The 288,358-nt window shown below is 39.8% G+C and overlaps 9 protein-coding genes, 3 long non-coding RNA genes and 1 other non-coding gene across 19 annotated transcripts; 8 read left to right on the top strand and 5 right to left on the bottom strand.

Annotated features, from left to right (window-relative positions):
* The first annotated feature begins 14,794 nt into the window (after positions 1-14,794).
* Positions 14,795-22,700, top strand: LOC125061821. Its single transcript, XR_007119088.1, has 2 exons — positions 14,795-14,980; positions 22,389-22,700. It is a non-coding gene; the product is annotated as an uncharacterized LOC125061821 (long non-coding RNA).
* A 1,560-nt stretch (positions 22,701-24,260) lies between these two features.
* LOC125061888 lies at positions 24,261-26,201 on the bottom strand. Its single transcript, XM_047667525.1, has 2 exons — positions 25,534-26,201; positions 24,261-25,128 (listed from the first exon to the last, which is right to left on the bottom strand). The coding sequence occupies exons 1-2, from the start codon at positions 25,938-25,940 to the stop codon at positions 24,675-24,677; spliced, it is 861 nt and encodes a 286-aa protein (XP_047523481.1). The 5' UTR covers positions 25,941-26,201; the 3' UTR covers positions 24,261-24,674.
* A 439-nt stretch (positions 26,202-26,640) lies between these two features.
* Positions 26,641-38,409, top strand: LOC125061887 (integrator complex subunit 14). Its single transcript, XM_047667523.1, has 10 exons — positions 26,641-27,010; positions 27,149-27,303; positions 27,458-27,593; positions 27,801-27,910; positions 29,848-30,040; positions 32,567-32,664; positions 33,402-33,497; positions 35,296-35,482; positions 35,801-35,949; positions 38,164-38,409. Exons 1-10 carry the CDS (start codon positions 26,824-26,826, stop codon positions 38,392-38,394), a joined length of 1,542 nt encoding a protein of 513 aa, XP_047523479.1. The 5' UTR covers positions 26,641-26,823; the 3' UTR covers positions 38,395-38,409.
* A 3,776-nt stretch (positions 38,410-42,185) lies between these two features.
* On the top strand, positions 42,186-49,128 carry LOC125061868. Its single transcript, XR_007119095.1, has 4 exons — positions 42,186-42,227; positions 48,030-48,228; positions 48,521-48,595; positions 48,996-49,128. It is a non-coding gene; the product is annotated as an uncharacterized LOC125061868 (long non-coding RNA).
* A 6,634-nt stretch (positions 49,129-55,762) lies between these two features.
* On the bottom strand, positions 55,763-76,827 carry LOC125061805 (protein O-mannosyl-transferase TMTC4). 3 transcript variants are annotated; one of them, XM_047667405.1, is made up of 11 exons: positions 76,476-76,827; positions 75,971-76,343; positions 75,655-75,891; positions 75,298-75,494; positions 74,781-74,964; positions 72,540-72,748; positions 70,922-71,029; positions 69,585-69,726; positions 67,219-67,333; positions 58,495-58,683; positions 55,763-55,910 (listed from the first exon to the last, which is right to left on the bottom strand). In XM_047667405.1, exons 1-11 carry the CDS (start codon positions 76,694-76,696, stop codon positions 55,774-55,776), a joined length of 2,112 nt encoding a protein of 703 aa, XP_047523361.1. In that variant the 5' UTR covers positions 76,697-76,827; the 3' UTR covers positions 55,763-55,773. The 3 variants fall into 3 exon arrangements, with proteins under 3 accessions (XP_047523361.1, XP_047523363.1, XP_047523362.1); XM_047667406.1 differs by lacking the exons at positions 55,763-55,910; positions 58,495-58,683; positions 67,219-67,333; positions 69,585-69,726 and having other exon boundaries at positions 72,536-72,748; XM_047667407.1 differs by lacking the exons at positions 74,781-74,964; positions 75,298-75,494; positions 75,655-75,891; positions 75,971-76,343; positions 76,476-76,827 and having other exon boundaries at positions 72,536-72,651.
* A 107-nt stretch (positions 76,828-76,934) lies between these two features.
* LOC125061899 lies at positions 76,935-84,707 on the top strand. The gene is made up of 8 exons (XM_047667534.1): positions 76,935-77,297; positions 77,380-77,497; positions 77,568-78,378; positions 79,007-79,212; positions 80,295-80,404; positions 81,983-82,189; positions 82,538-82,764; positions 84,383-84,707. The coding sequence occupies exons 1-8, from the start codon at positions 77,187-77,189 to the stop codon at positions 84,603-84,605; spliced, it is 2,013 nt and encodes a 670-aa protein (XP_047523490.1). The 5' UTR covers positions 76,935-77,186; the 3' UTR covers positions 84,606-84,707.
* Positions 84,708-95,385: 10,678 nt separating this feature from the next.
* On the top strand, positions 95,386-104,148 carry LOC125061800. The gene is made up of 4 exons (XM_047667399.1): positions 95,386-95,648; positions 95,781-95,924; positions 96,766-96,888; positions 103,939-104,148. Exons 1-4 carry the CDS (start codon positions 95,625-95,627, stop codon positions 104,071-104,073), a joined length of 426 nt encoding a protein of 141 aa, XP_047523355.1. The 5' UTR covers positions 95,386-95,624; the 3' UTR covers positions 104,074-104,148.
* LOC125061797 lies at positions 104,095-110,662 on the bottom strand. 2 transcript variants are annotated; one of them, XM_047667396.1, is made up of 5 exons: positions 110,479-110,662; positions 108,486-110,399; positions 107,235-107,404; positions 105,498-105,689; positions 104,095-104,343 (listed from the first exon to the last, which is right to left on the bottom strand). In XM_047667396.1, exons 1-5 carry the CDS (start codon positions 110,567-110,569, stop codon positions 104,104-104,106), a joined length of 2,607 nt encoding a protein of 868 aa, XP_047523352.1. In that variant the 5' UTR covers positions 110,570-110,662; the 3' UTR covers positions 104,095-104,103. The 2 variants fall into 2 exon arrangements, with proteins under 2 accessions (XP_047523352.1, XP_047523353.1); XM_047667397.1 differs by lacking the exon at positions 110,479-110,662 and having other exon boundaries at positions 108,486-109,810; positions 110,139-110,301.
* Positions 110,663-110,919: 257 nt separating this feature from the next.
* LOC125061799 (decapping nuclease DXO homolog) lies at positions 110,920-114,960 on the top strand. Of its 2 annotated transcripts, XR_007119085.1 has the most exons (5): positions 110,920-111,573; positions 111,748-112,003; positions 112,566-112,704; positions 113,646-113,962; positions 114,921-114,960. XR_007119085.1 is itself a non-coding variant. In XM_047667398.1 (4 exons), the coding sequence occupies exons 1-4, from the start codon at positions 111,084-111,086 to the stop codon at positions 113,895-113,897; spliced, it is 1,137 nt and encodes a 378-aa protein (XP_047523354.1). In that variant the 5' UTR covers positions 110,920-111,083; the 3' UTR covers positions 113,898-113,998. The 2 variants fall into 2 exon arrangements, 1 of the variants encoding a protein (XP_047523354.1); XM_047667398.1 differs by lacking the exon at positions 114,921-114,960 and having other exon boundaries at positions 113,646-113,998.
* Positions 114,961-115,710: 750 nt separating this feature from the next.
* Positions 115,711-115,829, bottom strand: LOC125061971. The gene has a single exon (XR_007119122.1). It is a non-coding gene; the product is annotated as a 5S ribosomal RNA (ribosomal RNA).
* Positions 115,830-126,934: 11,105 nt separating this feature from the next.
* On the bottom strand, positions 126,935-155,419 carry LOC125061869. Of its 3 annotated transcripts, XM_047667503.1 has the most exons (9): positions 155,000-155,419; positions 153,708-153,854; positions 151,959-152,054; positions 146,144-146,260; positions 142,043-142,118; positions 136,221-136,284; positions 133,568-133,675; positions 130,224-130,282; positions 126,935-129,964 (listed from the first exon to the last, which is right to left on the bottom strand). In XM_047667503.1, the coding sequence occupies exons 1-9, from the start codon at positions 155,284-155,286 to the stop codon at positions 127,247-127,249; spliced, it is 3,672 nt and encodes a 1,223-aa protein (XP_047523459.1). In that variant the 5' UTR covers positions 155,287-155,419; the 3' UTR covers positions 126,935-127,246. The 3 variants fall into 3 exon arrangements, with proteins under 3 accessions (XP_047523459.1, XP_047523460.1, XP_047523461.1); XM_047667504.1 differs by lacking the exon at positions 155,000-155,419 and having other exon boundaries at positions 151,959-152,049; positions 153,708-153,820; XM_047667505.1 differs by lacking the exon at positions 155,000-155,419 and having other exon boundaries at positions 146,144-146,274; positions 151,959-152,049; positions 153,708-153,820.
* Positions 155,420-162,157: 6,738 nt separating this feature from the next.
* LOC125061870 lies at positions 162,158-162,426 on the top strand. Its single transcript, XR_007119096.1, has 2 exons — positions 162,158-162,191; positions 162,280-162,426. It is a non-coding gene; the product is annotated as an uncharacterized LOC125061870 (long non-coding RNA).
* Positions 162,427-164,069: 1,643 nt separating this feature from the next.
* On the top strand, positions 164,070-168,528 carry LOC125061822 (zinc finger protein 845-like). The gene is made up of 3 exons (XM_047667433.1): positions 164,070-164,223; positions 164,305-164,460; positions 164,621-168,528. Exons 2-3 carry the CDS (start codon positions 164,346-164,348, stop codon positions 168,310-168,312), a joined length of 3,807 nt encoding a protein of 1,268 aa, XP_047523389.1. The 5' UTR covers positions 164,070-164,223; positions 164,305-164,345; the 3' UTR covers positions 168,313-168,528.
* The last annotated feature ends 119,830 nt before the right edge of the window (positions 168,529-288,358 follow it).

A 288,358-nucleotide genomic window follows, 5' to 3' on the forward strand; every position in this document is an offset into this window, starting at 1 on the left:
TATTATTACGGGTCGGCGCGCCTCAGTGCTCCAGCTCTCCACTGCGCCCAACAGTCCACTCCGAGACACCGACACAGCAATTCGTGCTGGGATAGGGCCTTCAAGTTGACGGCGTATCATCTGATCACCTACTTGCCTATTAAGACAAATGATCACGCTATAGCATGATAATTTTTTAGAACTCTAGTGTCATATACCGCCACATGTTTTCAATAAGTTCCCGTAAGAGTCAGAGTATTTAGAAACTTATTCCATATTCCCAAAGAGATGAACTGTTTCTGTAACGAAACATAAAATGTTTGAAAGATATGAATATAGAAGACAAACAAACTACATTAAATATCGTCTCACTCAGTAGGCCAAATAAACTAGTCGTAATAGCTACGGATCGCAATTTTTATAGATACCGCATGGACCGCCTACTCATCATATAGACAATAGATAGATACATTTGAACCTTAGCATCTGGGGACTTCGGGCCCGTCATTAGGTCGACTGGTCCAGATGCCTTCTAATGGTTTGGAGGACGCGCACAAGAGCCGTCCTTCACAAAAGATTTTAGTTGGCGCCAAGTAGCCATTACCTGTGACAGAGCTGGTGCTTGCTCAAGTATCGCATTAAAAGGCTGCGAATGGTATCTGCCACATTTACCTTTGAAATTTAGTTTAGTACTTTTTTTTTAATTTATTAAAAAAATAATTCTGAGTAGTGTTGGCCTAGTGGCTTCAGCGTGCGACTCTCATGCCTCAGGTCGTTCGATCCCCGGCTGTGCACCAATGGAATTTCTTTCTATGTGCGCATTTAACATTTGCTCGAACGGTGAAGGAAGAAATCGTGGGGAAACCGACATGTCTTAGACCCAAAAAGTCGACGGCGTGTGTCAGGCACTGGAGGCTGATCACCTACTTGCCTATTAGATTTAAGAATGATCATGAAACAGATTAAGAAATCTGAGGCCAAGACCTAAAGAGGTTGTAGCGCCACTGATTCATTGATTTTATTTAAAAAAAATTATAATATTAATTACATTACCTATATTTTGAAACGTATCGTCAGCAATTCAAAAGCAGTGTTAGCCTAGTGACTCCGGCGACCTGAAAGTGTAAAGTTCGATTCCCGGTACACTAAGGGCGTGAGTAAACATAGGCAATCGGTATGCTTCATACTTAACAAGTCGACAGCGTGTCAGGCACAGAACCTTTGCTGTTTGCCTTTGCTTACAGAAAGAAAGAGCTAAAAGCTCCACTGTTTTTTTATGGTCAGACACACGTCAGAACGAACTTCATAGATACATAAAAATATATCAAATTCTTTGTAGATATAAAATACTTGGCAAAAAGCGGACTTTGTTATTTTTAATTTCAGCCCCAATTGAACTGTCAGAAAAGGACACTCAGAAACAAACTCATCTAAGCAAAGTAAATATCATTTTTCGTAGCGCAAATCCAATTAATTACCTCTGACGGTATACTCATAATTAACAAACAGTGCAACCTATTAACTTCCCGATAAAATTACTGGTTTAAAAAAGCATAAAATACCTAATTAACCGGCGGCAAGTTGTATTTTTTTACAACAAAATTCCTTTAGTTTCTTTCATAATTAAATTTCAATTTTTTTAAACAAATAAGATTTCCTCGTAAAACTATTGATAACCATTAATAAAAAAACATCTCAGTCTATTAATTTAAAATAACAAAAAGGAAACCACAGATCAAACAAACAGAGAAGAATTTTCTTATGGAGCAAATGAATAATCGTTTCTTTTCTTTCTATCAAATTCTGTTTACGCTGTGATAAAAAGAAACAGATGATTAGTTAAAAAGGTTCATTGATGTACTTATGAAATGGGTAAATATATGGCAATCAAAATCAAAATACGTTTATTCAATTTAGATGCTTCTTAGAGCATGCTTATGCATGTCAACAACGTTTACAAAATTCACGAAAGAAAAGGGTTCTTAATAGGCAAATAGACATGTATGCATGACCTCCTCATGGTCCCCTTATAAAAGGTATTATATTCTTTTCTTGCATTAAACCCTAAGGGGAAACCCCAGGCATGGAACCTGCGACTGAAACCTCGAACTGGAACCGCTGACTGGAACCCCTGACTGGAACCACTGGCTGGAACCCCTGACTAGAATCCCTAAATTGAACCCCCAACTGGAACCCCTGACTGAAAAAGACTGCCCTCATTGAAAGATCTCCAATGGATGGATGGAAACATCTCCGCATTTTTAAACCAATCCCTGTTTCCATTCCATTTCCTGATTGAATCCTGATTCCGTTTACTTCTACTTACGTCCGTCCACTTTGTAATGCAGCCAGTCGTCGGTCTTTACCCATTTTAGTTCGAAAGCATGATCGACTGGATTAATAATATGTAAATATTATTCTCCTCTCACAATAAATCTACCTTTAGATAAGATTAGAGAACCATAATCCTCTTGACTCATGATTTATATGATTAAATACAAATTTAAACAAAATAACATATCTATAAAAGAAGAGTTATAGAGAGAGGGCAACAATAGTTTAATAGTTTGATTTGGTTTTTATATCTAATTTAAATATTATTTTAATTGTTGATAATATTTATATGAAAGGTGGTGTTTGTTTATGTTAATTATAAATTGTGTTTTGTAGAAATTATTGTCCGTTTAAAAGAAAAAGATTGGCTCTCCTCGACACAGAAAATTTGCACTTTATTTTACCTAAATATCCTTTTATTGTGTAACGTTTTTTCTTTCGTAAGATTCTCCTTTACCTAGAGAACACTATTATAACATCTTCTCCTGTGTACCTATTCTTGTATCAGGAATATTCCATTAAACGCTTCAATCGCCCGAATGTCGTCCCATAAAGAAAGTCAATTTTAGCGATTTTAATATTGATGAGATTCCAATAAAAAATATTAATTGCTGCCTTGGTGCCTCATAAAAAATTCAGGGCCGTCACGAATTTCTATTATAGGTAAGATTGAGACTATTAGCAGGATTATTTTATCATTACTTCCATTTACGCATAGTGTAAAAGAAATCTATATATATAAAAATGAAACCCGTTTTCCGTTGTCACGACATAACATCAAAACGGCTTGACCGATTTGTTTCATTCTTTTTTTATAATATTCCTTGAAGTACGAGGATGGTTCTTACGGAGAGAAGAATTAAAAAAATTAAGTGAAAAAGTCTAAAAACAACACTTTTCTATATTCCCATACAAAATATTTGTAATAATATTTAAAGGCAATTTGAACTTTAATACCATATCATAAAGTTCAAGTGTTAGTGGAGGGGTTCCGGGAAGGTAAATTTTTATTTTTTGTCATAATGTATTTGTTGTATTATCAACTTTCATTTTTTATCTAACTAGCTAGACTGGTGTCCCGAATAGCAGAACAAGTATTAAAAAAAAATAAAGAATCGACTGTTAGGCGGTACGATGTTCGCCAGGCCAGCTAGTTATTGATAAAATAGTATACAATATTCTTCAAGTTCATAGTTTGCAATATTCTTAACCTACATATAGTATAGTAATAATCATAATATATAATTATTTATAATTAAAAATGAATAAATAGAAAATTATAACAAATTTTAAAGGTTGGTTCCTCAAACGCTGGCAGCATTTCTTCGTTGTATTGCGATATTTATACGTTGAGCGAGGAAAGTACCAGCTTTGGGGTCACCGGTGCCTACCAGGCGCCAACTTAAATCTTTAATTAGCGCCTGTGCACTTGAACCCCACGGCCCAAGAGACTCTAATCCAAAAGGGACAAAATCGAAGGTGGAGGAGGAATTTGAGCCATTTATTATTTTCCGCCTGCTTTGCGGCCGCCCCAGCTTTTTTACTTGTCGAGGGAGGTGATACGGAGCACATTAAATCGTATAGGCTATATTATTATTGACGTGACAACGTCTTATAATTCGATGAAGCCGGCTGCACGGCGAAAACACATGACTCATGTGGCGTTACCTCGCTCTGAGGCGTTCCATTTAAGGCTTGAAGTGCAAGCGAGAGCGCGAAACGAGCGACAAAGAGGCATCTGTTCTCTCCTACTTGAGTGAGCGATGCGTCCGCGTGGACAGCTGCTATACAATAATACATATACATGTTTTCGTCAAGTATAAAATTAAAATTTTCTTTTGAAAAATGCAGCCATTCCATCAGTATTTTTTATGACGTTGTCACGTCCAACTATCGTCAGTAAACCGACTTTACAGACAACCGATTTTTTTTTTCATGTAACCGGAGGCGAATGGGCCAGAGGCTCACGTGATACCGCCGCCATGGACGCCGTGTGTTGCCGGCCTTTTAAGAATTGGTACGCTCATTTCTAAAGATTAGAAAGGAGATCGCATATGCCGCTGTCAATATCAGCTCCGTATTTATCGAAACATTAAAAAATAATTGTGTACCCTAACCCAGTGTATAGACCAAAAAGTGGAAAATAATCAATCATCTATTAATATACAGTGTGGGCAAAGCTTTTTATTCAGTGACTCAGTGCTAAATTGTGAAAAAGTGCAATATCAAAAAGTAGCCGAAGTGCTATCAAAAGACACCCAGTCGAAGCGAAATAACAGTGGTTTTATCAAAATTAGTTACTGAAAATTTAAAGTGTCGATCAATTATAGATTTGTGAACTTTTACAACAAAATCAATAAAAATATAACCTATTTTTGCTAAATGAGAATGCAAAAAGATAACAATAGCGCATAGTCGATAACGCCATCTAGTATAGAGTGCCTGTACCATAACAACAAAGTCCACTTTGATCGCCTCGATCGATCGACGGTCAAGTTTTATAAGTACTTCAGAGGTCCGACAATAGAGGGCGTTACCAATACCAATCACTAAAATCGTACAAGGAAAAGAAGTGGACATTATCATCGGAGGACAGTAAACTACCTGAGGATAACATTTATGCAATAAACTTTTTAAAATTATCAGAATATAATTAACTGTTAGTGAAAACAAAATAACTGCTGTGCAATTTATTTTACAAAGTTTAACATCGCCGAAATAATAGGAGATTGGACATTAGATTTAGTTAATATAGGACATTAGTTAATTATAGTATAATATAAAAACATTAACTAACTATGTACATCTTCGTATCTTTATACTTGTATCATAACAAATAAATATTGTTAGAATATAGCATAGGGTTAGTGTTGGATATAAAAGTTTTGTATGAATTAACGTGAACAGGTACGGTATCGGTACGGTAAATATAATTAAAAGAAATACTAATCAATTTCTCGACGAACGGTATTCTATATTGTAATATTTGGGTACCTATAACAAATGAATGCATCGCGTTCATCATAACATTATTATTTGATAATATATACTGATAGTTGACAGTATATATATATATATACACATATTATTATTTTGAAAAACATTATTATTATTTATTTTTTTTTTCTTTGTGACGCACGACCTGTCAACACATATACGCTAACATGTTTAAAACACCACCTAAAGACATGGTAAAATCCAAGGACTGCACTCATGAAGCAGGTATGTCAACAGAAGAATCGCAGGTTCTGCGCAGCGTGAGGGAACAAAAAAATAGTATAATTGAGTTGGACGCTAAACAAATGACAAGAAAGACACAAGCTTCAGCCAACAACTCAATAAAGACGTGGATCCTAAATTCTCAAGTGTCTCCCAAAACGAAGACCCCTACGAGCGAGGCGAAAATCTTATACACGACCATCAAGAGTACAATCAGCAGTTTGAAATTTACAAAAATGGAACTAAAAGATAAAATTGTAAGTGCCGCGGAAAGACTTTTTGAACTTGTCAAGGAACTGGAAAAAACGAACGGTGACATTGCAGCACGGGTCGATACAAGTCAACTAGTTGGAGGGGAGCAGTCAAAAGAAGAAAACACGCTAAATACGGAATGTGGCAGCGACGCTAGAGAAATTTTAATGAGAATAGAGGAACAAGGAGCTCTTATAAGAAAAAATAACGATAAAATTGAACAGTTGAAACTACTAATCGAAAAACAGGATAAAACAGACGAAATAAGGGAAAAAAAGATTATAAATAAGATAGAAACAACTACATTCTCGATACAGTCCACATATGCCAGTATCGTTGCGGGTCAGAAAAGTAAAGGAGAAAGGAACACGGTTGCATCCAACTTAAAGCCTACCGCACTTCACTCTTTAATTGTTACTTCAACAGAACAAGAGACGAGCAATGAAATTATCGAGCGCATTAAAACGGCAGTAAATGCAAAAAAGACCGGAATAAACGTAGATAAAGTAAGAAAAGCTAAGGATCAAAAAGTAATTATAGGCTGTGAGTCCACCCAACAGCTACAAAAAGTATCGGAACGGTTAAAGATTGACAAGACACTAACATTTCAGACTGCCAAAAACAAAGACCCTTTAATAATTCTTTACGATGTATTGCAAACCAATACGGATGACGATATTATATCATCAATTAATACTCAAAATGAACACCTAATAAAACACTTAAATAAAGAGGACATAAGGGCTACAGTAAAGTATCGTAGAAGAGCTAGGAACTTGCATACGAATCACATAATTGTACAAGTTTCTCCTCCATTGTGGGGAATACTAACAACTGAAGGTAAAATGCACATCGACTTGCAAAGGGTTAAAGTTATGGATCAATCACCCCTGATACAATGCTCGAAGTGCCTAGGATACGGGCATGGTAGGCGATTATGTACAGCAGAAGAAGAAAACTGTTCACACTGTGGTGGGCCTCATAAAAAGATCGATTGCCCGGAATATATGGCTGGGGGGATCCCATCCTGTATTAACTGTAAACGTGCGAACCTGGAAATTACAGATCATAACAGCTTTGACTCTGAGTGCCCTACGAGGAAAAGATGGGACTTATTGGCAAGGGCCTCAGTAGCATATTGCTAAGGTTGCCTCAGTTTGCCCAACAGACAAAAACTCAAAATCATACTTAATAGTTCAAGCAAACCTACAGAAGAAGAACTTGGCCACTAACGAAATTATAATTGAATCACAGAAGAAAGGTATAGCAATTGCGTTACTACAGGAGCCATACATCGGCGCCAGAGGTAGGGTGAGGCAGTATAGGGGGGCTAGAGTCTACCAAAGCACCGCAAAAAACGAGGGGGTTGTAAAAGCTGCGATAGCAGTGTTTGACCACGACTTAAAAGTTGAACAGTACCCCGAACTTACCACAAACAATATTGTGGTGGTAAAAATTCACACAGGTGCGTGGGAAATGGTAGCCGTCTCTTACTACTTTGAACCTTACCCCAAACCCTTGGTGCCATACCTAGACCAACTAGTTAAAATCAAAGGCAAATTTAAACGCAACTTAATTTTTGGAGGAGATGCAAACGCAAAAAGTGTCTGGTGGGGCAGCTCAGTAATTGATGAAAGGGGAGAAGATATGGCTGCAACACTGGAGCAATTAGAAATGCAAATTTTAAATCAGGGAGACACCCCCACATACTATACCATACGAGCCAATAAACAATATACCAGTTTTATAGACGTAACGGCTTGCACATTAGATATGTTACAAAAAATTGAAAATTGGCAAGTAAATCAAGACTTAATTAGCTCTGACCACAATGCTATTACCTTTACAATAAAACAGAAAATAACAAAGAATAACACAGAATTAAAAACAACAAGGATATATTATACTAAAAAAGCTAACTGGACTAATTTTCTAGAGAAAATCGGTCAGTTACTTTTGGAAAATAGAATAAATCAACAAAACGTAGATAATATAACCGATAAAACAGAGTTAGAAGACATTATAGCAACATATATAAATATTATAACAGAAACCAGTAATGCCTGCATACCTAAAATAAAAAATAAATCACTCCCTACCATACCGTGGTGGACCAAAGAACTGGCAAACCTTAAACGGATAATGGTGACTAAAAAGCGTAGGATTCGATGCGCTGCCGCGGTTCGAAGACAGAAAGTGATAAAAGAATATCTAGAGGCTAAGGATATATATGAGAAAGAAGCAAAAAAAGCACAGATTAATAGTTGGAAAGAGTACTGTGAAAAACAGGATAAAGAAGGAGTCTGGAAGGGGATATATAAAATTATAAATAAAACCACTGAGAGGCATGAAGACCTACCGCTAAATAATCAAGGTAAAACTCTATGTTCAGGGGAGTCGGCTGAGCTACTTGCAGAGGTTTTTTATCCGCGAGATCAAGAGGAAGACGATGATCAGGAACATAAGAAAACAAGACAGCTCGCTGAAACAGTAAATGAACAGGACCATGATGACAACCATGATCCTCCATTTACTATTACTGAACTCAACATGGTGATTGGTAGCTTTGACTGCAAAAAAGCACCTGGATCAGATGGCCTCACTCTCGATATTTGTTCACGAGCTATCCTGCGGGATCCGGGAGTGTTCCTATCAATGGCAAACAAATGTCTAGAACTTGGATACTTCCCGAAACTATGGAAAGTCGCAACAGTAGTGGTTCTCAGGAAACCTGGTAAGGATGACTACACGAGTCCAAAGTCCTATAGACCAATAGGTCTTCTGCCCATGATGGGAAAAATCCTGGAAAAGTTGCTTGTGTCTAGATTAAAGTGGCATGTGATACCCAAACTAAGCCACCGTCAATACGGTTTTATGCCACAAAGGAGCACAGAAGACTCCCTCTACGACCTTATCGGCTATATACGAGACCAACTAAATAAGAAAAAACTGATAACGATAGTTTCCTTGGACATAGAGGGCGCCTTTGACAGTGCTTGGTGGCCAATGATACGGGTTCGGCTGGCTAAACTAGGGGTCCCGATAAACCTGAGAAAGATAATAGATAGCTACCTAAAAGAACGAAAGGTTCAGCTGAAATATGCGGGAGAGGTGGTAAATAGAAATACGTCGAAAGGATGCGTTCAGGGATCCATAGGTGGCCCTATACTCTGGAACCTACTTTTGGATCCATTGCTGCAAGAAATGGAAAAAAAGGGGTACTATTGTCAAGCCTTTGCAGACGACGTCATCATGGTGTTTGTCGGAGAATCAGCATTTGAAATAGAACGAAATGCTAATGCTGCTCTTGCCTATGTAATGGATTGGGGTACCAAAAATAGACTCAGATTTGCTCCACAAAAAACCCAAGCTATGATTATAACTAAAAAAAAAAAATATGACAAACCACATTTGAATATGGGCGGAGTGTCCGTGAAACTATCAGATGAAATAAAAATACTTGGTTTGACTCTCGATGCTAAATTGACCTTTAATAAACATATCTCCAATATATGCAGGAAAGCAACAAATATTTACAAACAATTAGCAAGGGCGGCGAGAATTGGCTGGGGTTTACACCGAGATGTAATTCATATTATTTATACAGCAGTCATCGAGCCGATAATCTTATATGCGGCAGCAGTCTGGGCTCCGGCCACTAAAAAGCTAGGAATTAGGAAGCAATTAAATTCAGTACAACGAAGCTTCGCGCTGAAGCTCTGCAGAGCTTACCGAACCGTATCACTGAATGCCAGCTTGATCCTCGCTGGACTATTGCCCTTAGACCTTAGAATTCAGGAGGCCGCTGTGCTATACGAAGCAAAGAGAGGATTATTTCAGTCTGAATTGGAAGGTGACCTGGAGCAAAGAGTATCGTGGATGAGTATTCCTCACCCCTCCAAAGAACCTGATATCAACTTTATAGCCTATAGAGAACAAGAGCGTCCTAGAACAGATGCACCGGCAGTAAAGATATATACGGACGGAAGTAAAGTAGACGAATTGGTCGGTGCCAGCGTTTCCTTATGGAAAAATGGTGCCGAATTCGAGACTTTTAAATTGAAACTATCTTCATGCTGTTCCGTGTATCAAGCTGAACTGGTGGCTATTCTTAAAGCGACTCAAAGGATCCTTTGTCACCCAGAAACAACCTACGGCGTATATAGTGACTCCCGAAGTGCACTCGAAAGTGTTGCGGGTGGTCGCTCTTTCAATCCCCTTGTAGTTGAAATTCGTAAGAACATAAATAAAGCGCATTTACTCAACAAAAAAATTGATATTTTTTGGGTTAAAGCGCATTCGGGCATGGAGGGGAATGAAAGAGCAGACCAACTAGCAAAGGAAGCTGCGCATCTAGAAGAGGCGCCCGTGTACAATAAATTTCCCATATCGCATTTGAAGAACTGTCTACGTGGAAACACGATAGAAAAATGGAATCACAGATATCGAGACGGTGAAACAGCTGCAATAACCAAGTTATTCCTTCCAAATGTTGCTTCGGCCTTTTCGATAATTAAACAAATGAAACCAACGGGATTGATTACTCAGATGTTGACAGGCCACGGTGGCTTCTTGTCGTATCTTCACAGGTTCAGGGTTAGACAAAGTGCTGCCTGTCCTTGTGACGATGCAGCTGAAGAGACAGTGTTGCATGTTCTGACCGACTGTCCCATGTATGGATACGACAGGTATAACGCTGAGCAAGCTATGGGCATGAGGGTAACGGAGACGAGTTTGAAGGGAATAATGCTCAATGTTAGGTTGAGAGGCATCTTTTTGGGATTTGCTGTGAGGGTCATGCAGGGGGTTGTCAAAAGAAATAGGTAGTAGTAGAGTAGTAATATAGTAATAGAAAGTAAACATTCGGGTTACCAATACATTTATGTAAGCTTTTTAACACCTCCGACGACTATATAGTCGGGGAATAATCTGGAAACGTTTAAAAAAAAAAAAAAAAAAAAAAAAAAAAAAAAAAAAAAAAGATTAGAAAGATTAGAATTTTGTTGGTAAGGCTCTAAACGAATAAATTGATTAAAAAAAATATTTAAGGGGCTCCAAGAAAAGAGCGTACCATTCCCTGAAAGATCAGTACCACGTTCGTTAGCACCTTTGCGAGTACCCATGGGGGGCGATCATCACTTTAATTAAAGTTTTCCAACTGATTTGCTTCCTGTCCCATTAAACAAAATTACAAGAATGCTATCATTCCTGAATAACATAGTAATAATATTAATTTTATAAATTTAATAAAACTCTATGTCTTGTGTTGTTGGAAAATGGAAAACCAATAATATTATAATATTTTTTATGAATTGTTTCATCAATCAATAATCTATCTTTATTTAACACTGTATACAGTCTCTGGCGGTAGTGTGGCTTCAGCGTGCGTCTCTCAGGTCTTAGGTTCGATCCCTGGCTGTGCACCAATGGACTTTCTTTCTAAGTGCGCATTTAAAACTCGCTGGAACGGTGAAAGAAAATATTGTGAGGCAACCGGCTTGCCTTAGACCCAAAAAGTCGACGTGTGTCAGGCACAGATCACTTGCCTATTAGATTTAAAAACGATCATGAAACAGAAAAAGCGGCAGCTAGTTTTTTATTCAATCAAGCGCCTGCTTTTTTTACTTTTTTTTATGTTACAGGAGGCAGACGGGCAGAGCGCTTACCTGATGTTAAGTGATACCGCCGCCCAAGGACACTCGCACTGCCAGGAGGCTCGCAAGCACGCTGCCGGCCTTTTAAGAATTGGTACGCTCTTTTCTTGAAGGACCCTAAGTCGAATTGATTCGGAAATACTTCAGTGGGCAGCTGGTTCCACATAGTGGTGGTGCGCGGCAGAAATTGCCTTAAGAATCGCTTAATTGTGGAACGACGGACGGCAAGGTGATACGGATGGTATTTTGTATTCTTGCCTTGGGGATATAATTGGAATCTCTTCGGAGTGTATGGCCTCCCCATTTCATCCTTTATCACCTGGTTAATAGGGGATTCTCGGAAGCGCTCCCAAAGTTGGTTTGATATATAGTTATATAAATTTACTAGCAGACCGGCCAAGCGTTGCTGTGGCTAAGGTTTTTGTTATATTACATAGAAGTAAACTATTCAAGGGAAATGGTAGGAGAACACCAGTCATGGGGACCACCATGCTTTATTGGTGGTTATGCCATTAAATTGTAGCTTATGTGAAACGTTGGTACTTTCAACACAGCGGCATCTGTTAGATTTGTGACTGTCAAATAATAAACAAATAATTTGCAATAAAATAATATTGCGGGTATAAATTGAGATCTAAGCTATCCTATCTTTTAAGTTTGATCAAACTGCACACGGTGTGCAAATTTGATTGAAATCGGTTTAGTAGTTCAGCAGTCCATAGCGGACAAACAACGTGACGCGTAGTTTATATATATTAAGATAATGCAGATATTAAAAGCTTTTTACGTCTCTATTACTTACAAAAGTATCAAATTAGACATGGAAGCTATACCTAACTCGGCGTAAATCTTGTAAAGTGATTATGTTAATCCGTTCTTTATCTTGTCTTCAAATAAATTTGATCAAGTGAATTTCTGAATGTTTCGTTTGAGAAGGTTTGTATTAATTTTTAAGCTGATCTCTTTTGAACCCACGTACTAATATTGTTGAACAATATAAAATTCACCTTAAAACCAGGCACATTTCCGAAAGGATTGGTCCCAAGTCAAGTCAAATCATTTATTTCAATTAGACCACCTAAAATGGCACTTTTGAACGTCAAAGAAGATTCTAGTTGCCCCTTCCAAAAGGTAGTTTCGTGTGGAGAAGAATGGGCAAGAAACTCCACACTTACTCTTTTAAAATAGGTTTACAATATTTGTTACATTTGTTAAATAATTATATGTGAAGACAATGTAGGTACTCTTAGAATAAACTACTATACTAAAAAAGTTATTATACATGTTCCTCACATATTTACAAATATCGAAACCGTAGAATATTAACATTAAAGAGTAATAAAAATAATAAAAAATAAACAAAACAGTGTGTGAGATACAATAAAATAATTACATTTGTAGCATTATAAATAAAAAAAAGGGTGCGTGTACTTATGTACGCGCGTAAGAAGTTATACTTCTTTGGCTTTCTTTATTTTTTTTAAATATAATTAATTAATAATTAATATTTAACGTAAACAATTTAATAATATTTAATATTTAGTATATTAATTAATATTAATAACAATTATTATTATTATTTATTATTTCTTATTTTATTATATTATTTATTCAATTTAATAACTTGGTATGTTTCATAACCTTTTAACTAAGTAACAATAGGTCTTTGTGAAAAAGCATTGCTAAATTTCTTTGAAAAAATTATAAAAACTCCTTTATTTGTTTAAAAGGTAAATGTCATTATTATGTTCATTCAAAATTCTTGGCATAGCTGCTAACTTCACGCATATTCTATTTCTTTTTACTTGTAGATTGTCTTATTCCCATCTCGCTCGCGCACGCTATAATCACACTGACAACTTTGTGTCACGGTGCGCGCGCAATCGTAAAATTGCACTCTCATCAATTTTTCATAACGCGCCTAAAGAAGTATAACTTTGCGTTGCGTAGAGACTCTGCATCTTCTACCGCATTTACCACGGAGAGTGTTAAAAGGAATTATTGGGATTAATACCTGCGGCTGAGTTTTATCATCAGACGTCGAGGCCAAATAAATTCCACCCGTATCATATATATATCATTTCGATTTTTCTTAATTTAATAGTATCTATCTTATAATACGTAGAAGGTGGATAAACAAGAGAGTGGCACAGAGCAGAGTGGAATGGTGGGATATTTTTTTAATGCCTCTGGCACGATTTGTGCGTTAGCCAGCGTAAAGTATAAGATCTTTATAATTCGTGCTTTTTGCCTTAGAAATTAGACCATGTCCTCCATGTACGGTTTAGGCACTCGCCCGGTACCGCACAACCCTCCCAAAGGCCGAGAACAAATTTAAATTAAAACTTGCCCTTGAACCGGTAATCGAACCCGGTACCCCTCACCTAGCTGCCACTTAATAAGACCGCTAGGCTATGAGGCCCCTAATCAACGGTATTAACATTAATATGTTTGACAGTTACGAATTCATGAACATTTTGAATTAGGTTTTTTTTCGATATTTCCGAATCAAATTGCTTCGTTGTTTTTGTACAATCAAAACACAACTTTGTTTCATATATTAAGATTTATTGTTGAATTTTGTAGTCCGTTCACGTTTTTATGTATTAATATTATAAGTTTATTTATTTATTTATTTACACTTCGTTGCTAAAACAAAGAAACACAATACATAAAAATTATAAGGGGTGCAACGGGCGGCCTTATCGCTAATAAGCGATCTCTTCCAGGCAACCCTAGTTAAAGAGAAAAACTAAAAAAAAAAAGAAACATGATGCGTGCGAGAAGTGCAGAACCAAATGTAATATAAAAAAAATTTATATTATATATATATATATATATATATATATATAGTACCTTAATCTAAAGTAATACAAAAAAAAATTAATAACAGACTAAAAACTTAAAAGCTATCATACAAATACATGAACAGCGAATAGTGATGTAGAAGGAAACATAAGAATTATACAAGTCACGATTGATCAGGATAGGATAAGGTTAAGAAATGATTATACAGAAGAGTTTTAAAAGATGACAGAGAGGTAGCCAATCGTACGGAGTCGGGCAGCGTATTCCACAACTTAATGGCGGAGATCGTAAATGAATTTCCTCAGAAGGATGAAGTGTGAGATGGAATTTCCAATAAACATCTATTAGAAGAGCGTAACATGTAGTTAGAAGGACCTAAGAATTTGAAGTGATTTTTGAGATAAGAAGGGGTTTTCGGATTGAAAAGAATTTAGTTTATGTGTGGGAATACTGGAAATGAAACAAATAAAACATAATAAACTTTTTTTAAAGTTTCATTGATTTTTAGTACGTTCCTAGAGTCTATTATTAACTAAGGAGTTTATAAGCCTAGCCTATATTGTCACTTTGAAAGATGGATGATTACAATAATTAAAATTTAGCCTCCAATATAAAAACATAAATTGGCTGATAATGGATTGACCATTGAATATCTTTAACATGGTATAATCATTCATGCTTTACCAAATGGCGCAGATACCAAATGAATCACCTACTAAGAAACTACAAACAAGGTTAGTGCATATTCTTCTCTCCATCCAGGTGGATAAGTAACTCTCAAAGTTCAGCCTAGCTATAGCATGCTTATATATGTTAACGTAAAATTGTAAACACCGTTAGATTGTAATCTATCTCGCGAGATTATAAACTGTCGAATGATTGTGAACCTCAGCTTACTGCTTACAATTTAACGTATTATTATTCGGTAGATTGTACTACACTAACTTAGTTATCATTCAAACTTCTTTGGTCAATTACAGATTAATTTTACTTTCCAACAATTTCATATAACTACCGAATAATAATACGTTAAATTGTAAGCAGTTCGTTGAGGTTCACAATCTTTCGACAGTTTATAATCTCGCGAGATAGATTACAATCTAACGGTGTTTACAATTTTACGGTGACATATATACCGAGGGATCCAACACGGCTGCGGGTGCCTGCATGTTGCACCGCGCTATACTCGAAAAATTGTTACGCCATGGCTGTGAGAATACCTATTTAATCACCTTCCTAAAATAATAGATCGCTGCTATATAATGTTTTCAAGGGGTGATTAGGTTTTTGAAGTCAAGGTGCTTCTATAGCGTAACTGAATATTTAGAACATAAGTTTAGAACATAAATTTAATAACGTATGATATGATATGTACAATAATATAATGATACAAATAATATAAAAACTGACCAATTCATATGACTAATAATGTAAAATGTAAAATTCCTTTAAATACAAATTTGCGCGCCATTGTGTGTGGCAGAATATGCGAACTTATGATTGTATCACCTGACACATTTTTGTACCATATTCTTGCAATAAATTATTATTATTATTATTATTATTATTAGCATAATCAAATTCTTACTTAGTACTGGTTCTGCGACCAAAAATGGCCGCCACTTCAATGTTTCTAGTAGGTATGGTCAATTAACATTGGTTCTAAAGGCCTGTTTTCACTTTGATTAGTGCGAGTGCAAGTGATAAGCCATAACCCAACCCGTGATAAGTAATTGAGGATGATTAGTGCAGGTGTGTAATGTCCAGTTATTGTTTTTGGCTCTGTTAAGTAAATTCAGCTGTCGATAGCCGTCGATCAGCAAGTTTGGACGAATTACTGAAAGAAACCGAAGAAGTTTTGGAAGCTGAACTTGCAAGATCAAAGTATGGGTTCGAAAATGAATTAATAGAAGATCCATTCATGGCGCAAGCTACCAACTCTATAAGGAATTCGCTGCTCTCGACACGACGGAATATTACTTTGCTCTCAGGTTGATCGAAGAGTCCTGCTGCCTGCACTCGCAAAAAATAGAACACGCTTCTAATCACTTTACTTTTTACTTACTTTTTTTACCGAGAGTTTTTTACGCCGGCTTTTTCTCTCGGCCTACACCCTCTGTCTTCTTTGCCGATGAGTAGGGATGCCTACAAATTCAAATTTAATGTCGTGGAATCAGTGATACATGTATCTTATATTCCATAATAAACATATTTTATTTTTATTTTACTACGCAGCCAACTCACCTGCACTAATCAGTCGCTGTCCACACTTGTTTTCTCCTAATCACTTGCACTAATCTCTAATGTAAGTGAATACAGGCCTTAACGGTGAAGGAAGAAATCCTGCACAACTTTGGATGCCTTAGATCCGAATAGAGGACTAGGAGTATGCCACTCATGCTGACGACTCATTGGTCTAGTGGCTAGTACCCCTGACTACGAATCCATGGGTCCTGGGTTCGATCCCCGGCTGAGACGAACATCGATGTGATGAGCATTTGGTGTTGTGCTTAGGTCTTGGGTGTTTAAATATGTATTTATGTGTCTATCTATCTATAATATGTATGTATATCCGTTGCCTAGTACCCATAACACAAGCTTCACCAGCTTAGCGTGGGACTAGGTCAATTGGTGTGAATTGTCTTTAAAAAAAAAAAATGGTAAATATTACTTTGACATCTGGGTAGATACATAGCTGCTAATTTGACCTTAGCTGGCTTTTTACTCGTTTAATTCCACCCTTATCACCTTGACGTCCGTCGTTCCACAACTGAGCGTTTGTAAGACAGTTTTTTCCGCGCACCTCTATGTGGAACCAGCTGCCTACTAATATATTACCGAAGTCTAGGGATGTGAAAAAAAAATCGTTTTTTATATATAAAATAATCGATTAATAATCGATTATTTTTATATGTAATTGAAAATCAATCATCGTCGATTTTTTATCTGACACCTCCCGACATTATGTCTGGTCTAGGGACATTATAACTATTAGGGATATTCGATATACATCGATGTTTACAATGCGATACATTGAATCCGATTCTTTGAAGATGTATTGATATACTCGATGTTTTTTTGTAAAACATCGAAAGGATGATAAAACCAGTTAATTTTGAAGTAAAATAATTTTATTCAGCAACACAAGACTACTTACAATTTAAAAGACAACAAAAATACTGCAATGTGCTACTGAAAAGGCAAACACTCAGCATTTATAAAATTTCACCTAAAATCTATCAAAACGAGTTTAAGTTAATTTCGGTTTTGATTATTCTTAAACGTTAATTTGTGTTTATAATTTCTATTGTTTATTTTTAATTAAAAAAAAACCATGAAAAATAAAGTATTTAGGGTTTATTTTGAAATTAATTCAATAATTAGGAAATAATCGATTAGTAAAAAAAATCGATTATTTATTAATCGATTTTTTATGCTACAAAAATAATCGATTAATAAAAAATCTATTTTTTATGCAGAATGTCACGTCCCTATACCGAACCAATACGACTTAGGGTCCTAGAAAAGAGCGTAACTATTCTTAAAAGGCCGGCACTTGCTAGCCTTCTGACAGTAAGTGTCCATTTGCAGTGGTATCACTTAAGATCAGGGGAGCTTCCTGCCCGTTCGCCCCCTGTTATCAAAATGCCTTGACCAGGTCTGCCAAAACTGATGGTTTTAATACCATCTGTGGCGTCTTTGATGAATAGTTTCCATGTTAAACCTAACACTATAAGCCACGACACAACCATAGCGCGATGCAGAAATCGCACAGCGCCATCTATTGGTGAATTTTATAACTAAAACACAATATTATTGTATTACGTTTGGACATAGCAATAAAGGTGATTATCACAAAGAACACAGGCGTCGGTAAGCTGCTCATGCCCAAGCTTTTATAACTCTTGTTTACTGACCAGTTACATAGTTTTATTTTTATTATGCCTCCTTTATTGTTGACACCCATTGTAATATAATTACCTATATATATTTACTAGCTGCCCCGCGAACTTAGTTTCACCGTAATGTGATTTTACTTAGCCAACCTTTTTAGTACATACCAACATGGAACATTTTGCTATGTTACCCCAGAGACTGTTCGGTTTTCTGGACTGAAAACTTATAAAGGTTTTCCTGTGAATTTTTCTCTATATAAACCTCAAAGTCACAAGATTTTAATTAACAAATAAAAAATTGGGGTTGATTGTAGAGGGGTGAAAATTAAGGGTTGATTGTATTTTTGTATGTTGTATCACATATAAATACAAACACTTTAAGTTCTCATGTCACGTGTTATTCCTATCTATAACATAATAAGTATCTGATCATCCTCATTTAAACATTTGTGATGTTTGAGAGCAAACATAAAATAAAAAGTAAATTATTATAATGAATAACCTTTTTATTAAAACTAAAGCGTTATAATATAGACATAGAGTTTTTTTTTTTTTAATGGCTCTGGCACGGTTTACACGGCCAGCGTCAAGTATGAGTTTTTTTTTATAATTCGTGCTTTTTGCCTTAGAAATTCGACCATGTCCTCCATGTACGGTTTAGGCACTCGCCCGGTACCGCACAACCCTCCCAAAGGCCGAGAACAAATTTAAATTAAATTAAAACTTGCCCTCGAACCGGGAATCGAACCCGGTACCCCTCACCTAGCTGCCACTTAATAAACACATAGAGTTTTCTTCGCAATTTTCATTTGACAATTGACAGAGTTCATTGACGTTTCTATGTAAAACGCAGATTAGGTTTTCGTATCTAGTAACACACAGTGTTATCTAGTTCAATACAAAAACTTAAAAGCTTCGTTAGTAGAATGAGTGACGTATGAGGTCGAAATTAACATTTTAATTGAGTTACGTTTTTGGCGTAAAGTCGCCAATCTCCCATGGTATATCATTTGACGTTTAATTGAACATGTGACAAGCGATTAATGAATATTTCAACATGCATATGTTACAATGTACTGTAGCATAAACACTATGGTATATAGATAGTATTTGATAGTTAGAAAACTAACCTGACTAGTTTTCACATATACACATAAATCACACCTTACACACGCTACTAGCTAGGGTCTGCATGGACACACTAAGGCTATGTTCAGATGGCAAAAACTTGACGCGCGACTAGACATTGTGTTATTTTCATACAACTGTTCACATGAGCGCGCGTTAACGGGCGTCAACGCGGCGCTCAGAGAAAAAGTCTCTAGACGCAGGTGATCGCGCGTTGACGCGCGCTTTGATATTAATGTAATGTCCGTTTGCTGTTCAGATGAGCGCGCGCTTTCATCGCGATCGCATGTAATTTTGTTAATTTTCGTAATTATATTTTGTTCTCGCATTTAAAATGAGTGAAATTGAAGATATTGACATCGACTTACTAATCGATGAAGTAGAAAAAAAGCCAGCAAGTTGGAATATGGCAAATTTGTATAAAAAATATAATATAATTTGTATTTTTTTTTTCAAAATTGGATGAACCCAATGTGTACGTTTTCTTTTTCTATATTTTTCTTTATAATATAACCACAAAATAATAGCCTCTTCCACGTCCATTTTCTACGTTCTACCGAACTAGACTGACGAGTACTCTCGCAACGCGTGTTAGCGCTCATCATCTGAACGCTCTTCAAATTTGATCGCGCGTTGACGCGCGTTAACGCGCGTTACATGTGAACATAGCCTAAAAGCGCTGTTTCCGGAAATAATCATAAGCCGCTTTGGAGCCATATTGTAGCCACCCAGATCTCCCGACTTAACCTTAGCTGACTTTTATTTAAGTGGTTATCTCAAAGCAAGAGTTTATGATACCCCTCTTACGAATTTTGGGCAGTTGACAATAGAATAACGACAGAAGTGAGAGCCATATCAGTTGACGTCTTGCGGCGTGTCTGTAAATTTGCTAGTCCGCTTTGAAGAGTGCATTCACCTTGAAGACATTTTGACGGTGTAATATTTCGTACATAAATCCGCACTAATAATTTACTGCAATTATAATATTACAAATACAATTTTTTTTTAATACTTTAGTTTAAAATCGGCACTGAGACACCCTTTATATCACTTTTTATTGAACGTCCTTAAATCTATGGTTAATTCTCGCTTTGAATACAAACTTTGTCACTATTTTGTTTCGGAGTCTTTTTTTTATGATTGGACAATTCACACCAATTGACCTAGTCCCACGCTAAGCTGGTGAAGCTTGTGTTATAAGTACTAGGCAACGCATATACATACATATTATACATAGATAGACCTAACATATATAAATACATATTTAAACACCCAAGACCTAAACACAACACCAAATGCTCATCACATCGATGTTTGTCGAACCCGGGACCATGGATTCGCAGTCAGAGGGGTACTAAACTAGACCAATAAGCCTAATACATATAAAAATATTATTAAAATAGTTTCTCCTAATATATATTAGCTCCTGTTATCTTCCTCCTAACTTATACCTAATGAACAGCTTGCCAGCCAGTGGACTGTGAAATATGTATTAAATGTCAGGAGTATATGTAGTGTAGTTGTGGCCTGTAATCACTTTGATTAGTGCGAGTGCAAGTGATTAGTAATTGAGGATGATTAGTGCAGGTGTGAAGTGCAAGTAGTGTCCAATTTTTGTTTAGTGACCCTGTTAAGTCAATTCAGATGTCGATAGCTGTCGATCAGCCAGTTTGGACGAACATCGAGAAGCGCGCTTGCAATTGGAAGAAGTACTGAAAGAATTATTAAACGCGGTGCTATCTGAAACCGAAGAAGTTTTGGAAGCTGCCCTGCGATTCTGTAACTCACTTTTCGAACTCACACAGCGGTTTTCGCATCGGCGTTCGCTCTCAAATCAGTCGTGAAGCAGTCATTTTAGTACGGGAGGTAGCAACGTTTGAAAAAAAAGAATTTTAGGTCAGCTGATTTTGTGATATTTCTTCCTTCTTGCACTTCCGGTTAGAGTCTGGGCAATCTGGCTGGCGGTAGCGGTTGCGTTCATTAGTGCGCATCCTATGACCTATCTGTCCAGGTAATAGTCCTGGATTTTAAAAGCATTTTAAGAAGCGTAATTTTTGATTTTTCCTTTTTAAATACGTCTACCTAACATACTTTTTTTATTGCCAGACATTTTTCGCGTTGCTAACTATGTGCCAGACGCGATTTTAAGTTTTATTTTTATAAAAATTTCAAAGCATTTTAGAATGTCTGTAATTTTTATTTTGTATGTCAGGTAGACGTATTTAAAAAGGAAAAATCAAAAATTACGCTTCTTAAAATGCTTTTAAAATCCAGGATTATTACCTGGACAGATAGGATGCGCACTAATGAACGCAACCGCTACCGCCAGCCAGATTGCCCAGACTCTAACCGGAAGTGCAAGAAGGAAGACATATCACAAAATCAGCTGACCTAAAATTCTTTCTCGAAAACGTTGCTACCTCCCGTACTATGATTTGGCATTCTGATAAACAATAAACTACAAGCTCCCTTTTCAGACTATTAAAAAGGTTTTAAACCTTTACAAGAGACATTTTGTCGTTGACTTTCTTAGAACTTTACATAAAATACTATCTTGTCATTTATATTAGGTATCACTAGCTGACCTTGCTAACTTCGTTCAGCCTAACAGTCTAATAATATCTAATAGTATATTATTTTAGGATTTCAGTAAGGTAATAATAGCATTAATACAACTTTTTTTGCAAATACAGAAATGTTTTATTGCTTGCCATTGCGAAAGAAAAATTACAGTTTTACACATTAGGCCTCTTCTCTCTAGCGCTAATATTGCGATACTGCATGTTAAAGCACTTTCTGATATACAACATTTTTTGATGAGGTAACACATGTCTTCGATCAAGATTAATCCCTGGTTATGCAATATGCATCTCCTCATTCATTTCAACTGACACGAATTCGATGTAAAATGGTGCGCAATTTTGTCAACAGATGGTTTGCATTCAAAAATTAATTAATTTATTTATTGTTATTCGATAACTTTGTTTTATATATTTAATAGATTAAGAGTTTACGCTACGGAAGCTTTAACCCTCAGTTTTAGTGACTGGTGTGTACTTAGGTACATTATTATTATTAATATATTATTAGTAATACGAGATATTTTTATTCTTTTCAGGTTACTGCATGCCTTAAATGTTATTACATCTATAAAACAGAGTAAACCTCCAACAAAGCCAAGTAGGGTTTCACAATTCTTTCAACCATTTAAAAATGATAGACTATTATTTTATACTTTTGTTACATTTTTAACTGTACTAGTTTTATACTTTTTAACAAAAGACTGGAAAGGAATCACCGCCCCCGAAGAAATTGATTTAGGATCGGTTAGAATTTTATCCCGTCATCACAGAAGACATACACGAAGGTGTCACGAATACTAGTTTCAAATGTAATTTTACTATAGCAAATTATAGTCTATAATATTTTATACTTGTTTAATTTTATTGGCAGAGACAATAGAATGATTTGCCGTCACAATATGGGCGTACAGTGGCCCTAGACAAGTATATTTGACGCAAGCATAACACGCTAATACGCAGTGTTGGCCTAATGGCTAGGGTATGCGACCCTTTAATCTATGGTCATGCGTTCGAACCACGGCTCAAACTCAAACTCAAAATAACTTATTTTATATAGGTAACAACGTAAGTACACTTATGAACGTCAACACAAAAAATAAATGTAAATTAATTCTAAATTTACACTTTGCAAGTCGAGGGAGTAGAGCGGGCAACAAGAACTGGCATGAAACTCTTTGCCACTCTTTTTAATCACCAAGTTTTGAGTCATACAAATTGTTTTAACTGGAGCAAATCAATTCCAAAGATTTGAATCATTTAATCGTCAGATTTATAAAAAGATATATTGATCAATATAGTATGTTTAACGAGAGTTTTGAATTAATTCAGAGATAATTTTGGGAGTTCGTAAAAACGAATACAATTTCCATATGTGGAGTGGTTTATCTTCTGGAGCCTGGTTGGTCGTACTCTTAGATTTGCTTTGTTTCGAGTATTATACGTGGGTTTCCTCACGATATTTCTCTCGGATGCCTTGGAACTATAAGTCGGTTGCATGTGTCAGGTACAAAAGGCTGATGACACAAAATGAAATTATACAACCGTAAATTTTTAGGTGATTATTTTTCCGACCCAAATATCGGCCAATAGAGTTGCACCATTCGACGTCACGTGGTACAACCTACATGGTATTATACTGATTATTAATGGGGCGTAATAATTTGGAGTTTAGGAGGTGTAAAAAACTGAAAACCCAGTCATATTTGGACAGAACCCGGATAAAGTACCAAATAGCTATGCAACACATTATTTGGAAGATAAATTGTGCTATTTGACATTCATCGGACTCATAACTTATGATGGGCTTTATGTGACGAATAGCTCTAGTGTTTATCCTACCAATAAGTAATAAATAGCTAATTTGGAACTTATGTAGAACTTATCCGTACATTGTGAAACAGACGCTTAGTCAAGATGCCTTAAGGCCGATTTACATTATCTTAGTGTTTAGGAGAGTGCTTTAGGATAGTACTTTAGTTGAAACATGTAAATGCTGCTTTAGTACGGTTCTACTTGACTTTCAAGTTGAATCAAAATAGAATCACTTTATATTTTTGTTTCAAGTGATACACTGCGGCATACACTGCCTTAAAAGAAGCTATTTCATTTATATTTAGTTTATTTATTTCGAATAAAATCTCGTCTTCTATTTGTTCCATAACTACAGTTAGTATTTTGCGTAGAATAGAGCGTATTTACCGACGTCGTTGCGCATTCATTGTGGCGCTGTAATGATACTCTACTGGAGGAAATGTAAACGTTCACTCGCAACGCACTAAAGCACTAAAGAACTTGCCTTTCAACTTGTACTAAAATACTCTCCTAAACACTAAGATAATGTAAATCGGCCTTTATACTGATAAGGCATATTGACTAAGCGTCTTTTATTCTACTGAGAATAAGCCAATGAGACTCTATTTAATGTATTGTCCAGCTCATAGACATTGAAGCTCTATCTAGTTACTCTAATCAAAGCATTTTACATTAAATACAGAGAAAAGGGTAACAAATTACCATATAGCATATGGCAGCTAAAAATAATTTGAAAATTGTCTGCTTTCCTTTCTTTACACATAAAATCTAAATACGTTGTTATTGTAAGATATTGTAATTCCCTAAGGTCTTAACTATTTGTGTTCTGGGAATTACTAGGAAATTGTAATTAAAACATATGATGTATGTATAGCCTATCATATACATTATTATAATTTAATAACGAATTATTATGTACCTATAATACAGTAGTCAATGATAATATCGTAAGAACGTATACAAACATGAAATAATAGTATTGTAAAATCTGTGTAAATGCACCATTGATTCTATCCAATTGTCGCATCAAGCAATTTTAATTCCTTATAAACTAGAGTGAGATTTGCAAAGCACACTGCTTGCTTTAGCCCTCTGTCGTTCACACTGGTAGACGCAAGTCCATACAGTAATCCCTCTTGAACTAATAGATCTCCAGCTCTCACGGGACACTTATCCAAGTCCTTAACACAGATCACACTATCGTATTTGAAATTGCCGACATCTGTGGAATTGTCTATATTGTCAACTGTCACAAGTTGAAGTGACAACGATCGCCCGCCACGAAATGGCCGTCCTATTATTAGGGCTTTATTTTTAAAATTGATATTTTTTCCGATTTTAATGTAAGTAGCGCATCGGGACAGATCTTCAAAGCTCGATAAGAGTACTAGGGCCTTCGTAATGACGCCGTCGTGTGGTATCACTTCGAAAACATCCACGGGAAAACCTTTTTTACATTGAGGACTGTAAAGATAAGAGATATGATTCTACTAGCGATATATAATAATATATTAAAATAAACTAGGTAAATTGGGATGATATTTGGATTTAGTTTCTATAAATCTTTCCAAAAAAATCCATCTTTAAACACCACAAAACTGCGCAGTTCTATCTTGTTTGAAGAAAACTAGCTTTTCGAACCATGTTAATTACCACAGCAACACGAAAAATAATCAATCAAAATTTTTCATTTAAATATCGCAACATTTCATTCGAGTTATGATTTATTAATGTTTTTGTTTTTATCATTCTCATATGAAAACCATCGTTACCATGGCAACAAACAGTACAACAATAGTTTCCGTTTAAGGCTCTGTGAGAGACATTTGCCAAACATGTTTTATAAAACTTTTTAAATACTATTCTTACTCAGTAGGACTTCCCAAATGTAGCCGAATCGGACCCGACCTTAAACATAATTCATTGGCCAATACTGATGACTGTGACAGAACCGCTCCAACGCAAATAAGTTCTAAATTAACGACAGAACGAATCCTTGCAACGTATTGATATGTATCTACTTTAACCAAATTGCAATTAATATTTGTTTCCGCGCTTAAAGCTTTCGAATCAAAGTTTTTATAATGAACGATGAAGTTATTAGCTACTATGGCCAATGTAGCGATTAATATACTCGCCAGCAACAGTGCAACACTGATTTTGCTCTTACGAGACCGGTCATCCCACGGTATAGTTATGAAATCGTGCTTATATTCCTGATCATCACATTCCAGGTCGTTTTCATATAACGCCATGTTATTTTCCGTATTTTCCATCCTTTTAAAAAATATTCTTCAAACGCCGTTTTTAAACTTTGCAAAATCTAGTAGGCTTTATTTACATTTGTCGAACATAACTAGGCATTACCATAATGATAATCAGTATGGCGCCAATATTTGGAGATCTCACTGGTCCGTTCGTTTGCTAGTCTGTGCAGAAAGAGAAATTAACAAAAAAAGTGTTGTCTACATAACAAAAAGCAAAGTTAGTGATGGTGCCTTAAATCCCATGAGAGTTCTCTTTCCGCACAGAATCTTCTATATTAGTATTTTATTAAAAATTAACATGTAGTTTTATAAAATAATAAAAACCTGATCAAAATTCCTGCCGAATATGCCTTTAACGCGTTTTTATTTAGAATAAGCGCCATCTGTGTTGAAAACAATATACTATGTTATGGTACCTTGTAATTTGTTTTATTATTACTTATAGTTTTATTGATTGTAAACACTTTATGCTTGAAAAAACTAGATGATGATATTATTTTATCTTGAAAAAACTAGTGTAAAGTCTATTCCATAAACAGGTTAGGTACTTCAGACAATACAGATTACAGTCAGTATATTATAGAATATCTCCACAGCAATCTGTGGTCTTTCAGCCTAACTAAACTGTGCTTTGGCCTAAAGGTCTAGATACCAGGCCATAAACTCCAAAAAAAAAAAAACTAAACTGTGCTCTAAGGCCTAAGCTCTTAACTTATTAAGTGAAAACAAAATGTAAACAAGGCGTCTGTATTGTTGTTTGTTTTTACATACAATATTATAAAGATTTTATTGTATGTAATGATTAGATGATAACGTATTTTAAGTACAACAATTACGGTATCATATGTTTGAAACTCAAAATTTTACGTCTGTAATTAAAACATAACCTAAGATGCCGACTGTGATATTATTGGATGTTTCTCTTTCTATGAGTCGGCCCGTACCTTCCTCGGACTCTACAGAGAACCATACACGTCTAACGATTGCTTCATCAGCGATTAATACATTTCTAGACTATCTATGTGTACATTCTAAACTAGAATATGTTGCACTGGTTACGTTTTCATCCACATATGAAGGTAATATCTTTTAAGCTTTCATACAATTTAATAAACAGGCATATTTTGTTTTATTTATTTCCTGTTCTTTATATCAAGGATAATTGTGGGTATATATTAGAATATTATCAACAAACATAAACATTGGTTTTCTTGTAGTAACAATTCCATTTACCCGTGAATATGACAACATCAGAGCAAAATTGCCTCATCTGGAGGAAGGAGACAAGACATGTATTGAAACGGCTTTTATTGGTGTAAACCAGTTAATCTTAAATGAATGGGGATATCAAACACCTATGCAAATAATATTGGTAAGTGGTATTTTAACTGATTGCAGTATAATTTACACAGTTTAATTTAACTGTTGATTGTAAAATAATTTTATGTACAGATATTAATTTATGTTTGCAAATGCAATTCACAGATTCCCATATACATTTTTATTCAATAAATGAATTTTAAAAGATTACAGATGGCAGTATAGGTACTGGACAAATAGGAAGGAATCGGATTATACAAGCCCTACCTTTGCCGCCCACGTACCCTGTGCGTATACATGTACTGCCCGTGGTTGCCCCAAATGATCAGAGCTTACAACAAGGTAAGAGAATAGATTTTTGACATACAGGTATCATAGTACTTAGTCTTAACACTGAATTAAAAATTGGTTGTACTACATAAATAAAACATCAACAGTATGTCTGTTTTTATTAATTGCCTAAATCTTAGATGTGAGCTCTGATAGTGTTTTGTTTAGCTAAGCTAAGCTTACAAATTTTTGTCTAGACCTTAGTTTTTTTTGTTTCAGCTATACCTTTGTATCAGAAAATAATAGATTTAGCAAGTAACACTAACAATACTATAAGTAATATATCAAGAGGTGCCATTTATAGTCCGGACACCTTAAATGTTCCTGGGGTAAGAAATATTTTGATAAAATATATTTTAATTTATACATAATAATTATATTATATACTAGCTGGCCTGGCGAACCTCGTACCGCCTAACAGTCGATTTAAAAAAAAAATACTTATTCTGCTATTCGGGACACCGGTCTAGCTAGTAAGATAAAAAAAGAAAGTTGATAATACAACAAATACATTATGTCAAAAAATAAAAATTTACCTTCCCGGAACCCCTCCACAAACACTTGAACTTTATGTTATGGTATTAAAGTTCAAATTGCCTTTAATATTAATACGAATATTTTGTATGGGAATATAGAAAAGTGTTGTTTTTAGACTTTTTTACTCAATTTTTTTAATTTTTCTCTCCGTAAGAACCATCCTCGTACATCAAGGAATATTATAAAAAAATAATCCGACAAATCGGTCAAGCCGTTTTCATGTTATGTCGTGACAACGGGAAACGGGTTTCATTTTTATATATATAGATTTATTAAACTAAATGCACACTCACAGTCCTACACACACCTCAACTAGTATAATATATTGATGTATATAATATATGTATTATAAGTACATAATGTTTTGGGTAATAAACTATTAAGTTTAAACAAATAAACCATAACACTTTAATAAAAAAATTATGATTGAAAAAGTTAGGAAAAATGATTATGAACTTATTTAAATATTTACTTTAGTGGTTGACTCTGAGTAAGAGATTAAACTGTTATTAATTATTATCTTGGATGTAGTATTCATAGAACGTTAGAACTTTTAGCGTCATTAGACATTTTAGGTTTTATTATGGACTATAGCTATTTGGTGATAATGGAGCAATATCTGAGCGCATCTTCTCTAAGGGACAGCTAAACTCTCTTGTATATACTTATATATGTGTACTGTGTAGTCTATATATGTATATGTCTTATTTATTTATTAAGGAAACTAAAGAGATACATCACTATACAGTAAAAATAAAATTAAAGTAAAACATTGGACATATTCACAAAAAGTTTCACTGATAAAAAATACAATACAAAGTAAAACATGACAGCACAAAATTTATAAATTAGGAGAACGAAAAACAAACTAGCAGCTATATAAAAAAAAAACAAGAAAGATACAAGGCTTAAGACATTAAGTGTTTTAACTTATTCTTAAATAAAGCAGTAGAGGAGTGCGAAAAAGGGTAGATGCTAGTGGCAGAATCCAAGCTAGAACACATCCTGTGAAGAGGCTCACGGAACCCAATGTTGGTTCTGGGAATCGGTTAAAAGTTGTCTACGAGCGCAGAGATCTGGCAGGAACATTAAATGGTATCAGTTTGAGAAGAAGGGAACAAGTTATTTAATTTACGCATATTTTTGAAGTGAAACTTCTTTATCGGCGTTGGAATGAAAGTTCTTTATCGACGTATGGGTGAAATTTTGTAGCAAATCGTCACGTTTTTCGGTTACGCGCCATGTTGCTTTTTGAAGTCAAACTTCTTTATCGGCGTTAGAATGAATTTTTTATCGACGTATGGGTGAAATTTTGTAGCAAATCGTCACGTTTTTCGGTTACGCGCCATCTTTTTCTTGTCCCTACCACGGTTGATCCGAAGAGATTCGAAGCCATTAATAACAAAAATATATAATAACGATAACAATGATAGTAATAATTCTATTACAATTAATGAAATTCTGTAATAATCTTAGTAGTAATAAGGTAAAATGAAATAATTGTATTTGTATTCATGTCTATAATAATAAAAGCCTTTTGTTAAACTTTATTTAACCAATTTCGTTAAGTTGCATATAGTAGATCATTTTCCGAAAAATAAGGTCATAAAGAAGTTTCACTTCTTACGTGTGTACACCTAGTACACGCACACTTTTTTTTATATTTCTTTTTATCTTTATTATTACTATTTTATATTATTATCTTCATAACTTTGTGTAATATTTGTAGGTCGTAACAGCCATGACCAGGCTCTGTGAACAGCAGTACCAAGAATACTGGTGTTCTCTAAAATGTGGACAATTAGAAGCGCGCGTCCAACTCTTTCCGGCACCAACTCCTGCGTCTCATGATGGAATATCAGCTACTTATACCATATTGAATCAACTGCACATTATAGGATTTATTTCTCAACAGGACTTGGGTAAGTATATTTGAGGTGATCTTTAGGCGCATGAGGGTAATTTTTGAAGTTATACTTCTTTAGGCGCGATATGAAAAATTTATGAGAGTGAAATTTTACGATGCGCGCGCACCGTGACACAAAATTAACAGAATGAAGTTGCCCACGGGAGATAATACGGCATTGGGCATAATTTAAAAACAACATTCGAATAATAATAGAATTTATGTTACACTTAATGTAAGAGAATAATATTAAATATTTATATATTTAATTTTTCAAATGTAAACTGAACTTTATTGACTATAATGACTCCTTTTCCAGTCTTTGATTATTTAATTGTAATTAATTATTTGCATGCAATCACAAACTATTTTTAATAATGCCAAAGAAGTATAACTTCTTACGCGCGTATATAAGTACACGCACCCTTTTTTTTACACGCTTTATATTTAGCTTCACCTGTATGTATGTATATATGTATGTAACCGACTCCTTCGGACTCGATTTTGACCCACTTTAAACGGACAGATTTAATTCAAATTTTGCGCACCTGTCAAAGATCGATGACAATGCAATAATCCGAAAAAGAAATTAAAAGAATTTAACTAAAAAATAAATTAAAGTTTAAAAAAAAACACGCTTTTAAAGCACATCAAACTAAGAAGTGAAAAATAATTCCGTGTTTTTTTAGTTTTTTTAAACTATTATTTATTTACTTTACTTTTGAAACAATAATTATAGAACATGCTAAGCTGCTTCCACTTTTGTAATGATTTTAATTTAAATGGGCTTTATTATTATTATTACATTCGATAGGAACCAAGTAAGTATAATCAAGGATCTGGGTAGCTTCTACCCTTCTATAAGGCAAATATTTTCCAATTAGGGGCCATCCATAAAGTACGTCACACGTTAATGGGGAGGGAGGGTATCACCGAAGTGTGACATCGTGTGACAAGGGGCATGGGGGGGTCAATACTTTTGTGACGTCACATGTTAAAATTTAAAATACTAAAATGCAAAGTTTGGATGTGAATTAAAAATTTACGAACTTGATCTATATTTATTAATAATTTATAATTAATTTATAGAAAATAGCTGTTTTCTCTCGATTATTTTTAAATATGTACATACATAATTTTAAAAAATGTGTGACGTCACATCAGGAGGGAGGGGGGGGGGTTATAAAAATGTGACAACCTGTGACAAGGACGGGGGGAGGGGTTTTAAAAGTCCTAATATTCGTATGACGTACTTTATGGATGGCCCCTTATCACTAATCGTTATCCCACATAACGAACGTAACGAGAAAAACTTTGGACAACGTGTCGCACAATTTATGAATCCTATGTATGTCTTTTTTACGGATGAAACGTCACGAAGATGTGCAGCGTTTTTGAAGAAAAGTGAGAGAGCGATTCGAGATTGAGATACACACTATTGGTTGATATATTCGTTTAGTAGTTACATATTAGAACTTTTGATGGCAATTCTGTCGCATAACGTCTTGTGCAGTAAACGCAGATTTTTTATTTATTTATATTATCATTAGCACGTATACAGTGTGTAAACAGTGTGAATATAACCTTAGTAATAATTATTTTCAAAGACGTTTCACTTCTGACATATTGTGTACTTTGTACGCACGCACTTTTTGAAGTGAAACTTCTTTATCGGGGTTGGAAAAAAATTTAGTGTAACATTTTTTCGTTACGCGTCACATTTATCGGTTACGCGCCATGTTGCTTTTTGAAGTCAAACTTCTTTATCGGCGTTGGAATGAAAGTTCTTTATCGACGTGTGGGAGAAATTTTTAGCAAATCGTCACGTTTTTCGGTTACGCGCCATCTTTTTCTTGTCCCTACCACGGTTGATCCGAAGAGATTCGAAGCCATTAAATTGAAGCCAAAAATCGAAATAATTGTATTTGTATTCATGTCTATGATAATAAAAGCCTTTTGTTAAACTTTATTTAACCAATTTCGTTAGGTTGCATATAGTAGATCATTTTTCGAAAAATAAGGTCATAAAGAAGTTTCACTTCTTACGTGTGTACACCTAGTACACTCACACATTTTTATTTTAATCTGTTGGCTTGGCGATCTAAAAGATTTTTTTTAATAATAATTCTGTGGTGTCCCTCATGACCTTGGTGTGTTTGATCGTAGAGAAGATGATCAGCCAACTGTGTCTGACAGATGTCATCGGTTTTTTTATTTAACAGGAAGTAAAGGGGCTGGAGTTGCCTAATGTTAAGTAATACCGCTGTCCATGGACACTCACACTGCCAGAAGACTCGCGAGTGCGTTGCCGGCCTTTTATAAATTGGTACGCTCTTTTCTGGAAGGTTTGCCACATGCCGGATTCACGATGTTTTTCTTCACAATACAAGTGTTAATTGTGTATAGAGTGAAAATTCCATTGCACAGACCTGGTTCGAACGCACGATCGCTGGCTCGCACGCTAAAGCCACTAGACCTACACTGTCTGTTTCAAAAATCATTTTGTTTTTTTTTAAATAACGATACATTTATTTATTGACAGGCACCCCGATAGCATTAAGTAAACATTTGGTGATACCACAAGCACAGACGAATAATAATACAAATCGAGAGAATTATGACCCAAAAACACCTACAAAGGTAAGAAAAAATTTATTTAATTAAATTATAGATAGATTTTTTTATCGAATACATAACCTATGTATTAAGTAGGTCAATTCCACAAGGTTTCGTTTTGGTTTTTGAAGTGAAACTTCTTTAGGCGCGTTATGAAAAATTGATGAGAGTGAAATTTTACGATGCACGGGTGACACAAAATTAACAGAATGAAGTTGCCCACGGAAGACGGCATTGGACATAATTTAAAAGCAACATTCGAGTAATAATAGAATTTATACACTTATAAAAGTTTGAAATAAATTCACAAGATCCAACGTGGGAGAAAATGAGATAGGAAGCATTATACAGCGTATAAACTTTTAATTAAGTGTAGTACGAAGTTTTCACTTCAAAAAGTTTCTATAACTAATGATTTGTAGTTAAAATTGATAAATAATCTAGTTTTATAATTAAACTACTTACTTGACTTACTTATTTAATTTTCATCAAATCTGTTTTTTTATTTCAGAAAATGTTCAAATACACACTAATTTAAAGTTTATACACTGTATAATGCCTCCTATCTCACTCTCTCCCACGCCAAATCCTATTAATTTATGCGACTGTCTCTTTTTACTGTCGCTTTCTCACTCTCTCCCACTTCAAATCCTATTAATTTATGTGTCCGTCTCTTTTTACTGTCGCTTTTTCCGTTGCATCCGGTTTGAATTCACAACGATTCTAAAGAAGTTTCACTTCAAAAATCGGTAAATTTGTAGGAAGGTTCAAGTACGGATGGTTCGACTGATGAAGAGAACATATCAGATCCCAGCAAAGTGCCGAATTTCTGTGTGTTACTCCATGGAGCACTTAAGGTATGTAAGATTGATATAAAAAACGGCGCGAAATGACAGTTAAATTGAATTCAAGGCTGAATTGAAGGCTCCATATGAAAATTCAAAATCATTTATTTAGGTAACAAAATGTACACTTATGAATGTCAATAAAGATTATAAATAAATAAATATATAAAACTAGCAGACCGGCCAAGCGTTGCTATGGCTTAGGCTTTTGTTATATGTATTACATAGCAAACTATTCAAGGGAAACGGTAAGAGAACACCAGTTTTTTGGTGGTTATGCCATTAAATTGTAGCTTATGTGAAACGTTGGTACTTTCAACACAGCGCCATCTGCTAGAATTGTGACTATCAAATAATATACAAATATGTATTTTGCAATAAAATAATATTGAGTGTATAAATTGAGATGTAAGCTATCCTATCTTTTAAGTTGGATCAAACTACACACGGTGTGAAAATTTTATTGATATCGGTTCGGTAGTTTAGGAGTCCATCGCGGACAAACAACATATTAAGATAATAAGAAATACTTGGAAATTAAATAATTGGTCCGTTCTACGCCCTTCATTAAAATCCAGACTGCAAGAAGAACTGGCAGTAAACTCAAGTTTTTTGCTTTACACAATGTTTGTAAGTAGCAACCATTACACCATGTTCCACAAGACATAAGTAATAAATAACAATATAATAAATTAAAAACAAAGAGTTGTCCTCTATCAGCAGGAGGCATGGTGAAATAGGAGCACGCACTTAAATTCTCGTGGGAACAACACGCATAATATACATACGTATAATGTATTATTTCACTTTGATATTTTTAATACATTTGGAAAAATATTTTTGAAGCAAAACAAATACGGCTTATGAATAAGTTTTCTTAGATGCCCAGCCAAGAACTTTGTGCGTAATTGATAGATTTTTTATTGATCGATTGTTTTTTTAGCATGAAAAATCGATTATCACTTTTTTAAAAATCTATTTTTTTTCTATAATCGATTTATTTTTTCACATCAATTTTTAAGCTATTGCATAGATTTTATCGCGGGCTTTGAGCGCGGCGACCGAATCAAGAAATTCCGTAATGAAAATAAAAACCTAACACACGATGACATAATATAGGTGCTGCCAATACGCGTTAGAGCGGGACAGAACGCATACTGCGTATTCACGTCTCTCTGACGAGATCGGTGACGTAGCGTAAGCGCGGCCGGTGCAACCGTTACGCGTTAGAGTGAGACAGCCTATATAGGCGTTTTAGTCTGAGTCTGGTAGAGTGGTAGATTGAATTAATATCAAAGAAAAAATACTGCATAAATAAATAACTAATAATTATTATTAACCTAAGTTGATAAAATCTATAGGCACAGAGCGCCCCACGCTTTTTCACAATAATACCAGTATTGTTTGTTCATTACCATTTTCAGCCTAAATTAGGAATTATTTTTCACTTTTTAGTTTGATGTGCTTTAAAAGCGTGTTTTTTAGTTTTTTTTAACTATTATTTATTTTTTTATTTTTTATTTTTTTTTTTTTTTCTGATTGTCATCGATCTTTGACAGGTGCGCAAAATTTAAATAAAATCTGTCCGTTTATAGTGGGTCAAAATCGAATCCGAAGGAGTCGGTTACATACATACATACATACATACATACAGGTGAAGCTAATATAAAGCGTGTAAAAATACTATGCAACAGCTTTACCGCGGCAGTCCCCGAGTGCGACACGTTTTTTTTTTTTCAACGTGTTCGGGATCTAGACCATATTTGACAAGGTCCCGTCTATGTTACGTCCCGTATACTTAACATTGTAGGTAGAAAGTATGGCTGCAGTGGTACAACTTGGAGTAGATTGGTGGGGAACACTATCTGCCTGGTGTGAGGCAGCACGCGCGAGACGCTCCTGCCTTCTTCTCAGTGTATTAAGACCCGGAGCCTCTGCTGCCCCCTGGCTTGGGCCATTGGACCAATTGGGGCCCATCGATGAGACCACAACGAACCGTAAGTTTAATAACTAAATAATATATCAGTGGCGCTACAACCTTTTTAAGTCTGGGCCTCAGATTTTTGTGTCTGTTTCATTTGACAATCTAATACGCAAGTAGATGATCAGCCTTCTTCTGACGAACGCCGTCGACTTTTTGAGTCAAGTCAATCCGGTTTCATCACGATGTTTTCCTTCACCGTTCGAGCGAATGTTAAATGCGCACATAGAAAGTCCATTGATGCACAGCCGGGGATCGAACCTACGACCTCAGCCTCAAGCCATTGATTATAAATATCTCAGTTAAAAATTAACTGACATATACGATATTTCAGCGGAAACATTCCCAATACGCTCGTGGCGTTCGTATAGCGGTGGCGGGTCGGGATGCGCATGGGCACGCCCACACGCCTTATTGGCGGACGTACAGAAAGTGCTGAGACATGCGAGGAAGTTACCTGATAAGACACAACATTTGTATAAGGTAACATTCATTCGCGTCGAGTGAAGGTAAAAATTTAAAAATGGAATACGTTATAATAATTATTTGAATTTCGAACGTCAGTACGATTATATAATGTACGAATGTATAGGTCGGTTATCGAAAGCTGGCGCGTTCACAGTACTCACACTAATGCAATTTCACTATACAATATGTTTAAAAATATGACTTTTTTGCCAAGCTATATATTTTAGTCTACTCTGGTTTTAGTAAGGTTGGGTGGGTTGTAAATAAATAAAAATGTGTCAAATACATATAAATATTATGTGCATACGAGGGTGGATCCAAAAGTTCTAAGCCCGACCAAGAACGTAAAAGAGTAGTTTGTGTAAATAATTTTTCATTTTTCGACATAAGCTCCATCTAGCTCAACACACTTCACTTTTACTTCACTAACTATTCTTTCAATACTCCTCTTAGAAACCCCAGTCGCATCTGATGTCAAATTAAATATAACATTTTTTCATTAAACTGTTTTTATTAAGATGCTTAAAATAATTAAAAACATTGTGCACCATTTTACGAGATTGCCCTGGTAATGTTTGAAAAAAGATCAACATGTATAAAATAATAATAATATAAAACAGTAAAGATCAACATAAACAGTAGCAAAAGCAAAACAATAACTGTCTCTTTTATACTCATAAGCTTGACCGAGCGCTAGAGAGACGGACAGTCTTTTGTGATTGTATTTCAGTTTGACTTCACGTCTCGCGCTTATTCACAGACACTACACAAGCACAAAGTGTAAATGTGTTGAAGCCGCCAGCTTTAGATAACATACCTATACAGACTAGAGTATTAGGCACATAAAAAATGTCAATGTCAAAGTATGTAGCACTAAGGAGTTTCCATTATTACTTTTAATTGATGAGCCAAGAATGAATAATTTTTTAATCATAAAATCTGAACATTTTTATATCAAAAGTGAGGCGACATGAGATAAGTACATCGACCAGTCTATGGCTAATGTGTCTGACACTTATTACATTTATCTGTGTAGTTTTACAAATATACAATTACGTTTATTATTTTGAATTTTGCTTAATTAAGCACAAAACACTAAAACCATCGTAAAATAGTAACATTTATTGATCATTAATTCAAGCGCTAGTATAGCTTACATAATATCACAGATTAGAAGTAAACCAGATATCGATGACAAATAGGCTTGGCGGAAAGCTTTATTTATAAAGACAAAGATAAAGTAATATTAAAAACGGTTATTATGACAATTTACATTGAACTCATTGGATTCCATATCTACGATATGTGCAATCGTTGATAGAAATTATCTATTTTAGATCTTGGTACGGTATCTGGTGCGTGAATCTTGCCTAGAGAAACTTTTTGGCGGGTTTTTTGTAATTATTGTTTAACTTGAATTTCTAAAATTTTGTCAAATAGCCCATGATAAGCTTGAATGTGCAAGAATTTTATTATTTTACTAGCTGGCCTGGCGAACATCGTACCGCCTAACAGTCGATTCTTTATTTTTTTTAAATACTTATTTTGCTATTCGGGACACTGGTCTAGCTAGTAAGATAAAAAAAAAGTTGATAATACAAAAAATACATTACGTCAAAAAATAAAAATTTACCTTTCCGGAACCCCTCCACAAACACTTGAACTTTATGATATGGTATTAAAGTTCAAATTGCCTTTAAATATTATTACGAATATTTTTTATGGGAATATAGAAAAGTGATGTTTTTAGGCTTTTTCACACAATTTTTTTAATTTTTCTCTCCGTAAGAACCACCCTCGTACTTCAAGGAATATTATAAAAAAGAATCAGACAAATCGGTCAAGCCGTTTTCATGTTATGTCGTGACAACGGAAAACGGGTTTCATTTTTATATATATAGACTAGTGGACCCGACAGACGTTGTCCTGCATGATATTTCAAGCAATTAGTAAAGCAAAGTATGAAAGTACCGACTGCAGCGCCATCTGGCTTGCTGATTTGTGAATCTAAACCATTCCCAGATCCCCTTGAACACACACAAAAAATTTCATCAAAATGGGTCCAGTCGTTTGAGAGAAGTTCAGTGACATACACACTCACAGAAGAATTATATATATAAAGATGAACTATTTATTGATAGAAGTTAATTGATAGTCTGCGATAGAATATCACAGAGTATAGAAATAAAGTTCAATTTTTTTTTAATTTCTACTTTTTGTACTATTCAGGAATTGAACCGTCTCCGCCGTGCAGCAATATCTCTTGGGTTCTCTGAGCTTCTGACATGTGTGGGTGGAGCTTTAGAGCGCGAATGTGCGTCTTTAGGCGGATCTGCCCCACCCGAGTGTGCATTGCAACTTGCCCATGCAGCTGCCGCCCTGAGGGATCCGAGAACCGCCCTCGACATAAAACATACCCTACAACCATTGGCTACGGAATTTTCTTCTATGTCACATTAAATAACTGTCAACAAATTGGTTTTTTATTTATATTAAAGCGATTCGCCCTATTAGTCATAATCACTACATAGTATAAAACAAAGTTGCTTTCTCTGTCCCTATGTCCCTTTGTATGCTTAAATCTTTTAAACTACACAACGGATTTTGATGCGGTTTTTTTAATAGATAGAGTGATTCAAGAGGAAGGTTTATATGTATAATAACTTCCATTAAATAGTGGAGAAGTACTGTTATTTTTGAGGTTTCTAACAAACGCAGGCTGAACCCTACGAGTTTTATCAAAATAATGTACTAAGTATTGTACACATTGAAAAGGTCTACAGAAAAGTCCGTGATGGTATATGTCTATCTCTTATGGATAACCCACAATAACTTTTTTTTGTCATTTACTTTTTACGACAAATAATGGCTAATTTTCGAAGCGATTTTAACCAATACAGCATTAATCCTTAACCAATTAAATACCTTGAATACATTGTTCATTTAATATAGGTCTATATGGCCCTTTACACCGTATGATTTAAGTGAATATTTTCGAAGATATTACAGATTTAAAAATTGCGGGACGTAGCGTTTGCGGCGGTACCGGCCGGCCGCACAGTTTTTCTGTAGTGTATTTAGTATCAGCATTGCACCCGTGCGAAGCCGGGACGGGTCGCTAGTTTACGTATAAAAAACAAGATTTTAAAAGATCAAGGACGAAACTGCCTACAATTACGGAATTCAGTTAAATATTAATCATTTATTTTTGAAGTTATACTTCTTTAGGCGCGTTATGAAAAATTTATGAGAGTTAAATTTTACGATGCGCTCACCGTGACACAAAATTATCAGTATGAAGTTGCCCACGGAAGATGCTACGGCATTGGACATAATTTAAAAACAACATTCGAGTAATAATAGAATTTATACACTTAATGTAAGAGAATAATAATATTTATTTATTTAATTTTTCAAATGTAAACTGAACTTTATTCACTATAATAACTCCTTTTCCAGTCTTTGATTATTTAATTGTAATTAATTATTTGCATGCAATCAAAAACTATTTTTAATATTGCCAAAGAATTATAACTTCTAACGCGCGTACATACACTTTCACGTAATAAATTATTAAATACCAACAAAAAAATACATACAGTTAAAAATATTTATTGCTCATAATATACAATTTATTCCAACTAAAAACATAAAATAATCACTTCAAATTAACACAAACATAAATAATTTCCTCAACTTAAAATTAATCTTAAAGCTACAAAGCTCACAGCATCTTAATAAAAGAGTTAAAAGTATATTTATTTTATATCTTATGTATGTTATAATTTTATTGCCATATGCCAGCGTAGTTCCCTGCGAAGCGTAGAGAGGTAGGTGAAGGCCCACCGGCTGCGAATATTCTCGTACCACTATCGTCATAGCAAGGGTATAAATGGCTATACCAAAAAAGGAAAATATCCATGGGGAGATGGCAGCTATTATCACCCCAGATTTATTGACAAGAGTTTTCACAAATCTGCGTTCTTGTTTAGAGAAGTGTCGTCTTCGGGAGGGCCGTCATTTAGATGATGTTATTTTTTAAAAATAAACTTCATTTAATTACCTAATCATCCTATATTTTATTTTAACTATAACTTTTGTATTTATTTTTTTAGCCTATACTTAATAAATGCGCGTTCTATTGCGCCACCCTGTATATTCAGTACCAAATTGGTATAATTTGGGCTCCGTGTAACTAATTTAGTATTTGTTTGGCATCCTTTTATATTCTGGTATTTATTAGTACAAGTCGTCGGAAATATCTGCGAACCTGGCTTAATGACGTCATACAAACTGGAGAGATAGCAAAAAAATTGAAGATGTAAAAATAAAAAATATTTTATTTGTGTACTTATTTTTATTGATACTCGTACTATGTATAGTCCTACCCATCTTACATACAGCACAAAATAGGTAGTTTATGTAATATTTCACCAAACAGAGAAACAATAAACACTAAAATGCGATTACGAAAGCAAGAATAATACACGTGCGTCGGCAACGATTGCGTTGGCAACGGTACTGGATAGGCGAAAACGGGGCGGGGTGCGGGGAAGCGCATTCCAGCGAGGTTCGCAGATATTTAAGGCGCGTAATACATTTAAATCAAACTGTGCTTTAAAATGTTTTCAACATTTTAAAGCACAGTTTGATTCGTTCGTATTTAGTTCACATGTTTTTGTCTTTGTCTGATGTTTACCGCAAATGTATCATTTTGTCTCTTTCGAACGGTTAATGCTAACAAATTCGCGAATCGTGCTTTAGCTACGTATTACTATCTACGTTACATCTACTATATAAAAATAAGTCGGGTTTTCCTTCCTGACGCTATAACTCCAGAACGCACGAACCGATTTTCACGGTTTTGCATTCGTTGGAAAGGTCTCGGGCTCCGTGAGGTTTATAGCAGAGAAAATTTCAACAGAAAAGCGGGATCACCAAACGAAATGTTACATAAAACGAAGCCATCTGGTGGCGAAACGGAGTTCGCCGAGTTTGCTAGTGCTGTATAAAAGGGACCACGGATATTTTAGTTCTTTATTTATTTCTCTCTGTGTGCATGTGTAGTGAAGATAATGAAGCGCAAATACGATCAGAAATAAAGATCGGAGTGGGAACAAAATCCTGAATTTTCGTCATGGTTGACAAAAGATAAAAAAAATGATGATAATAAAAATGATGTCCCTTATTTTTTTATGGCACATGAATTAACTGTCCTACTTCTACAGGATGTCCGATGAATCTTGGATAGTACATATACAGTTGTACACACATGTATAATTGATTCTCAAGCGATTTCAAGCTGAATTTTAAAATTTTCATAAATGAGACACTAGTTGAAGTGAAACTTCTTTAGAATCATTGTGATTTCAAACCGGATGCAACGGAAAAAGCGACAGTAAAAAGAGACAGACGCATAAATTCGTAGGATTTAGCGTGGGAGAGAATGAGATGGGAAGAATTGTGCAGTGTATAAACTATTGGCGTGTATTTGATCATTTTCTGAATTAAAAAAACATAGATGTGCAAAAAATTAAATAAGTAATAATCATCGAATTTCAAACTTCCATTATTTTAGTTATTTAACATAGTCCTACATTTAGTTAGTGAAAAAAGTATAATTTACATATTATTCATTATAAAAAACTTTGTTTTTGATGGTTTCACTTCTACCACGTGTGAATTGCACACATGAGTTTTTTTTTTAAATAAGAAAATATAGGTATTTTACTTATTTTTTACGATACGAAAATTAATCAAATCCTGTTTATTTTCAGAACGATGATAAATTACTTCAAAGAAAAGAACCCATATCTGAAGAAGTACGAAAAGCAGAGCTTATATTTTATGCAGCGTTCTCGGGCCATGGATCATCTCAGCGATTTATTCAGCAAAATGTTTTATGATTCGGAAAACGTAAAGGGCTTTTCCTGCAAACGCACTAAATCTGCTCAGTTAGCTCAGTGCAGCAAATACTGACTTAGTATTTGTAATAAAACTTATTGTAAATATTTATTATTATTTTAATATGTCTATATAATGAAGGTGTGTAATTGGTAAAATTAAAAAGTAACTGATAATTCATGTTTTTTGGTATTATTAAGTACTGGCACCTTGTAATTTTGGTAGATCGCTATAAAACGGTCACACTGCACCGTGCACGAATCAGTCTTCTACTAATTTATTATTTAAGACTTTGCGAAAGGACGCCATTTCGTAATTCGTAGTGTTTTTGTGATTTCGGTCACAAATCACAATGCCTAAACAGTGTGTGTTTGGTTGTGCGCCTAGTGGTAAGTGATGCATTTACTATAATAGAAAGTATATAAGTGTAAACTTAGCGATAGAAATACCGCGGAAAGTGGATATCCATATATACATGCAGCATGCAGACATAGGTAAAGAGCTTATTACACTACGCGATATTCAGACAGTCTTACTAAGATTTAGCATAATGTAATAAGAGTTAGCAAGTTAGCCTGTCTAATTAGACTGACCGAATGGGTTCGGCGGTGCTTACTTGCTTACTTGCTGAATATCGCGTAGTGTAATAAGACTTAGCAGTTAGCACGCTTAACCGTTCAGTCAGCGCGTGGCAGCCGCAGAGCAAAGACGTTCGTACATGTTTGTTTTCTATGGCCGCGTGCACCATGGCGTGTTCGCAAGAAAAAAAAGTACTTTTCAATATTATCAATTTGTACCGAGACATGCCATATTTATGGCTGAATTATTGATTGATTTATTAATAATTGATTTATTGATGACCTTAGGTCTTGATAGGAGTTGCCCGTTGCCAGGAATCTTAAAGCAACTACCAATCTTTGTTTAGCACTGACACTTTGTCTAAGAACCGTATCTTCTTTTTGAATGTATGGAGTAACTAATTTCAATAAGAGTTTTTGCCGCGTCGTCAACCTGTCAACATCGTATTACGCAGCTCCTGTGTTTTTAATTTAATTATATGGTTGTATACGCGCGATTGTAGTGAAAAGTGTATGTGATTTGGAGAAAACTTTTAACTTGTGCTAGAACTATTGGAAACATAGCTATTTGTTGTATAACAACTCTAAAACTTAGTAATTTAAAAGTGCTGTAAAAGACCTACCCGCAAAAAACAAAGAAAATAAAAAAATAAATATATTGAGATTAAAAAGTTCCAACATGTCTCAATGTTTTAAGTGTCTTGCTAAAATGGACGAGAAAAATGTCAAAGTAACTTGCAAAGGGTGTTGCCGACTCATTTGTAACAAATGCAACGGTCTTTCTGCGACCGAACTGCGTGTCTTTGGACTTCAGACGCACAAACTATCGTATCTTTGTAATGACTGTGAGACCGGTTTAAGACAAGTTCCAGAGTTGCGTAGATTGGTTACTGAGCTCCAACAAGAGGTCGAGGTTCTGAAGACCACTCAACCGTCCATTGTCAACTTGGATACTGTTATAAATGAAATAGAGGAGAGAAAGAAGCGCAGTTGCAATGTTATTGTGTTTGGTATACCGGAACTAAAATCATGTTCTTCAGAGGAAAGAAAGGTTTACGACAAAGCCAAGATAGCTGACGCCTTCAATCCAATACCAATCCCTGACCCCAAGATAGTGCATGTGTTTCGCTTAGGTAAACCGGCAGTCGTTAACCCCTCACAGCCACGTCGTTTTCGAGAATAAACGCGTCGCTACCGATATTTTAAAAAACAAGAGTAAAATTGGTAAACCCGTTAGAGTTTATTCAGATATGACCCCGTACCAAAGAGATCAGCTGAAAAGTCTGCGAGACGAACTTGCCCTAAGGATCGAAAAGGGCGAGAAAGATCTCACTATAAAATATGTTAACAACATACCAAAAATTACAACAATTACAAAAAACTAGCTTCACCTCATATAACCGAACTTAATATTTTATACACTAACTTAGCATCCATAACGGCAAAATTCGATCTTTTTCTTATTGAAGTTCAAACGCACAAACCTGCTTTGATAATGATAACTGAAACTCATTTACACAGTAAATTGACTGATAGTCTAATTAATATACCTCATTATACCCTATATAGACTAGACAGAGCGAATAGACCCGGAGGCGGAGTTCTGATATATGCCGCATATGAAATGAATAACATAAAGATTTATACCAAAGTAAATAAAAATTACCACGATCCACGTGTTGAGGCTCTATGGCTAGATGTCGAATATAAAGGAATAAAAATTCTGTTAGCTTGTGTGTACCGCCCTCCATCCTGCACTATGCAAGAATCCGACCAAGTCCTTTTCGATACAATCGATAAAGCGTCCTTTGAGAACACGGTACTTATAATAGGTGATTTCAATTTACCACACATAAAATGGCCTCTTAACCAAGTAAAAAAACTAGACAAAGTAAGTGAATCTTTCTTTAATATGTTCTCTAACAGCAATTTAAATCAATTCGTAAACCAAATCACAAGAAAAAGAAACGACGAGGAGTCAACGTTAGACCTTGTACTTTGCAATGACGATACTCTTATAAGTGAGGTACGTTATTATCCTCCAGTTGGAAGAAGTGACCATTTGGTACTCACGGTCTCTCTACAAATTATTGGTACTGAAGTTAAGTCTAAAAAAGAGACCCAATATGATTTCTATAAAGCTGATTATATTAGTTTAAATAACCAACTTGATTCATTGATTATTCAAGGGTGCTCATCAGATGATCTGTGGATCAACTTTAAAGATCAAATCCAACACGCAATCAAAAAATCTATACCTCTTAAAACTAAAAGCAAGAATAAAAACCTACAAAAGCCGTGGATAAATCACGAAATATTACATCTAACTAAGAAGAAAAAAGAACTATGGCGTTTATACAGAATAGCCAGGACTGATAGCATATACAAAAGATACAGATATATAAATAATTTGATAATTAAACTTACAAGAAAACGACGAAGTGAATTTGAATCAAAGGTCATTGATACCTCTTCAAAATCTTTTTATGCATACATTAGAAAACAATTCAGCTCTAAAACAGGAATTCCATCGGTTTTAAAAAATGAGGTAGATGAACTTGTTGTTGAGCCATCAATGATAGCAGAAATGTTTGCTGATAACTTTGAGTTAAATTACTCCCCAGAACCTGATGGACCAATACCGAACATCAAACTTTCCAGGACTGAAGCTTCCTTTGATGCTTTCTCGATTTCGAGTGAAATGGTTTTAAAATCCCTAGATACATTTGATGACACAACAGCGTCAGGACCAGACGGCATTCCATCCATACTATTAAAAAAATGTGGCAAATCACTAGCAGATAACATAGCCAAAATTATGAATGCTTCGCTAAACACAGGCCTTGTACCGTCTGATTGGAAATCTGCTGTTGTTGTTCCAATATTTAAGAATGGTGACAAATTATCAGCCTCCAACTATCGACCTATAAGTCTTACGTGTATATTATCCAAATGTATGGAGAAGATTATAGCTGAGAAATTAAGGAAATTCCTTTTCGATGAAAATATTATACCCTGCGAACAGCATGGATTTGTACCAGGACGATCTGTCGCAACTAACCTTCTCATGTGCCTGAATCAATGGGTAAGAAGTTTCGACCGGGGTGATCCTATAGATATAATCTACCTAGATTTTGAAAAAGCTTTTGACCGTGTCCCAGTTCGCCGACTTTTATGCAAGTTAGAGCATTTAGGGATCCGAGGAAAAATACTAGCCTGGATTACGAATTACCTTACGGAAAGATGTTTTCGAGTTCGCATTGGAGATGTACTGTCCTTGCCTCGACAAGTACTAAGTGGCGTTCCTCAAGGATCAGTACTTGGCCCTTTACATTTTATTCTTTACATGACCGATCTGAAGAACTCACTACAGATTTCACATTCGATCTTTGCCGACGACATAAAATTTTTTGGAAATCCACTCTCCCAATCTCAAGCAATACAGGGTGGTTTAGATGATATTTTTGATTGGACCAAGCAGTGGCTGCTGTCACTAAATGTTAATAAGTGCACAATATTGCACATAGGAAAGAAAAATCCGCACATTACTTATAGCCTAGGTCAACAGCAGTTAATGCCAGTAGTCACGCAAAAAGACTTGGGTGTTACCATCAGTTATGATTTGAAGTGGGAATGTCACATCATGAATATAGTGAAAAAGGCTAATTCCATGCTCTATTTAGTGAGAAAATCATTCAAATGCCTGTCACCAAGAACACTCTTAAAGATATATAAATGTTACATTAGACCAATATTAGAGTATGCCTACAGCATTTGGGATCCTTATTTCATAAAGGATATTAGTATGCTTGAAAGGGTTCAAAGAAAAGCCACGAAAATGATAAGGTCATTCAGGAAGAAATCTTATAATGAGCGTCTGAAAGCACTTGACCTTACTGATTTAGGAAGTAGGAGATTACGAGGAAATCTCATTGAAACCTATAAAATCCTCACTGGCCACTATAATGTTCCAGGAATTGAGAAGCTCTTTATTTTAAGTGAAAATACACATTTGAGGGGTAGTTCTTTAAAACTTATGACCACTCAACACAACACAAATTCCCTAAAGAACTTTCTCCCAAACCGTGTAGTAGCCGACTGGAATAGGCTTCCGGAAAGTGTGATCAGTGCACCATCTGTAAACACTTTTAAAAATAGACTGGATAAGTTTCTCCAAATCCCTTAATACACACGCATCAGCTTATTAAAAGCTGCCAGTGTGTTAAGTAAATAATAATAATAATAATAATAATAGACATTCAAACTCGGCAACTCCTACTCTAAGGTAGTTTCTTAAGTCACATGGTTCCAAAACACTCAGTATTTGCATATTTGATAATTTTTCTCGCAAAAGTAAATACTCTTTCACCCATATTTTTCTTTTATTTTTGAAGTTATACTTCTTTAGGCGCGTTATGAAAAATTGATGAGAATGCAATTTTACGATGCGCGCACACCGTGACACAAAATTAACAGAATGAAGTTGCCCACGGAAGATGCTACGGCATTGGACATAATTTAAAAACAACATTCGAATAATAATAGAATTTATGTTAGACTTAATGTAAGAGAATAATAATAAATATTTATTTATTTAATTTTTCTGAACTTTATTGACTATAATGACTCCTTTTCCAGTCTTTGATTATTTAATTGTAATTAATTATTTGTATGCAATCAAAAACTATTTTTAATAATGCCAAAGAAGTATAACTTCTTACGCGTGTACATAAGTACACGCACCCTTTTTTTGTATTTAAATTAATAGACGCGGCAAGAGCTGTGGCGATTTTCTGGTGCTTTGAAAGTTTTCCCATCGCGAGACAACCGTCACCGACTACGTACGCTTTGCAAATGAGTAAAATGAGTTAGCTTGCGATATTCAGTCCAGTGTAATAGCGAGCTTGACTAATTAGATTTTAAGACAGTCTTACTAAGACTGTCTGAATATCGCGTAGTGTAATAAGCTCTTAAGACAGCCTTAAAGGCATGTCTACTATTCAGATTATTATAGTCAACAGTCAACTGCTAGATCTAATGCCTCTCATTTTAATGTGCAAAAACTTCGGACTATACTGAAGAGTTCTTCTATGGATACCTGTTTCACAAATCACATAATCTATTCCAGAAACAAAAATAACCTATCTTTCTAATATCTAACTATAAATAACCCTTTCCTTGCCTAAACAAGCGCTTAATTTATAGGGCACTATATACGCTTATATAATAAATTTACTGACAAAGTAACGAAAATACCTACCTGGAAATAAATTTAAGATCAGAAATACATCTAAAGCAAACTCTTTGTAATAAAGCAATGCACCCCTGCCTATCCCGTAAGGGATTACAGGCATGAGAACTTATGTTTATGTATGTATTGTTTATATACATATTAACATAACAGAACATATTACAGATTATTTAAATGACAAAATTGCATAGTCTTATCCATCTCAGCAACAGCAGCAATTTAATTTTATTTATTTCAGTACACAAATCCACTGTGAAACATTATCATGATTTAATCTTGAATCTAAGAACTTTATCAACATATTAATGTTAATATGTTGATAAAGTTATGTATGCATGTGCATATTTTATCTTATTTTTCAGATGTCAGCCTTCATTCATTTCCAAACCCTAAAAGATTCAGTCGGCAATTGAATGCTTGGGTTGATCTTACTGGTTATTTTGGATTGACTAAAGAAGAGATTTACAAAAAGAAAAAAGTTTGATGTTCATTTCACTGACAGAGATCGTAATCATAATAACATATTAAATGCTTTAGCCATTCCATCTCTTCATTTGAATGGTAGGTAATTGTAATATTAACCCTTGTATGGTTGAGAAACCAGTATATCATCAATAGCAATTGAATTTTCATTGTCTTATTCCTTCATGAAAAGGTTAACTATTGTGACCTTCAGTTTGTGGACCAGTCCAACTGTAAGTGTCCACATCTCACCTCTGTAGGTCATTATGGTCTGATGTGTACTGGTCAAAGACTAGACTAAGAGTAATAGGTAATATTAAACCATTCTGTCATTTTAGGTGCCACTCAGTCTTATAAAGATTTTATTGGTACATTGTTTAACTTTTTTCAGGCTTTCATGGAAAACTTTCTTACCCTAGTGAAATGGTCAGTCAGGAAATGGAACTGAACACCCAATTAGATGCAGGTAATTAAAATAATTTAGTTTTTAAGGCACTATAAAAAAATAAATTTATAATTTGCCCGAATTTCTTTATTGTGTGTATGTTACTGGATTTCTTCACTGATCGTCAATGGATTTTAGTTATTTCAATAACAATTAATTTAATAGTTCCTGTATTTACATTGGTTCTTCTTTATTAATTTCAGGTTGTTCTGAATATAATATTATAACACTTTCGAACGTATACCTACCTATATTTACATGCTTTCAAATGTATTGAGCGAATCATTTCCTCTTAGGGTTTTGTTTAAGAAAATTGGTTTTATGTATGATTTGGTTTTAACACATGAAGCGCTGCAAGGGTTATGTTGCATAAACAAATTTTTATTAAAATAATTAATTCCGGTATCTGACATCATTTCAGTTGCCTGTAGCTGAGTATCTACTTCTGCAGTAACCACTCAACAGAATGTTAAGCAAACCAAGAAAAGACCATCAAAAAGGCATTCAGAATATGCTGCTATAATGCTGGTTATTGCAAGAAAAGATCTTCAAAAGGTTCGTGATATCATATCTTAGTCTTTATAGTTAGAACAGTTGAGTGCGATTGGGGAATAATGAGTTAAGTTAATCACAGAGTATTCTGGCTATATGCCTTCCAGCTAGTTGTAACTTGCGAAAAGAAATTCAAAAAATCATTTAATCATATGGGTAACACATTGTACACTTATGACTTGTCAGTAAAGAAATACATATAAATGCTTCTAATTTTACATTTAGTGGCAGTTCTCAAATCAAGGGCGTAGAACGGAAGAGAAGAACTGGCAATAAACTCTCCGCCACTCTTTTTAATCGCCATGTTTTTTTTTTTTACACAACGTTTGTAAGGAGCTGCAACCATTAAACCATGTTCCACATGACATCTTAAGTAATTAATAATAATAACATAAATTAAAAACAAAGAGTTGTCCTCTATCAGCAGGAGGCATGGTGAAATAGGAGCACGCACTTATGTTTTCGTGGGAACAACACTAAAACACATAGTCGAAATAATTAACATCACCGCATACACGAATTCAAGTACGACCAGTCACCACAAGTAGCACCCGTTCACGAGTGTGACGCATGGTCAGCCATCGGCCCCCTCGGCATAGAGAATGGGAGAATACCAGTGAAGAGCCTTTATAACCCTTAAATATTTAAGGGGGCTGCATACAATAGACATGTTTTTTTTTGCTGTTTTTATAGATACAGAACCATTAGTGCGCGAGTTTGACTTGCAATTGGCTGATTATCTTAATATATATAAATTACGTGTCACGTTATTTGTCCGCGATGGACTCTTAACTACCGAACCGATATCAATCAAATTTGCACACCGTGTGTAGTTTGATCCAACTTAAAAGATAGGATAGCTTACATCTCAATTTATACCTGCAATATTATTTTATTGCAAATTATTTGTTTATTATTTGACAGTCACAATTCTAACAGATGGCGCTGTGTTGAAAGTACCAACGTTTCACATAAGCTACAATTTAATGGCATAACCACCAATAAAGCATGGTGGTCCCCATGACTGGTGTTCTTCTAACGTTTCCCTTGAATAGTTTTCTACTATGCCACAGCAACGCTTGGCCGGTCTGCTAGTATTTAATTATATTTTTTTGTTACAGCTTTGGAAAGTACGGCGCCGTCCAAAGTAAATAGGTACAAGACTTACCAAAAACAAATTTGTAACTTAAGAGAAATCTACAGGCTGCGAAAAAGTGGTCATTCATTTAAGGCGCGACTTGCAAAAGCCAACACTACTTTTCAAAAAGTAGTTAAAGGTATGACGTCACAAGCCCAATTGTTTACCGCCGTGCAGATGCAAACGGTGAAGAAACAAAAAGGTCGTCGTTTTCGTTTGGAAGAAAAAGTATTGTCTTTGTATAAGAGGAGTCCCAAGTGTTTTTTTTTTATAAAATAGGGGGGCAAAAGAGCTTGCGGGACGACCAAAAAGGCCAGTCTACGCAGCCCATAGACACCAATTTTTATTGGGTGCGTTGCCGGCCTTTGAGGGAGGAGTAGACCCTTATGCCTTGATGGCAAAATATTTTACATTGCCATCAGCCAAATAAAAAGAAAAATTTCTGAAATAAATAAAATCCGGGCATCAATAGTCGTTTATGAAAAATTGAAAAAAGTTGTGCACGATTTGCCTCGCGAAGATAAACTGTGCACGCTAATCTTTTCGCTGCAAGTGCATTACGCTGCAGCAACCGACAAATTAAAAGGATTTGCGTAAGGAAACAAGTATTTGCGAGCCATGCATTGGTTATCATGGTAAAGGGCATTAAATGTACAAACAACCGGTCGCCTATTATTTCATTAACCTGAACAAAAATGAATTGAAAGGAATAATACAGGAAGTTATCAAAAAAGTGCAAACCAGACCAGAGCACAGTAAATGTGAGTGCCATTAATAAGCTTGTGGCCGCTACAAGAGTAAATTATCTCAGAAAAGGAGACCAATATCAACTTCTTTGAAGTGAACAAAAGAAAAATGATTCCCATTTATGATGTACACCACATTAAAAGGACTGAGGAATAACCTTCTTACCAAAGACTTTTATATTGACCCCGAAGACCAAAAACAGAAACTCATTAAATGGGAATACATTGAACTACTGTATGCTGCCGATAAATCATTTGGAGAACTCCGAGGCCAGCAGAAATTAACGGAGGAACATGTTGGTAGATAAAATAAATAAAAATGTGCGTGTACTAGTGTACACACGTTAGAAGTAAAACTTCTTTATGACCTTATTTTTCGAAAAATCATCTATATGCAACTAACTTTACAGAAATTGGTTAAATAAAGTTAAATTAGATAAAGTTTAACAAAAGGCTTTTAATATCACAGACTTGAATACAAATAATACAATTATTTCATTTTACCTTATTACTACTAAGATTATTACAAAATTTCATTAATTGTAATAGAATTATTACTATCATTGTTATCGTTATTATACATTTTTCTTATTAATGGTTTAGAATCAACCGTGGTAGGGACGAGAAAAAGACGCGCGTAACGGTCAAATGTGACGCGTAACCGAAACATGTGACGCGTAACCGAAAAATGTGACGCGTAACGAAAAAATGTTACACAAAATTTTTTTCCAACCCCGATAAAGAAGTTTCACTTCAATAAAATAAAATAGCCTTTATTACTGTAAGTTTTAAAGTTAGTATATATAAATTAAAATTATAAAATATCCCTAATTACAGTGTGCCTTTCGGCAAAGGCCTCCTCCAATTCTTTCCACTGTGTTCTGTCCAAGGTGACTCTCCTCCAGTTTGGACCTGCTGTCAGTTTTAGTTCGTCTTCCCATCATCTGTATTGACGTCCTCTACTTCTTTTGCCGTTTCATGGATACCAGTGTGTGACAATGTTGCTCCATTTGTTCTTTGAAGAAGAAGAACGCATCAAATGTCCTGTCCATCTCCATTTTTGTTGGTCTATTCTGATCAGTATGTCGGTGTTTCGAATTTTATCTTTCCTCTTGATGCCGAGCATACTTCTTTCAACTGCATATTGGAATGCTGTCAGTTTTTTCCTGTGTACCTGTGTAAGGGGCCAAGTGTCACATCCGTATGTAACACAGGACAGTATACAGATATTAAATACTTTTTTCTTTAGACCTATATTCATTCATGTCCCGCAATTTTTTTATAACATGCCTATATTTATGATGTGGATGTTTTGACATCTATATTGCTAGTCTACTCAGTATTTCACTAATAAATTGTTCTGTATCCATTATTTTATATGAGCTCAATGCGCGATAAAAACAAAATTATTTGTTTTGGTCGCGCGATGCTAAATGCGTCCACCACTACCGCTGCGCGCGCCGCTCTGAGATGTGGCCGCCTCGATACTCCCGAGTGCATTTGTTTCACTCGCACGCCGCGCAGACCGCCGCCGCCGCGTGGCTAGCCACCGCGCCGCAGGTCGCACCGCAATGCGCGTCGCCGATAGCTGTGGCATACTTCATACAATTTGCTCAATTTGTTTTTGCCGCTCGCCGCTTTGCGCGCCACAAACCGCGCCGCAGGTGACTGTATAAGGGGTAACGCGGCCTCTGCGAGTTGTTCTTGTAGGTATTGAGTTGTTCCCAATGTCTTGTTGGTTCAGGCTGTTGTCGTTTTGATGTTTCAGGCTATTTGATGGTTCATGTAGTTCGCTCGCACTTGATGTGATTTCCTTATTGCAGGTTGTATCAGTAGACACATCTTGCTCGGCGATAGTGTAGGCAGGTCTGGTCTGTCAATGGATATATTCATTTCGCGGTTTGGTAACTGCAGCTTGTAATGGCTTCTTTACGGCGTCTATGCGTACGTATACGTATTCATATGTTTGCAGGTCGTGGTGTACGAATATGGGTTTTGTGTTGCTGTGTGGTTGGCTTGGCATTGGTTGCAAGTTACGTATTGCGTCACGTAGCTGATCGATGCAGGCAGAGTCCATAATGACGTCATCGCGGGTCGTTGATAAGAAATCACCGGGTAAAGCGTATATTGCATCCGTAGGTAAGTTGGGCGGCACGTACGCCGGTGTCACTTCGCATTGCGGCGCGTTATCCGAGTAGGACGGTTAGTAGCTCGTTGATCCAGCTTCTTGCGGTCTGTAGTCTTGCCTTTAATGCGGCCTTAAGGACACGGTCCATCGTTCGATGATACCGTTACATTGTGCGTAGTATGAAGTTGTACGCGTTTTTACGATTCCGAGTAAGCGAGAAAGAGATGCAAATACTCTGCTTTCGAATTGGCGTCCTTGATCCGTTGTTATTGTAGCAGGGCAACCGAAACGGGAAATCCAACCTTCGTATATTGCTTTGGCGATGTATTCAGCTGATATTTTCATTTTTTTTTTCATTTTTCAAGGCGTGCGAGAAGGGAGCGTCGGAAATGGCGTCAAGGGAACGATTTCGTACATCATATGTAAGCAATTTATTGCACTTGGTCCCAAATATGATTTGTCTGCCGGACAGCCATTCCGAGCAGAATACTTTGTTCACCGTGCCTATGTCGACTGGCCTCTCCCGCAAGATCTCATGCGTGGCCATATGACGGTATGCATGCATAGCATGTGCCGATTCCACCGTTCGAGGCTGTTGACATAAAGATCTATTGATAATATTATTATTATTATTTACTTAACACACTGGCAGCTTTTAATAAGCTGATGCGCGTGTATTATGAGATTTGGAGAAACTTATCCAATCTGTTTTTAAAGGTGTTCACAGATGGTGCACTGATCACACTTTCCGGAAGCCTATTCCAGTCTGCGACTACTCGGTTTGGTAGAAAGTTCTTTAGGGAATTTGTGGTATGTTGAGTGGTCTTAAGTTTTAAAGAACTACCCCTCAAATGTGTATTTTCACTTAAAATAAAGAGCTTCTCAATTCCTGGAACATTATAGTGGCCAGTGAGGATTTTATAGGTTTCAATGAGATTTCCTTGTAATCTCCTACTTCCTAAATCAGTAATCAAGTGCTTTCAGACGCTCATTATAAGGTTTCTTCCTGAATGACCTGATCATTTTCGTGGCTTTTCTTTGAACCCTTTCAAGCATACCAATATCCTTTATGAAATAAGGATCCCAAATGTTGTAGGCATACTCTAATAGTAGTCTAATGTAACATTTATATATCTTTAAGAGTGTTCTTGGTGACAGGCATTTGAATGATTTTCTCACTAAATTGAGCATGGAATTAGGCTTTTGGCACTATATTCATGTGACATTTCCACTTCAAATCATAACTGATGGTAACACACAAATCTTTTTGCGTGAATACTGGCATTAACTGCTGTTGACCTAGGCGATAAGGGGGCGTCCATAAATTACGTGAGGTGTTTTTTAAAATTTTCTGTAGCTCCCTCCCCCCCCTGGTGAGATGTCGTGAGATTTTATTCAAGCCCATCCCCCAATCTCACGTGAGATTTTTCAAAATGTGGGTTTCTTAAGTAAACCCGTTGGATTGTTATTGTAAAAAGAAAAAAAAATTGCTTCGTGCTTTTATTTTCGACTGAAACAAAATAAGTGAAATGTTGAGCGTTTAGGTATGGAGTTAGCGGGAAGTTGCAGAGATGGTCTTTAGGGTCAATCGTTTTCCTATTTTTTTTTTAATCAGAAAAAATTGCGTGATATTTGCCGAGACCCCCCTCTCTCCAACGTAAGATTAAATGAGATTTGGCTCGACCCCCTCCCCCCCTTTAACATCTCACGTAATTTATGGACGCCCCCTAAGTAATGTTCGGATATATGTAAGACTAAAATGTATTTTTATTTTGTTAAAAGTATCTAAGTATTGCATTGTTTTATAATTAAAAGCAGACTTAATGTTTTGACGGTTTAACTTTAGTTCATGTATGTATTTTTTTATAAAAAATAAAATATAATATTAGATAAACTTTGTTTAATTATTTTGATAAATTAAATAAAACTTATCATATTTTATCAATTATAGCTGGTATCAAATGTCAATAAAGGACAAAGTCATCCTTGTAGGGGTCGTTTAGAAATGAAAATAATTGATAAATCATATTTACACAGTCGAAATGGTTAAAGGATAAGGCAATTACAATTAAGATAAACATCAATGCATTTAATTATTATAAGCTGCACAGCCGGAGATCGAACCTGCGATCCTAGCGATAAGAGTAGCATTGTGTATTAAATGACAATAGGTCCAATTTAATAATTTCCCTATTAGGGCCGATTTACATTATCTTAGTGTTAAGGAGAGTATTTTAGTACAACTTGAAAGGCAAGTTCTTTAGTGCTTTAGTGCGAGTGAACGTTTACATTTCTTCCAGTAGAGTATCATTACAGCGCCACAATGAACGCGCAACGACGTCTGCAAATACGCTATTCTACGCAAAATACTAACTGTAGTTATGGAACAAATAGAAGACGAGATTTTATTCGAAATAAATAAACTTAATATAAATAATAAATAAAATATCTTGTTTTAAGGCAATGTATGCCGAATGCCTAGCCTGTTTGTTTTTGTATAAATTGTTTATAACGTTCCAGAAACATTCGTGAACAACATATTCAGACACAAATTTGATAGTTGCTTAAAGCTCTCGAACCATGTAAATGATATAACAATTAAGATGATAATAACAATACAAGTCCAATTATAAAATTATTTATTTCTCTTTTTAACTCTTTTTAAATTTTCCAGGTTTTTGAGTGCGCTTCTAAATGCCGGCTGAATGTCCAACGCTCTTCGGTACATTGTTTCAGCTAGATCATATTTCTTCCAACGGTGGTACAACACACCTGCAAATTTATTTTTTAATTACGATATAAGCTTACGATATACGGTCGTAACGATGAGATTCAAAATCGAGACTTAGCAAGTGCCGGTGCCAACTTAACAATGTACCAATGCAAGTGCCGGCGGCAGAAATTTGAAATGTCAGGCTGACATTGCTAGTTAGCTCGCAAATACAATAAAGCCTCATAGCCTAGCGGTCTTATTAAGTGGCAGCTAGGTGAGGGGTACCGGGTTCGATTCCCGGTTCGAGGGCAAGTTTTAATTTATTTTAAATTTGTTCTCGGCCTTTGGGAGGGTTGTGCGGTACCGGGCGAGTGCCTAAACCGTACATGGAGGACATGATCGAATTTCTAAGGCAAAAAGCACGAATGATAAAAATCTCATACTTGACGCTGGCTAATGCACAAACCGTGCCAGAGCCATAAAAAAAATACAATAAATAATTTTATTATCTACTTTTTATTCCTTAATTACAATCGAAAAGTTTTAATCATCGAACGGTTCTCATTGCTAAGTATATTAAACATTTATTTAAGCTTATAACTGTATTTTCTAGATACTAGTATACATTGTTTTATTAAGACATTTCAATAAATTATTAGGTTAGCCTGCGTTATCCAAATTATTGCCCTTATAATGGTTAATTTTTATTACTGGCAATAATCATGACAGCGACGCTTTTACCGGCCAACAAAAGTATGTGGCACTGTACGCCAAGTGACGGAATCTGGCGACACCAAACGGACAATCATGTAAAATTACAGATAATAAAGAACGATGTAATGTTTAAAAACACAAATCATATTTTAAAATACTTCACTACAATACATATTAATACATTAATAAGATTTTTATACAGCTTCACAGATTAGTAAAACATATTTTTTCTGTAATCTTAAACAATACCTTTTACTTGAAACTGGCATAAAGTTTAAGCTGTTGCCATAATATTAAAAAAAAAAAAACAATACACAGCAAACTCGATATTCTACATACACTACTGTTATGGCATCTTGACTAAGCCCCCTTAAAACGATAAAATAAACTTGTTATGGCTATGAATCACAGCTTTAGTGTCTGACAGACATCTGATGAATGTTTGTGCTTCCGTTTAGTTCCCACGGAGCGCTACCTTGTTTTTCATAGTAAATATATTGTAACTATTTTATTACGTTATTGGTATGTTATCTAAAGCTGGCGGCTTCAAGACATTTACACTTTGTGCTTGTGTAGTGTCTGTGAATAAGCGCGACTGTCAATATCAAACTGAATATGCATCATGAAAAGACTGTCCGTCTCTCTCGCGCTCGGTCTAGCTTATGAGTATAAAAGAGACAGTTATTGTTTTGCTTTTGCTACTGTTTATGTCGATCTTTACTGTACATGAAGATCTTAATTCTCATTATTATTTTGTCTGTGATTGTTTAATTATTTGGTTGGAGATTAGAATACTTTGAAAAAAATGTCTTCTGAAATATATTCCGTCTAAACATTACCAGGACAATCTCGTGAAATGGTGCACAATGTTTTTAATTATTCAGATGCTTAATCTTAATAAAAACAGTTTAATGAAAAAATGTTATTTTTAATTTGACATCAGATGCGACTGGGGTTTCTAAGAGTATTGAAAGAATTGTTAGTGAAGTGTTTTGAGCTAGATGGAGCTTATGTCGAGAAATGAAAAATTATTTACACAAATTACTCTTTTACGTTCTTGGTCGGGCTTAGAACTTTTGGATCCACCCTCGTATGCACATAATATTTATATGTATTTGACACATTTTTATTTATTTACAACCCACCCAACCTTACTAAAACCAGAGTAGACTAAAATATATAGCTTGGCAAAAAAGTAATATTTTTAAACATACTGTATAGTGAAATTGCATTAGTGTAAGTACTGTGAACGCGCCAGCTTTCGATAACCTATACGCCAATTACTTTCAACTCTACTCTGAACTATGTGACTATATGACTCTGAAATATGTCAGAGCAATTGCGATACTGTCAGCTGCCATTGTCGTTATGTCACTAATAAATTAAGGTCAACGTCAAATGAGTTAAACAACCTTTTTCTGTGGTGTATTCGATTAATATTATTATAATAATATAATCTGCGGGTGCCTGCATGTTGCACCTCGCTATACTCGAAAAATTGTTACGCCATGGCTGTGAGAATATTTAATCACCTTACTAAAAATTATAGATCGGTGCTATATAATGTTTTCAAGGGGAAGGTGATTAGGTTTTTGAAGTCAAGGTGCTTCTATAGCGTAACTGAATATTTAGAACATAAATTTAATAACGTATGATATGATATGTACAATAATATAATAATAAAAATAATATAAAAACTGACTAATTCATATGACTAATAATGTAAAATGTAAAATTCCTTTAAATACAAATTTGCGCGCCATTGTGTGTGGCAGAATATGCGAACTTATGACTGTACCACCTGACACATTTTTGTACCATATTCTTGCAATAAATTATTATTATTATAATATTGCTAAATCTATAAATTAACGACTATTCAATATAATAAATATGTCTAAAATATTGAAACATCATCGGTAAACTTACCTAAATTCGCAAAATGTATAGGTTTTACATTAATTCCAAATAATTCAATAGCTCTTAGAAAATATTCCTCCGCATCTTCATATTTATCCATTTTCCCATAAATATTTGCCACCGCGAATTTGATTGATGGTGATTCTGGGAGTTCTTTGAGAGCTCTAGGTATTAATTGCAGAGCTGTGTCAATCTCACCTAAAAAAATATTGTATCATTTATTAGTGGAAAGGAAATTGTTTTATCAAAGTAACATCTGCTTTTTGAAGTTATACTTCTTTAGGCGCGTTATGAACAATTGATGAGTGTGACATCATTAAGGCTGATTCACGCTACACCGTGTCTCGACCGGGCCACGGCCTAACATTAATGATATACTTTTGTATGAAGTAATTCATGCCTGACCGTGGCTCGGCCGTGCCCCGGCCGTGCCCCGGCCGGGGCACGGCCGGCGTTGTAATGTCGGTGGGTATTGTTTCCCGGCTCCGGCACGGTCCGGCCCCGGCACGTCGTAACATGAACGTAGGCGCCCGGGCACCCGCAGAGCAGTCAACGACAAATCTTAGTGAGGTTAAATTTTTTTTGTTTTTTTTTTTTTACAAAAACAGATATAGTCGTCCAAACACGTACGTGCGTACACCCAAACAGCCCGGTGTAACATGAACCACTGTCCCGGCCGGCGCACGGTGGCCGTGTCCCGGCCGGGGCCCGGCCCGGTCGCGACACGGTGTACCGTGAATCATCCTTTATCAGTATGATTATAGCCGGCGCGTGCGAGATGGGAATAAGACAATCTACAAGTAAAAAGAAATAGAATATGCGTGAAGTTAGCAGCTATGCTAAGAATTTTGAATGACCATAATTTAAACAAATAAAGGAGTTTTAATTATTTTTTCAAAGAAATTTAGCAATGCTTTTTTACAAAGACATATTGTTACTTAGTTAAAAGGTTATGAAACATAAACATAAAAGGTTGCTTTTTGACTGGTGAACTATTAAGTATAATTTTAGTGCAATGAAACGTCTGCTTCGCGTTGAATCTACTTTATTACTAAATATTAAAATTACAAACATAATACGACTGAACATATCCGCCCACCAAAGGACCTTTAATGTCCTTTCAAAAGATTACATGCAAACCCTTAATATATACACCTTAACAATTTGGCACTTAAGCTTCATTAATTGGGAGATAGCAAAGATTAGATACAGATCGTTTTACAATATTATTTCCATTTTTAACACTATAAACTCTAGTTACACCATCTGATCCTGGATGTTTTTCAGTAATTCGTCCAAGGATCCATTTTCCAGGTGGTAAATTTTGTTGTTTTATCAGTACGATATCACCAATTTTAAATTCTTCTATTCTTTTAAACCATTTTGGCCGTTGTTGTAGATTGGCCAAGTATTCATTTTGCCAACGACACCAAAAATCGTTTAATAGCTTTTGTGTATATTGCCAACGGGCTAAATGCGAAATTTTGATATCGTTCAACTTTGGATGCGGTACAACTATTGGGGCTTCACCAATTAGAAAGTGTCCAGGTGTTAGTGGATCAAGAGTATCATCTGCTTGGCTTATATGGCAGAGTGGCCGTGAGTTAAGACAGGCTTCGATTTCACATAATACAGTGGACATCTCTTCGAAGGTAAGGTTGTTATTAAGAATTCGTTTTAAATGATACTTCATTGACTTAACTCCAGCCTCCCAGAGTCCTCCGAAGTTTGGTGAGTATGCAGGAATGAAGTGCCACTGAGTGCCATCATTTGCTAAGCTGTCTATGATTTCTTGGTCAAATTGCAATTTTGCATCTTCCCATGCTTTACATAACTCTTTGTTTGCTCCTACGAAGTTTTTTCCCTGATCACTCCAAAGATGTGCGCATTTACCTCTTCTTGATGTAAATCGTCTGTATGCAGCTATGAATGAATTTGACGTCATGTCACCGACTAGTTCTAAGTGCATTGCTTTAGTAGACATACAGACAAAAATCGCAGCGTAGGCTTTGTTTGTTTTGATACCTCTTCCTTTGTTCATCAAAATTTGAAATGGACCAGCGAAATCTACACCTGCATTGATAAATGGTCGAGAAGGTGTAGTACGAACGGAAGGTAAATCACCCATTAATTGAGTTTTTACCTTTGCACTTTCCTTAGCGCAAATTAGACATCGATGGATATGCTTCTTTGTCATGTCTTTTGCACGCAATACCCAATATTTAGAGCGTAAATAACAAAGCATTAGCTGAATACCTCCATGTAATGTTCTTTTATGAGCGTCGGCGATAATAAGTGAGACAAGAGTGTTGTTGTTTCCAATGATTATAGGATGTTTAGTATTTGTTTCTAAACTTGATTTTGCTAATCTTCCGCCCACCCTGAGCACTCCATAATTATCTAAAAATGGATTAAGCGTCTTCAATTTACTGTTCTTTTTAATATTGTTCTTTTTCTTTAACGAATCTATTTCAGTTTCGAATTCTTCATTTTGCACTATTTTGATACATGTTAGTAACGCTTCTTCTATATCTTCTGTTGTGATTGTTATATTTTTATTATCCTTTTTAAACTTGATAAACTTTTTACAATAAAGTAAAGAACTTTCTCCCAAACCGTGTAGTGGCCGACTGGAATAGGCTTCCGGAAAGTGTGATCAGTGCACCATCTGTAAACACCTTTAAAAATAGACTGGATAAGTTTCTCCAAATCCCTTAATACACACGCATCAGCTTATTAAAAGCTGCCAGTGTGTTAAGTAAATAATAATAATAATAATAATAATAAGCTATGGTTCTTAATAGTTCATTTAAGGTAGTAAATCTTTCAAATTTTTCAGAAAATCTTTTTACTTCTTTAATGTTTGTCAATATGAGAGTTTTAATTTTTTCCTTTTTCTTTTCTAGATCTGTTGTAAATAATATGTTCTCGTCTGTTAAGATGATTTCTCCTTTTTGTAACCAAGTAGGTCCTTTCCACCAAAGGTTGCAGTGTTTCAAATCGGAGATGAACATACCTCTAGATGCAATATCTGCTGGATTTTCTTGTGACTGGACGTGATGCCATTGTTCTTTTTTATGATTTGCTAAAATTTCTACTACACGATTGGCCACAAATGGCTTCCATTTCGTGGGTTCGCCAGACAACCAAGCTATGACTATAGATGAATCTGTCCATGCGAAAACTCTTTCCATCGGTATTCTCATGGCCTGTGCTACTTGGTTCAATAATCGGGATAAAAGCAAAGCTCCAGAAAGTTCTAATTTTGGCAACGAAATTGTCTTGAGGGGAGCCACTCTAGTTCTGGCTGCAATTAATGATGTTCTACATGAACCGTCCGTTTTCTTGACTAGGCAATACACCACGGCGGCGTAAGCTAAAATAGAAGCATCACAATAACCATGAATTTGAATTGTATCCATGTTGGAGCATGAAGTACTTAACCATCGATCGATAGAAATGTTATTCACATTCATAAGATCTCGGCGAATCTTCAACCATTCTTCTTTCAGAAAAATGTTAAGATCCTCATCCCAATCAACCTTCTCAAGCCATAGTTTTTGAATTAATATTTTAGCTTGAACAATACTAGGTGCGATCCAACCTAAAGGGTCGAACAACTTTTGTATATCTGAGAGGATATTCCGCTTCGTGATAATGTTTTCTTCATCGACTTCTGGTAAGTCTAAGTTGTATTCAAATCGATCATTCCCTAAATTCCATTGAACCCCTAGTGCTTTAATTATTCCATCTAGTTTTAAATCGAAATGAGCTTTAGTAGTTCTTTCGTCTGGTTTTAAACTTTGCATAAATTCAGTATTATTAGAGGACCATTTCTTCAACTCGAATTCTCCTCTACGTAACAATTCTTTTAAATCCTTGCTAATCTGAATTGATTTTTGAACGTCATCACTTCCAGACATGCAATCATCAACATAGAAATCTTCATTTAATATTCTAGCTGCTTCAGGAAACTTATCCCCTTCATCAATCGCTAGTTGCTTCAAAGTTTTTACTGCAAGATACGGTGCTGAGGCTGTCCCGAACGTTACAGTAAGAAGGCGATAGTCACGTATCTCATCGGATGGATTTTCTCTCCATACTATACGCTGGTAATCAACATCATCTCTATGAATTTTTATCATTCTATACATCATTTGAATATCTGAGACGAAACAAATTGCATGAATACGCCATCTCATGATTAAATTTCTTAAATCTTCTTGCAAAACTGGACCTGACAGAAGCTCCTCGTTAAGTGAAATATTGTTGGAGCCTTTACAGGAAGCATCGAAAACAACTCGTGTCTTCGTAGTTTCTTTGTCTTGACGGACAACAGCGTGGTGAGGTAAGTAAACTGATTTTTTATGTAATTCTTTTTCAGGTACTTCTTCAATATGATTTAATGTTTTATATTCGTTTATTACTTTCAGATATTCGTCTTTTAGTTCTGGATTTCGACTAAATCTTCTTTCAAGCTGCATTAATCTCTTAATTGCTGTTTCTTTTGTATTTCCTTCAGATGACAATGGTGCTTCAGTTTTAAAGGGTAATCTAACTATATATCTTCCTTCGTCATTCCTAGCATGAGTTTCTTTATAAAATTCTTCACATCTCAATTCTTCTTTAGTTAAATTACGTTTTGTGTCTGTATCTATCTCCCAAATAGTTTTAATTAAATCATTAAAACTTGCATCAGTTGTGATATTCATTGCCATTATGGCTTTATGCTTTGGTTTCATGTTGATGTTTATTCCACCCATCACAATCCATCCCAGGCTGGTTTTCTGTGCGCATATTGTGCCTGATGGACCCTTGATTAATCCTTGTTTAAGAATTGCTGTATACTCTTGCACCCCTAATAGCAAATCCAATGCTCCGGAATCCATAAAATTTGGATCTGCTAGATTCAATTTCTCAAAGTGACGCAGTTCCTGTTGCAAATATTCTGATGAAGGTATGTTAAACTTTAATGGCTGTGACATCACGTAGGCGTGTATTGGTAGCTCAAAGTTAGTTTCCCAGCGTGACAATAAATCAAAATTGACTTCTTGTTTGATGTTTACCTTCATATTATCCATACCCGTGACGACCAAATTTACAGGTTTGCGTTGCAATTTTAGTGCTTGAGTTGCCTTTTGTGTGATAAAGCATGACTGCGACCCCGAATCTATTAACGCCCTAAGTACAGTTGTGTGCCCATAGTTTCCCTTTATAACCACAATTGCGGTTGCTAATAGATTGATATGTTCTGTAACATTATGTAAAGCTGTCATTGTAGCAAGAGTCTTCTCCTCTTCCTGAGGTAATGTCATCGGTTGCTTGAGTTCTAAAGATGCCGACGCATTTGCTTTAGTTGACTGATGAAGAAGAGAATGATGACGAGCCTTGCATATTCGACACGAAAGAGGTAAATTACATCTAAATGCCGAATGCCCTGGAGCCAAGAAGTTGAAGCAGAGTTTGTTGTGTTGTGCATAGTGACTTCTTTCTGCAGGTGACATTTTTGAGAATGTTTTACAACGACATAAGCTATGATTTTCCTTACACATAATACATGTCTTCTCTATAGACATGTGGAAAACACGTTCTCTTAACGGCTTGAGAGTTGGTTTAAAAGGTGGATTTAACAATTCTAACGTTCTAAATTTTCCTTCTAAAAACTTCTGTAATTCAAACCAGGTAGATAATTCTTCTTGACTCATATCATACGAAAATTGTTCCCATTCTTTGTGAGTATCTGGATCCAACCTTTGAACTACTAAAAATACAATTATAGGGTCCCATGACTCTGTGGATACCTTAAGATTTTGTAAGCTGTTTAAAACTTCATTTGTTGTATCTAATATTCCTTTTAATTGTAAAGCCGATTGTGACATAATTTTCTTTTGTGAAAATAATCGTTTAAATAATGAATTAATTATCATACGTTTATTCCCATATCTAAGTTTTAAAGTCTCCCAAGCAGATAAGTAATTCGACTCGGTGATTTGGATGTGTTTTAATAAGGATGCTGCTTCACCTGTGATGCTGCATTTCAAATATTGTAGTCGCTGAACATTAGACAGTGCCGTGTTATCATGTACCAGTGCAACAAAAATATCTTTGTAAGAAGGCCATTCTTCGTAATTACCCGAAAAAGTAGGTAATTCAATGCGCGGGAGTCGAACCTGTGATTGTACGTTGTGTTCGACTGCAGTGGAGCCGTTCCCCTGATTACAGGATTGTTGTCCTCTTTGAATTTCAAGACCTTCTAACATATCCCTGATGTCAGACACCATACATAAATATAAATCCTCGATCAAATAATAATCCTCATTGACAAAATATGGTAAAATTGACTTTTGTTCACGCGGCGTAATTTTTATTAAATCTAAATGTGCACTTTTATAAGTCTTCCAGTAACTTTCTATACACTCCATCCGTGTTTTTAGATAACCTTTCGTAAGTCTAGCCTTTGCACATTTTTTAATATTTATTTGAGTCTTTTTTAATAGTTCATTATTATTTTCAAGTACACTTAATAATTGTTCCACATTTGCCATTATTTGATCACTTTAAAGTCACTTGCACGTTCTATTTCAATAATATTCAAAAGTTATAAGTCTAAAAATTGCACAAAATAGTTGCTAAACGAGTTCCTTATCGCAATGGAATGCGTAGTCTATTGTTCCTTCGATGCAGCTCAGTAGACACAAGATCCGGCGAGATTGCGACCATATGTTGCGGCGATAAGGTTGCTTTTTGACTGGTGAACTATTAAGTATAATTTTAGTGCAATGAAACGTCTGCTTCGCGTTGAATCTACTTTATTACTAAATATTAAAATTACAAACATAATACGACTGAACACTAGTTATTAAATTGAATAAATAAAATAATAAATAATAATAATTATTAATAATATACAAATAATTCAATAATATCCTTAATATTAAATATTATTAAATTACTAACGTTTAATATTTATTATTAATTATTTAGTATTTTAAAAAAATAAAGAAAGCCAAAGAAGTATAACTTCTTACGCGCGTACATAAGTACACGCACCTTTTTTTTGTTATGGAATTAATATTAGGTTTGTTATGGGAACAAACAAAAATCATTTATTCGTGTAGGTAACACAATGTACACGTCTTATGAACGTCAAAAAAAAAGAAATATACATTAATGCTTCTAATTTTAGATTAACAGTTCTCAAATCAAGGGCGTAGAACGGAAGAGAAGAATTGGCAATAAACTCTCCGTCACTCTTTTTTGTCGCCAAGTTTTTGTTTTACACAACGTTTGTAAGGAGCTGTAACCATTAAACCATGTTCCACATGACATCTAAGTAATAAATAATAATAAAATAAATTTAAAACAAAGATGTGTCCTCTATCAGCAGGAGGCATGGTGAAATAGGAGCACGCACTTACATTCTCGTGGGAACAACACGCAAATTTTATTTTATTCAACCCCATCCCCCAATCTCACGTGAGATTTTTCAAAATGTGGGTTTCTTACGTAAACGCGTTGGATTGTTATTGTAAAAAGAAAAGAAAAATGCTTCGTGCTTTTATTTACGACTAAAACAAAATAAGTGAAATGTTGAGCGTTTAGGTATGGAGTTAGCGGGAAGTTGCAGAGATGGCCTTTAGGGTCAACCGTTTTCCAAAATTTATTTTCAATCAGAAAAAAAACTGCGTGATATTTGCCGAGACCTCCCCTCTCCAACGTAAGATTAAATGAGATTTGACTCGACCCCCTCCCCCCCTTAAACACCTCACGTAATTTATGGGCGCCCCCTTAGGTGTATGTACCACAAATGCAAAAATTATAATTAACCTATTGGCTAGGCTGTTACTTGTATAATAAATTAAATGAAAAAATTAACATTTACCCACTACCCAAATATAAATGTAAAAAAAAGGTTACTACTTGGCTGAAGACGTTGAGTTATGATGAAACAGAAGATCTATAGTCGAATTTTTAATTAGACGAAGTCAACTGACGTTTACGGTGTTGTCAGTTTTTAATCAAATAAAAATAGTGTTGTGACAAAGTAAAAACCCCTGAATTAATGATCGGTGATGGCACTAGTCGCCGCGCCGCGCTTTGCAATAAGACGTCAAAAAACTGATTGTAGTTACATAGTACTAGTACCTAACTTATATCAGAGCACTTTTATACAATTTTGAAGTAGAAATAATATTATTTTATTGTTTGAAATGATTGACTATTCACACTCATTGTTCATTCATCTGATTGAACAAGAACTGAATGCATCACTATTATTTTAAATGTGGCAACATTATTTTACAAAGTGACATTAGCTACTGTCAGTTGGCTTCGTCTAATTAAAAATACGACTATAATAACTGTTATTCTGTAACACACCCACTCCCCCACACATATACACACACCCACGCACGCATACACACACTTAGAGAGAGAGACACACATACACACACACACACACAAACACACACCAAATTTATTTTTAAGACTCCGTTTGCAATGTTTTCTTTAGCACTTAATACTTATTTTCTTCTATTGTATCTTATGACAATGACCTGATTGTACGTGTTCCGGTCCGGTGGTGGAGAGGCTGGTTACCTGTCACTCAGGTCTCCTGTTACAGAGACCAGTCTCTCACATACACTTCCTAATGTTATCATCTTAGTTTAATCATAAAAACCTTGTATGTATGTGTGAGAGAAGAAAATAAAGATTATTATTATTATTACTTACCATTATTATCCAGCATCGCCAGCAAATTGGTCCAGGCCGAATTGTGTTTTGGATTCAACTCTATCGCATTCAACCAAGACTCCATAGCAGTGTCGATTTTATTTATTTCTAAATACTAAAATGAATTTATTTGTGAATACAGGATAACTAAACATATTTTGGACTATAAATTAAGTACAAATTGACGTACAAACAAATATATTATATGACACTAGCTGATCCGGCAAACGTCGTTTTGCCATCTATATCATTTATAATAAAAAATAGGGGTTGATCGTAGAGGGGTGAAAATTAGGGGTCGTATGTATTTTTTAATGCTGTATCATAAAAAAAAATCCAAACTCAAAAAAAAAAAACAAAATTCCAAAATCAACAACTACTAATATATTAAAAATAAAATTAAAATTCGAATATTATTTAAAATTTGACACTGCGACGGTAGCGCCGTCTGTCGGATCCAATGTAAAACATTCCAAAATCAACAACTACTAATAAATTAAAAATTAATTAAAAAAACATTGTCCAGCGGACAAAATTGTGAATCTAAACCATTCCCAGATCCCCTTGAACACATCACAATTTCATCAAAATCGGTCCAGTCGTTTGAGAGAAGTTCAGTGACATACACACTCACAGAAGAACTATATATATAAAGATATGTACTAGCTGCCCCCGCGAACTTCGTTTCTCCTAAATGCCTAGCCTACGTTTCTAGTACATACCAACATGGAACATTTTGCTATGCTACCCTAGGGTCTGTTTGGTTTTCTGGAATGAAAACTTTTTAGGTTTTTCTGTGAATTTTTCTGTGAATTTTTCTCTATGTGAACCTCAAAAAAAATAGGGGTTAATCGTGGAGGGGTGAAAATTACGGGTTGTATGTATTTTTGTATAATCATAAAAAAATTATCTAAAAAATGAAAATCTATGGGTCTAATCTATATATGAAAGATAGATAGTAGCCGATTCTCAGACTCACTGAATATGCATAAAAAAAATCATAAGAATCGGTCTAGCCGTTTCGGAGGAGTATGGGAATGAACATGACACGAGTATTTTATATATTAGATATGAAAAGCGAGGAAAGCGAAAAAGTTTCGTCCGATGCAGTACGTGATATCGGACGAATCAAGTAAAAAAACCAGATAATACAAACAACAATAAAAACTATAAATATAATTAAACTATATTTTGTGAATTATTGCCTATTATATGCCTTGAACTCTGAGGAAGGTTTTTAAGGAGCGAAAAAATTGAAAAACACATAGTTTTACATAGTAATTTGGTTTTTATTGCGGAAAAGCAAACAGTCTCTATGGGGTAGCTTGAATATTCTATATGAAGGAAAAAGGTAGGCAAAGTAAAAATTCAATTAAACCGAAACGAAGTTCGCAGGAGCTAGCAGGTATTAGGGAGCGTTCAAGTATTACGTAACGCAATTTTTGGAGATTATTGCCCCCCCCCCCCCATGTATCTCGCCGTAACGTTTTTCAGTACCCTAGTACAGTACTGTACTCAAGTATAGTAAAGCGTTTCGTGACCACCTTGTGTCTCTGTAGTTACTATTATGTGGTGTAAGTCGGAAAATAATATTAACAATAACGCGAAATTTAATCCCCGCCCCGCATCGTAACGTTTTACAAAAGGACCCCCCTCCCAAAACGCGTTACGTAATACTTGAACGCTCCCTTAAAGAATTTTCAATAAAAATTGCTATATACCTGTGGAAACAATTGAAAAGAGAAAAGTGATGTACAATTTATAGATTACATAATAAATTTTTGAAGTGAAACTTCTTTATCGGGGTTGGAAAAACTTTAGTGTAACATTTTTTCGTTACGCGTCACGTTTTTCGGTTACGCGCCATGTTCCTTTTTGAAGTCAAACTTCTTTATCGGCGTTGGAAAAAAATTTACCGTCACATTATTTATTATTTATGATTTATTATTCATGATTTATGATTTATTATTATTTGTTATTTATTATTCGACACTTAATATTTTAATGACAATTAAATTCATTAAATTCCTAACATATATTTCTTTTTCCGTCCCTCTAAGTATCGGAAATCTAAACTTTTAGATTTGTATAAATATGAACAACACTTCAAGATTAGTTTGCCACTGAAGTTTCACTTCTGACATGTGTACTTTGTACACACACACTTTTTTTTTCAAGTCAAGTCAAATCATTTATTTCTACCACCTAAAATGGCACTTTTGAACGTCAAAATAAAATATAAACTACTATACTAAAAAAAGTTAGTATACAACACACATATTTACAAATATCGAAACGGTAGAAGGAGTAATTAAACACAATAAAGCAGTGTGTGAGATTGTAAAAACAACAATAAATTTTCTTACCAGGTTTCCCATATTATAATAACAATCTGGATAATTTTTACGATACTTCAAAGCGTTTTTGTAAGCCGTTTCCGATTGTTTGTACCTTTTGGTACTCGCCAAAATTATGCCTAGATTCATCCAGGCAGCCGGAAAATCTGGTCTGTAAAATTATGGAACCTTGTAAGATTTTGAAACTTAGGATAAAATTGAAAAATTTTGGAACATTAGGGTAAAATTGAAAAATTTTGGAACATTAGGGTAAAATTGAAAAATTTTGGAACATTAAGGTAAAATTGAAAAATTTTGGAAGATTAAAAAAAAATTTAAAAATTAATTTTTTGACGTTTCTACGGTCCTTCCTTAGTTAACATTCAACGGTTTTAGTTTCTGATTAATGTTAAATTAGTGATTCCTAAACAATGCCAATAATAATATTTAAAAAAAACAGACTTTAAATTTCTGTCAACGGTTATTCCATATAAACGATATAATTTCTCAATCTACCCATTGATATACAAAAAACCCAAGATGCACACTCAACGTCTAAAAAACGTCCTCAAAAAATGAGCGCAACATTCTAAATTGTGCGCTCATTTCAAATAGTCTCGCATCTAATAAGTGGAGTCGATGTTATTTATTTGTGTTTTTTTTTATAAATAAATTTATGTACTTTTGAACTTTTTTGTGTGTAGTTTTTGACAAATATATTTACGCTATATAAAGTGTAGGTCAGGAGGTAGCCAATTTAACATTTTTTTTAATTTAAAGAAAAAACTTTTTAACCGGATTAAAGTTATGTATTATTATAAATTTCCAACTATTTAACATCCAACACCTTTTGTCTTTAGTCACCGTGACCACGCACGCTGTAAAGCACCCGAAAAGTCGGATAGATTTAAAATTATGTTAAATAGTTGTAAATAAAAAAGTCATGTTCGACTCCACTCAATACCTTGTCCTACCGATCACGGTCGGTCGTTAAATTTTATTGCTTTAAGTACGTATACACTACGTTGTAATAACAACTTTAAACAATTCGCGTAAGGTTGATTTTGCACTAATATATGCTTGTAACATATACTGTTATAGACATACTGTTATAGAAAGGGACAGAAATAGTGTTTCGGGACACTTTCAAGTGTTACTTTTATTCGAGACTGTGCATCTTGGGTTTTTTGTATATCAATTAATCTACCAAATAAAAAGGCATTTATATTAAAAACCACTACACTGATTTTGATGAAACTTGGGACAGCTCCTGGAACTAAATCCCCACGTTCTAGAATTGGCATTGGTTTCCGTTTTTAACGGATGACCTCTTTTATTTGAAGTTGGTTAAAATAATTAATACATACTTAAGTGCGAGGGCTTTTCTTAAATAAGATTCGGCATCGCCAAATTGTTTATGATTCTTCAACAAATTTGCAAAATTGTTCATTGCTTGATAATACTCGGGGTACAATCTGAAAATTAACAAATATTATAGTAGTATAAGATCCCGATATACAACGACCTTCACCGAGATGCTTATTTAATGAAACGTATATTATATTTAATTTGTCAATAAATATAATCCATATGGGTTGCCTAGCAAATTTCAGTCCAGAGTATGTTTAATTAATATTTAAAAAAAAAAAAATATAATTTGCATGTAGTAATTATTTTTTTTTTCAATCAATATTTTTAATCAGGGTAGTATTATATATGTATCACTATAACCTTCTTTTTTACTAAAGATGTATATATAATTTAGTGTCACATAAAAAATATACACATAAATAATTAATTGATTAAAAACAACCTAACGTTTGCATATTCTATGGGCTTCATACTTTCGATTGGTATAGAATTTATCTAATAATCATACTGGTGAAATGTTTAAAAAAAATTTTTTTTTTTAATATTAGTTAAACATACTCTGGACTGAAATTTGCTAGGCAACCCATATGGATTATATTTATTGACATATTAAATTAAATATAAAATACGTTTCATTAAATAAGCATCTCGGAGAAGGTCGTTGTATATCGGGATCTTAGACAATAGGTAAAGATAGCAGTGTTGGCCTAGTGGCTTCGGCGTGCCTTCACAGCCCTGAGGTCGCAGGTTCGATCCCAGGTACCGATAGATTTTTTCTCCATGTGCGCATTTAACATTCGCTCGAACGGTGAAGGAAAACGTCATAAGGAAACCGGCTTGCCTTAGACCCAAACAGTCGAAGATGTGTATCAGGCATAGAATGATCATCTAGTTGCCATACAAAATCTCTGTATGTACTTTATGCTTCTTCCACATACTTTATGTAATATATAAAATTCTCGTGTCACAATGTTCGTTTCCATACTCCTACGCAACTGCTCGATCGATTCTTATGGGATTTTTTATGCATATTCAATAAGTCGGACAACATCTATTTTACATCCCCCTAAATGTTAAGGGTGGTCCTACCCCCAAATTTTTATTTTTTTGCTAAAACTTTTTTTTTTGTATAATACAGCATACAAAAATACATACAACCCTTAGTGGTCAACCCTCTACGTTCAACCCCTATTTTTTATTATAGTAGATAGTTATTTTTATTGAACTAAAAAAAATCCTAGAAATAATATACATGGCAAAACGACGTTTGCCGGGTCAGCTAGTTAAATTATATTTTATATGTATTCTCTTTATATTACCGATTATTAAGATTTATCATTTTAGAATCTACCCTCCATATGTAATTTTTCTTCAATAATTATTTATCACGTCTTTGATAGGTATAACGTGAAACTACCCTCCCTCGATAATTTTTAAATTATATTTTATATGTATTCTTTTTATATTACCGATTATTAAGATTTATCTTTTTTAGAATCTACCCTCCATATGTAATTTATATAAATTTTTCTTCAATAAATATTTATCACGTCTTTGATAGGTATAACGTGAAACTACCCTCCCTCGATAATTTATAAATTATATTTTACCTGCCTTATTGCCTCTTTATATTCCTCCATGGCCCACGTCAAATTATCCTTTGCATCGGCAACTTTCGCAATATTATAATGAACTTTTGCGTTAAAAGGACACACTTGAAGCGCACTTGTAAATAGTTTAAATTCATTTTGCCACTCGAATGATCTTTGAGCGCTTTTCAGTCCATATATTAATACGACGAAGTAAAATAAATACAATGTTAACTGAAAAAAAAAAAAACATTTATAAATTCTAGACTAGGGAATGCAATCCCGATCCCGCGGGATTCTGATCTCGCGAGATCCCGTGCAATTTTTCGGGATAAATCCCGAAGCACAATATGACGAGATGCCGTTCGATGATTCGAACATTATTAGTTCGATGATTAACAGGATTAGGAGATATTGATTTAGTGCAGAACATACGTTGAGTTTCATGATTCATGATTCGAAAGCTAGAAGACCTAAAAACTACTCTCTCAGAAAAGTTGGTCTCTTCGATGAAAAATCCGAATAATTTTCAACATGTTTTGGAGAAATGGAAAGGCAACGAGACTTTCCAATTGCCACTATAGAATCTAGACTATCAATTATGCGTTGCCGACCTTCATGAGAAAGCCCATGTGGAGGCCATAAAAAAATCCGGGTTTAAATTGCACCAAATAAAAAAGAAAATATGTTTTTTTAAATGAGTGTCAAAAGAGTCAACGACAGCCATAAATGGCTATACACCAGTATTTGAAGTGCAACTTCTTTAGAATCGTTGTGATATCAAACCGGATGCAACGGAAAAAGCGACAGTAAAAAGAGACAGACGCATAAATTCGTAGGATTTAGCGTGCGAGAGAATGAGATGGGAAGAATTGTGCAGTGTATAAACTTTAAATTGGCGTGTATTTGATCATTTTCTGAATTAAAAAAACATAGATGTGCAAAAAATTAAATAAGTAATAATCATCGAATTTCAAACTTCCATTATTTTAGTTTTTATCAAATTAAAGATTGATATTAAACTTATAAATGAAAATTTAACATAGTCCTACATTTAGTTAGTGAAACAAGTATAATTTACATATTATTCATTATAAAAACTTTGTTTTTGATGGTTTCACTTCTACCACGTGTGAATTGCAGACATGAGTTTTTTATGAGTGGGTTGCCATCCTTTGAGGGAGAAAGATTATTTATACCATCAGAAAAAAAAGAAACATCTGGATCATGAGTGGAAAAAAGGGAAAGGGTGGCGTTTGATTGGGCTACTGTTTAAGTATTTTATTTTTCGGTTACTTTACTTTCCCTTCCTTGTAGAAGTAATTAATACTTAACATACATGGATTGTTCGAAATACATTATATTAATTTTATAAAATTGATGAGGGTGATGCCAAATATTTACGCACGGCCGATCGACACATTTTTTGATAGTCATTGTTGAGCTTCTTTCGGATTACGTGTTCTCGTACATCTAACATTTTTTTATTTGGATAATATACTTTTTGTTAATTATAGATACGTCCACTATTGAGAATTTTATAGTGAGTGTTTTAGTGCGTGTTTAAGAACTATTGTGAGGCAAGGTATCAATCATCATCAGTCAAACCTCTTTTTGTGCCCATACTAAAACTAATCCCAAATCCTTACGGCTGATAATATTGTGTGCCTATCTTCCTGTAAAGAGACATTGACGAGGTATGTACTCAGGACTTATTATTTTAATATGAATTGTGTATCGACGGCCACCGAACCGTTCTTTGTGGTACATGGATGTATTATTTTAGAAGTGAAACTTCTTTATCGGGGTTGGAAAAAAATTTAGTGTAACATTTTTTCGTTACGCCGTACGCGTCACGTTTTTCGGTTACGCGCCATGTTCCTTTTTGAAGTCAAACTTCTTTATCGGCGTTGGAAAAAAATTTACCGTCACATTATTTATTTTTTATTATTGATTATTTATTATATTTTATTTATTATTCGACACTTAATATTTTAATGACAATTAAATTCATTAAATTCCTAACATATCTTCCTTTTTCCGTCCCTCTAAGTATCGGTAATCTAAACTTTTAGATTTGTATAAATATGAACAACACTTCAAGATTAGTTTGCCACTGAAGTTTCACTTCTGACATGTGTACTTTGTATACACACACTTTTTTTTTTATACCTGTTGAGCGTTGTTTTCGGCAACGGTAACTTTATACATATTTTTACCGCCGGATAAACTTAGTAGCCCCGAAAAGATGTGGTAAAATACTGACCTTTCTAAGAACCAACGATTTCAGTCTTACAATTATCTTTTGAAGACCCACAGCAACGAGCAGACAATATCCCGCAGACGGTATGTATAGAATCCGTTCGGCCACCACAAAACCAACCGGATAAAAAATATTTGAGGCCGGCAAGAATGGTATTATCATGAGACTGGTGGAAAGAATTAATATCCTGAAAAAAAAAAGTATATGTTATACTATTCACAAACATGTAAATTGTTCTTATCTTAAGAAAAAGTGTCGCTACAACCCTTGACTTTTTTTTTTTTTTTTTCAATAGTTGAGAACCCGACAGACGTTGATTTTAGATTCTATTTCATACCGGTTATCTTACTATGTTTTTTCCTTCTCCGTATGAACAAATATTAATAGCACAAATAGAAAGTATTATTTGAGTCACTAAACCAACTTTTATTCAAGTTTCTTATTTAGGGGTATGTATTAAACAATTCAAATCATAAAAATTAAGAAAACACATTGTTTTTTAATAAATAAAATTTCATACCTATATGGTCCTCTTGATTTGTAGATATACACACCAAACAAACATAATGCTGCATATAATGAAATTATAAATAAAATTCTAAAATCCGAGTAATCTTGTATAAGGGGAATGCAACCCATGGACCAGTCGTAACATGACCACTGTGGCCAGACAAGCAGTAACGCATTTATAAAATAGATATAGTTATGAGTTGCAATCTGAAACAAAAATATACCCATAACTTTATATGTGCCATGTACAAATAGAATAAATAGCCATTTGTGCACAGCCGTGATTCGAGAATACAATCTCAGGAATGAGAAGCGCACACTCAAGCCACTAGGCCAACACTGCCTCTTTGCATTGTCAACTACTCACCCTTGAGAAAGAATTATTTGTGAATGCCGCAGGATTATCTGTTGACTTAAATACAGGTTTAACCCCAGCCATAACCATCCATCTTAAATATAGGAAAACAGCAATTGCACATAGTACTATGAATAATCTGGAAATTGATGTGTTGTACTTTTTCCTAATATCATTAATATTATGTGTTTTTAAATCTCTTTTAATAAATTTCATCTTTGCAATAATTTCATATACAGTACAGAAACCCTGTAATAAAAATAACATGTATATTTGAAAGGGGTATTAAGCTACTAGATTATTATTACCTTTAAAAATGATAACTTACCAATGCTGTAATACCATTTTCTTTAAATAGCATAGAAGTTCCAGAAAATAAGAGAGAAATTAACAAATAACCAAAACTCTGCCCGTTCATAGCTTTATCATACATTAGAAATGATAAAAAAAATGATATTGCTGCTAATATGTCAGCTCTTCCTACAATACCAGATACATTTTCAACATGAATGGGATGTGTGCTAAATAACATTATTGCTGAGAATCCCACATCCATACAACTTGAATGCTTAAAGTTGCATTTATTTAAAATAATCTTGTATATAATCAATAGCAAACTACAGCATAATATATGCAATACTAGATTGGTTATCTTAAATTGGAGTGCAGATAATTGTCTCCTATTTATTAAATAGTTGAGTCTGAAATTAGAAAAAAAACTATAAATTTATATAACTTTTATAAATTTATTTAACTTTTTTAATTTTACAATTTCAGCCCTTATATTATAAGAGCCTTTATCGTAATTTTGTTGTTATCTTGTGGTAACTCACTTGAAACTTAAAATAGTAAGAGGCCTATATGATTTGTGGCTAAGAGAGCTATCTATTTGACTGCCCCAAAAGTCGTGATAAAACGGCTCTGACCACGATACTGATGTAACGTCATTATTCTTCAAGATTGCTTCAGTATCATCAAAAACAAATTCTCCATCCAGACTTAAAAAATATGGAATACCGGCAAGGAAAACAACTATTAACTGTTGGTAAAACATATTCTTTGCCCATTATAGAAAAAATATACACATCGATTGATTCCAATTCAACTTTTTCTCTATTTGTTTTCCGTTCCGTTGATTATTTTAAAAACATTTTTAAGAATATATTATATATTTTTAATTTCACTTGGTCGTCGGTCGATATTGTATGTTTGTCAACTGTCGAGTGTCGACTGTCATTTGTCAGCACTCAGCAGTCATAAAATTCGTTATATTTTAAACATGTAACTTGTAAGTGCATTGTAATTTGTAAACGGAATTGAAAATAATAAAACCTGTTTTATGTTTGAACATTGATGTATTCCCGTTAATTCAAGTACCAAATCCTAACTGCAGCAAGCATTTCTTAATAACTCGTTTCTTTTCTGCCTCCTATCTACCTATTTGATTTAAAACTTCTAAAATATGTATTATGTGAACTGTGAGGTGTGGTGCAGATGTTAAGATTAATTTCATACTAGTTATAGAATGCTAATATTATCCTAAGATGTTTCACAAGTGTAGATTGTGTTTAAAAATCGGCGACTTCTGCTCTATTTTTGAAAAAGATGATAATATTAAACTTTCTGATATGGTAATGGCATTTGCTAATGTAAAGGTGAGTATCCAATATCCATCCCTAATCAGCCTAATGACTGTAATGGGCGTTCGTATTTTTTTCAAAATGTTGTTAATTTTAGATACATGAAGGCGATGGGTTTTCTGATCGTGTTTGCGCATCGTGCATAGAACATTTAAGCACTTCATATTTATTCAAACAACAATGTGAACGAATTGATGCCTTACTCAGAAAGCAAGGTTGGTTATCAATGATTATTTACATCTCATCACATTTATTTAAATAATATATGTCCTATATATTTTTCAGAAACTAATATAGACAAACAACCAACAACTGATTTCAATGAATTTTGTGAAAAAGAATTCCTTATGCATTCAACTTATGCATCTATTGAAAGTGAAAATGATGACAGTTTAAATAACGACAACTCCCAGAATTCGTATTACTCGGTCAGTGATGAGACTGACAGTGATATTGAATCTATAAAATGTGTATATTGCAGCCAGTCATATGGCAACGTTGGAGGCCATAGGTGCCATGTAACATGCACTATTGAAAATAACGAACTACAACATTCAAGTAGCAATGAAACATTAGTTGCTTCAGATATGAAGCAGCCCATAAGACTTCCAGAACCAGTCACTTCCAACTTTCAAATACCAGAATATATGACGGTTTCATGTGTGCTTTGTGATGAAGTTTATGACCAATATGATGACTATATCATACATTTAAACAAATGTACAACAAATGTAAAACTTCATCACTATGTCTGTCCAGTTTGTCATGAGCTATTCACTGCTAAGTTAGCATATTTAGAACACCTTAGAGTCATACATTTTAAGGTTGATAGTAAATTAAACCATAACATGAGCGAAGGAACATTCTACCATGATATAAGCAACAACAGCAGCTTTAGTCATAATACAAGTGATGGGGTGGATTGCGTAGATTTTGCTCCTATGATAGAAAAGACAAGTAAACCAAAAGCAGTCAGACGTCAAATCGGATGGTCTATTGAAGATATATATCAAGAAATTGAATGTAAAAAGGTTGATGTGAAACCTGCACACACATCGAGTCCAATTAAAAATTTCTTTTCTAAGTTGGGAAATGAGTGAGTTAAATATTGGCATGCCTGGGAACTACAGCTTCAGATTAAACTAACATAGAACTTAAGTAAATACTTTTGTATGCTTTTAAAATAATTTTGGGTCTTTGCTTTTATTATGTACTTTACACTCAAATATGACATTGGAAAGAAGTATCATTTGAAAAAACATTACATCAGATACTAATTATTGAAATTTAGTATTGATTATGGCATAGTAACACAATTTTCTACTTGCAAGGCCCCGCCAGTCTTAGTCCGTTTCAGTATTACTGTTTCATTTTAGGACGCATGATCAACTCATTAGTCGAGTGGTTAGTACCCTGTTGACAGTTGACTGCGAATCCATGGGTCCCGGGTTCGATCCCCGGCTGGGACGAACATCGATGTGATGAGCATTTGGTGTTGTGCTTAGGTCTTGGGTGTTTAAATATGTATTTATATGTCTATCTATCTATAATATGTATGTGTATGATCACACTAATTCATTTTAATAAGTGTGTATGAATACACAATTATTATAATGCATTAGTTGGATTGATCAGTTTATTTATATTGCTTTGTTTTTCATTTCCTTCGTTGTTAGTTTTAAAAACCAAAAAAATATGAAATAATGCATCCACATCATTTGTAGGTCATTTAGCAGACAGAGTACACCTAAAAAGGTAAGTTTTCGAAAGTTTATTGAAAATGGAAAAGCGAAGACTTCTGTTTATATACCATTCCGGAAAATAATACAGAATTATAAAGACAAACGAAAGACTAGTTACAGTCCAATTGTCAATTCAAAAACTCAGGTTGTGAGTACAGTTCAAGCAACATATCCAGAAATAGTGTCAGGTGAGTTATATTTTAATAGGTGAAACAAATGTTCTAGTCTTTATTGCCGACCACTTTATGTTTGACCATGTTAATCGGCATTAAAGAATTCCTTAAAAATTAATATAAAATTTACAGAATTTAGTTCACGCGTTTCAGTTTACACGATTATACTACATCGCACAATTAAATTTTATTTAATTAACTAAAATCGATCTTTTGCAAAAGAGTTTTGTTATTTTATTATTCTCAGAAAGCTCGGTACAAAAACTCTAAATTGAAGTAAGACCACTACCGCTATTGGAAATTTTAGAGGAGCGTATCTAAAGCCGAATTTACATTACGAAACTAGTGGCTCGGAATTAGTTTTATGACATAAATTTCATCAACAATTTCACGTGTAAATTTACAGTTTCATAATGCATTCATCGGTTTCGCGACACTGGATAAATTTCGTGCCATGCGCATATTTTTTGTAAAACTAATGTCACGCAACTACTTTCACGATGAAAACGCGACACGAAACTAGTGTCGCGAAAGCATTTGCACAGGGCAGACGTGTGTGTTTGAGTGCATCGTGCAGCTAAATGACCGCCAAAATGGCAAACCAACGTTGGTCAGTTGATAAAAATATAAAATTCATTAACGAACATCTAACATCTGTACCACGACGTTCTGCATCGCAAAATGAAGCTTTGATGTTGACAGAGCCATGTCGTTGGTGATACTGTTGATTTCACGACACTATTATTTTTTGTTAAAGTAGTTTCACACGTGCTGCAACTATTTTCATGAAACTCATTCCAACATGCATAACACTAGTTTCGTAATGTAAATTCGGCTTAAGTGTTAGTAGTTATTAATCATAAAAAATCGCAATATATCACTAAAGAATAAGGATGCATTTTTATTTTAGCTGTCAAGTATCAAGCGCCATTTCTATAGTCTATAGTAATTGACATTTCAATTTTGTTTTCGCTAATCTGTGGCTGCCCCCGTTTTGCCGCCAATAATGCGCTGTTGCGTTTTTAATTTATTAAAACTCGCGCGTAAAACAAAACGTACCTCATTATGCAGTTGCATGATATATCGTTTTATTTCAGATAGCGACTACGGATCCCCGAGTGGAACTTCAGAGGACTCATGGAAAATGAAGCAAACTCTTATATGTGCTTGCGATAAGAAAATATTTATGCTGTCAGAATTTATTCATGTAAGTAGTTTTAATATTGGACGGAACAATTACAGTGCCACTGCAATGGACAAAGTGTGTGTGAGAGATTTGAATATTGTGTATTCCTCATAGATTTATATCGTTAGATAGGCCCCGACACCAAAAACTGTGGCATTGTTTTTGAATGTGTGCGTTAACAAAATGCCGACACACGCACACTAACGAGTAGTTAAAAAATCGTGTTTCTGCCATTGTACTTATCTGTTGTAATACTGACAAAATAGTGTCATCTCTTTTTCTCCTACATTAGTTGCAAACACTACTTTCTCTTTCGTGCACTCGCCATTTAAATTTGTTATTTTAGACAGTGCGGAAGGAAAAATAAAAGTTTTTAAATCAAATCGCAATACTTACGAGTGAAATGTTACACCTCTGGCTTTATTTGTGTTTCTAGAATTGTTGTTGCACTTTAGAAAGGCACACAATGGCATTTTTTGACACTAAACTGCTCGCAAACGTCCTTTACAACACGTCCGGCTAACACTGTGTTTAGGGGTGCACTGATCCCAGGTTAGTGAGCTCACTCACTTCGACTGTGCGACAACACGGCGCGGTCTCACTGCGGTAAGGGCCTATCTAACTATATAAATCTATGGTATTCCTACTATAAATGTGATAAACAAATCTTAGAAATAGTGACAGTGCATTCTTAAGCCAATTAAAAAATAAGCCTGATTTATAAAATTGTCCTTGTGGTTTAGCTAGTTAGAGAATCTCTTAACCCTGAGTCATTCAAACGCCGTCCACAAATGGTCTTTTCTTTCTGACGCAATTGTCATTTTCTTCTACGATTAAAGAAATCATCGTGGTATAGGTCGGTTATCGAAAGCTGGCGCGTTCACAGTACTCACACTAATGCAATTTCACTATACATTATGTTTAAAAATATAACTTTTTTGCCAAGCTATATATTTTAGTCTACTCTGGTTTTAGTAAGGTTGGGTGGGTTGGAAATAAATAAAAACGTGTCAAATACATTTAAATATTATGTGCATACGAGGGTGGATCCAAAAGTTCTAAGCCCGACCAAGAACGTATAAGAGTAAATAAATGAATAATTTTTCACTTTTCGACATAAGCTCCATCTAGCTCAACACACTTCACTTTTACTTCACTAACTATTCTTTCAATACTCCTCTTAGAAACCCCAGTCGCATCTGATGTCAAATTAAAAACATTGTGCACTATTTCACGAGATTGCCCTGGTAATGTTTGAAAAAAGATCAACATGTATAAAATAATAATAATATAAAACAGTAAAGATCAACATAAACAGTAGCAAAAGCAAAACAATAACTGTCTCTTTTATACTCATAAGCTTGACCGAGCGCGAGAGAGACGGACAGTCTTTTCATGATGTATTTGTGATTGTATTTCAGTTTGACATCACGTCTCGCGCTTATTCACAGACACTACACAAGCACAAAGTGTAAATGTGTTGAAGCCGCCAGCTTTAGATAACTTGCTTGCCTTTGACCCAAAAATTAGTCACAAAACAGAAAATGACAAGTTATGGTTTGTGATACCAAATTAATTAAATTCTTAAAACTTCTTCAGGACCGCGATAGAATAACAGCGATGATAAATGAGTTGGGTGGAGTGGTGGCTGCAAATACAAAGATGGAAATGCTGGCAACACATTTCATATCAGTATTGCCAAATGATACATTTACGGGGATGATGGTATGCGCTTTAGCGACAGGCAAGTCGTTGCTACATATAAGCTTTGTCTATGACAGTTTTAGATGCAAGAAGTTTTTACAGGTAATAGACAATTAATAGGAATACTAAAACGAAATAGTAATAGAATAAGATGGGGGCCTCATAGCCTAGCGGTCTTATTAAGTGGCAGCTAGGTACCGGGTTCGATTCCCGGTTCGAGGACAAGTTTTAATTTAATTTAAATTTGTTCTCGGCCTTTGGGAGGTTTGTGCGGTACCGGGCGAGTGCCTAAACCGTACATGGAGGACATCATCGAATTTCTAAGGCAAAAAGCACGTACTATAAAACATCCTATACTTGACGCTGGCTAATGCACAAATCGTGCCAGAGCCATTAAAAAAAACTGAGTATGATGATTTTAAATATAACTATGGATATTTTTGCTTCCAGGAAAGTATGTATGAATGGCTAAAGCATCCTAAAATTGTTGAAATAGACAATACAAGCGTTGAGGTTGCGAAAGCAGCTATCTTTTGGTATAATGAGCTTAAGAAAAAACCAACCAAATTTCCATTTGAGGGAAAACAGATAGTGTTGATAATGAAGAAAAAATATAGGCAATATTACCAAATGGTGTTTAAGACACTCAAAGCAAAGCCGGTCACATATGATCCAAGGTGTGTATTTTAAAAATATTTAGTTAATAAATAATAGTTTGAAAAAAACTAGAACACACGCTTTTAAAGCACATCAAACTAAAAAGTGAAAAATAATTCCTAATTTAGGCTGAAAATGGTAATGAACAAAAAATTCTGGTATTATTGTGAAAAAGCGTGGGGCGCTCTGTGCCATAATTTTCGTCTATCGAGCAACCCACGCTTTTTCACAATAATACCAGAATTTTTTGGTTATTTTTTTCATTTTTTTTTTTCGGATTATTGCATTGTCATCGATCTTTGACAGGTGCGCAAAGTTTGAATTAAATCTGTCCGTTAAAAGTGGGTCAAAATCGAGTCCGAAGGAGTCGGTTACATACATACATACAGGTGAAGCTAATATAAAGCGTGTAAAAAGCCGTGTTTCCTTTATGCAAATGACTTGCATACAAGTTGCATGCGAATTGTAAAGTGTTACGTAAGCACCTTGGGGGTGGGGGTGGGGGGTAATTTGGTGATAACGTCAACAGTAATTATTTACTTTTTTACACACATTGTCTATGCTTGAAAACGAAATGCATTTTCGAGGATTCCCACAAAAAATTGTACTATTATTTTGAGAGCTTTGCTTACGTAACACTTGAACGGCCCTTTGTAAACAAGTTGCAACTTAGTCCATTAAAAGTTACATTTGGGGTTGCTTTTTTTAGAGGACGCAATTTTTTTTTTTTATGTGTAGGGGGGTCAGTGTAAAGCTAAAAACAAGTTTGTGGGGTCGCCACCCTTGTCCCACGGCCGCCATCTTGGAGATAGGGGTTGAATATAATATAAATATATCTCTTAAACTATTTATTTGATAAAAAAAAATTGTTAACATTTTCTGTTGCAAATTAAATTCTCTTGCGAAACCGCTGTGTGAGTTCGAAAAGTGAGTTACAGAATCGCAGTGCAGTCCCAAGTTTTATCAATATTGGTCCAGTCGTTTTTGACACAGACATATAATAGATAACTAGGTAAATAAATTACTTTCCAGTTAGATATTACGGAAAGTTATTTCTAGAAATCATAGAATGCATTGATACTTTAAAAAAAAAAGTCTTCTAGTAAAATATCCTATCTACGATATTTAAGGTACTTTCCTTTGATGTCCCATAGTCTTGGGACGCACTGTATAGAAATCTGAGGTCTGTAATAATAATAATAATAATTTATTTATTGCAAGAATATGGTACAAAATGTTAAGTCGATACAATCGTAAATCGTTCGCATATTCTGCCACACACGATGGCGCGCAAATTTGTCTTAAAGAATTTTACATTATTATTCAAAGTCAATTCTTATATTATCTAGTCTATTATATTATATACATCACATCATTAGCTTTATATCAATTACGGTGTTTCATGCAAATAATCATTTGAATAGTACATTTTTTCTAAAAGTAATTCACTAAGTCGCTTTTTAAAGAATCTAGACGGAAGATCTTTTAATTCTTTTGGTAATTTATTGTGGAACAATTGCCATACAAAAGCTGTTTTTCCTAAACAGTTCCAAATTGATTTTTGGCACATGCGTACCAAGGATTGTAGCGCCATTTGTTGTTTTTTAACCTCCCGTTATCATCTAGTTGTTGTTCCAGAACACCTGGCAGCTGCTGTTCCGCAGACTATTGCTTTGTGGACATGAAGATCATAGAGCGTGTGAAATTACGTTTTTTCTTCCATCACAATGTCCCAGTTTTCCCCTATCAATATATTTTAGTATATCTTTTGAAACGTGGCCGTGTTGATGATGAACACAAATATCTGCTGCAGGATTGTAAATTGAAGGATGATGACTATTTTTTAAATAGTACGTGTTGATTGTAAACACTGATTTTTAATGCCGTATAATTCTCACATTTCATAAGTGTTGCTACTAAAAAAGTTCTCCACCCAAAAAGGGACAAATTTGACCCATTTTAGTGCAATAAAATGCTACGTATTTTTTATTTTTACATACAAAAAGGTAAATCTAAATATTTACTTACTCAAGTGACCTAATCTAATACAAAAATAACAAATATTTCAATATCACGAACAATATTTCGAATGAATTTAATTTTTTAGCTGGCATCACTGCCTACTAATTCCAGGTATAGTAAACCTTTAAAAAAATGTTATCTTTACTTGTGCGTTTTTTACTGTTTGTGATGAAAAGGGACGTAATTCTCACTCGTACATTAACTAACAATAAAATGTATGTATAGACAGATGTTCAGACTCGTATTTAAATTGAAAAATGTGCCCGGCCAAAAAGGTTTGCTATCACTGACATGTCAAAAAACGATAGCTGTCAGAATTCTACGGAATTAAAAATCAGAGTTGGGGGCCTCATAGCCTAGCGGTCTTACGTGAGGGGTACCGGGTTTGATTCCCGGTTCGAGGGCAAGTTTTAATTTAAATTTGTTCTCGGCCTTTGGGAGGGTTGTGCGGTACCGGGCGAGTGCCTAAACCTTACATGGAGGACACGGTCGAATTTCTAAAGACAAGCACGAATTATAAAAAATCCTATACTTGGCTGGCTAATGCACAAATCGTGCCAGAGCCATTAAAAAAAAAACATTTTACGTGGCGTGACCAACTTGTTATCGTCTGTGGTCACGTGACCGGGCGTATATTCGATCTTTTTTGCACATTTGTCTACAGGCTTATGATTTTAGCAGTAAGTACTTCCAGGTGGGGTTTAATCATTCCAAATTTACACATATTTTACGGTCTAGTTTTAATGTGCCATAGATAAAAATAAAAGCAAAAAACTAAATAAATAAGTAAGAAACTTATGAAGGCACCGCAAGCGTGCTGCAAGTAAAAATGCGTTTTAATAATCATACTTTATAGATTCTGCATACGTTAGGTTGTGTGAGTGTTAAATTATGGTCTATCAAATTATAAAATGGATTCTAAAAATTATAAATTGTAGAATCAAGAGTTTCTATTTGCAAGTGTTTGACACAAAATTTGACATGAATTTTTTTAAACTAAAAAGCATATGGGAACTTATGTTTTGATGTTTTCTTTATTGTTTTATATATATATAAATTTATTATATTAAAATATCTTTTCTAAATTTACAAAAAAAAGTAGAATAATATAAAGCACACAAAAATTTATATTTTAGATTGTAGCCACGTGACCGCTCAAAGAAAAGAATTTATTTAATTTGATTTACAATATCAGTCTATACTGTTTTAATTACATTCTAAGACTATAGGTATGTCAGTCTAATTCAGTTATGACGTACGGTCAGATTAAGGGCTAAGGGAGCGTTCAAGTATTACGTAACGAATTTGGGGGGGGAGGGGGTCCTTGTGTTAAACGTTACGATGCGACTTTCCAGTACTTTACACCACATAATGGTAACTTTTAGGTATAAAGAGTCACTAGGTGGTCACGAAACGTTTTACTATACTGGGTACAGTACTGCACTTGGGTACAGAAAAATGTTACGGCGCGTTACATGGGGGGGGGGGGGTCAATAATCTCCAAAAATTGCGTCACGTAATACTTGAACGCTCCCTAAGTCTTGTTGTTAAATCAAATTGTCTCTCGATAAAATTGTATTTACATCGTGATGAAAAGAGTCTGAAGGTCGCTGCTGCAACCTCTGATTGGCCATGCTCTTGGGTTTTGGGCTTTTCCCGCGACTAGCGCAAGGGCTTCGAGTTTACCTCGGCTTGGGCCGCCGCGTGGTCAATCGCCTACAGGGCAGGATAGAATCTGACTAGCTTTGCTGTTTTTAATTTGTCATTAGGTGATATTATTGGATCTTCATCCGATGGATGGATTCGAATCCATCAACGTGCGGGGCCCTTTTTGTCGGGAGCCGAAGATTATTGACTCCCCCCCCCCCCCCCATTTGACGCGCCGTAACGTTTTTCTGTACCCTAAATGTTTCGTGACTCTTTATAAATAGTTACCATTATGTGGTGTAAAGTACTGGAAAGTCGAAAATACTATTAACAGTATTGCGTAATTCAATCCCCTCCCCGCATCGTAACGTTTTACAAAAGGATTCCCCCCCCCCCCCCCCCCCCCCCCCAATTAGTTACGTAATACTTGAACGCTCCCTTGCTATTAGGTTAATTAAAACGATTACTTTCGCTGTACTTTAATATTATGTAATACTGATTGTTTATAAGTGTCTTAGTATCGTAACTATTATATACATACTTCAATTATTTACAATTTTATATAGCCGATTTAAAAGGCATATTGTTCTTCCATTTTATATTTAAGACTTATAAGATGGTTTAAGACGAACTAGGTTAAGGAACTAGGAACTAAAATATAGTTATTAATAAATGACAATCGTGAGAACACAGACAGGTGAATAAAATTATATATTTATACTTTAAGGGTGCGTACAGACTATGTAACATATTATAATATAACTTGTGTTATATAACACGTCCACATTATGTAACCTTGTTATTCAACATTATAACATAAAACAATACTGTACACATTAGAATAACAATGCAATATAACAATGTTTTATAACCATTTTAAATAACAAAAGAAAAACAAAAAAACGTAAATGCTGGGTTCGTCCTAGCATACATATCAATAACATGTTATTATAACATGTTTTATAACATTCAGTGTCCACATTATCTGAAACATGTTGTATAACATGTTATGTTATATAGTCTGTACGCACCGTAATAAGCTTTAAATTTTTGAACAAAACCTTTCAGTGGTCTAATATAATCCTAATCTTATAGGTACTTGTATTTAGCAACGTGACAGGCGAACTGTGACTATCAAAATCTATTATTATTTTTTTGAAAAATATAATAAAATGTATATTGAAAAATATTAAGTCCTTATACAAATCTACGATGAGTGATTTTGGTTAGTGCCCGCTCTTAACTATATTTTTTTTAATTTAATAGGTACGCAGTGTATGTATCTAAGTTCTTTATTCGTCTATGAAAGCATTTAATAAGTAACAATATAATTAAATGTGTGTTCAATAAGTTACATCATTACTGCTATAGGCACGTTGTCAAAGTCATATTTCGGAACTTGTTTCTTGATATAATTCTTCAATCTCATTTATAGCTATACTTTTAAGTAAATAGTCCGGTCAAATGAGGTCAAAAAACAAGAGCGAAGCTACCAGAATTACCATCAAGCTGAAACTGAGTTAACTTGTTCAATACACAATTGAAAACAACTTTTTCAAATTTCCCCATCGTTACGACCCGTGGAAAATTTGACTCAAGGCCAAAGTAAAAAAAACATGAGATGTTCGCGATTTTCTTCGCAACGCCAAGTTTTATCGTAAAATTACCATAAAATTATCTATAAAAAAAGGGTGCGTGTACTTATGTACGCGCGTAAGAAGTTATACTTCTTTGGCATTATTAAAAATAGTTTTTGATGCATGCAAATAATTACATAATTACAATTAAATAATCAAAGACTGGAAAAGGAGTCGTTATTGATTATAGTCAATAAAGTTCAGTTTACATTTGAAAAATTAAATAAATATTTTTATTATTCTCTTACATTAAGTGTAACATAAATTCTATTATTATTTGAATGTCGTTTTTAAATTATGTCCAATGCCGCAGCATCTTCCGTGGGCAACTTCATTCTGTTAATTTTGTGTCACGGTGCGCGCGCATCGTAAAATTTCACTCTCATCAATTTTTAATAACGCGCCTAAAGAAGTATAACTTCATAAAGGTGTCAGTTTTTTATAGATTTTATTTTTTTATTTTTGCTTGCAGTTTGCTTGTCATTTATCAAATGATCTTACACATACTATACTCATTTAATCTGATTAGAGATATGTTCGATTATTTTTTAATGAAATTATTTTAGAGGGAAATTGAGTGTTTTTGGTTTATATAAAAAATATTCTTTACTAGCTGACCCGGCTAACTTCGTTCCGCCTTACAGTCTAATAATATGTTTAACTGTTATTACATTGATACAACTTTTTTACAAATACAGAAATGTTTTATTGCTTGCTATTGCGAAAGAAAAATGGTAGATTTACACATTAGGCCTCTTCTCTCTTGAGTCTTGAGCCAATACTGCGATACTGCATTTTAATGCACTTTCTGTTAAACATTTTTTGATAAGGTCAAAGCCTGGTTATGCATCTCCTCATTTTGAGGTAAATCGGTATTTCTTGAACTGACACGAATTCGACGTAAAATGATGCGCAGTTTTGTCAACAGATGGCACCACATGCTGTTCGCATTCGTAAAATTAATTTACTTATTATGTTATTCGATAACTTATCCTTTTATTACTTATTCTGCTATTCGGAGCGGAGAAGAATCCACCAAAAAAGAGATAACTAACATCTGTCCAGCCGATCTTGAGTTATAAGTGTTGTAACAAACACGACTTTCTTTTATATATATAGATTAAACATTTTAATATTATTGGCGTTTAATTTCGTCTTCTTCTCGGAGGCGTATGACAGTGCCCATGGTGGAGTCTGGGTTCCCCTGTTTGTCTGATGTACGGGCAAGGTTGTAAACTTGGCTTTTTCATCAAATGCTAAAAATAATTGAATTTTATAATTATTTCACACAGATAAACATTAATAAAGGCCTAGAGGGACGGGTATTAAAAGATCTTAGAGAATGTATTGCTAAGAGAGAACTTAAACTCTGGTGTTAAAAGTGTGTAAAAAGTTAATATTTCTCATGTTGTTTTAATTATTTAAATACAAAACCCACTGAACTAATCTCAATGGTAACGTCTAAAGGCCGATTTACATTATCTTAGTGTTTAGGAGAGTGCTTTAGTACAACTTGAAAGGCAAGTTCTTTAGCGTTGCGTTTACTAAAGCAAGTAGCGTTTACATGTTTCAACTAAAGTACTATCCTAAAGCACTCTCCTAAACACTAAGATAATGTAAATCGGCCAATAGATGCCTCAACTCGCTCTTTAGGAAATCTCTGGTTTATCACTAACGTACCTTAAAGTAATACAACCAGCACAAAAGTGTCGCAATTATTGCTCCTGTCATTCCCCATAACTGTTCGGAACTTGGAAAGTGATCTTCTCCATTATTTATGTCATTATTTTCATCGCAACCACAAAATGTTATCATAATAACAGAAAATTTATATTTTTAGCGTCTAAAATTATGTCATAATACTATCATATTTGACACTTGACGTAAATACCAAAATATGAAACCTAAAAACAATGACAAATAAACTAGCTGTTTAGATAAACGTTGTAAAACTTATGTGTACGTATGTGTGAATAAGACACTTATCGTGCGTTCCACTAAGCGTTCACAACGCTCACGCTCACGACCGCTGACTTCCCCATTCCACTTGATTGTGAATGTTACTGTCGTTTACTCAAGTGGAATGGATTATTGAGCGTTTCGGGCGTTCATTTAAATATTACAAATGGCAAGGCAAATATATATATATATATTATTAATGATAAAAAATATCGTTTACTTATTGAGTTAGGTTATGCTATCCATTATTCAGGAAAAATGTATAAATAGCTGTTGAATATAAACTAAAATCAATTGTTTTAAACTTATATTGCATAATTATATTTACCTCTTTCTGCACGAGCAGCTTCAGCTTCAGAAACGATAGCTTCTACTACAATTTCTCTTTCAGAATCATATGTTATTTTTCTTGTCGCCATCTTTAAGCTTTGAATATCATATTTCAAAAACAATTTCAAAAATTGCGCCAAATTATTCTCAACGTTCACAACGACCCACCTCTTTAGATGGGTCGTTGTGAGCCTTGCGTGAGCATTAGTCATGACGTCATGAGTGACGTTTTCGCCGTGACCACAACGACCGCGGTCGGTATGTGGAATGGCTAAAGGAGAATTTTGATCGTCGTGAGCGCTTAGTGGAACGCACCATTAAAGGTAATTCCACCAAAAAAGCGTAAGGCACACGTGTTCACTGAGAAGATTTTCTGCCGACAGTAGCTAATATGGACGGACAGTAAAATGTGCTTTTTTTTTTTTTTTTTTTTACCATTCAAAAAATTACTTGGCATAGTGCGCGCACAATTTATTATTGCTCGCTTGAGTGACAATAATGACAATAGTTTCTAATTTTATTACTATATTTTTTTTTTAAGACAATTCACACCAATTGACCGAGTACCATGCTAAGCTGGTGAAGCTTGTGTTATAGGTAGTAGGCAACGGATATACATACTTATTATAGATAGATAGACATATAAATACATATTTAAACACCCAAGACCTAAGCACAACACCAAAATATGCTCATCACATCGATGTTCGTCTCAGCCGGGGATCGAACCCGGGACCCATGGATTCGCGGTCAGGGGTACTAACCACTAGACCAATGAGTCGTCGAAAATTCTAAACACATATTCTGTTAACTTAGCCTGCCGTCTTTTGCTAGGCCAATATTTGTTTTGTATTTTTTTTAGTATTTTGTGCATGTCTTGGGATGTGGAATCATCTTCATGAAACAATAAGAATTTTTCTACAACTATCTAGGATAATTGCACACGTGTTAATGCAATTAACAATAACAAAGGCGAGACGGCTGTTTATGACCTCAGGTGTCTTTCTTAGAAATTTCTGCACCTGCAAAAGGTTAGTTTTGTTTATTATTATTGTTATTAAAGCTTTATTTAATCCATACATTTCAATTGGTTAGTTTATATTCCTTAATATTAGTATTAGTTAAGTTAGTAAGTTTTAAACAAATTTTAAGTTAGTTTTATTTTTAGTTTTTTATGTCTAGTTTTTGTATGGCCCCTTTTAGGGTAAAAGACTCCTCCATATTTTTCCATTTATCTTTGTTTTGAGCAACATTCATCCAGTTTGCGCCCGCTAGTTCTACAATGTCATCTGTCCATCTTTTCCTTTGTCGTCCTATACATCTCTTTCCAATAGGTCCAGTCCATTTCGTTATTTCTAGTGTCCATCTTTTATCTCGTGCTGTAGCAATATGACCTGCCCATTTCCATTTTAGCCTTAGAGCTTGTTCAAGTGCATCTGTAAGTTTGGTTTTTTTTACGGATTTCAACATTTTTTATTTTGTTTATTCTCCTCAACTTTAGGATGCTTCTTTCGTTAGTTTTGTTAGCTGATTATAAAAAACAATTGCACTTAAGTATGTTGTTGATGTCTAAATATGAAAATTTCTTCGTAATAGAGAATGACTGTTGCGTTATAAAAAGTAAATTAATGTATGGGTTTTGTGTTAAACCAAACAAATTTTTACTTTATAGACTTTTCGTTATAACGAATGATGTTATAAAGAGATTACACTGTACTGTTTACATGGGTAGATGAAATATAGGATTCCGAAAAAGAAATTAAAACTCAAATCAAAATGTAATTTTCATAAACTGAAATAAATAATAGTTTAAAAAAACTAGAACACACGCTTTTAAAGCACATCAAACTAAAAAGTGAAAAATAATTTCTAATTTAGGCTGAAAATGGTAATGAACAAAAATAATGGTATTATTGTGAAAAAGCGTGGGTTGCTCGATAGACGAAAAATATAGCATAGAGCTGCTTGCCACATGCTTTAAAAGCGTGTGTTCTAGTTTTTTTAAACTATTATTTATTTTTTAGTTAATTTTTTTTTATTTTTGTCATTTATTTTTTCGGATAATTGCATTGTCATCGATCTTTGACAGGTGAAGTTTGAATTAAATCTGTCCGTTAAAAGTGGGTCAAAATCGAGTCCGGAGGCGGTTACATACATACATACATACAGGTGAAGCTAATATAAAGCGTGTAAAAAGTACTATGTTGTCGACATGAGTATTAAACGTTCGACTGTTACATCTGACCAGTAGCAAGCGTTCATAAAAAAGTGACACCAGATGAAGAAGAGTCATACGCACTGTCACCAGTAGTTTAAATAGTTTGTCGTTAGCGTGGTCGGTCGACGTGGCGACACACAAGCGGCTGCCAAGTGCCGTATAGTGCATTTCATGAAAGAAGTCCCGCGGATATTTTTGGAACTAAATTTGACAGGTCGGCAATGTTGTCATTCGTCGATGTTATCAAGTTCGTTTGTTGTGGTAGATTTTTGTGAATTTTTAACTAGCTTAGTGCATTTTAAATATTGATTACAATGCCAAAAGTTGTAAAAAGTTCGGCTCGAGAAATGATATTAAAGGTGAAAGAGTTCTGTGAAGCGGAACATAAGAATCAAGGTGTTTTAATACAACTAAACAATGTTCGGAAGAGAATTGCCGCCATAACAGGTACTTTTTAGAGTTGCCATTTAATATTTTTTTGCTGTATTGATGGTACTTTTATGATATAAATTCGTTTTTGCGACAAAATTGAACAAATACATAACGTGATGAAACTAGGTAACTGAAATTAAAACATATATTACATAAGCATGATAAACTTAAAGTTATTATTATTTTTCATTGTTCATAATTTAATTGCAGGTGTGTCAGAAATAACTGTAACAAGAATTACAAACGAAGGTATAACAGCGGTGTGTACTTCGAAAAAAATTGTAACCCAACAATTATGCAATAAAACTCTGAATAAAAAATTGTATTGCTTTTCTTTACCCTATTTTCTCAACTTTTCCCTGTAAGTAGGTAGAACACCGCTAATATAAGTAAATAAATACATATATACTTTTTACATAACAGAAATATTGTTTCATCGAAGTATGCAGAAAATAATATTACTTGATAAATTACATCTGCTAAATGTAAATAAAATAGGTAAATTTTTTACTCATAAATGGCAACATTACGTCATGCGATTGCAGCGCCGCGTCTGGGGGACTTCTTTCGTGAAAAGGACTATACATTTCAATACAAATGGATATACGCTGCGAATCAGTGATGCCAACTGAAAATACACAAGCAAACAGTAAAAACTAAAATAAATGATACTTAAACCACATTAAGAGTATTACTCCTAATGAGATTTAAGTAAATAAATTAAACATTATTGTTTAATAATATATCAATATTTTCATTAATGTTAGTAATTAAATTGTAAGAGCGAGAAAGCCACGCTTTAAAAGTAGCAGATAAGCGAGCCGTAGGTACGTATAGAATACTTTTAATTCTGGTAACTCCAGGATTACAAAGATAGGAAAATTTAGCAAGGTCAGTATGAGTATTAAAGTTAAATATTTTATACCAATTAAAAAGGTCAATGAAGCCACGTGGGAGTTTTAGGGTGTCTAAATCGAAATAGTTTAAACTAGCCTAGCACGTTTGCAATAGACTATGCAAGTGTAGACGATTGCAAAGTTTTTTACGTTTTTTAAACTGTCTCAATAGTATTTATGTGCATTTAGTAATGTGACCAGATTACAGTGGCATATTCTAAAATACTACGTCCTATCAATATATTACTTAAATGACAATTTTGGTCATATTATAATGACAAGATGTCATTTTGTCATCATTATTATTGTATAAAAATAATAATATAAAAATTAATATCAAAGTTGCCCGAATTAAAAAAATACTTTTTGTTTGTAAATATGTCATAAATTGTAGTAAGATATTAATTACCATGTTAATTCAATGAATTAATAGTCTAGAATTGTTGTAACTCACATATTTAGTGTTGTCAACTTATAGCTAAATAGAGACAATAATTATATTTTTTTATCGATATTATTGAAAGTAAAAGAAAACCATTTACTTTCAATATTATCTTAAAATTAAATTTAAATATTATTTCAGGAAACTATTTCTACCATAATATTATGAATGCTGTCAAACAACTGCTAAATGTTGTAAAAGTATCAGCTGCGGAAATAACTCATATCAAATAAATTAAAACAATACAATAAAATAATGGCAATACAGAATAGTATTAGAGTCTGGCTAATGAAAGAAGATAACGAAAAAGCGCGGCAAATTCAAAAAAAATAGTATGGTATCCCTTAAAAGTTTGATATATTTTGTGGATGAAACTTACTTGATACTTGATTTTATTTCATTATTTTTTAACATTGATAGTAACTGTATTTCTATGAAATTAAATGATATACGTTTTTAGTATTGATATTTAAAATGACTAGCATTGCATGGAAAACTAAAACTATATTTACTATAAAACACAATTTTATTGGGAATATTCAAATCCTGCGAAAGAAACGAAATATTCTATCAAATAAAACAAAGTTTAGGCTATTATACCTGTTAACTATTCGGAAAAAATATATAATAGAAATAAAAATGAGTAATTGCATGAAGTATCAAGACAATAAATCATACTAACCTAAGAAATTCAATGTCATTCTGTGTTGCCATCCGAAAGTTTTCAAAATTCAATTATCTTCCTTCATTAGCCAGACTCTAGCACTATTTTAGCCAAATTGTTTGAACTAAGGAAAACGTAATAATAAAGTGTACATCAGTTTGAATGTCTTAGTTCAAATTCTTTAATAAAATAATATCCAAACATTTTTGTTTTATTTTCCTAATCCATAATTGACTCAATAGTCAATAGGGTATATAACAAACAAACAATATGTCCCTTCGTTTTCTGTTTTAGTGCGGGTTCTATAAGTTCTTACTCTAAGATTAACCCAACTCCTTGGTTTTGAATGTTTAGTCTATGTACTTGAATGTTTTTGCCGATTAGCGAAACAACAATTAACATTTTACAAATCACCACACACGCTGTTATGCTGATAAAGAAATTGTGTATAGAACAAAATAGATATTGTTTTCATTTTGCATTGTGTTTAAAAGGAATTGTAATTTGAAACTTAGTGGCATTGCTGTTAGTTCTGAGTGTTGGTCGTTATTATTAAATTCACAACGATTTTTGTTCAGTTATATGCACAAATTAGTAATAGTTTGAATATATTTTAAGTGGAAATCTTGTAAAATGGGCTGCTTTTGGTCAGACGAGGTAACCTTAGCTTAAAAGTTTTTACGTATCCATCATTGTATCCATCATTGCTCAAGATATATACAAGTATTCTTAAATTAAAGATATAAATAAAATGCTATGTCAAAGCATTTGGAAATTGTTTTTTTTTAGAATCACGAGACGTGCCGACATTGCAATAGAAAAGCAGTTAATAATTTGATTATTGTGAATGAATGCTGCCAAATATGTCATGAATGGGTGACAAGACAAGAAAGTTCTGGAAGTCGGGTTGGTCTTCAAAGGCGTTCTAATTTTGTAAGTATTTTGTAACGAAGATCTATGGGCCTATATCTAGATCTTGGCGTCATTGTTTCTAGATGATTTTCTCTTAATATTTGGTGATCAGCCCTTTGTGCCTAACACGCGCTCGACTTTTGGGGTCAGAGGGTGTTGTTTCCTCTTATTTTCCTTCTGGCTCATACGGAGCCGGTGTCAATTGTGCATCGGAACTGAAAAGTCCTCAAAAACAAAGTTTTTATAATTAAAATATGTAAATGTTTTTCTCTATCTAAATGTAGGATCTTTTCTTTAAAAAAATATATATTTTAATGTTAAATTTTTATTTATAACTTTAATATCAATCTTTAATTTGGTAAAAAGTAAAATAATAAAAGTTTGAAATAAATTCACAAGATCCAACGTGGGAGGAAATGAGATAGGAAGCATTATACAGTGTATAAACTTTTAATTAAGTGTAGTACGAAGTTTTCACTTCAAAAAGTTTCTATAACTAATGATTTGTAAATAAAATTGATAAATAATCTAATTTTATAATTAAACTACTTACTTGACTTACTTATTTTATTTTCATCAAATCTGTTTTTTTATTTCAGAAATGTTCAAATACACACTAGTTTATACACTGTATAATGCCTCCTATCTCACTCTCTCCCACGCCAAATCCTATAATTTATGTGTCTGTCTCTTTTTACTGTCGCTTTCTCACTCTCTCCCACGCCAAATCCTATTAATTTATGTGTCTGTCTCTTTTTACGATGCATCCGGTTTGAAATCACAACGATATTAAAGAAGTTTCACTTCAAAATCGTTTTTTTTTAATAATCGATTGTTTTCTTAGCTTATATCTAAATTACAGGGTCCATATTATGGTGAATACAAATGCCGGAGTTGCGGGCGATACTGGAATAGCAGACTTTGTTGGCCAAAGTCATACCAAATGTGTAAAAGGTGTAAAATACCAGTCTACGCATACAATTACGTGAGTATTTACGTCTTGGTGTAGAGCAGGGGTCTCCAAACTTTCCAGCCTTAGGGCCATACTGATTACTCCAGTAAGTTCCGAGGGCCAAAACCATATGTCATTATGCTTGTTATACGTTATGTTTTTATCACAAAAACAATAACAATAAGTTATGAGTTATGTTATGAGTAGTTAGCCCATGACCATATCAATGTAGATGTCATATTAATAATTATTCAACATAAAATTAGAATACTTCAGTAAACTAAATTTAATTTGCTATAAAAAATATTGGTTGTTTGTAAAGTAGGTTTACGATCGAGATGTTTACGTGATAACGTCTTATTGGTGATATAAGTTTTTGGGAAGTAAGGAATTAATGAAGATAACAATTTTTTCAAATTTCAAATTACATCTATCGTTTTATTCACACTTTTGATGATAAATTTCGGGTGTAAAATGACAAGTTTACTTATTCGACTATGATATACATTTTTCTTCATACATTCACGGAATGACTGGCAGCGCTCGAGATGAGACGGCAGATCGGTCCGTCTCTCTCTCGTTATACCTGCGATCGCGCTCGTGAGGTTTTGGTGTGACACAAGTTTCTGAACATGTCACCCGACTAAAACGATTTTAAAGACGTTATCACGTCAAAAATATGTTCTCTAAAAGGAGTTTTCAAGTATGCTAGTTCGCCGCGGGCCGGACAAAATCTGTCCAGGCCCTCGGGCCGTAGTTTGGAGACCCCTGGTGTAGAGTTACGGTGTGTCTAGGTCCAGGCATGGCCTCCAAATACTCTGAGAACTGAAACTAATGCTCGGCGCATTTGAATCCTGTGCAGCGATAGATTTCATTAAATTATTGGCAACCGTTGATAAGGCTGACGCGAGTTAAAGTTTGGTGGAGGTTAAAACTTTAATTAATCTCTTAACTAAAGCTAGGTGTTCCGTGCCCGTTCGATCAAATGACTATATACAGACCAACATTACTTTCACTAAAATAAATCAAATTCAGAAGCGCAGTTCACGACGCCCTCACAATCTAAATCTATCTAAGTTTAGAACCAATTACGGTAAAAAAACATTGAGCGTTGGGGGAGTGCTGCGGTATAATAGACTACCAGAAAATATAAAAGTGCAGACAGCCTGGCAATATTTAAATTAAGACTAAAATACCATCTCTCAATCCCAGTTCTCTACGTAAATGGGATCCTCCCAAGTTCTACTTCGTTAATTCAGCTCTTCAATGACCCACGACGTGCTAAATTGTATCTTTAGTATATAAGTTCTCATGTAAGTGACTATTGTCTGTTATGAGAATAAATGTCTTTGAATTCCCCTTTCGGGTAGTGTGCTGGTTCCTGCTAATACAGAAAGGTACAGGGGCCCTTAGCCCTTGATGAGGGTTGAAAGGCTCAAGTCTCAGCGTGACTAATCGTTTAAAACAGGGGCTTATAACATAAAATTAGAGGGTTACGACTAGGGATGTGAAAAAAAAATCGATTTTAATCGATTTTTTACGCGATTTTTATATTTAAAATAATCAATTATTTTTGACGTGATAACGTCTTTAAAATCGTTTTAGTCGGGTGACATGTTCAGAAACTTGTGTCACACCAAAACCTCACGAGCGCGATCGCAGGTATAACGAGAGAGAGACGGACCGATCTCCCGTCTCATCTCGAGCGCTGCCAGTCATTCCGTGAATGTATGAAGAAAAATGTATATCATAGTCGAATAAGTAAACTTGTCATTTTACACCCGAAATTTATCATCAAAAGTGTGAATAAAACGATAGATGTAATTTAAAATTTGTTATTGTTAAAAAAAAATTAAAAAATTGTTATCTTCATTAATTCCTTACTTCCCAAAAACTTATATCACCAATAAGACGTTATCACGTAAACATCTCGATCGTAAACCTACTTTACAAACAACCAATATTTTTATAATTGAAAATCTATTATAGTCGATTTTTTATCTGCCACCTCCCGACATTATCTCTGGTCTTTTATGACCCGGACCTCGAACTATTAGGGATATTCGATATACAATGATGTTTACAATGCGATACATTGAATCCGATTCTTTGAAGATGTATTGATATACTCGATGCATTGATGTTATTTTGTAAAACATCGAAAGGATGATAAAACCAGTTAATTTTACAAAAGTCAAGTTTGAATGGAACACTATAATTAAAAAGTAAAATCAATTAATTCAGCAGCACAAGACTAAATACAATTAAAAAGACAACAAAAATACTGCAATGTGCTACTGAAAAGGCATACACTCAGCATTTATCAAATTTCACCAAAATCTATCAAAACGAGATTTTGAGAAAAGTTACGAGAGTTATCTTCGATTTTGATTCTTCTTAAACGTTAATTTGTGTTCATAAATTGTTTTGTTTATTTTTAATTTAAAAAAGAAATGAAAAATAAAATATTTAGGGTGTTTATTTTGAAGTTAATTCAAAAATTAGGAAAAAATCGATTAATAAAAAAAATCGATTATTTATTAATCGATTTTCCATGCTAAAAAAATAATCGATTATTAAAAAATCGATTTTTTTATGCAGAATGTCACCTCCCTAGTTACGACGCTAGAACAAAAAACTATTATGGGTTCTTACAACTAAGAGTCGATTCGACCAAACAAGAGTAACTCTTAATCTTAGAATAACTCGTCAGTTAATCGAGAGTAAATCAATTTACGTTTTACCAACTACAAATTCTAAGAATAGTGGGCTTATTCGGGAATTGCTACTATACCGCCGCTTCGCACGGAATAACAGCTATTCCTAGAATAATTTAATGGCGTCAGTCAGTCCAATCAGCTGATTTATGTCATTTCACAAATATGTATTCTGTGTTTTAATTTCAAGTCAACGCAACGCACTAAATTAATAGTCTAGCATTGTATAATGAAACGTTTAAACAATTTATTACTTATTTATTTGTTTTTAGATTTTTTATTTTCTATAATATTAGAATGAAATTCAACTGGTCTCAACAGAAGTTCCTTTTTAGACGAAAGCCTCAAACAAACAAGAAATAAAAACTTTTTGTTGTCGTTTGACACCTGTTAAAAGCTACTTTTTCACACTATAATACGGCAAAATCGAGTTGACATGATGTATGCTCTTACACTGTCCCGTTGTAGAACAACATTTATTTGCCGAGTTTTATTTTCGTTCACCATTCTCTTGCTATTCGCGTATTGTTATTCCTAGCACAATTATACTCGAGATTAAAATCATGGAATAGATTATTCTTGGTATAGTTACTCGTGTATAAATTGAAGTTTGGTCGAATCGACCCTTAGTGACATGTCTGTTACGATAACGGATACACGATAACGGATTGGACCTTATCGGGAACGGGAATGTTATTCTACAAGTGTATAAAAAACTAAAGGGCATGTTTATTACTAGCAAAACTGACGTTTTACAATTTCTTGTCTTCAAGTGTAAGATGATTAACATTTGCGCTTCTAATTATTAACTAAGATATTTATCGTAACTTAACTAATGTTAGGTAACATAACTAGTTGAGGGTGAGCGATACACCTACAGCTGACAAGAATATTATTGTAAAAGTGTGAATATGTGTAAGGGCCGATTTACATTATCTTAGTGTTTAGGAGAGTGCTTTAGTACAACTTGAAAGGCAAGTTCTTTAGTGCTTTAGTGCGTTGCGAGTGAACGTTTACATTTCTTCCAGTAGAGTATCGTTACAGCGCCACAATGAACGCGCAACGACGTCGGCAAATACGCTCTATTCTACGCAAAATACTAACTGTAGTTATGGAACAAATAGAAGACGAGATTTTATTCGAAATAAATAAACTAAATATAAATAATAAACAAAATAGCTTCTTTTAAGGCAGTGTATGCCGAATGCCTAGCCTGTTTGTTTTTGTATAAATTGTTTTTAACGTTCCACAAACATTCGTGAACAACATATTCAGACACAAATTTGATAGTTGTATCTTCCGACCATTTAGCCATCTTTAAAAATCAAAAAACACGCACGCGGTTCACGGCACTTGTGCACTCTCCTAAAGATTTTACTAAATTACGTGTTTACACACAACGAGGGAAGATCTCGGGGGGTGCGCGGGCGCGGGAGGGGTATCACTTGAAACAAAAATAAAAAGCGATTCTATTTTGATTCAACTTGAAAGTCAAGTAGAACCGTACTAAAGCAAGTAGCGTTTACATGTTTCAACTAAAGTACTATCCTAAAGCACTCTGCTAAACACTAAGATAATGTAAATCGGCCATAAGATATGAAGTGCTGTCTTCATTTCTCGCTTCCTCCCAAAGTGGCGAAGACTCAAGCGTAATTATCGTGGTAAGCCTGTCCGATAGCTTTCATAAAATCCCACCAATCCCTTAAACCTCGGATCCTACCCGTATCCCTTGGTCCAGACAACCCGTACATATGTGTTAGGGAAAAACTATACTTAGCGATTGGGTCTTAGAGTTACTGGAGTTCCTTAGAGTTTATTGCCAGTTCTTCTCTTACGTTCTACGCCCTTGATTCCGAAACTGGCAATAAATGTAAAATTAGAATCATTAAATGTATTTTTTTTTGACGTTCAAATTCAAATATCATTTATTCACGTAGGTAACACAATGTACACTTGTGATGCGTCATTAAAGAAATACATATTAATTTTACATTTACTGCCAGTTCTCAAATCAAGGGCGTAGAACGGAAGAGAAGAACTGGCAATAAACTCTCCGCCACTCTTTTTAATCGCCATGTCTTTTTTTTTTTACACAACGTTTGTAAGGAGCTGCAACTGCACCATGTTCCACATGACATCTTAAGTAATTAATAATAATAACATAAATTAAAAACAAAGACTTGTCCCCTATCAGCGGGAGGCATGGTGATTTCACCATGCCTCCCGCTTCACTTACATTCTAGTGGGAACAACACGCAAACACATAGTCGAAATAATTAACATCATAAGTGTGCATTGTGTTACCTACATAAATGATTTTTTGACTTTGACTTGATTTCCCTCCGTAACTACCAAACTGCGGCACGTCTCGCCCTTCTCAACACGCAGTCCGTTTCCAAGCGGCCCGAAGCAAGGGTTGACGTGATGCTGAAGTATTGTTCGGTTGTTCTGTTAGGCTGTTTCTCCACTGCTCCGGTCCGGCAAACGTTAATTACCGATCCGATTTAGAAACTCGCAACAGTACTTACGTGCTTCTCCACTACTCCGACATCCGGTTTTTAACGATCTAGATAACTTGCTAGATCGGAAAGCGGTGTTTTATCGGTCTAAGTATATCCATGTATCAAAGAGGGTATAAATTATTATTCACAGGTTTATTTATAGTTTGTTTAATTTGAAAGAATCTGGATAACCTGGACCAAACCAAATTATGTTGCTATTTATTTATATTTTTATACCATAGTATTAGTGAACTATTTATTAAGAAGATTATAATAAAAAAGAAGATTAATATAAAATTAAGTGTATGAGTTGTAGTTAATATAAGTGTTGCATGATACAAGTATCGATTATTGTCGGATCGGATATAGTGGAGAAGCGCAATCCGGCCTTCCGATATTTTTCACATGACTCATTCCGGTATCCGACGCCGGACCGGAGCTGTGGAGAAAGGGCCTAAGGGTGGTACAATCGTAAGTTCGCATATTCTGCCACACACAACATGTGCGCATTTAACATTCACTCGAACGGTGATGGAAAACATCGTGAGAAAACCGGCTAGTCTTAGACCCTAAAATTCGACGGCATATCAGGCACAGGACGCTGATCACCTACTTGCCTATTACATTGACAAATGATCATGAAACAGATAAAGATATCGGCCCAGCTTTGCGATTCTGTAACTGACTTTTCGAACTCGCACAGCGGCGGTCGCGCTCAAATCAGTCGTGAAGCAGTAATTTTTTACGTTTTGGCATTCTGATGAGATGGGAGCTTGTAGTTTATTGTTTTATCAGAATGCCAAATCACAGTGCGACAGTAGTATTTCCGTAATATTTATCGACTTCAGCATTTCGTGTTTACCACGGCCCACCGCTCATATTTCGCATTGTTTTGTTTCGCGCTGTAAGATTTCAATATTAGAGCGGCTTGACCCCCATAGGACAACATTGGTTTTATGAGTTTTGTAAACGAGGAGCTCATTTACCAGACTGAGTGAGGCTTTTCTACGTAATAGCCAGTTCATGTTACGAAGCGTATTATTAGCATGCTCTTGGCTTTTATATGGTACTAGTGGACCTCACAGACGTTGTCCTGCATGATATTTCAAGCTATTAGGATATTAAAGTATGAAAGTACCGACTGCAGCGCCACCTGCCGGGCTGATTTGTGAATCTAAACCATTCCCAGATCCCCTTGAACACACACAAAAAATTTCATCAAAATCGGTCCAGTCGTTTGAGAGAAGTTCAGTGACATACACACTCACAGAAGAATTATATATATAAAGATTGCCATGTTAAACGTTTGTCCACGTGTATGCCCAAGTGATTACGTCGCTAGTTTTATAATTACTGTTGACGTAATCACCAAACAAGAAAGCCCCCCCCCCCTCCCTCCCCCATAGTGCTTACGTAATACATGAACGGTCCCTTGAATTATATCAATAATCATATACATAATATATATTTTTTACACGCTTTATATTAGCTTCACCTGTATGTATGTAACCGACTCCTTCGGACTCGTTTTTGGCCCACTTTAAACGGACAGATTTTATTCAAATTTTGCGCACCTGTCAAAGATCCATGACAATGCAATAATCCGAAAAATAAAAAAAATAACTAAAAAATAAATAATAGTTAAAAAAAACTAAAAACACGGTTTTAAAGCACATCAAACTAAAAACTGTGCCATATTTTTCGTCTATAGAGCAACCCACGCTTTTTCACAATAATACCAGTATTTTTTGTTCATTACCATTTTCAGCCTAAATTAGGAATTATTTTTCACTTTTTAGTTTGATGTGCTTTAAAAGCGTGTTTTTTTAAACTATTATTTATTACTTTTAATATATTGTTTTCAGAGAGAATTACGAGATTCAGATCTATCTAAACAGGAGGATAAGGAGCATGCGAGTGATTTATGCCAAAAATGCAAAGAATTGGGACATTATTGTAGATTCACTCGCAAGAAAGGAAAATCATTCAAGAATTTCTAAACGAGAGAAACCACTTTATATAAAAAATATTTAATCAATACCAAAAATATGTTTATTAATAAAATCTGAAAACGTTTTGTTTTTTATTTTGTGACTCAACGAATTCCATATTGATGAATAATCATTATTTTCCGCCATATAAGTGAAAATTGGCAAAACTTTGCTCGAATATACATCAATATCGTCGCTGACAAAATTTTCTAATAGAATTAATTTTTCCATGACATCCTTGATTTGATTTTCATCCATTTCTTTCTTCAAATAATGGCACTGAAACAATAAATATTCATGAAAAATGTTTTATCTGAAAAATAAGTACGGCAAAAATTTACTGTATTTTGACTCCCGGTGACCTGTCACAGTTCGCGCCAAGTCTCGCGCACTGTCATGTCAAAGACAACTGCGTCATTTTGGATTTTTTTTTATAGAACAGGAGGCAAAGATATAGACCGAGGGTTAAGACACAGCTACGTATGTTAAAAAAGTATTGGATTTGACAATAGTAAATGTATGGACAAGGTAAATGAACCAACGCCGAGTCATTTCGACGTTAGGGAGTCAGATTGAGTACCGTCACACACTTAGGGAGCGTTCAAGTATTACGTAACGAATTTTGGGGGGGAGGGGGTCCTTTTGTAAAACGTTACGGTGCGGGGCGGGGGATTGAATTACGCGTTATTGTTAATATTATTTTCGACTTTCCAGTACTTTACACCACATAATGGTAACTTTTAGGTTAAAGAGGTGGTGTAGGTGGTCACTAAACGTTTTACTATTGGGTACAGAAAAACGTTACGGCGCGTTATGTGGGGAGGGGGGTCAAGAATTTCCAAATATTGCGTGACGTAATACTTGAACGCTCCCTTACCCGGTTATTCATAAAAAATAACATTCTTTCGTCATATTTTCATATCATTCTTTTTATGACAGCGTAAACACAATTTGAGAGACAGAGATGAAATTTGTTAATAAATTGCAGTTTTATTTTTAGTCTGTTGGTATTTACAATAAGTGATAAGAAAAAAAAATAGGGGCCTCATACCCTAGCGGTCTTATTAAGTGGCAGCTAGGTGAGGGGTACCGGGTTCGATTCCCGGTTCGAGAGCAAGTTTTAATTTAATTTAAATTTGTTTTCGGCCTTTGGGAGGGTTGTGCGGTACCAGGCCAGTGCCTAAACCGTACATGGAGGACATGGTCGAAGTTCTAAGGCAAGCACGAATTATTAAAAATCCTATACTTGACGCTGGCTAATGCACAAACCGTGCCAGAGCCATTTAAAAAAAAAGAAGTGTTTTTCACATAACATTAATTTTAGATATATTTTAACTTGCTTGATCGTAAAAATAATAAGGATTTTTATATCCCCTAAAAAGCACCACAGATTATGGATGGACAATTAAAAAAAGCATAAGGAACAAACTTACCCGAGTTATCTCAATAAAATTGTCAAAACAATACATAAGACACGACCATGTTTTGTCCGTCCTGTGTTTGCTCTCCGCCATGGCGATTAACAACACAGCTTCGTGGAATATATTATATAAATGTCGCTTTGTAAATATTTCCAGATCTTTCCAAATTTGATTCCACTCTTCCGGTGTAGTTGAACACAATACCTATAAAATATAATTAATTAAGAATTTTTTACGAGGGCAATATCGAGGCCGTAACCTCTATTTATTTACAACATATTTACGCCAAATTTAAAAAAAAAATTATTTCTATCCAGTAAGAATAACAACCCTATATCTCGGATTGCATCCGTTTCTTTGATAATACTATGTTTCATCATAGTCAAATAATTCTGACAGATGTTGTAGTTTTTTAACAAAACATAACATTTATTACTAACGAAACACAAAATCATAACAATAAAAAAAATAACAAAAAAAAATATAGGGGCCTCATAGCCTAGCGGTCTTATTAAGTGGCAGCTAGGTGAGGGGTACCGGGTTCGATTCCCGGTTCGAGGGCAAGTTTTAATTTAATTTAAATTTGTTCTCGGCCTTTGGAAGGGTTGTGCGGTACCGGGCGAGTGCCTAAACTGTAATGGAGGACATGGTCGAATTTCTAAAGACAAGCACGAATTATAAAAAATCCTATACTTGACACTGGCTAATGCACAAATCGTGCCAGAGCCATAAAAAAAAATATGGAAAGAAAAAAGGTCCTACGTCTGAATTTGTTGCTTAGGGTCCGTCAAGAAGCCAACTACTAATTTGTTTGTCAATCCACGTAATCAAGAAATAAGAACGATTGCCGAATTTCTTCAATATTAATTTATTTTAAGTTACAATGAATAACTTTTTATAACAATCAATACTATCAAATACTTTTTAATTTATAGATCTAATTTTACCGCTTAAATTTGACATTCAAAAATTCAAAAATCATTTATTCACGTAGGTAACACAATGTACACTTGTGATGCGTCATTAAAGAAATAAATATTAATGCTTCTAATTTTACATTTACTGCCAGTTCTCAAATCAAGGGCGTAGAACGGAAGAGAAGAACAGGCAATAAACTCTCCGCCACTCTTTTTAATCGCCATGTTTTTTTTTTACACAACGTTTGTAAAGAGCTGCAACCATTACACCATTAATATTAAATTAAAATAATTAATAAAAAACGACACAATCAATAGAAAAAATGTATTTAGTACATAGAAAGTTTTATTATAAAGCATTATGTAGTTAAATAAAGTATATTTAAATATCCCAAGAAACTCATTTGTACATAATTGAAGAAATGGACATTTTTTTATTTTAAAATGTTGACTGCTTACTTCAGGGTGTCGGTTTCTTGACAGTGTGCGCGCGCATCGTAAAAATTTACTCTCATAATTTTTCCCTACGAGGGGCCTCATAGCCTAGCGGTCTTATTAAGTGGCAGCTAGGTGAGGGGTACCGGGTTCGATTCCCGGTTCGAGGGCAAGTTTTTATTGAATTTAAATTTGTTCTCGGCCTTTGGGAGGGTTGTGCGGTAACGGGCGAGTGCCTAAACCGTACATGGAGGACATGGTCGAATTTCTAAGGCAAAAAGCACGAATTATAAAAATCTTATACTTGACGCTGGCTAATGCACAAACCGTGCCAAGCCATTAAAAAAAAAAAAAAAATCCGTAACGCGCCAAAAGAAGTATAACTTAAGAAACATACCTTTGACAACCTAGCAGTGAGGTGTTCAACATCCATTTCTTTATAAATATGAACACCCGTGATAACTTCAAGGAATGTATCTCCAGGTGGATTCCATAATTGTCTAAAATAGTACAAATTTAATGGGTCTATGTTCCTCAGTTTTACTTTTAACCAATATTGTTCTTTTTCTGAAAAATAAGAAATATATTTAATGCGCAATGTGTATCAACACAGAAAAGATTTGTGTGTGTTAAAGTATTTTTGTGTCGTGATTGATCTGCTATTATGATTTATCAGTAATATATTAATTTTTAAATTATTTTTTTACTATATTTAACAATTAACCATATGTTAATAAGAATAAGGAAGATGTTTAGGCACAAGTAGAAAATTAAATTAATGTATGGGTTTTGTGTTCAACCAAAAAAATTTAACTCTTTTTTACGTTATAGAGAGTCTTTTATAACGAATGACGTTATTAAGAGAGAAAGTCTACTAAGTCGGACTATACATATATTTTTGTTATCATAAATGTTTTATTTCACTTACGTAGAATGTAAGTAAGTTTAAAAATACAGGTATTGAAAAACTCTGGATTTCAAGTAGGTAATAAAATAATTTTTTAAATTAAAAAAACGCGCGATCATCAATTTTATGGATATTTTTTTACACCTTGGATTATATTAGTGCATTTTTGTTAGGGATCTCTATTTTTTTTTAAAATGTAATATAGCTTATGTCAGTCCGTAAAGAACCAGCTTTCTAATGGTGAAATTTTGAACTCGGTCCAATAGTTTTTGTGTGAAAACGTTACGAACATACATACAAAAACACAAAAGTTTATTTTATAATCTTAATACATATATGTATATAAATTACGTGTCACGTTGTTTGTCCGCTATGGACTCCTAAACTACCAAACCGATATCAATCAAATTTGCACACCGTGTGTAGTTAGATCCAACTTTAAAGATAGGATAGCTTACATCTCAATTTATACCCGCAATATTATTTTATTGCAAAATATTTGTTTATTATTTGATAGTCACAATTCTAACAGATGGCGCTGTGTTGAAAGTACCAACGTTTCACATAAGCTACAATTTAATGGCATAACCACCAAAAAAGCATGGTGGTCCCCATGACAGGTGTTCTCCTACCGTTTCCCTTATAGTTTGCTATGTAATAAAACAAAAACCTTAGCCACAGCAACGCTTGGCCGGTCTGCTAGTATTAGTATAGATATATTCATAATTTAATCATAAATACCTGGTATTTGCTGAGAATATGTATCCAGAATGGATGAAAGTAACTCAATTCCATAATGCAGTGTGAGTGGTGACATTGTATGGAACGTTGTAATTTTCCATCTAACTGTTTCCAATACTTGGCCCAACATTGCCATTAGCGGAGCTCGATATTCAACAAGTTCATTCAATGTATATGCTTGAAGTAATAATTTACACTGCATGTGTATGCCAACTATGTTTTTATTTAAAAGACTATTGTATAGACATGGCATTATTACTAAAAGAAACAACTTGGAACCAGGTATGATGTCTGCAGACTTTAGCTTAGTCAAAAACATTATGTAATTTAAGAATTTTTCCTTCATCATATCACTCTCCATCAACTCCTTGGCGACTGTCAAAATACAGCATTCTGTTTCATTGGTATAATATTTATTTGTATACTGTTTCAGATATTCCATTAAATTCACCATCATTTGAGTTTGTTGATTATTTTCAGCGGCCACATGAAAAACTTTGGTAAAGACTTGTTTGGGACTTTGTAAGAATACACAAAGCACTTCCGACATATCTGTGTCCGACGACATAGTTAACTTATTAAATATTTCAATGATAATTTGACTAAAATTTTGAGTTACTAAATTATCATTGAAGCTATCATTAAAATATTCATCTAGAAGCTCAAATTTCTTTTCTGTACTACACTGTTGAAATGCATCTATCAATAATAACTTTACATTTTCATGAACGTCTAATGCATCTGTTATGTGAGCTTTGCATATTTTAAATAATTTACTGCATTCCTCTTCATTTAACACAGATATATTTAACATCAATTGTTCAATAAGAATTGTATCTTTGCACAAATCATTACGATACAATGTAGCTCTAATCCATTTAATTTTTTCATCATTATCATCATCATTAATTATATTATGAACAAGGGTTTCACTGTCTATTTCGTTAATAATTTGTACACAGTCTACAGGTTTACAAGATATGTGCTCTAACATAGAGATTACAGGATGTTCACAAGCAGTGGGAATATTTAGTAAAAAAGTCTGCACTTTATAGCACATTTCTCCAACTGTCACCTGCATAATTTTGTTATCTTCTTCAAACTCACTCCAAGCACAATAAATTTCAAGACTTACTTCCTTAACTAATTCTTTGCATGTGTCCAATAATGCTATATTACAGTTTTCAATGCTTTCTTTAACATCTTTATGAGAACAGTTGTCTATAGTATATGCCTCTAAATTTTTTAAAGATTCTTCTTTATATGACAATTCATAAATTGAATAGGAAGCTGGTAGCTTAAATGTTTGTGTTTTAACATATTCACTGAAACAGTCATTAATTGTTTCAAATAATATGTATAAATTATTACCCACATACTTATATTTGTCATCCTTCGTAATCATTTCAAGTTTTCTATAATTAGGTGGTTCATAAAAATATTTTAAGCAAGTATGAAAATTGTTAACAGCTTGTGTTAATTCTATACTTGTGGTATTGAAAAATATTAATCTGTATATAAATTTATAACATGCAGCAACCAACACTTGAAGGTTTTTTAAACACTGAGTTGGATGAAAATATTTAAAGTGATCTATTAAAAGTTCTGTCAGTTGTAGAGATAGTTGTGGATTGGAATAAATAATAATCTCACCAACAGAACTTCTCATATTTAGTTTCCATAACATTTCATTTAGTAAACACTTTGGGATTGTAGGTATTGTCCATATAACTGAACCAACTCCATCTATTTCAACTAATTCTTGAAGGATTTCCAAATCTGCATTCAGCACTAGATAGAATGCAAATTTTCTTAAAAGATCTCTTTTTATCTCATTCAGGTTCTGGTCAAACTGTTTTTCAGATAAAAACTCTTGTAACGCATTTATGATGGCTTCAAGTTTTTTTTCATTACCTGTAAAATGCGATAAATATTTATAGTGCAAATCATTTAATTGAAAAAAAAATAGAAAGTGAAAAAAACTTTTGTTTACCTCCTCTAGCTGTTATTTTTGTAAAAGGATGCGTATTATCAACTGACAATATGGCTCCTTGTAACGCTACTAATTCCGGAGTAAAATCCATATTTTCACTTAATATTAATTTTAAATGATTAAAATCCAACACAAACGCACAGTGCACACGGACCTGGTGGCCGGTATTTAAGCAATAAACAAAAAAATTTCAATTGTCAATTGTAAAAACTAAAAATGACAAATAAATACTTAATAATATGTAACTTTATTATTATTTATTTATTATTATTACTTATTCACTTTTATTTGTATGTTTTCTTCACGTATTATATGAGGTATATTATCTATCTACTAGTCTACTGTCTAGAATTCATCTGTGGTATTATACAGATTACAGCGTATCCTATACCTTTGGTCATCTGTTGCATGCATAAGAGTACATTTTATTACATTAAGGATTAAGGAGATGGTTATTGGTTGCATTGTTTATGTTTGTAAATTGCAATGTCTCCTAGTTCACCTGTGTTTGTTTTTATTGATGAGCAATAATTTATTAAAATAACAGTTAAAAACAGTAAAAAATATTATTGTAGTGAAATTTGAAAAAGTATGGCATCTTAAAAATGAATTCACAACCAGAGCTGCTTACCAATCCTAGCATTTATGCTAAAAACTTTCCAAAATTCGGCCGCCCAGAAATTATAGGTTATATAGGATTAGAAAACCTTAAATATGCAAGAAAGATTTCTAATACAACCGTAAATTTCGATCTTAATTTACTAGTAGAAGAAGCGCAAAGGAAACCACCTGAACATGATGTAAAGTTGAATGACTTAATTCAGTTCTTGTCCAACAATGAGAAACGATTGAATTTGAGAACTCCAAACAAGCTCGATTCTGCTACAATATTTTGCTATCGGGGCTTAATGACCTGCGTCGCCAACTCGCCTTATGAAAATGACCCTTGGATTATTGTGGCGTTATTATTTAAGGGAAATATATATTTATGTGCACGAGACACCGAAGTCAAGAAGTTACAGAAAAAAATTATGAATGAAAGGGATAAATTATTTACATCTTGGGGATTCAAGTTTGAACAGTATATTCTGTCTGGTATGATTTATCACTAAGATTACAATCACTTGCAATATATGTGTGAGCTACATATCGGACTGATCACTACAAGAAAACAATATTTAATGAAACTATTATATCACTGTAAAAAATTCAAATATCATATCATACTTTTTCGTATTAAAATTAAAAATGTATTGTAAATTTTTGTAGATAAACCCCATGTAAAACCAAATCCAAATGTGCCTAATAATGAAATGGAGGAGTTTTCATGTGTTTTTAAGACAACACTAAACAGTCATAAAATTATATATGGAGCTGAAATGGATGGTATTCGATGTGATAAAAAAGAAGTTCCCGAAGCGCCTAAGACAGTTGATGATGTCTTACATTATTTACAAGACAAAGAATTCATAGAGCTTAAAACAAATCGACATTTAGAATTTCCTCATCAACAAAGAAGTTATAGGTAAGGTATAATCTTAATATGTATAAATTACGCGTCGCGTTGTTTGTCCGCTATGGACTCCTAAACTACTTAACCGATTTCCATCAAATTTTCACACCGTGAGCAGTTTGATCTAACTTAAAAGATAGGATAGCTTACATATATATATATAATTCTACTGTACATGTGTAACTCTTAAATGGCTGGATCTATTTGATTGTTTTTTTTTGTATGCATTTGGGTGGAGCCCTGGATGGTTTAGATTAACAAATCAGCCCGTCAAATGGTGCTGCCGTACCGACTGGTACCTTCATATTTTGCTCAATATGATAATCGCTTGAAATATCATGCAGGACAATGTCTGTCAGATCCGCTAGTATAATATAAATATTTAAATGTTGCTACTACTGGTCCGATTCAAATTTATACCTTGGTGCAAATTATGACTCCTGTAAAACACGGACAGTACAGATGTTACAGTGTGTGCTAAGTTCCAACTATAAATCAGAACCAATGTGTATGACATCCCACTATCCACCAATAAGCAGTCAGTTTTTTTATAATGATGTTTATTATCCTACAGACGGTATAAGACCAGAAAATGGTGGTGCCAATCATTTCTTGTTGGAATAGATACGATATTGTGTGGTTTTAGGAATGATAATGGTATTGTTGAGAATTTACAAACTATCAATGTTAAAGATCTCCCAAAAATGTCAAAGGTAAGTTTAAGTATATGACATGAACACTCACAATTAGGGTTGCCACCTTTTTCTAGAATTAAAGTACATTTTTATGTAAAAATGCAAAATTTTTCTTAATACTCTATTATATTTGAATTTGTATTTTTTATTGCTTTTTGTAGTATTAAATTAGTATCTTGACTAAACAGTTGAAAAGCATCTTTACAAAGAAAGAACATTTTTTTTAAACATTTCCTTAAATAAATAAATCACATCTTCCGATATAAAGTATTTTCGTGTACATACTTTGTTCTCATAAAGTATAGGAAAACTTTTTTTTTTTTTGATTGGACAATTCACACCTAGTCCCGTGCTAAGCTGGTGAAGCTTGTGTTATGGGTACTAGGCTACGGATATACATACATAGATATATAAATACATATTCTACATAGTCAAACATTGGCTGTTATGTGATATTTCTTTTTCTTAATAGGCAAGTAAGTGATCAGTCTCTGTGATTTTGGATCTAGAAAAACGTAAGGATACCCTTTTTCTTCACTGAATCAGTGCACACAGAAAAGTCCTTTGGTCCGTGATTAGAACGCAAGACCTCGTGGTTGAGGGAAGGTTCCACGCATTGCTTTTCACTTCATCAAAAAAAGAAATGAAAAAACAAATGCATAATGTTTAATATTTTATTTTTATTTATGGCTCTGGCACGATTTGTGCATTAGCCAGCGTCAAGTATAGGATTTTTTATAATTAGTGCTTGTCTTTAGAAATTCGACTGTGTCCTCCATGTACGGTTTAAGGCACTCGCCCGGTACCGCACAACCCTCCCAAAGGCCGAGAACAAATTTAAATTAAATTATAACTTGCCCTCGAACCGGGAATCGAACCCGGTACCCCTCAGCTAGCTGCCACTTAATAAGACCGCTAGGCTATGAGGCCCCTAATGTTTAATTAATATTTATTTCTAGGAATATTGGGACCCAAATGTTTGCTTCAACTTTTTGGATACGTTCTTTGTATATGTGAAAAGATGTTTCAACCGAGAAATGAGACGTAAATATGGCGATAAAGATTTGGATCTAAAAAGTGTGCCATTAATGAGTTTGATGTTTGAGCTTGTGCCCAACAAGTGCGTTCAATGCATTAACTATACTCATGAAGATGACCCAATTCTTCCCGATTGGTTTCTCACGACGTTTGGGAAACACCAAGAAATATGAAAATGCCAATAGAAATAACCTTTTATATATAAGGACATGTTAATTATTATTATTTGTATTATAATAAAAAAAAGATATTAAAAAACAGTGCGCCCTTTTTAATTATATAAGTTTAATATTAAAATGAGTGATATTTAAAAAAAATATATATTTTATAAAAGTCTTTTATTTAATTAACCTCACCACTTTGCATGGTTATGAATATGATATCTATATATATAAAAATGAAACCCGTTTTCCGTTGTCACGACATAACATGAAAACGGCTTGACCGATTTGGCCAATTCTTTTTTTATAATATTCTTTGAAGTACGAGGATGGTTCTTACGGAGAGAAGAATTAAAAAAATTGAGTGAAAAAGTCTAAAAACAACACTTTTCTATATTCCCATACATAATATTCGTAATAATACTTAAAAGTCAATTTGAACTTTAATACCATAGAATAAAGTTCAAGTGTTAGTGGAGGGGTTCCGGGAAGGAAAATTTTTATTTTTTGACATAATGTATTTGTTGTCCTATCAACTTTCTTTTTTTTATCTTAGCTAGACCGGTGTCCCGAATAAAGAATCGACTGTTAGGCGGTAAGATGTTCGCCAGGCCAGCTAGTTTAAAATAAATCAGTGGCGCTACAACCTATTTAGGTCTTGGCCTCAGATTTCTGAATGTTTCATGATCATTTTTAAATCTAATAGGCAAGTAGGTGATCAGCCTCCAGTGCCTGACACACGCCTTTTTTTTTTGGTCTAAGACATGTCGGTTTCCTCACGATGTTTTCCTTCACCGTTCGAGCAAATGTTAAATGCGCACATAGAAAGAATGTCCATTGGTGCACAGCCGGGGTTCGAACCTATGACCTCGGGTATGAAAGTCGCACGCTGAAGCCACTAGGCCAACACTGCTCAGAATAACTTTAACTCAGATTAAACCAGTGGCACCAGTGACTTAATTGTTTAGTTTTTGTACCGCGCAAGGCTACGAATATTGTGAGGACTATGAAATGTCATTAAAATTATATATCTTAACTAGCTGGCCTGGCGAACATCGTACCGCCTAACAGTCGATTCTTTATTTTTTTTTAATACTTATTCTCCTATTCAGGACACCGGTCTAGCTAGTAAGATAAAAAAAAGAAAGTTGATAAGACAACAAATACATTATGTCAAAAAATAAAAATTTACCTACCCTCCACTAACATTTGAACTTTATGATATGGTATTAAAGTTCAAATTGACTTTTTTTGTATGAGAATATAGAAAAGTGTTGTTTTTATACTTTTTCACTCAATTTTTTTTAATTTTTCTCCGTAAGAACCATCCTCGTACTTCTAGGAATATTATTAAAAAAAAATCAGACAAATCGGTCAAGCCGTTTTCATGTTATGTCGTGACAACGGATAACGGGTTTCATTTTTATATATATAGATTATAGTGTGGCCATAAGTAGGTACTGTTACATAAAATCTTTTCTTTTTCAACTTATTAATTATTTTGAATTTGGAACACGTATGTGACCGTGATCGCCTTGCACAAAGTAGACATAAGCTGTATGTTCGGATATCATACCATATCGGATACAACAACACTTCGTCTGTTGAAGACCAGAAAAGATCGGGCGACAGCCTGTTGTTAGAACTACAAAGGCTGATGCTGTTAAAGCCAGAATTCATCGAAACCCCATTAGGAAGCAAAAAACTTTAGAGGTGTCAAGGGACACCCGGATGAAACGAAATTCCTTTCGATTAATTTATATGTTAATTGGTATCATAACAGTATGATAGATTTTCTCGACACCAATCTTACGACGAAAAAAAAAGCCAACATCACAAGGTGTTCCCAGGCGGTCACCCATCCAAGTACTGACCTCGCCCGACGTTGCTTAACTTCGGTGGTCGGACGAGAACCGGTGTATTCAACGTGGTATGGACGTTGGCGATGGCTAAATCGAAAATGTAAAATATAACAACTATAGCAAAAAGTGTTGTTACAACTTTTGGTCTTAATTTATTCCGTCTAGCCCCCTTTCGCAACGCTCGATAACTTCGTTCCAACAAGACTAATTTAGTTAAGTGATTCCAAAAATAATTTTCATTTCTTATCCCTACAAAAAAAAGCCAACATCACGAGGTGTTCTCAGGCGGTCACCCATCCAAGTACTGATCTCGCCCGATGTTGCTTAACTTCGGTGATCGGACGAGAACCGGTGTATTACAATAGTAAATAGCAAAAAAGTGTCGTGACTGTAGCATCTATCGCCTACCTGCTATTACGAACATTAATAAATTAGTCTGTCTTCCGAGCCCGCCTTTTATTGACGTATCATTTGGCGACGAGGTTTAACGATTAAAAAAGTATAAAATGTCGATTGGGAAAATTGAATCATTTAATTTGAGTTCCAAGCAATGGCCAGCGTATATTCGGCGTGTAAAACAATTTATAAAATTAAATAACATTAACGAAGAATTAAAAGTTAGTATGCTGGTGACTGTGGTCGGGGAAGAAACATATATGCTCATGTGTGATCTTTGTGCACCAGGATTTCCTGAGGATTCGACGTTTGATGAGTTAGTCAAATTAGTAACAGAACATTTAGAACCTCAAAGGTCCGAAATCGCGGAACGGCACGTGTTTCGTTTGCGACGTCAAAAAAATGGGGAGTCTTTAACCGACTATTTGCAGGCCCTTAAACACTTGGCCTCCACGTGTAATTTTGGCAAGTGTTTATCGTGCTCAACGTTGGAAGAAAATCTTCGGGATCAATTTGTATCGGGTCTGGCGAATGATGCTATGCGATCTCGAATTTTTGCCGAGAAAAAGATACAGTATAAAGAGGCTGTGGAACTGGCACTGGCATTGGAGGCGGCTGAACGGCACGCAGAGGTCAGTGGGTCCACACGGGCATCGGTGAATGAGGCATCAGGAACAACAGGCGGTCAGGTGAGCGAGGGCTTGCATTACGCGCGTGGCGGCGGCCGTGTGGGCAGCCAACAGCCGCGCACGACCTACATACCGAGCGCCAAGGGCGCTGGTGTTGCTGTGCGTTCAGCAGGTGGAAGCGCGGGGACTTCAGGTTCTGGTGTTTCATGCTGGCGCTGTGGCAAGGCGCACACAGCGGATAAGTGTCGTTTTAAGCAATACAATTGTGATGAGTGTGGCCGACGGGGTCATTTAAAAGTGATGTGCAAACAAGTGCGTGGTAGTGATAGTCGACAGAACTTTGTGTCGGACGAATCTGATGTTGAGTTATTTAATTTGAAGTTGAGCAGTCAGGGTAACGAACCTTATTTTATAAAGGTTTTTATAGACAGTAATTTAATTCGATGCGAAGTAGACACGGGAAGTCGTATCAATCAGCAATAAGTGAAGAAATGTATAATAGATTTTTTTTGTCATAAAGTAATTATAAGGGATGGCATAATCTTACGTTCTTATTCAGGTACTCAGATCGAGTCTTTGGGTTACATTGAGGTAAATGTACGTTTGGGCGACGTGGAAGTTAAATCATTACGTTTATATATTATAAAAGAAGGTGCTAGACCTTTAATAGGACGAGAATGGTTACGTGCGTTGAATATTAAAGAAATTTATCTTAATGAAATAGATAGCGGAAGATTCTTTTGTGAATAGATTAAGCAAGGAATTTCCAGAAGTTTTTTGTAATAAGTTGGGCACATGTAAGAAAACTATTCAATTACAACTTTGCGATAACGAACCGGTTTATGTGCGAGCGAGGCCGGTGCCACTAGCACTTCGCGCGCGAGTTGAGAACGAGCTAGCGCGTCTTGAGGCAGACGGATCCATTTATCGGGTGGAGTACTCTGATTTTGGGACCCCAATCGTACCAGTAGTTAAAAAAAATGGGGAGATACGTATTTGTGGGGACTATAAAATAACTGTGAATCCCAAATTAAAAAGAGATTTTTATCCATTACCGCGAATTGATGAATTATTTGCTAATTTAAGAGGGGGGGGAGCAGTTTACGAAAATAGATTTAACGCACGCGTACGAGCAGTGTTTTTTATCTGAGGAATCACAGCCGGTCACGGCCATTACTACCCATATGGGTACTTTTGCTTATCGTCGTACTCCTTATGGTTTATCATGTATACCGGAAAAATTTCAAAAATTAATGGAAGAAACGTTGCGTGGAGTGAGCGGCTGTGTCGTTTTTTTAGATGATATTTGTGTGACAGGCTCGAATAGAACTGAACACATTACTAATCTTAAGGCTGTACTCGAACGTTTGCGTAGTATGGGGCTAACTGTCAAATTATCTAAATGTAAATTTTTGCAAGATAGTGTTAAGTATCTTGGTTTTATTATAAATAAAGAGGGTTTGCAACCAGATCCTGATAAGTTACAAGCTATTAATAATGCACCCACGCCAAGTAATGTAACTCAATTAAAAAGTTTTTTAGGCATGTTAAATTATTATGGAAAATTTATTGTTAATTTAAGTACTCTTTTGCAACCGTTACATAATTTATTAAAAAAAAATTCTTCTTGGGACTTGGCCAACCAAAAAAAATATACCATATGATTTTACGATAGAATTTGTACGATCGGTAGATAACGGTCCAGCCGATGCTTTGTCGCGTTTGCCGCTTCCTCAAGAGGGTCGATTTGCAGATTCAGTAGATTATCTTAATTTAGTTGCGGACTCTTCACCTATTTCTTATAAAGATATTGCCAGGGAAACTGAACGAGATAATTTTTTGTGTAAAATCAAACGGTATATTTTTTTTGGTTGGCCAAGCGATCCGAGTTGTGAAGGTGAAAAACCATATTTTGCTAGAAAACATGATTTTGCTGTTGAACAAGGTTGTATAATTTATAAATATAGAATTGTGGTTCCAACGAATTTACAAAAAAATATTTTGGATGAAATTCATGAGGGTCATTTGGGAATAAATAAAATGAAAAGTTTAGCTAGGAGCTATGTGTATTGGGCGACTTTAGATCGCGATATTGAGACTCTTTGTAGGAACTGTGGGGCGTGTCGGTCCGTGTTGGATGCGCCACCTCGAGCCCAAATTCACCCATGGGAGTTTCCTTTGCACCCGTGGCATCGTTTGCATGCTGACTTTGCGGAATATGGGGGTAGGCGGTATCTTATTGTTGTTGATGCAAACACGAAATGGATAGAAGTATTTTCAATGACTAATACCAGCGCGTCTTTTACAATTAGGGTTTTTAGAAATATTTTTGCAAGATTTGGTTTACCATCACAGCTCGTGACTGATAATGGTCCACCATTTTGTTCTTTTGAATTTGAGTCTTATTGTGTAAGTAATTGCATTAAACATACTACTTCGGCTCCTTATCGACCTCAGGGCAATGGAGCAGCGGAAAATGTAGTCAAAACCGTTAAAAAAACAATTAAAAGGGCAGTTTTTGAAGGCGAAAATATTGACGCAGCTCTCGATAAATTTCTTTTTAAATATCGCAACTGTGAGCATGCCACAACTGGCATTTCACCGGCCATGGCGTTGCTAGGGCGTCGTTTACGTAGCCGTTTAGACGCAATACGACCGGACGTGGCCGCCACTGTTCGGGAAAAGCAAGAGCGGCAACTCGCGAAAATACCGCGTGCTCAGCGAGAGTTTGAAATTGGAGAAACAGTACTTGCAAGAGATTATAGGCAAGGAGGGGAGAAATGGGCTTCAGGAAAGGTGTGTAAAAGGACGGGCCCGGTTTCTTATAAAGTTGATTTGGGCAACGGTATTGAGTGGCGTAGACATGCAGACCAAATTATTTCAAATAAAAACAGATTTTCAATGTCACGCACGAATACAGCGGTTGTCTCAGAGCAGGAGGGTAATGATGGGCTAGGGTCTGAGATGGTGGAGGTTACAACTGAAGAGAGTGATCTTAATAAAACAATCAACAAATCTGATGATCAAGCGTCTCAGGTGGAGCCTCAGTCAACACAGACCCTGTCCGAGTCACCGAGTTGCTCTCAGGAACTATCGGCTCGAGCATTGCGTGCTTTAAAGCGAGCTAAAAATAATAGTTGATAAGTTAAGTAAGTTTGTCATGATTAAAGATTTTATTTTGGTTTAGTTTATTAAGTACTAGGTTATGTAAATTTTGTAATATTTCTTGTATTCCTATTGTAGTGGTTTAAAATGTATTTCGTGGTTTGTAGGGGAAAGATGTAGCATCTATCGCCTACCTGCTATTACGAACATTAATAAATTAGTCTGTCTTCCGAGCCCGCCTTTTATTGACGTATCAGTGACAACTTTTCGTAAGAATTTTTTCCGTCTAGCCCCCTTTCACAACGCGCGATAAGGAACTTCGTTCCAAAAATCTTATAGTGAGAAATTAAGATTCCGCTAGGACTCTTATTATAAATAAAACAAGACCTGAAGCTCGGTGCTTATCGTTGATATACAGGACATGCCATAAATCAGTCTTTACAATTAAAGAGAGTGGATCGATCAAAACGTCATCATCTTGCGTCAGTGATGGTTTACTGGTGTACTATCAAAGAGTCACAAAACCACATTTATGTGAAAAAGGAGTAAACATTTAAGTGAAAGACACAGTCTTGGATCATGTTGTGAAACCTCTCAGAAATACACTCTTTAAAAATATACCGTGGACTTTCCAGCAGGATTCTACACCTGGTCTCAAGGCAGTGATATACACTTCTGGACACATCTATTGGCCCACCTTGCATTTTCAGTTTCTTTTGGTCCTAACTAAAAATTTATATTAGGTCGAGTAAAAATTTTTTATGCAGTTTTGAACCTGATACATTTTACCATCTTTTTCGATCGTATTGTTTTAAATTTGAATTTAGAATACCACATTACATGGAGATACGCCTAACAAGTCAGGTATGCGCCTTGATGAAGTCAGTTGATTTTTGAATAAAAAACGTGTTTTATCAAATAAAGGTTTAATTTAATAACGCGTGTTGCCTCCATGGGCATCTACGACAGCTCTCATACGATTAGGCATAGAGTTTATCAACCGCTCTATGAAATTTTGAGGGATCATCTCCCATTCCTCTTCTATGGCAGTTTTCAATTCCTGCATCGTCTGGGCAACGAGCCCTAACACGTCTTTTTAGCTCGCCCCACATGTACTCAATGGGGTTCATATCTGGGCTTCTGGCTGGCCAGTCCATAACTGCGATGTTCACATCCCGAAGATATTCTCTGACGATGCCGGCCGTATGGGCTCTTGCATTATCATGCATAAAAAGGAAATTTGGGCCCACATAGTCCGCGTATCACGTGAGGTTCTAAGCACTCAAGAATGTACCTTTCAGCATTTAATGTTGGCAGCCGTAGTCCCGTAACAAGCTCAAGTTGAGTTTTGCCGCTCGCGGATATACCGCCCCAGACAGTCCATGAGCCACCGCCATAGGCAACCCTCTCTTCAAAGCAGCATTGTGCAAAACGCTCTCCCTTACGTCGGTAGACCTTCTTCCTTCCATCATTGCCATGTAATGCAATTTTAGACTCTTCAGAAAAGAGTACACCGTTCCAATGCTGCTGAGTCCAATTTAAGCGTGAGCGCGCGAAATGAAAGCGCGCTATTCGGTGGGCTCGCGTTAGTTTTGGGCCATTAGCTGGCTTGTGTGGTACCATATCGCGTTCTTTTAATCTTCTCCGAACCGTTCGAGCGCTCACATTTACTCCATGGAAGTCGCGAAGTTGGTTTTGTATCTCAATGGAGGTAAGGTGACGATTTCTCAAGCTGGTCGTCACGATGAATCGATCCTGCCTTTCAGTTGTGACCCGAAATCGTGGCCTTCCTTGGCGACGAACAAAGTCGCCAGTCTCTAGGTATCTCCGATAAACGTTTCGGACCGCAGGTCGACTTAAATTAAGTTGATCACTCACATTTCTTTGGCTGTGTCCGGCCCGGATAAGTGCCACAGCTTGGGCGGCGACTTCAGGCGAAGTATCCATAGATTATTGATAGAACCTCATCTTAATGTTAAGAATAAGTAATGTTTGTTGCAAAACCAAAGAGAAAAATCACACTTTCAAGAATTAAATCCAACTAAACCAATAAAATCAAGTTTTTTTTAGTATTCGATTGTTTGATATCAATGAGCAGGCTCCAAATTGTCTTTTGTTTCTTTAAATTCTGTGTTCGAAATTAAAAAAAAAAATATTGAATGCAATTATGAATGTGCCAGGTTCAAAACTGCATAAAAACTTTTTACTCGACCTAATATAAATTTTTAGGTAGGACCAAAAGAAACTGAAAATGCAAGGTGGGCCAATAGATGTGTCCATAAGTGTATATATAATTCTTCTGTGAGTGTGTATGTCACTGAACTTCTCTCAAACGACTGGACCGATTTTGATGAAATTTTTTGTGTGTGTTCAAGGGGACCTGGGAATGGTTTAGATTCACAAATCAGCCCGGCAGGTGGCGCTGCAGTCGGTACTTTCATACTTTAATATCCTAATAGCTTGAAATATCATGCAGGACAACGTCTGTGGGGTCCACTAGTAACATATAAGATTCGCATTGAGCGCCTCTCATATGTTAAAAACGATTAGATTTGACATACAGAAGTTATTGTTAGTCTTAGTCTTGACCCGGAATCTTAACCAGCTTCCAATCTTTCGATCTCTATCATTGAATGAGGTACTGAATGGATAGATAAAACAAAAACAATCGTTAATATACCATTTATTATCACTGCATAGCAAATGGTGAAAATCAACATCCATAACACTAATCAACAACATGGATATTTTCACTTAAAAATATACATTTAATTCCTTAAAGTACATTAATAAAAATATCTACGAATAAAAAAACAATAACGAAACAATAATGAACATGTCATGATTTTAAATTATTTACATAATCCGCAGCGCGTTTACACACTCGCAATAAGAATAGAGAATATAAAACGGGCGATACACTACTTGATTGTGATTGGTCGGGGGCAGTTACGTAAGTAAGCATATTTACTGCAATTGAATCCCCCCCCCCCCTCCTCTTATAAGCAACAGTAGTACATAAACGTATTAAATTTCTGTAGGAATCCCCGAAAATGCATTTCGTTTCCAAGCATGGACAATGGACAAATAAATAATTACTGGTGACGTAATCACCAAATAGGAAAATCAAAGAAATCCCCCCACCTCCCCTATGGTGCTTACGTATACTTGAACGTCCCCTCGACTGCCTAGACCAATCACAGACGTCGTAACGTTAACCAATCACAATCAAACGAGCCATCGGTTTCGTTTATACCTAACGATAAATTTTATAGTCCTGTAAATCCAAATTTTAGAACGAATCTAATTTTAAAGTAGCTTTACAAATTTCCGTCTTAGACGCTTAGGGAGCGTTCAAATATTACGTAACGAGTTTTAGGAGGGGGGGGGGGGTCCCCTTTTGTAAAACGTTACGATGCGGGGCGGGGATTAAATTACGCGTTATTGTTAATATTTTTGTCGACTTACACCACATAATAGTAACTAAAGAGTCACTAGGTGGTCACGAAACGTTTTACTATACTCGAGTACAGTACTGTACTTGGGTACTGAAAAACGTTACGGCGAGTTACATGGGGGGGGGTTTCAATAATCTCCAAAAAATGCGTTACGTAATACTTGAACGCTCCCTTAGATGAGGGTATGAACGCGCTGTATTGACAAATTTTATAACCGACACGACATAATTTGAATAAAATCATTTACTATCCAAATTATACAAACAAAATCGGTTCGGTGGCCGGGTGAACTTTTGCGTCTACCCGTAATTAAAAGGGGTACCCAACTTTCTGCGTAAAGTAATTTATTCATAATTTTTGGTGCTTTAAATAAGCCGGAGCTGCGAGAGTAATCATTTAATATAGCATTTCTTATTATTAATTTTTGCCACTTCATAATTGGTCAATTATTTGAAATATTCAAATACGTTACGCGCGAAATAACACTGTTTTCAACAGTATGGGAACCCCATTCAATTGAAAAGGCATTCAATGCCATAGGAATCAGAAAACATACAATTTCATTGTTCATTCGAAAGTTTTAAAAACTTTGTACTTCACATAAATATTTGCAAATGAAACATAGACTAAACTATCTTAGAGATATACACACATAAATGGAATCAAGTTACAATGTCAACGATATAATCTGTAATTTTATTATCTGTACATAAAAACATCTCAATTATTATTAATTGGATTAGTGCCAATAATGGGTGCTAATTTTTATGTACTTCAAAACCTCAACACGAGAAATAACAAAGGAAATCGAAAATAGGAGGGTACCTAGCTACCCTCTTTCATATTTCTCAAAAAACCGTACATTAAGCGTTAACGGTTACTTAAGCTATTTTGTAATTCACTAGATGCAATTGGAAACTATTTTTTTTTAGCTATGCTTCCTTAACTTAATCTTGTAACAGAACTATACTACGAGATTTAGCATACGACTGTGAGTGTACATTAAAATTAGCACCAGTGTGTGCAGCAGTCTAGTATATGAAATGGGCGATCCTATAAAAATAATGTTATACTTATAATAAAGTATTTACAAAACACCTATAAACTGTATTTTATACTGAATATCGAAAGAAATTATCTACAATGTTCGTACATTTTTAATTATAATTTAATGTATGACAAAAATCCTGGAACATATTTTTAAAATTTTTGAGGGTAGTTTATTTTTGTGTTCCAGTTATCTTTGATTGTACATTTAAATGTACCTATAATTATTTTATAACACATAGGTAATAAACGTCTTATTCATTCATAATATGTCAGTATCTACCCGCATTTTAACAAAAGTTCTCAACAGTGGGTAAACTTCGATAACGAGAATAGTGGGTGAATTGCAAAGTTCATATTGAGTTTACCTAGTGTATAATATATGTTACAGGTTTTGTGTCATACATGTCTATATCAAGAATTATAAAAACAAATCATAATTAAAATGTTGCAATTTTAATCTCATTTAAAATAATCTAGATACAAATACAGTCTTCCGATTCTCTAACAGTTGTATATTTAAATTCCTGTGTAGCTGTCATTTGTACTAGAAATGTACATTGTTTAAATCCCAAATAAAATTAAGGATTTTTAGGCACAATTGCACTACGTAACAATCGCAAGAGATTAATATCGCGTTTACGCAAAATTAAACCTTGTTCCATTGACTTAGTCAAATATTAAATGGCAACGCCATGAACTGACGTAAGAGTTATCGTACGCAATAGTTTTCGTGTATTCGATAAAACTGTTTCGCTTGTCATTATAGTGGTTCGTTCAGTGGCGTCGAATTTCGTGTCTGCGTGCGTTTCAAATTTTGAAGTTATACTTCTTTAGGCGCGTTATGAAAATTTGATGAGAGTGAAATTTTAAGATGCGCGCGCACCTGAGACACAACATTATCAGTGTGATTATAGCCGGCGCGAGCGAGATGGGAATAAGACAATCTACAAATAAAAAGAAATAGAATATGCGTGAAGTTAGCAGCTATGCCAAGAATTTTGAATGACCATAATGACCTTTTAAACAAATAAAGGAGTTTTATTTATTTTTTCAAAGAAATTTAGCAAGTCTTTTTCTCAAAGACCTATTGTTACTTAGTTAAAAGGTTATGAAACATACCTAGTTATTAAATTGAATGAATAATATACTAAAATAATAAATAATAATTATTATTAATATTAATTAATAATTGAATAATATACTAAATATGAAATATTATTAAATTATTAACGTTTAATAATTATTATTAATTATTTAATATTTAAAAAAATTATGAAAGCCAAAGAAGTATAACTTCTTACGCGCGTACATAAGTACCCGCACCCTTTTTATTAATAACTGTACATCCCTAATTTTAAATTGATTTGATTGGACCCGAAATTCCACCTCACCTCAGTATTTTAGACCAAAAATTAAAAAAGAAATATATAATAAAACAATGATAAAAAGGCGGTTTTTCAAATTCACCGGTGGTTGATTTCGCGTATAACAGTACTGCCCCATGGAAAGAGATAGCTCCGATTTTGAAGAACGTACTACTGTGAGACTGGCTTCATAACATTATCGTTGCCATGGTAACCCTTTTTAAGAGAATATGGCGAACATGAGGTAAGTAATACCCCGCCCATGGGCACTCACAGATTGAAGTACTACATTCCATATCACGCTTTAGATAAAAATTGTTAATATGATTTCTTTCGTGTGAGCGAATCCCAAACTATCTCTTTCCATGTAACTGATTGTATTATAATTTTGGATTCCCTAAAAAGGAGAAATTAGCTTCAAAACGATATCAATATAAGCTCAGGCCACATCACATGCGACCAATATCAAAAACTCCTATCCATAATAAAATATATTAAATCTTTGTGCTAACTTACGATAAATTCATTTCAATAAACTATCTACAAAGAAACCAAATTCACCGTGCTTGGCACGATTCGCCAATAATTCATTATATTTACAAAATATTCATATAAAATTTTCGATGATCTGAGATATTGTAGGCACGTTCTTCGGATTTCACTATTGGACCCTACGACGAGTTTACTTCGCGATTTATGGAATATATTCACTTATTAACTAGCTTCATTGACTTCGGGAGTGGACCTTCATTGAAGGCAATGCGTCATGGCCCCGACGGAGAATTTATCGTTATATGAAATGGATCTTTCAGAGTCTATTAGCTCTGGTTCTGGTTGAGATTATATTTCTTAACATCTATATCTCTTGTTATCTGTATCAGGCTCATGCCAGATGGTGACAGGCATTTTTGAAGTGAAACTTCTTTAGGCACATGAGGGTAAAATTTTTACTGAACGTCACGAAGATGTGCAGCGTTTTAGTCGAAGAAAAGGGGGAGAGCGATTGAGACCGATTGAGAGTGAGTGAGAAGGGTGAATTACCTTATAGAAATTCTATTTTTAAAATTAAAATTTCGTAAAGAGAATTTGTGAAATATTAGTATTTTACATTTTATGCAAAATAATTTATTGAAATATTAAATGACGAATTGTAAATAAAAATGCTACGTGTGTGCACGTGCCACGATAATCGAAGAAATAAATTTAAAAAATTAAATTTATTATTTGTATTAATTTTCGACACTTTTAATATTTTAATGACAATTAAATTCATGAAATTCCTAACATACCTTGCTTTTTCCCACCCTCTCTAAGTAATGTAAAGTTTTAGATTTGTATAAATATGAAGAGTTAAACATTAGTTTGCCAAAGAAGTTTCACTTCTGACATGTGTACTTTGTACGCACGCACTTATTTTTTTTATATTTACGACAAATAACATCGATCACCATTTCATGAAACGATCAATTCTACGTTCGAACCACAACATGTGTACAGTTACAGGTCAACATATGGTGCTCCGTCTATCTTATCTAAGTCTGCCAACAGATCGGCGGCGGGCGTCAACGGATCGAGAATATCCTCCCGCAACACGTCCAATGGAGATGTGAGACCTTGGTCACTATCAACCAGCGTTCTAACTTGGCTAGTTCCGCACAACTCAACGGAATTTCCATTAATAAGAAAATCTCTATTGCTATAACTGAAGATGCTCCTATCTTCTACCATCTGCGGCGTCGACGGCACCGACTTGGACGACAAACCGTTCGTCATAGAGAACGTATCAGCCGCGAACAACTCCCTCGAACGCCGTGAATCTATCTGCAACTCCGGCACACGTTTATACGGAAGAGGAGTACTGGGAACCGAGCGAGATGTGTAATACTTATTTTTATCAGATTCCAGTTCAGATATATGAAACTCTATACTGCTAGTTCGTTTTAAATATTCCTCGACGTTCTCGCTGGATGAATCGTTCGTGAAGCTATCTGTGAACTGACCGGTTCTATCCAACAACTCCCCGCTGGGTATGAAAGAGTTCAAATGCTGATCTGTCAGTATCTGTTGCTCCGGTAATGGGTCACAACCGTTGGTCAGATTGTTGGAGTTGAGTAATGTCGTCGATCCAGCGTTAAGTACCTCGTTACTACTATCTATTGCGTCGTAAATTTTGTCCAAAGTCTCCGGGTTTAGACCAGCTCTAGATATGTCACAGTCGGCTAGGGATCCGAAATCACAAAACTCGTTCGGAACAGGAGTGGGTGGAACTGATCCCACAGGAGTGTTATTGTAGCTGAGAAGTGTCATATTGTTTATCGCCTGTTTCAGAGGCACCGATTGTGACCTGAACGTCGGATCGTGGTTGGAACGATAGTTAGCCATTGGCTCTTGAAAAAACTGGCTCACTTCACTCGATAACGGATCGGCGGATAGAGGATGGCCACTATCCCCATTGACGTTATCCCGAAAGGAATTCGCGAACAGACACACGTTATTGACACCATTCGGAACTGAGTTCTGGAGCACTTGGTACTTGTAGTGGGACAGAATGTTCGGTGAGGGAGGGGCGGACATCGGCGAATACTTCACGTTCGTGTTCGCTGTTTTGGTCACGAATTTTTGGTCATTCGGAACCGCGAACGGTCTATTGTTGTTTGTACAGGGATCGGTCATTCCCAATGTTAGGGGATTGCGCCGTTTTCGGCCGTTCAGTTTCGGGATGGGTCTGGAACATAAGCGGGATCTGGGAACCGGCGTGTTCCTGGGACTGACGAAAGGACTGGCCGCGGTGCTATGGGATACCGGAGAAGTCTGGAGTGAACTGCTCAAAATAACGGGCTTAGAAACTTTCGTCGGACTATTGACTCTCTGACTGAAGCCCAAAGGTGATTTGGAGTTAAAATTTCTGGGTGAATGGCATCCATCGGATATGGGAACGAAGTCGTACTGCTGAGTTCTGGTCGTGGGACTTTGGGGTTCATTGTTACAATTACCATTGTACAGATGAGGTCCCATATTCATCAGCTGTGGAGTATTCTCCGAATTGTATGGAGTCGAATTACCATTTCCATTTGGTATCGAGTTGCACTGTTTGCTTAAATTCTCATTATGAGTGGGGAAATTTGCTTCCCTCACCGTATCGTCTAAACTGACGGGTTTAAAACCGTCCGCATCGGTGGTTTTGTTGACTGGAAAGGTTTCCGCCGGGGCTTGGGTTTCCGAATTTCCCGGGTTAGTCCCGCTTGGATTCTTCAAATTCTTCGCGAGCAATTCGCGGAGCTGGGAGATCTTCTCGTTCTTGCCTTGACTGTGCTCATCCGGGACGTCTTGACTAGTTTCTAAAAAAGCGGACGGGTTCGCGTTCTCCCTCTCCGCGTCTTTCGGGTGAAAGTACTTGAGGAGCTCCTCCTCATGCTCCTGGCTGTTGTTCTCGTTGAGGTAGTCGTCGAGATCGTGTTTGTCTATGTTGCAGATGCTTATCACGCGTTCTCGGTTAAGGATCTCGGAGTGCTTCTCGCCGCAGATGACGCCCGTCTTGATGTTGATGCCGTCGATGCCGCAGCAAGAGTCGTGGGTAGCGTCAGTGGGAGTCCTAAGCGGGGCCTTCGCCCCTATCGGAGTCGCCGCCTCCTGTCTCCGGGCCAGCGCCGCGGCGGTGCTTTTGGACCGGCTCGGTAAGTTTTTTGGATCCTCTAAAAAAGGCTCGGGACGGGCCGGCTCGTAAGCGTCGGGTTGCCTCGGCGCCTTTCCGAGTATTTCGGCGGCGCGCATCTTCTTGGGCAGGTACGTCTCGTGTGTGGAGCGGGGCGAAGTCTGCGTTTCGTTCTGGTACGTCTCGAGGATGAGCTTCTTCCCGGGCAGGGGGAGGCGGGGGTCGGGAGGGCGTCGGCGTTGCCAATCGCTACGCTCCGTGGACAGATCGAGGGAGGCGTCGCTGCTGAGGTTGATGGGAAGATTGGGGGCCGGGTCCGGGGGGAGAGACAGGTCGCGGGGGGCGTACGAGGGCTCGAAGTAGGGCTCGGGCCGATACTCGTGGGGGGGATGGGCGCGGGGAGGAGCCGAGTAGGGAAAAGGCGGACGGACCTCATAAACGTAGGGTTGCTGGTAGTACGGGTCCATCTCGCTTTCGTGCTTCACGGAGGGCACGTATGAGGTAGAGGGGGGCGATTCCACGATCTCCTGGGCTTTGTTTTTCTTTGGTCTTCCCGGTGTTCCCTAAAATATTTAATACACATCATGGCAGTAGCCTTAACCATACAGGACCATATGCACACAATTTTTTAATTTACTTTAAAATATAATTTTATCAGTAAGAAATTATTAGTAAAACTAGGTCAGAATGACTATAGTGTTTTAAGCCCATTTATAACCCCAATATCAGGTTATTTTTTTTGGACTTAATTTCAACAGAAGTACTGCATCTACCACATACCTCAATAGGTTTCAAAAAAACTTAAATACACTATTACTATACCTGTATCTTCCGTTTTAGCTGCTTCATCAATTGAGGGCCAGAAGTTTCTTCTGATGGTACTGAAATAAAAAGAAATCTTCCATTAGACTACTATAGGGTAAGGCCCTAAATGGACTACATACAAATATTGTAAAAAAAAAAGTGTGTGTGTACAAAGTACACATGTCAGAAGTGAAACTTCAGTGGCAAACTAATCTTGAAGTGTTGTTCATATTTATACAAATCTAAAAGTTTAGATTTCCGATACTTAGAGGGACGGAAAAAGGAAGATATGTTAGGAATTTAATGAATTTAATTGTCATTAAAATGTTAAGTGTCGAATAATAAATAATAAACAATAAATAATGTGACGGTAAATTTTTTTCCAACGCCGATAAAGAAGTTTGACTTCAAAAAGGAACATGGCGCGTAACCGAAAAACGTGACGCGTAACGAAAACATGTTACACTAAATTTTTTTCCAACCCCGATAAAGAAGTTTCACTTCAAAAAAATTGCCGCGTTCTATAGTCTGTGGTTCGTTTATACTCTATACTTGGTTACTTCCTTTTGATGGCTTTGATAAACTGATTGTACCTATCGTAATATCTGTTATATTAAAACAACAAAACTATTTCAACAAGTAAATGGTTATTCAATTACACTCTGCTAACAAATATATATATGGGGGCCTCATAGCCTAGCGGTCTTATTAAGTGGCAGCTAGGTGAAGGGTACCGGGTTCGATTCCCGGTTCGAGGGCAAGTTTTAATTTATTTTAAATTTGTTTGTGTTTTGGGACGGTTGTGCGGTACCGGGTGAGTGCCTAAACCGTACATGGAGGACATGGTCGAATTTCTAAGGCAAAAAGCACGATTTATAAAAATCTCATACTTGACGCTGGCTAATGCACAAACCGTGCCAGAGCCATATAAAATATATATATGTATTTTTTTTAATGATACAGAAGACAAACGGGCAGGTGGCTCACCTGATGTTAATTGATACCGCTGCCCATGGGCACTCACACTGCCAGGCGTTCGCAAGCGCGCTGGCTGATTTTTAAGAATTGGTACGCTCTTTGAAGGACCCTAAGTCGAATTGGTTCGGAAATACTTCAGTGGGCAGCTGGTTCCACATAGTGGTGGTACGCAAAAGAAACTGCCGTAAGAAACGCTCAGTTGTATCACGGACTTCAAGGTGATACGTATTTTTCTAACTTAATAAATCATAAAAGTAATCATGAAATAATATTTAAAATCGATTAGGTTGTTTTATATATATGTTAACGTAAAATTGTAAACACCGTTAGATTGTAATCTATCTCGCGAGATTATAAACTGTCGAAAGATTGTGAACCTCAGCTTACGGCTTACAATTTAACGTATTATTATTCGGTAGATTGTACTACACTAACTTAGTTATCATTCAAACTTCTTTGGTCAATTACAGATTAATTTTACTTTCCAACAATTTCATATAACTACCGAATAATAATACCTTAAATTGTAAGCAGTAAGCTGAGGTTCACAATCTTTCGACAGTTTATAATCTCGCGAGATAGATTACAATCTAACGGTGTTTACAATTTTACGGTGACATATACAAACAAAAAGAACAAATATTCGCTTCCAGACACAATGCGTATTAACTACACAATTTTACCAAGTCTGCCTCTTTCCATCACATAATAAACTCAATTTGACAGAAAGAGACAAAAGAGTACTTCAGTTAAAGGGAGTGAACACGAAAGAAATGTAAAAATTCATGATTTTACGATTATTTTGCGTCAAAAATCGTCTTGATATTTCGCAATACGTGTTAAGTACCAGAATAATTTGGGTTTTCAACAAGAAAGTAGCTCATTCAGATAAAAAAGAAGGTCAATCAGATACAAAAATGCCCATTTTTTTTGTTATGTTAGCGAAACCGTTATCGTACCCAAACGACTGAACCAAATTGCATGATTATTATTGTTGTGTGACAGGACAAAAATCTACTTTCAAGAGCTGTCAAACCATTTTCCTGCATGAAGCTTGACATTTGACTGCGCTCAACTGCGGGATTATTGTAAATTTAATACATCTATACTAATATTATAAAGAGGAAAGGTTTGATTTTTTTGTTTGTTTGAAATGAATAAGCTCCGAAACTACTGGACCGATTTCAAAAATTCTTTCACCGTTGGCAAGCTACAACATTCCCGAGTGACATAGGCTATGTTTCATTTTCAAAAAAAATAGGGATGCATACTAAAACTTGAATAATCTAACCCAAGGTGTAAAAAACTAAACAAAAAACTTCCTTCAATCGTGTACGCTGCGAAAACAATTAATGATAGAACAAAATGATGTATAAATTTTTCAGGACACATCACTATCTATCAATAATGTTGCGATAGCATGTCTCTATCTATTATAGTTACGTCACAATAAGCGTCCTTTTATTATTATTTTTTTATTAAAGTACCACTGCTAGAAAAGGCTCTTTATTCGTACCTAGGTATTGATCCTTATCAAAATAAATACCAACGTTTCACATAAGCTACAATTTAATGGCATAACTACCAAAAAAGCATGGTGGTTTGGTGTTCTCCTGCATTTTCTCTTGAATAGTTTACTACTATGTAATATAACAAAAATTCTTAGCCACAGCAACGCTTTGCCGAGTCTACTAGTACATCTTAAACCAACTCATGTAAAATTCCTTTAAAGACAAATTTGCACGCCATTGTGTTTAGCAGAATATGCGAATTATTGTACCTTCCACGTTTTTGTACCATATTTTTGAAATAAATTATTATTATTAATCCTATAACGCGTTTTCGTATAACGCGATTTCTGTCCTATATAAGATTTCTCAAGTTATATTTCTGTAGTGAAATTTATAATGATTTGTCAATTACATACTAAATTTTGCGTACTTTTGCGCCTTTTTCCAAGTTATTATAAATTAAACGAAATAACTTTATCAAATTTGTGTTCCTACATTTTAAGTTGTTAAAAAAACGGTTTTACGAGAATACTCCTACAACGCGATTACTTATAACGCGGTCTTGAACCACGTTATAGGGAGTTTACTGTATTAACAAAATATAAAATCAGGGAACGAATAAAAAAATTATATTGAATGTAAATTTCCATTTTGTTGTATAATAGGGGGCAAACGAGCTTGCGGGACGACCAAAAAGGGCAGTCTACGCAGCCCATAGACACCCATTTTTAGTGGGTGCGTTGCCGACCTTTGAGGGAGGAGTAGACTCGCTTTTTAAACATTTGGAAGTCGTATCTCTGAGGGAAGACCCCCCCCCCAGGAGTCGATTACACAGTTCGCTAGTTCGCAAAAGAAAATGCAAAATCCATTTACCAAGTACTGCCATAGGCGGCGGAGACGCACTTGAAGGTCCAGGTCTGGCTCTCATCATCATTGGACCGACGTGACGGGACAGCTCCGTGATACTGCTGAATTTAACACCTGGAATTTTAAGATTTTGCCTCTTTATTGATTCTGATTATGGCCCCGGAAGGACATTTTTAAAATATCTTGTAAATCTCTTTATAAATTAATTTGTTATAACGAAAAATTCTCTATAATGTAAAAATGACTTAAAATTTATTTTGTTTAACCTAATACCCATACCTTAATATATATAAATTACGTGTAACGTTGTTTGTCCGCTATGGACTCCTAAACTACCGAACCGATTTCAATCAAATTTCCACACCGTGTGTAGTTTGATCCAACTTAAAAGTGTGTAGTTTGATCCAACTTAAAAGTGTGTAGTTTGATCCAGCTTACATCTCAAATTATACCCGCAATATTATTTTATTGTAAAATATTTGTTTATTATTTGATAGTCACAATTCTAACAGATGGCGCTGTGTTCAAAGTACCAACGTTTCACATAAGCTACAATTCAATGGCATAACCACCATAAAGCATGGTGGTCCCCATGACTGGTGTTCTCCTACCGTTTCCCTTGAATAGTTTGCTACTATGTAATATAACAAAAACCTTAGCCACAGCAACGCTTGGCCGGTCTGCTAGTAACATATAAAAATGCTCGGTCCCTTGAAATTCGATATAAAGAGTTTACACTGTATTATAAAGAGGACAGATTTATGCATTGCTCCAAAACTACTGGACAGATTCGAGTATTTGTCGACCAATTCTTTCACCATTGGAACCCTGCGTTATTCTGGATAAATAGACTGAATGAATAGAATATTGAAGTGAAACTTCTTTAGAATCGTTGTGATTTCAAACCGGATGCAACGGAAAAAGCGACAGGAAAAAGAGACAGACACATAAATTAATAGGATTTGGCGTGGGAGAGAGTGAGATAGGAGGCATTATACAGTGTATAAACTTTAAATTAGTGTGTATTTGAACATTTTCTGTAATAAAAAAACAGATTTGATGAAAATAAAATAAGTAAGTCAAGTAAGTAGTTTAATTATAAAATTAGATTATTTATCAATTTTATTTACAAATCATTAGTTATAGAAACTTTTTGAAGTGAAAACTTCGTACTACACTCAATTAAAAGTTTATACACTTTTATTGTTTATGCTTCCTATCTGATTTTCTCCCACGTTGGATCTTGTGAATTTATTTCAAACTTTTATTATTTTAGTTTTTACCAAATTAAAGATTGATATGTATTAAAGTTTTAATAAAAATTTAACATAGTTATATATTTTTTTAAAGAAAAGATCCTACATTTAGATAGAGAAAAAGTCTAATTTACATATTTTAATTATAAAAACTTTGTTTTTGAAGGTTTCACTTCTACCGCGTGTGAATTGGACACATGGTATGGTTCTGTATAAAATTACGAGTATATATATTTAAAAAGGTGTAAAAATAATTCTTTAATCGCGGTCAATGTGGAATATTATTTCTTTTGTAAATACGCGTTTGTAGATTTTATAAAATAAATCTCACGTACTCCTTATATAGATTTACAATACATGTAGGTATTTTGAGCATTGATTTGTGAATCTAACGCCACCCAAACATGCATACAAAAAAAAAATCATTCAAATCGGTCCAGCCGTTTAAGAGGAGTTCAGTAACATACACACGTACAGTAGAATTATATATATAACGATAATTCATTCATTCAATGTCCTGCCACTATCACTTTGACATGATACATAAGTTTAATTCCGTTTGCACATTCGTAATTAAATGTCATGAGTCCTTGGCATAAACAAATCATTACTTATAGGTCGGTTATCGAAAGCTGGCGCGTTCACAGTACTCACACTAATGCAATTTCACTATACAGTATGTTTAAAAATATGACTTTTTTGCCAAGCCATATATTTTAGTCTACTCTGGTTTTAGTAAGGTTGGGTGGGTTGTAAATAAATAAAAATGTGTCAAATACATATAAATATTATGTGCATACGAGGGTGGGTCCAAAAGTTCTAAGCCCAACCAAGGACGTTAAAGAGTAGTTTATGTAAATAATTTTTAATTTTTCGACATAAGCTCCATCTAGCTCAACACACTTCACTTTTACTTCACTAACTATTCTTTCAATACTCCTCTTAGAAACCCCAGTCGCATCTGATGTCAAATTAAATATAACATTTTTTCATTAAACTGTTTTTATTAAGATGCTTAAAATAATTAAAAACATTGTGCACCATTTCACGAGATTGCCCTGGTAATGTTTGAAAAAAGATCAACATAAACAGTAGCAAAAGCAAAACAATAACTGTCTCTTTTATACTCATAAGCTTGACCGAGCGCGAGAGAGACGGACAGTCTTTTCATGTTGTATTTGTGATTGTATTTCAGTATGACATCACGCCTCGCTTATTCACAGACACTACACAAGCACAAAGTGTAAATGTGTTGAAGCCGCCAGCTTTAAATAACATACCAATACCGCTAAGCCTGACTTCCATATGTCAAAATTAATTGGATTTTGACATATGGGGCTACTGCTCATTGTCATTGTCAAAAGTTATGACGTACTTTCCGAGGCGTAATATTATTTACTTACCTAACTTAGATTCCGCCCACTCGCATATAACTCTTTCGTGTTCGCTGGTTCCGATGTGACCTTCCTGTAATAATACATATATATTATTATATATGTATAATATTTTAGTAACAATCAGTGCAATTATACCGTTAAACAAAAGCAATGTTCTGTCTCTATTCGTTTAAGCGTAAACACAAATCAACGGAAAGAGACAAAAGGTCTCAGTAGTCCCTTTATTGAATTTAAAGTATACTTTTGTTCAAATCTGATATGGCTGGCGTCTTTGGCGGTGTTGGCCTTTAGCATGTGACTCTCAACTCTGAGGTCGTAGGTTCAATCCCCGGCTGTGCACCAATGTACTTTCTTTCTATGATATTTGTAAATATGTGAGGAACATGTATACTAACTTTTTTTAGTATAGTAGTTTATTCTAAGAGTACATTGTCTTCACATATAATTATTTAATAAATGTAACAAAATATTGTAAACCTATTTTAAAGGAGTAAGTGTGGAGTTTCTTGCCCATTCTTCTCCACACGAAACTACCTTTTGGAAGGGGCAACTAGAATCTTCTTTGTATTTTTTTTGACGTTCAAAAGTGCCATTTTAGGTGGTCTAATTGAAATAAATGATTTGACTTTGACTATGTGCGCATTTAACATTCGCTCGAATGGTGAAGGAAAACATCGTGAGGATAACGGCTTGCCTTAGACCCAAAAAGTCCACGACGTGTGACAGGCACTGTAGGTTGATCACCTACTAGCCTATTGACAAATGATCTGATATTCAGAAATCTGAGGCCCAAACCTAAAATGGTTGTAGCGCCACTGATTTATTTTTTCATAGCATCTTTGGATGTAACTGTGTGTGTGATCGGGTATAGCGACTGTTTTTATTGAATCATTTGCAACAAATTCAATAATATATAATTAATAATACATAATTAAGACGTTGTCCTGTACGATTTTTCAAGCGATTAGAATATTAAACAAAGTATGAAAGTACAGACTGCAGCGCCATATGCGGGGCTTATTTGTGAATATAAACAATCTAGGGCTCCACCCAAACGCATTCAAAATATCATTCAAATCGGTCCAGCTGTTTAAGAGGAATTCAGTGACATACACACGTACAGTAGAATTATAAATATGTAAACTATCCTATCTTTTAAGTTAGAACAGACTGTACACGGTGTTCAAATTTGATTGAAATCGCTTAAGTAGTTTAGGAGTCCATAGCGGACAAACAACGTGACGCGTAATTTATATATATTAAGATATAATATATAATATAAATGCCTAATATCTTTTGTAGACAATCACACAGATGGTCAGCAAGTGTGACTTCTACATTTCATTTATAGATATTAGCTAAGTGGTTAAGCGTAATCCGCAACGAAGTGATATTCTTAGTACTGTGTTCTCACTCAGAATATGTGTATGTAGGAGACTTTTTAACTTTTAATTTAATTTAATTAACTGAACACCCTTACACACGATTTTCATTACTCACACTGCTAACTATAATATTAATATTATTATCATTTTTTTCTACTTAGTATTATTATTATTTTTCTTTGCTACTGAGGCGCAAATTAGCTGCTGTGGTATCTGGCAGAATGACCAGCGCTGTGGAACTTTCTGCTCCTCAGCATAATGCTGAGCCAGGGCCAATTACAACCACAATACACACACATTGCACACTAGAAGCGAACCGAATGGCAAAAGGGAATTTTTAATTTTTATTGTTTTTGATATGTCTTATTTTATTTTTGAAGTTATACTTCTTTAGGCGCGTTATGAAAAATTGATGAGAGTGAAATTTTACGATGCGCGCGCACCGTGACACAAAATTAATAGAATGAAGTTGCCCACGGAAAATGCTACGGCATTGGACATAATTTAAAAACAACATTCGAATAATAATAGAATTTATGTTACACCCGCTATTCCACCACTGCACAGGGAGGATGACTCGCTGGCCCACACTGCGAAGGAGAAGGCCGACCTTTTAGGCTGTCTCTTCGCGTCCAACTCGACTTTGGATGACCGAGGAAGATCACCACCGACCATTTCGCGGTGTGATTCTTCGATGCCGGAAATCACATTCCGGCAACGTGCTGTCCGCAGAGCACTATCTTCCTTGGACATTCATAAGTCGAGCGGGCCGGATGGTATCCCCCCAATTGTGCTGCGTACTTGTGCTCCTGAGTTGGCTCCGGTCTTAACGCGCCTTTTCCGGTACCTGTACTCGCTTGGCACTGTCCCGAAGTGCTGGAAAACCGCTTCGATACATCCGATCCCTAAAAAAGGCGATCGCTCTGATCCGTCCAACTATCGCCCAATAGCCATAACCTCCTTGTTCTCCAAAATAATGGAATCCATTGTTAACTGCCAGCTCTTGAGGTATCTAGAGGGCCACCAGCTGATTAGCGATTATCAGTACGGCTTTCGTCGTGGTCGTTCGGCTGGTGACCTTCTTGTATACCTTACACATAGATGGGCAGAGGCAATTGAGTCCAAGGGGGAGGCGCTGGCGGTTAGTTTGGACATAGCGAAAGCCTTCGATCGGCTGTGGCACAGAGCACTGCTCTCGAAGCTTCCAGCCTATGGGCTACCCGAGAAATTATGCGATTGGATCTCCAGCTTTCTGGCTGATCGGAGCATCAAGGTCGTCATCGACGGAGCATGCTCCGACCTTAAACCCGTGTACGCGGGGGTCCCACAAGGCTGTGTTCTATCCCCGACCCTGTTTCTTCTGCATATCAATGATATGTTGCAACTTAGCAACATTCATTGCTATGCGGATGACAGCACTGGGGATACTTTTTACACTGGCCGGGCAGGTATTTCTCGGGCAGTTGTCGATGAGTACCGGAACAAACTTGTGTCTGAAGTCGAAACTCTTCTACGTGGAGTCTCAGACTGGGGCAGACTAAACCTAGTCCAATTTAACCCCAAGAAGACACAAGTTTGCGCGTTTTCCGCTAAAAAAACACCCTTTGTCGCTACTCCTCTTTTCGAAAACACTCTTCTTAAAGCCACAGCCAGCATTGGAATACTTGGCGTTGACATATCGAACGACGTTCAGTTTCGCGGTCACTTGGAGGGAAAGGCTAAATTAGCCTCCAAGAAGCTTGGTGTGCTCAGCAAGGCGAGACGGTACTTCACTCCGGGCCACCGCATGCAACTATATAAAGCGCAAATTCGGCCCCACATGGAGTACTGCTCTCACCTCTGGGCGGGGGCTCCCCAGTACCAGCTCCTTCCACTTGACCGTATTCAACGCAGAGCGGTTCGAATCGTTGACGACCAATCCCTTTCCGAGCAGCTTGATCCTTTGGCGTTGCGTAGAGATGTGGGGTCTCTCTGCATCTTCTACCGCATTTACCATGGAGAGTGTTCAGAGGAGTTGTTCGGATTAATACCTGCAGCTGAGTTTCGTCATCGGACGTCGAGGCAGAGTACGAAATTCCACCCGTATCACCTCGACGTCCGCCGTTCCACAACTGAGCGTTTTTCAAGGCAGTTTTTGCCGCGCACCACCTCTTTGTGGAACCAGCTGCCCATTGAGGTATTTCCGAACCAATTCGACTTAGGGTCCTTCAAGAAAAGAGCGTACCGATTCCTGAAAGGCCGGCAACGCACTCGCGAGCCCTCTGGCATTGAGAGTGTCCATGGGCGGCGGTATCACTTAACATCAGGTGAGCCTCCTGCCCGTTTGCCCCCTGTTTTATAAAAAAAAAAAAAAAAAAAACACTTAATGTAAGAGAATAATAATAAATATTTATTTATTTAATTTTTCAAATGTAAACTGAACTTTATTGACTATAATGACTCCTTTTCCAGTCTTTGATTATTTAATTGTAATTAATTATTTGCATGCAATCAAAAACTATTTTTAATAATGCCAAAGAAGTATAACTTCTTACGCCCGTACATAAGTACACGCACCCTTTTTTTCTTTAAGTATTGTTATTTTGTGTGTTTATGTGTGTGTGTTTTCGTATGTAATAAATGTTATGTCTATGTCTACTGCCTGTAACGACGTCCAAATAATCCACTGTATATATCATTTTCAAAACTTCAATATAAATGTTTACAATACAATGAATTTTCTATATTGTATTTAAATTGCTCACTTTCGTTCCATTTCAAATCCGTTTTTAGTGTGATTATATTACGATGTTTTCAGATATGTGTGCAGATATCATATCATTTTAATTGAATGAAAAAGAATTTTGAAATAAACTATTTTGATATTAATTATAATTGACGACTCATTGGTCTAGTGGTTACTATGGTTAGTATAGACTGCGAATCCATGGGTCCGGGTTCGATCCCCGGCTGAGACGAACATCGATATGATGAGCATTTGGTGTTGTGCTTAGGTCTTGGGTGTTTAAATATGTATTTATATGTCTATCTATAATATGTATGTATATCCGTTGCCTAGTACCCATAACACAAGCTTCACCAGCTTAGCATGGGACTAGGTCAATTGGTGTGAATTGTCTTTAAAAAAATATATCTATAAACGAGCAGTGTTGGAGCGTGCACTCTAGAAGTTCGTACGTTCGAATCACGGCTGTGCTCTTTTTTTGGGAGGCATTTGAACTCGCTCCTACGATGAAGGAAAACATTGTGAGGAAACCGACATAGGACCGAAAAACCGTAAAATTTTTTTATGGAACATAAGATACAAGTATCACTTATTCCACGTCATTAAATTTGAATTTGTAGGCATCCCTACTCATCGGCAAAGAAGACAGAGGGTGTAGGCCGAGAGGAAAAGCCGGCGTAAAAAGCGTACTCTTTTAAAATAGCAAATCATCAACCAACACTTATTTTAAAACAAATATCGCAGATAATAGAAGTAGCCTGTCTAGCACTAGTCCCAGGCCCTTTTATCAACTAGATAATCGTTGACTTTATAGTAAGCCTTTTTACACAGCTTTTCATTAATACATTTCTTAAATTTATTGAAAGGCAGAGATAAAAGAGCCTCTGGGATTTTATTAAAGAAGAGTATCCCTTTTCCCAAAAAAGAATTACTAACTTTAGATAGTCTAGTACGGAAATTGCAGCCTGCGTTTGTTCCGAGTATTACCATTGTGCGTATGTTCTATTCTAGTAAACTTATCACTATTTTTGTATTACCTTTTGGACTGGAATTCCTGTATATATTTTAGGGATGCATCGATACGCCTTTTTGCCGATACGATACCGATACTCTTATAGAAATATCGCCGATTCCGATACCGATACCGATACTAATGCTTATTCAATTCAAATTAAATTAAGGTAAAATATATCAAGTTTTTAATTTTTATTATAAGATATAAACAGTCACAAACTTTTAATAAGATTAAAGGTTTAGTAAATAAAATCAAGAATTAAGAGTAATAGTTAAATTAAAATAAAATAAATAACTGTTAATAGTTAAAATTAACATTGATAAGATTTTTGTAATTCTGTATTTTATTTTATTTGGTATTGAAAAAATACTACGCGCGATAGCAGTTAAAAACCAACTAAAGTGTCTAGCGAAATGGAAAACGCGGGGACTAAGCGGGTATGAGGGGCATAGATAGTCCGTGCCTCGTTTCCCACGCCCCGGATCAAACAAGATGCGCGTTTACATTACTTTTTTCTTTAAAGCGCGAAATTTGAAAAGTATCGTTGTATCGGCAATTAAAATATCGCCGATACCGATATATCGGCAAACCCAAAGTATCGCCGATATATCGGTATCGGTATCGGATGCATCCCTAATATATTTTTATATACAGGAATTCCAGGCCGAGAGGTAGCGCCTGGTTCTTCTATCAATAAAATTACCTTGGATGACTCTCCCAAATCAGGAAGCTGAGGAACTTCAAGCTTAATTTTCTTACGAAGACCTGCGTAACAGTACCTAAAATAAAATACAAATAATTTTGTAAATACAGTCAAACCTGGGTAAGTGAGAACTGGATAAGTGAGAGTAATAGCCGGGACCCGTCATTTTAAGCTCCTAAAACCTCTATTAGCGAGAAACAAAAACCTCTGTAAGAGAGAGTCGTTTTTCCCTCATGGACCTCCGTAAGTGAGACTGCTACATATCTTTACCTCTATAAGCGACAGTTGGGCTTTATTTATTTATATTATGTACTTTAAATGCGTTAGAGACGATCGCACTTGCTGTGCGTGTTATTGCTGCGTACCTCTATAAGAGAGAAACGCTACCCATGTAACTGCATTAGCGAGAGCATAAGCATAAGAGCATAACTCGGGTTAGTGAGAAACCTCTATAAGCGAGAATGATATTGCTCCCTTGAACTCTCGCTTATCCAGGTTTGACTGTATACCGCGCATGCGTTAAGATTATTTCCTAAGGCCCTTTCTCCACTGCTCCGGTCCGGCACCGGAATGAGTCATGAGAAAAATATCGGAAGGCCGGATTGCGCTTCTCCACTATATCCGATCCGACAAATTCAAATTCAAAAATCATTTAATCATATTGGTAACACTTATGACTTGTCTGTAAAGAAATACATATAAATGCTTCTAATTTTATATTTAGTGCCAGTTCTCAAATCAAGGGCGTAGAACGGAAGAGAAGAACTGGCAATAAACTCTCCGCCACTCTGTTTAATCGCCATGTTTTTTTTTTACACAACGTTTGTAAGGAGCTGCAACCATTAAACCATGTTCCACATGACATATTAAGTAATTAATAATAATAACATAAATTAAAAACAAAGAGTTGTCCTCTATCAGCAGGAGGCATGGTGAAATAGGAGCACGCACTTACATTCTCGTGGGAACAACACGCAAACACATAGTCGAAAAATCAAGTATATTATCATGCAACACTTATATTAACTAAAACCCATATACTTTATTTTATTAATAAAACGTTCTAAATTCTGAATATTTTATTGCCCTGGCAAGTTTATTATTTTTTTTATATTGTCTATCTTAAAATATTATAATCTACTTAATAAATAGTTCACTAATACTATGGTATAAAAAAATATAAATAAATAGCAACATAATTTGGTTTGGTCCAGGTTATCCAGATTCTTTCAAATTAAACAAACTATAAATAAACCTGTGAAAAATAATTTATAACCTCTTGGATATTTGGATATACTTGGACCGATAAAACACCGCGTCCCGATTTAGCAAGTTATCGGATCGTTGAAAATCGGATGCCGGAGTAGTGGAGAAGTACGTAAGTACTGTTGTGAGTTTCTAAATCGGATCGGTAATTAACGTTTGCCGGACCGGAGCAGTGGAGAAACGGCCTAATATTAAGTTTCATAGAACACTGGTCTAAGATCCCGATATACAACGACCTTCACCGAGATGCTTATTTAATGAAACGTATTTTATATTTAATTTAATATGTCAATAAATATAATCCATATGGGTTGCCTAGCAAATTTCAGTCCAGAGTATTCTAATTAATATTTAAAAAAAAAATATTTTTTTTTACATTTCACCGGTATGATTATTAGATAAATTCTATACCAATCGAAAGTATTAAGCCCATAGAATATGCAAACGTTAGGGTGTTTTTAATCAATTAATTATTTATGTGTATATTTTTTAAGTGACACTAAAGTATATATACATCTTTAGTAAAAAAGAAAGTTATAGTGATACATATATAATACTACTACCCTGATTAAAAATATTGATTGAAAAAAATTAAAACAATTTACTACATGCAAATTATTAAAAAATATATTTTTTTTTAAATATTAATTAAAATACTCTGGACTGAAATTTGCTAGGCAAACCATATGGATTATATTTATTAACATATTAAATTAAATATAAAATACGTTTCATTAAATAAGCATCTCGGTGAAGGTCGTTGTATATCGGGATCTTATACTACTAGACCAGTGCCGATAATTTTTGAAACCAAAAAAAATTACAGTAGGATGAAACCCATTAGAAAAGCAGGAGAATATTATAAAAATTAAAGGAAAAATAAATTACGGGCGATCTGAGGTCGGGAAGGGGTATGGGGGGAGTTTTAAGGGTAAAAAACGGTTTATCTCGATTTCCGGCAAAACTAAAAGTCCTATCGAAGAAAGTTAAATGGCAATGTTGTAGGTAATAAAAAGATCTAAAACTTTTGTATTCACACATTTTTCACATAACCTCAAAATTTATGTGAAAAATTAAAAAAACCAAGTTTTTGGTTTTTAATTTTTATCTTTTACAAAAATATTTTTTTTTTAACGAAATTTGGTGAAAACTTACCTTTCTATGTCCCAAATACGCTGTAATTTATTTGATTAAAAATATTTATTTGTTCACCTTATTTTGAATTAATATCGAAAAAACACCCTAATTTTCAATCGAAAATTCTGACGTCAAAATTTCAGCTTTTTTCAAAAAGTTGGTGTGCTTTCAGTTCGTTGAAATCTCTACTTTCCTATGGTAAAAAAATATATATAATATATATATTACCGTAGTAAATCTTCTCAGAAAACGCAAAAAATCGTATGCAGTAACGCCCAGACCCGTCATCCCCTTCCCTACTTCTCAAATCAAAATAGCAATAAATAGGCATCTGATTATAATTTAAAGAAGATTCATAGAGAAGTAAGGAAGGGGATGACAGGTCTGGGCGTTACTGCATACGATTTTTTGCGTTTTCTGAGAAGATTTACTTTTTGAAAAAAGCTGAAATTTTGACGTCAGAATTTTCGATTGAAAATTAGGGTGTTTTTTCGATATTAATTCAAAATAAGGTGAACAAATAAATATTTTTAATCAAATAAATTACAGCGTATTTGGGACATAGAAAGGTAAGTTTTCACCAAATTTCGTTAAAAAAAAAATATTTTTGTAAAAGATAAAAATTAAAAACCAAAAACTTGGTTTTTTGAATTTTTCACATAAATTTTGAGGTTATGTGAAAAATGTGTGAATACAAAAGTTTTAGATCTTTTTATTACCTACAACATTGCCATTTAACTTTCTTCGATAGGACTTTTAGTTTTGCCGGAAATCGAGATGAACCGTTTTTTACCCTTAAAACTCCCCCCCTACCCCTTCCCGACCTCAGATCGACCGTAATTTATTTTTCCTTTCATTTTGATCATATTCCCCTCCTTTTCTAATGGGTTTCATCCTACTGTAATTTTTTTCACTTTTTATTTACTTTAAAGGCTATCTGCACTGGTCTATACTAGCTGTCACGCTTCGCTGTGGCACATTGTGATTGAATGGTTGAATTTCGATTTGGTAATATGCGTAGTTCGATCACGACACGATCACACAAAAGTTCCTTGATTTAAGTGAATATTTAATTCAGATAATAATCAGATGCAATTTTTTACAATGTAATTGTGAACGAATATTGTATCTCATGTGACTACGCCATTACTATTGCGGTTGTCAGCGAGTGTTTTGCGCACGCAGATGAGGACAGAGAGAGGGAGAGAGAGAGGGAGAGAGAGAGGGAGAGAGAGAGAGAGGGAGAGAGAGAGGGAGAGAGAGAGGGAGAGAGAGAGGGAGAGAGAGAGGGGGAGAGAGAGAAGGAGAGCGAGGCAGATGGCGCGGTCACTGGTACACAGCTGATCGTTAAAAAACTGTTTCTTCGCGGTCGCGGGTATGTAACTGATGCAAAAAAATAGATCTTAGACCTATCAGCTTAAGTCAGGTAAGTCTGGACTAAATCTAAGACCCCAAACTATAGAAGCGAGTATAAAGGCCGGCAACGCACTTGCGAGCCTTCTAGCTATGTTAGTTCATGGGCGGTGATATCACTTAATCATTAAGTGAGCCTCCTGCCCGTTTACCCTCTGTTATATAAAAACGACGTACTCTAAGGACCGAGTACGTCGCCGAACTTTTAAGATACGCTCCTGTCTTGCCTCCTAAATCAAAGAATTACGGAAATCAATGGGAGATTGGTTAATAAAATTATTTTACCTTGAATTCCCTCTCGTCCCTAATCTCCTGGGTCGCACAGTTGGGTAGACCTGCTTCATTACTTTCCCAAAATCGGCAGTCGATAGAGGCTTCATATTACTACTCATACAGTGAGCGCTGAAAAAGGATTTCTAAATTAATTATATAGGTAGGTAGGTAGGTAAATTAATTATATAGGTAGGTAGGTAAATTAATTATATAGGTCAGGTAGGGTAAATGCATGAACGGGGCAAATGTAATACCATAACTTCAACTGTTTACACACAAAATAAACTAGTGCTGGCATCTCATATACACATAAAGTACTTCTTGTTCGTTCTTCGTATCTTTATCAACAAAGAAATAAATTAAAAGGTTCTTCTTTATCAAAATTACTTAACATTGAGTCAGTTGATAAAAAATATCGAAATATGTATTTGTTCTGTTCCTTAATAAATTTCGCACGATTTAACTATATTTTATTTCTTTGTCAATATCGATGTTTTTCTATTATCGATCATCCCTAATGCGAATGCCCCTGCACACAATAGCGCGGCACGCCGCGCTCTATTTGGTCACGCCCTTACGTGTACAATATTAACCTTAAAGATTAATCAAGATTAAATATTAATTTCAAGGGCTTTAGCTTCGTAATTTGTTACGAAATCAAATGATATGATCCGACAAAAGATAATAAACGCAGCAATCGCAATAGGAAGCGATTGATTGAATAGATAATATAAAATTTCAGAAAAAAAAGTGAAGCTAAGCCCCAAAGACTCTGTTAGGTCTTGAGATAAGGGGCCATCCATAAAGTACGTCACACGCTAATGGGGAGGGAGGGTATCACCGAAGTGTGGCATCGTGTGACAAGGGGCATGGGGGGGTCAATACTTTTGTGACGTCACATGTTAAAATTATAAATACTAAAACCATTGATATACAAAAAACCCAAGATGCACAGTCTCGAATAAAAGTAACGCTCGAAAGTGTCCCGAAACACTATTTCTGTCTCTTTCTATAAGTTACAAGCATATATTATTGCAAAATCAACCTTACGCGAATTGTTTAAAGTTGTTATTACAACGATTATTTTTAAATACATACATAAATTTAAAAAATATGTGACGTCACATCAAGAGGTTATAAAAATGTGACAACCTGTGACAAGGACGGGGGGAGGGGTTCAAAAGTCCTAAAATTCGTGTGACGTACTTTATGGATGGCCCCTAAGGGGAGAAGAAGAGTGTTAAAAAGAATGTTGGAACATAGAATTAGTATATCCGACAGAGTATATGTGAGCAGTATTCCATATGAAGTACTACGTAAGTGTATTAAACATTCATTCATCTGTATTTTTAATTACATAATTTACCGTTAGCTGGCGCTAGATTGGCGTTCAAGTAGCCGATTTCCATTGGGGATCACTAAGTCGAAGTTTGACTTCGAATACAGATATGAATCTTTTTAACAATTTAACGATTTTGAGATACAGGAGTAATTCTGCATGCAAGTTTTAATACTGACTCTCACTTTCAGAGTCTTGGCTTGGCACTCAATGAAATCCGTATGCGGTAAGTAAATTTATCTTAAACGAACGAAAACGCACTTTTATTTATAATATTTGATGCTTACTACGACATAACAGTACTATTACGTAAATATTGATAACGACCACGTGTTATGATTATAACATGCTTCCCTATCGTATTACTGACGCTACCAAACAATAAAATAACGATGTCATTATTATAAGGAGAAAATCATTTATGCAATTATAAAAATATTATAAAAAAATAAAATAAAAATAAAATATGTTTATAATGGAACATAAGATACATGTATCACTTATTCCACGTCATTAAATTTGAATTTGTCGGCATCCCTACTTATCGGCAAAGAAGACAGAGGGTGTAGGCCGAGAGAAAAAGATCCCTATCCCCAAAAAAGAATTACTAACTTTAGATAGTCTAGTACGGGGAAATTGCAGCCTGCGTTTGTTCCGTGTATTAACATTGTGCGTATGTTCTATTCTAGTAAACTTTTCACTATTTTTGTATACATACATAATATTTTCATAAATATATTGCGAGGGAAAGGTAAGTATATTAATGTCCTTGAATTTATATCTAAGAGATTCCCTACATTTTAAATTATAGATTGCACGAATAGCCCTCTTCTGCAGGATGAAAATAGTTTCGACATCAGCAGCATGACCCCTACAATAGTAGCCTATGCTCTTTAAACTATATCCATGAAATTCCATCACATAACTCTTCTTGGCGAATCTTTTAGGGTCTCTACAGTGAGGCTATTTCACTTCCCGTCCCTATCTGCTTTACTCCTTCTCTATCTTCCTTTAAATCTGTACAAGCATTATCTGTCCACATCGTATATTATACGCCACACTATATAATAATTAATTTGATTGGTCAATTCTTTGTCTAAGTAATTATATATATATAATACTCCCAAGCGAAATTAAAGAATTATCACTAAATAAATTCAAAGCCCTCGTTAAACGAAAATTAATCAACAAAGCTTTTTATAAATTTGAGGACTACTTAAATGATCCTTGGGATTGAATTGCTCCAGTTCAAACAATTTGTATGACAATAATTGGCGATTAAAAAGAGTGGCGGAAAGTTTCTTGCCAGTTCTTCTTACCCGCTCTACGCCCTTGACTTGCGAACTGGTAGTAAATGTAAATTTACGATTAATTTAACTTGACGATTCAAAAGTGTACTTGGTTACCCACTTGAATAAAGATATTTTGAGTTTGAGTATAATGGTATCAATCGCTTATACGAGTACTGGGAATAAATAAGACGCAACTGCGTTTCTCTGTGAATACAAAAGATTTATTTACAAAAGAAATATCTATTAATTTACATTTAATAAAAAATATATATTTACAAATTATTCACTCACCTGTGAATACAAAAGAATCAACATTTAAAGCCTATATTCTAGGTTTTATAAAATAAAATAATATAAAGAAAAAAATTAAAATTAAATTATTATCTATTATGTCAAGTTTCAAATTAAACATCGTCAATCAGACGGCAAAGAAGAAAAATAAAATATAAAAAAGAAATTGTATAGGAAAATATGATTTCCTCACATATTATATTACTAGCTGACCGGGCAAACGTCGTTTTGCCATGTACATCATTTATAATAAAAAAATAGGGGTTGATCGTAGAGGGGTGAAAATTGGGGGTTGTATGTATTTTTTAATGCTGCATCACAAAAAAAATAAGGAATAAATTTTTTATCTAAAATTAAAAAAAAAATAGGGGTGGACTACCCTTAACATTTAGGGGAATGAAAAATAGATGTTGTCCGACTCTCAGACATACCCAATATGCACACAAAATTTCATGAGAATCGGTCAAGCCGTTTCGGAGGAGTTTAACCACAAAGACCGCGACACGAGAATTTTATATATTAGATGAAGTTTTACACTTCTTGCGCTTACCTTATGAATTTTTTTAATTACAGTAGTTGCCTAGATCGATAGGGCCGCCGTTCCCTTCGTATAATTTAATTATTTTATTTTAATTGTATTTCTTGCAACGAAATAAAAAATAAACAAATTATCCTTTCCTTTGCAATTGTGACTTTTATTATTGTATTTACTATGATTCTTAAAATTAACTTTTACATATTTTTTTACCGTCAGTTCTCTTTTTTTTCTTTCCTGCAGGGTTGCTAGGAAGAGATGCGCTACCGACATGGCCATCCGTTGCCTCCTTAATAAATGTTATCAGATTTGGGTACTATTAATTAATAAGGTCGTAGGTTTTTTTTTTATATAGCTCTGGCACGGTTTGTGCATTAGCCAGCGTCAAGTATAAGATTTTTATAATTCGTACTTTTTGCCATAGAAATTGGACCATGTCCTCCATGTACGGTTTAGGCACTCGCCCGGTACCGCACAACACTCCCAAAGGCTGAGAACAAATTTAAATTAAATTAAAACTTGCCCTCGAACCGGGAATCGAACCCGGTACCCCTCATCTAGCTGCCACTTAATAAGACCACTAGGCTATGAGGCCCCCAAGGTCGTAGGTTTGTTTCCCGGCAATTCAATTGTTTTTCTATGTGCGCATTAAACTTCATACGGTAAAGGAAAACATCGTGAGGAATCTTGCCCAAGACCCAAAATGTCGGCGGCAGGTGTCGGACGCAGAATGCTGATCAGCTAGTAAGACTCCACGTTGATGAATCAATGAGTCATTTATTAATAATACATTAATCATTTACGTAATTGCACCTTACATAATCTGTATATAAAAATAAGTCGGGTTTTCCTTTCTGACGCTATAACTCTAGAACGCACGAACCGATTTCCACGGTTTTGCATTCGTTGGAAAGGTCTCGGGCTCCGTGAGGTTTATAGCAAAGAAAATTCAGGAAAAAATTCAACAGAAAAGCGGGATCACCAAACGAAATGTTACATAAAACGAAGCCATCTGGTGGCGAAACGGAGTTCGCCGAGTTTGCTAGTCAGTATATAAAACAAAAGTCGGGTTTCAAACACTTATAACTCGAGAACGGCTGGGCCGAATTATTTTTATTACTATACAATACTGGCAAGATGTAAAAAGACGACGTATTTAGAAACATATTTATTAATTAATTTTCTGGTGTTGATAAATACCTATCACAAATAAATTATATACAGAGAATTAATCATACACGTGTATGAATAATGACCGATATAGAACTTATAATTATAATAATTGGTCCACGATTCACACAATTAATCAATAAGAAAATGTGTCTAATTATTTGTCCTTTTATAAACTAATTATTTTAATTATACAGCAAACCCCCCTATAACGCCATATACCTGGACCGCGTTATAGAAAATCGCGTTGTAGGAGTATTCTCGTAAACCCGTTTTTAGAGCAATTCAAATACAAGGACCACATTTTAATAAAGTTATTTAGTTTAATTTAATAACAACACAATTGAAACAGAGAAAGAGAAATCTCCGCGCTATTATTGTATATTATGTACATAAAGTGCCTAAGGTCCTAATTTATATTCCTAACCAAAAATACCAGTCCGAAATTATTTTTATCTGATAATATTTAAAATAGCATAATATAGGCTACAAGGGCGGATCCCATGATCAAGAAGAAAGAATTTTAATATCGCTTTATCAAACACCGTAACCTTCACAGCGGGAACGGAAAGAGACAAATAAGTATGTGGAGGAATGGAAGCTCATCCCTCTGACTGGCCCGAAGGATCGAGATCATAATATTATATGTATGTCAACGTAAAATTGTAAATACCGTTAGATTGTAATCTATCTCGCGAGATTGTGAACTCAATTCTGACATCACGTACTTATTAATTACCTACTAAGTAATGAATAAGTACTTGATGACACAATTCTTGAAGTACATTCAGTTTATTTGACTGATACCCGTGTTTCATTCCTAACTCCATGGACATAGAACGGTCTACTATAAAGCCAACCAATCAGGGACAGCCTTCGGACAGTTAACAATTAGAAAATTTTAAGATTGTAAATTGACGATTTCACTTCGATAGATTACAATCTACCGAATAATAATACGTTAAATTGTAAGCAGTTCGTTGAGGTTGACAATCTTTCGACAGTTTACAATCTCGCGAGATAGATTACAATCTAACGGTGTTTACAATTTTACGGTGACATATACAACATTCACAGTTTTTCTGTGGTGTATTTAGTATCAGCATAGCGGGTCGCTAGTAACGTATTATATACAGCCAGCAGCCATCGGCCCCCTCTGCATATTGTAGGGAGAGAGACAATCCAATCTATGGTACTTACATGTATTCATCGTAGACATCCTGTTTTGGTAGAGAAACATCTGGATCTACTTCCAAGTGTGTTTGTATCCAGGTGACAGTTTGTTGAAGCTCTGCTCTAGAAACATAAAAATCACTGTATTAGAAAGAAACAATATTTAACAATAATTTATTTACCTATCGTAGATAATCTTTTTAAAACTATATCTTTTTTTTTATGTAATAGGGGGGCAAACAAGCCTAAAGGGCAGTCATCGCAGCCCATAGACACCCATTTTTAGTGGGACCGTTGCCGGCCTTTGAGGAAGGAGTACACTTGAAATAGTTGGAGGTCGTATCTCTCAGGGAAGAACCCCACCGGGAGTCGAATCCACAGTTCGCTAGTTGAAGACTGAGAAGAAACGGACTGTTGAAGACTTCCAGCCATCAACCCAAACAATTCTTCAGAACACTCACAGAAATACACTCTATAGAAAATGCAAAGAGACACAATGTCTCTGCATAGAGAGAGAGAAATGCTAAAAAGGACACCACTCAGCTAATTGTTAATGTCACACTTATGTGACCGCTTGTGTGGGTCATTTAATTGTACAACTTCACTACGGTTGGTTTATCTAAACATTTAGAAAGTTTCCTTTTGTAAAACGTTACGATGCGGGGCGGGGATTGAATTACGCGTTATTGTTAAGATTATTTTCGACTTACACCACATAATAGTAACTAAAGAGTCACTAGGTGGTCACGAAACGTTTTACTATACTTGAGTCCAGTACTGTACTTGGGTACTGAAAAACGTTACGGCGAGTTAATACATGGAGGGTGGGGGGGGGGTCAATAATCTCCAAAAATTGGGTTACGTAATACTTGCACTTATGCACTCTATCTTAGTATAGAGTGCATAAGTGCCGTGAAACGCGTGCGTGTTTTTTGATTTTTATAGATGGCTAAATGTTCGGAAGATACAACTATCAAATTTGTGTCTGAATATGTTGTTCACGAATGTTTGTGGAACGTTAAAAACAATTTATACAAAAACAAACCGGCTAGGCATTCAGCATACACTGCCTTAAAAGAAGCAATTTTGTTTATTATTTATATTTAGTTTATTTATTTCGAATAAAATCTCGTCTTCTATTTGTTCCATAACTACAGTTAGTGTTTTGCGTAGAATAGAGCGTATTTGCCGACGTCGATGCGCGTTCATTGTGGCGCTGTAATGATACTCTACTGGAAGAAATGTAAACGTTCACTCGCAACGCACTCAAGCACTAAAGAACTTGCCTTTCAAGTTGTACTAAAGCACTCTCCTAAACGCTAAGATAATGTAAATCGGCCTTTAGAACTAGCAATGATCATTTGGATTACACAGATTTTTTTTTATAAACTACTGTATCATGTGTATATATGACAACTAAGCTGTTCTCCTCAATTTCAATATGAAACATTTACTACTCTTTAATTTTAATATGTACAGTATTATTTTTAAATACATAAAAACGCATTTGTAAACAAACTGTTTAGCTTTATAATAATTATATATTATGCACTGTGATTTAATTTGTTTTATCTATTTCATTGTTGATTCTTAGTAATGTAACAAATTATGAATTCCTAAAATAAAAACCAAAAGCAAGTGATATAAACCAAGCGACAGATACATATTACACTAGGCTGGCTAAATTAGCCAGGACTCGTACGCACAACAGACCAATTACGAGTCTAATTGCGGAGAAAGGAGTCCTACTACCCTAACCCTACATATTACACTCACCTCGAACCTAATGGATTAACAGGTTGTTTTAAAGGATCATGTGGGGGAACTCCAGTTGGTAAACGGAGATATAATAACAACCTCTCGGCACCACTGAGGGCTTCTACTGCTTCCAGTAATTGTGCAACCCTTTGCCGTCCATCTTGGCTGAAATTATATTAGTTTATTAGAATAGATAGTATACACTAAACTAGTTAGTACCAGTACAGACAATTTTATATAGAGAGCATTTTCATACAGAAAATTTAAATAACTATATTGTGTTTTATTTGACCCACCCACAAATAATGTGTTTTTACTGATTAAAATTAGGACATAGTTTAAATAATAGTGATCTGGTGTGCTTTCAGTGTCAATATATATATTCCTATATACACTGGAATAATGACAAAAAAATTCTTATTAAGTATTATTTCCTAATTAGAATTATTTCATTATAGTTCTCTCAGAGAAAAAGCTAAAATTGATCTATATTTACTTTAAGAAATGACAATAATGTAATTTCAATTCCTGCCAAAAATTCTCTGTTTATGTTATGTTATGGGTAACCTTGGATGGGTACAATAACAAAACAAAATACATACATTAACCAATACAATAACTAATAGACAAATTATAGATTAGTACATGACTTGTTAAAAGAACCATCATATAGAGTGCATTATATAAAAATTTTGGAACGCAATAGGTGTTTGTAGTAGAACTAAATAATAATAGTCAATTTATAGCAAGTTTATTAAAGATATCATGTATCAACCAAATCACGGTTGTTTTATTAGATTGAATAAACTAAGAAATAAAGAAATGTTTACTATTTATGCCATCTTAAAATAAAATTTATCAGTTATCTACCATTGATAAATGTTATTGTTATATTTTATGCTTTATTATAAATTATAAATTGTCTACATTAACATGTTCACTCATACTTTTAAATTATGACTATTGTTATTATTTAGATTTTATAAAGTATATGAATATTTATGTTTATTGCTAAATGAAGATTAAATAATGAACATAATTTAATTAGAATAACCAAATGTTTCAAATCTACTAAAATAACAGCAGAGTGAATATATAACTTAATTACTGTAAGTTACATTACATTAATAATGAGTATTTTGCACAAAGATTTATCACTTAAATTTGCATATGTAAACAAAATAAGTATAGGAATGATGGACCTGATTAAATCAAATATACTATGCAGTTAGATAAGCTTCATATAGAACCTACCTCTTATTCTGGACTTCACTTCTCAGATACAGAATGAATCTTATTTGTACACTTACCTTATGGTATTTTCAACTATTTGTTGCATAGAAGCTATTTTTCCTGAATCCATTTTGGATTCCTTTCCAGTAACTGGATCCAAGCTCGTTTCCGATGAAGTTGATGGTCCCGGATTATTACTTGAAGCAACGATAGTTTCTTTATCGTAAGACGCAATTTGCCTATGTTTTGGATGATTGACATTTTCCCGATGAAGTTTCGCGTCATCCGCTAATTCTCTCTCTGATTTTACTAATTTTGAACTCTCTTCAACGGCCCAAGGTTGAAATGGAGTAGTGTTCTCCATCCTAACCACGGCAGGATTCGAAAATTAAAGTAATTAACTTCATAATTTATCATTAATTATTTTTACATTAAAAGCGTAACAAAACTCCATTTTCATTTTCCAGTTTCCCTAACAAATGACAATTTGCTAAAGGAATAATGACAACAATTGAAAGATATTTAATTATTTTGGCATGTAATGTAAAAATCAGCTGGCTGGGGGCTTAGTCAAGATGCCTTATGACATAAATACAGTGAATGTCAAATGTCAATACCTGTGATCAAAGCTAGTCAAATCAAATTGTATAGCCTGTTGTTAGTTGTTGTGTCCTAAATCTAGATGTATGATTACAATACAATAAATGCTGTATATTATATTTATTAATACAATTTGAAATGAAGAAATAACATAGAACTGCTAAAATAGCAAATGAAGGGATGATGATATGATGATATGATCGTTGATTTTAAACGCCAAAGCCAAATATTTTACGCATAAGCGTAAAAAGGAGACAACACAATGTTTGCCCTGTCTTCATTTACACATTTATTCATATTTGTTTTGATTCATGTTATTATCGTCTTTTGTCCACATTTTTTTCTAATAATATTTTTATTAGAAAAAAGTGTATAATAAATATTCAAGGGGAAGTACTATTTTTTACTAAGTATTACGTACGCTTAATGTTTTTTTTTTTTAAATTATCAAACTGGCTGCCCACAACACAGGTAATCCCAATGTGGGGGCCAGTGTACTTTACTTAATCTAAACAACCTGTATATTGTGTATAATAAAGTTTTTTCTTTCTTTCAAAATGATTTATATAAAAACGTTTAATTTTTTCACTTGTAGAAAACAAAAGCAATCATATCAGGTGTTGAATTAAAGATATAGGATGGGTATGTGTTAGATGCGATGGGATGGAGAAATAATATAAAATAGCATTGTTGCAAAAGAAAAACCATAATATTTTCGTTTATAGTTGTACGGATTGGAGATTGGATTGTGGAATTCACATTCTAATACTCTTACCACACAATTTACACTCAAGTTAGTTAATAAAATAAATAAAAATTAGTTGTTGTTATGTACATAATATATAGAAACACCACCATAAATATGGTCACAATTACCTAATAATATAAAAATTCATTATTATCATAATTGCTTACTTATATCCACATTTTCTAAAATAGCCAACTGGGTCTTAGCACAATTTCTGTGCCCTTATAAAAATACCAAACTACCAAAAAAAATGTAATTTAGTTACTTAATAAAATAAAAAAAGTGTGTGTGTACAAAGTACACATGTAAAGGTCGATTTATATCTACAGACATTGAGTGTGGCAGACACGTGCCGTGGCAGATAAAATGATATTCTTCCATACAATAACTATTAACGTATTTATATCTATCGTACACGACCGTACAGACGCTTACAGACACGTGTCGTGCCCGGCCAGTATTATTGGAAAGAATATTTTGTCTGCGCGGTTCATGTCTGTACGTGTCTGTGGTTCCTTGCCGGCAATGTGAATAGAGTATCGGAACTGCGTACACGTGCTTTCTTTTTTTTTTGCATTTTTCTTCTTCTAACAATAATGCAATTATGGACAAATCTTCAATAGAGAAGTGTTTGAAAATTTTCAATAACATGCTTTTTCTTCTAAAGCTATGCAGTAACTGCCAGTGAGAGCGGACGCCGATGACGGTGTCAATATAACGACGATATATGACGGTATGTAAGGAAATTTAATCAATTTAATTGTTATTTATTAATAGTTAATTTATTTATTATTAATTATTTAAAGTTTAATGTTTAATTATTTAATGTTTAATTATTTAATGTTTAATGTTTAATTATTTAATGTTTAATTATTTAATGTTTAATTATTTAATGTTTAATTATTTAATGTTTAATTATTTAATGTTTAATTATTTAATGTTTAATGTTTAATGTTTAATGTTTAATGTTTAATGTTTAATGTTTAATGTTTAATGTTTAATGTTTAATGTTTAATGTTTAATGTTTAATGTTTAATGTTTAATGTTTAATGTTTAATGTTTAATGTTTAATGTTTAATGTTTAATGTTTAATGTTTAATGTTTAATGTTTAATGTTTAATGTTTAATGTTTAATGTTTAATGTTTAATGTTTAATGTTTAATGTTTAATGTTTAATGTTTAATGTTTAATGTTTAATGTTTAATGTTTAATGTTTAATGTTTAATGTTTAATGTTTAATGTTTAATGTTTAATGTTTAATGTTTAATGTTTAATGTTTAATGTTTAATGTTTAATTTTTAATGTTTAATGTTTAATGTTTAATGTTTAATGTTTAATGTTTAATGTTTAATGTTTAATGTTTAATGTTTAATGTTTAATGTTTAATGTTTAATGTTTAATGTTTAATGTTTAATGTTTAATGTTTAATGTTTAATGTTTAATGTTTAATGTTTAATGTTTAATGTTTAATGTTTAATGTTTAATGTTTAATGTTTAATGTTTAATGTTTAATGTTTAATGTTTAATGTTTAATGTTTAATGTTTAATGTTTAATGTTTAATGTTTAATGTTTAATGTTTAATGTTTAATGTTTAATGTTTAATGTTTAATGTTTAATGTTTAATGTTTAATGTTTAATGTTTAATGTTTAATGTTTAATGTTTAATGTTTAATGTTTAATGTTTAATGTTTAATGTTTAATGTTTAATGTTTAATGTTTACTGTTTACTGTATTATTTATTATTTATTATTTATTATTTATTATTTATTATTTATTATTTATTATTTATTATTTATTATTTATTATTTATTATTTATTATTTATTATTTATTATTTATTATTTATTATTTATTATTTATTATTTATTATTTATTATTTATTATTTATTATTTATTATTTATTATTTATTATTTATTATTTATTATTTATTATTTATTATTTATTATTTATTATTTATTATTTATTATTTATTATTTATTATTTATTATTTATTATTTATTATTTATTATTTATTATTTATTATTTATTATTTATTATTTATTATTTATTATTTATTATTTATTATTTATTATTTATTATTTATTATTTATTATTTATTATTTATTATTTATTATTTATTATTTATTATTTATTATTTATTATTTATTATTTATTATTTATTATTTATTATTTATTATTTATTATTTATTATTTATTATTTATTATTTATTATTTATTATTTATTATTTATTATTTATTATTTATTATTTATTATTTATTATTTATTATTTATTATTTATTATTTATTATTTATTATTTATTATTTATTATTTATTATTTATTATATTAGAGGAAACTCTTTGGTAATTTGCATACATATTATATCGTCATAGTTCGTTATTTAAAGTTGGCGTTGCTATGGTCTTGTTATGTTTTTATATTGTCACTTATTAATAAACTGGACTGCTGCACGCGACTACCGCTGCACACTTATAACCCAACAAAGGTTATGGGCCCAGTCATAGTCTAGTAAATTAATAAAAAAAAAAAAGGGGGTACTAGAGTGCTTAACCTAGTAACGATGGCGAGTGTGCGGATAGAATTACTAAGCCGTGATAATTACGACTCATGGCGAATCCAGGCCCATGCTCTATTGATCAAGAGCGATGTGTGGGGCTATGTGGATGGTAGCATTAAGAAGCCAGCTGAGCCAGCAGAGGCGTTGCTTTGGGAAGCGGCGGATGCAAAGGCGAGAGCGGAGATTATTCTCTCAATTAGTCCAGGTGAGCTACGACACATTAAGGGGACGAGTACGTCGCGAGAATGTTGGTTCAAATTAGAAAGCATCTTCGCGTCTTCGGGTCCCGCTAAGAAAGCGACACTGTTAAAGCAGCTCATATTACACAAGATGTGTGAGGAGGACGACATGCGTGAATATCTGTTAAGCTTCTTTGAAGCCAAAGAAAAGTTACTAGACATGGACATAAATATAAATAATGATCTTGCATCTATTATTTTACTCTATAGTCTGCCCCCAAGTTATGAGAACTTTAGATGTGCGATGGAGACTAGAGATTCATTGCCAGACCCGAATTCTTTGAAAGTTAAAATTCTTGAAGAAGATGCCTCTAGGCGACAGCAAAGGAAGGAGACAGAGAGGGGGTCGTCAGCAATGTTCGCTAGGAGAAAAACCACGAAGAGTTCTACATCTAAAAATCCGCAGAATTATAAACCGGATCAAGCGTTTAAATTTAAATGTTACAGATGTCATAAATTTGGGCATAAAGCTTCGGAATGCCCGTGTAAAGGAACAAGGCAGGACTCAAAATGTGTTAGTGAGTTAGGTGCTAGTGAGAATTTTAACTCATGTGTTCTATCTGTTTCAGAGTGTAACGGAGTGATTGGTTCGGGATGTGGAGGAAACTGGCTCATAGATAGTGGGTGTACATCGCACCTTTGTAGATCGAAAGGAAAATTTGACACCTTGACAAATTGCAGTAGTAAGTTAAGTTTGGCCACCAATGTGAGTACATTTGCAAAAGGTAAAGGAACTGTGAGTTTGAATGGGGAGGTTCCGATAAAACTATCAGACACTTTATATGTTCCCGATTTGCGATGCAACTTAATTTCCGTATCTAAAATTACAAGCAAAGGTTTTAATGTAACTTTTAAGAAAGATTCAGCTTATGTAACCGATTCTGAAGGGAATATTAAGTTCATAGCAGATCGAAAAAACAACCTTTATTATATGCGGGAGGGCCATGCTTCTGTTTCTGCGATTTCCGAAACTAAGAACGATTTACTATCCTGGCACGAACGTTTAGGTCACTTAAATGTGAAGGATTTAATAAAAGTATTAGGTCATGTGGGCATTAAAGTTGATATGTCAAATATAAATATTTTATACGACTGTAAGTATTGTGTGCAGGGTAAGATGACTTCTTTCCCATTTTCCAAGTCGAGTGGACCATGTGACGAAAAACTGTCCATCATCCATTCCGATGTAGTTGGGCCAATTCGAAATGAAACTGTCGGTGGTGCAAAATATTTTGTCACGTTTATTGACGATTGTACTAGATGGTGCGAAGTTTACTTACTGAAGAGTAAGAGTGGTGTTCTGGAATGTTTCAAAGAATACAAGAGCTATGTTGAGAACCTTACCGCTAAGAAAATAAAGTATTTACAAACTGATAACGGTGGAGAATACTGTAATAATAAGTTTGATCAATTCCTGAAACAAGAGGGGATAATAAGAAGACTGACTATACCTCAAACCCCACAGCAGAATGGCGTAGCAGAACGAATGAACTCCTGTTGTTGAAATGGCTAGGTGTATGTTACTTTCATCTAATCTCTCAGCAGGTTTTTGGGGAGATGCTGTATTGGTGGCATGTCATATTAGGAATCGTTGTCCCACGAGTAGTTTGGGTGGTACAATTCCGTACGAGAAGTGGTTTGGCTCTCCAGTGAAGATTGAGTATCTTCAGAAGTTTGGAGCTGAAGTTTATGTTCTAGACAAGAGTCCAACCAAGGACAAATTTGCTGCCAGAAGTGTCAATGGAATATTTATTGGATATCCAATGAACCAAAAGGGATATAAGGTATGGATACCAGTAGACCATAAAACCATTATAGCTAGGGATGTGAAATTCTGCAAGACGAGGCTCGATACTAATGATGACAGGAAATCGGCAATTACTCATGATCCTTTTCAGCTAGATCAATTTTCTGCTGATGTTGATACACCGAAGCCGAAATATGTAGAGGTGGACGTAATACCAAGTACATCTTATTCAGGAACTCGAGAAATGATCGTGGAGACGACTGATTCACCCCTTGGTTCACCTTCTCTATGTCATGAGGAAGATAGTGAAATAGCGCAAGCTGATACAGAGGTAACGTATAAGAGAGGTCCCGGAAGACCAAAACTTCAGAAAGGCCAAGTTGGCCGACCTAAGAAGGTCTATAAAATGATACCCAATGATAATAATGGCCGTGCAGAAGAAACTTTACCTGAGGATGTTGCGTTGACTGTGGAAACTTCCTTAGGGGATGCCCTAAGTAGCGCTGAACGTGCTCTATGGGAGGAAGCAATATTGTCTGAGGTCAAAAGTCTTGTAAAAAATGAAACATGGGAAATTGTTCAAAAGCCGAGAAATCGAAAAGCGGTAGGATGCCGATATGTATTGACAACGAAGCTTAACGTTGACAAAACCGAGAAGAAGAAAGCACGGTTGGTAGCCAAGGGCTACAGTCAACGATATGGCATCGATTACCGAAACACTTTTTCACCTGTCGTCCGACTAGACACGGTAAGACTGCTTACAGCGCTCGCGGTTGAATTAGACATGGAGATACACCAGTTGGATATCAATACTGCATATCTGAATGGATATCTTGACGAGGAAATTTATATGGAGGTTCCAGAATTGTTGACAGAGTGCTTAGGTAGAATTATTAAAGAAGAAAGAGACGAAAGCTTAAAAGAGCAGGCTCGTAAGATGTTAAATGATCTGAAGACAGGTGGAGATGTATGTCGATTGAAGAAATCACTGTATGGCTTGAAACAAGCTGGACGTCAATGGAACAAAAGACTTGACAATAAATTGAAGTCAATGCATTTTAAACAGTCTTTGAAGGAACCGTGTCTCTACTATTTGGACGGTAACTCCATTGATACGTCTATATACTTAGCGGTTTATGTTGATGATTTACTGATAGTTTCACGCAATAAAGGTCTCATACAATCTTTCAAAGATGAACTTTCCAAAGAGTTTGATTTAAAAGACTATGGACTGGCGAAATATATTTTAGGCATTGACATTGTCAAAAATGAGTATGCCACGAAACTGTCACAACAAAAATATATTAATGATTTGATGATAAAATTCGGCATGGAATTAATAAGAATTGTAAAGAAACAGTGACCACGCCGATGGAGGTGAATTTAAGACCCGATGGTTCACAAATTCCGCTGGAGAAGGAATGTCCATATAGAGAATTAATCGGAAGCTTGATTTATCTTTCAGCAGGAACTCGTCCGGATATCACACACGCCGTGACAAGATTAGCAGCGTTTTGTGATAATCCTGGACAGATACAGTGGAATGCGGTGAAAAGATTACTTCGTTATCTTAAGAGGACAGCCGATTATGGACTGATTTATCGAAAAACAGGTAAGAGCTTAATTGGTTATTCGGATGCTGACTGGGCAAATTGTCCTATAGATAGGAAGTCATACTCCGGGTATGCTTTTTTGTTAGGAGGGGCTGCGATTTCATGGAAATCCCAGAAACAGAAATGCGTAGCAACTTCAACGTGCGAAGCCGAATATATTAGTTTAAATTTGGCGATAAAAGAGGCAGTTTACCTGAATAGTCTTATGAAAGAGATAGGGTTGCGCGATTTCGGGAACATAGTGTTGTACTGCGATAATCAAGGTGCCTTATTTCTATCGGAGGATCCAGTCTTCCACGCCCGAACTAAACATTTCGATATTCAATATTATTTTATAAGAAGTGTTTTAAGGGAGAATACTGACATACAATTATCGTATGTGTCTACCGAGGAGATGGCGGCGGATGTGCTTACAAAAGCTTTACAAAGACAGAAACATTACCGCTGCATCTCAATGTTAGGTGTAGATTAAGATTGCATGTCTGTATATTTTTGTAATGACTATTTAGTACATATTTGTTGTTAAATGTGTATGCAAATCAAGGGGGTGTATTAGAGGAAACTCTTTGGTAATTTGCATACATATTATATCGTCATAGTTCGTTATTTAAAGTTGGCGTTGCTATGGTCTTGTTATGTTTTTATATTGTCACTTATTAATAAACTGGACTGCTGCACGCGACTACCGCTGCACACTTATAACCCAACATATTATTTATTATTTATTATTTATTATTTATTATTTATTATTTATTATTTATTATTTATTATTTATTATTTATTATTTATTATTTATTATTTATTATTTATTATTTATTATTTATTATTTATTATTTATTATTTATTATTTATTATTTATTATTTATTATTTATTATTTATTATTTATTATTTATTATTTATTATTTATTATTTATTATTTATTATTTATTATTTATTATTTATTATTTATTATTTATTATTTATTATTTATTATTTATTATTTATTATTTATTATTTATTATTTATTATTTATTATTATTTATTATTTATTATTTATTATTTATTATTTATTATTTATTATTTATTATTTATTATTTATTATTTATTATTTATTATTTATTATTTATTATTTATTATTTATTATTTATTATTTATTATTTATTATTTATTATTTATTATTTATTATTTATTATTTATTATTTATTATTTATTATTTATTATTATTTTTTAACAACGCCGATTAAGAAGTTTGACTTCAAAAAGATTTTTTAAAGACTTGCAGTGAATCCTTTCCGGAAATCAATCGATCATATGATACGATTACTCTATTACCATAATTCGTTAGTTATACATCACAATCAAATAGGGCTTGAAACAAAGTCACTTTGCGTCAAGCGTGACCCTCTGCCGGCAAAGGAATTTGTATAAGAATGACATTATCTCACGTTTTGTCACGTGACCATCTTCATACAGATGTGTTTGCCGTTAGTGGGTCACTATTGTCTTAAATAGATTTTGTCTATATTCTGTGGTTACGGTTACCATCTCTTGAGTCTAGGTATAATCTCAAAAAAAAAACTTTTGAGTCTTGACAGTTGACTTTTGAGACAACTCAGGTCTCAGAGTCAGACAACTGACAAAGTCAGTAGTCACTCTCAGACCTGTCCGACGCGAGTCGCGACGGTCCGACCCGACATGCGTGACATTAGAATTTAGATCACGCTCTATCTGTTTCAGAATTCAGATTTACAAGTTACAAACCTACAACAGACAACTCTAAAACAATATTATTCATTTTTTAGTTAGGACTTAGGAAGTAAATATTCTTAATGTTGTATATTTATTATTTTATGTAACAGAACAAAAATTAAACATGGGTTTTTATTTCGAATTACAGGTAACAAAACATTTTTCTGTAAGCATAAGGAAATATTAAGGATGGATTCAGATATTGATATTGAAGAACATAATTTGTTTGAAAATCCTGAGTTACGTGTTCTTTTCCCGGATATAACTGCGCTTAAACAGGAGATTTATGATGAAGATGTTGAAGGTAATAAATTTAGTTAGATTGTTAGTTAAATATCTTTAACACATCGTTTTACATAAAAACTAAATTAATAAGGATATTTATTATATTAGGTATTATGAGCAGACTGTAGTAATTATTGCTAGTAGTAATAGTAACTACAAATTGAAATTTTAATTTTCAGTTACTAATATACCACATGACAGAACAACCCTGAAACGTGAATATCAATTAGAACTAGCTCACTCTCAGCATTTTGATGAAAATCAACAAAGGGCTGGAAAGAAAAAACATGCATTACAAGAAAAATCATGCATTTTCAAAAACAAAATAGTCATTGGCTCAAAACCAAAGTCATCCAAAACTACATATAGTTCTATGAAACATTATATAACAAAGCAGGTAAAAATTATTTTATCAGATTTACAACCAGTATTATTAAACTCCAATAAATTTTGCAAAGTATGCTCAATTCTTTTTCCAAACAATGTTTCTTTAACAGAGCATAGAAGGATTATCCATGATGAACAATATATCTGTAGTAAATGTGGTAATAACTTTTATCAAAAGGGTAATTTAACTAGACATCTAAGGAATGTTCATAAAATAAATGTTATTCAGAAAAGAAAAACCTCTAAGTTGGCTAAAAATGTCCAGTTGGATATTACACAACACTCTATTAAAGACAAAAATCTTGTTCCAAATGTAACATGCTTTCATTGTCCTAAAAAATTTGAATCCAAGCAACTACTTATTGAGCATTTGTATGCGGTACTTGAGCCTAAAGTTAATAAACAAGCTAATTCACAGCTTAATGCTAAATCAATAGAGTCTAATTGTATAGTAAATAAGAAAAATAAGTCTGGTACTTGGAACATTCAAAACAATGTGGATAAAAATTCAAGTGCTGAAAGACAAAGTCTAAAGAGAAATGTAATTAATAATGAAACACAGTTATTTTTTAAATGTCCCAAGTGTTATCACTATTTCAAAAACAAAGACTTCTTTGTCAAGCACATGGAAATAAAACATTGTATTCAGGACTTTCCAACTAAAAAGGTACCATTTAATACAAAATGTGAGTTGTGTACACAGCATTGCAGCAATGCCAGATTTTATAATCGTCACATACATAATCATCAACTAATATCATTAAGAAAGAAACAAAAATCAAACTTAAAAAGGAAAAGAGTATGCACAAAGAAAGCTACTAAAAAGGAAACATTGAATATATTTGTAATAAAAGATGTTGTATTTAAGTGCAGTAAATGTGATATATGCTTCATATCTCCAAGTTTGGCACTGAATCACACAAAACATAGTGAATATAGATATCATTGGAAGTGCACAGAATGTCAGTTTACTTTTAAGAGAAATGAAGGCAAATATCATCTAAGACAACACACATGTTCAAAATCTTTTACAACTATTGAGATAAACGAAAAAACATTCTCTAAAATCTTATACTCTTGTTCAATGTGCAACATACATTATGAAGAACAAAAATTTATGCAACACTATACAAAATGTAATTCTTACACTCCACCATCAGAGTATTGTGACATCTGTGATATTTTCATAGATCAAAGATTAAAAATTGCCCATAGAGCTATACATATTGCAGGCTTAATGAGTAATACAGATTTTTGCATTATTAAACTAATAGTAAAATTTATTAGTAAGCCAGAAATAGTTAAAATAGATTCGCTCAAAAATAATTTACATATCAGTAATTTAATGTTATATTATTGTAACACTTGCAAATGCTTTGTTACAAATATACATAAAATTCATCTCCAATCATTATGTGCAAATTCAACGAAATATGCTTGTAGATATTGTGGTTTAACATTCACAAATAAGGGAATTATGGCTCATAGAAGTATACATTATAAAAATCCATCCATAATGTTACAAGACTTTCTATTTTATGATTTGAAAACTGGTAAAAAAATTGCCCCACCTATGCCTGATTTTCCAAAATGTGAAAGTTGCTTTAAACATTTTATTAACAAATTTACCTTAAAAAGTCACGTATGTGGGGAAGAGGCAGATTTTATATGTTCAATATGCAACATGAAGTTTTCTGAAATTGTGCACAAATTACATTTACCATTTCACGAATATGAAATAAGTGAAAGGAATATTGAAAAACTAACTAACGAGGAAATCCATTCTTTAAATAATATTCAAAAGGATAATGTAGACAGTCCAGTAGAATTTAAAGACAATGCTAAAAACATAGTTGAGAATGATTTATATTTCTGTAAATTATGTTTAAGGCAAATTTATTCGTATGATAAGGTTATAGAACATTGTCAACTTCATATATTAAATAATAGGGATCCAAAAACAAACATAGAACATCGAGAACAGGATGTTAATTCAAAAGATTCTATAGATGGCAGGGAGGTGTACTATTTTGAACCATATTATTATGGTGCCAAGGATGATATTTGGTTGAAGCATCTATTTAATGGATTATCATTGGAAGATATCAACAAAAAACTGTTCCATTCTATTTATAGATTTGAGAGTAGAATAAAACTAGAAATATCTCAAGAGGGTAATCCCGAATATACAGAATATAAATGTCTGAAATGTCAATGTTTCATAGAAAGTTCCACACTTTTTAGTCATGTGGAAGGATGTGGTGGTCACAATCTTAAAAGCTATTCATGTGGTGTATGCAAAAACATTTTTGTAACACAAATTGCTTTATCTCAACATTTACAAATGCATAAAAATTCATTTCGCATGAAAAATATGAGAATAGTTTCTTTTAATCAGAACAATGATAAACAAATTAATGAATTAATTAAATTAAATTCTTCTAGACCATATTATGTAGTCTATAGATGCAGAAATTGTGAAGGTCTTGTTAACAAGGCTGAATTTTTAACACATGTTTGTAATGTAAAAGATCTTCAAAAGTGCAATAATTGTGGGTTGCTAATATATAGCAGTGATTATGAATATCATCTTTTAAAACATAAGAATTTAAATAGTTTTACTGGGAACAATATGAAAGTAGTACTTCTAGGTGATTTAATTCCGGGATTTAATAAAAGCTCACTTGTATCTACATTTATGGGTATTGTTTGTGATTACTCTTTTTATAAGTGTAGTAAATGTTTCATTTGCATTCGTTATGCAAGATGTATTTCCCCACATTTCTGTTTAGTTGATGCCGCTAAAGCTATATGTAATCTTTGTGATCTTTACTTTGAGCAAGGTAAATTGAAAGGGCACATGAAACTACATACAGAAGATCCAGAATTTATAAAAGATAATATAAATACTTTTGTTTTCAATCCAAAAGAGAGTATAGAATCTTCAATAGCCGAACAACCTTCAACATCGTCAAAGACTAATGTGGTTAAAATTATGGAACAAGATATAGTAAATACCGATGGCCAAATTGTCCTATACAGATGTGCTAAATGTAATTTACATTATATGAGCAAAAGTCAAGCAAAAGAACATGTAAAAAAAAGTCCTGGAAGGGTAATAAAACAATATTGTACAAAATGTGGAATCCCTTTCTCTCCAAATGTCTTGTTTGATCACCTCAAAACCCACCACAAAAAAGATATTAAAACCGCATATGTAGTCGACGTTTTTGGTTCTTATAAAAAGCGAAAGATATTTAAATGTGGTAATTGCAATTTACACTTTACAAATGCGAAGAAAACATCTGAACATTATTTAAAGTGCTTAGGAGATTCTAGTAAGGGTGAAAAATGCAAATGTTGCAGCTTAATGTTTCATTATTCTTATTTATTAAATCATGAAAATTCCACAGACTATAATATGCACACCGATTATGAAGTAGTGGAAGTAGACAATGAGTTTGTAAATTATAAGGCAAATTAAATTACCAAATAAATTTTTAAATTTTTACTTGAAACTGGCTTAAAGTTAAAACTATTGCCATAATATTAAAAAAAAAATTATAATATTAATTTCTCATTGGACCTTTTAACTTTAATTTAAAATAAGAGTTAAGTTTAATAGTTCAATTGTAATATTCTTCCTATCAAAAGATGTATTATTCGGTTCTTAAATAAACTATAATATGTATATCAAAAAGTTGTTTTAATATCACATTAACGTGTACTGAAGTGAAACTTCTTAAAGCGCATGAGGGTAAATTTTTTACCTATTAATTACAATAATAAAAATATTAGCGTCACGAAGATGTTTTTGTGGAAGAATTGAGAGATTGAGAGAGAGTGAGAAAAGACGAACGTAGTATAAAGCAAATAGCCATGGAGCGAGAGGTGGGAGAGAGCTATAGTGAGAAAGATTGAGAGAGAGAGTAAGGGAGATCGAGAAAAATTACACGTTATGGTTGATGTATTCCTGTAGTAGTTACATATTAGAACTTTAGATGAAAATTCTGTCGCATAACGTCTTGTGCAGTAAACGCAGAATATTTGGTTTTATTTATATTATTATCATAAACAGTGAGTTAAATTTATAAATAAAATTTTGTGATAAATTTAAGTATGTTGTCCAAAAGACGAAGTTGTTCAGAGTAAGTAATATATCTGTTATCTTTTTGTTAATTTACAATTTTTATGCTAATTCGTTTGTAGGTTAGGAAGCTTTAATATAAATTACAATATTGGCCAAGACGGTCGGAAAGTACGTTGTGAAGTCAAGCAGTATAAAACAAATTTTAAAAATCATTACAGTATTTTTTTCAAGCTTTAAAGCGAAATGCGGATAATATTCAAAGACGAGTTTTATGCAAATCTTTTTTGACTTGGGAAATAATGGAAGAATTATTTATAATTCTTATAAATAAGGCTTTTATTGATCACTAGCTGGCCTGGCGAACATCGTACCGCCTAACAGTCGATTCTTTATTTTTATAAAATACTTATTCTGCTATTCGGGACACCGGTCTAGCTAAGATAAAAAAAAAGAAAGTTGATAAGACAACAAATACATTATGTTAAAAAAATAAAAATTTACCTTCCCGAAAAGTTCAAAGTTCAAAGTTTAAATTGACTTTTAAATATTATTACGAATATTATGTATGGGAATATAGAAAAGTGTTGTTTTTAGACTTTTTCACTCAATTTTTTTAATTTTTCTCTGCGTAAGAACCATCCTCGTACTTCAAAGAATATTATAAAAAAAGAATTGGCCAAATCGGTCAAGCCGTTTTCATGTTATGTCGTGACAACGGAAAACGGGTTTCATTTTTATATGTATAGATATGAATATAAAACTTATCTGCCCTGTCCTGTGAGATATGGTTTTAAGTCATTCCTTTTGTAAAATTAATAAAACGTGGTTTATGGTTTTGACAGATAAGGGGCCATCCATAAAGTACGTCACACGAATTTTAGGACTTTTGAACCCCTCCCCCCGTCCTTGTCACAGGTTGTCACATTTTTATAACCCCCCCCCCCTGCTGATGCTGCTGATGTGACGTCACACATTTTTTAAATTTATCTTTAATTTTACCATTTATTACCATTCAAAATTCTCTTGAATTTGAGTGTCTCACTTGCATTACAACGCCGCTCTAGAAGTTAAATGACGTTGCATGAGAGATTATCGCATAACGACAATGCTAAATTATTAATAAATATAGATCAAGTTCGTAAATTTTTAAAATTTTTAATTCACATCCAAACTTTGCGTTTTAGTATTTTAAATTTTAACTTGTGACGTCACAAAAGTATTGACCCCCCCATGCCCCTTGTCACACGATGTCACACTTCGGTGATACCCTCCCTCCCCATTAACGTGTGACGTACTTTATGGATGGCCCCTAAGGGACCCTTCACTTGACTATGGATGCTTGGGTTTAATCCATGTTTTTTTATATGAATATCCTATACTACACTGGTAGACTTGTGCGTCATTATTAAAAATAATATCACAATAAATGGTATTGAAATTTATATAAAGTGTAAAAAAACGATGCTAAAGTAAAAGCATATAAATGTACATAAATAATCGCAATAAATGAAAATACTGCATTGCAAAACACCGTAGCATTAAAACCAGTTTAAGAACTAACTAACTCATTTTTATTCCTTTACCCCTATTATCAAACCACTGTTATCCACCATTACCAAAACTTTGACATGCCCACACAGCCATCGAAACAATTTATATTAAAAAAACTCCCAAAGCAATTATAGTACCATGATTTAATTGTCAAAGCCAAATCCTCTACTATATATTAACACATGCAGTATACAACTATGTTGTATGTTTAATTCGACAATTAATTATTTTTAATTAATAAAAAGTATTGGTTAAAGTCTTAACAACACACGTACACGATCATAAATATACTCTTTTACTGAAAGAAATAATAACAGTGCTTCAAACACAGAATAACTCTATGAAATTTCAACAAACGCTAGGCCTTAAGCACATCTTCCGGGACAGCGCTCGTAATACTCTCAAAAGAGCAATAGCACTGTGGCTGTCAGGACTGCCCTGATATGTGTTCAAAGAACACATCATTCGGGACAGCGCCCGTAATACTCATAAAAGAGCTCCAGCACTGTGGCTGTCAGGACTGCCCTGATATGTGCAGAACACATCGTGTAAAGAACACATCATTCGGGACAGTGCCCGTTATACTCATAAAAGAGCTCCAGCACTGTGGCTGTCAGGACTGCCCTGATATGTGCAGAACACATCGTGTAAAGAACACATCATTCGGGACAGTGCCCGTTATACTCATAAAAGAGCACCAGCACTAAGGCTGTCAGGACTATGCCTGATATGTGTTAAAAAAACACATCTTTAGGGACAGCGCCTGTTGTACACATAAAAGAGCACCAGCACTCAGGCTGTCAGGACTAAGCCTGATATGTGTTAAAAAAACACATCTTTAAGGACAGCGCCCGTTATACTCATAAAAGAGCACCAGCACTAAGGCCGTCTGGACTATGCCTGATATGTGTTAAAAAAACACATCTTTCGGGACAGCGCCATTTGTACTCATAAAAGAGCACCAGCACAAAGGCTGTCAGGACTATGCCTGATATGTGTTAAAAAAACACATCTTTCGAGACAGCGCCCTTTGTACTCATAAAAGAGCACCAGCACTCAGGCTGTCAGGATTATGCCTGATATGTGTTAAAAAACACATCACTCGGGACAGCGCCCGTTATACTCATAAAAGAGCACCAGCACTAAGGCTGTCAGGACTATGCCTGATATGCGTTCAAAGAATACATCATTCGGGACAGCGCCCGTTATACTCATAAAAGAGCACCAGCACTCAGGCTATCAGGACTGCCCTGATATGTGTTCAAAGAACACATCATTCGGTACAGCGCCCGTTATACTCATAAAAGAGCACCAGAACTAAGGCTGTCAGGATTATGCCTGATATGTGTTAAAAAAACACATCACTCGGGACAGCGCCCGTTATACTCATAAAAGAGCACCAGCACTCAGGCTATCAGGACTGCCCTGATATGTGTTCAAAGAACACATCATTCGGTACAGCGCCCGTTATACTCATAAAAGAGCACCAGAACTAAGGCTGTCAGGATTATGCCTGATATGTGTTAAAAAAACACATCACTCGGCGTAACACTCTTAAAAGAGCTCCAGCACTAAGGCTGTGTCAGGGACTGAGCCTGATTTGTGTTCTTTGAACACATCTTTCAGGTTTGCACCCATAACACTCTCAAAAGAGCTCCAGCACTAAGGCTGTGTCAGGGACTGCGCCTGATTTGTGTTCTTTCAGGTCAGTATCCATAACACTCTTAAAAGAGCTCCAGCACTAAGGCTGTGTCAGGGACTGCGCCTGATTTGTGTTCTTTCAGGTCAGCATCCATAACACTCTCAAAAGAGCTCCAGCACTAAGGCTGTGTCAGGGACTGCGCCAGATTTGTGTTCTTTCAGGTCAGCATCCATAACACTCTTAAAAGAGCTCCAGCACTAAGGCTGTGTCAGGGACTGCGCCTGATTTGTGTTCTTTCAACACATCTTTCAGGTTTGCACCCATAACACTCTCAAAAGAGCTCCAGCACTAAGGCTGTGTCAGGGACTGCGCCTGATTTGTGTTCTTTCAGGTCAGTATCCATAACACTCTTAAAAGAGCTCCAGCACTAAGGCTGTGTCAGGGACTGCGCCTGATTTGTGTTCTTTGAACACATCTTTCAGGTTTGCACCCATAACACTCTCAAAAGAGCTCCAGCACTAAGGCTGTGTCAGGGACTGCGCCTGATTTGTGTTCTTTCAGGTCAGCATCCATAACACTCTTAAAAGAGCTCCAGCACTAAGGCTGTGTCAGGGACTGCGCCTGATTTGTGTTCTTTCAGGTCAGCATCCATAACACTTAAAAAAGCTCCAGCACTAAGGCTGTGTCAGGGGCTGCGCCAGATTTGTGTTCTTTCAGGTCAGCATCCATAACACTCTTAAAAGAGCTCCAGCACTAAGGCTGTGTCAGGGACTGCGCCTGATTTGTGTTCTTTCAGGTTTGCACCCATAACACTCTCAAAAGAGCTCCAGCACTAAGGCTGTGTCAGGGACTGCGCCTGATTTGTGGTCTTTCAGGTCAGCATCCATAACACTCTTAAAAGAGCTCCAGCACTAAGGCTGTGTCAGGGGCTGCGCCAGATTTGTGTTCTTTCAGGTCAGCATCCATAACACTCTTAAAAGAGCTCCAGCACCAAGGCTGTGTCAGGGACTGCGCCTGATTTGTGTTCTTTCAGGTTTGCACCCATAACACTCTCAAAAGAGCTCCAGCACTAAGGCTGTGTCAGGGACTGCGCCTGATTTGTGTTCTTTCAGGTCAGCACCCGTAACACTCTCAAAAGAGCTCCAGCACTAAGGCTGTGTCAGGGACTGCGCCTGATTTGTGTTCTTTCAGGTCAGCATCCATAACACTCTCAAAAGAGCTCCAGCACTAAGGCTGTGTCAGGGACTGCGCCTGATTTGTGTTCTTTCAGGTCAGCACCCGTAACACTCTTAAAAGAGCTCCAGCACTAAGGCTGTGTCAGGGACTGCGCCTGATTTGTGTTCTTTCAGGTTTGCACCCATAACACTCTCAAAAGAGCTCCAGCACTAAGGCTGACGGGGCTTCGCCTGATTTATGTTATTTCAACATATCTTTCAGGTAGGCACCCGTAACACACCCTCAAAAGAGCTCCAGCACTAAGGCTGTGTCAGGGACTGCGCCTGATTTGTGTTCTTTCAGGTTTGCACCCATAACACTCTCAAAAGAGCTCCAGCACTGAGGCTGTGTCAGGGACTGCACCTGATTTGTGTTCTTTCAGGTTTGCACCCATAACACTCTCATAAGAGCTCCAGCACTAAGGCTGTGTCAGGGACTGCGCCTGATTTGTGTTCTTTCAACACATCTTTCAGGTTTGCACCCATAACACTCTCAAAAGAGCTCCAGCACTAAGGCTGTGTCAGGGACTGCGCCTGATTTGTGTTCTTTCAGGTCAGTATCCATAACACTCTTAAAAGAGCTCCAGCACTAAGGCTGTGTCAGGGACTGCGCCTGATTTGTGTTCTTTCAGGTTTGCACCCATAACACTCTCAAAAGAGCTCCAGCACTAAGGCTGTGTCAGGGACTGCGCCTGATTTGTGTTCTTTCAGGTTTGCACCCATAACACTCTCATAAGAGAGTCAGGGACTGCGCCTGATTTGTGTTCTTTCAGGTCAGCATCCATAACACTCTCAAAAGAGCTCCAGCACTAAGGCTGTGTCAGGGACTGCGCCCGATTTGTGTTCTTTTAGGTCAGCATCCATAACACTCTTAAAAGAGCTCCAGCACTAAGGCTGTGTCAGGGACTGCGCCTGATTTGTGTTCTTTCAACACATCTTTCAGGTTTGCACCCATAACACTCTCAAAAGAGCTCCAGCACTAAGGCTGTGTCAGGGTCTGCGCCTGATTTGTGTTCTTTCAGGTCAGTATCCATAACGCTCTTAAAAGAGCTCCAGCACTAAGGCTGTGTCAGGGACTGCGCCTGATTTGTGTTCTTACAGGTCAGCATCCATAACACTCTTAAAAGAGCTCCAGCACTAAGGCTGTGTCAGGGACTGCGCCTGATTTGTGTTCTTACAACACATCTTTCAGGTTTGCACCCATAACACTCTCAAAAGAGCTCCAGCACTAAGGCTGTGTCAGGCCCTGCGCCTGATTTGTGTTCTTTCAACACATCTTTCAGGTTTGCACCCATAACACTCTCAAAAGAGCTCCAGCACTAAGGCTGTGTCAGGGACTGCGCCTGATTTGTGTTCTTTCAGGTTTGCACCCATAACACTCTCAAAAGAGCTCCAGCACTAAGGCTGTGTCAGGGCCTGCGCCTGATTTGTGTTCTTTCAACACATCTTTCAGGTTTGCACCCATAATACTCTCATAAGAGCTCCAGCACTAAGGCTGTGTCAGGGACTGCGCCTGATTTGTGTTCTTTCAACACATCTTTCAGGTTTGCACCCATAACATTCTCAAAAGAGCTCCAGCACTAAGGCTGTGTCAGGGACTGCGCCTGATTTGTATTCTTTCAGGTCAGTATCAATAACACTCTTAAAAGAGCTCCAGCACTAAGGCTGTGTCAGGGACTGCGCCTGATTTGTGTTCTTGCAGGTTTGCACCCATAACACTCTCAAAAGAGCTCCAGCACTAAGGCTGTGTCAGGGACTGCGCCTGATTTGTGTTCTTTCAGGACAGCATCCATAACACTCTTAAAAGAGCTCCAGCACTAAGGCTGTGTCAGGGACTGCGCCTGATTTGTGTTCTTTCAGGTTTGCACCCATAACACTCTCATAAGAGCTCCAGCACTAAGGCTGTGTCAGGGACTGCGCCTGATTTGTGTTCTTTCAACACATCTTTCAGGTTTGCACCCAAAACACTCTCAAAAGAGCTCCAGCACTAAGGCTGTGTCAGGGACTGCGCCTGATTTGTGTTCTTTCAGGTCAGTATCCATAACACTCTTAAAAGAGCTCCAGCACTAAGGTTGTGTCAGGGACTGCGCCTGATTTGTGTTCTTTCAACACATCTTTCAGGTTTGCACCCATAACACTCTCAAAAGAGCTCCAGCACTAAGGCTGTGTCAGGGACTGCGCCTGATTTGTGTTCTTTCAGGTCAGCATCAATAACACTCTTAAAAGAGCTCCAGCACTAAGGCTGTGTCAGGGACTGCGCCAGATTTGTGTTCTTTCAGGTTTGCACCCATAACACTCTCATAAGAGCTCCAGCACTAAGGCTATGTCAGGGACTGCGCCTGATTTGTGTTCTTTCAACAAATCTTTCAGGTTTGCACCCATAACACTCTCAAAAGAGCTCCAGCACTAAGGCTGTGTCAGGGACTGCGCCTGATTTGTTTTCTTTCAGGTCAGTATCCATAACACTCTTAAAAGAGCTCCAGCACTAAGGCTGTGTCAGGGACTGCGCCTGATTTGTGTTCTTTCAGGTTTGCACCCATAACACTCTCAAAAGAGCTCCAGCACTAAGGCTGACGGGGCTTCGCCTGATTTATGTTATTTCAACATATCTTTCAGGTAGGCACCCGTAACACACCCTCAAAAGAGCTCCAGCACTAAGGCTGACGGCACTGCGCCTGATTTATGTTATTTCAACATATATTTCAGGCCAGAACCCGTAACACACTCTCAAAAGAGCTCCAGCACTAAGGCTGACGGGGCTTCCCCTGATTTATGTTATTTCAACATATCTTTCAGGTAGGCACCCGTAACACACTCTCAAAAGAGCTCCAGCACTAAGGCTGTGTCAGGGACTGCGCCTGATTTGTGTTCTTTCAGGTCAGCATCCATAACACTCTCAAAAGAGCTCCAGCACTAAGGCTGTGTCAGGGACTGCGCCTGATTTATGTTATTTCAACATATCTTTCAGGTAGGCACCCGTAACACACCCTCAAAAGAGCTCCAGCACTAAGGCTGACGGCACTGCGCCTGATTTATGTTATTTCAACATATATTTCAGGCCAGAACCCGTAACACACTCTCAAAAGAGCTCCAGCACTAAGGCTGACGGGGCTTCCCCTGATTTATGTTATTTCAACATATCTTTCAGGTAGGCACCCGTAACACACTCTCAAAAGAGCTCCAGCACTAAGGCTGTGTCAGGGACTGCGCCCGATTTGTGTTCTTTCAGGTCAGCATCCATAACACTCTTAAAAGAGCTCCAGCACTAAGGCTGTGTCAGGGACTGCGCCTGATTTGTGTTCTTTCAGGTTTGCACCCATAACACTCTCAAAAGAGCTCCAGCACTAAGGCTGACGGGGCTTCGCCTGATTTATGTTATTTCAACATATCTTTCAGGTAGGCACCCGTAACACACCCTCAAAAGAGCTCCAGCACTAAGGCTGACGGGACTGCGCCTGATTTATGTTATTTCAACATATATTTCAGGCCAGAACCCGTAACACACTCTCAAAAGAGCTCCAGCACTAAGGCTGACGGGGCTTCCCCTGATTTATGTTATTTCAACATATCTTTCAGGTAGGCACCCGTAACACACTCTCAAAAGAGCTCCAGCACTAAGGCTGTGTCAGGGACTGCGCCTGATTTGTGTTCTTTCAGGTCAGCATCCATAACACTCTCAAAAGAGCTCCAGCACTAAGGCTGTGTCAGGGACTGCGCCTGATTTGTGTTCTTTCAGGTTTGCACCCATAACACTCTCAAAAGAGCTCCAGCACTGAGGCTGTGTCAGGGACTGCACCTGATTTGTGTTCTTTCAGGTTTGCACCCATAACACTCTCATAAGAGCTCCAGCACTAAGGCTGACGGGACTGCGCCTGATTTATGTTATTTCAACATATATTTCAGGCCAGAACCCGTAACACACTCTCAAAAGAGCTCCAGCACTAAGGCTGACGGGGCTTCCCCTGATTTATGTTATTTCAACATATCTTTCAGGTAGGCACCCGTAACACACTCTCAAAAGAGCTCCAGCACTAAGGCTGTGTCAGGGACTGCGCCTGATTTGTGTTCTTTCAGGTCAGCATCCATAACACTCTCAAAAGAGCTCCAGCACTAAGGCTGTGTCAGGGACTGCGCCTGATTTGTGTTCTTTCAGGTCAGCATCCATAACACTCTCAAAAGAGCTCCAGCACTAAGGCTGTGTCAGGGACTGCGCCTGATTTGTGTTCTTTCAGGTTTGCACCCATAACACTCTCAAAAGAGCTCCAGCACTAAGGCTGTGTCAGGGACTGCGCCTGATTTGTGTTCTTTCAGGTCAGCATCCATAACACTCTCAAAAGAGCTCCAGCACTAAGGCTGTGTCAGGGACTGCGCCTGATTTGTGTTCTTTCAGGTAAGCATCCATAACACTCTCAAAAGAGCTCCAGCACTAAGGCTGTGTCAGGGACTGCGCCTGATTTGTGTTCTTTCAGGTCAGCATCCATAACACTCTCAAAAGAGCTCCAGCACTAAGGCTGTGTCAGGGACTGCGCCTGATTTGTGTTCTTTCAGGTCAGCATCCATAACACTCTCAAAAGAGCTCCAGCACTAAGGCTGACGGGGCTTCGCCTGATTTATGTTATTTCAACATATCTTTCAGGTAGGCACCCGTAACACACCCTCAAAAGAGCTCCAGCACTAAGGCTGTGTCAGGGACTGCGCCTGATTTGTGTTCTTTCAGGTTTGCACCCATAACACTTTCAAAAGAGCTCCAGCACTGAGGCTGTGTCAGGGACTGCACCTGATTTGTGTTCTTTCAGGTTTGCACCCATAACACTCTCATAAGAGCTCCAGCACTAAGGCTGTGTCAGGGACTGCGCCTGATTTGTGTTCTTTCAACACATCTTTCAGGTTTGCACCCATAACACTCTCAAAAGAGCTCCAGCACTAAGGCTGTGTCAGGGACTGCGCCTGATTTGTGTTCTTTCAGGTTAGTATCCATAACACTCTTAAAAGAGCTCCAGCACTAAGGCTGTGTCAGGGACTGCGCCTGATTTGTGTTCTTTCAGGTTTGCACCCATAACACTCTCAAAAGAGCTCCAGCACTAAGGCTGACGGGGCTTCGCCTGATTTATGTTATTTCAACATATCTTTCAGGTAGGCACCCGTAACACACTCTCAAAAGAGCTCCAGCACTAAGGCTGTGTCAGGGACTGCGCCTGATTTGTGTTCTTTCAGGTCAGCATCCATAACACTCTCAAAAGAGCTCCAGCACTAAGGCTGTGTCAGGGACTGCGCCTGATTTGTGTTCTTTCAGGTTTGCACCCATAACACTCTCAAAAGAGCTCCAGCACTGAGGCTGTGTCAGGGACTGCACCTGATTTGTGTTCTTTCAGGTTTGCACCCATAACACTCTCATAAGAGCTCCAGCACTAAGGCTGACGGGACTGCGCCTGATTTATGTTATTTCAACATATATTTCAGGCCAGAACCCGTAACACACTCTCAAAAGAGCTCCAGCACTAAGGCTGACGGGGCTTCCCCTGATTTATGTTATTTCAACATATCTTTCAGGTAGGCACCCGTAACACACTCTCAAAAGAGCTCCAGCACTAAGGCTGTGTCAGGGACTGCGCCTGATTTGTGTTCTTTCAGGTCAGCATCCATAACACTCTCAAAAGAGCTCCAGCACTAAGGCTGTGTCAGGGACTGCGCCTGATTTGTGTTCTTTCAGGTCAGCATCCATAACACTCTCAAAAGAGCTCCAGCACTAAGGCTGTGTCAGGGACTGCGCCTGATTTGTGTTTCTTTCAGGTTTGCACCCATAACACTCTCAAAAGAGCTCCAGCACTAAGGCTGTGTCAGGGACTGCGCCTGATTTGTGTTCTTTCAGGTCAGCATCCATAACACTCTCAAAAGAGCTCCAGCACTAAGGCTGTGTCAGGGACTGCGCCTGATTTGTGTTCTTTCAGGTCAGCATCCATAACACTCTCAAAAGAGCTCCAGCACTAAGGCTGTGTCAGGGACTGCGCCTGATTTGTGTTCTTTCAGGTTTGCACCCATAACACTCTCAAAAGAGCTCCAGCACTAAGGCTGACGGGGCTTCGCCTGATTTATGTTATTTCAACATATCTTTCAGGTAGGCACCCGTAAAACACCCTCAAAAGAGCTCCAGCACTAAGGCTGTGTCAGGGACTGCGCCTGATTTGTGTTCTTTCAACACATCTTTCATGTTTGCACCCATAACACTCTCAAAAGAGCTCCAGCACTAAGGCTGTGTCAGGGACTGCGCCTGATTTGTGTTCTTTCAGGTCAGTATCCATAACACTCTTAAAAGAGCTCCAGCACTAAGGCTGTGTCAGGGACTGCGCCTGATTTGTGTTCTTTCAGGTTTGCACCCATAACACTCTCAAAAGAGCTCCAGCACTAAGGCTGACGGGGCTTCGCCTGATTTATGTTATTTCAACATATCTTTCAGGTAGGCACCCGTAACACACCCTCAAAAGAGCTCCAGCACTAAGGCTGACGGGACTGCGCCTGATTTATGTTATTTCAACATATATTTCAGGCCAGAACCCGTAACACACTCTCAAAAGAGCTCCAGCACTAAGGCTGACGGGGCTTCCCCTGATTTATGTTATTTCAACATATCTTTCAGGTAGGCACCCGTAACACACTCTCAAAAGAGCTCCAGCACTAAGGCTGTGTCAGGGACTGCGCCTGATTTGTGTTCTTTCAGGTCAGCATCCATAACACTCTCAAAAGAGCTCCAGCACTAAGGCTGTGTCAGGGACTGCGCCCGATTTGTGTTCTTTCAGGTCAGCATCCATAACACTCTTAAAAGAGCTCCAGCACTAAGGCTGTGTCAGGGACTGCGCCTGATTTGTGTTCTTTCAGGTTTGCACCCATAACACTCTCAAAAGAGCTCCAGCACTAAGGCTGACGGGACTGCGCCTAATTTATGTTATTTCAACATATATTTCAGGCCAGAACCCGTAACACACTCTCAAAAGAGCTCCAGCACTAAGGCTGACGGGGCTTCCCCTGATTTATGTTATTTCAACATATATTTCAGGCCAGAACCCGTAACACACTCTCAAAAGAGCTCCAGCACTAAGGCTGACGGGGCTTCCCCTGATTTATGTTATTTCAACATATCTTTCAGGTAGGCACCCGTAACACACTCTCAAAAGAGCTCCAGCACTAAGGCTGTGTCAGGGACTGCGCCTGATTTGTGTTCTTTCAGGTCAGCATCCATAACACTCTCAAAAGAGCTCCAGCACTAAGGCTGTGTCAGGGACTGCGCCTGATTTGTGTTCTTACAGGTCAGCATCCATAACACTCTTAAAAGAGCTCCAGCACTAAGGCTGTGTCAGGAACTGCGCCTGATTTGTGTTCTTACAACACATCTTTCAGGTTTGCACCCATAACACTCTCAAAAGAGCTCCAGCACTAAGGCTGTGTCAGGGACTTCGCCTGATTTGTGTTCTTTCAGGTCAGTATCCATAACACTCTTAAAAGAGCTCCAGCACTAAGGCTGTGTCAGGGACTGCGCCTGATTTGTGTTCTTTCAACACATCTTTCAGGTTTGCACCCATAACACTCTCAAAAGAGCTCCAGCACTAAGGCTGTGTCAGGGACTGCGCCTGATTTGTGTTCTTTCAGGTTTGCACCCATAACACTCTCAAAAGAGCTCCAGCACTAAGGCTGTGTCAGGGACTGCACCTGATTTGTGTTCTTTCAGGTTTGCACCCATAACACTCTCATAAGAGCTCCAGCACTAAGGCTGTGTCAGGGACTGCGCCTGATTTGTGTTCTTTCAGGTCAGTATCCATAACACTCTTAAAAGAGCTCCAGCACTAAGGCTGTGTCAGGGACTGCGCCTGATTTGTGTTCTTACAACACATCTTTCAGGTTTGCACCCATAACACTCTCAAAAGAGCTCCAGCACTAAGGCTGTGTCAGGGACTGCGCCTGATTTGTGTTCTTTCAGGTCAGTATCCATAACACTCTTAAAAGAGCTCCAGCACTAAGGCTGTGTCAGGGACTGCGCCTGATTTGTGTTCTTTCAACACATCTTTCAGGTTTGCACCCATAACACTCTCAAAAGAGCTCCAGCACTAAGGCTGTGTCAGGGACTGCGCCTGATTTGTGTTCTTTCAGGTCAGTATCCATAACACTCTTAAAAGAGCTCCAGCACTAAGGCTGTGTCAGGGACTGCGCCTGATTTGTGTTCTTTCAACACATCTTTCAGGTTTGCCCCCATAACACTCTCAAAAGAGCTCCAGCACTAAGGCTGTGTCAGGGACTGCGCCTGATTTGTGTTCTTTCAGGTCAGTATCCATAACACTCTCAAAAGAGCTCCAGCACTAAAGCTGTGTCAGGGACTGCGCCTGATTTGTGTTCTTTCAGGTCAGTATCCATAACACTCTTAAAAGAGCTCCAGCACTAAGGCTGACGGGGCTTCCCCTGATTTATGTTATTTCAACATATCTTTCAGGTAGGCACCCGTAACACACTCTCAAAAGAGCTCCAGCACTAAGGCTGTGTCAGGGACTGCGCCTGATTTGTGTTCTTTCAGGTCAGCATCCATAACACTCTCAAAAGAGCTCCAGCACTAAGGCTGTGTCAGGGACTGCGCCTGATTTGTGTTCTTACAGGTCAGCATCCATAACACTCTCAAAAGAGCTCCAGCACTGAGGCTGTGTCAGGGACTGCACCTGATTTGTGTTCTTTCAGGTTTGCACCCATAACACTCTCATAAGAGCTCCAGCACTAAGGCTGACGGGACTGCGCCTGATTTATGTTATTTCAACATATATTTCAGGCCAGAACCCGTAACACACTCTCAAAAGAGCTCCAGCACTAAGGCTGACGGGGCTTCCCCTGATTTATGTTATTTCAACATATCTTTCAGGTAGGCACCCGTAACACACTCTCAAAAGAGCTCCAGCACTAAGGCTGTGTCAGGGACTGCGCCTGATTTGTGTTCTTTCAGGTCAGCATCCATAACACTCTCAAAAGAGCTCCAGCACTAAGGCTGTGTCAGGGACTGCGCCCGATTTGTGTTCTTTCAGGTCAGCATCCATAACACTCTTAAAAGAGCTCCAGCACTAAGGCTGTGTCAGGGACTGCGCCTGATTTGTGTTCTTTCAGGTTTGCACCCATAACACTCTCAAAAGAGCTCCAGCACTAAGGCTGACGGGACTGCGCCTAATTTATGTTATTTCAACATATATTTCAGGCCAGAACCCGTAACACACTCTCAAAAGAGCTCCAGCACTAAGGCTGACGGGGCTTCCCCTGATTTTTGTTATTTCAACATATCTTTCAGGTAGGCACCCGTAACACACTCTCAAAAGAGCTCCAGCACTAAGGCTGTGTCAGGGACTGCGCCTGATTTGTGTTCTTTCAGGTCAGCATCCATAACACTCTCAAAAGAGCTCCAGCACTAAGGCTGTGTCAGGGACTGCGCCTGATTTGTGTTCTTTCAGGTTTGCACCCATAACACTCTCAAAAGAGCTCCAGCACTGAGGCTGTGTCAGGGACTGCACCTGATTTGTGTTCTTTCAGGTTTGCATCCATAACACTCTCAAAAGAGCTCCAGCACTAAGGCTGTGTCAGGGACTGCGCCTGATTTGTGTTCTTTCAGGTCAGCATCCATAACACTCTCAAAAGAGCTCCAGCACTAAGGCTGTGTCAGGGACTGAGCCTGATTTGTGTTCTTTCAGGTTTGCACCCATAACACTCTCAAAAGAGCTCCAGCACTAAGGCTGTGTCAGGGACTGCGCCTGATTTGTGTTCTTTCAGGTCAGCATCCATAACACTCTCAAAAGAGCTCCAGCACTAAGGCTGTGTCAGGGACTGCGCCTGATTTGTGTTCTTTCAGGTCAGCATCCATAACACTCTCAAAAGAGCTCCAGCACTAAGGCTGTGTCAGGGACTGCGCCTGATTTGTGTTCTTACAGGTCAGCATCCATAACACTCTTAAAAGAGCTCCAGCACTAAGGCTGTGTCAGGGACTGCGCCTGATTTGTGTTCTTACAACACATCTTTCAGGTTTGCACCCATAACACTCTCAAAAGAGCTCCAGCACTAAGGCTGTGTCAGGGACTGCGCCTGATTTGTGTTCTTTCAGGTCAGCATCCATAACACTCTTAAAAGAGCTCCAGCACTAAGGCTGTGTCAGGGACTGCGCCTGATTTGTGTTCTTTCAACACATCTTTCAGGTTTGCACCCATAACACTCTCAAAAGAGCTCCAGCACTAAGGCTGTGTCAGGGACTGCGCCTGATTTGTGTTCTTTCAGGTTTGCACCCATAACACTCTCAAAAGAGCTCCAGCACTAAGGCTGTGTCAGGGACTGCACCTGATTTGTGTTCTTTCAGGTTTGCACCCATAACACTCTCATAAGAGCTCCAGCACTAAGGCTGTGTCAGGGACTGCGCCTGATTTGTGTTCTTTCAGGTCAGTATCCATAACACTCTTAAAAGAGCTCCAGCACTAAGGCTGTGTCAGGGACTGCGCCTGATTTGTGTTCTTACAACACATCTTTCAGGTTTGCACCCATAACACTCTCAAAAGAGCTCCAGCACTAAGGCTGTGTCAGGGACTGCGCCTGATTTGTGTTCTTTCAGGTCAGTATCCATAACACTCTTAAAAGAGCTCCAGCACTAAGGCTGTGTCAGGGACTGCGCCTGATTTGTGTTCTTTCAACACATCTTTCAGGTTTGCCCCCATAACACTCTCAAAAGAGCTCCAGCACTAAGGCTGTGTCAGGGACTGCGCCTGATTTGTGTTCTTTCAGGTCAGTATCCATAACACTCTCAAAAGAGCTCCAGCACTAAGGCTGTGTCAGGGACTGCGCCCGATTTGTGTTCTTTCAGGTCAGCATCCATAACACTCTTAAAAGAGCTCCAGCACTAAGGCTGTGTCAGGGACTGCGCCTGATTTGTGTTCTTTCAGGTTTGCACCCATAACACTCTCAAAAGAGCTCCAGCACTGAGGCTGTGTCAGGGACTGCACCTGATTTGTGTTCTTTCAGGTTTGCACCCATAACACTCTCATAAGAGCTCCAGCACTAAGGCTGACGGGACTGCGCCTGATTTATGTTATTTCAACATATCTTTCAGGTAGGCACCCGTAACACACTCTCAAAAGAGCTCCAGCACTAAGGCTGACGGGGCTTCCCCTGATTTATGTTATTTCAACATATCTTTCAGGTAGGCACCCGTAACACACTCTCAAAAGAGCTCCAGCACTAAGGCTGTGTCAGGGACTGCGCCTGATTTGTGTTCTTTTAGGTGAGCATCCATAACACTCTCAAAAGAGCTCCAGCACTAAGGCTGTGTCAGGGACTGCGCCCGATTTGTGTTCTTTCAGGTCAGCATCCATAACACTCTTAAAAGAGCTCCAGCACTAAGGCTGTGTCAGGGACTGCGCCTGATTTGTGTTCTTTCAGGTTTGCACCCATAACACTCTCAAAAGAGCTCCAGCACTAAGGCTGACGGGACTGCGCCTGATTTATGTTATTTCAACATAAATTTCAGGCCAGAACCCGTAACACACTCTCAAAAGAGCTCCAGCACTAAGCCTGACGGGGCTTCCCCTGATTTATGTTATTTCAACATATCTTTCAGGTAGGCACCCGTAACACACTCTCAAAAGAGCTCCAGCACTAAGGCTGACGGGGCTTCGCCTGATTTATGTTATTTCAACATATCTTTCAGGTAGGCACCCGTAACACACCCTCAAAAGAGCTCCAGCACTAAGGCTGACGGGACTGCGCCTGATTTATGTTATTTCAACATATATTTCAGGCCAGAACCCGTAACACACTCTCAAAAGAGCTCCAGCACTAAGGCTGACGGGGCTTCCCCTGATTTATGTTATTTCAACATATCTTTCAGGTAGGCACCCGTAACACACTCTCAAAAGAGCTCCAGCACTAAGGCTGTGTCAGGGACTGCGCCTGATTTGTGTTCTTTCAGGTCAGCATCCATAACACTCTCAAAAGAGCTCCAGCACTAAGGCTGTGTCAGGGACTGCGCCCGATTTGTGTTCTTTCAGGTCAGCATCCATAACACTCTTAAAAGAGCTCCAGCACTAAGGCTGTGTCAGGGACTGCGCCTGATTTGTGTTCTTTCAGGTTTGCACCCATAACACTCTCAAAAGAGCTCCAGCACTAAGGCTGACGGGACTGCGCCTAATTTATGTTATTTCAACATATATTTCAGGCCAGAACCCGTAACACACTCTCAAAAGAGCTCCAGCACTAAGGCTGACGGGGCTTCCCCTGATTTATGTTATTTCAACATATATTTCAGGCCAGAACCCGTAACACACTCTCAAAAGAGCTCCAGCACTAAGGCTGACGGGGCTTCCCCTGATTTATGTTATTTCAACATATCTTTCAGGTAGGCACCCGTAACACACTCTCAAAAGAGCTCCAGCACTAAGGCTGTGTCAGGGACTGCGCCTGATTTGTGTTCTTTCAGGTCAGCATCCATAACACTCTCAAAAGAGCTCCAGCACTAAGGCTGTGTCAGGGACTGCGCCTGATTTGTGTTCTTACAGGTCAGCATCCATAACACTCTTAAAAGAGCTCCAGCACTAAGGCTGTGTCAGGAACTGCGCCTGATTTGTGTTCTTACAACACATCTTTCAGGTTTGCACCCATAACACTCTCAAAAGAGCTCCAGCACTAAGGCTGTGTCAGGGACTTCGCCTGATTTGTGTTCTTTCAGGTCAGTATCCATAACACTCTTAAAAGAGCTCCAGCACTAAGGCTGTGTCAGGGACTGCGCCTGATTTGTGTTCTTTCAACACATCTTTCAGGTTTGCACCCATAACACTCTCAAAAGAGCTCCAGCACTAAGGCTGTGTCAGGGACTGCGCCTGATTTGTGTTCTTTCAGGTTTGCACCCATAACACTCTCAAAAGAGCTCCAGCACTAAGGCTGTGTCAGGGACTGCACCTGATTTGTGTTCTTTCAGGTTTGCACCCATAACACTCTCATAAGAGCTCCAGCACTAAGGCTGTGTCAGGGACTGCGCCTGATTTGTGTTCTTTCAGGTCAGCATCCATAACACTCTTAAAAGAGCTCCAGCACTAAGGCTGTGTCAGGGACTGCGCCTGATTTGTGTTCTTACAACACATCTTTCAGGTTTGCACCCATAACACTCTCAAAAGAGCTCCAGCACTAAGGCTGTGTCAGGGACTGCGCCTGATTTGTGTTCTTTCAGGTCAGTATCCATAACACTCTTAAAAGAGCTCCAGCACTAAGGCTGTGTCAGGGACTGCGCCTGATTTGTGTTCTTTCAACACATCTTTCAGGTTTGCACCCATAACACTCTCAAAAGAGCTCCAGCACTAAGGCTGTGTCAGGGACTGCGCCTGATTTGTGTTCTTTCAGGTCAGTATCCATAACACTCTTAAAAGAGCTCCAGCACTAAGGCTGTGTCAGGGACTGCGCCTGATTTGTGTTCTTTCAACACATCTTTCAGGTTTGCCCCCATAACACTCTCAAAAGAGCTCCAGCACTAAGGCTGTGTCAGGGACTGCGCCTGATTTGTGTTCTTTCAGGTCAGTATCCATAACACTCTCAAAAGAGCTCCAGCACTAAAGCTGTGTCAGGGACTGCGCCTGATTTGTGTTCTTTCAGGTCAGTATCCATAACACTCTTAAAAGAGCTCCAGCACTAAGGCTGTGTCAGGGACTGCGCCTGATTTGTGTTCTTTCAACACATCTTTCAGGTTTGCACCCATAACACTCTCAAAAGAGCTCCAGCACTAAGGCTGTGTCAGGGACTGCGCCTGATTTGTGTTCTTTCAGGTCAGTATCCATAACACTCTCAAAAGAGCTCCAGCACTAAGGCTGTGTCAGGGACTGCGCCCGATTTGTGTTCTTTCAGGTCAGCATCCATAACACTCTCAAAAGAGCTCCAGCACTAAGGCTGTGTCAGGGACTGCGCCTGATTTGTGTTTCTTTCAGGTTTGCACCCATAACACTCTTAAAAGAGCTCCAGCACTAAGGCTGTGTTAGGGACTGCGCCTGATTTGTGTTCTTTCAGGTCAGCATCCATAACACTCTCAAAAGAGCTCCAGCACTAAGGCTGTGTCAGGGACTGCGCCTGATTTGTGTTCTTTCAGGTCAGCATCCATAACACTCTCAAAAGAGCTCCAGCACTAAGGCTGTGTCAGGGACTGCGCCTGATTTGTGTTCTTTCAGGTTTGCACCCATAACACTCTCAAAAGAGCTCCAGCACTAAGGCTGACGGGGCTTCGCCTGATTTATGTTATTTCAACATATCTTTCAGGTAGGCACCCGTAAAACACCCTCAAAAGAGCTCCAGCACTAAGGCTGTGTCAGGGACTGCGCCTGATTTGTGTTCTTTCAACACATCTTTCATGTTTGCACCCATAACACTCTCAAAAGAGCTCCAGCACTAAGGCTGTGTCAGGGACTGCGCCTGATTTGTGTTCTTTCAGGTCAGTATCCATAACACTCTTAAAAGAGCTCCAGCACTAAGGCTGTGTCAGGGACTGCGCCTGATTTGTGTTCTTTCAGGTTTGCACCCATAACACTCTCAAAAGAGCTCCAGCACTAAGGCTGACGGGGCTTCGCCTGATTTATGTTATTTCAACATATCTTTCAGGTAGGCACCCGTAACACACCCTCAAAAGAGCTCCAGCACTAAGGCTGACGGGACTGCGCCTGATTTATGTTATTTCAACATATATTTCAGGCCAGAACCCGTAACACACTCTCAAAAGAGCTCCAGCACTAAGGCTGACGGGGCTTCCCCTGATTTATGTTATTTCAACATATCTTTCAGGTAGGCACCCGTAACACACTCTCAAAAGAGCTCCAGCACTAAGGCTGTGTCAGGGACTGCGCCTGATTTGTGTTCTTTCAGGTCAGCATCCATAACACTCTCAAAAGAGCTCCAGCACTAAGGCTGTGTCAGGGACTGCGCCTGATTTGTGTTCTTACAGGTCAGCATCCATAACACTCTCAAAAGAGCTCCAGCACTGAGGCTGTGTCAGGGACTGCACCTGATTTGTGTTCTTACAACACATCTTTCAGGTTTGCACCCATAACACTCTCAAAAGAGTTCCAGCACTAAGGCTGTGTCAGGGACTGCGCCTGATTTGTGTTCTTTCAGGTCAGTATCCATAACACTCTTAAAAGAGCTCCAGCACTAAGGCTGTGTCAGGGACTGCGCCTGATTTGTGTTCTTACAGGTCAGCATCCATAACACTCTTAAAAGAGCTCCAGCACTAAGGCTGTGTCAGGGACTGCGCCTGATTTGTGTTCTTACAGGTCAGCATCCATAACACACTTAAAAGAGCTCCAGCACTAAGGCTGTGTCAGGGACTTCGCCTGATTTGTGTTCTTACAACACATCTTTCAGGTTTGCACCCATAACACTCTCAAAAGAGCTCCAGCACTAAGGCTGTGTCAGGGACTGCGCCTGATTTGTGTTCTTTCAACACATCTTTCAGGTTTGCACCCATAACATTCTCAAAAGAGCTCCAGCACTAAGGCTGTGTCAGGGACTGCGCCTGATTTGTGTTCTTTCAGGTCAGTATCCATAACACTCTTAAAAGAGCTCCAGCACTAAGTCTGTGTCAGGGACTGCGCCTGATTTGTGTTCTTGCAGGTTTGCACCCATAACACTCTCAAAAGAGCTCCAGCAATGAGGCTGTGTCAGGGACTGCACCTGATTTGTGTTCTTTCAGGTCAGCACCCGTAACACTCTCAAAAGAGCTCCAGCACTAAGGCTGTGTCAGGGACTGCGCCTGATTTGTGTTCTTTCAGGTCAGCATCCATAACACTCTCAAAAGAGCTCCAGCACTAAGGCTGTGTCAGGGACTGCGCCTGATTTGTGTTCTTTCAGGTTTGCACCCATAACACTCTCAAAAGAGCTCCAGCACTGAGGCTGTGTCAGGGACTGCACCTGATTTGTGTTCTTTCAGGTTTGCACCCATAACACTCTCATAAGAGCTCCAGCACTAAGGCTGTGTCAGGGACTGCGCCTGATTTGTGTTCTTACAACACATCTTTCAGGTTTACACCCATAACACTCTCAAAAGAGCTCCAGCACTAAGGCTGTGTCAGGGACTGCGCCTGATTTGTTTTCTTTCAGGTCAGCACCCGTAACACGCTCAAAAGAGCTCCAGCACTAAGGCTGTGTCAGGGACTGCGCCAGATTTGTGTTCTTTCAGGTCAGTATCCATAACACTCTTAAAAGAGCTCCAGCACTAAGGCTGTGTCAGGGACTGCGCCTGATTTGTGTTCTTACAGGTCAGCATCCATAACACTCTTAAAAGAGCTCCAGCACTAAGGCTGTGTCAGGGACTGCGCCTGATTTGTGTTCTTACAACACATCTTTCAGGTTTACACCCATAACACTCTCAAAAGAGCTCCAGCACTAAGGCTGTGTCAGGGACTGCGCCTGATTTGTGTTCTTTCAGGTCAGCACCCATAACACTCTCATAAGAGCTCCAGCACTAAGGCTGTGTCAGGGACTGCGCCTGATTTGTGTTCTTTCAGGTCAGTATCCATAACACTCTTAAAAGAGCTCCAGCACTAAGGCTGTGTCAGTGACTGCGCCTGATTTGTGTTCTTTCAACACATCTTTCAGGTTTGCACCCATAACACTCTCAAAAGAGCTCCAGCACTAAGGCTGTGTCAGGGACTGCGCCTGATTTGTGTTCTTTCAGGTCAGCATCCATAACACTCTTAAAAGAGCTCCAGCACTAAGGCTGTGTCAGGGACTGCGCCTGATTTGTGTTCTTTCAACACATCTTTCAGGTTTGCACCCATAACACTCTCAAAAGAGCTCCAGCACTAAGGCTGTGTCAGGGACTGCGCCTGATTTGTGTTCTTTCAGGTCAGTATCCATAACACTCTTAAAAGAGCTCCAGCACTAAGGCTGTGTCAGGGACTGCGCCTGATTTGTGTTCTTTCAACACATCTTTCAGGTTTGCACCCATAACACTCTCAAAAGAGCTCCAGCACTAAGGCTGTGTCAGGGACTGCGCCTGATTTGTGTTCTTTCAGGTCAGTATCCATAACACTCTTAAAAGAGCTCCAGCACTAAGGCTGTGTCAGGGACTGCGCCTGATTTGTGTTCTTTCAACACATCTTTCAGGTTTGCACCCATAACACTCTCAAAAGAGCTCCAGCACTAAGGCTGTGTCAGGGACTGCGCCTGATTTGTGTTCTTTCAGGTTTGCACCCATAACACTCTTAAAAGAGCTCCAGCACTAAGGCTGTGTCAGGGACTGCGCCTGATTTGTGTTCTTTCAGGTCAGCACCCGTAACACTCTCAAAAGAGCTCCAGCACTAAGGCTGTGTCAGGGACTGCGCCTGATTTGTGTTCTTTCAGGTCAGCACCCATAACACTCTCATAAGAGCTCCAGCACTAAGGCTGTGTCAGGGACTGCGCCTGATTTGTGTTCTTTCAGGTCAGTATCCAGAACACTCTTAAAAGAGCTCCAGCACTAAGGCTGTGTCAGGGACTGCGCCTGATTTGTGTTCTTACAACACATCTTTCAGGTTTACACCCATAACACTCTCAAAAGAGCTCCAGCACTAAGGCTGTGTCAGGGACTGCGCCTGATTTGTGTTCTTTCAGGTCAGTATCCATAACACTCTTAAAAGAGCTCCAGCACTAAGGCTGTGTCAGGGACTGCGCCTGATTTGTGTTCTTACAGGTCAGCATCCATAACACTCTTAAAAGAGCTCCAGCACTAAGGCTGTGTCAGGGACTGCGCCTGATTTGTGTTCTTACAACACATCTTTCAGGTTTGCACCCATAACACTCTCATAAGAGCTCCAGCACTAAGGCTGTGTCAGGGACTGCGTCTGATTTGTGTTCTTTCAACAAATCTTTCAGGTTTGCACCCATAACACTCTCAAAAGAGCTCCAGCACTAAGGCTGTGTCAGGGACTGCGCCAGATTTGTGTTATTTCAGGTCAGCATCCATAACACTCTTAAAAGAGCTCCAGCACTAAGGCTGTGTCAGGGACTGCGCCTGATTTGTGTTCTTTCAGGTCAGCATCCATAACACTCTTAAAAGAGCTCCAGCACTAAGGCTGTGTCAGGGACTGCGCCTGATTTGTGTTCTTTCAGGTTTGCACCCATAACACTCTCAAAAGAGCTCCAGCACTAAGGCTGTGTCAGGGACTGCGCCTGATTTGTGTTCTTTCAACACATCTTTCAGGTTTGCACCCATAACACTCTTAAAAGAGCTCCAGCACTAAGGCTGTGTCAGGGACTGCGCCTGATTTGTGTTCTTTCAGGTCAGCATCCATAACACTCTTAAAAGAGCTCCAGCACTAAGGCTGTGTCAGGGACTGCGCCTGATTTGTGTTCTTACAACACATCTTTCAGATTTGCACCCATAACACTCTCATAAGAGCTCCAGCACTAAGGCTGTGTCAGGGACTGCGCCTGATTTGTGTTCTTTCAACAAATCTTTCAGGTTTGCACCCATAACACTCTCAAAAGAGCTCCAGCACTAAGGCTGTGTCAGGGACTGCGCCTGATTTGTGTTCTTTCAGGTCAGTATCCATAACACTCTTAATAGAGCTCCAGCACTAAGGCTGTGTCAGGGACTGCGCCTGATTTGTGTTCTTTCAGGTCAGTATCCATAACACTCTTAAAAGAGCTCCAGCACTAAGGCTGTGTCAGGGACTGCGCCTGATTTGTGTTCTTACAACACATCTTTCAGGTTTACACCCATAACACTCTCAAAAGAGCTCCAGCACTAAGGCTGTGTCAGGGACTGCGCCTGATTTGTGTTCTTTCAGTTCAGTATCCATAACACTCTTAAAAGAGCTCCAGCACTAAGGCTGTGTCAGGGACTGCGCCTGATTTGTGTTCTTACAGGTCAGCATCCATAACACTCTTAAATGAGCTCCAGCACTAAGGCTGTGTCAGGGACTGCGCCAGATTTGTGTTCTTTCAGGTCAGTATCCATAACACTCTTAAAAGAGCTCCAGCACTAAGGCTGTGTCAGGGACTGCGCCTGATTTGTGTTCTTACAACACATCTTTCAGGTTTACACCCATAACACTCTCAAAAGAGCTCCAGCACTAAGGCTGTGTCAGGGACTGCGCCTGATTTGTGTTCTTTCAGGTCAGTATCCATAACACTCTTAAAAGAGCTCCAGCACTAAGGCTGTGTCAGGGACTGCGCCTGATTTGTGTTCTTACATGTCAGCATCCATAACACTCTTAAAAGAGCTCCAGCACTAAGGCTGTGTCAGGGACTGCGCCTGATTTGTGTTCTTACAACACATCTTTCAGGTTTGCACCCATAACACTCTCATAAGAGCATCAGCACTAAGGCTGTGTCAGGGACTGCGCCTGATTTGTGTTCTTTCAACAAATCTTTCAGGTTTGCACCCATAACACTCTCAAAAGATCTCCAGCACTAAGGCTGTGTCAGGGACTGCGCCAGATTTGTGTTATTTCAGGTCAGCATCCATAACACTCTTAAAAGAGCTCCAGCACTAAGGCTGTGTCAGGGACTGCGCCTGATTTGTGTTCTTACAACACATCTTTCAGGTTTACACCCATAACACTCTCAAAAGAGCTCCAGCACTAAGGCTGTGTCAGGGACTGCGCCTGATTTGTGTTCTTTCAGGTCAGCACCCATAACACTCTCATAAGAGCTCCAGCACTAAGGCTGTGTCAGGGACTGCGCCTGATTTGTGTTCTTTCAGGTCAGTATCCATAACACTCTTAAAAGAGCTCCAGCACTAAGGCTGTGTCAGGGACTGCGCCTGATTTGTGTTCTTACAGGTCAGCATCCATAACACTCTTAAAAGAGCTCCAGCACTAAGGCTGTGTCAGGGACTGCGCCTGATTTGTGTTCTTACAACACATCTTTCAGGTTTACACCCATAACACTCTCAAAAGAGCTCCAGCACTAAGGCTGTGTCAGGGACTGCGCCTGATTTGTGTTCTTTCAGGTCAGTATCCATTACACTCTTAAAAGAGCTCCAGCACTAAGGCTGTGTCAGGGACTGCGCCTGATTTGTGTTCTTACAGGTCAGCATCCATAACACTCTTAAAAGAGCTCCAGCACTAAGGCTGTGTCAGGGACTGCGCCTGATTTGTGTTCTTACAACACATCTTTCAGGTTTGCACCCATAACACTCTCATAAGAGCTCCAGCACTAAGGCTGTGTCAGGGACTGCGCCTGATTTGTGTTCTTTCAACACATCTTTCAGGTTTGCACCCATAACACTCTCAAAAGAGCTCCAGCACTAAGGCTGTGTCAGGGACTGCGCCTGATTTGTGTTCTTTCAGGTCAGTATCCATTACACTCTTAAAAGAGCTCCAGCACTAAGGCTGTGTCAGTGACTGCGCCTGATTTGTGTTCTTTCAACACATCTTTCAGGTTTGCACCCATAACACTCTCAAAAGAGCTCCAGCACTAAGGCTGTGTCAGGGACTGCGCCTGATTTGTGTTCTTTCAGGTCAGTATCCATAACACTCTTAAAAGAGCTCCAGCACTAAGGCTGTGTCAGGGACTGCGCCTGATTTGTGTTCTTTCAACACATCTTTCAGGTTTGCACCCATAACACTCTCAAAAGAGCTCCAGCACTAAGGCTGTGTCAGGGACTGCGCCTGATTTGTGTTCTTACAGGTCAGCATCCATAACACTCTTAAAAGAGCTCCAGCACTAAGGCTGTGTCAGGGACTGCGCCTGATTTGTGTTCTTACAACACATCTTTCAGGTTTACACCCATAACACTCTCATAAGAGCTCCAGCACTAAGGCTGTGTCAGGGACTGCGCCTGATTTGTGTTCTTTCAGGTCAGTATCCATAACACTCTTAAATGAGCTCCAGAACTAAGGCTGTGTCAGGGACTGCGCCTGATTTGTGTTCTTACAACACATCTTTCAGGTTTGCACCCATAACACTCTCAAAAGAGCTCCAGCACTAAGGCTGTGTCAGGGACTGCGCCTGATTTGTGTTCTTTCAGGTCAGTATCCATAACACTCTTAAAAGAGCTCCAGCACTAAGGCTGTGTCAGGGACTGCGCCTGATTTGTGTTCTTTCAACACATCTTTCAGGTTTGCACCCATAACACTCTCAAAAGAGCTCCAGCACTAAGGCTGTGTCAGGGACTGCGCCTGATTTGTGTTCTTTCAGGTCAGTATCCATAACACTCTTAAAAGAGCTCCAGCACTAAGGCTGTGTCAGGGACTGCGCCTGATTTGTGTTCTTTCAACACATCTTTCAGGTTTGCCCCCATAACACTCTCAAAAGAGCTCCAGCACTAAGGCTGTGTCAGGGACTGCGCCTGATTTGTGTTCTTTCAGGTCAGTATCCATAACACTCTCAAAAGAGCTCCAGCACTAAGGCTGTGTCAGGGACTGCGCCCGATTTGTGTTCTTTCAGGTCAGCATCCATAACACTCTTAAAAGAGCTCCAGCACTAAGGCTGTGTCAGGGACTGCGCCTGATTTGTGTTCTTTCAGGTTTGCACCCATAACACTCTCAAAAGAGCTCCAGCACTAAGGCTGACGGGACTGCGCCTGATTTATGTTATTTCAACATAAATTTCAGGCCAGAACCCGTAACACACTCTCAAAAGAGCTCCAGCACTAAGGCTGACGGGGCTTCCCCTGATTTATGTTATTTCAACATATCTTTCAGGTAGGCACCCGTAACACACTCTCAAAAGAGCTCCAGCACTAAGGCTGACGGGGCTTCGCCTGATTTATGTTATTTCAACATATCTTTCAGGTAGGCACCCGTAACACACCCTCAAAAGAGCTCCAGCACTAAGGCTGACGGGACTGCGCCTGATTTATGTTATTTCAACATATATTTCAGGCCAGAACCCGTAACACACTCTCAAAAGAGCTCCAGCACTAAGGCTGACGGGGCTTCCCCTGATTTATGTTATTTCAACATATCTTTCAGGTAGGCACCCGTAACACACTCTCAAAAGAGCTCCAGCACTAAGGCTGTGTCAGGGACTGCGCCTGATTTGTGTTCTTACAACACATCTTTCAGGTTTGCACCCATAACACTCTCAAAAGAGTTCCAGCACTAAGGCTGTGTCAGGGACTGCGCCTGATTTGTGTTCTTTCAGGTCAGTATCCATAACACTCTTAAAAGAGCTCCAGCACTAAGGCTGTGTCAGGGACTGCGCCTGATTTGTGTTCTTACAGGTCAGCATCCATAACACTCTTAAAAGAGCTCCAGCACTAAGGCTGTGTCAGGGACTGCGCCTGATTTGTGTTCTTACAGGTCAGCATCCATAACACACTTAAAAGAGCTCCAGCACTAAGGCTGTGTCAGGGACTGCGCCTGATTTGTGTTCTTACAACACATCTTTCAGGTTTGCACCCATAACACTCTCAAAAGAGCTCCAGCACTAAGGCTGTGTCAGGGACTGCGCCTGATTTGTGTTCTTTCAACACATCTTTCAGGTTTGCACCCATAACATTCTCAAAAGAGCTCCAGCACTAAGGCTGTGTCAGGGACTGCGCCTGATTTGTGTTCTTTCAGGTCAGTATCCATAACACTCTTAAAAGAGCTCCAGCACTAAGTCTGTGTCAGGGACTGCGCCTGATTTGTGTTCTTGCAGGTTTGCACCCATAACACTCTCAAAAGAGCTCCAGCAATGAGGCTGTGTCAGGGACTGCACCTGATTTGTGTTCTTTCAGGTCAGCACCCGTAACACTCTCAAAAGAGCTCCAGCACTAAGGCTGTGTCAGGGACTGCGCCTGATTTGTGTTCTTTCAGGTCAGCATCCATAACACTCTCAAAAGAGCTCCAGCACTAAGGCTGTGTCAGGGACTGCGCCTGATTTGTGTTCTTTCAGGTTTGCACCCATAACACTCTCAAAAGAGCTCCAGCACTGAGGCTGTGTCAGGGACTGCACCTGATTTGTGTTCTTTCAGGTTTGCACCCATAACACTCTCATAAGAGCTCCAGCACTAAGGCTGTGTCAGGGACTGCGCCTGATTTGTGTTCTTACAACACATCTTTCAGGTTTACACCCATAACACTCTCAAAAGAGCTCCAGCACTAAGGCTGTGTCAGGGACTGCGCCTGATTTGTTTTCTTTCAGGTCAGCACCCGTAACACGCTCAAAAGAGCTCCAGCACTAAGGCTGTGTCAGGGACTGCGCCAGATTTGTGTTCTTTCAGGTCAGTATCCATAACACTCTTAAAAGAGCTCCAGCACTAAGGCTGTGTCAGGGACTGCGCCTGATTTGTGTTCTTACAGGTCAGCATCCATAACACTCTTAAAAGAGCTCCAGCACTAAGGCTGTGTCAGGGACTGCGCCTGATTTGTGTTCTTACAACACATCTTTCAGGTTTACACCCATAACACTCTCAAAAGAGCTCCAGCACTAAGGCTGTGTCAGGGACTGCGCCTGATTTGTGTTCTTTCAGGTCAGCACCCATAACACTCTCATAAGAGCTCCAGCACTAAGGCTGTGTCAGGGACTGCGCCTGATTTGTGTTCTTTCAGGTCAGTATCCATAACACTCTTAAAAGAGCTCCAGCACTAAGGCTGTGTCAGTGACTGCGCCTGATTTGTGTTCTTTCAACACATCTTTCAGGTTTGCACCCATAACACTCTCAAAAGAGCTCCAGCACTAAGGCTGTGTCAGGGACTGCGCCTGATTTGTGTTCTTTCAGGTCAGTATCCATAACACTCTTAAAAGAGCTCCAGCACTAAGGCTGTGTCAGGGACTGCGCCTGATTTGTGTTCTTTCAACACATCTTTCAGGTTTGCACCCATAACACTCTCAAAAGAGCTCCAGCACTAAGGCTGTGCCAGGGACTGCGCCTGATTTGTGTTCTTTCAGGTCAGTATCCATAACACTCTTAAAAGAGCTCCAGCACTAAGGCTGTGTCAGGGACTGCGCCTGATTTGTGTTCTTTCAACACATCTTTCAGGTTTGCACCCATAACACTCTCAAAAGAGCTCCAGCACTAAGGCTGTGTCAGGGACTGCGCCTGATTTGTGTTCTTTCAGGTCAGTATCCATAACACTCTTAAAAGAGCTCCAGCACTAAGGCTGTGTCAGGGACTGCGCCTGATTTGTGTTCTTTCAACACATCTTTCAGGTTTGCACCCATAACACTCTCAAAAGAGCTCCAGCACTAAGGCTGTGTCAGGGACTGCGCCTGATTTGTGTTCTTTCAGGTTTGCACCCATAACACTCTTAAAAGAGCTCCAGCACTAAGGCTGTGTCAGGGACTGCGCCTGATTTGTGTTCTTTCAGGTCAGCACCCATAACACTCTCAAAAGAGCTCCAGCACTAAGGCTGTGTCAGGGACTGCGCCTGATTTGTGTTCTTTCAGGTCAGCACCCATAACACTCTCATAAGAGCTCCAGCACTAAGGCTGTGTCAGGGACTGCGCCTGATTTGTGTTCTTTCAGGTCAGTATCCAGAACACTCTTAAAAGAGCTCCAGCACTAAGGCTGTGTCAGGGACTGCGCCTGATTTGTGTTCTTACAACACATCTTTCAGGTTTACACCCATAACACTCTCAAAAGAGCTCCAGCACTAAGGCTGTGTCAGGGACTGCGCCTGATTTGTGTTCTTTCAGGTCAGTATCCATAACACTCTTAAAAGAGCTCCAGCACTAAGGCTGTGTCAGGGACTGCGCCTGATTTGTGTTCTTACAGGTCAGCATCCATAACACTCTTAAAAGAGCTCCAGCACTAAGGCTGTGTCAGGGACTGCGCCTGATTTGTGTTCTTACAACACATCTTTCAGGTTTGCACCCATAACACTCTCATAAGAGCTCCAGCACTAAGGCTGTGTCAGGGACTGCGTCTGATTTGTGTTCTTTCAACAAATCTTTCAGGTTTGCACCCATAATACTCTCAAAAGAGCTCCAGCACTAAGGCTGTGTCAGGGACTGCGCCAGATTTGTGTTATTTCAGGTCAGCATCCATAACACTCTTAAAAGAGCTCCAGCACTAAGGCTGTGTCAGGGACTGCGCCTGATTTGTGTTCTTTCAGGTCAGCATCCATAACACTCTTAAAAGAGCTCCAGCACTAAGGCTGTGTCAGGGACTGCGCCTGATTTGTGTTCTTTCAGGTTTGCACCCATAACACTCTCAAAAGAGCTCCAGCACTAAGGCTGTGTCAGGGACTGCGCCTGATTTGTGTTCTTTCAACACATCTTTCAGGTTTGCACCCATAACACTCTTAAAAGAGCTCCAGCACTAAGGCTGTGTCAGGGACTGCGCCTGATTTGTGTTCTTTCAGGTCAGCATCCATAACACTCTTAAAAGAGCTCCAGCACTAAGGCTGTGTCAGGGACTGCGCCTGATTTGTGTTCTTACAACACATCTTTCAGATTTGCACCCATAACACTCTCATAAGAGCTCCAGCACTAAGGCTGTGTCAGGGACTGCGCCTGATTTGTGTTCTTTCAACAAATCTTTCAGGTTTGCACCCATAACACTCTCAAAAGAGCTCCAGCACTAAGGCTGTGTCAGGGACTGCGCCTGATTTGTGTTCTTTCAGGTCAGTATCCATAACACTCTTAAAAGAGCTCCAGCACTAAGGCTGTGTCAGGGACTGCGCCTGATTTGTGTTCTTTCAGGTCAGTATCCATAACACTCTTAAAAGAGCTCCAGCACTAAGGCTGTGTCAGGGACTGCGCCTGATTTGTGTTCTTACAACACATCTTTCAGGTTTACACCCATAACACTCTCAAAAGAGCTCCAGCACTAAGGCTGTGTCAGGGACTGCGCCTGATTTGTGTTCTTTCAGTTCAGTATCCATAACACTCTTAAAAGAGCTCCAGCACTAAGGCTGTGTCAGGGACTGCGCCTGATTTGTGTTCTTACAGGTCAGCATCCATAACACTCTTAAATGAGCTCCAGCACTAAGGCTGTGTCAGGGACTGCGCCAGATTTGTGTTCTTTCAGGTCAGTATCCATAACACTCTTAAAAGAGCTCCAGCACTAAGGCTGTGTCAGGGACTGCGCCTGATTTGTGTTCTTACAACACATCTTTCAGGTTTACACCCATAACACTCTCAAAAGAGCTCCAGCACTAAGGCTGTGTCAGGGACTGCGCCTGATTTGTGTTCTTTCAGGTCAGCATCCATAACACTCTTAAAAGAGCTCCAGCACTAAGGCTGTGTCAGGGACTGCGCCTGATTTGTGTTCTTACATGTCAGCATCCATAACACTCTTAAAAGAGCTCCAGCACTAAGGCTGTGTCAGGGACTGCGCCTGATTTGTGTTCTTACAACACATCTTTCAGGTTTGCACCCATAACACTCTCATAAGAGCATCAGCACTAAGGCTGTGTCAGGGACTGCGCCTGATTTGTGTTCTTTCAACAAATCTTTCAGGTTTGCACCCATAACACTCTCAAAAGATCTCCAGCACTAAGGCTGTGTCAGGGACTGCGCCAGATTTGTGTTATTTCAGGTCAGCATCCATAACACTCTTAAAAGAGCTCCAGCACTAAGGCTGTGTCAGGGACTGCGCCTGATTTGTGTTCTTACAACACATCTTTCAGGTTTACACCCATAACACTCTCAAAAGAGCTCCAGCACTAAGGCTGTGTCAGGGACTGCGCCTGATTTGTTTTCTTTCAGGTCAGCACCCATAACACTCTCATAAGAGCTCCAGCACTAAGGCTGTGTCAGGGACTGCGCCTGATTTGTGTTCTTTCAGGTCAGTATCCATAACACTCTTAAAAGAGCTCCAGCACTAAGGCTGTGTCAGGGACTGCGCCTGATTTGTGTTCTTACAGGTCAGCATCCATAACACTCTTAAAAGAGCTCCAGCACTAAGGCTGTGTCAGGGACTGCGCCTGATTTGTGTTCTTACAACACATCTTTCAGGTTTACACCCATAACACTCTCAAAAGAGCTCCAGCACTAAGGCTGTGTCAGGGACTGCGCCTGATTTGTGTTCTTTCAGGTCAGTATCCATTACACTCTTAAAAGAGCTCCAGCACTAAGGCTGTGTCAGGGACTGCGCCTGATTTGTGTTCTTACAGGTCAGCATCCATAACACTCTTAAAAGAGCTCCAGCACTAAGGCTGTGTCAGGGACTGCGCCTGATTTGTGTTCTTACAACACATCTTTCAGGTTTGCACCCATAACACTCTCATAAGAGCTCCAGCACTAAGGCTGTGTCAGGGACTGCGCCTGATTTGTGTTCTTTCAACACATCTTTCAGGTTTGCACCCATAACACTCTCAAAAGAGCTCCAGCACTAAGGCTGTGTCAGGGACTGCGCCTGATTTGTGTTCTTTCAGGTCAGTATCCATTACACTCTTAAAAGAGCTCCAGCACTAAGGCTGTGTCAGTGACTGCGCCTGATTTGTGTTCTTTCAACACATCTTTCAGGTTTGCACCCATAACACTCTCAAAAGAGCTCCAGCACTAAGGCTGTGTCAGGGACTGCGCCTGATTTGTGTTCTTTCAGGTCAGTATCCATAACACTCTTAAAAGAGCTCCAGCACTAAGGCTGTGTCAGGGACTGCGCCTGATTTGTGTTCTTTCAACACATCTTTCAGGTTTGCACCCATAACACTCTCAAAAGAGCTCCAGCACTAAGGCTGTGTCAGGGACTGCGCCTGATTTGTGTTCTTACAGGTCAGCATCCATAACACTCTTAAAAGAGCTCCAGCACTAAGGCTGTGTCAGGGACTGCGCCTGATTTGTGTTCTTACAACACATCTTTCAGGTTTACACCCATAACACTCTCATAAGAGCTCCAGCACTAAGGCTGTGTCAGGGACTGCGCCTGATTTGTGTTCTTTCAGGTCAGTATCCATAACACTCTTAAATGAGCTCCAGAACTAAGGCTGTGTCAGGGACTGCGCCTGATTTGTGTTCTTACAACACATCTTTCAGGTTTGCACCCATAACACTCTCAAAAGAGCTCCAGCACTAAGGCTGTGTCAGGGACTGCGCCTGATTTGTGTTCTTTCAGGTCAGTATCCATAACACTCTTAAAAGAGCTCCAGCACTAAGGCTGTGTCAGGGACTGCGCCTGATTTGTGTTCTTTCAACACATCTTTCAGGTTTGCACCCATAACACTCTCAAAAGAGCTCCAGCACTAAGGCTGTGTCAGGGACTGCGCCTGATTTGTGTTCTTTCAGGTCAGTATCCATAACACTCTTAAAAGAGCTCCAGCACTAAGGCTGTGTCAGGGACTGCGCCTGATTTGTGTTCTTTCAACACATCTTTCAGGTTTGCCCCCATAACACTCTCAAAAGAGCTCCAGCACTAAGGCTGTGTCAGGGACTGCGCCTGATTTGTGTTCTTTCAGGTCAGTATCCATAACACTCTCAAAAGAGCTCCAGCACTAAGGCTGTGTCAGGGACTGCGCCCGATTTGTGTTCTTTCAGGTCAGCATCCATAACACTCTTAAAAGAGCTCCAGCACTAAGGCTGTGTCAGGGACTGCGCCTGATTTGTGTTCTTTCAGGTTTGCACCCATAACACTCTCAAAAGAGCTCCAGCACTGAGGCTGTGTCAGGGACTGCACCTGATTTGTGTTCTTTCAGGTTTGCACCCATAACACTCTCATAAGAGCTCCAGCACTAAGGCTGACGGGACTGCGCCTGATTTATGTTATTTCAACATATCTTTCAGGTAGGCACCCGTAACACACTCTCAAAAGAGCTCCAGCACTAAGGCTGACGGGGCTTCCCCTGATTTATGTTATTTCAACATATCTTTCAGGTAGGCACCCGTAACACACTCTCAAAAGAGCTCCAGCACTAAGGCTGTGTCAGGGACTGCGCCTGATTTGTGTTCTTTCAGGTGAGCATCCATAACACTCTCAAAAGAGCTCCAGCACTAAGGCTGTGTCAGGGACTGCGCCCGATTTGTGTTCTTTCAGGTCAGCATCCATAACACTCTTAAAAGAGCTCCAGCACTAAGGCTGTGTCAGGGACTGCGCCTGATTTGTGTTCTTTCAGGTTTGCACCCATAACACTCTCAAAAGAGCTCCAGCACTAAGGCTGACGGGACTGCGCCTGATTTATGTTATTTCAACATAAATTTCAGGCCAGAACCCGTAACACACTCTCAAAAGAGCTCCAGCACTAAGCCTGACGGGGCTTCCCCTGATTTATGTTATTTCAACATATCTTTCAGGTAGGCACCCGTAACACACTCTCAAAAGAGCTCCAGCACTAAGGCTGTGTCAGGGACTGCGCCTGATTTGTGTTCTTTCAACACATCTTTCAGGTTTGCACCCATAACACTCTCAAAAGAGCTCCAGCACTAAGGCTGTGTCAGGGACTGCGCCTGATTTGTGTTCTTTCAGGTCAGTATCCATAACACTCTTAAAAGAGCTCCAGCACTAAGGCTGTGTCAGGGACTGCGCCTGATTTGTGTTCTTTCAACACATCTTTCAGGTTTGCCCCCATAACACTCTCAAAAGAGCTCCAGCACTAAGGCTGTGTCAGGGACTGCGCCTGATTTGTGTTCTTTCAGGTCAGTATCCATAACACTCTTAAAAGAGCTCCAGCACTAAGGCTGTGTCAGGGACTGCGCCTGATTTGTGTTCTTTCAACACATCTTTCAGGTTTGCACCCATAACACTCTCAAAAGAGCTCCAGCACTAAGGCTGTGTCAGGGACTGCGCCTGATTTGTGTTCTTTCAGGTTTGCACCCATAACACTCTCAAAAGAGCTCCAGCACTAAGGCTGTGTCAGGGACTGCACCTGATTTGTGTTCTTTCAGGTTTGCACCCATAACACTCTCATAAGAGCTCCAGCACTAAGGCTGTGTCAGGGACTGCGCCTGATTTGTGTTCTTTCAGGTCAGTATCCATAACACTCTTAAAAGAGCTCCAGCACTAAGGCTGTGTCAGGGACTGCGCCTGATTTGTGTTCTTTCAACACATCTTTCAGGTTTGCACCCATAACACTCTCAAAAGAGCTCCAGCACTAAGGCTGTGTCAGGGACTGCGCCTGATTTGTGTTCTTTCAGGTCAGTATCCATAACACTCTTAAAAGAGCTCCAGCACTAAGGCTGTGTCAGGGACTGCGCCTGATTTGTGTTCTTTCAGGTTTGCACCCATAACACTCTCAAAAGAGCTCCAGCACTAAGGCTGACGGGACTGCGCCTGATTTATGTTATTTCAACATAAATTTCAGGCCAGAACCCGTAACACACTCTCAAAAGAGCTCCAGCACTAAGGCTGACGGGGCTTCCCCTGATTTATGTTATTTCAACATATCTTTCAGGTAGGCACCCGTAACACACTCTCAAAAGAGCTCCAGCACTAAGGCTGACGGGGCTTCGCCTGATTTATGTTATTTCAACATATCTTTCAGGTAGGCACCCGTAACACACCCTCAAAAGAGCTCCAGCACTAAGGCTGACGGGACTGCGCCTGATTTATGTTATTTCAACATATATTTCAGGCCAGAACCCGTAACACACTCTCAAAAGAGCTCCAGCACTAAGGCTGACGGGGCTTCCCCTGATTTATGTTATTTCAACATATCTTTCAGGTAGGCACCCGTAACACACTCTCAAAAGAGCTCCAGCACTAAGGCTGTGTCAGGGACTGCGCCTGATTTGTGTTCTTACAACACATCTTTCAGGTTTGCACCCATAACACTCTCAAAAGAGTTCCAGCACTAAGGCTGTGTCAGGGACTGCGCCTGATTTGTGTTCTTTCAGGTCAGTATCCATAACACTCTTAAAAGAGCTCCAGCACTAAGGCTGTGTCAGGGACTGCGCCTGATTTGTGTTCTTACAGGTCAGCATCCATAACACTCTTAAAAGAGCTCCAGCACTAAGGCTGTGTCAGGGACTGCGCCTGATTTGTGTTCTTACAGGTCAGCATCCATAACACACTTAAAAGAGCTCCAGCACTAAGGCTGTGTCAGGGACTGCGCCTGATTTGTGTTCTTACAACACATCTTTCAGGTTTGCACCCATAACACTCTCAAAAGAGCTCCAGCACTAAGGCTGTGTCAGGGACTGCGCCTGATTTGTGTTCTTTCAACACATCTTTCAGGTTTGCACCCATAACATTCTCAAAAGAGCTCCAGCACTAAGGCTGTGTCAGGGACTGCGCCTGATTTGTGTTCTTTCAGGTCAGTATCCATAACACTCTTAAAAGAGCTCCAGCACTAAGTCTGTGTCAGGGACTGCGCCTGATTTGTGTTCTTGCAGGTTTGCACCCATAACACTCTCAAAAGAGCTCCAGCAATGAGGCTGTGTCAGGGACTGCACCTGATTTGTGTTCTTTCAGGTCAGCACCCGTAACACTCTCAAAAGAGCTCCAGCACTAAGGCTGTGTCAGGGACTGCGCCTGATTTGTGTTCTTTCAGGTCAGCATCCATAACACTCTCAAAAGAGCTCCAGCACTAAGGCTGTGTCAGGGACTGCGCCTGATTTGTGTTCTTTCAGGTTTGCACCCATAACACTCTCAAAAGAGCTCCAGCACTGAGGCTGTGTCAGGGACTGCACCTGATTTGTGTTCTTTCAGGTTTGCACCCATAACACTCTCATAAGAGCTCCAGCACTAAGGCTGTGTCAGGGACTGCGCCTGATTTGTGTTCTTACAACACATCTTTCAGGTTTACACCCATAACACTCTCAAAAGAGCTCCAGCACTAAGGCTGTGTCAGGGACTGCGCCTGATTTGTTTTCTTTCAGGTCAGCACCCGTAACACGCTCAAAAGAGCTCCAGCACTAAGGCTGTGTCAGGGACTGCGCCTGATTTGTGTTCTTTCAGGTCAGTATCCATAACACTCTTAAAAGAGCTCCAGCACTAAGGCTGTGTCAGGGACTGCGCCTGATTTGTGTTCTTACAGGTCAGCATCCATAACACTCTTAAAAGAGCTCCAGCACTAAGGCTGTGTCAGGGACTGCGCCTGATTTGTGTTCTTACAACACATCTTTCAGGTTTACACCCATAACACTCTCAAAAGAGCTCCAGCACTAAGGCTGTGTCAGGGACTGCGCCTGATTTGTGTTCTTTCAGGTCAGCACCCATAACACTCTCATAAGAGCTCCAGCACTAAGGCTGTGTCAGGGACTGCGCCTGATTTGTGTTCTTTCAGGTCAGTATCCATAACACTCTTAAAAGAGCTCCAGCACTAAGGCTGTGTCAGTGACTGCGCCTGATTTGTGTTCTTTCAACACATCTTTCAGGTTTGCACCCATAACACTCTCAAAAGAGCTCCAGCACTAAGGCTGTGTCAGGGACTGCGCCTGATTTGTGTTCTTTCAGGTCAGTATCCATAACACTCTTAAAAGAGCTCCAGCACTAAGGCTGTGTCAGGGACTGCGCCTGATTTGTGTTCTTTCAACACATCTTTCAGGTTTGCACCCATAACACTCTCAAAAGAGCTCCAGCACTAAGGCTGTGTCAGGGACTGCGCCTGATTTGTGTTCTTTCAGGTCAGTATCCATAACACTCTTAAAAGAGCTCCAGCACTAAGGCTGTGTCAGGGACTGCGCCTGATTTGTGTTCTTTCAACACATCTTTCAGGTTTGCACCCATAACACTCTCAAAAGAGCTCCAGCACTAAGGCTGTGTCAGGGACTGCGCCTGATTTGTGTTCTTTCAGGTCAGTATCCATAACACTCTTAAAAGAGCTCCAGCACTAAGGCTGTGTCAGGGACTGCGCCTGATTTGTGTTCTTTCAACACATCTTTCAGGTTTGCACCCATAACACTCTCAAAAGAGCTCCAGCACTAAGGCTGTGTCAGGGACTGCGCCTGATTTGTGTTCTTTCAGGTTTGCACCCATAACACTCTTAAAAGAGCTCCAGCACTAAGGCTGTGTCAGGGACTGCGCCTGATTTGTGTTCTTTCAGGTCAGCACCCGTAACACTCTCAAAAGAGCTCCAGCACTAAGGCTGTGTCAGGGACTGCGCCTGATTTGTGTTCTTTCAGGTCAGCACCCATAACACTCTCATAAGAGCTCCAGCACTAAGGCTGTGTCAGGGACTGCGCCTGATTTGTGTTCTTTCAGGTCAGTATCCAGAACACTCTTAAAAGAGCTCCAGCACTAAGGCTGTGTCAGGGACTGCGCCTGATTTGTGTTCTTACAACACATCTTTCAGGTTTACACCCATAACACTCTCAAAAGAGCTCCAGCACTAAGGCTGTGTCAGGGACTGCGCCTGATTTGTGTTCTTTCAGGTCAGTATCCATAACACTCTTAAAAGAGCTCCAGCACTAAGGCTGTGTCAGGGACTGCGCCTGATTTGTGTTCTTACAGGTCAGCATCCATAACACTCTTAAAAGAGCTCCAGCACTAAGGCTGTGTCAGGGACTGCGCCTGATTTGTGTTCTTACAACACATCTTTCAGGTTTGCACCCATAACACTCTCATAAGAGCTCCAGCACTAAGGCTGTGTCAGGGACTGCGTCTGATTTGTGTTCTTTCAACAAATCTTTCAGGTTTGCACCCATAACACTCTCAAAAGAGCTCCAGCACTAAGGCTGTGTCAGGGACTGCGCCAGATTTGTGTTATTTCAGGTCAGCATCCATAACACTCTTAAAAGAGCTCCAGCACTAAGGCTGTGTCAGGGACTGCGCCTGATTTGTGTTCTTTCAGGTCAGCATCCATAACACTCTTAAAAGAGCTCCAGCACTAAGGCTGTGTCAGGGACTGCGCCTGATTTGTGTTCTTTCAGGTTTGCACCCATAACACTCTCAAAAGAGCTCCAGCACTAAGGCTGTGTCAGGGACTGCGCCTGATTTGTGTTCTTTCAACACATCTTTCAGGTTTGCACCCATAACACTCTTAAAAGAGCTCCAGCACTAAGGCTGTGTCAGGGACTGCGCCTGATTTGTGTTCTTTCAGGTCAGCATCCATAACACTCTTAAAAGAGCTCCAGCACTAAGGCTGTGTCAGGGACTGCGCCTGATTTGTGTTCTTACAACACATCTTTCAGATTTGCACCCATAACACTCTCATAAGAGCTCCAGCACTAAGGCTGTGTCAGGGACTGCGCCTGATTTGTGTTCTTTCAACAAATCTTTCAGGTTTGCACCCATAACACTCTCAAAAGAGCTCCAGCACTAAGGCTGTGTCAGGGACTGCGCCTGATTTGTGTTCTTTCAGGTCAGTATCCATAACACTCTTAAAAGAGCTCCAGCACTAAGGCTGTGTCAGGGACTGCGCCTGATTTGTGTTCTTTCAGGTCAGTATCCATAACACTCTTAAAAGAGCTCCAGCACTAAGGCTGTGTCAGGGACTGCGCCTGATTTGTGTTCTTACAACACATCTTTCAGGTTTACACCCATAACACTCTCAAAAGAGCTCCAGCACTAAGGCTGTGTCAGGGACTGCGCCTGATTTGTGTTCTTTCAGTTCAGTATCCATAACACTCTTAAAAGAGCTCCAGCACTAAGGCTGTGTCAGGGACTGCGCCTGATTTGTGTTCTTACAGGTCAGCATCCATAACACTCTTAAATGAGCTCCAGCACTAAGGCTGTGTCAGGGACTGCGCCAGATTTGTGTTCTTTCAGGTCAGTATCCATAACACTCTTAAAAGAGCTCCAGCACTAAGGCTGTGTCAGGGACTGCGCCTGATTTGTGTTCTTACAACACATCTTTCAGGTTTACACCCATAACACTCTCAAAAGAGCTCCAGCACTAAGGCTGTGTCAGGGACTGCGCCTGATTTGTGTTCTTTCAGGTCAGTATCCATAACACTCTTAAAAGAGCTCCAGCACTAAGGCTGTGTCAGGGACTGCGCCTGATTTGTGTTCTTACATGTCAGCATCCATAACACTCTTAAAAGAGCTCCAGCACTAAGGCTGTGTCAGGGACTGCGCCTGATTTGTGTTCTTACAACACATCTTTCAGGTTTGCACCCATAACACTCTCATAAGAGCATCAGCACTAAGGCTGTGTCAGGGACTGCGCCTGATTTGTGTTCTTTCAACAAATCTTTCAGGTTTGCACCCATAACACTCTCAAAAGATCTCCAGCACTAAGGCTGTGTCAGGGACTGCGCCAGATTTGTGTTATTTCAGGTCAGCATCCATAACACTCTTAAAAGAGCTCCAGCACTAAGGCTGTGTCAGGGACTGCGCCTGATTTGTGTTCTTACAACACATCTTTCAGGTTTACACCCATAACACTCTCAAAAGAGCTCCAGCACTAAGGCTGTGTCAGGGACTGCGCCTGATTTGTTTTCTTTCAGGTCAGCACCCATAACACTCTCATAAGAGCTCCAGCACTAAGGCTGTGTCAGGGACTGCGCCTGATTTGTGTTCTTTCAGGTCAGTATCCATAACACTCTTAAAAGAGCTCCAGCACTAAGGCTGTGTCAGGGACTGCGCCTGATTTGTGTTCTTACAGGTCAGCATCCATAACACTCTTAAAAGAGCTCCAGCACTAAGGCTGTGTCAGGGACTGCGCCTGATTTGTGTTCTTACAACACATCTTTCAGGTTTACACCCATAACACTCTCAAAAGAGCTCCAGCACTAAGGCTGTGTCAGGGACTGCGCCTGATTTGTGTTCTTTCAGGTCAGTATCCATTACACTCTTAAAAGAGCTCCAGCACTAAGGCTGTGTCAGGGACTGCGCCTGATTTGTGTTCTTACAGGTCAGCATCCATAACACTCTTAAAAGAGCTCCAGCACTAAGGCTGTGTCAGGGACTGCGCCTGATTTGTGTTCTTACAACACATCTTTCAGGTTTGCACCCATAACACTCTCATAAGAGCTCCAGCACTATGGCTGTGTCAGGGACTGCGCCTGATTTGTGTTCTTTCAACACATCTTTCAGGTTTGCACCCATAACACTCTCAAAAGAGCTCCAGCACTAAGGCTGTGTCAGGGACTGCGCCTGATTTGTGTTCTTTCAGGTCAGTATCCATTACACTCTTAAAAGAGCTCCAGCACTAAGGCTGTGTCAGTGACTGCGCCTGATTTGTGTTCTTTCAACACATCTTTCAGGTTTGCACCCATAACACTCTCAAAAGAGCTCCAGCACTAAGGCTGTGTCAGGGACTGCGCCTGATTTGTGTTCTTTCAGGTCAGTATCCATAACACTCTTAAAAGAGCTCCAGCACTAAGGCTGTGTCAGGGACTGCGCCTGATTTGTGTTCTTTCAACACATCTTTCAGGTTTGCACCCATAACACTCTCAAAAGAGCTCCAGCACTAAGGCTGTGTCAGGGACTGCGCCTGATTTGTGTTCTTACAGGTCAGCATCCATAACACTCTTAAAAGAGCTCCAGCACTAAGGCTGTGTCAGGGACTGCGCCTGATTTGTGTTCTTACAACACATCTTTCAGGTTTACACCCATAACACTCTCATAAGAGCTCCAGCACTAAGGCTGTGTCAGGGACTGCGCCTGATTTGTGTTCTTTCAACAAATCTTTCAGGTTTGCACCCATAACACTCTCAAAAGAGCTCCAGCACTAAGGCTGTGTCAGGGACTGCGCCTGATTTGTGTTCTTTCAGGTCAGTATCCATAACACTCTTAAAAGAGCTCCAGCACTAAGGCTGTGTCAGGGACTGCGCCTGATTTGTGTTCTTACAGGTCAGCATCCATAACACTCTTAAAAGAGCTCCAGCACTAAGGCTGTGTCAGGGACTGCGCCTGATTTGTGTTCTTACAGGTCAGCATCCATAACACACTTAAAAGAGCTCCAGCACTAAGGCTGTGTCAGGGACTGCGCCTGATTTGTGTTCTTACAACACATCTTTCAGGTTTGCACCCATAACACTCTCAAAAGAGCTCCAGCACTAAGGCTGTGTCAGGGACTGCGCCTGATTTGTGTTCTTTCAACACATCTTTCAGGTTTGCACCCATAACATTCTCAAAAGAGCTCCAGCACTAAGGCTGTGTCAGGGACTGCGCCTGATTTGTGTTCTTTCAGGTCAGTATCCATAACACTCTTAAAAGAGCTCCAGCACTAAGGCTGTGTCAGGGACTGCGCCTGATTTGTGTTCTTGCAGGTTTGCACCCATAACACTCTCAAAAGAGCTCCAGCAATGAGGCTGTGTCAGGGACTGCACCTGATTTGTGTTCTTTCAGGTCAGCACCCGTAACACTCTCAAAAGAGCTCCAGCACTAAGGCTGTGTCAGGGACTGCGCCTGATTTGTGTTCTTTCAACACATCTTTCAGGTTTGCACCCATAACACTCTCAAAAGAGCTCCAGCACTAAGGCTGTGTCAGGGACTGCGCCTGATTTGTGTTCTTTCAGGTCAGTATCCATAACACTCTTAAAAGAGCTCCAGCACTAAGGCTGTGTCAGGGACTGCGCCTGATTTGTGTTCTTTCAACACATCTTTCAGGTTTGCACCCATAACACTCTCAAAAGAGCTCCAGCACTAAGGCTGTGTCAGGGACTGCGCCTGATTTGTGTTCTTACAGGTCAGCATCCATAACACTCTTAAAAGAGCTCCAGCACTAAGGCTGTGTCAGTGACTGCGCCTGATTTGTGTTCTTTCAACACATCTTTCAGGTTTGCACCCATAACACTCTCAAAAGAGCTCCAGCACTAAGGCTGTGTCAGGGACTGCGCCTGATTTGTGTTCTTTCAGGTCAGTATCCATAACACTCTTAAAAGAGCTCCAGCACTAAGGCTGTGTCAGGGACTGCGCCTGATTTGTGTTCTTACAGGTCAGCATCCATAACACTCTTAAAAGAGCTCCAGCACTAAGGCTGTGACAGGGACTGCGCCTGATTTGTGTTCTTACAGGTCAGCATCCATAACACACTTAAAAGAGCTCCAGCACTAAGGCTGTGTCAGGGACTGCGCCTGATTTGTGTTCTTACAACACATCTTTCAGGTTTGCACCCATAACACTCTCAAAAGAGCTCCAGCACTAAGGCTGTGTCAGGGACTGCGCCTGATTTGTGTTCTTTCAGGTCAGTATCCATAACACTCTTAAAAGAGCTCCAGCACTAAGGCTGTGTCAGGGACTGCGCCTGATTTGTGTTCTTGCAGGTTTGCACCCATAACACTCTCAAAAGAGCTCCAGCAATGAGGCTGTGTCAGGGACTGCACCTGATTTGTGTTCTTTCAGGTCAGCACCCGTAACACTCTCAAAAGAGCTCCAGCACTAAGGCTGTGTCAGGGACTGCGCCTGATTTGTGTTCTTTCAGGTCAGCATCCATAACACTCTCAAAAGAGCTCCAGCACTAAGGCTGTGTCAGGGACTGCGCCTGATTTGTGTTCTTTCAGGTTTGCACCCATAACACTCTCAAAAGAGCTCCAGCACTGAGGCTGTGTCAGGGACTGCACCTGATTTGTGTTCTTTCAGGTCAGCACCCGTAACACGCTCAAAAGAGCTCCAGCACTAAGGCTGTGTCAGGGACTGCGCCTGATTTGTGTTCTTTCAGGTCAGCACCCATAACACTCTCATAAGAGCTCCAGCACTAAGGCTGTGTCAGGGACTGCGCCTGATTTGTGTTCTTTCAGGTCAGTATCCATAACACTCTTAAAAGAGCTCCAGCACTAAGGCTGTGTCAGGGACTGCGCCTGATTTGTGTTCTTACAACACATCTTTCAGGTTTACACCCATAACACTCTCATAAGAGCTCCAGCACTAAGGCTGTGTCAGGGACTGCGCCTGATTTGTGTTCTTTCAACAAATCTTTCAGGTTTGCACCCATAACACTCTCAAAAGAGCTCCAGCACTAAGGCTGTGTCAGGGACTGCGCCTGATTTGTGTTCTTTCAGGTCAGTATCCATAACACTCTTAAAAGAGCTCCAGCACTAAGGCTGTGTCAGGGACTGCGCCTGATTTGTGTTCTTACAGGTCAGCATCCATAACACTCTTAAAAGAGCTCCAGCACTAAGGCTGTGTCAGGGACTGCGCCTGATTTGTGTTCTTACAGGTCAGCATCCATAACACACTTAAAAGAGCTCCAGCACTAAGGCTGTGTCAGGGACTGCGCCTGATTTGTGTTCTTACAACACATCTTTCAGGTTTGCACCCATAACACTCTCAAAAGAGCTCCAGCACTAAGGCTGTGTCAGGGACTGCGCCTGATTTGTGTTCTTTCAACACATCTTTCAGGTTTGCACCCATAACATTCTCAAAAGAGCTCCAGCACTAAGGCTGTGTCAGGGACTGCGCCTGATTTGTGTTCTTTCAGGTCAGTATCCATAACACTCTTAAAAGAGCTCCAGCACTAAGGCTGTGTCAGGGACTGCGCCTGATTTGTGTTCTTGCAGGTTTGCACCCATAACACTCTCAAAAGAGCTCCAGCAATGAGGCTGTGTCAGGGACTGCACCTGATTTGTGTTCTTTCAGGTCAGCACCCGTAACACTCTCAAAAGAGCTCCAGCACTAAGGCTGTGTCAGGGACTGCGCCTGATTTGTGTTCTTTCAACACATCTTTCAGGTTTGCACCCATAACACTCTCAAAAGAGCTCCAGCACTAAGGCTGTGTCAGGGACTGCGCCTGATTTGTGTTCTTTCAGGTCAGTATCCATAACACTCTTAAAAGAGCTCCAGCACTAAGGCTGTGTCAGGGACTGCGCCTGATTTGTGTTCTTTCAACACATCTTTCAGGTTTGCACCCATAACACTCTCAAAAGAGCTCCAGCACTAAGGCTGTGTCAGGGACTGCGCCTGATTTGTGTTCTTACAGGTCAGCATCCATAACACTCTTAAAAGAGCTCCAGCACTAAGGCTGTGTCAGTGACTGCGCCTGATTTGTGTTCTTTCAACACATCTTTCAGGTTTGCACCCATAACACTCTCATAAGAGCTCCAGCACTAAGGCTGTGTCAGGGACTGCGCCTGATTTGTGTTCTTTCAGGTCAGTATCCATAACACTCTTAAAAGAGCTCCAGCACTAAGGCTGTGTCAGGGACTGCGCCTGATTTGTGTTCTTACAACACATCTTTCAGGTTTACACCCATAACACTCTCAAAAGAGCTCCAGCACTAAGGCTGTGTCAGGGACTGCGCCTGATTTGTGTTCTTTCAGGTCAGCACCCATAACACTCTCATAAGAGCTCCAGCACTAAGGCTGTGTCAGGGACTGCGCCTGATTTGTGTTCTTTCAGGTCAGTATCCATAACACTCTTAAAAGACCTCCAGCACTAAGGCTGTGTCAGGGACTGCGCCTGATTTGTGTTCTTACAGGTCAGCATCCATAACACTCTTAAAAGAGCTCCAGCACTAAGGCTGTGTCAGGGACTGCGCCTGATTTGTGTTCTTACAACACATCTTTCAGGTTTACACCCATAACACTCTCAAAAGAGCTCCAGCACTAAGGCTGTGTCAGGGACTGCGCCTGATTTGTGTTCTTTCAGGTCAGTATCCATAACACTCTTAAAAGAGCTCCAGCACTAAGGCTGTGTCAGGGACTGCGCCTGATTTGTGTTCTTTCAGGTCAGCATCCATAACACTCTTAAAAGAGCTCCAGCACTAAGGCTGTGTCAGGGACTGCGCCTGATTTGTGTTCTTTCAGGTCAGCATCCATAACACTCTTAAAAGAGCTCCAGCACTAAGGCTGTGTCAGGGACTGCGCCTGATTTGTGTTCTTTCAGGTTTGCACCCATTACACTCTCAAAAGAGCTCCAGCACTAAGGCTGTGTCAGGGACTGCACCTGATTTGTGTTCTTTCAGGTCAGCACCCGTAACACTCTCAAAAGAGCTCCAGCACTAAGGCTGTGTCAGGGACTGCGCCAGATTTGTGTTCTTTTAGGTCAGCATCCATAACACTCTTAAAAGAGCTCCAGCACTAAGGCTGTGTCAGGGACTGCGCCTGATTTGTGTTCTTTCAGGTCAGCATCCATAACACTCTTAAAAGAGCTCCAGCACTAAGGCTGTGTCAGGGACTGCGCCTGATTTGTGTTCTTTCAGGTTTGCACCCATAACACTCTCATAAGAGCTCCAGCACTAAGGCTGTGTCAGGGACTGCGCCTGATTTGTGTTCTTTCAACACATCTTTCAGGTTTGCACCCATAACACTCTCAAAAGAGCTCCAGCACTAAGGCTGTGTCAGGGACTGCGCCTGATTTGTGTTCTTTCAGGTCAGTATCCATAACACTCTTAAAAGAGCTCCAGCACTAAGGCTGTGTCAGGGACTGCGCCTGATTTGTGTTCTTTCAGGTCAGTATCCATAACACTCTTAAAAGAGCTCCAGCACTAAGGCTGTGTAAGGGACTGCGCCTGATTTGTGTTCTTTCAACACATCTTTCAGGTTTGCACCCATAACACTCTCAAAAGAGCTCCAGCACTAAGGCTGTGTCAGGGACTGCGCCTGATTTGTGTTCTTTCAGGTCAGCATCCGTAACACTCTCAAAAGAGCTCCAGCACTAAGGCTGTGTCAGGGACTGCGCCTGATTTGTGTTCTTTCAGGTCAGCACCCATAACACTCTCATAAGAGCTCCAGCACTAAGGCTGTGTCAGGGACTGCGCCTGATTTGTGTTCTTTCAGGTCAGTATCCATAACACTTTTAAAAGAGCTCCAGCACTAAGGCTGTGTCAGGGACTACACCTGATTTGTGTTCTTTCAGGTTTGCACCCATAACACTCTCAAAAGAGCTCCAGCACTAAGGCTGTGTCAGGGACTGCGCCTGATTTGTGTTCTTTCAGGTTTGCACCCATAACACTCTCAAAAGAGCTCCAGCACTAAGGCTGTGTCAGGGACTGCACCTGATTTGTGTTCTTTCAGGTCAGCACCCGTAACACTCTCAAAAGAGCTCCAGCACTAAGGCTGTGTCAGGGACTGCGCCAGATTTGTGTTCTTTCAGGTCAGCATCCATAACACTCTTAAAAGAGCTCCAGCACTAAGGCTGTGTCAGGGACTGCGCCTGATTTGTGTTCTTACAACACATCTTTCAGGTTTGCACCCATAACACTCTCAAAAGAGCTCCAGCACTAAGGCTGTGTCAGGGACTGCGCCTGATTTGTGTTCTTTCAACACATCTTTCAGGTTTGCACCCATAACACTCTCAAAAGAGCTCCAGCACTAAGGCTGTGTCAGGGACTGCGCCTGATTTGTGTTCTTTCAGGTCAGCATCCATAACACTCTTAAAAGAGCTCCAGCACTAAGGCTGTGTCAGGGACTGCGCCTGATTTGTGTTCTTTCAGGTCAGCACCCGTAACACTCTCAAAAGAGCTCCAGCACTAAGGCTGTGTCAGGGACTGCGCCTGATTTGTGTTCTTTCAGGTCAGCACCCATAACACTCTCATAAGAGCTCCAGCACTAAGGCTGTGTCAGGGACTGCGCCTGATTTGTGTTCTTTCAGGTCAGTATCCATAACACTCTTAAAAGAGCTCCAGCACTAAGGCTGTGTCAGGGACTGCGCCTGATTTGTGTTCTTTCAGGTCAGTATCCATAACACTCTTAAAAGAGCTCCAGCACTAAGGCTGTGTCAGGGACTGCGCCTGATTTGTGTTCTTACAACACATCTTTCAGGTTTACACCCATAACACTCTCAAAAGAGCTCCAGCACTAAGGCTGTGTCAGGGACTGCGCCTGATTTGTGTTCTTTCAGGTCAGTATCCATAACACTCTTAAAAGAGCTCCAGCACTAAGGCTGTGTCAGGGACTGCGCCTGATTTGTGTTCTTACAGGTCAGCATCCATAACACTCTTAAAAGAGCTCCAGCACTAAGGCTGTGTCAGGGACTGCGCCAGATTTGTGTTCTTTCAGGTCAGTATCCATAACACTCTTAAAAGAGCTCCAGCACTAAGGCTGTGTCAGGGACTGCGCCTGATTTGTGTTCTTACAACACATCTTTCAGGTTTACACCCATAACACTCTCAAAAGAGCTCCAGCACTAAGGCTGTGTCAGGGACTGCGCCTGATTTGTGTTCTTTCAGGTCAGTATCCATAACACTCTTAAAAGAGCTCCAGCACTAAGGCTGTGTCAGGGACTGCGCCTGATTTGTGTTCTTACAGGTCAGCATCCATAACACTCTTAAAAGAGCTCCAGCACTAAGGCTGTGTCAGGGACTGCGCCTGATTTGTGTTCTTACAACACATCTTTCAGGTTTGCACCCATAACACTCTCATAAGAGCTCCAGCACTAAGGCTGTGTCAGGGACTGCGCCTGATTTGTGTTCTTTCAACAAATCTTTCAGGTTTGCACCCATAACACTCTCAAAAGATCTCCAGCACTAAGGCTGTGTCAGGGACTGCGCCAGATTTGTGTTATTTCAGGTCAGCATCCATAACACTCTTAAAAGAGCTCCAGCACTAAGGCTGTGTCAGGGACTGCGCCTGATTTGTGTTCTTACAACACATCTTTCAGGTTTACACCCATAACACTCTCAAAAGAGCTCCAGCACTAAGGCTGTGTCAGGGACTGCGCCTGATTTGTTTTCTTTCAGGTCAGCACCCATAACACTCTCATAAGAGCTCCAGCACTAAGGCTGTGTCAGGGACTGCGCCTGATTTGTGTTCTTTCAGGTCAGTATCCATAACACTCTTAAAAGAGCTCCAGCACTAAGGCTGTGTCAGGGACTGCGCCTGATTTGTGTTCTTACAGGTCAGCATCCATAACACTCTTAAAAGAGCTCCAGCACTAAGGCTGTGTCAGGGACTGCGCCTGATTTGTGTTCTTACAACACATCTTTCAGGTTTACACCCATAACACTCTCAAAAGAGCTCCAGCACTAAGGCTGTGTCAGGGACTGCGCCTGATTTGTGTTCTTTCAGGTCAGTATCCATTACACTCTTAAAAGAGCTCCAGCACTAAGGCTGTGTCAGGGACTGCGCCTGATTTGTGTTCTTACAGGTCAGTATCCATAACACTCTTAAAAGAGCTCCAGCACTAAGGCTGTGTCAGGGACTGCGCCTGATTTGTGTTCTTACAACACATCTTTCAGGTTTGCACCCATAACACTCTCAAAAGAGCTCCAGCACTAAGGCTGTGTCAGGGACTGCGCCTGATTTGTGTTCTTTCAGGTCAGTATCCATAACACTCTTAAAAGAGCTCCAGCACTAAGGCTGTGTCAGGGACTGCGCCTGATTTGTGTTCTTACAACACATCTTTCAGGTTTGCACCCATAACACTCTCATAAGAGCTCCAGCACTAAGGCTGTGTCAGGGACTGCGCCTGATTTGTGTTCTTTCAACACATCTTTCAGGTTTGCACCCATAACACTCTCAAAAGAGCTCCAGCACTAAGGCTGTGTCAGGGACTGCGCCTGATTTGTGTTCTTTCAGGTCAGTATCCATAACACTCTTAAAAGAGCTCCAGCACTAAGGCTGTGTCAGGGACTGCGCCTGATTTGTGTTCTTTCAGGTCAGTATCCATTACACTCTTAAAAGAGCTCCAGCACTAAGGCTGTGTCAGTGACTGCGCCTGATTTGTGTTCTTTCAACACATCTTTCAGGTTTGCACCCATAACACTCTCAAAAGAGCTCCAGCACTAAGGCTGTGTCCAGGGACTGCGCCTGATTTGTGTTCTTTCAGGTCAGTATCCATAACACTCTTAAAAGAGCTCCAGCACTAAGGCTGTGTCAGGGACTGCGCCTGATTTGTGTTCTTTCAACACATCTTTCAGGTTTGCACCCATAACACTCTCAAAAAAGCTCCAGCACTAAGGCTGTGTCAGGGACTGCGCCTGATTTGTGTTCTTTCAGGTCAGTATCCATAACACTCTTAAAAGAGCTCCAGCACTAAGGCTGTGTCAGGGACTGCGCCTGATTTGTGTTCTTACAACACATCTTTCAGGTTTGCACCCATAACACTCTCAAAAGAGCTCCAGCACTAAGGCTGTGTCAGGGACTGCGCCTGATTTGTGTTCTTTCAACAAATCTTTCAGGTTTGCACCCATAACACTCTCAAAAGAGCTCCAGCACTAAGGCTGTGTCAGGGACTGCGCCAGATTTGTGTTATTTCAGGTCAGCATCCATAACACTCTTAAAAGAGCTCCAGCACTAAGGCTGTGTCAGGGACTGCGCCTGATTTGTGTTCTTTCAGGTCAGCATCCATAACACTCTTAAAAGAGCTCCAGCACTAAGGCTGTGTCAGGGACTGCGCCTGATTTGTGTTCTTTCAGGTTTGCACCCATAACACTCTCAAAAGAGCTCCAGCACTAAGGCTGTGTCAGGGACTGCGCCTGATTTGTGTTCTTTCAACACATCTTTCAGGTTTGCACCCATAACACTCTTAAAAGAGCTCCAACACTAAGGCTGTGTCAGGGACTGCGCCTGATTTGTGTTCTTTCAGGTCAGCATCCATAACACTCTTAAAAGAGCTCCAGCACTAAGGCTGTGTCAGGGACTGCGCCTGATTTGTGTTCTTACAACACATCTTTCAGGTTTGCAACCATAACACTCTCATAAGAGCTCCAGCACTAAGGCTGTGTCAGGGACTGCGCCTGATTTGTGTTCTTTCAACAAATCTTTCAGGTTTGCACCCATAACACTCTCAAAAGAGCTCCAGCACTAAGGCTGTGTCAGGGACTGCGCCTGATTTGTGTTCTTACAGGTTTGCACCCATAACACTCTCAAAAGAGCTCCAGCACAAAGGCTGTGTCAGGGACTGCGCCTGATTTGTGTTCTTTCAGGTCAGCACCCGTAACACGCTCAAAAGAGCTCCAGCACTAAGGCTGTGTCAGGGACTGCGCCAGATTTGTGTTCTTTCAGGTCAGTATCCATAACACTCTTAAAAGAGCTCCAGCACTAAGGCTGTGTCAGGGACTGCGCCTGATTTGTGTTCTTACAGGTCAGCATCCATAACACTCTTAAAAGAGCTCCAGCACTAAGGCTGTGTCAGGGACTGCGCCTGATTTGTGTTCTTACAACACATCTTTCAGGTTTGCACCCATAACACTCTCATAAGAGCTCCAGCACTAAGGCTGTGTCAGGGACTGCGCCTGATTTGTGTTCTTTCAACAAATCTTTCAGGTTTGCACCCATAACACTCTCAAAAGAGCTCCAGCACTAAGGCTGTGTCAGGGACTGCGCCTGATTTGTGTTCTTTCAGGTCAGTATCCATAACACTCTTTAAAGAGCTCCAGCACTAAGGCTGTGTCAGGGACTGCGCCTGATTTGTGTTCTTACAGGTTTGCACCCATAACACTCTCAAAAGAGCTCCAGCACAAAGGCTGTGTCAGGGACTGCGCCTGATTTGTGTTCTTTCAGGTCAGCACCCGTAACACGCTCAAAAGAGCTCCAGCACTAAGGCTGTGTCAGGGACTGCGCCAGATTTGTGTTCTTTCAGGTCAGTATCCATAACACTCTTAAAAGAGCTCCAGCACTAAGGCTGTGTCAGGGACTGCGCCTGATTTGTGTTCTTACAGGTCAGCATCCATAACACTCTTAAAAGAGCTCCAGCACTAAGGCTGTCTCAGGGACTGCGCCTGATTTGTGATCTTACAACACATCTTTCAGGTTTACACCCATAACACTCTCAAAAGAGCTCCAGCACTAAGGCTGTGTCAGGGACTGCGCCTGATTTGTGTTCTTTCAGGTCAGCACCCATAACACTCTCATAAGAACTCCAGCACTAAGGCTGTGTCATGGACTGCGCCTGATTTGTGTTCTTTCAGGTCAGTATCCATAACACTCTTAAAAGAGCTCCAGCACTAAGGCTGTGTCAGGGACTGCGCCTGATTTGTGTTCTTACAGGTCAGCATCCATAACACTCTTAAAAGAGCTCCAGCACTAAGGCTGTGTCAGGGACTGCGCCTGATATGTGTTCTTTCAGGTCAGTATCCATAACACTCTTAAAAGAGCTCCAGCACTAAGGCTGTGTCAGGGACTGCGCCTGATTTGTGTTCTTTCAACACATCTTTCAGGTTTGCACCCATAACACTCTCAAAAGAGCTCCAGCGCTAAGGCTGTGTCAGGGACTGCGCCTGATTTGTGTTCTTTCAGGTCAGTATCCATAACACGCTCAAAAGAGCTCCAGCACTAAGGCTGTGTCAGGGACTGCGCCAGATTTGTGTTCTTTCAGGTCAGTATCCATAACACTCTTAAAAGAGCTCCAGCACTAAGGCTGTGTCAGGGACTGCGCCTGATTTGTGTTCTTACAGGTCAGCATCCATAACAATCTTAAAAGAGCTCCAGCACTAAGGCTGTCTCAGGGACTGCGCCTGATTTGTGATCTTACAACACATCTTTCAGGTTTACACCCATAACACTCTCAAAAGAGCTCCAGCACTAAGGCTGTGTCAGGGACTGCGCCTGATTTGTGTTCTTTCAGGTCAGCACCCATAACACTCTTAAAAGAGCTCCAGCACTAAGGCTGTGTCAGGGACTGCGCCTGATTTGTGTTCTTTCAGGTCAGCACCCATAACACTCTCATAAGAACTCCAGCACTAAGGCTGTGTCAGGGACTGCGCCTGATTTGTGTTCTTTCAGGTCAGTATCCATAACACTCTTAAAAGAGCTCCAGCACTAAGGCTGTGTCAGGGACTGCGCCTGATTTGTGTTCTTACAGGTCAGCATCCATAACACTCTTAAAAGAGCTCCAGCACTAAGGCTGTGTCAGGGACTGCGCCTGATTTGTGTTCTTACAACACATCTTTCAGGTTTGCAACCATAACACTCTCATAAGAGCTCCAGCACTAAGGCTGTGTCAGGGACTGCGCCTGATTTGTGTTCTTTCAGGTTTGCACCCATAACACTCTCAAAAGAGCTCCAGCACTAAGGCTGTGTCAGGGACTGCGCCTGATTTGTGTTCTTTCAACACATCTTTCAGGTTTGCACCCATAACACTCTTAAAAGAGCTCCAACACTAAGGCTGTGTCAGGGACTGCGCCTGATTTGTGTTCTTTCAGGTCAGCATCCATAACACTCTTAAAAGAGCTCCAGCACTAAGGCTGTGTCAGGGACTGCGCCTGATTTGTGTTCTTACAACACATCTTTCAGGTTTACACCCATAACACTCTCATAAGAGCTCCAGCACTAAGGCTGTGTCAGGGACTGCGCCTGATTTGTGTTATTTCAGGTCAGTATCCATAACACTCTTAAAAGAGCTCCAGCACTAAGGCTGTGTCAGGGACTGCGCCTGATTTGTGTTCTTTCAACACATCTTTCAGGTTTGCACCCATAACACACTCAAAAGAGCTCCAGCACTAAGGCTGTGTCAGGGACTGCGCCTGATTTGTGTTCTTTCAGGTCAGTATCCATAACACTCTTAAAAGAGCTCCAGCACTAAGGCTGTGTCAGGGACTGCGCCTGATTTGTGTTCTTACAGGTCAGCATCCATAACACTCTTAAAAGAGCTCCAGCACTAAGGCTGTGTCAGGGACTGCGCCTGATTTGTGTTCTTACAACACATCTTTCAGGTTTGCACCCATAACACTCTCATAAGAGCTCCAGCACTAAGGCTGTGTCAGGGACTGCGCCTGATTTGTGTTCTTTCAACAAATCTTTCAGGTTTGCACCCATAACACTCTCAAAAGAGCTCCAGCACTAAGGCTGTGTCAGGGACTGCGCCTGATTTGTGTTCTTTCAGGTCAGTATCCATAACACTCTTAAAAGAGCTCCAGCACTAAGGCTGTGTCAGGGACTGCGCCTGATTTGTGTTCTTACAGGTTTGCACCCATAACACTCTCAAAAGAGCTCCAGCACTAAGGCTGTGTCAGGGACTGCGCCTGATTTGTGTTCTTTCAGGTCAGCACCCGTAACACGCTCAAAAGAGCTCCAGCACTAAGGCTGTGTCAGGGACTGCGCCAGATTTGTGTTCTTTCAGGTCAGTATCCATAACACTCTTAAAAGAGCTCCAGCACTAAGGCTGTGTCAGGGACTGCGCCTGATTTGTGTTCTTACAGGTCAGCATCCATAACACTCTTAAAAGAGCTCCAGCACTAAGGCTGTCTCAGGGACTGCGCCTGATTTGTGATCTTACAACACATCTTTCAGGTTTACACCCATAACACTCTCAAAAGAGCTCCAGCACTAAGGCTGTGTCAGGGACTGCGCCTGATTTGTGTTCTTTCAGGTCAGCACCCATAACACTCTCATAAGAACTCCAGCACTAAGGCTGTGTCAGGGACTGCGCCTGATTTGTGTTCTTTCAGGTCAGTATCCATAACACTCTTAAAAGAGCTCCAGCACTAAGGCTGTGTCAGGGACTGCGCCTGATTTGTGTTCTTACAGGTCAGCATCCATAACACTCTTAAAAGAGCTCCAGCACTAAGGCTGTGTCAGGGACTGCGCCTGATATGTGTTCTTTCAGGTCAGTATCCATAACACTCTTAAAAGAGCTCCAGCACTAAGGCTGTGTCAGGGACTGCGCCTGATTTGTGTTCTTTCAACACATCTTTCAGGTTTGCACCCATAACACTCTCAAAAGAGCTCCAGCGCTAAGGCTGTGTCAGGGACTGCGCCTGATTTGTGTTCTTTCAGGTCAGTATCCATAACACGCTCAAAAGAGCTCCAGCACTAAGGCTGTGTCAGGGACTGCGCCAGATTTGTGTTCTTTCAGGTCAGTATCCATAACACTCTTAAAAGAGCTCCAGCACTAAGGCTGTGTCAGGGACTGCGCCTGATTTGTGTTCTTACAGGTCAGCATCCATAACACTCTTAAAAGAGCTCCAGCACTAAGGCTGTCTCAGGGACTGCGCCTGATTTGTGATCTTACAACACATCTTTCAGGTTTGCACCCATAACACTCTCAAAAGAGCTCCAGCACTAAGGCTGTGTCAGGGACTGCGCCTGATTTGTGTTCTTTCAGGTCAGCACCCATAACACTCTTAAAAGAGCTCCAGCACTAAGGCTGTGTCAGGGACTGCGCCTGATTTGTGTTCTTTCAGGTCAGCACCCATAACACTCTCATAAGAACTCCAGCACTAAGGCTGTGTCAGGGACTGCGCCTGATTTGTGTTCTTTCAGGTCAGTATCCATAACACTCTTAAAAGAGCTCCAGCACTAAGGCTGTGTCAGGGACTGCGCCTGATTTGTGTTCTTACAGGTCAGCATCCATAACACTCTTAAAAGAGCTCCAGCACTAAGGCTGTGTCAGGGACTGCGCCTGATTTGTGTTCTTACAACACATCTTTCAGGTTTGCAACCATAACACTCTCATAAGAGCTCCAGCACTAAGGCTGTGTCAGGGACTGCGCCTGATTTGTGTTATTTCAGGTCAGTATCCATAACACTCTTAAAAGAGCTCCAGCACTAAGGCTGTGTCAGGGACTGCGCCTGATTTGTGTTCTTTCAACACATCTTTCAGGTTTGCACCCATAACACACTCAAAAGAGCTCCAGCACTAAGGCTGTGTCAGGGACTGCGCCTGATTTGTGTTCTTTCAGGTCAGTATCCATAACACTATTAAAAGAGCTCCAGCACTAAGGCTGTGTCAGGGACTGCGCCTGATTTGTGTTCTTACAGGTCAGCATCCATAACACTCTTAAAAGAGCTCCAGCACTAAGGCTGTGTCAGGGACTGCGCCTGATTTGTGTTCTTACAGGTCAGCATCCATAACACTCTTAAAAGAGCTCCAGCACTAAGGCTGTGTCAGGGACTGCGCCTGATTTGTGTTCTTACAACACATCTTTCAGGTTTGCAACCATAACACTCTCATAAGAGCTCCAGCACTAAGGCTGTGTCAGGGACTGCGCCTGATTTGTGTTATTTCAGGTCAGTATCCATAACACTCTTAAAAGAGCTCCAGCACTAAGGCTGTGTCAGGGACTGCGCCTGATTTGTGTTCTTTCAACACATCTTTCAGGTTTGCACCCATAACACACTCAAAAGAGCTCCAGCACTAAGGCTGTGTCAGGGACTGCGCCTGATTTGTGTTCTTTCAGGTCAGTATCCATAACACTATTAAAAGAGCTCCAGCACTAAGGCTGTGTCAGGGACTGCGCCTGATTTGTGTTCTTACAGGTCAGCATCCATAACACTCTTAAAAGAGCTCCAGCACTAAGGCTGTGTCAGGGACTGCGCCTGATTTGTGTTCTTACAACACATCTTTCAGGTTTGCACCCATAACACTCTCATAAGAGCTCCAGCACTAAGGCTGTGTCAGGGACTGCGCCTGATTTGTGTTCTTTCAACAAATCTTTCAGGTTTGCACCCATAACACTCTCAAAAGAGCTCCAGCACTAAGGCTGTGTCAGGGACTGCGCCTGATTTGTGTTCTTTCAGGTCAGTATCCATAACACTCTTAAAAGAGCTCCAGCACTAAGGCTGTGTCAGGGACTGCGCCTGATTTGTGTTCTTACAGGTTTGCACCCATAACACTCTCAAAAGAGCTCCAGCACTAAGGCTGTGTCAGGGACTGCGCCTGATTTGTGTTCTTTCAGGTCAGCACCCGTAACACGCTCAAAAGAGCTCCAGCACTAAGGCTGTGTCAGGGACTGCGCCAGATTTGTGTTCTTTCAGGTCAGTATCCATAACACTCTTAAAAGAGCTCCAGCACTAAGGCTGTGTCAGGGACTGCGCCTGATTTGTGTTCTTACAGGTCAGCATCCATAACACTCTTAAAAGAGCTCCAGCACTAAGGCTGTCTCAGGGACTGCGCCTGATTTGTGATCTTACAACACATCTTTCAGGTTTACACCCATAACACTCTCAAAAGAGCTCCAGCACTAAGGCTGTGTCAGGGACTGCGCCTGATTTGTGTTCTTTCAGGTCAGCACCCATAACACTCTCATAAGAACTCCAGCACTAAGGCTGTGTCAGGGACTGCGCCTGATTTGTGTTCTTTCAGGTCAGTATCCATAACACTCTTAAAAGAGCTCCAGCACTAAGGCTGTGTCAGGGACTGCGCCTGATTTGTGTTCTTACAGGTCAGCATCCATAACACTCTTAAAAGAGCTCCAGCACTAAGGCTGTGTCAGGGACTGCGCCTGATATGTGTTCTTTCAGGTCAGTATCCATAACACTCTTAAAAGAGCTCCAGCACTAAGGCTGTGTCAGGGACTGCGCCTGATTTGTGTTCTTTCAACACATCTTTCAGGTTTGCACCCATAACACTCTCAAAAGAGCTCCAGCACAAAGGCTGTGTCAGGGACTGCGCCTGATTTGTGTTCTTTCAGGTCAGCACCCGTAACACGCTCAAAAGAGCTCCAGCACTAAGGCTGTGTCAGGGACTGCGCCAGATTTGTGTTCTTTCAGGTCAGTATCCATAACACTCTTAAAAGAGCTCCAGCACTAAGGCTGTGTCAGGGACTGCGCCTGATTTGTGTTCTTACAGGTCAGCATCCATAACACTCTTAAAAGAGCTCCAGCACTAAGGCTGTCTCAGGGACTGCGCCTGATTTGTGATCTTACAACACATCTTTCAGGTTTGCACCCATAACACTCTCAAAAGAGCTCCAGCACTAAGGCTGTGTCAGGGACTGCGCCTGATTTGTGTTCTTTCAGGTTAGCACCCATAACACTCTAAAAAGAGCTCCAGCACTAAGGCTGTGTCAGGGACTGCGCCTGATTTGTGTTCTTTCAGGTCAGCACCCATAACACTCTCATAAGAACTCCAGCACTAAGGCTGTGTCAGGGACTGCGCCTGATTTGTGTTCTTTCAGGTCAGTATCCATAACACTCTTAAAAGAGCTCCAGCACTAAGGCTGTGTCAGGGACTGCGCCTGATTTGTGTTCTTACAGGTCAGCATCCATAACACTCTTAAAAGAGCTCCAGCACTAAGGCTGTGTCAGGGACTGCGCCTGATTTGTGTTCTTTCAACACATCTTTCAGGTTTGCACCCATAACACTCTCAAAAGAGCTCCAGCGCTAAGGCTGTGTCAGGGACTGCGCCTGATTTGTGTTCTTTCAGGTCAGTATCCATAACACTCTTAAAAGAGCTCCAGCACTAAGGCTGTGTCAGGGACTGCGCCTGATTTGTGTTCTTTCAACACATCTTTCAGGTTTGCACCCATAACACTCTCAAAAGAGCTCCAGCACTAAGGCTGTGTCAGGGACTGCGCCTGATTTGTGTTCTTTCAGGTCAGCACCCGTAACACTCTCAAAAGAGCTCCAGCACTAAGGCTGTGTCAGGGACTGCGCCTGATTTGTGTTCTTTCAGGTCAGCACCCATAACACTCTCATAAGAGCTCCAGCACTAAGGCTGTGTCAGGGACTGCGCCTGATTTGTGTTCTTTCAGGTCAGTATCCATAACACTCTTAAAAGAGCTCCAGCACTAAGGCTGTGTCAGGGACTGCGCCTGATTTGTGTTCTTACAACACATCTTTCAGGTTTACACCCATAACACTCTCAAAAGAGCTCCAGCACTAAGGCTGTGTCAGGGACTGCGCCTGATTTGTGTTCTTTCAGGTCAGCACCCATAACACTCTCATAAGAGCTCCAGCACTAAGGCTGTGTCAGGGACTGCGCCTGATTTGTGTTCTTTCAGGTCAGTATCCATAACACTCTTAAAAGACCTCCAGCACTAAGGCTGTGTCAGGGACTGCGCCTGATTTGTGTTCTTACAGGTCAGCATCCATAACACTCTTAAAAGAGCTCCAGCACTAAGGCTGTGTCAGGGACTGCGCCTGATTTGTGTTCTTACAACACATCTTTCAGGTTTACACCCATAACACTCTCAAAAGAGCTCCAGCACTAAGGCTGTGTCAGGGACTGCGCCTGATTTGTGTTCTTACAGGTCAGCATCCATAACACTCTTAAAAGAGCTCCAGCACTAAGGCTGTGTCAGGGACTGCGCCTGATTTGTGTTCTTACAACACATCTTTCAGGTTTGCACCCATAACACTCTCATAAGAGCTCCAGCACTAAGGCTGTGTCAGGGACTGCGCCTGATTTGTGTTCTTTCAACAAATCTTTCAGGTTTGCACCCATAACACTCTCAAAAGAGCTCCAGCACTAAGGCTGTGTCAGGGACTGCGCCTGATTTGTGTTCTTTCAGGTCAGTATCCATAACACTCTTAAAAGAGCTCCAGCACTAAGGCTGTGTCAGGGACTGTGCCTGATTTGTGTTCTTACAGGTTTGCACCCATAACACTCTCAAAAGAGCTCCAGCACAAAGGCTGTGTCAGGGACTGCGCCTGATTTGTGTTCTTTCAGGTCAGCACCCGTAACACGCTCAAAAGAGCTCCAGCACTAAGGCTGTGTCAGGGACTGCGCCAGATTTGTGTTCTTTCAGGTCAGTATCCATAACACTCTTAAAAGAGCTCCAGCACTAAGGCTGTGTCAGGGACTGCGCCTGATTTGTGTTCTTACAGGTCAGCATCCATAACACTCTTAAAAGAGCTCCAGCACTAAGGCTGTCTCAGGGACTGCGCCTGATTTGTGATCTTACAACACATCTTTCAGGTTTACACCCATAACACTCTCAAAAGAGCTCCAGCACTAAGGCTGTGTCAGGGACTGCGCCTGATTTGTGTTCTTTCAGGTCAGCACCCATAACACTCTCATAAGAACTCCAGCACTAAGGCTGTGTCAGGGACTGCGCCTGATTTGTGTTCTTTCAGGTCAGTATCCATAACACTCTTAAAAGAGCTCCAGCACTAAGGCTGTGTCAGGGACTGCGCCTGATTTGTGTTCTTACAGGTCAGCATCCATAACACTCTTAAAAGAGCTCCAGCACTAAGGCTGTGTCAGGGACTGCGCCTGATATGTGTTCTTTCAGGTCAGTATCCATAACACTCTTAAAAGAGCTCCAGCACTAAGGCTGTGTCAGGGACTGCGCCTGATTTGTGTTCTTTCAACACATCTTTCAGGTTTGCACCCATAACACTCTCAAAAGAGCTCCAGCGCTAAGGCTGTGTCAGGGACTGCGCCTGATTTGTGTTCTTTCAGGTCAGTATCCATAACACGCTCAAAAGAGCTCCAGCACTAAGGCTGTGTCAGGGACTGCGCCAGATTTGTGTTCTTTCAGGTCAGTATCCATAACACTCTTAAAAGAGCTCCAGCACTAAGGCTGTGTCAGGGACTGCGCCTGATTTGTGTTCTTACAGGTCAGCATCCATAACACTCTTAAAAGAGCTCCAGCACTAAGGCTGTCTCAGGGACTGCGCCTGATTTGTGATCTTACAACACATCTTTCAGGTTTGCACCCATAACACTCTCAAAAGAGCTCCAGCACTAAGGCTGTGTCAGGGACTGCGCCTGATTTGTGTTCTTTCAGGTCAGCACCCATAACACTCTTAAAAGAGCTCCAGCACTAAGGCTGTGTCAGGGACTGCGCCTGATTTGTGTTCTTTCAGGTCAGCACCCATAACACTCTCATAAGAACTCCAGCACTAAGGCTGTGTCAGGGACTGCGCCTGATTTGTGTTCTTTCAGGTCAGTATCCATAACACTCTTAAAAGAGCTCCAGCACTAAGGCTGTGTCAGGGACTGCGCCTGATTTGTGTTCTTACAGGTCAGCATCCATAACACTCTTAAAAGAGCTCCAGCACTAAGGCTGTGTCAGGGACTGCGCCTGATTTGTGTTCTTACAACACATCTTTCAGGTTTGCAACCATAACACTCTCATAAGAGCTCCAGCACTAAGGCTGTGTCAGGGACTGCGCCTGATTTGTGTTATTTCAGGTCAGTATCCATAACACTCTTAAAAGAGCTCCAGCACTAAGGCTGTGTCAGGGACTGCGCCTGATTTGTGTTCTTTCAACACATCTTTCAGGTTTGCACCCATAACACACTCAAAAGAGCTCCAGCACTAAGGCTGTGTCAGGGACTGCGCCTGATTTGTGTTCTTTCAGGTCAGTATCCATAACACTATTAAAAGAGCTCCAGCACTAAGGCTGTGTCAGGGACTGCGCCTGATTTGTGTTCTTACAGGTCAGCATCCATAACACTCTTAAAAGAGCTCCAGCACTAAGGCTGTGTCAGGGACTGCGCCTGATTTGTGTTCTTACAGGTCAGCATCCATAACACTCTTAAAAGAGCTCCAGCACTAAGGCTGTGTCAGGGACTGCGCCTGATTTGTGTTCTTACAACACATCTTTCAGGTTTGCAACCATAACACTCTCATAAGAGCTCCAGCACTAAGGCTGTGTCAGGGACTGCGCCTGATTTGTGTTATTTCAGGTCAGTATCCATAACACTCTTAAAAGAGCTCCAGCACTAAGGCTGTGTCAGGGACTGCGCCTGATTTGTGTTCTTTCAACACATCTTTCAGGTTTGCACCCATAACACACTCAAAAGAGCTCCAGCACTAAGGCTGTGTCAGGGACTGCGCCTGATTTGTGTTCTTTCAGGTCAGTATCCATAACACTATTAAAAGAGCTCCAGCACTAAGGCTGTGTCAGGGACTGCGCCTGATTTGTGTTCTTACAGGTCAGCATCCATAACACTCTTAAAAGAGCTCCAGCACTAAGGCTGTGTCAGGGACTGCGCCTGATTTGTGTTCTTACAACACATCTTTCAGGTTTGCACCCATAACACTCTCATAAGAGCTCCAGCACTAAGGCTGTGTCAGGGACTGCGCCTGATTTGTGTTCTTTCAACAAATCTTTCAGGTTTGCACCCATAACACTCTCAAAAGAGCTCCAGCACTAAGGCTGTGTCAGGGACTGCGCCTGATTTGTGTTCTTTCAGGTCAGTATCCATAACACTCTTAAAAGAGCTCCAGCACTAAGGCTGTGTCAGGGACTGCGCCTGATTTGTGTTCTTACAGGTTTGCACCCATAACACTCTCAAAAGAGCTCCAGCACAAAGGCTGTGTCAGGGACTGCGCCTGATTTGTGTTCTTTCAGGTCAGCACCCGTAACACGCTCAAAAGAGCTCCAGCACTAAGGCTGTGTCAGGGACTGCGCCAGATTTGTGTTCTTTCAGGTCAGTATCCATAACACTCTTAAAAGAGCTCCAGCACTAAGGCTGTGTCAGGGACTGCGCCTGATTTGTGTTCTTACAGGTCAGCATCCATAACACTCTTAAAAGAGCTCCAGCACTAAGGCTGTCTCAGGGACTGCGCCTGATTTGTGATCTTACAACACATCTTTCAGGTTTACACCCATAACACTCTCAAAAGAGCTCCAGCACTAAGGCTGTGTCAGGGACTGCGCCTGATTTGTGTTCTTTCAGGTCAGCACCCATAACACTCTCATAAGAACTCCAGCACTAAGGCTGTGTCAGGGACTGCGCCTGATTTGTGTTCTTTCAGGTCAGTATCCATAACACTCTTAAAAGAGCTCCAGCACTAAGGCTGTGTCAGGGACTGCGCCTGATTTGTGTTCTTACAGGTCAGCATCCATAACACTCTTAAAAGAGCTCCAGCACTAAGGCTGTGTCAGGGACTGCGCCTGATATGTGTTCTTTCAGGTCAGTATCCATAACACTCTTAAAAGAGCTCCAGCACTAAGGCTGTGTCAGGGACTGCGCCTGATTTGTGTTCTTTCAACACATCTTTCAGGTTTGCACCCATAACACTCTCAAAAGAGCTCCAGCACAAAGGCTGTGTCAGGGACTGCGCCTGATTTGTGTTCTTTCAGGTCAGCACCCGTAACACGCTCAAAAGAGCTCCAGCACTAAGGCTGTGTCAGGGACTGCGCCAGATTTGTGTTCTTTCAGGTCAGTATCCATAACACTCTTAAAAGAGCTCCAGCACTAAGGCTGTGTCAGGGACTGCGCCTGATTTGTGTTCTTACAGGTCAGCATCCATAACACTCTTAAAAGAGCTCCAGCACTAAGGCTGTCTCAGGGACTGCGCCTGATTTGTGATCTTACAACACATCTTTCAGGTTTACACCCATAACACTCTCAAAAGAGCTCCAGCACTAAGGCTGTGTCAGGGACTGCGCCTGATTTGTGTTCTTTCAGGTTAGCACCCATAACACTCTAAAAAGAGCTCCAGCACTAAGGCTGTGTCAGGGACTGCGCCTGATTTGTGTTCTTTCAGGTCAGCACCCATAACACTCTCATAAGAACTCCAGCACTAAGGCTGTGTCAGGGACTGCGCCTGATTTGTGTTCTTTCAGGTCAGTATCCATAACACTCTTAAAAGAGCTCCAGCACTAAGGCTGTGTCAGGGACTGCGCCTGATTTGTGTTCTTACAGGTCAGCATCCATAACACTCTTAAAAGAGCTCCAGCACTAAGGCTGTGTCAGGGACTGCGCCTGATTTGTGTTCTTTCAACACATCTTTCAGGTTTGCACCCATAACACTCTCAAAAGAGCTCCAGCGCTAAGGCTGTGTCAGGGACTGCGCCTGATTTGTGTTCTTTCAGGTCAGTATCCATAACACTCTTAAAAGAGCTCCAGCACTAAGGCTGTGTCAGGGACTGCGCCTGATTTGTGTTCTTTCAACACATCTTTCAGGTTTGCACCCATAACACTCTCAAAAGAGCTCCAGCACTAAGGCTGTGTCAGGGACTGCGCCTGATTTGTGTTCTTTCAGGTCAGCACCCGTAACACTCTCAAAAGAGCTCCAGCACTAAGGCTGTGTCAGGGACTGCGCCTGATTTGTGTTCTTTCAGGTCAGCACCCATAACACTCTCATAAGAGCTCCAGCACTAAGGCTGTGTCAGGGACTGCGCCTGATTTGTGTTCTTTCAGGTCAGTATCCATAACACTCTTAAAAGAGCTCCAGCACTAAGGCTGTGTCAGGGACTGCGCCTGATTTGTGTTCTTACAACACATCTTTCAGGTTTACACCCATAACACTCTCAAAAGAGCTCCAGCACTAAGGCTGTGTCAGGGACTGCGCCTGATTTGTGTTCTTTCAGGTCAGCACCCATAACACTCTCATAAGAGCTCCAGCACTAAGGCTGTGTCAGGGACTGCGCCTGATTTGTGTTCTTTCAGGTCAGTATCCATAACACTCTTAAAAGACCTCCAGCACTAAGGCTGTGTCAGGGACTGCGCCTGATTTGTGTTCTTACAGGTCAGCATCCATAACACTCTTAAAAGAGCTCCAGCACTAAGGCTGTGTCAGGGACTGCGCCTGATTTGTGTTCTTACAACACATCTTTCAGGTTTACACCCATAACACTCTCAAAAGAGCTCCAGCACTAAGGCTGTGTCAGGGACTGCGCCTGATTTGTGTTCTTTCAGGTCAGTATCCATAACACTCTTAAAAGAGCTCCAGCACTAAGGCTGTGTCAGGGACTGCGCCTGATTTGTGTTCATTCAGGTCAGCATCCATAACACTCTTAAAAGAGCTCCAGCACTAAGGCTGTGTCAGGGACTGCGCCTGATTTGTGTTCTTTCAGGTCAGCACCCGTAACACTCTCAAAAGAGCTCCAGCACTAAGGCTGTGTCAGGGACTGCGCCAGATTTGTGTTCTTTTAGGTCAGCATCCATAACACTCTTAAAAGAGCTCCAGCACTAAGGCTGTGTCAGGGACTGCGCCTGATTTGTGTTCTTTCAGGTCAGCATCCATAACACTCTTAAAAGAGCTCCAGCACTAAGGCTGTGTCAGGGACTGCGCCTGATTTGTGTTCTTTCAGGTTTGCACCCATAACACTCTCATAAGAGCTCCAGCACTAAGGCTGTGTCAGGGACTGCGCCTGATTTGTGTTCTTTCAACACATCTTTCAGGTTTGCACCCATAACACTCTCAAAAGAGCTCCAGCACTAAGGCTGTGTCAGGGACTGCGCCTGATTTGTGTTCTTTCAGGTCAGTATCCATAACACTCTTAAAAGAGCTCCAGCACTAAGGCTGTGTCAGGGACTGCGCCTGATTTGTGTTCTTTCAGGTCAGTATCCATAACACTCTTAAAAGAGCTCCAGCACTAAGGCTGTGTAAGGGACTGCGCCTGATTTGTGTTCTTTCAACACATCTTTCAGGTTTGCACCCATAACACTCTCAAAAGAGCTCCAGCACTAAGGCTGTGTCAGGGACTGCGCCTGATTTGTGTTCTTTCAGGTCAGCATCCGTAACACTCTCAAAAGAGCTCCAGCACTAAGGCTGTGTCAGGGACTGCGCCTGATTTGTGTTCTTTCAGGTCAGCACCCATAACACTCTCATAAGAGCTCCAGCACTAAGGCTGTGTAAGGGACTGCGCCTGATTTGTGTTCTTTCAGGTCAGTATCCATAACACTTTTAAAAGAGCTCCAGCACTAAGGCTGTGTCAGGGACTACACCTGATTTGTGTTCTTTCAGGTTTGCACCCATAACACTCTCAAAAGAGCTCCAGCACTAAGGCTGTGTCAGGGACTGCGCCTGATTTGTGTTCTTTCAGGTTTGCACCCATAACACTCTCAAAAGAGCTCCAGCACTAAGGCTGTGTCAGGGACTGCACCTGATTTGTGTTCTTTCAGGTCAGCACCCGTAACACTCTCAAAAGAGCTCCAGCACTAAGGCTGTGTCAGGGACTGCGCCTGATTTGTGTTCTTTCAGGTTTGCACCCATAACACTCTTAAAAGAGCTCCAGCACTAAGGCTGTGTCAGGGACTGCGCCTGATTTGTGTTCTTTCAGGTCAGCACCCGTAACACTCTCAAAAGAGCTCCAGCACTAAGGCTGTGTCAGGGACTGCGCCTGATTTGTGTTCTTTCAGGTCAGCACCCATAACACTCTCATAAGAGCTCCAGCACTAAGGCTGTATCAGGGACTGCGCCTGATTTGTGTTCTTTCAGGTCAGTATCCATAACACTCTTAAAAGAGCTCCAGCACTAAGGCTGTGTCAGGGACTGCACCTGATTTGTGTTCTTACAGGTCAGCATCCATAACACTCTTAAAAGAGCTCCAGCACTAAGGCTGTGTCAGGGACTGCGCCTGATTTGTGTTCTTACAACACATCTATCAGGTTTACACCCATAACACTCTCAAAAGAGCTCCAGCACTAAGGCTGTGTCAGGGACTGCGCCTGATTTGTGTTCTTTCAGGTCAGCACCCATAACACTCTCATAAGAGCTCCAGCACTAAGGCTGTGTCAGGGACTGCGCCTGATTTGTGTTCTTTCAGGTCAGTATCCATAACACTCTTAAAAGAGCTCCAGCACTAAGGCTGTGTCAGGGACTGCGCCTGATTTGTGTTCTTACAGGTCAGCATCCATAACACTCTTAAAAGAGCTCCAGCACTAAGGCTGTGTCAGGGACTGCGCCTGATTTGTGTTCTTACAACACATCTTTCAGGTTTACACCCATAACACTCTCAAAAGAGCTCCAGCACTAAGGCTGTGTCAGGGACTGCGCCTGATTTGTGTTCTTTCAGGTCAGTATCCATAACACTCTTAAAAGAGCTCCAGCACTAAGGCTGTGTCAGGGACTGCGCCTGATTTGTGTTCTTTCAACACATCTTTCAGGTTTGCACCCATAACACACTCAAAAGAGCTCCAGCACTAAGGCTGTGTCAGGGACTGCGCCTGATTTGTGTTCTTTCAGGTCAGTATCCATAACACTCTTAAAAGAGCTCCAGCACTAAGGCTGTGTCAGGGACTGCGCCTGATTTGTGTTCTTACAGGTCAGCATCCATAACACTCTTAAAAGAGCTACAGCACTAAGGCTGTGTCAGGGACTGCGCCTGATTTGTGTTCTTACAACACATCTTTCAGGTTTGCACCCATAACACTCTCAAAAGAGCTCCAGCACTAAGGCTGTGTCAGGGACTGCGCCTGATTTGTATTCTTTCAGGTCAGTATCCATAACACTCTTAAAAGAGCTCCAGCACTAAGGCTGTGTCAGGGACTGCGCCTGATTTGTGTTCTTTCAACACATCTTTCAGGTTTGCACCCATAACACTCTCAAAAGAGCTCCAGCACTAAGGCTGTGTCAGGGACTGCGCCAGATTTGTGTTCTTTCAGGTCAGTATCCATAACACTCTTAAAAGAGCTCCAGCACTAAGGCTGTGTCAGGGACTGCGCCTGATTTGTGTTCTTACAGGTCAGCATCCATAACACTCTTAAAAGAGCTCCAGCACTAAAGCTGTGTCAGGGACTCCGCCTGATTTGTGTTCTTACAACACATCTTTCAGGTTTACACCCATAACACTCTCAAAAGAGCTCCAGCACTAAGGCTGTGTCAGGGACTGCGCCTGATTTGTGTTCTTTCAGGTCAGCACCCATAACACTCTCATAAGAGCTCCAGCACTAAGGCTGTGTCAGGGACTGCGCCTGATTTGTGTTCTTTCAGGTCAGCATCCATAACACTCTTAAAAGAGCTCCAGCACTAAGGCTGTGTCAGGGACTGCGCCTGATTTGTGTTCTTACTACACATCTTTCAGGTTTACACCCATAACACTCTCAAAAGAGCTCCAGCACTAAGGCTGTGTCAGGGACTGCGCCTGATTTGTGTTCTTTCAGGTCAGTATCAATAACACTCTTAAAAGAGCTCCAGCACTAAGGCTGTGTCAGGGACTGCGCCTGATTTGTGTTCTTTCAACACATCTTTCAGGTTTGCACCCATAACACTCTCAAAAGAGCTCCAGCACTAAGGCTGTGTCAGGGACTGCGCCTGATTTGTGTTCTTTCAGGTCAGTATCCATAACACTCTTAAAAGAGCTCCAGCACTAAGGCTGTGTCAGGGACTGCGCCTGATTTGTGTTCTTTCAACACATCTTTCAGGTTTGCACCCATAACACTCTCAAAAGAGCTCCAGCACTAAGGCTGTGTCAGGGACTGCGCCTGATTTGTGTTCTTTCAGGTCAGTATCCATAACACTCTTAAAAACGCTCCAGCACTAAGGCTGTGTCAGGGACTGCGCCTGATTTGTGTTCTTTCAACACATCTTTCAGGTTTGCACCCATAACACTCTCAAAAGAGCTCCAGCACTAAGGCTGTGTCAGGGACTGCGCCTGATTTGTGTTCTTTCAGGTTTGCACCCATAACACTCTTAAAAGAGCTCCAGCACTAAGGCTGTGTCAGGGACTGCGCCTGATTTGTGTTCTTTCAGGTCAGCACCCGTAACACTCTCAAAAGAGCTCCAGCACTAAGGCTGTGTCAGGGACTGCGCCTGATTTGTGTTCTTTCAGGTTTGCACCCATAACACTCTCAAAAGAGCTCCAGCACTAAGGCTGTGTCAGGGACTGCACCTGATTTGTGTTCTTTCAGGTCAGCACCCGTAACACTCTCAAAAGAGCTCCAGCACTAAGGCTGTGTCAGGGACTGCGCCAGATTTGTGTTCTTTCAGGTCAGCATCCATAACACTCTTAAAAGAGCTCCAGCACTAAGGCTGTGTCAGGGACTGCGCCTGATTTGTGTTCTTTCAGGTCAGCATCCATAACACTCTTAAAAGAGCTCCAGCACTAAGGCTGTGTCAGGGACTGCGCCTGATTTGTGTTCTTTCAGGTTTGCACCCATAACACTCTCATAAGAGCTCCAGCACTAAGGCTGTGTCAGGGACTGCGCCTGATTTGTGTTCTTTCAACACATCTTTCAGGTTTGCACCCATAACACTCTCAAAAGAGCTCCAGCACTAAGGCTGTGTCAGGGACTGCGCCTGATTTGTATTCTTTCAGGTCAGTATCCATAACACTCTTAAAAGAGCTCCAGCACTAAGGCTGTGTCAGGGACTGCGCCTGATTTGTGTTCTTTCAACACATCTTTCAGGTTTGCACCCATAACACTCTCAAAAGAGCTCCAGCACTAAGGCTGTGTCAGGGACTGCGCCAGATTTGTGTTCTTTCAGGTCAGTATCCATAACACTCTTAAAAGAGCTCCAGCACTAAGGCTGTGTCAGGGACTGCGCCTGATTTGTGTTCTTACAGGTCAGCATCCATAACACTCTTAAAAGAGCTCCAGCACTAAAGCTGTGTCAGGGACTCCGCCTGATTTGTGTTCTTACAACACATCTTTCAGGTTTACACCCATAACACTCTCAAAAGAGCTCCAGCACTAAGGCTGTGTCAGGGACTGCGCCTGATTTGTGTTCTTTCAGGTCAGCACCCATAACACTCTCATAAGAGCTCCAGCACTAAGGCTGTGTCAGGGACTGCGCCTGATTTGTGTTCTTTCAGGTCAGCATCCATAACACTCTTAAAAGAGCTCCAGCACTAAGGCTGTGTCAGGGACTGCGCCTGATTTGTGTTCTTACTACACATCTTTCAGGTTTACACCCATAACACTCTCAAAAGAGCTCCAGCACTAAGGCTGTGTCAGGGACTGCGCCTGATTTGTGTTCTTTCAGGTCAGTATCAATAACACTCTTAAAAGAGCTCCAGCACTAAGGCTGTGTCAGGGACTGCGCCTGATTTGTGTTCTTTCAACACATCTTTCAGGTTTGCACCCATAACACTCTCAAAAGAGCTCCAGCACTAAGGCTGTGTCAGGGACTGCGCCTGATTTGTGTTCTTTCAGGTCAGTATCCATAACACTCTTAAAAGAGCTCCAGCACTAAGGCTGTGTCAGGGACTGCGCCTGATTTGTGTTCTTTCAACACATCTTTCAGGTTTGCACCCATAACACTCTCAAAAGAGCTCCAGCACTAAGGCTGTGTCAGGGACTGCGCCTGATTTGTGTTCTTTCAGGTCAGTATCCATAACACTCTTAAAAACGCTCCAGCACTAAGGCTGTGTCAGGGACTGCGCCTGATTTGTGTTCTTTCAACACATCTTTCAGGTTTGCACCCATAACACTCTCAAAAGAGCTCCAGCACTAAGGCTGTGTCAGGGACTGCGCCTGATTTGTGTTCTTTCAGGTTTGCACCCATAACACTCTTAAAAGAGCTCCAGCACTAAGGCTGTGTCAGGGACTGCGCCTGATTTGTGTTCTTTCAGGTCAGCACCCGTAACACTCTCAAAAGAGCTCCAGCACTAAGGCTGTGTCAGGGACTGCGCCTGATTTGTGTTCTTTCAGGTTTGCACCCATAACACTCTCAAAAGAGCTCCAGCACTAAGGCTGTGTCAGGGACTGCACCTGATTTGTGTTCTTTCAGGTCAGCACCCGTAACACTCTCAAAAGAGCTCCAGCACTAAGGCTGTGTCAGGGACTGCGCCAGATTTGTGTTCTTTCAGGTCAGCATCCATAACACTCTTAAAAGAGCTCCAGCACTAAGGCTGTGTCAGGGACTGCGCCTGATTTGTGTTCTTTCAGGTCAGCATCCATAACACTCTTAAAAGAGCTCCAGCACTAAGGCTGTGTCAGGGACTGCGCCTGATTTGTGTTCTTTCAGGTTTGCACCCATAACACTCTCATAAGAGCTCCAGCACTAAGGCTGTGTCAGGGACTGCGCCTGATTTGTGTTCTTTCAACACATCTTTCAGGTTTGCACCCATAACACTCTCAAAAGAGCTCCAGCACTAAGGCTGTGTCAGGGACTGCGGCTGATTTGTGTTCTTTCAGGTTTGCACCCATAACACTCTTAAAAGAGCTCCAGCACTAAGGCTGTGTCAGGGACTGCGCCTGATTTGTGTTCTTTCAGGTCAGCACCCATAACACTCTCATAAGAGCTCCAGCACTAAGGCTGTGTCAGGGACTCCGCCTGATTTGTGTTCTTACAACACATCTTTCAGGTTTACACCCATAACACTCTCAAAAGAGCTCCAGCACTAAGGCTGTGTCAGGGACTGCGCCTGATTTGTGTTGTTTCAGGTCAGCACCCATAACACTCTCAAAAGAGCTCCAGCACTAAGGCTGTGTCAGGGACTGCGCCTGATTTGTGTTCTTACAGGTCAGCATCCATAACACTCTTAAAAGAGCTCCAGCACTAAAGCTGTGTCAGGGACTCCGCCTGATTTGTGTTCTTACAACACATCTTTCAGGTTTACACCCATAACACTCTCAAAAGAGCTCCAGCACTAAGGCTGTGTCAGGGACTGCGCCTGATTTGTGTTCTTTCAGGTCAGCACCCATAACACTCTCAAAAGAGCTCCAGCACTAAGGCTGTGTCAGGGACTGCGCCTGATTTGTGTTCTTTCAGGTCAGTATCAATAACACTCTTAAAAGAGCTCCAGCACTAAGGCTGTGTCAGGGACTGCGCCTGATTTGTGTTCTTTCAACACATCTTTCAGGTTTGCACCCATAACACTCTCAAAAGAGCTCCAGCACTAAGGCTGTGTCAGGGACTGCGCCTGATTTGTGTTCTTTCAGGTCAGTATCCATAACACTCTTAAAAGAGCTCCAGCACTAAGGCTGTGTCAGGGACTGCGCCTGATTTGTGTTCTTTCAACACATCTTTCAGGTTTGCACCCATAACACTCTCAAAAGAGCTCCAGCACTAAGGCTGTGTCAGGGACTGCGCCTGATTTGTGTTCTTTCAGGTCAGTATCCATAACACTCTTAAAAACGCTCCAGCACTAAGGCTGTGTCAGGGACTGCGCCTGATTTGTGTTCTTTCAACACATCTTTCAGGTTTGCACCCATAACACTCTCAAAAGAGCTCCAGCACTAAGGCTGTGTCAGGGACTGCGCCTGATTTGTGTTCTTTCAGGTTTGCACCCATAACACTCTTAAAAGAGCTCCAGCACTAAGGCTGTGTCAGGGACTGCGCCTGATTTGTGTTCTTTCAGGTCAGCACCCGTAACACTCTCAAAAGAGCTCCAGCACTAAGGCTGTGTCAGGGACTGCGCCTGATTTGTGTTCTTTCAGGTCAGCACCCATAACACTCTCATAAGAGCTCCAGCACTAAGGCTGTGTCAGGGACTGCGCCTGATTTGTGTTCTTTCAGGTCAGTATCCATAACACTCTCAAAAGAGCTCCAGCACTAAGGCTGTGTCAGGGACTTCGCCTGATTTGTGTTCTTTCAGGTCAGCACCCATAACACTCTCATAAGAGCTCCAGCACTAAGGCTGTGTCAGGGACTGCGCCTGATTTGTGTTCTTTCAGGTCAGTATCCATAACACTCTTAAAAGAGCTCCAGCACTTAGGCTGTGTCAGGGACTGCGCCTGATTTGTGTTCTTACAGGTCAGCATCCATAACACTCTTAAAAGAGCTCCAGCACTAAGGCTGTGTCAGGGACTGCGCCTGATTTGTGTTCTTACAACACATCTTTCAGGTTTACACCCATAACACTCTCAAAAGAGCTCCAGCACTAAGGCTGTGTCAGGGACTGCGACTGATTTGTGTTCTTCAGGTCAGTATCCATAACACTCTTAAATGAGCTCCAGCACTAAGGCTGTGTCAGGGACTGCGCCTGATTTGTGTTCTTTCAACACATCTTTCAGGTTTGCACCCATAACACTCTCAAAAGAGCTCCAGCACTAAGGCTGTGTCAGGGACTGCGCCTGATTTGTGTTCTTTCAGGTTTGCACCCATAACACTCTTAAAAGAGCTCCAGCACTAAGGCTGTGTCAGGGACTGCGCCTGATTTGTGTTCTTACAACACATCTTTCAGGTTAGCACCCATAACACACTCAAAAGAGCTCCAGCACTAAGGCTGTGTCAGGGACTGCGCCTGATTTGTATTCTTTCAGGTCAGTATCCATAACACTCTTAAAAGAGCTCCAGCACTAAGGCTGTGTCAGGGACTGCGCCTGATTTGTATTCTTTCAGGTCAGTATCCATAACACTCTTAAAAGAGCTCCAGCACTAAGGCTGTGTCAGGGACTGCGCCTGATTTGTGTTCTTTCAACACATCTTTCAGGTTTGCACCCATAACACTCTCAAAAGAGCTCCAGCACTAAGGCTGTGTCAGGGACTGCGCCTGATTTGTGTTCTTTCAGGTTTGCACCCATAACACTCTTAAAAGAGCTCCAGCACTAAGGCTGTGTCAGGGACTGCGCCTGATTTGTGTTCTTTCAGGTCAGCACCCGTAACACTCTCAAAAGAGCTCCAGCACTAAGGCTGTGTCAGGGACTGCGCCTGATTTGTGTTCTTTCAGGTCAGCACCCATAACACTCTCATAAGAGCTCCAGCACTAAGGCTGTGTCAGGGACTGCGCCTGATTTGTGTTCTTTCAGGTCAGTATCCATAACACTCTTAAAAGAGCTCCAGCACTAAGGCTGTGTCAGGGACTGCGCCTGATTTGTGTTCTTACAACACATCTTTCAGGTTTACACCCATAACACTCTCAAAAGAGCTCCAGCACTAAGGCTGTGTCAGGGACTGCGCCTGATTTGTGTTCTTTCAGGTCAGCACCCATAACACTCTCATAAGAGCTCCAGCACTAAGGCTGTGTCAGGGACTGCGCCTGATTTGTGTTCTTTCAGGTCAGTATCCATAACACTCTTAAAAGAGCACCAGCACTAAGGCTGTGTCAGGGACTGCGCCTGATTTGTGTTCTTACAGGTCAGCATCCATAACACTCTTAAAAGAGCTCCAGCACTAAGGCTGTGTCAGGGATTGCGCCTGATTTGTGTTCTTACAACACATCTTTCAGGTTTACACCCATAACACTCTCAAAAGAGCTCCAGCACTAAGGCTGTGTCAGGGACTGCGCCTGATTTGTGTTCTTACAGGTCAGCATCCATAACACTCTTAAAAGAGCTCCAGCACTAAGGCTGTGTCAGGGACTGCGCCTGATTTGTGTTCTTACAACACATCTTTCAGGTTTGCACCCATAACACTCTCAAAAGAGCTCCAGCACTAAGGCTGTGTCAGGGACTGCGCCTGATTTGTATTCTTTCAGGTCAGTATCCATAACACTCTTAAAAGAGCTCCAGCACTAAGGCTGTGTCAGGGACTGCGCCTGATTTGTGTTCTTTCAGGTCAGTATCCATAACACTCTTAAAAGAGCTCCAGCACTAAGGCTGTGTCAGGGACTGCGCCTGATTTGTGTTCTTTCAACACATCTTTCAGGTTTGCACCCATAACACTCTCAAAAGAGCTCCAGCACTAAGGCTGTGTCAGGGACTGCGCCTGATTTGTGTTCTTTCAGGTCAGTATCCATAACACTCTTAAAAGAGCTCCAGCACTAAGGCTGTGTCAGGGACTGCGCCTGATTTGTGATCTTTCAACACATCTTTTAGGTTTGCACCCATAACACTCTCAAAAGAGCTCCAGCACTAAGGCTGTGTCAGGGACTGCGCCTGATTTGTGTTCTTTCAGGTCAGTATCCATAACACTCTTAAAAACGCTCCAGCACTAAGGCTGTGTCAGGGACTGCGCCTGATTTGTGTTCTTTCAACACATCTTTCAGGTTTGCACCCATAACACTCTCAAAAGAGCTCCAGCACTAAGGCTGTGTCAGGGACTGCGCCTGATTTGTGTTCTTTCAGGTTTGCACCCATAACACTCTTAAAAGAGCTCCAGCACTAAGGCTGTGTCAGGGACTGCGCCTGATTTGTGTTCTTTCAGGTCAGCACCCGTAACACTCTCAAAAGAGCTCCAGCACTAAGGCTGTGTCAGGGACTGCGCCTGATTTGTGTTCTTTCAGGTCAGCACCCATAACACTCTCATAAGAGCTCCAGCACTAAGGCTGTGTCAGGGACTGCGCCTGATTTGTGTTCTTTCAGGTCAGTATCCATAACACTCTCAAAAGAGCTCCAGCACTAAGGCTGTGTCAGGGACTGCGCCTGATTTGTGTTCTTTCAGGTCAGCACCCATAACACTCTCATAAGAGCTCCAGCACTAAGGCTGTGTCAGGGACTGCGCCTGATTTGTGTTCTTTCAGGTCAGTATCCATAACACTCTTAAAAGAGCTCCAGCACTAAGGCTGTGTCAGGGACTGCGCCTGATTTGTGTTCTTTCAGGTCAGTATCCATAACACTCTTAAAAGAGCTCCAGCACTAAGGCTGTGTCAGGGACTGCGCCTGATTTGTGTTCTTTCAACACATCTTTCAGGTTTGCACCCATAACACTCTCAAAAGAGCTCCAGCACTAAGGCTGTGTCAGGGACTGCGCCTGATTTGTGTTCTTACAGGTCAGCATCCATAACACTCTTAAAAGAGCTCCAGCACTAAGGCTGTGTCAGGGACTGCGCCTGATTTGTGTTCTTACAACACATCTTTCAGGTTTACACCCATAACACTCTCAAAAGAGCTCCAGCACTAAGGCTGTGTCAGGGACTGCGCCTGATTTGTGTTCTTTCAGGTCAGTATCCATAACACTCTTAAATGAGCTCCAGCACTAAGGCTGTGTCAGGGACTGCGCCTGATTTGTGTTCTTTCAACACATCTTTCAGGTTTGCACCCATAACACTCTCAAAAGAGCTCCAGCACTAAGGCTGTGTCAGGGACTGCGCCTGATTTGTATTCTTTCAGGTCAGTATCCATAACACTCTTAAAAGAGCTCCAGCACTAAGGCTGTGTCAGGGACTGCGCCTGATTTGTGTTCTTTCAACACATCTTTCAGGTTTGCACCCATAACACTCTGAAAAGAGCTCCAGCACTAAGGCTGTGTCAGGGACTGCGCCTGATTTGTGTTCTTTCAGGTTTGCACCCATAACACTCTTAAAAGAGCTCCAGCACTAAGGCTGTGTCAGGGACTGCGCCTGATTTGTGTTCTTTCAGGTCAGCACCCGTAACACTCTCAAAAGAGCTCCAGCACTAAGGCTGTGTCAGGGACTGCGCCTGATTTGTGTTCTTTCAGGTCAGCACCCATAACACTCTCATAAGAGCTCCAGCACTAAGGCTGTGTCAGGGACTGCGCCTGATTTGTGTTCTTACAGGTCAGCATCCATAACACTCTTAAAAGAGCTCCAGCACTAAGGCTGTGTCAGGGATTGCGCCTGATTTGTGTTCTTACAACACATCTTTCAGGTTTACACCCATAACACTCTCAAAAGAGCTCCAGCACTAAGGCTGTGTCAGGGACTGCGCCTGATTTGTGTTCTTTCAGGTCAGTATCCATAACACTCTTAAAAGAGCTCCAGCACTAAGGCTGTGTCAGGGACTGCGCCTGATTTGTGTTCTTTCAACACATCTTTCAGGTTTGCACCCATAACACTCTCAAAAGAGCTCCAGCACTAAGGCTGTGTCAGGGACTGCGCCTGATTTGTGTTCTTTCAGGTTTGCACCCATAACACTCTTAAAAGAGCTCCAGCACTAAGGCTGTGTCAGGGACTGCGCCTGATTTGTGTTCTTACAGGTCAGCATCCATAACACTCTTAAAAGAGCTCCAGCACTAAGGCTGTGTCAGGGACTGCGCCTGATTTGTGTTCTTACAACACATCTTTCAGGTTTGCACCCATAACACTCTCAAAAGAGCTCCAGCACTAAGGCTGTGTCAGGGACTGCGCCTGATTTGTATTCTTTCAGGTCAGTATCCATAACACTCTTAAAAGAGCTCCAGCACTAAGGCTGTGTCAGGAAATGCGCCTGATTTGTGTTCTTTCAACACATCTTTCAGGTTTGCACCCATAACACTCTCAAAAGAGCTCCAGCACTAAGGCTGTGTCAGGGACTGCGGCTGATTTGTGTTCTTTCAGGTTTGCACCCATAACACTCTTAAAAGAGCTCCAGCACTAAGGCTGTGTCAGGGACTGCGCCTGATTTGTGTTCTTTCAGGTCAGCACCCGTAACACTCTCAAAAGAGCTCCAGCACTAAGGCTGTGTCAGGGACTGCGCCTGATTTGTGTTCTTTCAGGTCAGCACCCATAACACTCTCATAAGAGCTCCAGCACTAAGGCTGTGTCAGGGACTGCGCCTGATTTGTATTCTTTCAGGTCAGTATCCATAACACTCTTAAAAGAGCTCCAGCACTAAGGCTGTGTCAGGGACTGCGCCTGATTTGTGTTCTTTCAACACATCTTTCAGGTTTGCACCCATAACACTCTCAAAAGAGCTCCAGCACTAAGGCTGTGTCAGGGACTGCGCCTGATTTGTGTTCTTTCAACACATCTTTCAGGTTTGCACCCATAACACTCTCAAAAGAGCTCCAGCACGAAGGCTGTGTCAGGGACTGCGCCTGATTTGTGTTCTTTCAGGTCAGTATCCATAACACTCTTAAAAGAGCTCCAGCACTAAGGCTGTGTCAGGGACTGCGCCTGATTTGTGTTCTTTCAGGTCAGTATCCATAACACTCTTAAAAGAGCTCCAGCACTAAGGCTGTGTCAGGGACTGCGCCTGATTTGTGTTCTTTCAGGTCAGCACCCATAACACTCTCATAAGAGCTCCAGCACTAAGGCTGTGTCAGGGACTGCGCCTGATTTGTGTTCTTTCAGGTCAGTATCCATAACACTCTTAAAAGAGCTCCAGCACTAAGGCTGTGTCAGGGACTGCACCTGATTTGTGTTCTTTCAGGTCAGCACCCGTAACACTCTCAAAAGAGCTCCAGCACAAAGGCTGTGTCAGGGACTGCGCCTGATTTGTGTTCTTTCAGGTCAGTATCCATAACACTCTTAAAAGAGCTCCAGCACTAAGGCTGTGTCAGGGACTGCACCTGATTTGTGTTCTTTCAGGTCAGCACCCGTAACACTCTCAAAAGAGCTCCAGCACAAAGGCTGTGTCAGGGACTGCGCCTGATTTGTGTTCTTTCAGGTCAGCATCCATAATACTCTTAAAAGAGCTCCAGCACTAAGGCTGTGTCAGGGACTGCGCCTGATTTGTGTTCTTTCAGGTCAGCATCCATAACACTCTTAAAAGAGCTCCAGCACTAAGGCTGTGTCAGGGACTGCGCCTGATTTGTGTTCTTTCAGGTTTGCACCCATAACACTCTCAAAAGAGCTCCAGCACTAAGGCTGTGTCAGGGACTGCGCCTGATTTGTGTTCTTTCAGGTTTGCACCCATAACACTCTCAAAAGAGCTCCAGCACTAAGGCTGTGTCAGGGACTGCACCTGATTTGTGTTCTTTCAGGTCAGCACCCGTAACACTCTCAAAAGAGCTCCAGCACTAAGGCTGTGTCAGGGACTGCGCCAGATTTGTGTTCTTTCAGGTCAGTATCCATAACACTCTTAAAAGAGCTCCAGCACTAAGGCTGTGTCAGGGACTGCGCCTGATTTGTGTTCTTTCAACACATCTTTCAGGTTTGCACCCATAACACTCTCAAAAGAGCTCCAGCACTAAGGCTGTGTCAGGGACTGCGCCTGATTTGTGTTCTTTCAGGTCAGCATCCATAACACTCTTAAAAGAGCTCCAGCACTAAGGCTGTGTCAGGGACTGCGCCTGATTTGTGTTCTTTCAGGTTTGCACCCATAACACTCTCATAAGAGCTCCAGCACTAAGGCTGTGTCAGGGACTGCGCCTGATTTGTGTTCTTTCAACACATCTTTCAGGTTTGCACCCATAACACTCTCAAAAGAGCTCCAGCACTAAGGCTGTGTCAGGGACTGCGCCTGATTTGTGTTCTTTCAGGTCAGTATCCATAACACTCTTAAAAGAGCTCCAGCACTAAGGCTGTGTCAGGGACTGCGCCTGATTTGTGTTCTTTCAACACATCTTTCAGGTTTGCACCCATAACACTCTCAAAAGAGCTCCAGCACTAAGGCTGTGTCAGGGACTGCGCCTGATTTGTGTTCTTTCAGGTCAGTATCCATAACACTCTTAAAAGAGCTCCAGCACTAAGGCTGTGTCAGGGACTGCGCCTGATTTGTGTTCTTACAACACATCTTTCAGGTTTGCACCCATAACACTCTCAAAGGAGCTCCAGCACAAAGGCTGTGTCAGGGACTGCGCCTGATTTGTATTCTTTCAGGTCAGTATCCATAACACTCTTAAAAGAGCTCCAGCACTAAGGCTGTGTCAGGGACTGCGCCTGATTTGTGTTCTTTCAACACATCTTTCAGGTTTGCACCCATAACACTCTCAAAAGAGCTCCAGCACTAAGGCTGTGTCAGGGACTGCGCCTGATTTGTGTTCTTTCAGGTCAGTATCCATAACACTCTTAAAAGAGCTCCAGCACTAAGGCTGTGTCAGGGACTGCGCCTGATTTGTGTTCTTTCAGGTTTGCACCCATAACAATCTCATAAGAGATCCAGCACTAAGGCTGTGTCAGGGACTGCGCCTGATTTGTGTTCTTTCAGGTCAGTATCCATAACACTCTTAAAAGAGCTCCAGCACTAAGGCTGTGTCAGGGACTGCACCTGATTTGTGTTCTTTCAGGTCAGCACCCGTAACACTCTCAAAAGAGCTCCAGCACAAAGGCTGTGTCAGGGACTGCGCCTGATTTGTGTTCTTTCAGGTCAGTATCCATAACACTCTTAAAAGAGCTCCAGCACTAAGGCTGTGTCAGGGACTGCACCTGATTTGTGTTCTTTCAGGTCAGCACCCGTAACACTCTCAAAAGAGCTCCAGCACAAAGGCTGTGTCAGGGACTGCGCCTGATTTGTGTTCTTTCAGGTCAGCATCCATAATACTCTTAAAAGAGCTCCAGCACTAAGGCTGTGTCAGGGACTGCGCCTGATTTGTGTTCTTTCAGGTCAGCATCCATAACACTCTTAAAAGAGCTCCAGCACTAAGGCTGTGTCAGGGACTGCGCCTGATTTGTGTTCTTTCAGGTTTGCACCCATAACACTCTCAAAAGAGCTCCAGCACTAAGGCTGTGTCAGGGACTGCGCCTGATTTGTGTTCTTTCAGGTTTGCACCCATAACACTCTCAAAAGAGCTCCAGCACTAAGGCTGTGTCAGGGACTGCACCTGATTTGTGTTCTTTCAGGTCAGCACCCGTAACACTCTCAAAAGAGCTCCAGCACTAAGGCTGTGTCAGGGACTGCGCCAGATTTGTGTTCTTTCAGGTCAGTATCCATAACACTCTTAAAAGAGCTCCAGCACTAAGGCTGTGTCAGGGACTGCGCCTGATTTGTGTTCTTTCAACACATCTTTCAGGTTTGCACCCATAACACTCTCAAAAGAGCTCCAGCACTAAGGCTGTGTCAGGGACTGCGCCTGATTTGTGTTCTTTCAGGTCAGCATCCATAACACTCTTAAAAGAGCTCCAGCACTAAGGCTGTGTCAGGGACTGCGCCTGATTTGTGTTCTTTCAGGTTTGCACCCATAACACTCTCATAAGAGCTCCAGCACTAAGGCTGTGTCAGGGACTGCGCCTGATTTGTGTTCTTTCAACACATCTTTCAGGTTTGCACCCATAACACTCTCAAAAGAGCTCCAGCACTAAGGCTGTGTCAGGGACTGCGCCTGATTTGTGTTCTTTCAGGTCAGTATCCATAACACTCTTAAAAGAGCTCCAGCACTAAGGCTGTGTCAGGGACTGCGCCTGATTTGTGTTCTTTCAACACATCTTTCAGGTTTGCACCCATAACACTCTCAAAAGAGCTCCAGCACTAAGGCTGTGTCAGGGACTGCGCCTGATTTGTGTTCTTTCAGGTCAGTATCCATAACACTCTTAAAAGAGCTCCAGCACTAAGGCTGTGTCAGGGACTGCGCCTGATTTGTGTTCTTACAACACATCTTTCAGGTTTGCACCCATAACACTCTCAAAGGAGCTCCAGCACAAAGGCTGTGTCAGGGACTGCGCCTGATTTGTATTCTTTCAGGTCAGTATCCATAACACTCTTAAAAGAGCTCCAGCACTAAGGCTGTGTCAGGGACTGCGCCTGATTTGTGTTCTTTCAACACATCTTTCAGGTTTGCACCCATAACACTCTCAAAAGAGCTCCAGCACTAAGGCTGTGTCAGGGACTGCGCCTGATTTGTGTTCTTTCAGGTCAGTATCCATAACACTCTTAAAAGAGCTCCAGCACTAAGGCTGTGTCAGGGACTGCGCCTGATTTGTGTTCTTTCAGGTTTGCACCCATAACACTCTCATAAGAGCTCCAGCACTAAGGCTGTGTCAGGGACTGCGCCTGATTTGTGTTCTTTCAACACATCTTTCAGGTTTGCACCCATAACACTCTCAAAAGAGCTCCAGCACTAAGGCTGTGTCAGGGACTGCGCCTGATTTGTGTTCTTTCAGGTCAGTATCCATAACAATCTTAAAAGAGCTCCAGCACTAAGGCTGTGTCAGGGACTGCGCCTGATTTGTGTTCTTTCAACACATCTTTCAGGTTTGCACCCATAACACTCTCATAAGAGCTCCAGCACTAAGGCTGTGTCAGGGACTGCGCCTGATTTGTGTTCTTTCAGGTCAGCACCCATAACACTCTCATAAGAGCTCCAGCACTAAGGCTGTGTCAGGGACTGCGCCTGATTTGTGTTCTTTCAGGTCAGTATCCATAACACTCTTAAAAGAGCTCCAGCACTAAGGCTGTGTCAGGGACTGCGCCTGATTTGTGTTCTTTCAGGTCAGCACCCATAACACTCTCAAAAGAGCTCCAGCACTAAGGCTGTGTCAGGGACTGCGCCTGATTTGTGTTCTTTCAGGTCAGCACCCATAACACTCTCATAAGAGCTCCAGCACTAAGGCTGTGTCAGGGACTGCGCCTGATTTGTGTTCTTTCAGGTCAGTATCCATAACACTCTTAAAAGAGCTCCAGCACTAAGGCTGTGTCAGGGACTGCGCCTGATTTGTGTTCTTTCAGGTTTGCACCCATAACACTCTCATAAGAGCTCCAGCACTAAGGCTGTGTCAGGGACTGCGCCTGATTTGTGTTCTTTCAACACATCTTTCAGGTTTGCACCCATAACACTCTCAAAAGAGCTCCAGCACTAAGGCTGTGTCAGGGACTGCGCCTGATTTGTGTTCTTTCAGGTCAGTATCCATAACACTCTTAAAAGAGCTCCAGCACTAAGGCTGTGTCAGGGACTGCGCCTGATTTGTGTTCTTTCAACACATCTTTCAGGTTTGCACCCATAACACTCTCATAAGAGCTCCAGCACTAAGGCTGTGTCAGGGACTGCGCCTGATTTGTATTCTTTCAGGTCAGCACCCATAACACTCTCATAAGAGCTCCAGCACTAAGGCTGTGTCAGGGACTGCGCCTGATTTGTGTTCTTTCAGGTCAGTATCCATAACACTCTTAAAAGAGCTCCAGCACTAAGGCTGTGTCAGGGACTGCGCCTGATTTGTGTTCTTTCAGGTCAGCACCCATAACACTCTCAAAAGAGCTCCAGCACTAAGGCTGTGTCAGGGACTGCGCCTGATTTGTGTTCTTACAACACATCTTTCAGGTTTACACCCATAACACTCTCAAAAGAGCTCCAGCACTAAGGCTGTGTCAGGGACTGCGCCTGATTTGTGTTCTTTCAGGTCAGCACCCATAACACTCTCATAAGAGCTCCAGCACTAAGGCTGTGTCAGGGACTGCGCCTGATTTGTGTTCTTTCAGGTCAGCACCCGTAACACTCTCAAAAGAGCTCCAGCACTAAGGCTGTGTCAGGGACTGCGCCTGATTTGTGTTCTTTCAGGTCAGCACCCATAACACTCTCAAAAGAGCTCCAGCACAAAGGCTGTGTCAGGGACTGCGCCTGATTTGTGTTCTTTCAGGTCAGCACCCGTAACACTCTCAAAAGAGCTCCAGCACTAAGGCTGTGTCAGGGACTGCGCCAGATTTGTGTTCTTTCAGGTCAGCATCCATAACACTCTTAAAAGAGCTCCAGCACTAAGGCTGTGTCAGGGACTGCGCCTGATTTGTGTTCTTTCAGGTCAGTATCCATAACACTCTTAAAAGAGCTCCAGCACTAAGGCTGTGTCAGGGACTGCGCCTGATTTGTGTTCTTTCAACACATCTTTCAGGTTTGCACCCATAACACTCTCATAAGAGCTCCAGCACTAAGGCTGTGTCAGGGACTGCGCCTGATTTGTATTCTTTCAGGTCAGTATCCATAACACTCTTAAAAGAGCTCCAGCACTAAGGCTGTGTCAGGGACTGCGCCTGATTTGTGTTCTTTCAACACATCTTTCAGGTTTGCACCCATAACACTCTCAAAAGAGCTCCAGCACTAAGGCTGTGTCAGGGACTGCGCCTGATTTGTGTTCTTTCAGGTCAGTATCCATAACACTCTTAAAAGAGCTCCAGCACTAAGGCTGTGTCAGGGACTGCGCCTGATTTGTGTTCTTTCAACACATCTTTCAGGTTTGCACCCATAACACTCTCATAAGAGCTCCAGCACTAAGGCTGTGTCAGGGACTGCGCCTGATTTGTGTTCTTTCAGGTCAGCACCCATAACACTCTCATAAGAGCTCCAGCACTACGGCTGTGTCAGGGACTGCGCCTGATTTGTGTTCTTTCAGGTCAGTATCCATAACACTCTTAAAAGAGCTCCAGCACTAAGGCTGTGTCAGGGACTGCGCCTGATTTGTGTTCTTTCAGGTCAGCACCCATAACACTCTCAAAAGAGCTCCAGCACTAAGGCTGTGTCAGGGACTGCGCCTGATTTGTGTTCTTTCAGGTCAGTATCCATAACACTCTTAAAAGAGCTCCAGCACTAAGGCTGTGTCAGGGACTGCGCCTGATTTGTGTTCTTTCAACACATCTTTCAGGTTTGCACCCATAACACTCTCATAAGAGCTCCAGCACTAAGGCTGTGTCAGGGACTGCGCCTGATTTGTATTCTTTCAGGTCAGTATCCATAACACTCTTAAAAGAGCTCCAGCACTAAGGCTGTGTCAGGGACTGCGCCTGATTTGTGTTCTTTCAACACATCTTTCAGGTTTGCACCCATAACACTCTCAAAAGAGCTCCAGCACTAAGGCTGTGTCAGGGACTGCGCCTGATTTGTGTTCTTTCAGGTTTGCACCCATAACACTCTTAAAAGAGCTCCAGCACTAAGGCTGTGTCAGGGACTGCGCCTGATTTGTGTTCTTTCAGGTCAGCACCCGTAACACTCTCAAAAGAGCTCCAGCACTAAGGCTGTGTCAGGGACTGCGCCTGATTTGTGTTCTTTCAGGTCAGCACCCATAACACTCTCATAAGAGCTCCAGCACTAAGGCTGTGTCAGGGACTGCGCCTGATTTGTGTTTTTTCAGGTCAGTATCCATAACACTCTTAAAAGAGCTCCAGCACTAAGGCTGTGTCAGGGACTGCGCCTGATTTGTGTTCTTACAACACATCTTTCAGGTTTACACCCATAACACTCTCAAAAGAGCTCCAGCACTAAGGCTGTGTCAGGGACTGCGCCTGATTTGTGTTCTTTCAGGTCAGCACCCATAACACTCTCATAAGAGCTCCAGCACTAAGGCTGTGTCAGGGACTGCGCCTGATTTGTGTTCTTTCAGGTCAGTATCCATAACACTCTTAAAAGAGCTCCAGCACTAAGGCTGTGTCAGGGACTGCGCCTGATTTGTGTTCTTACAGGTCAGCATCCATAACACTCTTAAAAGAGCTCCAGCACTAAGGCTGTGTCAGGGACTGCGCCTGATTTGTGTTCTTACAACACATCTTTCAGGTTTGCACCCATAACACTCTCAAAAGAGCTCCAGCACTAAGGCTGTGTCAGGGACTGCGCCTGATTTGTATTCTTTCAGGTCAGTATCCATAACACTCTTAAAAGAGCTCCAGCACTAAGGCTGTGTCAGGGACTGCGCCTGATTTGTGTTCTTTCAACACATCTTTCAGGTTTGCACCCATAACACTCTCAAAAGAGCTCCAGCACTAAGGCTGTGTCAGGGACTGCGCCTGATTTGTGTTCTTTCAGGTCAGTATCCATAACACTCTTAAAAGAGCTCCAGCACTAAGGCTGTGTCAGGGACTGCGCCTGATTTGTTTTCTTACAGGTCAGCATCCATAACACTCTTAAAAGAGCTCCAGCACTAAGGCTGTGTCAGGGACTGCGCCTGATTTGTGTTCTTACAACACATCTTTCAGGTTTGCACCCATAACACTCTCAAAAGAGCTCCAGCACTAAGGCTGTGTCAGGGACTGCGCCTGATTTGTGTTCTTTCAGGTTTGCACCCATAACACTCTTAAAAGAGCTCCAGCACTAAGGCTGTGTCAGGGACTGCGCCTGATTTGTGTTCTTTCAACACATCTTTCAGGTTTGCACCCATAACACTCTCAAAAGAGCTCCAGCACTAAGGCTGTGTCAGGGACTGCGCCTGATTTGTGTTCTTTCAGGTCAGTATCCACAACACTCTTAAAAGAGCTCCAGCACTAAGGCTGTGTCAGGGACTGCGCCTGATTTGTGTTCTTTCAACACATCTTTCAGGTTTGCACCCATAACACTCTCAAAAGAGCTCCAGCACTAAGGCTGTGTCAGGGACTGCGCCTGATTTGTGTTCTTTCAGGTCAGTATCCATAACACTCTTAAAAGAGCTCCAGCACTAAGGCTGTGTCAGGGACTGCGCCTGATTTGTGTTCTTTCAGGTCAGCACCCATAACACTCTCATAAGAGCTCCAGCACTAAGGCTGTGTCAGGGACTGCGCCTGATTTGTGTTCTTTCAGGTCAGTATCCATAACACTCTTAAAAGAGCTCCAGCACTAAGGCTGTGTCAGGGACTGCGCCTAATTTGTGTTCTTTCAGGTCAGTATCCATAACACTCTTAAAAGAGCTCCAGCACTAAGGCTGTGTCAGGGACTGCGCCTGATTTGTGTTCTTTCAACACATCTTTCAGGTTTGCACCCATAACACTCTCAAAAGAGCTCCAGCACTAAGGCTGTGTCAGGGACTGCGCCTGATTTGTGTTCTTTCAGGTTTGCACCCATAACACTCTTAAAAGAGCTCCAGCACTAAGGCTGTGTCAGGGACTGCGCCTAATTTGTGTTCTTTCAGGTCAGTATCCATAACACTCTTAAAAGAGCTCCAGCACTAAGGCTGTGTCAGGGACTGCGCCTGATTTGTGTTCTTTCAGGTCAGCACCCGTAACACTCTCAAAAGAGCTCCAGCACTAAGGCTGTGTCAGGGACTGCGCCTGATTTGTGTTCTTTCAGGTCAGCACCCATAACACTCTCATAAGAGCTCCAGCACTAAGGCTGTGTCAGGGACTGCGCCTGATTTGTGTTCTTTCAGGTCAGTATCCATAACACTCTTAAAAGAGCTCCAGCACTAAGGCTGTGTCAGGGACTGCGCCTGATTTGTGTTCTTTCAGGTCAGCATCCATAACACTCTCAAAAGAGCTCCAGCACTAAGGCTGTGTCAAGGACTGCGCCTGATTTGTGTTCTTTCAGGTCAGCACCCGTAACACTCTCAAAAGAGCTCCAGCACTAAGGCTGTGTCAGGGACTGCGCCTGATTTGTGTTCTTTCAGGTCAGCACCCATAACACTCTCATAAGAGCTCCAGCACTAAGGCTGTGTCAGGGACTGCGCCTGATTTGTGTTCTTTCAGGTCAGTATCCATAACACTCTCAAAAGAGCTCCAGCACTAAGGCTGTGTCAGGGACTGCACCTGATTTGTGTTCTTTCAGGTCAGCACCCGTAACACTCTCAAAAGAGCTCCAGCACAAAGGCTGTGTCAGGGACTGCGCCTGATTTGTGTTCTTTCAGGTCAGCATCCATAACACTCTTAAAAGAGCTCCAGCACTAAGGCTGTGTCAGGGACTGCGCCTGATTTGTGTTCTTTCAGGTTTGCACCCATAACACTCTCATAAGAGCTCCAGCACTAAGGCTGTGTCAGGGACTGCGCCTAATTTGTGTTCTTTCAACACTTCTTTCAGGTTTGCACCCATAACACTCTCAAAAGAGCTCCAGCACTAAGGCTGTGTCAGGGACTGCGCCTGATTTGTGTTCTTTCAGGTCAGCATCCATAACACTCTTAAAAGAGCTCCAGCACTAAGGCTGTGTCAGGGACTGCGCCTGATTTGTGTTCTTTCAACACATCTTTCAGGTTTGCACCCATAACACTCTCAAAAGAGCTCCAGCACTAAGGCTGTGTCAGGGACTGCGCCTGATTTGTGTTCTTTCAGGTCAGCACCCATAACACTCTCATAAGAGCTCCAGCACTAAGGCTGTGTCAGGGACTGCGCCTGATTTGTGTTCTTTCAGGTCAGCACCCATAACACTCTTAAAAGAGCTCCAGCACTAAGGCTGTGTCAGGGACTGCGCCTGATTTGTGTTCTTTCAACACATCTTTCAGGTTTGCACCCATAACACTCTCAAAAGAGCTCCAGCACTAAGGCTGTGTCAGGGACTGCGCCTGATTTGTGTTCTTTCAGGTCAGTATCCATAACACTCTTAAAAGAGCTCCAGCACTAAGGCTGTGTCAGGGACTGCGCCTGATTTGTGTTCTTTCAGGTCAGCACCCGTAACACTCTCAAAAGAGCTCCAGCACTAAGGCTGTGTCAGGGACTGCGCCTGATTTGTGTTCTTTCAGGTCAGCACCCATAACACTCTCATAAGAGCTCCAGCACTAAGGCTGTGTCAGGGACTGCGCCTGATTTATGTTCTTTCAGGTCAGTATCCATAACACTCTTAAAAGAGCTCCAGCACTAAGGCTGTGTCAGGGACTGCGCCTGATTTGTGTTCTTACAGGTCAGCATCCATAACACTCTCACAAGAGCTCCAGCACTAAGGCTGTGTCAAGGACTGCGCCTGATTTGTGTTCTTTCAGGTCAGCACCCGTAACACTCTCAAAAGAGCTCCAGCACTAAGGCTGTGTCAGGGACTGCGCCTGATTTGTGTTCTTTCAGGTCAGCACCCATAACACTCTCATAAGAGCTCCAGCACTAAGGCTGTGTCAGGGACTGCGCCTGATTTGTGTTCTTTCAGGTCAGTATCCATAACACTCTTAAAAGAGCTCCAGCACTAAGGCTGTGTCAGGGACTGCACCTGATTTGTGTTCTTTCAGGTCAGCACCCGTAACACTCTCAAAAGAGCTCCATTACAAAGGCTGTGTCAGGGACTGCGCCTGATTTGTGTTCTTACAGGTCAGCATCCATAACACTCTTAAAAGAGCTCCAGCACTAAGGCTGTGTCAGGGACTGCGCCTGATTTGTGTTCTTTCAGGTTTGCACCCATAACACTCTCATAAGAGCTCCAGCACTAAGGCTGTGTCAGGGACTGCGCCTGATTTGTGTTCTTTCAACACATCTTTCAGGTTTGCACCCATAACACTCTCAAAAGAGCTCCAGCACTAAGGCTGTGTCAGGGACTGCGCCTGATTTGTGTTCTTTCAGGTCAGTATCCATAACACTCTTAAAAGAGCTCCAGCACTAAGGCTGTGTCAGGGACTGCGCCTGATTTGTGTTCTTTCAGGTCAGTATCCATAACACTCTTAAAAGAGCTCCAGCACTAAGGCTGTGTCAGGGACTGCGCCTGATTTGTGTTCTTTCAGGTCAGCACCCATAACACTCTCAAAAGAGCTCCAGCACTAAGGCTGTGTCAGGGACTGCGCCTGATTTGTGTTCTTTCAGGTCAGCACCCATAACACTCTCATAAGAGCTCCAGCACTAAGGCTGTGTCAGGGACTGCGCCTGATTTGTGTTCTTTCAGGTCAGTATCCATAACACTCTTAAAAGAGCTCCAGCACTAAGGCTGTGTCAGGGACTGCGCCTGATTTGTGTTCTTACAGGTCAGTATCCATAACACTCTTAAAAGAGCTCCAGCACTAAGGCTGTGTCAGGGACTGCGCCTGATTTGTGTTCTTTCAACACATCTTTCAGGTTTGCACCCATAACACTCTCAAAAGAGCTCCAGCACTAAGGCTGTGTCAGGGACTGCGCCTGATTTGTGTTCTTTCAGGTCAGTATCCATAACACTCTTAAAAGAGCTCCAGCACTAAGGCTGTGTCAGGGACTGCGCCTGATTTGTGTTCTTTCAACACATCTTTCAGGTTTGCACCCATAACACTCTCATAAGAGCTCCAGCACTAAGGCTGTGTCAGGGACTGCGCCTGATTTGTGTTCTTTCAGGTTTGCACCCATAACACTCTTAAAAGAGCTCCAGCACTAAGGCTGTGTCAGGGACTGCGCCTGATTTGTGTTCTTTCAGGTCAGCACCCGTAACACTCTCAAAAGAGCTCCAGCACTAAGGCTGTGTCAGGGACTGCGCCTGATTTGTGTTCTTACAACACATCTTTCAGGTTTACACCCATAACACTCTCAAAAGAGCTCCAGCACTAAGGCTGTGTCAGGGACTGCGCCTGATTTGTGTTCTTTCAGGTCAGCACCCATAACACTCTCATAAGAGCTCCAGCACTAAGGCTGTGTCAGGGACTGCGCCTGATTTGTGTTCTTTCAGGTCAGTATCCATAACACTCTTAAAAGAGCTCCAGCACTAAGGCTGTGTCAGGGACTGCGCCTGATTTGTGTTCTTACAGGTCAGTATCCATAACACTCTTAAAAGAGCTCCAGCACTAAGGCTGTGTCAGGGACTGCGCCTGATTTGTGTTCTTTCAACACATCTTTCAGGTTTGCACCCATAACACTCTCAAAAGAGCTCCAGCACTAAGGCTGTGTCAGGGACTGCGCCTGATTTGTGTTCTTTCAGGTCAGTATCCATAACACTCTTAAAAGAGCTCCAGCACTAAGGCTGTGTCAGGGACTGCGCCTGATTTGTTTTCTTACAGGTCAGCATCCATAACACTCTTAAAAGAGCTCCAGCACTAAGGCTGTGTCAGGGACTGCGCCTGATTTGTGTTCTTACAACACATCTTTCAGGTTTGCACCCATAACACTCTCAAAAGAGCTCCAGCACTAAGGCTGTGTCAGGGACTGCGCCTGATTTGTGTTCTTTCAGGTTTGCACCCATAACACTCTTAAAAGAGCTCCAGCACTAAGGCTGTGTCAGGGACTGCGCCTGATTTGTGTTCTTTCAGGTCAGTATCCATAACACTCTTAAAAGAGCTCCAGCACTAAGGCTGTGTCAGGGACTGCGCCTGATTTGTGTTCTTTCAACACATCTTTCAGGTTTGCACCCATAACACTCTCAAAAGAGCTCCAGCACTAAGGCTGTGTCAGGGACTGCGCCTGATTTGTGTTCTTACAACACATCTTTCAGGTTTGCACCCATAACACTCTCATAAGAGCTCCAGCACTAAGGCTGTGTCAGGGACTGCGCCTGATTTGTGTTCTTTCAACACATCTTTCAGGTTTGCACCCATAACACTCTCAAAAGAGCTCCAGCACTAAGGCTGTGTCAGGGACTGCGCCTGATTTGTGTTCTTTCAGGTTTGCACCCATAACACTCTCAAAAGAGCTCCAGCACAAAGGCTGTGTCAGGGACTGCGCCTGATTTGTGTTCTTTCAGGTCAGTATCCATAACACTCTTAAAAGAGCTCCAGCACTAAGGCTGTGTCAGGGACTGCGCCTGATTTGTGTTCTTGCAGGTTTGCACCCATAACACTCTCAAAAGAGCTCCAGCACAAAGGCTGTGTCAGGGACTGCGCCTGATTTGTGTTCTTTCAGGTCAGTATCCATAACACTCTTAAAAGAGCTCCAGCACTAAGGCTGTGTCAGGGACTGCGCCTGATTTGTGTTCTTGCAGGTTTGCACCCATAACACTCTCAAAAGAGCTCCAGCACTAAGGCTGTGTCAGGGACTGCGCCTGATTTGTGTTCTTTCAACACATCTTTCAGGTTTGCACCCATAACACTCTCAAAAGAGCTCCAGCACTAAGGCTGTGTCAGGGACTGCGCCTGATTTGTGTTCTTTCAGGTCAGCATCCATAACACTCTCAAAAGAGCTCCAGCACTAAGGCTGTGTCAGGGACTGCGCCTGATTTGTGTTCTTTCAGCTTTGCACCCATAACACTCTCAAAAGAGCTCCAGCACTAAGGCTGACGGGGCTTCGCCTGATTTATGTTATTTCAACATATCTTTCAGGTAGGCACCCGTAACACACTCTCAAAAGAGCTCCAGCACTAAGGCTGACGGGGCTTCCCCTGATTTATGTTATTTCAACATATCTTTCAGGTAGGCACCCGTAACACACTCTCAAAAGAGCTCCAGCACTAAGGCTGACGGGGCTTCGCCTGATTTATGTTATTTCAACATATATTTCAGGCCAGAACCCGTAACACACTCTAAAAAAGAGCTCCAGCACTAAGGCTGACGGGGCTTCCCCTGATTTATGTTATTTCAACATATCTTTCAGGTAGGCACCCGTAACACACTCTTAAAAGAGCTCCAGCACTAAGGCTGTGTCAGGGACTGCGCCTGATTTGTGTTCTTTCAGGTCAGCACCCGTAACACTCTCAAAAGAGCTCCAGCACTAAGGCTGTGTCAGGGACTGCGCCTGATTTGTGTTCTTTCAGGTCAGCACCCATAACACTCTCATAAGAGCTCCAGCACTAAGGCTGTGTCAGGGACTGCGCCTGATTTGTGTTCTTACAACACATCTTTCAGGTTTTCACCCATAACACTCTCAAAAGAGCTCCAGCACTAAGGCTGTGTCAGGGACTGCGCCTGATTTGTATTCTTTCAGGTCAGTATCCATAACACTCTTAAAAGAGCTCCAGCACTAAGGCTGTGTCAGGGACTGCGCCTGATTTGTGTTCTTTCAACACATCTTTCAGGTTTGCACCCATAACACTCTCAAAAGAGCTCCAGCACAAAGGCTGTGTCAGGGACTGCGCCTGATTTGTGTTCTTTCAGGTCAGTATCCATAACACTCTTAAAAGAGCTCCAGCACTAAGGCTGTGTCAGGGACTGCGCCTGATTTGTGTTCTTGCAGGTTTGCACCCATAACACTATCAAAAGAGCTCCAGCACAAAGGCTGTGTCAGGGACTGCGCCTGATTTGTGTTCTTTCAGGTCAGTATCCATAACACTCTTAAAAGAGCTCCAGCACTAAGGCTGTGTCAGGGACTGCGCCTGATTTGTGTTCTTGCAGGTTTGCACCCATAACACTCTCAAAAGAGCTCCAGCACTAAGGCTGTGTCAGGGACTGCGCCTGATTTGTGTTCTTTCAACACATCTTTCAGGTTTGCACCCATAACACTCTCAAAAGAGCTCCAGCACTAAGGCTGTGTCAGGGACTGCGCCTGATTTGTGTTCTTTCAGGTCAGCACCCGTAACACTCTCAAAAGAGCTCCAGCACTAAGGCTGTGTCAGGGACTGCGCCTGATTTGTGTTCTTTCAGGTTTGCACCCATAACACTCTCAAAAGAGCTCCAGCACTAAGGCTGACGTGGCTTCGCCTGATTTATGTTATTTCAACATATCTTTCAGGTAGGCACCCGTAACACACTCTCAAAAGAGCTCCAGCACTAAGGCTGACGGGGCTTCCCCTGATTTATGTTATTTCAACATATCTTTCAGGTAGGCACCCGTAACACACTCTCAAAAGAGCTCTTGCACTAAGGCTGTGTCAGGGACTGCGCCTGATTTGTGTTCTTACAACACATCTTTCAGGTTTACACCCATAACACTCTCAAAAGAGCTCCAGCACTAAGGCTGTGTCAGGGACTGCGCCTGATTTGTGTTCTTTCAGGTCAGCACCCATAACACTCTCATAAGAGCTCCAGCACTAAGGCTGTGTCAGGGACTGCGCCTGATTTGTGTTCTTTCAGGTCAGTATCCATAACACTCTTAAAAGAGCTCCAGCACTAAGGCTGTGTCAGGGACTGCGCCTGATTTGTGTTCTTTCAGGTTTGCACCCATAACACTCTCATAAGAGCTCCAGCACTAAGGCTGTGTCAGGGACTGCGCCTGATTTGTGTTCTTTCAACACATCTTTCAGGTTTGCACCCATAACACTCTCAAAAGAGCTCCAGCACTAAGGCTGTGTCAGGGACTGCGCCTGATTTGAGTTCTTTCAGGTCAGTATCCATAACACTCTTAAAAGAGCTCCAGCACTAAGGCTGTGTCAGGGACTGCGCCTGATTTGTGTTTTTTCAGGTCAGTATCCATAACACTCTTAAAAGAGCTCCAGCACTAAGGCTGTGTCAGGGACTGCGCCTGATTTGTGTTCTTACAACACATCTTTCAGGTTTACACCCATAACACTCTCAAAAGAGCTCCAGCACTAAGGCTGTGTCAGGGACTGCGCCTGATTTGTGTTCTTTCAGGTCAGCACCCATAACACTCTCATAAGAGCTCCAGCACTAAGGCTGTGTCAGGGACTGCGCCTGATTTGTGTTCTTTCAGGTCAGTATCCATAACACTCTTAAAAGAGCTCCAGCACTAAGGCTGTGTCAGGGACTGCGCCTGATTTGTGTTCTTACAGGTCAGCATCCATAACACTCTTAAAAGAGCTCCAGCACTAAGGCTGTGTCAGGGACTGCGCCTGATTTGTGTTCTTACAACACATCTTTCAGGTTTGCACCCATAACACTCTCAAAAGAGCTCCAGCACTAAGGCTGTGTCAGGGACTGCGCCTGATTTGTATTCTTTCAGGTCAGTATCCATAACACTCTTAAAAGAGCTCCAGCACTAAGGCTGTGTCAGGGACTGCGCCTGATTTGTGTTCTTTCAACACATCTTTCAGGTTTGCACCCATAACACTCTCAAAAGAGCTCCAGCACTAAGGCTGTGTCAGGGACTGCGCCTGATTTGTGTTCTTTCAGGTCAGTATCCATAACACTCTTAAAAGAGCTCCAGCACTAAGGCTGTGTCAGGGACTGCGCCTGATTTGTTTTCTTACAGGTCAGCATCCATAACACTCTTAAAAGAGCTCCAGCACTAAGGCTGTGTCAGGGACTGCGCCTGATTTGTGTTCTTACAACACATCTTTCAGGTTTGCACCCATAACACTCTCAAAAGAGCTCCAGCACTAAGGCTGTGTCAGGGACTGCGCCTGATTTGTGTTCTTTCAGGTTTGCACCCATAACACTCTTAAAAGAGCTCCAGCACTAAGGCTGTGTCAGGGACTGCGCCTGATTTGTGTTCTTTCAACACATCTTTCAGGTTTGCACCCATAACACTCTCAAAAGAGCTCCAGCACTAAGGCTGTGTCAGGGACTGCGCCTGATTTGTGTTCTTTCAGGTCAGTATCCACAACACTCTTAAAAGAGCTCCAGCACTAAGGCTGTGTCAGGGACTGCGCCTGATTTGTGTTCTTTCAACACATCTTTCAGGTTTGCACCCATAACACTCTCAAAAGAGCTCCAGCACTAAGGCTGTGTCAGGGACTGCGCCTGATTTGTGTTCTTTCAGGTCAGTATCCATAACACTCTTAAAAGAGCTCCAGCACTAAGGCTGTGTCAGGGACTGCGCCTGATTTGTGTTCTTTCAGGTCAGCACCCATAACACTCTCATAAGAGCTCCAGCACTAAGGCTGTGTCAGGGACTGCGCCTGATTTGTGTTCTTTCAGGTCAGTATCCATAACACTCTTAAAAGAGCTCCAGCACTAAGGCTGTGTCAGGGACTGCGCCTAATTTGTGTTCTTTCAGGTCAGTATCCATAACACTCTTAAAAGAGCTCCAGCACTAAGGCTGTGTCAGGGACTGCGCCTGATTTGTGTTCTTTCAACACATCTTTCAGGTTTGCACCCATAACACTCTCAAAAGAGCTCCAGCACTAAGGCTGTGTCAGGGACTGCGCCTGATTTGTGTTCTTTCAGGTTTGCACCCATAACACTCTTAAAAGAGCTCCAGCACTAAGGCTGTGTCAGGGACTGCGCCTAATTTGTGTTCTTTCAGGTCAGTATCCATAACACTCTTAAAAGAGCTCCAGCACTAAGGCTGTGTCAGGGACTGCGCCTGATTTGTGTTCTTTCAGGTCAGCACCCGTAACACTCTCAAAAGAGCTCCAGCACTAAGGCTGTGTCAGGGACTGCGCCTGATTTGTGTTCTTTCAGGTCAGCACCCATAACACTCTCATAAGAGCTCCAGCACTAAGGCTGTGTCAGGGACTGCGCCTGATTTGTGTTCTTTCAGGTCAGTATCCATAACACTCTTAAAAGAGCTCCAGCACTAAGGCTGTGTCAGGGACTGCGCCTGATTTGTGTTCTTACAGGTCAGCATCCATAACACTCTCAAAAGAGCTCCAGCACTAAGGCTGTGTCAGGGACTGCGCCTGATTTGTGTTCTTTCAGGTCAGCACCCGTAACACTCTCAAAAGAGCTCCAGCACTAAGGCTGTGTCAGGGACTGCGCCTGATTTGTGTTCTTTCAGGTCAGCACCCATAACACTCTCATAAGAGCTCCAGCACTAAGGCTGTGTCAGGGACTGCGCCTGATTTGTGTTCTTTCAGGTCAGTATCCATAACACTCTTAAAAGAGCTCCAGCACTAAGGCTGTGTCAGGGACTGCACCTGATTTGTGTTCTTTCAGGTCAGCACCCGTAACACTCTCAAAAGAGCTCCAGCACAAAGGCTGTGTCAGGGACTGCGCCTGATTTGTGTTCTTTCAGGTCAGCATCCATAACACTCTTAAAAGAGCTCCAGCACTAAGGCTGTGTCAGGGACTGCGCCTGATTTGTGTTCTTTCAGGTTTGCACCCATAACACTCTCATAAGAGCTCCAGCACTAAGGCTGTGTCAGGGACTGCGCCTAATTTGTGTTCTTTCAACACTTCTTTCAGGTTTGCACCCATAACACTCTCAAAAGAGCTCCAGCACTAAGGCTGTGTCAGGGACTGCGCCTGATTTGTGTTCTTTCAGGTCAGTATCCATAACACTCTTAAAAGAGCTCCAGCACTAAGGCTGTGTCAGGGACTGCGCCTGATTTGTGTTCTTTCAACACATCTTTCAGGTTTGCACCCATAACACTCTCAAAAGAGCTCCAGCACTAAGGCTGTGTCAGGGACTGCGCCTGATATGTGTTCTTTCAGGTCAGCACCCATAACACTCTCATAAGAGCTCCAGCACTAAGGCTGTGTCAGGGACTGCGCCTGATTTGTGTTCTTTCAGGTCAGCACCCATAACACTCTTAAAAGAGCTCCAGCACTAAGGCTGTGTCAGGGACTGCGCCTGATTTGTGTTCTTTCAACACATCTTTCAGGTTTGCACCCATAACACTCTCAAAAGAGCTCCAGCACTAAGGCTGTGTCAGGGACTGCGCCTGATTTGTGTTCTTTCAGGTCAGTATCCATAACACTCTTAAAAGAGCTCCAGCACTAAGGCTGTGTCAGGGACTGCGCCTGATTTGTGTTCTTTCAGGTCAGCACCCGTAACACTCTCAAAAGAGCTCCAGCACTAAGGCTGTGTCAGGGACTGCGCCTGATTTGTGTTCTTTCAGGTCAGCACCCATAACACTCTCATAAGAGCTCCAGCACTAAGGCTGTGTCAGGGACTGCGCCTGATTTATGTTCTTTCAGGTCAGTATCCATAACACTCTTAAAAGAGCTCCAGCACTAAGGCTGTGTCAGGGACTGCGCCTGATTTGTGTTCTTACAGGTCAGCATCCATAACACTCTCAAAAGAGCTCCAGCACTAAGGCTGTGTCAAGGACTGCGCCTGATTTGTGTTCTTTCAGGTCAGCACCCGTAACACTCTCAAAAGAGCTCCAGCACTAAGGCTGTGTCAGGGACTGCGCCTGATTTGTGTTCTTTCAGGTCAGCACCCATAACACTCTCATAAGAGCTCCAGCACTAAGGCTGTGTCAGGGACTGCGCCTGATTTGTGTTCTTTCAGGTCAGTATCCATAACACTCTTAAAAGAGCTCCAGCACTAAGGCTGTGTCAGGGACTGCACCTGATTTGTGTTCTTTCAGGTCAGCACCCGTAACACTCTCAAAAGAGCTCCATTACAAAGGCTGTGTCAGGGACTGCGCCTGATTTGTGTTCTTACAGGTCAGCATCCATAACACTCTTAAAAGAGCTCCAGCACTAAGGCTGTGTCAGGGACTGCGCCTGATTTGTGTTCTTTCAGGTTTGCACCCATAACACTCTCATAAGAGCTCCAGCACTAAGGCTGTGTCAGGGACTGCGCCTGATTTGTGTTCTTTCAACACATCTTTCAGGTTTGCACCCATAACACTCTCAAAAGAGCTCCAGCACTAAGGCTGTGTCAGGGACTGCGCCTGATTTGTGTTCTTTCAGGTCAGTATCCATAACACTCTTAAAAGAGCTCCAGCACTAAGGCTGTGTCAGGGACTGCGCCTGATTTGTGTTCTTTCAGGTCAGTATCCATAACACTCTTAAAAGAGCTCCAGCACTAAGGCTGTGTCAGGGACTGCGCCTGATTTGTGTTCTTTCAGGTCAGCACCCATAACACTCTCAAAAGAGCTCCAGCACTAAGGCTGTGTCAGGGACTGCGCCTGATTTGTGTTCTTTCAGGTCAGTATCCATAACACTCTTAAAAGAGCTCCAGCACTAAGGCTGTGTCAGGGACTGCGCCTGATTTGTGTTCTTTCAACACATCTTTCAGGTTTGCACCCATAACACTCACATAAGAGCTCCAGCACTAAGGCTGTGTCAGGGACTGCGCCTGATTTGTATTCTTTCAGGTCAGTATCCATAACACTCTTAAAAGAGCTCCAGCACTAAGGCTGTGTCAGGGACTGCGCCTGATTTGTGTTCTTTCAACACATCTTTCAGGTTTGCACCCATAACACTCTCAAAAGAGCTCCAGCACTAAGGCTGTGTCAGGGACTGCGCCTGATTTGTGTTCTTTCAGGTCAGTATCCATAACACTCTTAAAAGAGCTCCAGCACTAAGGCTGTGTCAGGGACTGCGCCTGATTTGTGTTCTTTCAACACATCTTTCAGGTTTGCACCCATAACACTCTCATAAGAGCTCCAGCACTAAGGCTGTGTCAGGGACTGCGCCTGATTTGTGTTCTTTCAGGTTTGCACCCATAACACTCTTAAAAGAGCTCCAGCACTAAGGCTGTGTCAGGGACTGCGCCTGATTTGTGTTCTTTCAGGTCAGCACCCGTAACACTCTCAAAAGAGCTCCAGCACTAAGGCTGTGTCAGGGACTGCGCCTGATTTGTGTTCTTACAACACATCTTTCAGGTTTACACCCATAACACTCTCAAAAGAGCTCCAGCACTAAGGCTGTGTCAGGGACTGCGCCTGATTTGTGTTCTTTCAGGTCAGCACCCATAACACTCTCATAAGAGCTCCAGCACTAAGGCTGTGTCAGGGACTGCGCCTGATTTGTGTTCTTTCAGGTCAGTATCCATAACACTCTTAAAAGAGCTCCAGCACTAAGGCTGTGTCAGGGACTGTGCCTGATTTGTGTTCTTACAGGTCAGTATCCATAACACTCTTAAAAGAGCTCCAGCACTAAGGCTGTGTCAGGGACTGCGCCTGATTTGTGTTCTTTCAACACATCTTTCAGGTTTGCACCCATAACACTCTCAAAAGAGCTCCAGCACTAAGGCTGTGTCAGGGACTGCGCCTGATTTGTGTTCTTTCAGGTCAGTATCCATAACACTCTTAAAAGAGCTCCAGCACTAAGGCTGTGTCAGGGACTGCGCCTGATTTGTTTTCTTACAGGTCAGCATCCATAACACTCTTAAAAGAGCTCCAGCACTAAGGCTGTGTCAGGGACTGCGCCTGATTTGTGTTCTTTCAGGTCAGTATCCACAACACTCTTAAAAGAGCTCCAGCACTAAGGCTGTGTCAGGGACTGCGCCTGATTTGTGTTCTTTCAGGTTTGCACCCATAACACTCTTAAAAGAGCTCCAGCACTAAGGCTGTGTCAGGGACTGCGCCTGATTTGTGTTCTTTCAACACATCTTTCAGGTTTGCACCCATAACACTCTCAAAAGAGCTCCAGCACTAAGGCTGTGTCAGGGACTGCGCCTGATTTGTGTTCTTTCAGGTCAGTATCCACAACACTCTTAAAAGAGCTCCAGCACTAAGGCTGTGTCAGGGACTGCGCCTGATTTGTGTTCTTTCAACACATCTTTCAGGTTTGCACCCATAACACTCTCAAAAGAGCTCCAGCACTAAGGCTGTGTCAGGGACTGCGCCTGATTTGTGTTCTTTCAGGTCAGTATCCATAACACTCTTAAAAGAGCTCCAGCACTAAGGCTGTGTCAGGGACTGCGCCTGATTTGTGTTCTTTCAGGTCAGCACCCATAACACTCTCATAAGAGCTCCAGCACTAAGGCTGTGTCAGGGACTGCGCCTGATTTGTGTTCTTTCAGGTCAGTATCCATAACACTCTTAAAAGAGCTCCAGCACTAAGGCTGTGTCAGGGACTGCGCCTAATTTGTGTTCTTTCAGGTCAGTATCCATAACACTCTTAAAAGAGCTCCAGCACTAAGGCTGTGTCAGGGACTGCGCCTGATTTGTGTTCTTTCAACACATCTTTCAGGTTTGCACCCATAACACTCTCAAAAGAGCTCCAGCACTAAGGCTGTGTCAGGGACTGCGCCTGATTTGTGTTCTTTCAGGTTTGCACCCATAACACTCTTAAAAGAGCTCCAGCACTAAGGCTGTGTCAGGGACTGCGCCTAATTTGTGTTCTTTCAGGTCAGTATCCATAACACTCTTAAAAGAGCTCCAGCACTAAGGCTGTGTCAGGGACTGCGCCTGATTTGTGTTCTTTCAGGTCAGCACCCGTAACACTCTCAAAAGAGCTCCAGCACTAAGGCTGTGTCAGGGACTGCGCCTGATTTGTGTTCTTTCAGGTCAGCACCCATAACACTCTCATAAGAGCTCCAGCACTAAGGCTGTGTCAGGGACTGCGCCTGATTTGTGTTCTTTCAGGTCAGTATCCATAACACTCTTAAAAGAGCTCCAGCACTAAGGCTGTGTCAGGGACTGCGCCTGATTTGTGTTCTTACAGGTCAGCATCCATAACACTCTCAAAAGAGCTCCAGCACTAAGGCTGTGTCAAGGACTGCGCCTGATTTGTGTTCTTTCAGGTCAGCACCCGTAACACTCTCAAAAGAGCTCCAGCACTAAGGCTGTGTCAGGGACTGCGCCTGATTTGTGTTCTTTCAGGTCAGCACCCATAACACTCTCATAAGAGCTCCAGCACTAAGGCTGTGTCAGGGACTGCGCCTGATTTGTGTTCTTTCAGGTCAGTATCCATAACACTCTTAAAAGAGCTCCAGCACTAAGGCTGTGTCAGGGACTGCACCTGATTTGTGTTCTTTCAGGTCAGCACCCGTAACACTCTCAAAAGAGCTCCAGCACAAAGGCTGTGTCAGGGACTGCGCCTGATTTGTGTTCTTTCAGGTCAGCATCCATAACACTCTTAAAAGAGCTCCAGCACTAAGGCTGTGTCAGGGACTGCGCCTGATTTGTGTTCTTTCAGGTTTGCACCCATAACACTCTCATAAGAGCTCCAGCACTAAGGCTGTGTCAGGGACTGCGCCTAATTTGTGTTCTTTCAACACTTCTTTCAGGTTTGCACCCATAACACTCTCAAAAGAGCTCCAGCACTAAGGCTGTGTCAGGGACTGCGCCTGATTTGTGTTCTTTCAGGTCAGCATCCATAACACTCTTAAAAGAGCTCCAGCACTAAGGCTGTGTCAGGGACTGCGCCTGATTTGTGTTCTTTCAACACATCTTTCAGGTTTGCACCCATAACACTCTCAAAAGAGCTCCAGCACTAAGGCTGTGTCAGGGACTGCGCCTGATTTGTGTTCTTTCAGGTCAGCACCCATAACACTCTCATAAGAGCTCCAGCACTAAGGCTGTGTCAGGGACTGCGCCTGATTTGTGTTCTTTCAGGTCAGCACCCATAACACTCTTAAAAGAGCTCCAGCACTAAGGCTGTGTCAGGGACTGCGCCTGATTTGTGTTCTTTCAACACATCTTTCAGGTTTGCACCCATAACACTCTCAAAAGAGCTCCAGCACTAAGGCTGTGTCAGGGACTGCGCCTGATTTGTGTTCTTTCAGGTCAGTATCCATAACACTCTTAAAAGAGCTCCAGCACTAAGGCTGTGTCAGGGACTGCGCCTGATTTGTGTTCTTTCAGGTCAGCACCCGTAACACTCTCAAAAGAGCTCCAGCACTAAGGCTGTGTCAGGGACTGCGCCTGATTTGTGTTCTTTCAGGTCAGCACCCATAACACTCTCATAAGAGCTCCAGCACTAAGGCTGTGTCAGGGACTGCGCCTGATTTATGTTCTTTCAGGTCAGTATCCATAACACTCTTAAAAGAGCTCCAGCACTAAGGCTGTGTCAGGGACTGCGCCTGATTTGTGTTCTTACAGGTCAGCATCCATAACACTCTCAAAAGAGCTCCAGCACTAAGGCTGTGTCAAGGACTGCGCCTGATTTGTGTTCTTTCAGGTCAGCACCCGTAACACTCTCAAAAGAGCTCCAGCACTAAGGCTGTGTCAGGGACTGCGCCTGATTTGTGTTCTTTCAGGTCAGCACCCATAACACTCTCATAAGAGCTCCAGCACTAAGGCTGTGTCAGGGACTGCGCCTGATTTGTGTTCTTTCAGGTCAGTATCCATAACACTCTTAAAAGAGCTCCAGCACTAAGGCTGTGTCAGGGACTGCACCTGATTTGTGTTCTTTCAGGTCAGCACCCGTAACACTCTCAAAAGAGCTCCATTACAAAGGCTGTGTCAGGGACTGCGCCTGATTTGTGTTCTTACAGGTCAGCATCCATAACACTCTTAAAAGAGCTCCAGCACTAAGGCTGTGTCAGGGACTGCGCCTGATTTGTGTTCTTTCAGGTTTGCACCCATAACACTCTCATAAGAGCTCCAGCACTAAGGCTGTGTCAGGGACTGCGCCTGATTTGTGTTCTTTCAACACATCTTTCAGGTTTGCACCCATAACACTCTCAAAAGAGCTCCAGCACTAAGGCTGTGTCAGGGACTGCGCCTGATTTGTGTTCTTTCAGGTCAGTATCCATAACACTCTTAAAAGAGCTCCAGCACTAAGGCTGTGTCAGGGACTGCGCCTGATTTGTGTTCTTTCAGGTCAGTATCCATAACACTCTTAAAAGAGCTCCAGCACTAAGGCTGTGTCAGGGACTGCGCCTGATTTGTGTTCTTTCAGGTCAGCACCCATAACACTCTCAAAAGAGCTCCAGCACTAAGGCTGTGTCAGGGACTGCGCCTGATTTGTGTTCTTTCAGGTCAGCACCCGTAACACTCTCAAAAGAGCTCCAGCACAAAGGCTGTGTCAGGGACTGCGCCTGATTTGTGTTCTTTCAGGTCAGCATCCATAACACTCTTAAAAGAGCTCCAGCACTAAGGCTGTGTCAGGGACTGCGCCTGATTTGTGTTCTTTCAGGTTTGCACCCATAACACTCTCATAAGAGCTCCAGCACTAAGGCTGTGTCAGGGACTGCGCTTGATATGTGTTCTTTCAACACTTCTTTCAGGTTTGCACCCATAACACTCTCAAAAGAGCTCCAGCACTAAGGCTGTGTCAGGGACTGCGCCTGATTTGTGTTCTTTCAGGTCAGTATCCATAACACTCTTAAAAGAGCTCCAGCACTAAGGCTGTGTCAGGGACTGCGCCTGATTTGTTTTCTTACAGGTCAGCATCCATAACACTCTTAAAAGAGCTCCAGCACTAAGGCTGTGTCAGGGACTGCGCCTGATTTGTGTTCTTACAACACATCTTTCAGGTTTGCACCCATAACACTCTCAAAAGAGCTCCAGCACTAAGGCTGTGTCAGGGACTGCGCCTGATTTGTGTTCTTTCAGGTCAGTATCCATAACACTCTTAAAAGAGCTCCAGCACTAAGGCTGTGTCAGGGACTGCGCCTGATTTGTGTTCTTTCAACACATCTTTCAGGTTTGCACCCATAACACTCTCAAAAGAGCTCCAGCACTAAGGCTGTGTCAGGGACTGCGCCTGATTTGTGTTCTTTCAGGTCAGCACCCATAACACTCTCATAAGAGCTCCAGCACTAAGGCTGTGTCAGGGACTGCGCCTGATTTGTGTTCTTTCAGGTCAGCACCCATAACACTCTTAAAAGAGCTCCAGCACTAAGGCTGTGTCAGGGACTGCGCCTGATTTGTGTTCTTTCAACACATCTTTCAGGTTTGCACCCATAACACTCTCAAAAGAGCTCCAGCACTAAGGCTGTGTCAGGGACTGCGCCTGATTTGTGTTCTTTCAGGTCAGTATCCATAACACTCTTAAAAGAGCTCCAGCACTAAGGCTGTGTCAGGGACTGCGCCTGATTTGTGTTCTTTCAGGTCAGCACCCGTAACACTCTCAAAAGAGCTCCAGCACTAAGGCTGTGTCAGGGACTGCGCCTGATTTGTGTTCTTTCAGGTCAGCACCCATAACACTCTCATAAGAGCTCCAGCACTAAGGCTGTGTCAGGGACTGCGCCTGATTTATGTTCTTTCAGGTCAGTATCCATAACACTCTTAAAAGAGCTCCAGCACTAAGGCTGTGTCAGGGACTGCGCCTGATTTGTGTTCTTACAGGTCAGCATCCATAACACTCTCAAAAGAGCTCCAGCACTAAGGCTGTGTCAAGGACTGCGCCTGATTTGTGTTCTTTCAGGTCAGCACCCGTAACACTCTCAAAAGAGCTCCAGCACTAAGGCTGTGTCAGGGACTGCGCCTGATTTGTGTTCTTTCAGGTCAGCACCCATAACACTCTCATAAGAGCTCCAGCACTAAGGCTGTGTCAGGGACTGCGCCTGATTTGTGTTCTTTCAGGTCAGTATCCATAACACTCTTAAAAGAGCTCCAGCACTAAGGCTGTGTCAGGGACTGCACCTGATTTGTGTTCTTTCAGGTCAGCACCCGTAACACTCTCAAAAGAGCTCCATTACAAAGGCTGTGTCAGGGACTGCGCCTGATTTGTGTTCTTACAGGTCAGCATCCATAACACTCTTAAAAGAGCTCCAGCACTAAGGCTGTGTCAGGGACTGCGCCTGATTTGTGTTCTTTCAGGTTTGCACCCATAACACTCTCATAAGAGCTCCAGCACTAAGGCTGTGTCAGGGACTGCGCCTGATTTGGGTTCTTTCAACACATCTTTCAGGTTTGCACCCATAACACTCTCAAAAGAGCTCCAGCACTAAGGCTGTGTCAGGGACTGCGCCTGATTTGTGTTCTTTCAGGTCAGTATCCATAACACTCTTAAAAGAGCTCCAGCACTAAGGCTGTGTCAGGGACTGCGCCTGATTTGTGTTCTTTCAACACATCTTTCAGGTTTGCACCCATAACACTCTCATAAGAGCTCCAGCACTAAGGCTGTGTCAGGGACTGCGCCTGATTTGTGTTCTTTCAGGTCAGCACCCATAACACTCTCATAAGAGCTCCAGCACTAAGGCTGTGTCAGGGACTGCGCCTGATTTGTGTTCTTTCAGGTCAGTATCCATAACACTCTTAAAAGAGCTCCAGCACTAAGGCTGTGTCAGGGACTGCGCCTGATTTGTGTTCTTTCAGGTCAGCACCCATAACACTCTCAAAAGAGCTCCAGCACTAAGGCTGTGTCAGGGACTGCGCCTGATTTGTGTTCTTTCAGGTCAGTATCCATAACACTCTTAAAAGAGCTCCAGCACTAAGGCTGTGTCAGGGACTGCGCCTGATTTGTGTTCTTTCAGGTTTGCACCCATAACACTCTCATAAGAGCTCCAGCACTAAGGCTGTGTCAGGGACTGCGCCTGATTTGTGTTCTTTCAACACATCTTTCAGGTTTGCACCCATAACACTCTCAAAAGAGCTCCAGCACTAAGGCTGTGTCAGGGACTGCGCCTGATTTGTGTTCTTTCAGGTCAGTATCCATAACACTCTTAAAAGAGCTCCAGCACTAAGGCTGTGTCAGGGACTGCGCCTGATTTGTGTTCTTTCAACACATCTTTCAGGTTTGCACCCATAACACTCTCATAAGAGCTCCAGCACTAAGGCTGTGTCAGGGACTGCGCCTGATTTGTGTTCTTTCAGGTCAGCACCCATAACACTCTCATAAGAGCTCCAGCACTAAGGCTGTGTCAGGGACTGCGCCTGATTTGTGTTCTTTCAGGTCAGCACCCATAACACTCTCATAAGAGCTCCAGCACTAAGGCTGTGTCAGGGACTGCGCCTGATTTGTGTTCTTTCAGGTCAGTATCCATAACACTCTTAAAAGAGCTCCAGCACTAAGGCTGTGTCAGGGACTGCGCCTGATTTGTGTTCTTACAGGTCAGTATCCATAACACTCTTAAAAGAGCTCCAGCACTAAGGCTGTGTCAGGGACTGCGCCTGATTTGTGTTCTTTCAACACATCTTTCAGGTTTGCACCCATAACACTCTCAAAAGAGCTCCAGCACTAAGGCTGTGTCAGGGACTGCGCCTGATTTGTGTTCTTTCAGGTCAGTATCCATAACACTCTTAAAAGAGCTCCAGCACTAAGGCTGTGTCAGGGACTGCGCCTGATTTGTTTTCTTACAGGTCAGCATCCATAACACTCTTAAAAGAGCTCCAGCACTAAGGCTGTGTCAGGGACTGCGCCTGATTTGTGTTCTTACAACACATCTTTCAGGTTTGCACCCATAACACTCTCAAAAGAGCTCCAGCACTAAGGCTGTGTCAGGGACTGCGCCTGATTTGTGTTCTTTCAGGTTTGCACCCATAACACTCTTAAAAGAGCTCCAGCACTAAGGCTGTGTCAGGGACTGCGCCTGATTTGTGTTCTTTCAGGTCAGTATCCATAACACTCTTAAAAGAGCTCCAGCACTAAGGCTGTGTCAGGGACTGCGCCTGATTTGTGTTCTTTCAACACATCTTTCAGGTTTGCACCCATAACACTCTCAAAAGAGCTCCAGCACTAAGGCTGTGTCAGGGACTGCGCCTGATTTGTGTTCTTACAACACATCTTTCAGGTTTGCACCCATAACACTCTCATAAGAGCTCCAGCACTAAGGCTGTGTCAGGGACTGCGCCTGATTTGTGTTCTTTCAACACATCTTTCAGGTTTGCACCCATAACACTCTCAAAAGAGCTCCAGCACTAAGGCTGTGTCAGGGACTGCGCCTGATTTGTGTTCTTTCAGGTCAGCACCCATAACACTCTCATAAGAGCTCCAGCACTAAGGCTGTGTCAGGGACTGCGCCTGATTTGTGTTCTTTCAGGTCAGCACCCATAACACTCTCATAAGAGCTCCAGCACTAAGGCTGTGTCAGGGACTGCGCCTGATTTGTGTTCTTTCAGGTCAGCACCCATAACACTCTCATAAGAGCTCCAGCACTAAGGCTGTGTCAGGGACTGCGCCTGATTTGTGTTCTTTCAGGTCAGTATCCATAACACTCTTAAAAGAGCTTCAGCACTAAGGCTGTGTCAGGGACTGCACCTGATTTGTGTTCTTTCAGGTCAGCACCCGTAACACTCTCAAAAGAGCTCCAGCACAAAGGCTGTGTCAGGGACTGCGCCTGATTTGTGTTCTTTCAGGTCAGCATCCATAACACTCTTAAAAGAGCTCCAGCACTAAGGCTGTGTCAGGGACTGCGCCTGATTTGTGTTCTTTCAGGTTTGCACCCATAACACTCTCATAAGAGCTCCAGCACTAAGGCTGTGTCAGGGACTGCGCTTGATATGTGTTCTTTCAACACTTCTTTCAGGTTTGCACCCATAACACTCTCAAAAGAGCTCCAGCACTAAGGCTGTGTCAGGGACTGCGCCTGATTTGTGTTCTTTCAGGTCAGTATCCATAACACTCTTAAAAGAGCTCCAGCACTAAGGCTGTGTCAGGGACTGCGCCTGATTTGTTTTCTTACAGGTCAGCATCCATAACACTCTTAAAAGAGCTCCAGCACTAAGGCTGTGTCAGGGACTGCGCCTGATTTGTGTTCTTACAACACATCTTTCAGGTTTGCACCCATAACACTCTCAAAAGAGCTCCAGCACTAAGGCTGTGTCAGGGACTGCGCCTGATTTGTGTTCTTTCAGGTCAGTATCCATAACACTCTTAAAAGAGCTCCAGCACTAAGGCTGTGTCAGGGACTGCGCCTGATTTGTGTTCTTTCAACACATCTTTCAGGTTTGCACCCATAACACTCTCAAAAGAGCTCCAGCACTAAGGCTGTGTCAGGGACTGCGCCTAATTTGTGTTCTTTCAGGTCAGCACCCATAACACTCTCATAAGAGCTCCAGCACTAAGGCTGTGTCAGGGACTGCGCCTGATTTGTGTTCTTTCAGGTCAGCACCCATAACACTCTTAAAAGAGCTCCAGCACTAAGGCTGTGTCAGGGACTGCGCCTGATTTGTGTTCTTTCAACACATCTTTCAGGTTTGCACCCATAACACTCTCAAAAGAGCTCCAGCACTAAGGCTGTGTCAGGGACTGCGCCTGATTTGTGTTCTTTCAGGTCAGTATCCATAACACTCTTAAAAGAGCTCCAGCACTAAGGCTGTGTCAGGGACTGCGCCTGATTTGTGTTCTTTCAGGTCAGCACCCGTAACACTCTCAAAAGAGCTCCAGCACTAAGGCTGTGTCAGGGACTGCGCCTGATTTGTGTTCTTTCAGGTCAGCACCCATAACACTCTCATAAGAGCTCCAGCACTAAGGCTGTGTCAGGGACTGCGCCTGATTTATGTTCTTTCAGGTCAGTATCCATAACACTCTTAAAAGAGCTCCAGCACTAAGGCTGTGTCAGGGACTGCGCCTGATTTGTGTTCTTACAGGTCAGCATCCATAACACTCTCAAAAGAGCTCCAGCACTAAGGCTGTGTCAAGGACTGCGCCTGATTTGTGTTCTTTCAGGTCAGCACCCGTAACACTCTCAAAAGAGCTCCAGCACTAAGGCTGTGTCAGGGACTGCGCCTGATTTGTGTTCTTTCAGGTCAGCACCCATAACACTCTCATAAGAGCTCCAGCACTAAGGCTGTGTCAGGGACTGCGCCTGATTTGTGTTCTTTCAGGTCAGTATCCATAACACTCTTAAAAGAGCTCCAGCACTAAGGCTGTGTCAGGGACTGCACCTGATTTGTGTTCTTTCAGGTCAGCACCCGTAACACTCTCAAAAGAGCTTCATTACAAAGGCTGTGTCAGGGACTGCGCCTGATTTGTGTTCTTACAGGTCAGCATCCATAACACTCTTAAAAGAGCTCCAGCACTAAGGCTGTGTCAGGGACTGCGCCTGATTTGTGTTCTTTCAGGTTTGCACCCATAACACTCTCATAAGAGCTCCAGCACTAAGGCTGTGTCAGGGACTGCGCCTGATTTGTGTTCTTTCAACACATCTTTCAGGTTTGCACCCATAACACTCTCAAAAGAGCTCCAGCACTAAGGCTGTGTCAGGGACTGCGCCTGATTTGTGTTCTTTCAGGTCAGTATCCATAACACTCTTAAAAGAGCTCCAGCACTAAGGCTGTGTCAGGGACTGCGCCTGATTTGTGTTCTTTCAACACATCTTTCAGGTTTGCACCCATAACACTCTCATAAGAGCTCCAGCACTAAGGCTGTGTCAGGGACTGCGCCTGATTTGTGTTCTTTCAGGTCAGCACCCATAACACTCTCATAAGAGCTCCAGCACTAAGGCTGTGTCAGGGACTGCGCCTGATTTGTGTTCTTTCAGGTCAGTATCCATAACACTCTTAAAAGAGCTCCAGCACTAAGGCTGTTAGGGACTGCGCCTGATTTGTGTTCTTTCAGGTCAGCACCCATAACACTCTCAAAAGAGCTCCAGCACTAAGGCTGTGTCAGGGACTGCGCCTGATTTGTGTTCTTTCAGGTCAGTATCCATAACACTCTTAAAAGAGCTCCAGCACTAAGGCTGTGTCAGGGACTGCGCCTGATTTGTGTTCTTTCAGGTTTGCACCCATAACACTCTCATAAGAGCTCCAGCACTAAGGCTGTGTCAGGGACTGCGCCTGATTTGTGTTCTTTCAACACATCTTTCAGGTTTGCACCCATAACACTCTCAAAAGAGCTCCAGCACTAAGGCTGTGTCAGGGACTGCGCCTGATTTGTGTTCTTTCAGGTCAGTATCCATAACACTCTTAAAAGAGCTCCAGCACTAAGGCTGTGTCAGGGACTGCGCCTGATTTGTGTTCTTTCAACACATCTTTCAGGTTTGCACCCATAACACTCTCATAAGAGCTCCAGCACTAAGGCTGTGTCAGGGACTGCGCCTGATTTGTGTTCTTTCAGGTCAGCACCCATAACACTCTCATAAGAGCTCCAGCACTAAGGCTGTGTCAGGGACTGCGCCTGATTTGTGTTCTTTCAGGTCAGCACCCATAACACTCTCAAAAGAGCTCCAGCACTAAGGCTGTGTCAGGGACTGCGCCTGATTTGTGTTCTTTCAGGTCAGTATCCATAACACTCTTAAAAGAGCTCCAGCACTAAGGCTGTGTCAGGGACTGCGCCTGATTTGTTTTCTTACAGGTCAGCATCCATAACACTCTTAAAAGAGCTCCAGCACTAAGGCTGTGTCAGGGACTGCGCCTGATTTGTGTTCTTACAACACATCTTTCAGGTTTGCACCCATAACACTCTCAAAAGAGCTCCAGCACTAAGGCTGTGTCAGGGACTGCGCCTGATTTGTGTTCTTTCAGGTTTGCACCCATAACACTCTCAAAAGAGCTCCAGCACTAAGGCTGTGTCAGGGACTGCGCCTGATTTGTGTTCTTTCAGGTCAGCACCCGTAACACTCTCAAAAGAGCTCCAGCACTAAGGCTGTGTCAGGGACTGCGCCTGATTTGTGTTCTTTCAACACATCTTTCAGGTTTGCACCCATAACACTCTCAAAAGAGCTCCAGCACTAAGGCTGTGTCAGGGACTGCGCCTGATTTGTGTTCTTACAACACATCTTTCAGGTTTGCACCCATAACACTCTCATAAGAGCTCCAGCACTAAGGCTGTGTCAGGGACTGCGCCTGATTTGTGTTCTTTCAACACATCTTTCAGGTTTGCACCCATAACACTCTCAAAAGAGCTCCAGCACTAAGGCTGTGTCAGGGACTGCGCCTGATTTGTGTTCTTTCAGGTTTGCACCCATAACACTCTCAAAAGAGCTCCAGCACAAAGGCTGTGTCAGGGACTGCGCCTGATTTGTGTTCTTTCAGGTCAGTATCCATAACACTCTTAAAAGAGCTCCAGCACTAAGGCTGTGTCAGGGACTGCGCCTGATTTGTGTTCTTGCAGGTTTGCACCCATAACACTCTCAAAAGAGCTCCAGCACAAAGGCTGTGTCAGGGACTGCGCCTGATTTGTGTTCTTTCAGGTCAGTATCCATAACACTCTTAAAAGAGCTCCAGCACTAAGGCTGTGTCAGGGACTGCGCCTGATTTGTGTTCTTGCAGGTTTGCACCCATAACACTCTCAAAAGAGCTCCAGCACTAAGGCTGTGTCAGGGACTGCGCCTGATTTGTGTTCTTTCAACACATCTTTCAGGTTTGCACCCATAACACTCTCAAAAGAGCTCCAGCACTAAGGCTGTGTCAGGGACTGCGCCTGATTTGTGTTCTTTCAGGTCAGCATCCATAACACTCTCAAAAGAGCTCCAGCACTAAGGCTGTGTCAGGGACTGCGCCTGATTTGTGTTCTTTCAGCTTTGCACCCATAACACTCTCAAAAGAGCTCCAGCACTAAGGCTGACGGGGCTTCGCCTGATTTATGTTATTTCAACATATCTTTCAGGTAGGCACCCGTAACACACTCTCAAAAGAGCTCCAGCACTAAGGCTGACGGGGCTTCCCCTGATTTATGTTATTTCAACATATCTTTCAGGTAGGCACCCGTAACACACTCTCAAAAGAGCTCCAGCACTAAGGCTGACGGGGCTTCGCCTGATTTATGTTATTTCAACATATCTTTCAGGTAGGCACCCGTAACACACTCTCAAAAGAGCTCCAGCACTAAGGCTGACGGGGCTTCCCCTGATTTATGTTATTTCAACATATCTTTCAGGTAGGCACCCGTAACACACTCTTAAAAGAGCTCCAGCACTAAGGCTGTGTCAGGGACTGCGCCTGATTTGTGTTCTTTCAGGTCAGCACCCGTAACACTCTCAAAAGAGCTCCAGCACTAAGGCTGTGTCAGGGACTGCGCCTGATTTGTGTTCTATCAGGTCAGCACCCATAACACTCTCATAAGAGCTCCAGCACTAAGGCTGTGTCAGGGACTGCGCCTTATTTGTGTTCTTACAACACATCTTTCAGGTTTTCACCCATAACACTCTCAAAAGAGCTCCAGCACTAAGGCTGTGTCAGGGACTGCGCCTGATTTGTATTCTTTCAGGTCAGTATCCATAACACTCTTAAAAGAGCTCCAGCACTAAGGCTGTGTCAGGGACTGCGCCTGATTTGTGTTCTTTCAACACATCTTTCAGGTTTGCACCCATAACACTCTCAAAAGAGCTCCAGCACAAAGGCTGTGTCAGGGACTGCGCCTGATTTGTGTTCTTTCAGGTCAGTATCCATAACACTCTTAAAAGAGCTCCAGCACTAAGGCTGTGTCAGGGACTGCGCCTGATTTGTGTTCTTGCAGGTTTGCACCCATAACACTCTCAAAAGAGCTCCAGCACAAAGGCTGTGTCAGGGACTGCGCCTGATTTGTGTTCTTTCAGGTCAGTATCCATAACACTCTTAAAAGAGCTCCAGCACTAAGGCTGTGTCAGGGACTGCGCCTGATTTGTGTTCTTGCAGGTTTGCACCCATAACACTCTCAAAAGAGCTCCAGCACTAAGGCTGTGTCAGGGACTGCGCCTGATTTGTGTTCTTTCAACACATCTTTCAGGTTTGCACCCATAACACTCTCAAAAGAGCTCCAGCACTAAGGCTGTGTCAGGGACTGCGCCTGATTTGTGTTCTTTCAGGTCAGCACCCGTAACACTCTCAAAAGAGCTCCAGCACTAAGGCTGTGTCAGGGACTGCGCCTGATTTGTGTTCTTTCAGGTCAGCACCCATAACACTCTCATAAGAGCTCCAGCACTAAGGCTGTGTCAGGGACTGCGCCTGATTTGTGTTCTTACAACACATCTTTCAGGTTTGCACCCATAACACTCTCAAAAGAGCTCCAGCACTAAGGCTGTGTCAGGGACTGCGCCTGATTTGTGTTCTTTCAGGTTTGCACCCATAACACTCTCAAAAGAGCTCCAGCACTAAGGCTGTGTCAGGGAATGCACCTGATTTGTGTTCTTTCAGGTTTGCACCCATAACACTCTCATAAGAGCTCCAGCACTAAGGCTGTGTCAGGGACTGCGCCTGATTTGTGTTCTTACAACACATCTTTCAGGTTTGCACCCATAACATTCTCAAAAGAGCTCCAGCACTAAGGCTGTGTCAGGGACTGCGCCTGATTTGTGTTCTTTCAGGTCAGTATCCATAACACTCTTAAAAGAGCTCCAGCACTAAGGCTGTGTCAGGGACTGCGCCTGATTTGTGTTCTTGCAGGTTTGCACCCATAACACTCTCAAAAGAGCTCCAGCACAAAGGCTGTGTCAGGGACTGCGCCTGATTTGTGTTCTTTCAGGTCAGCACCCGTAACACTCTCAAAAGAGCTCCAGCACTAAGGCTGTGTCAGGGACTGCGCCAGATTTGTGTTCTTTCAGGTCAGCATCCATAACACTCTTAAAAGAGCTCCAGCACTAAGGCTGTGTCAGGGACTGCGCCTGATTTGTGTTCTTACAACACATCTTTCAGGTTTGCACCCATAACACTCTCATAAGAGCTCCAGCACTAAGGCTGTGTCAGGGACTGCGCCTGATTTGTGTTCTTTCAACACATCTTTCAGGTTTGCACCCATAACACTCTCAAAAGAGCTCCAGCACTAAGGCTGACGGGACTGCGCCTGATTTATGTTATTTCAACATATATTTCAGGCCAGAACCCGTAACACACTCTAAAAAAGAGCTCCAGCACTAAGGCTGTGTCAGGGACTGCGCCTGATTTGTGTTCTTGCAGGTTTGCACCCATAACACTCTCAAAAGAGCTCCAGCACAAAGGCTGTGTCAGGGACTGCGCCTGATTTGTGTTCTTTCAGGTCAGTATCCATAACACTCTTAAAAGAGCTCCAGCACTAAGGCTGTGTCAGGGACTGCGCCTGATTTGTGTTCTTGCAGGTTTGCACCCATAACACTCTCAAAAGAGCTCCAGCACTAAGGCTGTGTCAGGGACTGCGCCTGATTTGTGTTCTTTCAACACATCTTTCAGGTTTGCACCCATAACACTCTCAAAAGAGCTCCAGCACTAAGGCTGTGTCAGGGACTGCGCCTGATTTGTGTTCTTTCAGGTCAGCATCCATAACACTCTCAAAAGAGCTCCAGCACTAAGGCTGTGTCAGGGACTGCGCCTGATTTGTGTTCTTTCAGCTTTGCACCCATAACACTCTCAAAAGAGCTCCAGCACTAAGGCTGACGGGGCTTCGCCTGATTTATGTTATTTCAACATATCTTTCAGGTAGGCACCCGTAACACACTCTCAAAAGAGCTCCAGCACTAAGGCTGACGGGGCTTCCCCTGATTTATGTTATTTCAACATATCTTTCAGGTAGGCACCCGTAACACACTCTCAAAAGAGCTCCAGCACTAAGGCTGACGGGGCTTCGCCTGATTTATGTTATTTCAACATATCTTTCAGGTAGGCACCCGTAACACACTCTCAAAAGAGCTCCAGCACTAAGGCTGACGGGACTGCGCCTGATTTATGTTATTTCAACATATATTTCAGGCCAGAACCCGTAACACACTCTAAAAAAGAGCTCCAGCACTAAGGCTGACGGGGCTTCCCCTGATTTATGTTATTTCAACATATATTTCAGGCCAGAACCCGTAACACACTCTTAAAAGAGCTCCAGCACTAAGGCTGTGTCAGGGACTGCGCCTGATTTGTGTTCTTTCAGGTCAGCACCCGTAACACTCTCAAAAGAGCTCCAGCACTAAGGCTGTGTCAGGGACTGCGCCTGATTTGTGTTCTTTCAGGTCAGCACCCGTAACACTCTCAAAAGAGCTCCAGCACTAAGGCTGTGTCAGGGACTGCGCCTGATTTGTGTTCTTTCAGGTCAGCACCCATAACACTCTCAAAAGAGCTCCAGCACTAAGGCTGTGTCAGGGACTGCGCCTGATTTGTATTCTTTCAGGTCAGTATCCATAACACTCTTAAAAGAGCTCCAGCACTAAGGCTGTGTCAGGGACTGCGCCTGATTTGTGTTCTTTCAACACATCTTTCAGGTTTGCACCCATAACACTCTCAAAAGAGCTCCAGCACTAAGGCTGTGTCAGGGACTGCGCCTGATTTGTGTTCTTTCAGGTTTGCACCCATAACACTCTTAAAAGAGCTCCAGCACTAAGGCTGTGTCAGGGACTGCGCCTGATTTGTGTTCTTTCAGGTCAGCACCCGTAACACTCTCAAAAGAGCTCCAGCACTAAGGCTGTGTCAGGGACTGCGCCTGATTTGTGTTCTTTCAGGTCAGCACCCATAACACTCTCAAAAGAGCTCCAGCACAAAGGCTGTGTCAGGGACTGCGCCTGATTTGTGTTCTTTCAGGTCAGCACCCGTAACACTCTCAAAAGAGCTCCAGCACTAAGGCTGTGTCAGGGACTGCGCCAGATTTGTGTTCTTTCAGGTCAGCATCCATAACACTCTTAAAAGAGCTCCAGCACTAAGGCTGTGTCAGGGACTGCGCCTGATTTGTGTTCTTACAACACATCTTTCAGGTTTGCATCCATAACACTCTCATAAGAGCTCCAGCACTAAGGCTGTGTCAGGGACTGCGCCTGATTTGTGTTCTTTCAACACATCTTTCAGGTTTGCACCCATAACACTCTCAAAAGAGCTCCAGCACTAAGGCTGTGTCAGGGACTGCGCCTGATTTGTGTTCTTTCAGGTCAGCATCCATAACACTCTCAAAAGAGCTCCAGCACTAAGGCTGTGTCAGGGACTGCGCCTGATTTGTGTTCTTTCAGCTTTGCACCCATAACACTCTCAAAAGAGCTCCAGCACTAAGGCTGACGGGGCTTCGCCTGATTTATGTTATTTCAACATATCTTTCAGGTAGGCACCCGTAACACACCCTCAAAAGAGCTCCAGCACTAAGGCTGACGGGACTGCGCCTGATTTATGTTATTTCAACATATATTTCAGGCCAGAACCCGTAACACACTCTCAAAAGAGCTCCAGCACTAAGGCTGACGGGGCTTCCCCTGATTTATGTTATTTCAACATATCTTTCAGGTAGGCACCCGTAACACACTCTCAAAAGAGCTCCAGCACTAAGGCTGACGGGGCTTCCCCTGATTTATGTTATTTCAACATATCTTTCAGGTAGGCACCCGTAACACACTCTCAAAAGAGCTCCAGCACTAAGGCTGACGGGACTGCGCCTGATTTATGTTATTTCAACATATATTTCAGGCCAGAACCCGTAACACACTCTAAAAAAGAGCTCCAGCACTAAGGCTGACGGGGCTTCCCCTGATTTATGTTATTTCAACATATCTTTCAGGCAGGCACCCGTAACACACTCTTAAAAGAGCTCCAGCACTAAGGCTGTGTCAGGGACTGCGCCTGATTTGTGTTCTTTCAGGTCAGCACCCGTAACACTCTCAAAAGAGCTCCAGCACTAAGGCTGTGTCAGGGACTGCGCCTGATTTGTGTTCTTTCAGGTCAGCACCCATAACACTCTCATAAGAGCTCCAGCACTAAGGCTGTGTCAGGGACTGCGCCTTATTTGTGTTCTTATAAAAATAACACAAAAACGTACTCACAGTATGCGGCCTCGACACCAACCACTTGTCTTGTCAACGTCCGAGCAACAACAGAGCGCGTGGCACACCGAGGCCTTTCTTTTATAGAAGGCGGGTGGGGATAGAAACCACCCACTATGATTTCTGCTTATATTTATTTATTTATTAAGCTTACAACATCACACACAGTACAAAATCTACTAATTATTTTACAAAATCTTACATCTAAAATGTGTGACTTTTAATGTAAACGTAAGTTTCACAAAAAAAAAAAAAAGAAATTAATAATAAAAAAAAATACAATTAAAATACTTACATACAATACTTATACGGCCTCTCCTGACCGTGCACCGTCCTCGGATGCACTGGTGATTTCTACTTCGGGAGAACGGCATCTTGCTCGCCATAATCACCAATATGTGGTTCGTGTGTTCTTGAGGAAGCAGTAGGATCAGTACACGCAGCTAAAGGCTCACCAACGTCATCGGGGTATTCGTCTTCGAAATCTGTGCAAAAGTAATCCTGTTAGTTAATAACGACGACATTACGTTAGTGCCTAGTTTATCATACATCACGCATCCAAGGCCCTCATACAAAATCGCACTACCACAACTTTAGTTAAAACGCTTCACTTTCAAAAACCACCGAATAAAAATAACACAAAAACGTACTCACAGTATGCGGCCTCGACACCAACCACTTGTCAACGTCCGAGCAACAACAGAGCGCGTGGCACACTGAGGCCTTTCTTTTATAGAAGGCGGGTGGGGATAGAAACCTCCCACTATGATTTCTGCTTATATTTATTTATTTATTTATCAAGCTTACAACATCACACACATCACAAAATCTACTAATTATTTTACAAAATCTTACATCTAAAATGTGTGACTTTTAATGTAAACGTAAGTTTCACAAAAAAAAAAGAAATTAATAATTAAAAAAAAATACAATTAAAATACTTACATACAATACTTATACGGCCTCTCCTGACCGTGCACCGTCCTCGGATGCACTGGTGATTTCTACTTCGGGAGAACGGCATCTTGCTCGCCATAATCACCAATATGTGGTTCGTGTGTTCTTGAGGTAGCAGTAGGATCAGTACACGCAGCTAAAGGCTCACCAACGTCATCGGGGTATTCGTCTTCGAAATCTGTGCAAAAGTAATCCTGTTAGTTAATAACGACGACATTACGTTAGTGCCTTGTTTATCATACATCACGCATCCAAGGCCCTCATACAAAATCGCACTACCACAACTTTAGTTAAAACGCTTCACTTTCAAAAACCACCGAATAAAAATAACACAAAAACGTACTCACAGTATGCGGCCTCGACACCAACCACTTGTCTTGTCAACGTCCGAGCAACAACAGAGCGCGTGGCACACTGAGGCCTTTCTTTTATAGAAGGCGGGTGGGGATAGAAACCACCCACTATGATTTCTGCTTATATTTATTTATTTATTAAGCTTACAACATCACACACATCACAAAATCTACTAATAATTTTACAAAATCTTACATCTAAAATGTGTGACTTTTAATGTAAACGTAAGTTTCACAAAAAAAAAAAGAAATTAATAATTAAAAAAAAATACAATTAAAATACTTACATACAATAATTATACGGCCTCTCCTGACCGTGCACCGTCCTCGGATGCACTGGTGATTTCTACTTCGGGAGAACGGCATCTTGCTCGCCATAATCACCAATATGTGGTTCGTGTGTTCTTGAGGAAGCAGTAGGATCAGTACACGCAGCTAAAGGCTCACCAACGTCATCGGGGTATTCGTCTTCGAAATCTGTGCAAAAGTAATCCTGTTAGTTAATAACGACGACATTACGTTAGTGCCTAGTTTATCATACATCACGCATCCAAGGCCCTCATACAAAATCGCACTACCACAACTTTAGTTAAAACGCTTCACTTTCAAAAACCACCGAATAAAAATAACACAAAAACGTACTCACAGTATGCGGCCTCGACACCAACCACTTGTCTTGTCAACGTCCGAGCAACAACAGAGCGCGTGGCACACTGAGGCCTTTCTTTTATAGAAGGCGGGTGGGGATAGAAACCTCCCACTATGATTTCTGCTTATATTTATTTATTTATTTATTTATCAAGCTTACAACATCACACACATCACAAAATCTACTAATAATTTTACAAAATCTTACATCTAAAATGTGTGACTTTTAATGTAAACGTAAGTTTCACAAAAAAAAAAAGAAATTAATAATTAAAAAAAAATACAATTAAAATACTTACATACAATAATTATACGGCCTCTCCTGACCGTGCACCGTCCTCGGATGCACTGGTGATTTCTACTTCGGGAGAACGGCATCTTGCTCGCCATAATCACCAATATGTGGTTCGTGTGTTCTTGAGGTAGCAGTAGGATCAGTACACGCAGCTAAAGGCTCACCAACGTCATCGGGGTATTCGTCTTCGAAATCTGTGCAAAAGTAATCCTGTTAGTTAATAACGACGACATTACGTTAGTGCCTAGTTTATCATACATCACGCATCCAAGGCCCTCATACAAAATCGCACTACCACAACTTTAGTTAAAACGCTTCACTTTCAAAAACCACCGAATAAAAATAACACAAAAACGTACTCACAGTATGCGGCCTCGACACCAACCACTTGTCTTGTCAACGTCCGAGCAACAACAGAGCGCGTGGCACACTGAGGCCTTTCTTTTATAGAAGGCGGGTGGGGATAGAAACCTCCCACTATGATTTCTGCTTATATTTATTTATTTATTTATTTATCAAGCTTACAACATCACACACATCACAAAATCTACTAATAATTTTACAAAATCTTACATCTAAAATGTGTGACTTTTAATGTAAACGTAAGTTTCACAAAAAAAAAAAGAAATTAATAATTAAAAAAAAATACAATTAAAATACTTACATACAATAATTATACGGCCTCTCCTGACCGTGCACCGTCCTCGGATGCACTGGTGATTTCTACTTCGGTAGAACGGCATCTTGCTCGCCATAATCACCAATATGTGGTTCGTGTGTTCTTGAGGAAGCAGTAGGATCAGTACACGCAGCTAAAGGCTCACCAACGTCATCGGGGTATTCGTCTTCGAAATCTGTGCAAAAGTAATCCTGTTAGTTAATAACGACGACATTACGTTAGTGCCTAGTTTATCATACATCACGCATCCAAGGCCCTCATACAAAATCGCACTACCACAACTTTAGTTAAAACGCTTCACTTTCAAAAACCACCGAATAAAAATAACACAAAAACGTACTCACAGTATGCGGCCTCGACACCAACCACTTGTCTTGTCAACGTCCGAGCAACAACAGAGCGCGTGGCACACTGAGGCCTTTCTTTTATAGAAGGCGGGTGGGGATAGAAACCTCCCACTATGATTTCTGCTTATATTTATTTATTTATTTATTTATCAAGCTTACAACATCACACACATCACAAAATCTACTAATAATTTTACAAAATCTTACATCTAAAATGTGACTTTTAATGTAAACGTAAGTTTCACAAAAAAAAAAGAAATTAATAATTAAAAAAAAATACAATTAAAATACTTACATACAATAATTATACGGCCTCTCCTGACCGTGCACCGTCCTCGGATGCACTGGTGATTTCTACTTCGGGAGAACGGCATCTTGCTCGCCATAATCACCAATATGTGGTTTGTGTGTTCTTGAGGAAGCAGTAGGATCAGTACACGCAGCTAAAGGCTCACCAACGTCATCGGGGTATTCGTCTTCGAAATCTGTGCAAAAGTAATCCTGTTAGTTAATAACGACGACATTACGTTAGTGCCTAGTTTATCATACATCACGCATCCAAGGCCCTCATACAAAATCGCACTACCACAACTTTAGTTAAAACGCTTCACTTTCAAAAACCACCGAATAAAAATAACACAAAAACGTACTCACAGTATGCGGCCTCGACACCAACCACTTGTCTTGTCAACGTCCGAGCAACAACAGAGCGCGTGGCACACTGAGGCCTTTCTTTTATAGAAGGCGGGTGGGGATAGAAACCACCCACTATGATTTCTGCTTATATTTATTTATTTATTTATCAAGCTTACAACATCACACACATCACAAAATCTACTAATTATTTTACAAAATCTTACGTTTACATTAAAAGTCACACATTTTAGATGTAAGTTTCACAAAAAAAAAAAAAAAAAAATTAAAATACTTACATACAATACTTATACGGCCTCTCCTGACCGTGCACCGTCCTCGGATGCACTGGTGATTTCTACTTCGGGAGAACGGCATCTTGCTCGCCATAATCACCAATATGTGGTTCGTGTGTTCTTGAGGAAGCAGTAGGATCAGTACACGCAGCTAAAGGCTCACCAACGTCATCGGGGTATTCGTCTTCGAAATCTGTGCAAAAGTAATCCTGTTAGTTAATAACGACGACATTACGTTAGTGCCTAGTTTATCATACATCACGCATCCAAGGCCCTCATACAAAATCGCACTACCACAACTTTAGTTAAAACGCTTCACTTTCAAAAACCACCGAATAAAAATAACACAAAAACGTACTCACAGTATGCGGCCTCGACACCAACCACTTGTCTTGTCAACGTCCGAGCAACAACAGAGCGCGTGGCACACTGAGGCCTTTCTTTTATAGAAGGCGGGTGGGGATAGAAACCTCCCACTATGATTTCTGCTTATATTTATTTATTTATTTATTTATCAAGCTTACAACATCACACACATCACAAAATCTACTAATAATTTTACAAAATCTTACATCTAAAATGTGTGACTTTTAATGTAAACGTAAGTTTCACAAAAAAAAAAGAAATTAATAATTAAAAAAAAATACAATTAAAATACTTACATACAATAATTATACGGCCTCTCCTGACCGTGCACCGTCCTCGGATGCACTGGTGATTTCTACTTCGGGAGAACGGCATCTTGCTCGCCATAATCACCAATATGTGGTTCGTGTGTTCTTGAGGAAGCAGTAGGATCAGTACACGCAGCTAAAGGCTCACCAACGTCATCGGGGTATTCGTCTTCGAAATCTGTGCAACAGTAATCCTGTTAGTTAATCACGACGACATTACGTTAGTGCCTTGTCTATCATACATCATGCATCCAAGGCCCTCATACAAAATCGCACTACCACAACTTTAGTTAAAACGCTTCACTTTCAAAAACCACCGAATAAAAATAACACAAAAACGTACTCACAGTATGCGGCCTCGACACCAACCACTTGTCTTGTAAACGTCCGAGCAACAACAGAGCGCGTGGCACACTGAGGCCTTTCTTTTATAGAAGGCGGGTGGGGATAGAAACCTCCCACTATGATTTCTGCTTATATTTATTTATTTATTTATCAAGCTTACAACATCACACACATCACAAAATCTACTAATTATTTTACAAAATCTTACAT

The sequence above is a fragment of the Pieris napi genome, chromosome 24 (assembly GCF_905475465.1).
Source record: "Pieris napi chromosome 24, ilPieNapi1.2, whole genome shotgun sequence".
Taxonomy (NCBI): Eukaryota; Metazoa; Arthropoda; class Insecta; order Lepidoptera; family Pieridae; genus Pieris; species Pieris napi.

Bases quoted from the DNA above. Each gene is read 5' to 3' on its own strand.
- LOC125061869 (XM_047667503.1), bottom strand. From the start codon at position 155,286: ATGGAGAACACTACTCCATTTCAACCTTGGGCCGTTGAAGAGAGTTCA. The intron at 153,855-154,999 runs GTAAGTGTACAA...ATATAATTTCAG, and splicing joins ATAGTTGAAAATACCATAAG to CCAAGATGGACGGCAAAGGG. The intron at 152,055-153,707 runs GTGAGTGTAATA...TTATGTTTCTAG, and splicing joins GTTAATCCATTAGGTTCGAG to AGCAGAGCTTCAACAAACTG.
- LOC125061800 (XM_047667399.1), top strand. From the start codon at position 95,625: ATGGGCTGCTTTTGGTCAGACGAG. The intron at 95,649-95,780 runs GTAACCTTAGCT...GTTTTTTTTTAG, and splicing joins GCTGCTTTTGGTCAGACGAG to AATCACGAGACGTGCCGACA. The intron at 95,925-96,765 runs GTAAGTATTTTG...TCTAAATTACAG, and splicing joins TTCAAAGGCGTTCTAATTTT to GGTCCATATTATGGTGAATA.
- LOC125061899 (XM_047667534.1), top strand. From the start codon at position 77,187: ATGTTTCACAAGTGTAGATTGTGTTTAAAAATCGGCGACTTCTGCTCT. The intron at 79,213-80,294 runs GTGAGTTATATT...GTTTTATTTCAG, and splicing joins ATATCCAGAAATAGTGTCAG to ATAGCGACTACGGATCCCCG. The intron at 82,190-82,537 runs GTAATAGACAAT...TTTTGCTTCCAG, and splicing joins GATGCAAGAAGTTTTTACAG to GAAAGTATGTATGAATGGCT.
- LOC125061888 (XM_047667525.1), bottom strand. From the start codon at position 25,940: ATGGAAAATACGGAAAATAACATGGCGTTATATGAAAACGACCTGGAA. The intron at 25,129-25,533 runs GTAAGAATAGTA...TTATCTTTACAG, and splicing joins CATTTGGGAAGTCCTACTGA to TCCTCAATGTAAAAAAGGTT.
- LOC125061887 (XM_047667523.1), top strand. From the start codon at position 26,824: ATGCCGACTGTGATATTATTGGATGTTTCTCTTTCTATGAGTCGGCCC. The intron at 32,665-33,401 runs GTAAGAAAAAAT...GTAAATTTGTAG, and splicing joins ACCCAAAAACACCTACAAAG to GAAGGTTCAAGTACGGATGG. The intron at 35,950-38,163 runs GTAACATTCATT...TGTACTATTCAG, and splicing joins AGACACAACATTTGTATAAG to GAATTGAACCGTCTCCGCCG.
- LOC125061822 (XM_047667433.1), top strand. From the start codon at position 164,346: ATGGATTCAGATATTGATATTGAAGAACATAATTTGTTTGAAAATCCT. The intron at 164,461-164,620 runs GTAATAAATTTA...TTTAATTTTCAG, and splicing joins TTATGATGAAGATGTTGAAG to TTACTAATATACCACATGAC.
- LOC125061805 (XM_047667405.1), bottom strand. From the start codon at position 76,696: ATGTTTTACCAACAGTTAATAGTTGTTTTCCTTGCCGGTATTCCATAT. The intron at 75,892-75,970 runs GTAAGTTATCAT...TTTTTATTACAG, and splicing joins AAAATGGTATTACAGCATTG to GGTTTCTGTACTGTATATGA. The intron at 72,749-74,780 runs GTCAGTATTTTA...TTTTTTTTTCAG, and splicing joins AATCGTTGGTTCTTAGAAAG to TTAACATTGTATTTATTTTA.
- LOC125061797 (XM_047667396.1), bottom strand. From the start codon at position 110,569: ATGGATTTTACTCCGGAATTAGTAGCGTTACAAGGAGCCATATTGTCA. The intron at 110,400-110,478 runs GTAAACAAAAGT...CGCATTTTACAG, and splicing joins AAAAATAACAGCTAGAGGAG to GTAATGAAAAAAAACTTGAA. The intron at 104,344-105,497 runs GTAAGTTTGTTC...TTATTGTTTCAG, and splicing joins ATTTTATTGAGATAACTCGG to TGCCATTATTTGAAGAAAGA.
- LOC125061799 (XM_047667398.1), top strand. From the start codon at position 111,084: ATGAATTCACAACCAGAGCTGCTTACCAATCCTAGCATTTATGCTAAA. The intron at 111,574-111,747 runs GTATGATTTATC...AAATTTTTGTAG, and splicing joins TGAACAGTATATTCTGTCTG to ATAAACCCCATGTAAAACCA. The intron at 112,705-113,645 runs GTAAGTTTAAGT...ATTTATTTCTAG, and splicing joins ATCTCCCAAAAATGTCAAAG to GAATATTGGGACCCAAATGT.